At 33.5% G+C, this 288,358-nt stretch overlaps 24 protein-coding genes across 28 annotated transcripts; 10 read left to right on the top strand and 14 right to left on the bottom strand.

The window, feature by feature from the left end:
• The first annotated feature begins 7,135 nt into the window (after nt 1-7,135).
• On the top strand, nt 7,136-11,563 carry LOC123721325. Its single transcript, XM_045679809.1, has 2 exons — nt 7,136-10,550; nt 11,508-11,563. Exons 1-2 carry the CDS (start codon nt 7,136-7,138, stop codon nt 11,561-11,563), a joined length of 3,471 nt encoding a protein of 1,156 aa, XP_045535765.1.
• Nucleotides 11,564-50,465: 38,902 nt separating this feature from the next.
• On the bottom strand, nt 50,466-59,314 carry LOC106718005 (facilitated trehalose transporter Tret1). The gene is given in 11 exon segments (XM_045679725.1): nt 50,466-51,088; nt 51,915-52,049; nt 52,548-52,668; nt 52,874-53,149; nt 53,402-53,485; nt 56,120-56,226; nt 56,228-56,246; nt 56,893-56,990; nt 57,117-57,162; nt 58,915-58,989; nt 59,073-59,314. Coding segments are annotated over 9 exon segments (1,452 nt in total). The 5' UTR covers nt 57,160-57,162; nt 58,915-58,989; nt 59,073-59,314; the 3' UTR covers nt 50,466-50,519.
• A 1,875-nt stretch (nt 59,315-61,189) lies between these two features.
• Nucleotides 61,190-65,578, top strand: LOC106718248 (eukaryotic translation initiation factor 3 subunit D). Its single transcript, XM_045679688.1, has 10 exons — nt 61,190-61,508; nt 61,628-61,818; nt 61,984-62,137; nt 62,392-62,501; nt 62,734-62,872; nt 63,131-63,291; nt 63,505-63,636; nt 63,917-64,123; nt 64,592-64,787; nt 65,334-65,578. Exons 1-10 carry the CDS (start codon nt 61,316-61,318, stop codon nt 65,492-65,494), a joined length of 1,644 nt encoding a protein of 547 aa, XP_045535644.1. The 5' UTR covers nt 61,190-61,315; the 3' UTR covers nt 65,495-65,578.
• Nucleotides 65,579-65,954: 376 nt separating this feature from the next.
• On the bottom strand, nt 65,955-73,257 carry LOC106718089 (facilitated trehalose transporter Tret1). The gene is made up of 8 exons (XM_045679808.1): nt 72,938-73,257; nt 72,772-72,869; nt 72,045-72,179; nt 71,779-71,862; nt 67,919-68,197; nt 67,638-67,758; nt 66,780-66,911; nt 65,955-66,493 (listed from the first exon to the last, which is right to left on the bottom strand). The coding sequence occupies exons 1-8, from the start codon at nt 72,984-72,986 to the stop codon at nt 65,955-65,957; spliced, it is 1,437 nt and encodes a 478-aa protein (XP_045535764.1). The 5' UTR covers nt 72,987-73,257.
• A 7,504-nt stretch (nt 73,258-80,761) lies between these two features.
• On the bottom strand, nt 80,762-81,696 carry LOC106718167. The gene is made up of 2 exons (XM_014512178.2): nt 81,358-81,696; nt 80,762-81,127 (listed from the first exon to the last, which is right to left on the bottom strand). Exons 1-2 carry the CDS (start codon nt 81,504-81,506, stop codon nt 80,794-80,796), a joined length of 483 nt encoding a protein of 160 aa, XP_014367664.1. The 5' UTR covers nt 81,507-81,696; the 3' UTR covers nt 80,762-80,793.
• Nucleotides 81,697-91,390: 9,694 nt separating this feature from the next.
• LOC106718097 (probable E3 ubiquitin-protein ligase sinah) lies at nt 91,391-93,215 on the bottom strand. Its single transcript, XM_014512099.2, is given in 6 exon segments — nt 91,391-91,538; nt 91,540-91,763; nt 92,140-92,281; nt 92,450-92,645; nt 92,783-92,815; nt 93,083-93,215. Coding segments are annotated over 5 exon segments (648 nt in total). The 5' UTR covers nt 92,809-92,815; nt 93,083-93,215; the 3' UTR covers nt 91,391-91,478.
• A 1,234-nt stretch (nt 93,216-94,449) lies between these two features.
• On the bottom strand, nt 94,450-97,310 carry LOC106718153 (60S ribosomal protein L29). The gene is made up of 4 exons (XM_014512163.2): nt 97,235-97,310; nt 97,042-97,096; nt 96,868-96,932; nt 94,450-94,608 (listed from the first exon to the last, which is right to left on the bottom strand). Exons 2-4 carry the CDS (start codon nt 97,076-97,078, stop codon nt 94,489-94,491), a joined length of 222 nt encoding a protein of 73 aa, XP_014367649.1. The 5' UTR covers nt 97,079-97,096; nt 97,235-97,310; the 3' UTR covers nt 94,450-94,488.
• Nucleotides 97,311-97,687: 377 nt separating this feature from the next.
• LOC106718064 (signal recognition particle subunit SRP68) lies at nt 97,688-101,139 on the top strand. The gene is made up of 6 exons (XM_014512056.2): nt 97,688-97,893; nt 98,337-98,458; nt 98,735-98,962; nt 99,205-99,390; nt 99,808-99,938; nt 100,068-101,139. Exons 1-6 carry the CDS (start codon nt 97,797-97,799, stop codon nt 101,089-101,091), a joined length of 1,788 nt encoding a protein of 595 aa, XP_014367542.2. The 5' UTR covers nt 97,688-97,796; the 3' UTR covers nt 101,092-101,139.
• Nucleotides 101,140-103,575: 2,436 nt separating this feature from the next.
• Nucleotides 103,576-108,993, bottom strand: LOC106718238 (E3 ubiquitin-protein ligase ZNF598). The gene is made up of 10 exons (XM_014512278.2): nt 108,877-108,993; nt 108,611-108,798; nt 107,704-107,955; nt 107,145-107,230; nt 106,428-106,666; nt 105,985-106,099; nt 105,716-105,870; nt 105,388-105,513; nt 105,064-105,269; nt 103,576-104,958 (listed from the first exon to the last, which is right to left on the bottom strand). The coding sequence occupies exons 2-10, from the start codon at nt 108,779-108,781 to the stop codon at nt 103,855-103,857; spliced, it is 2,454 nt and encodes an 817-aa protein (XP_014367764.2). The 5' UTR covers nt 108,782-108,798; nt 108,877-108,993; the 3' UTR covers nt 103,576-103,854.
• A 495-nt stretch (nt 108,994-109,488) lies between these two features.
• LOC106707279 (protein abnormal spindle) lies at nt 109,489-118,508 on the top strand. The gene is made up of 8 exons (XM_045679690.1): nt 109,489-109,639; nt 109,722-109,919; nt 110,138-110,335; nt 111,011-117,055; nt 117,143-117,332; nt 117,664-117,845; nt 117,957-118,076; nt 118,162-118,508. Exons 1-8 carry the CDS (start codon nt 109,628-109,630, stop codon nt 118,483-118,485), a joined length of 7,269 nt encoding a protein of 2,422 aa, XP_045535646.1. The 5' UTR covers nt 109,489-109,627; the 3' UTR covers nt 118,486-118,508.
• A 1,482-nt stretch (nt 118,509-119,990) lies between these two features.
• Nucleotides 119,991-127,251, bottom strand: LOC106718003 (H(+)/Cl(-) exchange transporter 7). The gene is made up of 15 exons (XM_045679610.1): nt 126,968-127,251; nt 126,644-126,748; nt 126,132-126,330; nt 125,698-125,807; nt 124,207-124,350; nt 123,804-123,981; nt 123,289-123,438; nt 123,041-123,182; nt 122,489-122,627; nt 121,922-122,185; nt 121,510-121,686; nt 121,048-121,257; nt 120,643-120,813; nt 120,345-120,506; nt 119,991-120,166 (listed from the first exon to the last, which is right to left on the bottom strand). The coding sequence occupies exons 1-15, from the start codon at nt 127,097-127,099 to the stop codon at nt 120,065-120,067; spliced, it is 2,385 nt and encodes a 794-aa protein (XP_045535566.1). The 5' UTR covers nt 127,100-127,251; the 3' UTR covers nt 119,991-120,064.
• A 981-nt stretch (nt 127,252-128,232) lies between these two features.
• On the top strand, nt 128,233-145,016 carry LOC106718002. 3 transcript variants are annotated; one of them, XM_045679693.1, is made up of 9 exons: nt 128,233-128,597; nt 129,245-129,397; nt 138,584-139,354; nt 139,957-140,020; nt 140,451-140,587; nt 143,840-143,983; nt 144,144-144,429; nt 144,614-144,810; nt 144,925-145,016. In XM_045679693.1, exons 1-9 carry the CDS (start codon nt 128,445-128,447, stop codon nt 144,997-144,999), a joined length of 1,980 nt encoding a protein of 659 aa, XP_045535649.1. In that variant the 5' UTR covers nt 128,233-128,444; the 3' UTR covers nt 145,000-145,016. The 3 variants fall into 3 exon arrangements, with proteins under 3 accessions (XP_045535649.1, XP_045535648.1, XP_045535650.1); XM_045679692.1 differs by having other exon boundaries at nt 139,957-140,068; XM_045679694.1 differs by lacking the exons at nt 128,233-128,597; nt 129,245-129,397 and adding an exon at nt 133,747-133,781 and having other exon boundaries at nt 139,957-140,068.
• Nucleotides 129,443-138,455, bottom strand: LOC123721304 (phospholipase A2 inhibitor beta-like). Its single transcript, XM_045679695.1, has 8 exons — nt 138,364-138,455; nt 138,077-138,272; nt 135,913-136,095; nt 134,935-135,158; nt 132,673-132,871; nt 130,806-130,984; nt 129,989-130,158; nt 129,443-129,825 (listed from the first exon to the last, which is right to left on the bottom strand). Exons 1-8 carry the CDS (start codon nt 138,394-138,396, stop codon nt 129,546-129,548), a joined length of 1,464 nt encoding a protein of 487 aa, XP_045535651.1. The 5' UTR covers nt 138,397-138,455; the 3' UTR covers nt 129,443-129,545.
• A 5,193-nt stretch (nt 145,017-150,209) lies between the features above and the next one.
• On the bottom strand, nt 150,210-157,325 carry LOC106718001 (WD repeat-containing protein 3). The gene is made up of 16 exons (XM_045679631.1): nt 157,094-157,325; nt 156,515-156,724; nt 156,145-156,342; nt 155,806-155,979; nt 155,376-155,572; nt 154,797-155,017; nt 154,493-154,613; nt 153,978-154,179; nt 153,734-153,823; nt 153,480-153,617; nt 152,837-153,106; nt 151,964-152,128; nt 151,795-151,860; nt 151,192-151,352; nt 150,823-151,051; nt 150,210-150,374 (listed from the first exon to the last, which is right to left on the bottom strand). The coding sequence occupies exons 1-16, from the start codon at nt 157,262-157,264 to the stop codon at nt 150,210-150,212; spliced, it is 2,778 nt and encodes a 925-aa protein (XP_045535587.1). The 5' UTR covers nt 157,265-157,325.
• Nucleotides 157,326-157,655: 330 nt separating this feature from the next.
• Nucleotides 157,656-160,589, top strand: LOC106718099 (phosphoribosyl pyrophosphate synthase-associated protein 2). 2 transcript variants are annotated; one of them, XM_045679696.1, is made up of 7 exons: nt 157,656-157,846; nt 157,976-158,089; nt 158,169-158,288; nt 158,573-158,861; nt 159,296-159,465; nt 159,839-159,953; nt 160,159-160,589. In XM_045679696.1, exons 2-7 carry the CDS (start codon nt 158,013-158,015, stop codon nt 160,462-160,464), a joined length of 1,077 nt encoding a protein of 358 aa, XP_045535652.1. In that variant the 5' UTR covers nt 157,656-157,846; nt 157,976-158,012; the 3' UTR covers nt 160,465-160,589. The 2 variants fall into 2 exon arrangements, with proteins under 2 accessions (XP_045535652.1, XP_014367588.1); XM_014512102.2 differs by having other exon boundaries at nt 157,656-157,872.
• A 1,022-nt stretch (nt 160,590-161,611) lies between these two features.
• LOC106718206 (tyrosine--tRNA ligase, mitochondrial) lies at nt 161,612-164,562 on the top strand. Its single transcript, XM_014512225.2, has 8 exons — nt 161,612-161,778; nt 161,852-161,999; nt 162,098-162,276; nt 162,352-162,568; nt 162,784-162,862; nt 162,955-163,230; nt 163,787-163,975; nt 164,113-164,562. Exons 1-8 carry the CDS (start codon nt 161,645-161,647, stop codon nt 164,274-164,276), a joined length of 1,386 nt encoding a protein of 461 aa, XP_014367711.2. The 5' UTR covers nt 161,612-161,644; the 3' UTR covers nt 164,277-164,562.
• Nucleotides 164,563-164,567: 5 nt separating this feature from the next.
• Nucleotides 164,568-173,146, bottom strand: LOC106718205 (rho GTPase-activating protein 44). The gene is made up of 6 exons (XM_045679585.1): nt 172,803-173,146; nt 172,378-172,628; nt 171,854-172,029; nt 171,058-171,301; nt 167,513-167,662; nt 164,568-167,267 (listed from the first exon to the last, which is right to left on the bottom strand). The coding sequence occupies exons 1-6, from the start codon at nt 172,853-172,855 to the stop codon at nt 165,472-165,474; spliced, it is 2,670 nt and encodes an 889-aa protein (XP_045535541.1). The 5' UTR covers nt 172,856-173,146; the 3' UTR covers nt 164,568-165,471.
• Nucleotides 173,147-173,703: 557 nt separating this feature from the next.
• On the top strand, nt 173,704-191,169 carry LOC106718245 (UNC93-like protein MFSD11). Of its 2 annotated transcripts, none has more exons than XM_014512290.2 (8): nt 173,704-174,152; nt 178,435-178,604; nt 186,520-186,696; nt 186,904-187,075; nt 187,349-187,460; nt 187,725-187,850; nt 189,901-190,205; nt 190,920-191,169. In XM_014512290.2, the coding sequence occupies exons 1-8, from the start codon at nt 174,066-174,068 to the stop codon at nt 191,133-191,135; spliced, it is 1,365 nt and encodes a 454-aa protein (XP_014367776.1). In that variant the 5' UTR covers nt 173,704-174,065; the 3' UTR covers nt 191,136-191,169. The 2 variants fall into 2 exon arrangements, with proteins under 2 accessions (XP_014367776.1, XP_014367775.1); XM_014512289.2 differs by having other exon boundaries at nt 186,904-187,090.
• A 1,999-nt stretch (nt 191,170-193,168) lies between these two features.
• On the bottom strand, nt 193,169-194,177 carry LOC106718147 (transmembrane protein 70 homolog, mitochondrial). The gene is made up of 2 exons (XM_014512159.2): nt 193,629-194,177; nt 193,169-193,369 (listed from the first exon to the last, which is right to left on the bottom strand). Exons 1-2 carry the CDS (start codon nt 194,079-194,081, stop codon nt 193,172-193,174), a joined length of 651 nt encoding a protein of 216 aa, XP_014367645.2. The 5' UTR covers nt 194,082-194,177; the 3' UTR covers nt 193,169-193,171.
• Nucleotides 194,178-200,623: 6,446 nt separating this feature from the next.
• Nucleotides 200,624-231,088, top strand: LOC106718130 (meteorin-like protein). Its single transcript, XM_014512139.2, has 5 exons — nt 200,624-200,913; nt 227,840-228,060; nt 228,348-228,638; nt 230,064-230,223; nt 230,538-231,088. Exons 1-5 carry the CDS (start codon nt 200,807-200,809, stop codon nt 230,770-230,772), a joined length of 1,014 nt encoding a protein of 337 aa, XP_014367625.2. The 5' UTR covers nt 200,624-200,806; the 3' UTR covers nt 230,773-231,088.
• Nucleotides 231,089-236,229: 5,141 nt separating this feature from the next.
• Nucleotides 236,230-250,380, bottom strand: LOC106718000 (testis-expressed protein 2). Its single transcript, XM_045679555.1, has 20 exons — nt 250,190-250,380; nt 249,217-249,666; nt 248,784-248,890; nt 248,512-248,647; nt 247,922-248,433; nt 247,685-247,772; nt 247,451-247,604; nt 244,215-244,430; nt 243,444-243,514; nt 242,653-242,858; nt 242,181-242,302; nt 241,850-242,006; nt 241,522-241,620; nt 240,396-240,554; nt 239,491-239,680; nt 238,947-239,044; nt 238,564-238,685; nt 238,262-238,346; nt 237,663-237,802; nt 236,230-236,980 (listed from the first exon to the last, which is right to left on the bottom strand). The coding sequence occupies exons 1-20, from the start codon at nt 250,206-250,208 to the stop codon at nt 236,791-236,793; spliced, it is 3,321 nt and encodes a 1,106-aa protein (XP_045535511.1). The 5' UTR covers nt 250,209-250,380; the 3' UTR covers nt 236,230-236,790.
• Nucleotides 250,381-250,726: 346 nt separating this feature from the next.
• On the top strand, nt 250,727-264,741 carry LOC106718241 (serine/threonine-protein kinase/endoribonuclease IRE1). Its single transcript, XM_045679577.1, has 14 exons — nt 250,727-250,991; nt 251,072-251,189; nt 254,059-254,310; nt 255,482-255,676; nt 255,840-256,080; nt 256,418-256,991; nt 259,338-259,522; nt 261,254-261,403; nt 261,614-261,753; nt 262,095-262,285; nt 262,821-262,954; nt 263,184-263,331; nt 263,594-263,782; nt 264,166-264,741. Exons 1-14 carry the CDS (start codon nt 250,920-250,922, stop codon nt 264,628-264,630), a joined length of 3,054 nt encoding a protein of 1,017 aa, XP_045535533.1. The 5' UTR covers nt 250,727-250,919; the 3' UTR covers nt 264,631-264,741.
• Nucleotides 264,742-267,692: 2,951 nt separating this feature from the next.
• Nucleotides 267,693-270,751, bottom strand: LOC106717999 (ankyrin repeat domain-containing protein 27). Its single transcript, XM_014511989.2, has 2 exons — nt 270,704-270,751; nt 267,693-270,473 (listed from the first exon to the last, which is right to left on the bottom strand). The coding sequence occupies exon 2, from the start codon at nt 270,471-270,473 to the stop codon at nt 267,693-267,695; it is 2,781 nt and encodes a 926-aa protein (XP_014367475.2). The 5' UTR covers nt 270,704-270,751.
• Nucleotides 270,752-271,386: 635 nt separating this feature from the next.
• LOC106717997 lies at nt 271,387-272,910 on the bottom strand. The gene is made up of 3 exons (XM_045679867.1): nt 272,890-272,910; nt 272,425-272,620; nt 271,387-271,590 (listed from the first exon to the last, which is right to left on the bottom strand). Exons 1-3 carry the CDS (start codon nt 272,899-272,901, stop codon nt 271,394-271,396), a joined length of 405 nt encoding a protein of 134 aa, XP_045535823.1. The 5' UTR covers nt 272,902-272,910; the 3' UTR covers nt 271,387-271,393.
• Between the last annotated feature and the right edge of the window lie 15,448 nt (nt 272,911-288,358).

Raw genomic sequence — 288,358 nt, 5'->3', positions numbered from 1 at the left:
ATGTGCCAGAAACCATCGTTTGATTACAAAGTGCGTTTATTCGCAATCTCTACTTAACTATTTGTGTCAACCGTAAGTAAATATTTTTGAAGCATAAACAATTTAATAATAAAAAATGCCGACTGTACTTACAACTTACTACGACTGACTGTAAAACATACTTTCACTAATTATTTTATATACGCACTCTAATAATTAAGGCTTTCCTTGTTCATGGCTTGACGCGTCTTCATTTATTTAATGTTCCAACTTAATTCTGTGCGTGCTCTGCGACGTTCAGCATTAACACACAAAAGTTGAAACATTCAACGGAATTATTTAATTTTGATTATTACTTTAAAACACTTAGTACATTTTACCAAAATTAATTCACTTAACAGAATAACGTTTTAGTATAATTGAAGAAACATTTGGAATGATGAATTTGACAAAAGTATGGACCGAGATGGTTCGTTCTGTCTTATTATGTTATGTGTTTTACTGTGGGTTTCCACTGCCGATAGATCTGTGCAAAAACATTGTTGTCTATACTTTTCTATTTGAATGGAATCAAAGGTAAATACAATGGTAATTACAATATAACTTTAAATTTTTCATCATCAACCTGCCCTTGTCCCTACAGGGGGGTCTTACGCATATTCTCTTTCACACAATCCTTCCATACTTTTTCGGTCTTTCTATAAAGCCATCCAAATTCAATATCATTACTTTTTTATTTATGCAATCACTTAATATAAATTTATTTTAATAAGTATCCAAAAATTTTGAATACAAAATAAGTAAAAATATAATTTTTTGATACAAAAGTTCTCGATTACATCGCAAGCTTTGAAAAGCTTCACGGACTTCAGTATAAAAGTTTTGCGAAACGAGCTCTTCAAGCGTTTTGATAAGGAAAATTGTGAACGAAGATTAGCTATAAACCCAAACTTTTCTCAAATGCTCGCCATGTACCCACGAAAAGGTTGATTGGATTGAATGGAAATCGTATCGAAAATCTAAGTCTAAATTACTTCCTACATATTAATGCCTTAATATTGGATATTTTCCGAACACGGCTTGGGATAAAATCCACTCAATTCGCCAGCATGATTGATATCGTAAACTAAGAAAATACATTAAAATATTATAACGCTTTTTCATTTCATTTAGCTTGTCTATAAAGTTCGAATGCCATGTACCAATGTATTTTTCAATTTTCTATTTATCCGACGTTCTTACGGTGAAGGAAAACATCGTGATGCAACCTGCACATATCTGAGAAGAAATTCAATGATATGTGTGAAGTCAACCAACCCGCACTTGGCCAGCGTGGTTGACTATGGCCTAGTCACCCCGAAATTAGGGTAGGCTCCGAGCCCCTCGGTGGGGACGTATAGTGAGCTGATGATGATGATGATGATGATGATAAAGTTCGAAGATCGAGGACGGAATCGCGGCCAACACTTAGTAAAAATGTAAATATAAAAAAATATATTCAAAAAACAATTTCATGTTTGAATTTATAAAACTGCAACAAAATAGAGGTACCGCACGCTACGAACTAAACAAATACTGCAGTATAAAACGTGTCTACATAAATTTGTTATGCTTGCAACGCCTATATTCTGTTGGTGAATTTGCCAAAGGCTGTAAATGCAAATTGTAAGCTTGACCGTATAAACTATTTGCGGTGCTTTGCTACGATTGGTGAATAAAATCTTTACCCACATCCAGCAGACAAGTGTTAATGTTAGGGCTATTAATTTTAATATTATTTTAACCTAAGAACGAGTTTACCGCTTACGCAGTTCAACCAGCGTGTTAATATGCCAGTTAATAACCAGAGGAAAAGAATAAAAGGAGAACCACACTAAAGCAGAAGAAAAAGTTAGTAGGATAGAATCGCATGTGATAAGGAGAAGTTTAAGTCTGAGTGTGGAGGGGTACACTGGTAGAGGTAGGCCTAGGAAGAAATGAATGACTTACGTGAAAAGTGACATGATTATAAAGGGAATGATGACTAAGATGATGGAAGATAAATTAATATGGAGGACGGAAACACAAGGAGAGATCATGATGAGAAGCATACTATGATTGATAATAAAGTTCACTACACGTTCCTATTAATAACACTCCTCCATTCAATGAATTATAATTCTGTCCCTGACTACTATGACCTGTTTTACCAGACAAAAACAATCTTAGATATAGATTAGGTAGTTAGTACAGAAAAGCTTTTCTTTTCTTATGTGTTTCTATTACTTTACCTCTAATTTCTTTACAGAAATATACAGATGACTTACAGATGATTTCTAAGTTTTAACCTTAAGAGTTTTCCCTCTAGTAGGGATCAAGTTATTTATTACTTAATCCTAATCCAAAAGACAGTAAATTTTCAGAGTTATAAGCGAAAAATTTGAAGGAAAAACATTAACAAACGCCAAACTAGTACAAGTAGAGTGATATTGGCCGGGCTCATAACATCGTTACTACTCCCGACAGTTTCTCATAAAAGACTAATAACTGCAGCTGGAAAAGTTTCTTTATGAATAGAAGTGCAAAACTGCAATTTCTCAGCGGAGTGCAATAAATTTTGTGCATAAAATTTTCTCGTTTGTAAATCGAGATCTGTTATTAATTTGTGCAAAGAAATTTTACAACTTCCTTGTTATTATTTTTTAAAATACCAACTGACGAGATGCGGAAGAAGTTTGCATAATTAAAACAGCTAGTTAAATGCAAAGTTATTGCAATTCTTTACTGTAAAGTAAAAATCTTGCACACTAACTTTCGCGTTCTTTACCCAATCTAATGTATTTCATTGGTATAATATTGTAATATCACTGGAAATACTTGCATACGTTTTTAAGGAAGAAAGAAAAGAAAGAAAAGAAAGAAAGGAAAGAAAAGAAAGAAAAGAAAGAAAAGAAAGGAAAGAAAGAAAAGAAAGAAAAGAAAGAAAAGAAAGAAAAGAAAGAAAAGAAAGAAAAGAAAGAAAAGAAAGAAAAGAAAGAAAAGAAAGAAAAGAAAGAAAAGAAAGAAATTGATAAGTCAATCGATCAATTTTACGATTATTTTTTACGATGTTAGTATTTAAATGTTAAAAAAGTTTACAGTTATAGTTATTAATATTAAGCATTTAATAATATGTAAACCCACCTAGGGGTGGGGCTACATATTATTCGGGGCTCGGAGCCTACCCCAAGTCCTAACTTGTCAAAAGAAAATACATACGACGGTTTTTACCTAAGAAATTTATATAATGAATCTTCCATAAAATAATTTAAAACCTTTTTGTAACTTTTCGAGGTTATTCGGGTAACCTCCAAAACGGCTGGACTGATTTTGACGGGACTTTTACTGGAAGTTAGCTCATGTATTATGTTTAAACTAATTTTTTTTCCTTCTACTTTAATTCCACGATTACGTATTCGTGAGCAAATTAACAGCTGGTTATTAATACGTATTTATTTGAACCACTTAATTTAACAAATGAATATGGAATATTATCAGAGCAAATAATTACTAAGAATTAATGCTATTCAGATAAAACTAATCACTGAACTGTATTGATATATCACCGCATTCAAATTTGGTTACGTCAGAATCCTATCCGTGTTCATTCAGTCGATGTTAATGGTGGTACAATGAACCCATTGTATTTATCATACAACTAACTGTTGCCCGCGAATCTGTCCGCACGAAATAAAAAAATAATAAGTAGCCTATTTGTTCTTCCAGACTATGTTCTACAGCTATGCCAAATTACATTGAGATACGTTGAGCCATTCTGCAGGTACCTTCTCATAAACATCCATCCATCCGTTTGAAAAATAAACGAAATTGTTTTTTAAAGAAAGAAATACATTTAACAAATATTACAAAAGTTCTGGGTAAATTGCAGTTTAAATAAGTAACATTTCTCAAATTTATTTCTACTTTACTTCTTAATAACAGAAATAGACTTTTTGTCAATGGTACCAGAGTAATTCCCTGGCTTGCTACTACCTTGTTTATTTAAGTGCACCGTTGAAAATGTTGCCAACTAAAAGTTGAGTCAAACGTCAGGAACAATACAATTGCAAGTTTTCAACAATTTCTAAGCTCTTGCCTTACTTTGAAACAGTTTTTTCCAGACTAGAGTATGTCTTCGACAAATTTGAACTCAGTTTTAACTGAAATAATTTTTTTAATTTCTTTTTCTTCAATAGTTTCAATTATATTTTAATTTTCTAAAGCACAAAAACTAATAATCACAGGATTTGTAGTTACAAGGAAACTCTAATTATCATATTAATAGTTATTTAACTGGTGCTCCGAAACTACGTGAGTGAAATAAAAACAGGGAGATGATGAGTGTAGATTTATCATAGTAACTCTACACTAAGTGACTCTGTTCCTATCCTTTGTTTGGGACGACTAACCACTTTATGCTGACCTTCCTCCCTAGTTTAACAGTAACACATATTTTTTAAATACCTCATCACTCTTATCTGTCAGCTCTTTTCTATTTATTTAAATGGTTTTAACATGTATTTAGTTAATAATGTTAATAATGGTTTTAACATTAATTTAACATTTAATATCTTTAAAATCTCATTAAAGCAAAAGTAACGAGTAATACACTTGCGGAGCAGGACTCAAGGTTACATCACTAATCTCATTTCGTTAAGTGCACTCGATTCGCTCGTTTTGCACGACGCAACGCCTGATAAACATTTTACCTTCTTAATGGTGTACTTCAATTATATATTTAACAGTTTACATATCTTTAGCTATTTCTTAGAGCTCTTTTTCATTTATAGAATTTGTAAAATCAATGCAAAATTTTCGAATAGCTATATAATATATACTCGTATATTAATTTTACGACAAAATATGTATTAGTTTGACTTTAAAAGATTTGAACCATATTAAAATCCTAAAATTAGTAGCTTCATTTTTAAATCTGACTAAAATGTTCGGGAAAGTTTTAAAGCATTTCACCAGTAGCTTCAGGCGGATTAATGTGACTTCATTAGAACTACGTATCATTCCAAGTCGGTTTATCGTATGTTAAAATCTAATTGCTATCGAAAAAGAACAAAATATGAATATAAAGAATGGTTCTTCTCTTGAAATATCTTATATTGGAAACAAAGGTTAAAAGATTAGAAAATGTTTCGTTTTCTTTAAATATAATTCAAATTTACGTTGCATTCAATCTATAGGCAGAGGCCTTAGAAATTAATCACAACAATAGCCCAGTACATATAATACTAGGTAAAAACGTAACTTAACATCTAAAATACGATTAACTTTGGAAGCTTAATTTAACTTAGACTAGGCAATAGAATGTACGAAGTTTGTGAGTGTAACACTATTTAGATCACGTACCAATACAGCAATCTTGGCACACCGCCAACATCAAATAACATTACACTCTATCGACTCAGCTCTATGTAATTACGTCAGCTTAAAATAGTTATTTCTGTCTATACATGATTTGGAATATCATTTTTATATTTATCTTCTATGTTCAAAAAAATAATTTTTCCTGTGAAAGTTTTTGCAAATTAATGTTGATATGGATGGATCTTTGTTACAAAGAATCTCAACAACGGCTGCATGAATCTCGCTGAAATTTGGCACAGATGTAGAACAAAGTCTGGAAAAACAGATAGGCTATTAAGTTTTTTTTAATTCCGCGCGGACAGAGTCACGGGTAACAGCTAGTTTTATTGTAATTTTAATAATAAAAATAATCATGTACTTTATAAAATCAAATTCATATCCTTACCAATTAAAAAAATATATATCAGAGGTATAATATCAGAGATATTCATTTAAACAAACCACATATCTTGCTTTAATTTAAACCGACTCTTTATCGGACATTTTAGCTGACACGACTGTGGCGTTGACATTTCCTTTGCAAAATTTTAACATTTTAAAATTATACTACAATCTTATACATGTTCCGAATATTACAAAAAGGTAAATGTATTTTAAAAGTCTAAGAAATCTAGAAGTAATTATTTAATAATTCTTGCCACAAATAAAAATATTATTATTTGATGATTTATCGCTACATTTGCCATTACTTCCGAGGATAAAACTGATGGATTGAAATATTAAAAAATTAAAATACGTTACTGAGTAATGGTACAATAATATGTTTTATTGATCTTGTCACGAATGAAACGCGAACAACGAATAAACGATACATTCGGGAGGCATGCGAATAATAAATGTACTCGAGTTCTCCAGTCGCAATCAATAATGCAAAATCGAAGAAAATCTTTTACAAAACTGAATATATTCATGTGATTAATTTATTTTTCGAACACTACGAATTTAAAAAAACAATCTGTTGTATGTAAATTATTTTTATAGTCTAATGAATGTGAAAGATTTTGCAGTTTTCCTTTTTCACATTACTTGTACCCATTTTCCTTACTGTCATGCTTTATTTTTGTGTATTTTATAGATATTTAAAATTGTAATAAGTTAACGTATATAAATAGTAAACATACGAGTATGAGGCCTTGAATAAATTGAGATCAGGTATTAACCTGGGCTCTTGTTTGCGAATGGAGTTTTAGAGAATAGGCTGACGCAGAAACTATCTGTCCTCTGTAAACTATGGTTTGGGTCCGCGTAAACATTTTACTATATCGGCGGGTGTAACTACCGTAAACAGTTGCGTAAAATGTTGACGCATAATATTATAGCGATATTTGAAATCATGCAAGTGTGAGACTTACGAATATTAAATCTTATAAATTGTTTAAATTAAATTAGTTTTATTCTGTATTTTTATATTTTAAGGCAATTGAAAAAATATTGAAAAATCTGAACATATTACTTCAACAGATGTAGTCCTCAATATCTTGTTGCCCTTTTCCATGCGTAGAGTCAATACTTCTTGCGGTTTTCTTCTACCTTTGTAGACATCCAAAAATAGACCTGAAGAAATTATAAAAATAATGCTAATAATAATAATAATGTTAAAAAAAACTAAAACTCTATGGCAACGTTTGACACTGTCAAAACGAAAAATTTCTCCTAGTAAATTAAAATACAATTTAAATATTTAAACAATCAAAACTAACAATAGAAATGGAAAAGAAACAAACACAAAAGAAGCCAGATCACAAAAATCATAGATACAATGAGGAGAAATCCCAGAAGACAGTGTCGCGTTGCCGAATGTGACCTCGCACGCCCAACACCTTCGCGGCCTGCTCTGGTCTGCGCCACGACGGGGGACTGTATACCTGTTGCTCCCCCAGCCCTGATGACATCCAGTGGCGCAGCCATCGTCGGGCCGCCTTTGCCGGCCACTTCGTCTACAACACCGATGAGGAGTGGCCGCCCACCACCGGCTCGCTTGGAATCCTCGGGGGTTAATCCCCCGCCTACGGCTCCCGCAACCGGTGGTGTAGTGCGCCGCATGAGATGGCATTTATTAAATGAAAGTGTCATGCGGGCCTACTTCGGGGCGACAGAGGGTGGAACCAACCTAACAGCGTATCGGCCTAAAATGCTGTCTTTGTTTCAGACCCTTCACCCAAGTGTGTCTGTGACTGCCCAACGTCTATCGGATCAAGTGCGGGTCATACAACGGCGTCATCTGTTAGATGACTCTGTACTTGAGCGACTCCGTCACGAAGCGCGACCCCTTCACAATGCAGCTGAAGTACGTAATGTTGCACCTGTGGCCCCCGTGGCTGCTGATGTGCTAACGGAACCACCAAGTGAAGAGGTTTGTGTTAGTGATCAGGATATTGAGCGTTTGAGGAGAACTTTGGAAGATGTGATTTTGAATTATAGATCCTTATCAATCAGTGACCGTCCTCGCTTACCGCGATTGCCCATTAACAAGCGGAATATATGTATTGTAAATGCTGTAGACCGCTTGTTATCTCCGTATGTGGATTCTAGTCTAGATTTATGCGATACCCATTCAATTCTCTATTGTGGGGCACTGACTGCATGTCGGGTGGCTGGAGTGGGGATTATAAATCTCAATTCAGGTTCCCGTCGTGGAGAAGCTCGCCCCGTATGGCAGTGCAGAATTGAACGGCGCATAAATGTAGCTAGAAGGCTCATAGCGAAGCTTCTTTGTTTTCGGGCGGGTAATAACCGCCCAAAGGTTATGCGTTTCGTGACTCAGGCGTTTGCTGGGACTGGTATCACGTCCAATGAATATATGCTAAGAGTCATGGAACGCATAGACTTCTGGAAACAAAAAGTGTTCGCATGGGCTAATCGCCTAAGAAGGTATAAAGAAAGATCTGAGAGATTTATTCAAAATCGCATATTCCAGAGAGATCAGAGGTGTATTTACCGTATCTGGGAGCAACCACAAAGCCAGGGACTTGATTTACAGCGACCAGATGCTACTGTGACTACTGCGTTTTGGAGCGGTATCTGGTCGGTGCCAATCGAGCACACTGAAGGCGAGTGGTTGAATGTTGTCAGACGCTCGTGTGAAGCGGTTACCGAAATGGAACCTGTAGTTATTACTGGTTCTGACATAAGTGCTGCAGTTCGTTCGGTTCCTAATTGGAAAAGTCCGGGCCCGGACGGACTGCAGAACTTTTGGCTAAAATGGTTCCGAAGTTCGCATGAGCGCCTAGCAGCTCAATTTCAATTGGCAATAGAATTAGGCACGCTCCCAGATTTCATGACATCTGGTATAACACATCTGATCTATAAATCTGGACGTTCTACGGACCCTAAGAATTACAGACCAATAACATGCTTGCCTACCATCTACAAGCTCCTTACATCCATTCTGAGAATCAAAATTGAAGCACATATTTGTACAAATAACGTTTTGTCAGCAACTCAGAATGGATGTAAGGTTGGGTCCCGTGGTACCAAAGATTGCCTCCTCATTGATATGGCTATTTGCCAACAGGTTAGACGAAGTAAAAAGAACATTTCTATGGCCTGGATTGATTACAAGAAGGCTTATGATTCGGTGCCCCATGGATGGTTAAGTAAAGTGCTGGAAGTGTATAAAATACATCCTACACTTCGCACTTTCCTTAACTCATGCATGGGACAGTGGACCACAAGCTTTTCCAATCCAGGGCAGGGAAACCTTTCTACTTCCTCTAGCCGGATTGGAATCCGGCGTGGCATCTTTCAAGGTGATAGTCTGAGTCCATTGTGGTTTTGCTTGGCTCTGAACCCTTTAAGCACACTGCTAAAGAGTTCAGAGCTAGGTTACCGTCTACGTAGAGGGGGCGAGATCATATCACACCTTTTGTACATGGATGACCTCAAGTTGTACGCATCGAAGAAGTCTGACTTAATGACTTTGCTTAAAATTACCGACGATTTTAGCAGAGCCATTGGTATGACGTTTGGAGTGGACAAATGTGCGGTCATAAATGTACAAAAGGGGAAGGTTGTAGCTTCTGAGAATCTACAGCTTACTCAGGATGTGTCCCTCGTTTCCCTCTCGGAGAATGAAAGCTACAAATATCTCGGTATGTCGGAAGCATTAGGTATTAATGACAAAGGTATGAAACAACTGGTGAAAGAACGGTTCTTTTGCCGCCTGAAAAAAGTTCTAAAAAGTCTTTTATCGGGTGGGAACAAGTGCCGTGCTTTTAACAGCTGGGTCATGCCAGTCCTAGCCTACTCTTTTGGCATACTGAGATGGTCGCAGACAGAACTGGATGCCTTGGATAGAAAAGTTCGTCGATTGCTTACAGCATACCGGATGCATCATCCACGTTCGTCTGTAATGAGGTTATACATCCCGCGGAAACATGGGGGTCGTGGCTATTTAAATGCCAAGACCCTGCATAACCGCGAGGTGTACAATCTTAGGGAATATTTCCTTAAGGTGAACGTGGGAATGTATCAAGATGTTGTAGCAATGGACAAAGGAGTCACGCCGCTTTCCTTGGCTACCACGAATTGGCGAAGGTTACCGGTACTAAGTGTCTCGGACCGCATTAGTGTATGGAAGAGCAAGGAGTTACACGGTAGGTTCCATCGCGCCTTAACAGGGCCTGATGTGGACCAATTATCCTCCGTGGCTTGGCTGCGCTTCAGCAACCTCTTTGGGGAAACTGAAGGTTTTGTCTTTGCAATCATGGACGAAGTCATCGTAACGAACAACTACCGAAAACATATTCTAAAGGATGGTACGATTGACATTTGTCGGGCATGTCGTCGTCCCGGTGAGTCTATTAGACATATCGTTTCCGGTTGTTCTCGACTTGCGGACGGTGCATACTTGCATAGACACAACCAAGTGGCCAAGATTATCCATCAGCAACTTGCCCTTAAATATGCTCTTGTGGATACTGAGGTACCTTATTACCAATACCAACCTTCACCTGTTCTGGAAAATAGCTATATCACGCTCTACTGGGATCGATCTATTATTACAGATAGGACTATTACTGCCAATAGACCCGATATAGTAATAATAGACCGGTCTGAGGGTTGTGTAATGTTAGTCGATGTCACTATTCCACATGACGAGAATCTCGTGAAAGCTGAAAAAGAAAAATTACTAAAATATTTAGACTTGGCTCACGAGATTACCGCCATGTGGCGTATGAAATCGACTACCATTATTCCGATAGTCGTATCGGTGAATGGACTGATAGCGAAGAGCTTCGACCAACATCTTAAGAAGCTCTCGCTAAACAGTTGGATTAAGGGCCTGATACAAAAGGCAGTTATTTTAGAAACCGCACGCATAGTTAGGAGGTTCCTGTCTCTGTAGCCCTCACCACTGGTTGTTTGAGTAATGGGATTCCGCAGCCGGTGGTATACTATTTTTTATATAATATATTTTGTTAATTTTTTTATTATAAAATGTATTATATAAATAATAAGAGAATAAATGAATAAGAATGCTACTACAAAACTCGGCAATAACAACTGGAGCGTTTTTGTATCCGCTTGCATCACAAGGTGGCGGTATAGTAGATGTCGAGTTAGATACACTATGATGTTTGGATACACATGTGTAATAAATATTTACATATAACATCATTAGGGACAATAGTCCATTCTAGTTCTCTACACGTAAGTGTACAATTTACTCAGGAGACAACACTGAATATGTAATCACCGAGCGAGGGAACGCTTCACGAAACATGGACATATAATACGTAGCAAGTACAATAGAAATTTCCATGTGTTCATGAGATCTAAAAAAACTGGTTTAATTACTACTACTAATTACTTTTTTTGTCTAACATATGTTTTTTTTTAATTTAAAGATATTCAATCTTGTAAATAAAATCTAGTTTTTTCCTATGTCTTAATTATTTTATGAAAAGAAAACAAATATTACGTAAATTATGATTTCGGAGTGACATAATAAAATTGTAGTAAAGAGTTAAATGTTTGAGAACGGTCTGCCCTTAATTGAGCACTCTGTGGTATTTGATTAAAGTTTATTCATGTGTACATATAAGTATTACTGTATTATTTCCAACGTGCTTCACATATAGGTTATCACGTGTAAATTTTTATATTAATTACCTAAGTGTGTTCTATAGGACTCAAGGGTTCTCTTAACAGGGATAGTGGTCAAGCGCTTGTTTTCACACTATAAATGTATCCATCCCGTAATAATCAGTTATTTTATTATTCAAATAAAACCTAAACCTTCATTCGCACGGGCGCTTTTGCCGCGTTAAAACTCAGCGTTAGCGTATCTCTAGCGACGAACGCTTTTAAATCACTCTTTTTCTTCGGCGTTCAAAATATAACACTGCGCGATAAAAAAGCGCTGCCGTATGAACAGATACATGGAAGTACATTTATTGTATTTAAACGCTTTTTTAACGCGCGATATAAAAGCGTTTGTGCATAAGGCTAAAGTTAGCAATATAACTTTAATTTAACAAGATAATCACGATACGTGTATCTTGGTTATAAACTGGTCAAAGTCAAACTTATCGATGAGTAACCCGTTCTCATCCTAAGTTAATCCTGACGGGAATAAGATCTATTGCTTTAGTTGAGTTTCTCCTTAAATTAACATTTCTCAGCTGACGTGCCGTTATATTGGTTTTAATACGATCCATTGATTTTTTTCTTATCATATCCTTATCTTATCGTAAACCTTGTTATAAAGAAACCAAAAATCCCAACTGACGTGCTTTAATAAATGAAATAGTGCCGTCTATTGGCTGAATTTTAAACCAAAGATTTTAAAAATTCAAGAACATTTAATTAAATGAACGTCGGTGAAGGAAAACATCGTGATGCAACCCGCACATGTCAGCGAAAAGAAATTTCAAAGATATGTGTGTGAGAAAATGACGGCGTCGTGGTTCGCCACCCGTCACGTTCCACATGGAGATTGCGGAGGAACAGGCGTTTCGTCGGCGTCAAACAGGGTTTATACAACGTATTGTTTAGATAATATAATGGTTTTCTTATAATTATATTTAGTTTACGTAAGTCGTTATAGAGTATTTAATGATATTATGATAGCGTGATAGACAAATCTTCAAACTTTTATAACTCTTCAATACTAAAAAGTATAACTTTTTTCTCAATCTGCTTGGATTAAAATAAAATAAAAAAGTCGACGCAACCACAGTCGAAAATTTTTCTTTTAATCCGGCCGGATTTTATGTCTAATCTTTGTATTTGAAATAGCTTATTTTGTTGTTGCGATACTTTCGAGCACATAAATATTTAATGACTACCTGTCGCCCGCGACTCCGTCCTCGAAAAAATTAAATAAAACTTAATTGGTAGCCTATGTGTTCTACCAGACTTTCTAGATCCGTTGAGCCGTTCTTGAGATGCCTTCTAGTAAACATCCATCCATCCATCTAAACTTTCGCATATATAATATTAACAAGAGAAATGGTTTGTTTATTTGAATTTTATTATTAAAAAATTGATCCGTCTGTGTCGGAAGCTGAACCGATTGATTTTAATTCTACAAGTACATAAAAAATATGAAATGTAACAAATAAATATCTTAAATAACTTAAGTCAAATTCTAGCTTACTATATAAGTACTTTTGTAAGTCAAAATCAAACAAGGTATTGTCAGTTTAATCCTTTGTACTGAGCTGTACTTAACCTTTATAGACTCGAGCAAATTAATTGCTTATTGTGTGGATTTCGACTAACATTTAACTTGATTAGTTATAATGAAATAGAGGATAAATTACATTTTATCCAACGAGATATTTATGATTTATTTATGATCTAAAAAAAATATTGGATATATAACAAAGTGTTCACTAAGAATTATTACTGCACAAAGAATGGAATTAACAGCTAATAAATTAATTTTCCTATGAATTTAGTTCTGTTATTTTATATCTTACTTTAGAAATAAATTGAAAAAGAATTGTGCAAGTTTACGTTTAAAAGAAGAAAGTTATTACTCAATAATAATTTTTAAAAAGAAAGTACTGGCTGAATGTATCAAGACATAAAAATACAAGTTCAGAAGCGACGTGATTAAAATGCAATAGACAACAGCTTCAGAATAAAGCAAATGCTTGAAGCACAGAGTACTGTCGTTTACAGAGAATTCATTGCATTTTTCATAAACAATAAGCAAGAGTACCTTTCTGCGGGGGCCACTTTAATACAACTGTTGTTACGGAAACGTTAACCACAAAGATTACTTGACTTTTAACGTTTTATTTTTTATTACAATAGATAAGTTGATTAATATCTTTTACAGTTTAAATTAAAAAAAAATCTTCTTATTTCGAACGCTATTACTATAGCTTGTGTACGCATAATTAGTGTTTGTACAAGTAATTATTAAAATAATATAATTAAAATTTATTTTAAGAAATTATTATTAAAACCAGCTTTTGCCTGCGACTTCATCGGCGCGGAATTAAAAAAAAACTTAATAAGTAGCCTATGCGTTCTTCGAGACTGTACCGTGACAAATATACCGAATATCGACGAGATCCGTTAAGCCGTTTCGGAGATACGTTATAACTATCCACCTATCCATCCAAACTTTTGCATTTATAATAATAGTGTGTATTAGTAATTTAGATATGTATACACAAATGTTAATAAAACCAGTCTCTGATGTTGTCACCATGGTCTGGAGTTATTCAATTCAGTAGAAAGTCAGTGAAATACAATAGAAAACAGTCCTTCATTACAACTTTACGTTACTATGAAATATGAATATAAGAAGAAAAACTCTATTAAAAATAAAACGTTTATCTCCACAATCCACTTCCTCGTCCGCTGCAGGGAAATCCCGGCGCGCCTAATGAGCTAGAAATCTGCATCGAACGGTAATAATAATCCTTTAGATATTCATCTCTTGTATTTACAGTTTCAAAGAACTTGATATTTCCTTTCTTACTCCATAAAGAAAGAATAGAACTATAATACCGTATTATCTCAAAATGGAAAAAAATGTAAGCTCTTTGTTGCCTGTTTGTTGTTGATTGCTTACTAATTTCTTAAATGTTTACCAAGATAATAGACATGATATAGCCATGAGTTTATACTACTAATAGACTTGTACAAAACATAGTTATATGATGTTAATTTGTAATTTGATGTTTGTTTGTAATTTTGTCTAACAAATACAGGGGTCTCGGCTCCGAATATGAATTTGTCCCATTCGGTGTCGAGACCCTTGGTCCGTGAGGTCCTAGCGCTAGAAGGCTTTTTAAAGAAACAGCAAAAAGGTTAGTCGACATCACAGGAGACCGAAGAGCTGGCAGCTACCTCGGACAAAGAATAAGTCTAGCCATTCAAAGGGGGAACGCTGCCAGTATCTTCGGAACCTTGCCTAAAGGGACACCTTTTAATGATATATTTTAGTTTTTATGTATTATATTTAATCTAATATTTTAATTTTCTCTTTAAATAAAGCCTATGTTTTCTAGATATAAAATGTTATATTTTTAGTCTTCACGAGAGAACTCTTTTGAAAAATAAACTAAGTCCATCGATTTTCTTTGAAATGAATTCTTGAATCTTTTCTTCAGACGCTCGGCTACGTCACGGTCGGTGGCTTCGACGCGAACGCTCTAATTACATTTGCATAAAGTCTAATTCTGTTTCAAAGTTACACAAACTTAAAATTTTATCTCCAATTATTTCCTTTGAGAAATTATCTATCTCTAAGATTTCCTGACGATATTATCATCACTTTATATAACTTCTCTATTGAACTTTTATATATTTTAAGGTTTCTAGTATATTTCTGTTTATGAAATCTTAGAAATGAAAATGAGAAAGTTGAACGTTGTCAGGATATTGTACACTGACAATTTAGTTTAGCAGTCCACTGCCGAATACATACATACATACACAAAAAACATTGTTTTTATATAGAGAATAAAAAGGATGAAAATATGTTCAACATACATAAATAAAATAATGTCAGATATCCATATAACAGCTAAACAGTTGTACTCGCTCTGTACAGAATCGAGTGTACATTTGTCTAATGAGCAGTGCAAACAAGCAAGTTGTACGTTGTTGCAGTCTGTTATTTACAAATCCGTGTAATACATACAGGGACGTTACACTTCTGTATATTATGTAACTATGTGTTCTTTCTGGTTTGTCTGTATGAACAAGGTCAAAGGTTTCGTCTAATGAGTGTGGTGCCTTAAGCCTTACTCCACAGCACTTTATAAAAAAACGATGGGAAACAGCAGTGGATTTGATGGAGGACGGTATGAATAGGAAGGGTTAACGAGGTCTATTGTCCATGCAATGGTTAAGGTGATGATCCAGTCGATAATTTAATTTTAAAAAATCGTGATAATTAGCTTGAATTGTAGTCCACTAAAGATAAACAACGGATCTTTCGCTTAATTCCTTGTTGTTACATTGATAGTTGGTGATCATATTCCATTAAAATGGTAACAAATTTATTTAAGTTTGCTAAATACAACTAAACTAAAACGTGTAGAAAAGACTATGTGATGCAAATGATGAACATTTATTAACTGGCAGTAACTATAATAATTTTAAAAACAATAACAGATTTGACGTATTTAAATGTTATTAATTCCATTCATAGAATAATCTGTGAGTCATTTGAAGCGAAAACATATATGGACTTTTGGCGTATGAAACAGTCATACATAAATCGGTTATGTTTGCATCGCCTGCGTTCTGTTCATGCATTTCCGAGCGCCTTTGAATACAAATTGCCTCCCGTAAGCTTCCCGTATACACATGTATTGCGGTCCTGTTTTACAAACAGTTTACGGATATACTTAATAGCTGCTAGTATGACACAAGAGAGAATAAAACGTTTTAGTAAACATATGCCCCAAATTATAACCTACCTCTATATAATTGTGTAGGTTTCTATCATACTCTTTATAATACTATAAACCAACAATTTCATACACTAGTGGCGCCATCTCTCATTTCATTAAAAATTCTTTCATTAAAATAATCAATTCATTAAAACGGAAACATTTAATTTTCATTAAACTTCATGAAAAACTTTCGTATATTCCATGCTGATTGCTAATGAAGTACAGATATAACAAGCTTGCAACAGTTAATTGGGAGTAATTTATTTCTGTAACTACTTACTATAAAAAAAATTATTTCGAGTATGTTAAATTTGTTGTTGTTCCATGAATAACCAACTTTGCAAATTGTATAAGTTCCGTAGAAGACAATACTATATTTTGAGACACTTATATTACTCATACGGATAGTACATATAACATATACGCTATGTGTGAATGCTGAATACATAGTAATTAAGATTAAGACCGATTATTTGATATAAAATTATTTATAATATTACGTTGTTATAAGCTTACATAATCTCCTATATAAAGATTTCTTATTATATAGAAGGAGATTATGTAATCATAACTAAATGAAATGCTTTAATAATTCGTTTATAACGTACTTTTCTAATAAAACCCTGAGAGTGAGCTAGTGTTCTATTTTGAGATGAGAATGCATTCACAGCACTTTGTCTATGCAAATGAACTTCTCGTGAAAGTAATATCGAAAAAAAGCTCTCGTAACTATGATATGAACATAGTAGCAGTTCCATATTAACAATTTTAAACTCTCTTATATCCAGGTTCGACTGTACAGACTCTATATTTTCTAACGAAATTGCTAACCAATTTGAACTATTTCTTTCTATTTCTATCCGGTTATGGATCCATGATATAATAGCACAATAATATTACCTTATCTAAATGTCAAAAATATGCAACTAACCTTTTCTAAGACCGAAAACAAAATACCTTAATATTAATACCCATACCCAATTTGAACAAAATTAATTCTTCTTCAATATTCTGAAATAACTTTTATTAACTATGGTTTCCTTGATTATAACTTTATTAAATTTAACAGTGAACAGACATGTTCTTTGATGTTTAATATATTTTTCTTAGAAAAGATATAAAAATATTTTATTTTCTTGATTGGATCCGCGGAGTTATCGAACTTCTAATGTTAAACCAATATTGGACCGTGTTCTTTCATATTTATATTAAATTCAATGCTAGAAATGAAATGTAAATATAGATTTATCCATTCCGAAATTATTTTACAGCGTGATCAGAACAACGTCACGTGTTTTAACGTCATTATTATGTCCTGTAGAATGAATTTAACTTAACGTTGGTTTCTAAGACCAAAATCTCTATGGAAAACATATGGTCATCCAAACAATTTCTTACAGTGTGATTATCATATCAGAGATAGTCTTTTAAAAGTTAGGGGCACCTTTGCAAAACATGCGTTTGTAGCAATTCCCAGTTAAATTGACACACAAAGCCGTTAACTTACCTTTACTCTGGTAAAAATGAAAGATTATTTATTTGTGAAGTTCTCTTATAATTAATAACTATTCAGTCGAAAGAGTTGAAAATCGTAAGTTATCATAACCGCACTTCAATAGATAATACGTGATTTTTAAAACATAAGGTATGTAAGAAGCTTTCCGATTACTCAAGCAAACACTTAAAAAGTTTTATTTTATAAATACGCTGAAACTTTAAAACATTAAAACAGAATGTATTGAAGCTTTCTAAAGCTCCCTTCAGCCGTCTCGTACTTTAAAACAGCACTCTATTTCTTAAATGTTGTGAATTTCTTAAAATACGTAAGTGTAAACACGTTGTATTGTGCTAATGTTGCATCTAGATCAAATGTATATTTAAAGATACGAATAAAAATAAGAAATTTCTGTTTTTATTTTAAGCTAAACTAAAATGTCTTTCGATTCAACAAATGATATATGATGCGTATTCGTGTTTAATCTTACTAATATTATAAACTAGCTTTTACCCGTCACTCTGTAATGTAATAAGCCTCTGTTTTTTTCCAGACTATGTTCTACATCTGTGCTAAATTTCATCAAGATTCATTGAGCCGTTCCGGAGATACCTTCAAACAAACATCCATTTATCCATCCATCCATCTACTCATTCGTCAATCTTTATTATCATTTCATACATTGCATATTCCATAAAAATTACACAAAAAGTCTAGATTACCCCTAACATAACACTATCTTTGTATTTCAATAAAAAAAACTACATCAATGTCATGCAACATTTTAATAAAATGTAAAATATCCCTAACTTAAAAGAAAGCTTTAAATCGTGCTCAAATACATTTTTTATTTTGCGCTAAGTTAAATGGTCGTCTTGTTATCAAACAGGCGCAATTATTTTAGACTGACGAACTGAAAGTGCTCAATTAAAATCGACAAGTGGATCTCAATCCCGCGCTTCATCATCGTTATTTCGAGTAAATTGCTCGGAACGTGAAACAGAAATAAAATTTATAGCTTTTTTCGTTTTATATTTATACGTATTAAATTAATAAAATATTTAAAGTCTGTTGTAAAATATTCCGACTGTTATTTATAGTTACGCAGTTTGTAATTGTACATTTTAATACATAATCTACACTAAGGGCTTTCAGTAACCACTAAACTTCTCTGAGTGCGGCAGTAATAAAATCTTAAGTAATCTTATTGTTCGATTAACATGTAAAGAACCACTTTCTCGTTTTCTTTCAAACTGATAAAAAGATTTCAAATCGAATACAGAGATATAACGAAATAGCCTATTACTAGGTTTTCTGTATTTCTATAAAGCAACATTTCCACCTGAGCCTTATATTTCCGAGGAGACGTATTTCAAACCAATATATTTATCAACGCGAAACTGTCACAATTCTGTCGCATGAAAAATATTTTATCGCATTGCGTTATTTGCTCCGGAAACATAATTTAAAATTTACATCTTAATCTTTTATCTCATGGATTTTCATATAAAATGATTAAATAACAATCTATAGGTATGATTGTTAGAAGTATTTAACTTTTGTCATCAACATTCAAATCCATGTGAAAATCTAGGAAGATTTGTATATAAATTGTATATAAAAAGAGCTTAAAATGTTGACAACATTTACAAAATAACTTATTTTAAAATGAAATTACCTAGAATTTAAATATTTACATTGCAGTCACACCACTACATTGTCTACTTTTCAGCCTAATTAATTTAGAGACTAAATTAAAAGACAGATAAATTGAAAATTATACGAATATTAATCGGATCTTAATTACAAGTGTTTGTGAGAAACGAGTTATTTCATTAATTTGAGTTATAAATGAAAGCGCTCAAAGTTTCTCGCTCATCAACATTCTCATCAACTCAACTAATTGAATAAGTTCTTAAATTGTATGACACAAATAGAATATTTTTGGTAATCATTAAAACCGTACCACTAATTCGACTTGCGACATACTTTAAACTGGACGCAAAAATTTGACTTACTGTAAGACAAAACTCGGGAATAAAAAAATAGTGACATGAAAACTTCTTTCTTTCTTTCTTCTCTCTTTCAAAAACCCTCTAAACTCTAAAGAAAGTTCTCTTCTTTCTTGTAACATGTCTATATTGTATAATTATTGTTATTTCGCAGTCGGTGTCGGCCAAAGTAAATATAATATTATACATTTTATATTTGAGATGTATGAGACATACTTACGTTTATGTCCCTACTTAAGTCGAAACCGACTCCAAAATAACAATAGTTATACAATATAGACATGTTACAAGAAAGAAGAGAACTTTCTTTAGAGTTTAGAGGGTTTTTGAAAGAGAGAAGAAAGAAAGAAAGAAGTTTTCATGTCATTATTTTGTTTCTTTTTAGTGCATTTTGTTTGAGATTGTTTTTTATGGTACTTTTGAATGCATTTTGTTTGAAATTGTTTTTTTATGTTACTTTTGAGTGCATTTTGTTTGAGATTGTTTTTATGGTACTTTTGAATGCATTTTGTTTGAAATTGTTTTTTTATGGTACTTTTGAATGCATTTTGTTTGAAATTGTTTTTTTATGTTACTTTTGAGTGCATTTTGTTTGAGATTGTTTTTTATGGTACTTTTGAATGCATTTTGTTTAAAATTGTTTTTCTATGTTACTTTTGAGTGCATTTTGTTTGAGATTGTTTTTTTTTTGAAGTCGGCTATTTTTTTTTCTTAAAATTTTTGTTTTATTTCACAATTTTTAGTGAATTTGAAGTTCAATTACAAATTTACTTAATACGTATGAGGAAAGAAATAAAGAAAAGGACTTTCCTATTTAATATGTGTGTACTTCAATTCAAAAACTAATTTAGAATGCAGTAGATAACCACTTATCTTTTAAAAAGTGAAATAATTATCAAAATCGGTATACAAATTGAAAATTAACGAACTAATACATCGTAGCGTGCCTTTAATTTAGTCCATCCGCGCGCCGCAGTAGAATTTTTCGAATGCGCGTAGTTTTTAATAATTTATTATCTTCCAAACTATTGATCAGAATTACATAGTTTAAAGGCTAATGTAATCTGCATTTAATACTCTAGCCATCAAACATATTTATTTGGATAAGGATTCATATCGAATATAATATAATAGCGCCGTAAGCTTACGACGCTGTTTTTCGTGTGCATTTTAATCGAAGTTTGTTCACAATAACATGGTTTTTGTGAGACATCCATAGATGATAGATATATGCCACCTGAGACTTTTATTTACCAAATTTAAGGATCTATAATTACTCCATACATCATTTTTATGTAGGTCATATAGTTTGACCTACGTAAGCCCAGAAAGCAAATTTGTGCTATTCATTGTAACGCGATGTAGCATTTTTCGTTTCCGCGTAATTTTATTCTTACGATATCTCCTAAACTATTAGACAGAATGATATAGTTTCAAGGGCAAATATAATCTACATTAAATTCTCTTGATAATGAACATATTTATTTACATAAGGGTTAATACTGAACTTGAATAATAGCGTCGGAAATAGGGCATGAATTTAATTAATGTTTCGTAAAGAAAAAAATGGTTATTGTGAGAAAACTATAAAAGATAGATATATGCTATCGCGGACTTTTATTTAGCACATTTAAAGAGCTACAATTCGCCATACATCATTTTGATGTAGGTCTTATAGTTTAGCCTACGTAAGCGCTGAAAGCAAAAATGTCCCTAATTTTCGCAACAAATTTTGAAGCTATATTCAAAATCTACTAGTCTTCTAGTTATTTACAAAAAAAAAAAATGGGACCCATCTGCAAGCACTTCCTTTCGATTAAAATATTTTTTATCAAAATCGGACCACCAGGGGCGGAGTTTCGCGGTAACAAACATAAAAAAAAAAAAAATCAGTCGAATTGATAACCTCCTTCTTTTTGAAGTCGGCTAACAAAACAAATGACACTTCCCTGTGAAAATTGGTTCAGTTATCAAGACTACTTGTCACAAAGGAATAACATAGACATAAACATGCTTAAAAACTTATATACTAGCGAAATATTACCTTTCTAAGTCAGGTAATAACTGCAATAAGTTGGACTTGTCTCAAACTTTTTAATTTTCGTCCGAATGCTCGTGTATTAACGTATAATGCGAAATATAGCAAAATACTCCCGCAAGGAATTGTTTAACGTAGAAACGTTGTCTATATGATGCCAAATTTATAGCAACTCATTAAATATTCGTTAATGATAATTGATGTTCCTGACGTATACTAGTTTCTCAGAATCATCTTTTACTTGAAACAAATGCCAAATGATCAAATAAAAAATTGATAAAACCATTTACAAGAATGCATTGATGTTATAAGATGTACACACACACACACACACACACACACACACACACACACACACACACGCGCACACACACACACACACACAAACGCCGCCGAAGTCCCTGCGATCACGAACGAGGAATTCGTAGGCGCATACAACGCAATAAAGAATAAGAAGGCACCGGGTATGGATCGCATCCCTAACGTAGCTCTGAAGGCGGCAATGAAGGGAGAGCGAAATGGGTTTCAGGAGGTATTTAACAAGTGCCTCCAGGAAGGTACTTTCCCCAAAATCTGGAAGAGACAGCGATTAGTACTTTTACCCAAGGGCAATAAAAACCCGGAAGACCCAAAGTCTTATCGTCCTCTATGCATGCTGGACACAGCGGGGAAAGTTCTGGAGAGAATAATCCACAATAGAATGGAAGCCGCAATCGGAAACGCCATCCACAACAACCAGTACGGTTTTAGAAAAGCCCGCTCTACCCTGGATGCGATAGAACGAGTAGTAAACATCGCCAAAAACGCCACCAGGGGCCATCGCTGGAAAGGTGGGGGCAAAAAGTACTGCCTGTTGGTAGCTCTCGACATCCAAAATGCCTTCAACTCGGCAAGATGGGACATCATCTGCAAGGCTATGGATAGATTGGAAGTACCGATGTACCTCAGGAAGATAATACGTAGCTACCTTAGTAACAGGGTCCTTCACTACGACACGGATGATGGACCGGAAAAGTACAAAATTACGGCTGGTGTACCACAGGGCTCCGTGCTCGGACCGCTTTTGTGGAACATTATGTATGACGGACTGCTGAATCTCACACTACCTGCTGGAGCTGAACTCACTGCCTTCGCAGACGACGCGATGATCTCAATAGTCGCGAAGCACACAGAAGAGATACGCAGAATATTCGAAGAAACGTACCGCCGCATACAAACGTGGATGACATCGACCGGGCTGAAGCTAGCAGAGCACAAGACAGAGGCAATGCTGGTCACGAGTCGGAAGAACGTAGAAAGGATCACGCTAGCCGTGGGATCAAGTTGCATCACATCTAAAACACAAATTAGGTATCTTGGAGTGTACCTAGATTTCAGGCTAAACTTTAACCACCACGTGGAGCAAGCAGCCGTGAAGACATCGAAGGTTACCATGGCACTCGCCAGGCTCATGCCTAACGTGGGTGGCCCACGGCAAAAGAAGAGGAACCTGTTGATGTCGGTAAGTAATTCCGTTTTGTTGTATGGGGCTCCCATTTGGGCGGACGCTCTAAGTAACAAAATAAATAGGAAAAAGATGGAGTCAGTGTATCGGGTAAGTTTGATCAGAATCATCAGCGCGTTTCGCACTGTATCGTTAGATGCAGCCTGTGTAATCGCCGGCGCTATACCCGTGCATCTACTTGCAGAAGAGAGAAAACTGTTGTTTGACAGAAGAAGTGATCCGAGCGCAACGCGGAAAAAATCGCGATGTCTAGTCAGAAGACAGATCATCACCAAATGGCAGCAGGAGTGGGATCACTCAATAAAGGGCCGCTGGACTCACAAACTAATTGGACAAGTCGAAAAATGGATAAACCGCAGGCATGGGGAAACGAACTTCTACCTCACCCAAATGCTGACGGGCCATGGATGTTACCGTGCGTACCTACACCGTTTTGGGCACGAAATTCTCCCGGATTGTCCACACGGGTGCGGCGAACCAGAGGATGCAGAGCACGTGTTCTTTGTCTGCCCGGCATACTCCAAGGAGCGCGAAGAACTCGAGAACAGTATCGGACCTACTACGGTCGCAAATTTGGTGGATAACATGCTTGCAACAGAAGAAGCATGGAATAAAGTTAGCGAATACGCCGCCTCAGTACTAAAGAAGGTACGGCGGGCTGGGCAAATACGGCGAAAAGCCAACGCAATGGACTCAAGGAGCTAAAAAGCGCAGAGAGCTAGAAGGGAAAGCATGATTGCTGAGACCACCCCTCCGAAGTAATACCGGAAGGTAGTCCCGGAGGGGTACCAAAAAGTCCATAGAGAGGGTTGTTTTAGTCGGTAACGGGACTCATGTTAGGTTAGGTGAACACTAATGAGCCTGAGCCCGACACACCAGGCATGTAGCTCCCATGTCTGACGGTGCCCCAAGGCATTTTTTCCCTCTATAAAAAAAAAAAAAAAAAAAAAAACACACACACACACACACACACATTTATTACTCTCACTGCAATAAAAAGGGAAGTCATTTGCTCCTTAAATACAGGTGAACCTAGTTAAGGAGCCAAGGCGATACTGATGCTGTAATCATATAAGTATGCATTAAAGAATCTTTGTTATTATTATAGATACTAGCTGTTGCCCACGACTGCACCCGCGCGCAAATAAAAAAAAGTAATAAGTAGCTTATGTGCTCTTCCAAACTATGTTCTACATTTATGCCAAAATTGCAAGAATCGTTGTATCGTTCCGGAGATACCTTCAAACAAACATTCATCCATTTATTCATCCATCCATCTAAACTTTCGCATTCAGAATATTAGTAAAATGTATTTAAATAATTTTGGAGAGAAAGAAATAAACACGAAGATGAAGAAATATAAAATAGTATAATAAATATATTATATGATATTATAGTATAATAATGAAGGTACTTGAAGATTTATAATTACGAAGATGCTCAAATTTGAAAGCAATAACTTATTACATATTCTTCTATAATTTGTAAATAATAAACAAGCGAAGCGAGTTTAAACCTGCTATAAAATAGAAATTCAATTTCTAACTTCAATAGCGAACTTCAAAACTATTTTAGAGCGTTACAAGCTTTGTTCGATACAATACCAATTCATTTCTCATTAATGTTATCAATAATCGTCAATATAAAGTTATATTCAACCAAATTGTGTTGTCGTCTATATCCATTTATACATCTATATATAATAAACGACAAAAACTTAAATTGAAAAAATTGACAACACTACACATTTTTTTTAGTTTGATGTTGGAATATGAGAGAAAGAAAATCGCATACAAAAACACACAGGGAAGAGTATTGGCTCCTTTCCATCAAGATACTCCTACAGCCATGTATGAATGAAGGATTTTGTTATTTTCCTATTAGTTTTTCCTTTAAAATGTTTGATTTTACCGAGAAAAATAAAGCTTAGATTTCACGTAAAAGGTCCAACGTAAGCTAGCAAAAGCTGCAAGTTCATGACAGCATAGCTCAATCTAAATAGTTGCGAGTTCATTTCTTTAAGTGCTCTCGATCGCTACTGAGTCGGAACGTTTTCGATTAAAAAACAGCTACTCCTTTTTTTAAATACGTTAATAATCCGTATAAATCTATTCGATAAAAATTTCTTCTTTAACGGATGATTTTATTTCCAAAAATGTTTACCTTATATCACCATATAAGTAGTAATGGGGACAGCGAAAGTCGTACATTTAAACATTGGTTGAAATTCGACCAAATTCATAACGCTTGTTACCCGGTACCCACAGACATCCGCAAATGCAGATGCCTACTTTAAATCAACTGAGAAGGGGACGTACAGAAAGGGAATATGTATTTCCCCTACTATACATCACCAAATCCACTTCTCTTTCTCTTCTTTATAAGAAAAGGGCGGGAAGGGAACGTGGACTGAAAAACGCGGAATAAATACCACTTCACGTCTATCTCCTATGTGGTCGTGTGTATTCGTGCAGCCGGCTAATATTGTTTTTGCGATATCTACCACTGTCAATTTGATTTAATTAATTAAATTAATTATAATATCGAGTTTCATTTGGTTAACCATTGACAGATAGGAACTTTATAATGACGTCACAAATACAGAAATATTACTGTCAAATATAATGGTTTTCCAAAATAAATACAGAGTTAACTGTGACCTCTACTTTGATGTTTGTATTTATTGATTGTGCAAATGAAATGAGATGTATGTACATACATATAATGGTACACCTGAGGCCTACGTGAATAATGAAATAAACTCCATTACATCCGCTGCAATCAATAATGCAAAACTGGATTTCTCTTTAACAATTCGCACGCGAATATTCAAATATAATTAATTGATGCAAATTAAGCTGTTAAGTAATTTCACAGACGTTCGTGATCATTCTATAATTAAATTAATAAATCTTAAATGATAATGTTTAGTGGTAGCATACTAGTAATTAACTCACGGAGTAATAACACACTTATATTATATATAGTATTTAACACACTTATCTATTTTCATTGCTTATAATGAAAATCTAGTTTTTAAAATGTATGTTTGTTTGTTCTCCAGAATGACTTGACCGATTTTGACGGAACTTTGACTAAAAGGTAGCTTCTGTGTGCGGGTGTAACATATGCTCCTTTTTTTCCGTTTTTTATTTTTTGTTTTTTAATTTCGCTCTGACAATGTTGCGGGCAACCATGAATAAATTTGTATATTTCCAATTATATTACTACTGCGTACGTGACGTGTAACTTTAAATATTTATGTAAAGAAAAGGAAAAACAAAAAAATTGGAATGACATCACTTATACTTTTTCAGCGCCACTTTATACGTAATCATTGAAAAAAGAATAAAAAAATGCGCTCGACCTATTTGCATAAAAAGCACTGCATTATAACTAAGGATAACAATCTGGACTTAAGTAAGCAACACTTAAAACTTAAAACAGTGGAAAAGTATAACCAGTGCAATAATTAAAGCTAATGGTTCTCCTAAATTGGACTCGTGCCACAGTGATTGTGTACAGAATCGCGATAAGGCTCCTCTGTCCGTACGTGCATTTCTTATACACTAGCATTATCTAACGGCCGTGTCTAAAAGAAACAATGGCAAAACGCTATTCGCATTTTTAAACACAAAAATTGAAATAAAAAACCAAACTATAAAAGTAAAAAGCCAATATTTTTAAGAAAATAATAGAACTAGATCGTGTATTTCATGTTTTCTGAATTCTGAACTATGAAAATATCTAAAATAACATTGTTGCTGTCCACGGTGTGACGTCAAACTTTTTATTTACGTTTCACGTTACTGAATATCAAATATGGACGATTATTATTTCTAAAGATATTATTAATATTAATTTATTGTTTTAATGAATTGTTGAACTATTACACAAGCGAATTCGCACCGCAATTAAAGTGAACTGCAAAACAAACAAGGAAGAAACGGTATAATTAGCCATACATAATATAAAGTGGAGTAGGAGAGTGAGTTGAGCTTCTACTGTATGTATCTGTACAACAAGATATTGTTCCTTGACCCTTGAAAAGGTGAGATAACAATACATATGATTTCATACAATTGCTTCAGAAAGAAAGAAAAAACATAAATAAATCCATGAGGAAAATAAAGAAACATTCCAATGTCCTACAAAATTCAAAATATAAAGTCTATCTACTCTTTGACTCGAAGTCTTTCTTGCAACTATCACTTTGAGATATTACAGAGTCAGTATTATTCATATAAATGTAATATTTTATCATAAATGAAATGAAGATTTAAAAGAAATGAAAATGAATATTCCAATTTATTTACACCTTTAGACTCATTTATTTACATTTCAACTAGTGAAATAGAAATATAAATTTGCTGTCACAAGCACACGACATTTTACGATTCAAGAAAATATTTCCCACCTTTTCCGCATGTAAATAGAGGCGACGAATCTTAAAAGTACATTTATATTTTTGTCATTTGACAGTTGACATTGTTCTAATCCTTGAATCATTGTTCTAAACTTTTCGAAATTCAAAAAGCGGGCTGATCTGAAATAAGCATAAACTATATAAAAATAAACTTTAAACTTGTCATATTCACATGTTCATCAGTTTTTTTCGACCAATGTTAGCAAAGTTTATTAGTAAAAAAATAGTACTAATAAATGTAGAAAATAATATCAGCAATATCTAGTATAAACAGATATATTAATAGTGTTTTTTTATATAATTAAATCATCGGAGAATTTATTACACTTTTATTATCAGATTGTCATAAAATTTTACAGCTAATTTTTACTGTAAAAACTTTTTGACGCTTGTTTTCCACAAACTTTTAATGTTTTCGTTACTAACTTGTGAAAATTGAGTGTTGGCGTGAAAAAAACAACGTTTGGACGCCAAATGCTCTGTTGATAACTAATTTAACTGTTTTTATTAAAATTTATTCATATTGATTTACAATAAAATAGTTATGAGGTTTCTGACAATCTCATAATTCGGACCTAGGTCTCTATTAACGTCTCCTCTAATGTTAAAAATATTTTACTCAAATTAACACAAATTCAGCAGTTGAAGAGATTATAATAATAATTTCTTGAAAATCACTTAATGCTGCCCCGTAAAATCAGAACAGACTCAGATTAATGCTCGATACAGAAACCGATCAAACAACGAAAAGAAAAACATTATTATCACAAACCCAACGCACTGATGTTAAAACTCCGATAACTCCAACATAAGCCGCTTTGATCCGCTTTGATCCACAGCTGATCCGAATCCTATATCCCTGGATCCGGATTAAAGTATTTCAAAACTTATTGTACCCCTGTGTAACCCTTCACGTTTAAGTACACATGACTGTAATATCGGATATCTTGTTTATTAAAGTACTTATTTTAAAGAACTGTATACAGACTTGAACACAAAATGTTATGTGAATTACGTATGCATCTGGCAGTAATAAAATTATTCTGAAATTATTCAAAAATGTACACTCGTGCTCGTCTGTTATGGAAAATATTCATTTTCTTTTCTGATATCCACATTAGTCCGCCGTAAAAACTGAAATCCGCTGCGGTCAGTTTTGCTTAATCAATATTAGTTCGTCTTTTTGCAATATTTTTTTCGATATATCCATTCCAATGAAGCATACCTATTTTATTACTAGTTAGCACGTCAATTTTCAAGCACACTTTTCTGCCACGCTCTTTCAATTTCATTATTTAATATAACATCTAGAATTAAATAAATTCAAACCAACATGTGACTAATTGTTGGATTCTGAGACAAAAATCTCTGTATGAAACAATATCCCTGTGATTATATTTGACAAAACATTATGTTTTAACGAGGATTTTCAACTCGGAAACTCACAGTTAATGCCTGACTCAAAATTACTGATACTGGCAACACCGCCGCAACGAACTAATCTACTCCGTATATAATATTACTTTTAATTGCGAAAATGTCGCTAAAAGGGATTGAAAACATTGTCCGCGAGTTACAAAAAACGGTTAATTTGCTTGTAAATAAAATTGTGTCGCTAGAAACGAAAATAAACGAACAATCAGTGATAATTAACAAGTTGTCTCACGCAAGTGTTATATCTCCTACCGTCAAGTCAGTGCAAAATTTAACGGACGCAACAGCCGATAAACAGCAGCGCGTAATTCGAAATGCTCGCATACAAGCATCCGCTGGTATCGCGGAGCTGTGCGGCGCAGGGAGCAAACGCCGCAATGAACGCGAAATTATCAATGTACCGCTTGAACGTAATGCAGCGCCGAACAAAAAACTTAGCGGTGATAAACAATCCGCGCAAGTTAACGTAATTGGAAACAAATCAAGTGTTCCAGAAACGTCTCCGTGTCTCGTCTCTAGTGATGAGGAAACATTGGATAAAGAAAAGGAAGGAAAAACTGTTAAAATTGACAACGGATGGCGAGTCGTCAACAGAAAGCGTAAGAACAGAAAACGCTCAACTGTAGTCATCGGTACTGCTCAGTACAATGACTTACAAGCTGTGGAACGACTGAAGCACATTCAAGCGTGGTGTTTCAAGCCAGACACTACTACTGAAACTGTTTTATCCTTTCTAAATAAGATCGGTAAGTCTAATTACACAGTGCAAAAACGCGACATAAAATCAGATAGGCATGCATCATTTATTATCGGCATACCGGAGAATATGTACGAGCAGGTAACTTCGCCGAATGTGTGGCCAGCTGGCATTCGGTTTGCGGAGTGGTTTCTGTTCCGGCCCCGAACACCACGGGGCGAACACACGGACTAAGTCTTCGGGTAAAACTTATAAACACGTTGTTGAATATAACGGGATCGCAATCAATCCGCTCACTAACGCAGCCGAGCCTGTTCATCATAACGTGACTAAATCACTTATTATATGTCATCAAAATGTTGCTGCAATCGACAAGAAAACACACAAACTGGAAGTTCTTCTTCATGCGGAGTTAAAATGCGACGTGCTCGCTATCTCCGAACACTGGCTAGAAGAAAAACATTTAAAATGTGTAAACATAGACGGATACACCCTTGCTTCGAGTTACTGCAGAAGAAACGTCGCCCACGGAGGGACCTGCCTGTTTGTAAAGAAGAACTTAAAGGTTTTGGAATTTACCCCGATCACGGAACTCTCAACGGAACGAATATGTGAAATCTCTGCTTTAGAATTAATTGATTTTAATATTTTAATTTTGTGTGTATATAGAACAAATCTGGTAAGCTCTGCTCAGTTTTTAAAACACTTTGAACTTTTACTCGAACGTTTGTTTGAAACAGATAAGCAGTTCATAATCGTAGGCGATTTTAACATCGACTGGCTGGGGGCCAACTGTGGCGACCTTCAACACCTGAAGGATTTGCTCTCGGTTTATAACGTAACTAACGAGGTAAGTTTTCCTACGCGCGTTACGGCCGTGTCAGCGACGTGTTTAGATCACGCATACAGCAGCCTGCCGGCGGGAGCGGTATCGGCCGCGCCGGTGCAAACGCACCTCAGCGACCACTACGCGGTGCGCGTCACCGTCGCCTGCCGAGCGACCATCGCGCCCGCAGCACGCTCTCGCGTCGTCCGACAATTAACGCAGGTAAACAAACTTTTCTTTTATGAAGCTATAGTGAGTATAGATTGGAACGAATTATTTTTCGCTCGAGACCATTCTATAAATGAGTTAGTTAAGTCAATTATTAACATATTACGAAATAAACTTAATATTTGCTTTCCCTTAAAAAGGAAGAATAATAAAAAAATATCGTGGGTCACTGAGGATATTTTAGACTTAAAAAATCTTCTGTTTGAGACTATCGAATTGCAAGAGAAATATTCGGAAGTAGATTTGAGCCACTGCATTAATAAATTGTCAACTCAGTATGACGAGCTTATAAAAACAAACAAAAAAGGCCATTACACACAGAAAATTTTAACAAGCTCCAATACTCAAAAGGCGTTATGGAGTGTAGTCAATACAGAACGGGGTATTAAAACAAGCGAACCAGTCAGTTTCTGTGATGTTGTTAAAAATCCCTTTGGTCAAAAATTTCAGGACCCGAAGGCGGCGGTGGACGCCGCGAACGCGCGGTTCGTGGCGGCTGCGGCGGCATGCGGCGCGGTGCTGCCGGACCTGCAACGGGTCAGCTCGGCGCTCGCCGCGCGCACCCCCGCCAACCGCTCCCTGAGGTTTCTCAAGTTCACGCCGGAAGAAGTGTATCACATTATTGTATTTCGCATTCCACACAAGTCGACTAAAGATGTGTTCGATATCTCAATGGAACTATTAAACATAGTCGCGAAGCCCTTGTCTCCGTGTCTATCGGAGCTATTCAATAGGTGTATCGACGAAGGCGTATATCCGAAGTCATTTAAATTAAGCAAAATTTCACCACTGTTTAAGGGGAGGGGCAAAAGGGATGACATAGACGGATATAGGCCCGTCTCGGTTATCCCTGCCCTTGCCAAAACATTCGAGAACGGCATCAGCGCCCGCCTTACGAAATACCTGTCCGATGCGGGTGCGCTGTCCGAACGACAGTACGCCTACCGGGCCGGGCGCTCCACCACGTCGCTGACTCGCGAACTCATCCGTCGCGTGCTCGAAGCTCGCGAGCGTAAGCTTCAGGTTGCAGTCCTATGCTGTGATCTGTCGAAGGCTTTCGACGTCGCTGACCACAGCGTGCTCGCGTGCAAACTGCGCTATTACGGTATAACCGGGAATGCTCATGATTTACTTACAGACCTGTTGAAACATCGGGAACAAGTAGTCGTCGATAGAGGATATGAAGTTAGATCGGACCCTCTCTGCACGAGCACGGGAGTAGCGCAGGGTTCGTCGGTTTCTAACATACTCTTCTCTTTGCTACTAAACGATCTGCCGGAAAATATAACTTCGGGCGAAACATTTATGTATGCGGATGACGTGGCCGTCGTCGTGTGCGCGTCAACGCCGGCCGAGCTCGAGCAGCGGCTGAACGCGACCGCGCGTGAGGTCGCGCAGTGGCTCGAGTGGAACGGCCTCGTATTGAATCTTAAAAAAACACACTTCGTACACTTTGGAATACCAGGAAGTACATGCCAGGAGCTTTCGGTCTCAATCGGTAATACTAGTATCAAACAAGTAAGCTGTACGTCATTTTTAGGTTTCGAGATTGACCGCGGTCTCACGTGGGGCTCGCACTTAGACAAGTTATGCGCTAAACTAGGCGCCGCGTGCTTCGCATTGCACCGGCTCTCGCGAGTCGTCCCCGCTGATGTCGTCCGCACCTGCTATTTCGCGACCGTACACTCGCTGCTGCAGTACGGCACCGAGCTGTGGGGGCGCGCGGCCGACAGGGAACGGGCATTCCGAATGCAAAAACGCGCGGTTAGGGCGATCGCTAGGGTACCGCAGACGACTTCGGCAAAACCGTTTTTTATTTCAAACAAGATCTTAACATTACCGTCGTTAGTTATTTTCCAGGTGGCGATGTTCACCCGTCAAACGCTACGCGACTTCAAAACGCAAAAGGAATCCGGTAGCAGCAGTATGAATACTCGCGGCGCGGACAAGCTAGCTCCAGTGGCGCATCGACTGGCTAAGACGGAGAAGTCGACTCACGTCATGGGGCCTGCTGTCTACAACCGCCTGCCGGAGCACGTCACAGCGGCTACCAGCCTCGCGTCTTTTAAAAATAAACTAAAATCATGGCTTATTCAGAAAGCTCTGTATAGCTACGAAGAATATTTTGTCTAAAATTATGCATATATATATATATAGTAATTGTGTGCTCATCGTCATTCAAATATTTGAGTAGTGAGATTTTGTTTTATAAAATAGATATTATAGCTTTTACTTGTATGACCTGTAATTTATATATTACCAATAAAATTGTAATTGTAATTGTAATTATTTACTTTAATGTTCGTTTAGTGAAGAGTTAAAGTACTAAATCTACACTATGGAACTCCCTTAGTTACCACTTTACGACTTTGAGTACAGCAGTTAATAGTATCAGCAAATAAATTTCATTTGCCTCGTCAGTCCTGTGAACTGATTTAACTAAATGCAGAGAAGTCAATTTGTCCGCACCTTTGACTCCATTAAGCTAATATTAGGTCCTTACATATGAAATTGGCGTTTTGTATGGGAGGAACAAAAAGTCGAATATTTTTTAATATAATATATTTAATTAATCAAAGTATGAACCATTATTTTCTATGCACTTTTACCATCTCATAGGTAGTTCATTGATCCCTTTACTAAAAAAACCAGTCGGACGGGAATCAATAAAATCTTTGAAGGCGATTTGGACTGCCCCATCGGAGTTGAATTTTTTCCCTTGCAAGAAGTTATCCAAATTTCGAAAAAAATGGTAATCTGTTGGAGCAAGGTCCGGGGAGTACGGAGGATGTCTTAGACTTTCCAATTGAAGCTCTTCTAATTAAGTAGCCGTCTGTTGCGCAGTGTGTGGTCTAGCGTTGTCGTGAAGCAGCAGTGGCGTGGAGCGATTGACCAGCCTAGGTTGTTTAGCCGCTAGCTTTTCCATCATGGTTTGCAATTGCTGACAATAGACATCAGCCGTAATAGTCTGGCCAGATTTGATAAAACTGTAATGAACAATACCGGCACTAGTCCACCAAACGCTTACAAGTAACTTTTTTGGGGTTAATTTTCACTTGGGGCAGGATTTGGCTGGCTGGCCAGGATCCAACCATTGCGCTGAGCGCTTCCGATTATCGTAAAGAACCCATTTTTCATCACAGGTAATGATTCGGTTTAAAATACCTTCATTATTGTGCCGGTTTAGTAATGTAACGCAACAGTCGACGCGCGTTTGCCGGTTTGCTTCAGTCAATTCGTGAGGTACCCACCTTTCAAGCTTTTTAATCTTCCCAATTTGCTTCAAGTGAATCAAAACAGTTTTATCACTAACATCGTAGCCTGCAGCTAACTCGGACGTGGTTTGCGATGGATCCGCTTCCACAATAGCCTTCAACTCTTCATTATCAACTTGAGTCTCAGGCCGTCCACGGGGCTTGTTCTGCAGATCGAAATTTCCAGAACGAAAACGTTGGAATCAAAAACGAACTGTGTTTTCTTTTGCAACACGACCGCCATACACATCATTCACCCTTCGAGTCGTTTCCGCAGCACTAGTGCCACGGCGGAACTCGTACTCGTAAATAATGCGATATTTTAAGTTTTCCACTTTGTAAAATGAGTGACGCAAACAGAAAAAAACAGAAGAAAAAAAACAAATGAATGACGGTCATCGAACCACAAATACATGAGTCTATAGCTGTACAAATTTGAATTTGGAATTCCTTACCAAAGAGGAGAAATTCGTGATTAAAGTGGCCAGTACGAAAAACGCCAATTTCATATGTAAGGACCTAATATTTCGTTGAAGCTTTTTCCTCATCTAATTTACATATTCTTCTTATCCTGTTCATAAAAACACCGTAAAATATTATTATTTATAATACTTATTTTTTAAGTATTAAACCGAAGTTGTGTTCTCAGAAATCTTAGCAGATTTCAAGCAATTAAAGTATTTCTTGTAAAGCTATGCGCATCACATCGTTGTAAGCTTCAAAGGTTCCTTGTAATTTCTTCAATAAGCCAATCTTAGTGTTAACATTTCCTGAAACAACGTCGTATAAATCTGATAATAAAGGAAAAGAACTTGTTCTTTTATAATTTTTCAAAAACGTTAGTTATTAATTTTGTTAACTTAAGTCTTTAGTGTTCCAATTTTGAATTCAGTACACACCAGTACTAATCTACACCGGCATCTTTATAAAAATTTACAAACTTTTTTGTAAATTCCACGCTAAAAGTTTTTATCATACCCTTTTATCTCAAAATTCACACATAACTCGTTCGTTACATAAATCGATTTTTAATTAATATCCAGATTAAACGAAAAACCTACCTAATTTAAAACTACGCGTTCCCTTGAAAAAATTCCACACCTTTGGTCCGTGCATAGAGATGGCGTAAAAATGAATCTCGACAAAGAATTTCATTGGCTTTGTCAGGAGCTATTCAACCATAAACTATTGGAATTTATCCGAGAATCAGGCCGAGATCTACAATCCCTCATTTAGTACTTTGTCATAGACTACTTAAAGTTTTTTTTTTCAACTGAAGAAAGTTTATAATTATTGTTGATCTGGAACAAATATCTTACCATAAAATCATAACCAACAGTAAAATAAATAAAAGCAATTGTTATACCACTTAAAATATTCAGCATGCGCAATACAATTCGAATAAATCGCCAACTGAGTGCACTTAAACAAACAGTTCAGCGAGTTTACATTTAGCGCGTTTTTTTAAACTTGTGGGATGTGTATGAATAAATAAAAAGACTTGATAAAGAGACTTTGCCTGCGTTATTCTTGTATACTTACATTTATAGATAAGAAATCGTTTAACTCTGCCTCTAAAATTGTAAAGATAATGGACAGAGATGTCCGTTGTCTGAATGTAATCCAACTAAATAAAAAAATAACAATGTTGCTTTTTAAGTGTGATTATTACATTCCAAATAAAGATTCTTTACTTCGAAATTTGATTAATGCTAATGCGTTAAAAACTCCATGATGATATTGCTCAAGTTCTAATGACATAGTTACTATTCAATTAACCACAAAAATGGATATTATCATATGTATTCCTACAAAATTCACACGAGTAAAAAAGCGATAATTTCAGAACTTGTTAACAATATCAAAAATTCGAAACGGAATAAGAAAAGTTTAGTTTTAAAATAAACCGAATGCGGAGACTGCAGCCAGGGCTCGGTACTTGCCTGACATATTATTCTAGTGCTGTTCAAGTTTGCTGCATCTCTGAAATGAAATATTTTAAAAGAAAAACTTATAATGCTTGATACTATGAAAAACATAATAATAAAAGAATTATTTAGCTGCAAATCTACTTAATAAGGGTTTTTAAACCGTAAAAAAATGTAAATTAAACTATTAAAGAAGGAATTAAAACGGATTATGTTGTAAGCATTCTCTAGTTTTTTTAATGTTGTTTATGTTTTTTTATGTTTTTAGACTATGTAACTAAGCTCGCATTAATACTTTATCTTATAAAAAGGCCAATGAAATAAACAAGAAAAATAGACGTTTCTCAGACATCTCTATTGAATGTTTGAAGAGATAAAAGCTTTGTGAATTACGCAACCACTTACGGTACTATTTCATATATTTTTCGGCGTTCATTTCACCAATAATGGTCAGCGTCCAGTTGATTCTTCTTGTTTATTTAATATTTTATTCTGATAAATATTTTATCTGTTCAAAGAGTTCGCCTAGAAATCTGCCTTTTTAGTTAGCCACGGTTGACTTGGGTGTCAAATTTGAACCAAGGTTTTGTGTTTCAAGACGCAAAAACGCAAGTTAATTTCTTGCTTCTTAATCTTACTAAATTTACAAATGTGAAAGTTTAGATGGATGCATGTTTGTTTGAACGTATCTCCGGAACGGCTCAGATCTTGATGAAATTTCGCACTGATGTAGGACATAGTCTGAAAGAACATATGGGCAACTTATTACGTTTTTCAATTCCGCGCGGACGTAGTCGCGGGCAACAGCTAGTTAGATAATAAACAGTATTTTAAATATCTTACAGAATATAATTATTGATCCCCTTTTATTTAATAACCGCAAACCCTTTGCAATGCCTTTAATTAACCTAAAAATTAATTAAGTTAATAAATTAGATACTGGGATTCCTATGCCTGTGCCTTTTGTTTCCATCGTCAGCAAAATCCTCATTTTCATTTCACAAACCAAGCACAGCGAGAGAAATTTAATAAAATCTAATTACAACCGTAGAACGCCTTCGTCCTGCCAAATTATTTCATCTCGCGATATTTGATTTCTAATGCGGACCTTCATTGTTTCTACTTACAGCTCGAAATTATTAAGGTTGTGACTTAAATTGAGAAAGGTATGCTTCAGTGTTTTAAACATATTTAAAGGCTTAATGAAATAGAATGGATGAGTATTTTTAATATACCTATTTGAATAAAGTGAGCATTAATTACACAGTCAACATTTGATACTACTTTCATCACAACCATTCTGCCCTTTTCCTTACGGAGGGACGACACAGTATGTACATACTACTGTTCCATAAATCTTTTAATTCACTCACTTTTCACTTATATCATCTTTTACAAAATCCATCCACACTTTCTACGATCATCCTGTACCTTGGCCATCCACATTCAAACTGATTATTTTCTTATTTCTCCGCCCATCATCTCCACATCTATCCATACCATGCTAAGCTTTTTCTTCTAAATTTCCTAGTTAATAGTAAAGAATATTATAAACTAGCTGTGCCCGCGACTCCGTCTGTGCGGGATTAAAAAAACGTCATAGCCTGTGTGTTCTTCCAGATTATGTTCTACATCTATGTCAAATATCATCTAGATCCGTTGAACCGTTTCGGAGATACCTTGAAACAAATATTCATCCATCCATCCATCTAAACATTCGCATTTATGTATATACTAGCTTTTACCCGCGACTCCGTCCGCGCGGAATAAAAAAAAAAAAAAAGAAAACGGGGTAAAAATTATCCTATGTCCTATTCCTGGTTCTAAGCTACCTGCCCACCAATTTTCAGTCAAATCGATTCAGCCGTTCTTAAGTTATAAATGGTGTAACTAACACGACTTTCTTTTATATATTAGAGATATAGATATAGATATTGCTTACATACTCGTAATATATAACATTATAGTGAAGAGAGATCGACCTACATGCGATTTAGTTCAGCTGGTGGTTAGTGCAAGTTAACAATGCAGTCAGATGAGCATATTCACTCGATTCTATTATATCGGCTGTCCCGCTTTACAATATTACTCAGCAATACATTTACTGGGTACAGCAATGTCTCATTATTTTAATGAGTTAAAAAAAACTTTAAATGAGATTTCCTGAGCCAACGTGCGACGTAGTATGGCCATACACGGACTACTCAGAGTAGTCGATATAAAAATTGTCCATGTACAGCGACCGTCAAATTTATATGGTAACTAATAGACACGCACACACTATTGTCTTTTAGTTAACTGATTAAGAATGCATAAAGCTAATTGAATTTTATCGCCCAACTTAAAAGTTATTAAAGAAAAAAGGCAAACATCATAAAAATTCCGACTATCTCAGTATTGTTTAAAATATTCAGTCGGTAAAAATTTAATCCCGCTTTCATGTTACTGGATCCACATTAAACCGTTTTGATGAGGTATCTGTTTCATGCGCTACACTACAGATTGAAACGTGCATTATATTATGCATAAAATAACAAGTATTTGATGCGGATTATTGAATTAAACGATCCAGAAGAAACAAAATTTAAAAAAATAGTAAAATTTTGTAAAATAAAATGTTCTGTAGCACCTTTACTATATATTTCGTACGCAGCAATGGTAATTTTTTTTTTCTCTTTGACGTAAGAACAAAAATGAAACTTTTTTCAAAGAGAATGAGGTGTGTTGTCATGATTCGTTGTTTGTGCGTTTTGGAAGTTTAAGCCCACGTTGAACATTTCCACGATACATATTAAGGCTACCATATAAAATAGTTCTAATATAAATTGTCTTGTGCAATGAAAATCTCTGTATATTCTCTAAGTTACGCATCAGTACGTACATTTTACATTAACTAATATAATCATATAAAGGGACTTCACTTTATTACGACATTGTAAATTTGATCATAAAATTTATATATCTAATAAATCGATGTCTCCCATCTTAAGGGAACAATTTTTTTATCTACTTTTACAAGATCGTAAATTTCCGTAGGCTTTCTAACAAGTTGTTGTTTATCAACATTATAGTATATTTTATATTCTATACCTTAATTTCCAATCATATTATAAATAATGTGTTATCTAAAATTCCATTATATTTTATGTGTACGATGTAAATAAATCTTGTTCTTTTCCGAAACAAAATTCCTTTTACCATAAAAAACAACACATTTTCCGCTAAAGCTCTGAAATTCCAGAATATATCCGGTATAAAAAAATCTTGCAAAACTAATATAAACATTAGCTATACATAATACTCGTATATTTTACCACGTTATCTAACAATTTTCGCAAAAAAATGAAACATCAAAGACATTTAAGATATAGATTACTACATTTCCTAATTGTTACTTTTTATCTGTTTACAATGTTACGGGTTAAAGCAGATTTTTTTTTCTTATATCATAAGGTGGCAAACGATCAAACGGCCTCCTAGATACCCCTAAATAGCGAAGCGACCGCTGCCTATAGACATCCGCAATAACAGATGCGTTGCCTAACCTTAATCGTCAAAGAAGGGGATGCACAGCAAGAGAATAAACCTCCTTCCTATGCGTCTCCTCTTCTGATAAATCTACATCCCATTCCCATCCTTTCCTTTATAAGATAAGGGTTTGAAAGGGAAGACGTCGAGGGCTCAGCGCCATCTGCGCCCGACCACCTCAAGCACGGTGAAACTGTAAATGCCTCTTTAAGGCAAACAGTGACTACTCCGTCACAAAAAAATAAAAAAGTGAAGAGGACTGTAATATACCAATGGTTAAATGCATTATAAGATTGTGTACACTTTATCAACATAAATTCTACTCAAGCTATGTTTAAATTTATTCACAGGTAATTTCTATAAGTGTTGGATAAAAGGGTCATAAAGTAGGAACACAACCGGGCGTCAGCACTCTGTTTTGCACTAGCCATAAAGTTAGCGTGCAGTAAACAGTAAGAGACACCTGTGTACATCGTGTTTTGTTTAATTTACGACCTCCCACAAGTTACTGCAATGCTTTATACATCACGTCACTTCCTTTTGTACTCAAGACTAAAAGATTTAAATTGTACCAACATTATTAGACCAACTTGCAATTGGAGCTTACGAATTAATTTGATCCACTGCGTTAATTATAAATTGAAAACCCATAGAAGCGGTATGTAATGTAACAAACTGTATTTAATAATGTTTAAAGTAAATGATTTCATACTATTTTATAAGAATATTATATATTTCTTTCTCTGTAATACTCTCCCTTAGTTTTTGCTTAACTCGTAACTTTTGCTGTCGTAAAATTTGGGTTGCTACTAGTAAAATAACTGCAAAAGCTAATGTAAGGGATACCACTATATTTTATGTTATTTTAACTACGGGGAACTAGACTTCGATCTGATAACATGAAATATTTAAACGTACCTATATATGTAGATATATCGTGAGTTTGTACTACCGAAACATTTGTATGAAAACATGTTCATATAATAACGTAATAACACGTTTAAAAACTCATTTATTAACTCGATTGAATCTCTTTCTGTTCTAAACTTATTGGGAACTTATATATTTTATTGAAAACAAAATAATATAACATATATTCTGCAACATAAATATGTCTACGACAAAACATAATTAACAAGATCCGAGCGAGAGATTGCAAAAAATGCATTAAAAACACCATTACATTCCGTGCACTCCTCGTACACGAATAATAACTGCAGCTAGCAACTTGCTAACAAGTTGAGAAATTATGTAATACAGTTTTTTTTTGTAACATTATCACTGTTTGCCTTGAAGAAGCATTTAAAGCTTCACCAGACTTGACTTAGCCGGGCGCAGATGGCGCTTATCCTAAACTTCGTTTAAGAGTAACTAGGCTCGTGGGTCCCTCAGGAGTCTCGGCTAGGGCTGTTACTTCATTATTATTGCCAGATTGAGATACCTCCAAGCTCTTAGGTCTCTTTGTTGGACGCTCCATGGAGTGTCTGGGCTCAAGGTCTAATACAGTTTTAAAATGTCGATTTGAGTAAAAAAAAATTACGTTTTGATGGTGCCATAAGTAGCAATCTAATTATCGTTAAGATGCCGTAAAACCAGATATAAGTCCTCTCTCTTATCTCATTTTCACTGAAAACGTAACAATGTGCTTATAACATGTGTTTCGGTATGGAAAAATAAAGCCTACGTTCAGATAGAGAAAACAAAAAACAACTTTACCAGCATATTCGAATAGAACTATTTTTTTGTTAATGAAATTAAGTTTGAGAAAATTTCTAATAAAATAATACATTATGCAAATGTAATTAAAATCCCAGATAAAAACGCAGTGGCCATAATGAAACTGATGATCGTTTCTTCTTAGAATAGCTTTTATCTTTTACATATCGCGTTTTAACTAAAGTTCTATTATTTTATTTGTTTGGTTTTAAATTTCATATTTCGGTCATTGTTCATACTATCTTATCACTAACTTACTTGTAATTAACTGCTGCTGCTTTAAACATACTTGTAAATACTCCTTTAAAATAATTTTTCTTTTCTCATCCATTGCCAATATTGTTTATCTCATAAAAACAAAACTGGTCATTTATTTCATTTTTAAGTCGATGCGTCATAAAAGTCAAGTAAAAACTAACTGTAGTTCACGATACCGGGGAAAATTCGAGCAATAAATATCACGAATAGCGCACGAGAACTGAATGGAAATTCGTTTCAGGTCCATTTTGCAGTGGTCGAGTTCGATAGTAACTTAAAAGTTTATTCCGTTACTAACTATATAAAAAAATTAAATAGAACATAAGCGTATTCGCTAGAGCTCTGGTACAACTTTAGAACTATTAGATGATATCGTTAAAATAACTATACAAGTTTATACTGAGGCGGATTTGTAATTGTACGTTATATAACTTTACGTATCGGAAGCTCCAATGAATGCACATAAATGAATTTATATAAACTCAAGTGTCGTAAAATCTCATAAAATATATTATACTAGCTTGAAAACGGGGTAAAAATTTTCCCATGTCCGTTTCCTGGTTCTAAGCTACGTGCCCACCAATTTTCAGTCAAATCGATTCAGCCGTTCTTGAGTTATAAATAGTGTAACTAACACGACTTTCTTTTATATATATAGATAGATTTAAAGATGTCATGTGTGTATAGACTGACAAAGTTATCAGACCCGGTTGGTAAAAGTCAAACTAAATTAATGTATGGCTTTGTTATCATTTCTATGTTTTGTTCCTATCTCAGAAACCACTGTAATTACAGCATCGTCACAAAACTATCACTGATATAGCTTCTATATTAAAATTCTAGGAATAATAACCAGGAATCTAGAGCAGTATCGTTTATTGTTACAGTTCTAGACAGATTCCTCGCATATTAAATCAGAATAGGGAAAACATTTACACAGGCTTGGTAGTAAGTGATTTAGCTAATATTAATGTCAGTATCAGTATTTAAACGTTAAGACATAATTTTTGGTAATCAAACTTCATAATGAGTATCATCCATACACACCATCAATGCCATCTTTCGAATGGGATGGCTTGTCCGGTGCGATGCCACAACCACACAGAAGACAGACGTGAAGTGGAAGTAATTACGCATTTTGTGTGATGAGTGTGCATGCCGGAGGCCTAATTTTAATCATTTTCCCCTTCCCATTTTCTTAGGGAAGAAATAGGACTGTAGGGACATATCCTCTGTCGACTAAAGGTAGGCACAGCATTTGAAGGTCTATAGACATTAGTCACTTCGCTATTTTGGCGAATACTATTGGCCAGTTGCTCCTTTGCCACATTCTGCTATGAAAAGAATTATAAAGTTTAAAGTTAGACTTGCAATTTTGAAATATTTTAACTTTTAAGTGCACTAACAAAAAATCGCTAATGATGATAGTAAAATGTAAAGCTTTCTTCCACATAGATATAAAGTTAAGCTTGTTGATATTTCAATGAAAACTCCCAACTAATAAATAATATTAAAATCATTGTCGTGATGTAACTTATTCTTGCTCCGTAGTACAAAAAATAAGTTTCTATTGTAAAAACATTTCTCGTTAAAACATTCTTATCCAATCTCTATTCAAAGTTGTTAAATTCTCTAGAAAATAAATCAAAATAAAAATGTCAGAACAATTAAAACATTATAATAGGCAACTTTAAAAAATATAAAGCTTAAGGAATTTTCTTTGTGGTTAACATTTGCAGAAACAATACTTGGCTCAAAGTGGCTTCGGGGAAAGCATTGCTCATTCCTTATTTTTTATGAAAAATGCAAGGAATATCAGTCTCTGGATGAAAGTGCTCTATGGTTTAAACATCAACTTTACTCTGCACTAACCTGCTTTTAAAGTATTATTGTATTAAATAGCTATTGTTAAATCAGGTTTACATTTAAATATTCAGTCATTAAATTAAAAATGTTTTCTATTAAATTAACTATTACAGATATCTATCGGCAACAATAGCTTCGCTATTCCGGCGAATTCAGGTGGTCGCGGACTCGTTTTGTAACTTATAACATTAAAAAATCTATCTAGACATTCGCTAAATATTGTTATAATATGAGTAAGATCGTAACACGTTCTGATATAACGATAACGTACATTTAGTAAATATACTCACGTACCCCAAACATAAACCCCAAAATATTTAAGGGCAGCTTACTGCCGAAAAAGGATACTTGTTATTGAGCGCTTTAAGTGACCTTAAGTTGTCACGACACGACCGTACAAACCACCTCATATATGCAATTAACCTAATTTCTTTACTAACCTAAATTGTCGGCTGAACAAACTTTTTCATTTAAAATAATAAAAATGACATTGATGCTTTTTGATCCACGCTATTTAATTAACTAAGTTCACACATTACGTCATATTGCAAACTACCCCACTTTTTAACCAGTCGGTGAGAAATAGGTGTAGAAAATAAGCATTTTTCAATGGGATTATTTATTTTAACCTGAATTGACTCAATTATTGGGAATATATTGTGCAATTATGGCCACGTATTACATACATTATATAAAAGAATTATTGTAGAAAAATTCTATGTATAAATACTTTAAAATCTATACACAAAGTTTGCTTAAAAGCGTACGGGGATTAAAAAAATTACCACGTAATTAATATTAAGTAGTGGTAGTCCATTGATGAAAATTCGACCATAAATCATAAGTCAAGATTTTTTAAATTTTTGATTATAGTACTTCTCCACAGTAACACTGTCAAATTTCACTTTCCGAATGAAAGGAAAATTTCAGGAAAATTTCCTTAAAAAGGGGTGTGAGTTTTCGCTTCACGTATTAATATAATGAAACTTAACGCAACATTTAACTTCACAGTTTAAGTAGTTAAGATAAAGATAGAGCAATAAATCTTATTCTCGTTAGCAGTAAGTCGCCAGTGAGAAATGGCTGAGTTATCGAATAGTTTAACTTCGCTTAAAATATGGACTAAGACAAGAAATCGTTACGCTGTTTAAACTTCGGACCTGTGTAATTTGTTAGAACTTGATTTGAGTTTATTTACCCAAAATTACCTTAATCTGTCGCTCTGGAATTTTTTAGAAGGACAAAATCATTTTTATTTTAATTTATTAAACATATTTTTAAGTCTAAGTCTTTTCTGCCCTAACAATAAATTGTTTGATCTTTTTTAAATAAAAAAATGCACTACATTTTTTACAGAATTACATGAATGGAAAAAAAACTTCTAAGTTTGAATCTGTTCTACTTTAGGAAATTCAAAGCAGTAAAGAAAGTAAAATGTCCACTTAAAACCAACCGCGATCTGACTAAAAAGAGTTGTTCCCGGAACTCGTGAAACACGAAAAATGTTCTATTGCTATACCTGACGTCGGCTGCATTTGTAGAATAAATTCTTACGAGAAAACGAACAGAAGCTCTAACGTTGCAAATATTTTAACTGCTTGTTTAAAATTGTTCTGTATTTTTAGCCGACTTCAAAAAGAAGGAGGTTATCAATTCGACTGTATTTTTTTTTTTTTTTTATGTGTGTTACCGCGAAACTCGGCCCCTGGTGGTCCGATTTTGATAAAAATTATTTTAATCGAAAGGAAGTGCTTGCAGGTGGGTCCCATTTTTTTGTTTTTTTTTTAAATAACTAGAAGACTAGTAGATTTTGAATATAGCTTCAAAATTTGTTGCGGAAATTAGGGACATTTTTGCTTTCAGCGCTTACGTAGGCTAAACTATAGGACCTACATAAAAATGATGTATGGCGAATTGTAGCTCTTTAAATGTGCTAAATAAAAGTCCGCGATAGCATATATCTATCTTTTATAGTTTTCTCACAATAACCATTTTTTTCTTTACGACACATTAATTAAATTCATGCCCTATTTCCGACGCTATTATTCAAGTTCAGTATTAACCCTTATGTAAATAAATATGTTCATTATCAAGAGAATTTAATGTAGATTATATTTGCAATTGAAACTATATCATTCTGTCTAATAGTTTAGGAGAAATCGTAAGAATAAAATTACGCGGAAACGAAAAATGCTACATCGCGTTACAATGAATAGCACAAATTTGCTTTCTGGGCTTACGTAGGTCAAACTATATGACCTACATTAAAATGATGTATCGAGTAATTATAGATCCTTAAATTTGCTAAATAAAAGTCTCAGGTGGCATATATCTATCATCTATGGATGTCTCACAAAAACCATGTTATTATGAACAAACTTCGATTAAATTGCACACGAAAAACAGCGTCGTAAGCTTACGACGCTATTATATTATATTCGATATGAATCCTTATCCAAATAAATATGTTTGATGGCTAGAGTATTAAATGCAGATTACATTAGCCTTTAAACTATGTAATTCTGATCAATAGTTTGGAAGATATTAAATTATTAAAAACTACGCGCATTCGAAAAATGCTACTGCGGCGCGCGGCTGGACAAAATTAAAGGCACGCTACGATGTATTAGTTCGTTAATTTTCAATTTGTATACCGATTTTGATAATTATTTCATTGTTTAAAGGATAAGTGGTTATCTGGTGTATTCTAAATTAGTTTTTGAATTGAAGTACACACATATTAAATAGGAAAGTCCTTTTCTTTATTCGTCTTATTTATGTCCTTATACGTATTAAGGAAATTTGTAATTAAACTTCAAATTCACTAAAAATTGAGAAATAAAACAAACATTTTAAGAAAAAAAAAATAGCCGACTTCAAAACAAAAAAAACTATCTCAAACAAAATGCGCTCAAAAGTAACTTAAAAAAAACAATTTCAAACAAAATGCACTCAAAAGTAACGTAAAAAAACAATTTCAAACAAAATGCACTCAAAAGTAACGTAAAAAAAACAATTTCAAACAAAATTCACTCAAAAGTAACATAAAAAAACAATTTCAAACAAAATGCATTCAAAAGTACCATAAAAAACAATCTCAAACAAAATACACTAAAAAGAAACAAAATAATGTCATTAAAACTTCTTTCTTTCTTTCTTCTCTCTTTCAAAAACACTCTAAACTCTAAAGAAAGTTCTCTTCTTTCTTGTAACATGTCTATATTGTATAATTATTGTTATTTTGGAGTCGGTTTCGGCCTAAGTAGGGACATAAACGTAAGTATGTCTAATACATCTCAAATATAAAATGTCACCTATTTACTTCGGCCGACACCGACTGCGAAATAACAATAATTATACAATATAGACATGTTACAAGAAAGAAGAGAACTTTCTTTAGAGTTTAGAGGGTTTTTGAAAGAGAGAAGAAAGAAAGAAAGAAGTTTTAATGACATTATTTTGTTTCTTTTTAGTGTATTTTGTTTGAGATTGTTTTTTATGGTACTTTTGAATGCATTTTGTTTGAAATTGTTTTTTTATGTTACTTTTGAGTGAATTTTGTTTGAAATTGTTTTTTTTACGTTACTTTTGAGTGCATTTTGTTTGAAATTGTTTTTTTACGTTACTTTTGAGTGCATTTTGTTTGAAATTGTTTTTTTTAAGTTACTTTTGAGCGCATTTTGTTTGAGATAGTTTTCTTTGTTATTGTAAGTTCTTATATTATTTGTAATAAAACCTTAAACCTGAGATATATGAAGTAAATAATAAATACTGAAACCTATTAATTCGTGTTTTATTGAGTACTGTTTAATACGAATATTGTATTTTACTAGTTTTAACAGAAATGAAGTCGTCGGATTAAAGTCAATGTTCTTGAAATCTGTAGAGTAAAACTTAATTCCATCGTCTGTAGTGTAAATACGGAGGATCGTGGGTAAATAAACAACTTTAATTTAGACAAAGCAAAGTAATTTGTTAAACAATTTTTTTGCAACACAGCTATCGTTCAAATTGAAAGCAATATCTGAAACATTTTTTAAATTGAATACTGTGTCTTCAAACTAATTCTAAGTTATAAGGAACATTTTGAATTTCTTTAACCATGTATTAAATATATGTATAAAAATCCTTATGATACATTTGTGTACATTGTGAAATTTGTTTGCATAGGACGAATGTGGTACGGCTCAACTGTCTAAACATCGGTTACCCAACATGGATTCACACCTTTAATATAAACCATACTTGATTTATTCAAATCAACACAGGATATTTTATAGCATACGCTCCAAGATTACACCGTAAAATTCACCATTATTTCAAAATTAGAGTCGACGTAGTTTTTCATGTTATATAACCGTAGAAGTACACTGCTATTACGCCATCCCTTTCATTCTCTAAAACCAAAACTAAAACTATCATGTCATTCTAATATTATAAATGCGAAAGTTTAGATAGATAGATGGACGGATGGATGGGTGGGTGGATGTTTGTTTGAAGGTATCTCCGGAACGACTGAACGGATCAAAGCACAAATGTAAAACATAGTCTGGAAAAACATATAGGCTAGTTATAATTTAATATCTTTTTTTATTTTGCGCGAACGACAGCTAGGGTATTATACAAGTTAAATTTGTAAAATATTTGCCAGTCCCAATCCAAACTAGTTTGCATAGGACAGAAAGCTCAGTTACTTTTAAATGTTCGTTTGCGAACAAGGGTATAAATGCTCTATCAGTGTATTAAGTCCTTACCAAACTATCTTACTAATATTATAAATGCGAATGTTTAAGTGGACTGACGTATGAATGAATGTTTGAAGGTATCTCCGGAACGACTCATCGGATCTTGATGTAATTTGGCAAAGATGTAGAGAATAATCTGGAAGAACACAGGCTACTGATAAAGTTTTTTTTTAATTCCGCGCGAACGGAGTTGCGGTCGACAGCTAGTGATCTATAAAATGTAGATAGAACAAAATTTACGTAATGAAAATTTTCCTATTGTAGTACAGACAGCGATCGATTTCCACGTCCACTGTCAAATACATAAAAAGATATTGTTTACAACAAAAATTAAGGCCTTGTTATTGTTATATTTCAAACTAGTAATTGCCCGCAACTTCGTCCGCGCGGTATTAAAGTAAAATCTAGTAATAGACATAGCTTACAGCACCTTGGGATAGCATAGCTTCCAAACAAGAATTTTTCAAATTGATTCGATAGTTTCGAAGCCTGAATGCAAACAAGAAAACAATCATTTTTTCCGTCTTTATAATATTAGTATAGATATGCAAATTTCTTTAAATTAGGAATAGAAGCTGCTTCTTTAATAAGGTTTAAATAAAACAAGAAGGTCAAAATTATAAAAAGTTTAATAACTGATTCGTATAAAAATAGGTTTAATTAGAAAATATCAAAAAAGACCATATAAACTAAGAGCATTTAGTTTTTTTAGATATACTGCCTACTTAGGCAACTGTATTATATTTTCAAAATACAAGCATAAAAAAGACAACATGATATTTAATATCACACTTATCTATCTATATATATAAAAGAAAGTCGTGTTAGTTACACTATTTATAACTCAAGAACGGCTGAATCGATTTGACTGAAAATTGGTGGCCAGGTAGCTTAGAACCAGGAATAGGACATAGGATAATTTTTACCCCGTTTTCTTTTCTTTTTTTTTTTTATTCCGCGCGGACGGAGTCGCGGGAAAAAGCTAGTATTATTTAAATAAAATATTTATATTGCGTAAATCGTATATACAAAATACGCTTACTTAAAATATTTATAGCTATTATCAAAAAGCTTTACTTCTAAATATTAAGTCTAAAGTACCATGTTTTACATAGTTAACGAACCGCATGATTTTTTGTTACTGTACTTGAAACTATCACAAGAGGTACGTAATATTACATATAAAATAGATTTTGGTATACAGCACATGTTATTAAAAATGTACACGCTTATTTGTTAAGCTGTTACCACAAAAAAAGTTAATGTACAATACAAATAAGGTTTAAAATGTGTAGTTTTTTTTAACTTAACAATGATAAAAAATTGTGGACACAAAACTTTTAACAAACAAAATATTAATTAATGAAAATGGCTCTGCCGTGGCGGAGTGAAATGAGTGAGTGAATGAATGAGTGTAGGTAAATGTCATTATAGCTTTTTATGAATAGAATGGGGGGGGAACTATTATATTATCACAAGCGTGTTCTTTGTATATGCACACACGCACATTAATATATTGCAATCTACTAATACTTATGTTTTTTATAAGATATAGGATAAGTTTTTTCGATATTGATTTGAATTGTTTTTTTTTTCTTAAATATGATCAGTTTGGGCAACAGCTAACGCTATATTTTTAGTAATTACAAATTAACTCTGTGTAATTTTGATTTAATGTACACTAACCAGTTAAGAAACCCACTTATAAATGCAGCTTTAGAACTCTGGCCGGCCTTTGCCTTGCAAAATAAATGCGTATGGAATATAATTACCACTGCCGAAAGCTGTACACAAAACGTTTTTTCTTTTTTTTAAAGTATACCAATATGTTTTTGTACATGTATTTCGACAATGGAAACTCTAATTTAGAATACTACACTATTTTTAAATCAGTCTTGGAACATTTTTCACAGAAAACACACTGATATTAAAAGATTTCGAGAAAATGATCTTTGCTAGTATAACTCTTAATGTACAAATAAGTTGTTCTTATTTCACAAGTGGACAATCATACAAAAACATTCTTACATATTAAGTATAACATAAAATAAAAAATAATGGTTTACCATATTTGGTAAGCAATAGGATAGGAGACATTTTACTTTTCAAGTGTCTCTTAGAAATTTTATTTTTTAAATATAGTATGCAAAATGTTATAATAAACTTGTAACATAACTAACCGTGAGTTTCTGAGAAACATATTGGTATCTCTGTTTTGCCAAAGATAATGATAATGACGATATATTTTATACCGAAATTTCGGACTCAGAAACCCACGGTTTTTTAATTAAATAACTATGTAGATACTAATGTTACATTAAGATTTATTCTCAACATCCTTAACTCTGTTCAACTCAATCAACTCAGCCTCTACTAATATATCTTTGTTAACGTTCGCATTATCTATATACAAATCACCTTGTAACAAAATTTGTATATCATGTAAGCTCTTATCACGTGTTTCGGGTACATAAAAATACGTAAATACAGCGCCGCTAAACGTCACGAAAGCAAATATCCAAAAAACTCCAGTTAACCCAAGTAAATTTTTCATAAGTTGATATCCTTTGCCTACAGCGAAACCTAGTAATCCCCCTAGAATATTCAATGACGTCATAGCAACCGCTTTTACATTTAAAGGGAAGATTTCTGCGGGAACGATTCCTATAACGGAGTTGAAGCCTAAAGTAGATACTATGGTTGAAATAAGGATTCCAATAAATGTGAGTATTCCGTAAGGACTAAGAGATTCGTGCTCGATTCGAACAACGTCTAATAAGAAGAAGTAAAAGCCGATGACCGCATAGGAGATGCCAGTGCCGAGGAGTGAGTAAATGATCAAAGGTCGACGTCCAACTCTGTCCACCAAAGTTGATGATATCAAAGCTGAAAAATAAAAACCATTTTGATGTCATCGACAGGTATCGTAAATCTCTATAGTTTTCTACTATAATCCCATAAAATCTAGTCCCGCAAGGATATTATTATGGCAGTTCTTTAACATTGACAGGAATACAAGATTTATGGGTTACCAGTGAGCAAAAATTTCCCTACTTCTTACGGAACTCCAAGTTACAACTACAAGACCTTCTAATAGTATTAACAGAAATTCCCTTTTGTATTTACATTGATAAATCCAAATACATTAGCAAATTAACCTACATGTGATAACATCATACGTGATATTTTAATTTCAAAATTATGAACATGGCAACATTAAACTGTGCAGCTGTCCTTATTGGTCAAAATATAACGCTGGTAAAATGTCATAGTTAGTACACATATTTCCGAATACCCTAAAATCCTTGCGGAACTATAAAGTATTAACTTTGTCTATCTTACTAATATTAAAAATGCGAATCTTTAGATGGATGGATGGATGTTTGTTTGAAGGTATCTCTATAACGGCTCAACGGATCTTGATGAAATTTTTCACAGATGTAGAACATAGTCTGGAAGAACACATAGGCTAATTTAATTTACAATTAAGTTTTTTTTTTAATTAATATCGCACGGACGGAGTACGAGACTGTTATTATTTGATAAATTGGCAATTAACTGTAAAGATGTATATTGATAATCCATTATGAATATTATCAATTTTCGATAGTTCCCATAAAATTTGGAATCGACAGTTGCATTATTCCATATTAATTATAATACAAATAAAACTGTTTCTGCGAAATGTATAATATAATGCAAATATACTAACAGACACCAAACTTGACAGCTCCGAACACAATGGATATTGTCGCAGGCGCCATTTTGAATTTGCTCTCTTGCACGATGACTATCAAATATTGTTGTATAGCCATGCCGCCAGTCAGAATTTGCGTCATTTTCATACCTAAAACATTTTTTATAATCTTACTTATATATTAATGCGAATGTTTGGATGGATGGATGGATTTTTGTTTGAAGGTATCTCTAAAACGGCTAAACGGATCTTGTTGTAGATAGTCTAGAAGAAAACATAGGAACACTTATTATATTTTTTTTAATTCCTTGCGGACGGAGTCACGGGCGACAGCTAGTTTCATATATTACGAAACATTAAAAGAATATAATGTAGAGTTTGTATTTCAAGTTTTTATGATTTTTTGTTCCATGAAATACCTTTAGAAGGCACGTCTAAAGTGAATCTAATATATAAAATTCTCGTATCACAGTTTTCGTCACCGTACTCCTCCGAAACGGCTTGACCGATTCTCATGAAATTTTGTGAGCATATTCAGTAGGTCTGAGAATCGGCTAACATCTATTTTTCAAACCCCCCCCCCCCATTTTTTTTAACTGCGCGCGGACGGAGTCGCGGGCGACAGCTAGTTATATATAAGTTACATACCAGCAGCTATAATCACAGCTTTCCTGTACTGCTTGCCAGTGAACAGTTCCTTTGCGGAACTCGAACTACGCATTGCGTTCTTGACACCATTTTGCATTATCTGTAATTCTTCTTCTAATGCCTGGAAAATTAAAAAAAATATTTTACGAAACATTAACAATCATTGGTTGCATTTATATAGCGCAATTGTAAATTATTTTAGGAACAATACCAACAGCCTAATATCAAAATGTCCACTGACCCTTTTCAAGTTCTGTTAAACCCAAATTTAATCATCAATTTCATTCACAATTAGCTATTAAAGTGTTAATAATAATTATACTCACATTAACGTCTGAATTTCTTAATTTCGCCAATTCATCTCTCGCTGCGTTCACTCGACCTTCCTTCAGATAGTAATATGGTGATTCAGGTATCCACCAACACGCGAGAAAGTAGATTACAGGCAAAGGGAGCAACGAATAGCTCAAAACTTCGTACGATAGAAATGAACCAACACACATCACTAGCAAATTGCCAAAATTAAACATAAATCTTGTTACTACGTTCAATGATCCTCTGAGCTCTTTATACGATATTTCTACTAAATACATTGTTATCACCTGCAAAAAATTACAGACGACATATTATCATCAAGACCCTCACAGAAAAATGTCCTCATCATTTGACGGCTATGTAGTCATCATCAAAATATCCTGGCCTGGCCTTTTCCCACTTATGTGGGGTAGGCACACAAGGTTTTAAAAAACCTTAAAGTTTTGGCTTAAGTTTTTACGGCATTTATGGTTTTTTTTTTGTTTTATTGTAAGCGTTACAAAAGTTTATCTTAAAAAAATGTATTTTTAAATACTTACGGTGGACAACATTCCTGTACCAAAACCCCAGAGAAACTTTGTAATACACAACATCCAACCATAAGAAGAATATATCACAAATATCTGAAAATATAAAATCTCTTATGGAAACTAGTGGATAAAACAATATTTTCGCTCTAATTTATCTTTGGTCGGTTTTATTCTTTATTGTAAAAACTTTACATAATAAAGAAGTAAGTATTATAAAATACAGTGAAACCTGGTTAAGTGAGACATCAAGGGACCTGCAATGTCGTTTCACTTATAGAGGTATTCCACTTACCCAGTGTCTCAGATATACAGGTATAAATAAATATCTGTCTCATTTACAGAGGGTTCCATTCATATAGGTGAGAATACAGGTTATTTCAGTTATACAGGTGCGATCATTAAATAAAATAACTAATATAATAATAGATAATATAACAATAGATTTTGGCACATTAAATTCGGCACAAACTTCTTCGCGTGTCTTCCCACTTTCATAAACGGATATTAACTTCAGTTTTTCACGTAATGATAACGATTGTAGCTTTCGTTTTGACATTTTTCAAATAAACATCTGTATGATAGTAAAGCGAAACTAAAACTGAAGGTAATTGAAGCTCAAAATTACGTGTGGAATTTGTGGGTAGAATAAGAATGAGTAAACAAACAATGTTATCTCAGTTACAGAGGTTTATGCATATAAAATTTACTCGCTGTCTCAGTTATAGAGGTAACTATTAGTGATGCAACGGATGTCTGTTTCCGTTTCCGCAAGTGCGGAAGTTCCGCACCCTTTTCAACATCCGTTTCTGTTTCTGTTTCCGCAACTTTTATAACGGAGATAAAACGGAACTTTACGACACCTGAGAGATCCAAATGCGCGGCGCGAGACGCGCAGTCCGTGCGCGGCCTTTCGGCACTTGTCGCATTTGTTTGTTTACGTACTTTTTTTGAATTTAAGCGCGTAATATTTTCTGCTGCTGTTTGAGACAACCAGCTTCCCTTGCTGGAGTTGACTTTCTAGTTGTTGTCCATATAAAATTTGACAACTGGCAAAATGTGACTATTTCATACTTACGAGTTATTAAATGTGCTTTTGAATAAGTGATAACCATGCAATATATAATCATCATTATTATCATCAGCTCACTATACATCCCCACTGAGGGGCTCGGAGCCTACCCCAAATTAGGGGTGATTAGGCCATAGTCAACCACACAGGCCCAGAGCGGGTTGACTTCACACATATCATTGAATTTTTTCTCAGATATGTGCAGGCAGCATCACTATGTTTTCCTTCATCGTAAGAACGTCGGATAAATGTACATATCATAATCGAAAAACACATTGGTACATGGCGGGATTCGAACCCAGGACCTGCAGATTGCAAGTCAAGTGCCACGAGCCACCGACGCCTAATAATTATATCTTTTTCTAATCTAGATTTGGTGTATTTGATACTTAGCACATTCACTGTTTATAAAATAAAAAAAGGTAACAGCTGGGAGCCAAAACTTTTTATGGTGAATTTTTATTTAGTATCTGGGAATGTTTGAACATATAGATAAAATAATAATGTTATTATAATTATTTAAAAAAAAACACATTTTTTGCATTTGAGCACTAGGGATCATCATTTTGAGCACTAGGGATGGCAATGGTTTAGTTCACTAATATGTAGATATTTGTTCCACTATTGCATTTCTATGTACTAATATGTTACAAGATTTTGACAAAGTCAAGTTTTTCATCAAATTCCAGAATATTAAGTAAAACATGTAAGGATACTAATCAAAACCAGCTTTTATCTTCTCGGTTCAAGATCTTATAACATTTCATACACACCCACACATACACACATGTGTCATAGCATTGTCACTACATTATTCCCACAACAAGAAAAGCTGGACTACGAAATACCCGCAAACGCCGCCGAAGTCCCTGCAATCACGAACGAGGAATTCGTAGGCGCATACAACGCAATAAAGAATAAGAAGGCGCCGGGTATGGTTCGCATCCCTAACGTAGCTCTGAAGGCGGCAATGAAGGGAGAGCAAAATGGGTTTCAGGAGGTATTTAACAGTGGTCAGCAGTGAATGTATTAATAAAAAAATATATTTGTTGTTTGTCAACACGAGTGGTTTGGCGAACATTAATTTTTAAATAGTGTAATTTTGTTTCATGAAAATAAATAAAAAAACACGTATTTTAACTTATTGAAGCACAGTAAAAAATACATACATTGAAGGCTAAAGGACACCGATATCCAATACCTTAATAAATTAAAAACGAATACAAACTGATTTTCCAAAAAAAAATTTTTTTGTAAATATGTTTTTTTTTTATTATTTACACTTCTGTTTCCGCATCCGTTTCCGTTTCCGTTTCTGCTAAAATTTATTTTTGACATCTGTTTCCGTTTCTGGTTCCGGTAAGACACTTCCGTTGCATCACTAGTAACTATGATGATAAATTGAAAGAACAAATCCCAGATATAGAAGTTTACCTCGTCCCACTAACAGAAGTAATTCAGTGCCGAAGTGTTGGGGCCTCAACATGAGTTCCAGTTATGGAGGTTTCTCACTTATCCAGGTCCCACTTAACCAAGTTTCACTGTATATATGAATGATATTAACATAAAAGGGTAACTCTCTCTCTCTCTCTCTCTCTCTTTCTCTCTACTATGTCTCTTTTTCTGTTTCTCTCTCTGTCTCTAATTTTTATACTTACCGTTCCAAATGCAATAGGCGCTGCACTTCCTATCACAGTAACTCGGCGGCCAAAATTATCAGAAATGTACCGAGTGACTAGACTGCCAGACAGAAATCCCAGCAGCAACCATCCAAGACGCCACGTCCTGCAAAAAAAAAGATATTTTTTTTATCAAGTACTAGCTTTTACCCGCGACTCCGTCCGCACGGAATAAAAAAAAAAAAAAAAAACGGGGTAAAAATTATCCTATGTCCGTTTCCTGGTTCTAAGCTACCTGCCCACCAATTTTCAGTCAAATCGATTCAGCCGTTCTTGAGTTATAAATGGTGTAACTAACACAACTTGCTTTTATATATATAGATTATTTGTAAGTATGTACCATCTTTTTATTTTTACCGCTTTAAAAAATGTAAGTTCTTACTAAAAGCTAAAAAACAAATTAAGATTATCAATTTCCTACAAGTCTTTAATATCAATTAATATATATTATATGTTTAATTTAATGTGCACCTAATTTTTTCTTAATATTCGTCGTGTTCGCAAAAGAATTAAAAGTTGCATTTTGAAATATAAATGTTTTAATGAATAAAATCTAATAGCATGAAGATGTAGGACGGATTTCCACTCTCAAAACATTCGTTCTGAAACATTGTCAGCCTTCATAATAAAACTCTTGAAAAGTAATATAACAATATGTTTTCATGGTAATGTTTTGGCAGTGAAAACACGCTGTTAGATGATTCCTAAACAAAAAATTAATACTAGTGCTTAACGACCGATTAAAATCTTACATCTGTAACTCGAACATTTGTTTCGTTGTGGTGGAAACGCGGCAAAACGATTGTGGGCCACGCCGATGACGTACCCATCGTCAGTGTTGCCAGCGACACTGAAATAAAAACATTTCACATTATTCATATTTACTTCAAATGTAACATTTTTCATAAAATACAGTCATTTATTTTCAATTATTAATATACCATTAAAACTTTAATTATACACGTTTATAACTTACCAGAAAATGCTACAAGATACTGCGCTCCTTTGCCACGATCCATTTTCTTTAAAAAAATAAATTAAATAAAAAAACAATAGAAGAATAATATATGCATAAAAATATTTTAACACTTAAAAAATATACAAAAGGCAAAAGTAAAATTAAAAGAAATGTAATAAACAAGAAAATGTAAATGAAAATTGCTATTTTAAATTAATTAAAAACTAACGCGCAAACCAAAATGCTACGAGTGCACGAGTAAGTGACGGTTGCAACTGACTCATTTACACTAACCAAAGTCAAAGACGGCCTATTGCTTATATGGGCCTTCGTTAATTCAAAAAGGGCTTTCCCCGGGAGTTATACCCGGGACTTGAACGTGTAAAAATAATATACTGTTCGTAAGAAACGGGATTCTTACCACGATTAGGCTGTTTGAGAATCAGTCGGAAAGAATCTCGTTTCTTACGAACAGTATATTCGTAAAAACCACGAAAGTTTGAAATTATATGTGTAAAAATAAGTTTAAATTTTTGGACAATGAGATAGAAATATTGGTAATATCGACTAATCAAATCAAACTGTAGGACATATCTGTACTTGTACAATTCATAAAGTTACAGTGCCCGTATGTAATATCCAAAAAAAAAAATCATGTTTAAAGAACATGAATATTTGCGTTGTTTATGACGAATACCCAATTTCTTGTCCCCAAAATTTTTGTTTGTGTCTGTCTGTCCGTCAGACTGATTCTGTGATTGAGAGATGTACAGATATTACGACAGTGAAAACGCACAGAAATGAAATTACATATTTTTATTATACTAATTAAGTAATCTTCATCTATAAAAAAATGTATATCTGTAAAATGTATGTGATCTGTTTAAGGCTGATGTATTTAAATTATTAACTAATATTTTAAAAAAACATCGAAAATCCCCGACATTGTCTGAATCTAATGAATTAAATTTGCAATGAATTACATCATACAGCCTTCAAAAAATTGTGCTCACAAAAGATAGTACCTAACACTGTCAACACACTGTATTATCAACACGTGTATTTTTTACGCCCTTTTAGCAACATTGTTGTAATCAAACCATTTTAACTGTAGGTTTCCACTGCCGAGTTACTTGTATTAACACGTTTTATTGTCTCTGTTTTATTCAAAGATATTATGAGAGATGACAATATATGTCAACAAAAGTGTAACGACAGTCGAAACCCACAGTAAGAGTTCTTCGAATTGTTCAGACTAAAAACAACTGCACAAACGTTACCTCTTAAACGTGACCTCTTACGTTTTTGTTTTGTATAAGCTTCCCGTTAAATTATGATAAGGCCATACGTGACTATAATATGAACTGTGTAAGCTAAAGTAAATAAGATGAAACTCTAAACGAATCGACATACATACGAAGTTATTTAGATAAGTCAATTTTTAAGATTGTTATGACCGTTGTACATATTTAGCAAGCATTAGAAGTATGAACTAAAACTGCGGACAACTTCAAAGACTCGCAAAGGTTTACGGCCGAAGTAAATAATCGACCTCGATCTATTTTTGCACATCGAAGGTATTATTTTTAAACTATTTACCATTATTTAATTAAGTGTAAGTGATCTTAGGATCGGAATTGCAAAAAAAATCGTTTAGGAGGAAATTCATACTTTTATCCCTGACACAAAATAGTTAAAATTATTTTTAACTAATAGAACTTAATAGAATCACTTCAACATTTTGAAATCATTTAACAAGTGAACTACATTATTAATACTATAAGTTAAATACTAAATTAAATAGGTATTTTTATACCTTTAATTGCGCCAGTCTTTGGATAAAATATGCAACAGCCGTTTAATTCATTTTTCTACAACATTATGATTTTGTCTGAAATTTTAAAAGAAAAATTAAATGGATGTCGACATTTTAAAGAGCGTAAATATGTATTAGCAACTTGTCAATGTACCTACCTATTTTTTTTCTTAAATCAGGAAAGAACTCTCGCAAGTTGGTTGAAGAGTGTTGCTTAGGTGTGATTGGGAGTTGAAGGTGAGACTTCTGCGGCTTGTATTAATAAGGTAAAACTGTTGATTTTAACGTAAATATATTCTCAGTAAAGAAATAAGAATTTTAACTTGGATGAATTGTGATACTATGAAAGAAAGAAAGAAAGAAAGAAACTCGTTTATTACCACACAAGTACAAGAGAAAAAACAATATATATGGTATAAAGTTAAGTATTAGTAGGTGTAATATATCTTCCATCTCATACTTTACTGTGGTAATGTATATTCGTATTTTTATTAATGTCTAAGTTACCTTATTTTATCGTTTGTTCTGTTTAAAGCCATAAATATATTTATAAATTACCTTGTTAATCACTCACAGTCTATTTTTTTTATATTTCATGAAAAACTTACTGAAAACTTTCAATAAAATTTGCGTTATAAGAAAATAATGATAAATAAAAAAGGTAAACAAATTATGAGGTTATATTTATTATCTCGGATATATTTAAAGGTAAAAGGGCATTATCTTAAAAGGTTATATCTGTCGCACATCAACTCTCACGTTTCTTTTTTTTAATAACATTATTGATAGTATTATTAAAACATGATACTAAAATAACAAAAATATTATAGAGATGTCTGCAATCTACATAGTAGTAGTCAGAGCTGGGCATTAACTCGTTAATCCGTTAATCGTTAATTAACGAAGTTAACATTTTGCTTAACGGATTAACTTTTAAGTTAACTTCAAAAAGTGTTAACGCTTTTGTTAACTTCCGTTAAACTCAACTTCCGTTAATAAAAGTCCGTTAATCGTTAAATTAGAATCTTAGAGACGTGCTGTCATTTTGTTTAAATTACGCGCCACGCCACGCTCGTAAGTTCAACTATGTTGGGCGACTGTCGGCGACTCGAATGGTGAACGAACGAGTTGATAATTGATATATGTGAAGTTCGCGTGCAAGTGTGATGCATCAGAGCGTCCGGGAAAGACGTGACCAACAGGACAAAATCAAAAGAAGGTTCGAAATAGTATATTTCATTACGAGTATATAAAAGCGAGAGTATGTAAAAGCCCACATTCCGAACGCTCTTCGTCCCTGCAATACGCCACTTTTTGAGCAACTGTATTAAAACACTTTTACTCGTGCTATTTCTTTAGCTTTTCCAAACTCGTGCGTTCTCTTTCCCAACTGTCAAAATAATGTCTATTAAAGAGAAAAAAAAAACAACCACGAAATTTTTACAAAAAAAAATCATTGAAGTTTTTATGATTCATGCAAATATTTATAGAAAGAAGCTCCTCCTCCAGAATGGGTGAAGAAAACAAAAAAAATCTCTGGCGCCATTTTTCAAACATTTTAGTTAGTTGAGTTTATTGTGTTTTTATTATTCTATTAAATTGCTTCATATTTTCGCAACTATATTAAAAATAGTTGTTTACTACACGTGCGGAACTGTCATTACAACTTGTTCCAACTGTCAACCCTCACCTTCGGCTGCGCCTCGGCTCGGGTCGCTCGGGTAGACATTTGTCGGAACTCTTTGCAATGACAGGCTTTCCGCGCTCGTAATGAAATATACTATAATGCATTCATACTTGTCTCATACTCAGTGTTATAAAGAATGTATAGTCAAATTACTATTTTAAACAAGTGTCGCCACAATAAGTGTGAAATTAGTATGTATAATTTTGGTATGGTTAACTGTTAACGATTAACTTTAACTTGCGTTAAATTTTCGAAAATGTAACGCTTTAACGATTAACGAAGTTAATTTTTTAATTAACGAATTAACGATTAACGAAGTTAACTTTTCGATTAACTGTGCCCACCTGTGGTAGTAGTAAACTCTGTTAGCTGTTCACTCACTCACTCAATGTCAAGTTTTATCGCACTGTGTCGCACACATAAAATCGCAAATTTGTTTTGGCGAATGGGATTTGACTTTATGTCAGAATGGTTTTTGTTAATTTTAAAATAAATCCATTTTAATAATTTGATTTTAATTTGAATCTAAGTTCGGATTCAGTTCTAATCCAATGACATATTTCATAAGCTCTTTGCTCTTTGCCTTCAATTGTATCAATTTTTAGTGGGTAACCCCGATTATAACACAATTTTGTAAGAAAGTGTCGTGTGGCAGACTTATGTAGAAGTACAAGTTAAAATATTTACTGAATTATAAAATAAAGATTTAGCCCGATGTCTGAACACGTATTACCGGCCGAAGAGCCGATACGGTTTATAGCCCCAATTATTCAAGATAATCCTACAGGATGGGGGCCCTGCGAAATGCCGGAGCAATTTAGGGACATGCCCTATCAACCTTTCAGCAAAGGCGACCGATTGGGAAAGATTAGTGATTGGACTATGGTACAAGACAAGAAGTATCAAAGTAGGTGCTATCACAATATTCTTAATTAAGATAATATTTGGATTTCCATTAAAACATTTGAGGTTATGTCATATTGGCTTGCAGTCGGACCATATTGACAATAATTGCACATATTTCAGATAAGTACGCTTCACAGTTTGGCCCTGGTTCTTCTTACGCTTACTTCCATGATGAGGATGAGAGTACTTTCCACCTGGTGGACACGACAAGAGTACAGAAGCCACCGTATCAACGCGGCCGTGGCCGAGGACAGAGAGGCCGTGGTGCCAGAGGGGCTCGCACACCTGGTGGCATGACTACATTGAACAAGGTATTTTTAATACTTCTTAACTCCAAAACAGTCAAAGAATATTAAGAAAATATAACAAATGTTTACATCTTTTACAGTGCCATAGAGTTATTACCATTGATATAATGCAGTAAATAGGAATATAAAAAGACTAGATTAATTTGTGATATTATGGTATTTTTATAGCAACGAGACCGCAAGCTTGGTAAGAGGTGGGGTCAGCGTGGTGCCCCAATGAAGATCCGAGATGCCTCCGTCACGGTTAGGCCCACCTGGGTCACAATTGAGGACATGGACTTTCCACGCCTTGCTAAGCTTTCTTTGCCAGGCATCAAGGAAGGTTTGAAATTACATTTTTTACTCAGTGTCAATGTAATTATTTCTCATTTTTAGTTGTACTGCTCACAAAATTCTGTTACCTTAATGAATATCATAGTTTTTATAGGTAATGCATAATTTATAAAAGAAAAAAGTGTAGTAATCTTAAAGCTTTCGGTGTTGTGTTTTTCAAAGGTTTTGTCAAGACACATGCAGATTCGTTTATCTAATTTTGGTGAATATGTGAGAAAATTTAAATCAATTTGTAATATCCAGGTGAAGATATTGTATGCTGTGGTACACTGGAGTACTATGACAAGGGATATGACCGTGTCAATGTCAAGCATGAGAAGCCACTGCAGCGTATTGACCGTATCTTCCATACGGTAGGTATTTTCATTGATATACTTCCTAATTGCATGTGTAAATGAACTCTTCTATATGTGAATCAGCATGGATAGGATTCTAGTTTTTATCTCAAGTACCAACACAAATGCTGCTTACTATAGATAACAATATAGGGTAAATATTACTTTCTATTTTACGATATTAAATTACTTTTAGTGAAAGTAATTTAATTATATAGAACAAAATTGTATTTATTTTCCAATCTTACAGGTAACAACTACTGATGACCCAGTGATCAGACGTCTCAGTAAGACAATGGGAACGGTGTACGCGACAGATGCCATCCTGGCTACCATTATGTGCTGCACCCGATCTAACTACTCATGGGATATTGTTATTGAAAAAATTGGTAAGTAAAATAAGTAAACAAATATGCCCTTATATCAAGTATGCATGATATTATTTCTGCACCAGCTTACAAACCTCTAACCGTACAATAGATATGGGATTTCTCTTCCATCGTAACTTCCCTTAAAGACCTTGAGAGATTTTATTTTAGAGACCTTTAGAGAATTAGTTTTATTTGTACTTAAATACTTGCTTCACATGTTTGTTGTTTTTAATATTTTTGATTATCAATTTATCAATGTTTTTTTTATGTATCAAGGTGACAAGTTGTTTTTGGACAAGCGTGACAATACGGAATTCGACTTGCTGACTGTGAATGAGACATCAGTGGAGCCGCCCGCAGATGATGGCAACTCTATCAACTCTCCGCGCAACCTCGCACTAGAGGCCACATTCATTAATCATAACTTCAGCCAACAGGTAATTATATAGATTAATATTACACAAACTTTGCAACTGACATTTTAACTTAACGAATTTTAATATAAATCTGACTTATTATGGTGGTAGTTTTTTCTTAACTACATGCAAAATGATCAATTTTTCCAATTCATAATTGATTTAAGAAATATGTAGATGTATACGAAGAAGTATTTTTTTTTATGTTAATGGAGATATCTTAATGATGTGCAGGTGTTGAAATCAGGCGCTACCGAGCCGAAATACAAGTTCCCCGAGCCGAATCCGTTTGTGTCTGAGGAAGAGGAAGGTGAAGTCGCCTCAGTTGGCTACCGCTACCGCAAGTGGAACTTGAACAATGGTGTGGTAAGTAAAACAAACAATCAAACTTTCAGTTGACTAATGTCAAGTGAAGCATAATTCAATACATCAGGAAAAATTGCGTCCAACTTGGCTTAGCAGTTGCTGAGATTAGCGCGAAATTACAGACGTCTCGACATAGAGAAATAATAAAAATTCGTTATATTAAGACCCACCAACCCTTGTAATAGTTTTTCACAAATATTTTCCATGTACAGGCAGATCAATCATATTTCTACTGTTTTTATATGCAAATGTGAGATTATAAATTGTATATTTTTGTCAGGTGCTAATAGCTAGATGCGAGCACGATGCGGTGCTGCAAGGTCCGCAAAATGAGACGCAGTTCTTATCTATCAAAGCGCTCAACGAGTGGGACTCGAAGCTGGCCAATGGAGTCGAGTGGCGCCAGAAACTGGACACACAGCGCGGTGCTGTCCTCGCCAATGAGCTCCGCAACAACTCCTGCAAGCTTGCCAAGTGGACCGTTCAGGTAACATCATATATATTTTTCGTGCCATTTTTTTTTTTTTTTTTAGCAAACAAATGAGAAATGGTCATCTGACTATAGCGAAATGCTCCTAACTGAACCAATTTGAAATATTCTTGCACTTTTGGGCAATTACACTTTCCCCAGGTGACATCGGCTATATTTATGACTAGATTATTTTAATTCTGCGCGGACGAAATCCCGGGCAATTGCTAGTTTGCATTAACTTTAAGAGTTGTAGATACATTGACTACCTTTGAATGACAGTACAAAAAGGTTATATTCCTTTTCTACATATCTCCTCAACTGCCAAATGTATTTCCCTTGTCCATGCTTTTGTTATCAGATTGGTCAAAGGTGATAAGACGTTTCGTCTGTAGCTTTTGATTCTTCTCACTCTTTGTATCACTCGAATAGCTATGGAATCCATAAAATATGTGAATATATTGTATGTATGTGTTTGTGTGTCAGGCGTTGCTGGCTGGCTCGGACCAGATAAAGTTTGGGTACGTATCGCGAGCGCAAGTACGCGACAACTCGCGGCACGTCATCCTCGGTACGCAACAGTTCAAGCCGCACGAGTTTGCAGCTCAGATCAACCTCTCCATGGACAACGCCTGGGGCATTCTACGCTGCATCATCGACATCTGCATGAAGCAGAAGGACGGTCTGAACAACTTTTTTTTTATCACCTCTATTCGATATGTATCACGATGTTTTTTTATGTTATAAAGTGGCAAAGAGTAAGCGACCGTTGCTCAGACTTGCAGATGTGTTGCCTACCTTTAATCAACTAGGATGCATCGAACGATATTTCTCCTTCCTATACGTCCCCTCCACTGCCAAATATAATTTCCCTTCCAATGATTTATTTATAAGAAAAGGGTGGGAAGGAAACGTGGACTCAAGGAGGCCCATTTGCGCACTAAATGTTCTTGCGTACACTACCACTATTAAATGTGTACAATGGATTGAGAATACTAGTATAAAATCTTGCACATGGCAATATTGACAGTGGTAAAGCAACCTTAACAATCAAACTTTCTGTCAAACTTTTGTTTGTCAAATTAATAATATACAGCTTTATTTTTTTATTATAACTTGTTCAAAGTGAAATTATGATTGTTTACCAGATATGGTACAGTCATGACAAATATTTTAATGATTTATCGAAGAATGCAATAAATATATTAACGTTATATTTTATTTATAGGTAAATACTTGATAATGAAGGACCCCAACAAGCCGTTGATCCGTTTGTACGATATCCCGGATAATACATTCGAATCGGACGCTTCTGAGGAGAGCGGAGACGAGCCCGCGGACACTCCGTTTGCACCTCTCTATGCATACGGCAACAACAAGAGGGTCTAGTAAAAAACGATTCAGTTTTATTAATCATATAAACTATAAATGTATTACAGATTTGTATTCATTCTAATAAAATTTCTTTTCGGTCACAAATTAACGTATTTTATTTTCACTTTAATATTTGTCTATTTATAATATTTATGTATACAATTAATAAAATTGAAGAATCTTTAATAATTTGCGTTGCTTATCTTATTTTTAAATTTTTGTCTGTCCGTATTCATTTTAGGTAATCTTAGTAATGACTGAACCAATTTTGAAGAGACTCAAAAGGTAGTCGATTTGTGCGGGAAAACAAACTATTTTATTAATTCCAAGCTAAAGATATCACGGAAAATAGCTAGTAGACAAATATAATTTGATGCATTGTATTCCAGAATTAAATAAATAACAAATTTTAGAAAATTATATATTAAAAACATTAACAAAGATTTTCATAATTATATAAGTATAATAAATAATTCTAAGCATCGTCTCTCTTAGCTTGAATAGCCTCTGGTACATTCAGCACTTCCGTCTCCAAGTGCCGTGGCCCCTGCATGAAATCTTGTATCTCTTCCAAACTCTTACCTTTCGTTTCAGGAACTAGAAAATATACGAAAAACACACCAACGTACGCAATACCCGCAAATATCCAAAACACAATGTAATGTCCGAACACATCTTTTATACTTTGATATGATTTCGTCACCGTAAAATTTAAAATACAAGATATCATAGTAGCTGCACTCGATGCTACAGTTTTAACATTTATAGGGAATAATTCCGCTTGCATTATATAAGGTATTGTACCAATACCTACAGCGTATAAAATATTAAATACTAAAACCCCTATTAAAGGCACGAAAGATATCGCACTGAGGGTTGCGGAATTTATTTTGATATAATCTTGCAAATAAAAGTAGATTCCCACAGCTGTTAAAGAAAGTGCAACACCAGAACAGGACACGATCATAAGGATACGTCGCCCGAAGTATCCGGCCAGGAATGTTGCCCCCACACCTGGAAGAAAAGGATGATCAGCTCGGTGTTCCCGTCGCTCGTTTGCCCCCCTTCTCTTATAAAAAAAATGGTTTAAACAATGTCTAATTAAAAAAGAAAATACCTTTAAAGAAGAAGAATTGAAATAAATAGCAATCATCAATACGGAACGGATATAAATAAATGTAGTAGACATTATTACCCTTATCAAGTATTGCTAGTTACTATTTTTTTGTTGATGATTTTGGGCATTGAAAACACAAAATTAACATCTCCATACTTAATGTGCATTATAAATTTAACTCACCGGCTCCTAACTGGACAAAGCCATATACAATACTGACGTAAGGTCCCGATATCGAAGTGCTTTGAGTGAAGATGATTTCTAAATAAGACTGAATCGCCAAACTACCCGTCATATATTGAAATATTTTCAGACCTGGAAATAAATATGAAAACAACATTTAACGCAAGAATAACCCTGCATGCGATAGATGCAATGTTTTTCTTTTAATATTAATTATCTTTACCATTATGAAAAGATATGTAGCCTGATAACTATTGTAAAAAAGCAAACTAAAAAGTTAATAAAAAATGAACAGTCAGTTGACTATTTATATTTAGTCAATTCCAAATTGATTCATAACATTTTCTAACATAGCATTGGTACACTTTATCGTATTGTTCATTCTGAAGGTTAATATTAAAATTATAAAAATGAAGATAACTAGCTAATCGTCTTATGCAAAAATACATTCCTTTTTTCTCCTGGTGACTCAAATATCGACATAACAATATAGTACTTATCGCTGTAATAGGCGCAAATAGAGATAACGACAAATATAAAAAGACCCATATCATGAGATTGAACATTATCTAAAGCACAGATAACATACATAAGTTGGAACTCAGACACAGACTCATACAAAGTTTACAGATAAGAGATCCATCTGTTATCTATAAACTTGCTATTAATGAAAAAAATAAATGTGCATGATTACGAAATTACGATATTCTCACTATAGACCTGTATTTCATTTTAATACAACGTCTAAAACAAGTAGACAGAAAAACGTTAAATCCTGTGAAGTAATAATAATAAAATTAAAAAAGTTTAATTCGATCAATCTACTAATAAGGGGTTTTACATTAAAATTAATCGTACCTGCTATAATATACACAGCTTTCCTGTACTTAACTTTGCACAACAGTTCTTTTAGCGTTGATTTGTTTTCCATACTTTCTCTCACATGCATTCGGATTAGTCCCAACTGTTGATCAGCCCACTGGAAGAAATAAAAAAATGTAATTGCTCATACGTAACAAACAATGTAATTTAAAAAAAAATATTTTAATTTTTTAAAGTATCGTCCAAAAACAATGTTAAATTCATAATAAATTAAAAAGCTGTTCTTTTTTAATTTGGTTTATTATATGACAAATTACCTTTTGATCCTTGCATCCTTTGATCATCATAAACGCTTTTTTAGCCTCAGCATATCTCTCATCTTTGAGATGATAATACGGTGACTCTGGTATCCACAGACACACGAGCATGTTAAATATCGGCAGAGTGGTTACAAGCGAGTTGAGAACGTTATACGACACGAAGGGCCCTATGCCGTACATCGCAAGTGCTCCGAGGTTTATCATAACTTGTACGACCATGCCTAACGCACCACGCACTTCCTTGTCCGCTATTTCTGTTAAGTAAATCATTGTCACCTGAAATGTTATGCATACAGTGAAATATCTATATTCGAGTTATAGTTAAGTCGAAAAAAATGCCGTTCCCTTCCTCTGAATCCTTAAATACACGGAATCTCGAATTATTTGGACTTTGTAACACGAACACAATGTTATTTCCTTGCAAAGGCATTTTAATACATATTTATACTCGATAACTCGCATTTCAAAAATCAGACTATATAAGTCGGAGTTAGGCGAAAATTATGACGTCTTATTAAGAATTCCCCGTCAAGTACTTCATATCCTGAATTCTTGTTAAGTCTTAGGCTCAATAAGTCATTTTTTTCATATCCCTTGACAATTTTCATATAATTTTACATTTGCCCACAGGCACAGGTGGGCACAGTTAATCGAAAAGTTAACTTCGTTAATCGTTAATTCGTTAATTAAAAAATTAACTTCGTTAATCGTTAAAGCGTTAAATTCTCGAATATTTAACGCAAGTTAAAGTTAATCGTTAACAGTTAACCATACCAAAATTATACATACTAATTTCACACTTACTGTGGCGACACTTGTTTAAAATAGTAATTTGACTGTACATTCTATAACACATTAGTATTAGAGACAAGTATGAATGCAGTATAGTATATTTCATTACAAGTGCGGAAAGCCTGTCATTGCAAAGAGTTCCGACAAATGTCTACCCGAGCCGAGGCGCAGCCGAAGGTGAGGATTGATAGTTGGAACAAGTTGTAATGATAGTTCCGCACGTGTACTAAACAACTAAACAAAATTTTTAATACAGTTGCGAAAAAATTAAGCAATTTAATAGAATAATAAAAACACAATAAACTCAACTAACTAAAATGTTTGAAAAATGGCGCCAACGGTAAAAGAATACAAACAGAGATTTTTTTTGTTTTCTTCACCCATTCTGGGTAGGCAAAGGGAACTATGCCTTAACGGCCAAGTCTTCAGTAGATTATTTTTATTGATATGAAATGAAAATGAAATTTAATGAGATGAAATAAAATGAAACCTAACCTAATTCATTGAATCAAATCATTAAATCTGATATTGCAACAAATTAGGAGCTTCTTTTTAAAAATATTAGGTCCTTACATATGAAATTGGCGTTTTGTATGGGAGGAACAAAAAGTCGAATATTTTTTAATATAATATATTTAATTAATCAAAGTATGAACCATTATTTTCTATGCACTTTTGCCATCTCATAGGTAGTTCATTGATCCCTTTACTAAAAAAACCAGTCGGACGGGAATCAATAAAATCTTTGAAGGCGATTTGGACTGCCCCATCGGAGTTGAATTTTTTCCCTTGCAAGAAGTTATCCAAATTTCGAAAAAAAATGGTAATCTATTGGAGCAAGGTCCGGGGAGTACGGAGGATGTCTTAGACTTTCCAATTGAAGCTCTTCTAATTTAGTAGCCGTCTGTTGCGCAGTGTGTGGTCTAACGTTGTCGTGAAGCAGCAGTGGCGTGGAGCGATTGACCAGCCTAGGTTGTTTAGCCGCTAGCTTTTCCATCATGGTTTGCAATTGCTGACAATAGACATCAGCCGTAATAGTCTGGCCAGATTTGAGAAAACTGTAATGAACAATACCGGCACTAGTCCACCAAACGCTTGCAAGTAACTTTTTTGGGGTTAATTTTCGCTTGGGGCAGGATTTGGCTGGCTGGCCAGGATCCAACCATTGCGCTGAGCGCTTCCGATTATCGTAAAGAACCCATTTTTATCACAGGTAATGATTCGGTTTAAAATACCTTCATTATTGTGCCGGTTTAGTAATGTAACGCAACAGTCGACGCGCGTTTGCCGGTTTGCTTCAGTCAATTCGTGAGGTACCCACCTTTCAAGCTTTTTAATCTTCCCAATTTGCTTCAAGTGAATTAAAACAGTTTTATCACTAACATCGCAGCCTGCAGCTAACTCGGACGTGGTTTGCGATGGATCCGCTTCCACAATAGCCTTCAACTCTTCATTATCAACTTGAGTCTCAGGCCGTCCACGGGGCTTGTTCTGCAGATCGAAATTTCCAGAACGAAAACGTTGGAACCAAAAACGAACTGTGTTTTCTTTTGCAACACAACCGCCATACACATCATTCACCCTTCGAGTCGTTTCCGCAGCACTAGTGCCACGGTGGAACTCGTACTCGTAAATAATGCGATATTTTAAGTTTTCCATTTTGTAAAATGAGTGACGCAAACAGAAAAAAACAGAAGAAAAAAAACAAATGAATGACGGTCATCGAACCACAAATACATGAGTCTATAGCTGTACAAATTTGAATTTGGAATTCCTTACCAAAGAGGAGAAATTCGTGATTAAAGTGGCCAGTACGAAAAACGCCAATTTCATATGTAAGGACCTAATATATGCATGACTCATAGAAACTTCAATGATTTTTTTCGTAAAAATCGTGGTTAGTTTTTTCTTTTTAATAGACATAATTTTGACAGTTGGGAAGGAGAACGGACGAGTTTGGAAAAGCTAAAGGAAAAGCACGAGTAAAAAAGTGTTTTAATACAGTTGCTCAAAGAGTGGCGTATTGCAGGGACGAAGAGCGTTCGAAATGTGGGCTATACATACTCGTGCTTTTATATTCTCGTAATGAAATATACTATTTCGAACCTTCTTTTGATTTTGTCCTGTTGGTCACGTCTTTCCCGGACGCTCTGATGCATCACACTTGCACGCGAACTTCATATATATCAATTATCAACTCGTTCGTTCACCATTCGAGTCGCCGACAGTCGCCCAACACAGTTGAAGTTACGAGCGTGGCGTGGCACGTAAACTTGACAAAATGACAGCACGTCTCCAAGTTATTAATTTAACGATTAACGGACTTTTATTAACGGAAGTTGAGTTTAACGGAAGTTAACAAAAGCGTTAACACTTTTTGAAGTTAACTTAAAAGTTAATCCGTTAAGCAAAATGTTAACTTCGTTAATTAACGATTAACGGATTAACGAGTTAATGCCCAGCTCTGCCCACAGGGCCAAAAAAGTCGCAGTATAAGTACTTTTGTCCACTATTTCAAATAAATCGTGGTCATCTTAATTTTAATACAATTAATAACCAGTTAATGTATTTAAGTAACTATGCAGCTGATAAATAAATAAAATGTTTGCAGAAATTATTAATGCTAAAATCAACATAATTATTTTGCAAACAACAATAATGTCGTAAATTATAAGAATTTGTTTGTCTCTTAAAATAACCTCGTCTATTTAAGTAGTAACACTTTGTAAATTACAAATATCAGCCGTTTGATAAAATGAAAGGAGATGCGGTATTTGTAATAGTTTACCATAAAGAACACTAATTATTAATTAGTATGTATACAAATTTGTAATTAAATAAAAACAAAGCAGTCAATTACTTTTTCTATAATCATCCTTTATGTTCAAGTCAATTTATACTAACAATTTATACTGTTACTGAATAAATTTAATAATCCTCGCTGTATCTGTACAGAGTTATTGTGAAAATCAGTATTTTTAATATTCAGACTAAGAGTTTTTTTATGTGATTAAAATGCGGCCACTTTTATGATATTTATTTATAAATAATACAAATATACTTACGACCGCCGTAATCCCATTCGATATACCCATCAATATCCTAGCAACGTACATCACCTCAGGTGTTTTTGTGAATAATATCATCGCCTAAAACCATAATTAAAATTTTAGATTTTAAAAATTAAATTGTTCAAAGATCTTCCAGTCTATAAAGATTCTTGAAAAAAAATCCATAATATTACGTTAGTAAAAAGAAATTTTAAAATGACACCTAAGGTATGGAACCTTTTCGTCGTAAAACCATCTTATAGAAAAAAATTTGAACCTACCGCACCTGCAATTCCAGGCACCGCTGCACCACATATTGTTCGACGACGACCCAGACGCTCGCTCAGCACCTGCCCGATGTAACAGCCGGGCAGAGCGCCCAGCGCTGCTAGAGCCACCACCCATGATATCTGCGCCTAACATCAAACATATCACTGACCACAATATTCCACTAGACAGCCTGCTATTTCGTAGCTATTTGATTTTCCACATTTTCGGTACCCAAACTAATTATAGAATTACAAATATAGTAACGTCGGTCCTATAATCCGTTGTTTTCGGACGTTACGGTTTGGCATCGAATAATAACGTTATCAAACCCCTTTAGCATTTAGTCGCATGTCAACATCAAAAACAAATACAAATCTAAATACGTCGACTTTTAAAACTTGCCAAATATTTTGAAATAGAAATGTGTAATGGAAAAACTGTAACAACTGCATAAAGATCATAATATTTGTCGAATACTTTGCTATAAAATATTAAAAATGCAGTTGCAGAATTTGATTCATAATCTGTTGTATATATCTATATATATATATATATATATCTATATATAGTATCCTGTATATGTATATATATATATATATATATACAGGATATCATGAATCTTTAATATAATAATATAGGGTGACTAAAAAATTTAAACAATACACAATGTTATTACTTTAGCACTATGAGATTTTTTTAGTGTGTATTTAAATGCTTGTATTTTATTGAAATACGTACATTCGTCAGCTGTATATTTACTTCCCCACTTTTGATCTTTGGAATAACAGGCGATGACCATGAAATAGTAGCTCCAGTAAACGTAAACGCCAACGAAGCTGTAACAAATGCCCACTGTTAACTTTTAATTCACAAGACATAATTTAAATTTACCGCCAAAACTTACCGCAAATGCCAGCCAAATATTGTACTCTTCTATTCGTATTTTCAGTCATTTTATTTACTAGTGCTAAAACTATTAGACTAAAAAATATATTAAAAACGAATTATAAATTGCGGGTCAACAAGTGTCCGGGAGATGGAACAACAGCCGTTCATCGCCTCTCGTCCGACACTGCGTTATCATTTATAAAAGAAATTTAACGTCAAACAATACCAAAGAATACGTAATTTTATGTTATCTTTGTAAATTACTTCAATGTATTTTACAAATTGAGATATTATTGAAGAATTTTAAAATTAAGTAAACGTTTATTTTCGACTTAAAAACTAGACTTTGGAACAGCAATTACTCTTGACCTTGAAACCTAATGAAATACTATGAAGTATGAACATCGAGTTAAAAGATAAGAATTGCAGACTTTTCTTAGCAATCCTTTGTGTTAAGCTAATTGTAGTTTAAACATTGCTGGTATTCTTAGGAAAATATTTAACTAATAATTCCTAGGCTTATTTTATTTGGGCGCACATTATATTTGTATACGTTAGTTTCTATACTGTTTGCCCTACAAAACAACAGAAGAGTTTACAAAATAGTTTAAATAAAAAAATAGACTAAGGTTTCAAGAATGAAATACAAGAAACCTGGTAGGTAGTATGTAAAAAAATCCCTGAAAGTATTTACATCATGTGTGGATATAAATTTATGTTTTTAGTTTTTACTATCACTGACCGAAAACTCGGTCAATGACCCGATCGTAAACGATTCTCCACCTCACGCCACACTTTTTTTGTTTGTCCATCTTTGAGAAATTGTACTTACCTAAACACCTGGATGTGAGGTATCAAGTAGTCATGAGTAAATCAACTAAAATTTATGATTTATAGATCACGGTTCACATGTGTAAGGCAAATCACAGAACCGGCTCGCAGCTCGGCCCAATTTGTACCAGGAATAGATTTGCGATTTTCGTTTTGACCGAAAAGCGAGTCACCAGGCTGCTCGCGGCTTGTCGGCTCACAGTTATAGTACACCGTGATGAACCGTGAGCTTTCAATTTAGCTGTTGAGCCGCAGCTCATTGGTTGCAAGTCTATGTGATCTTACCTTTAGAACCAGTTCAAAGCTGATTGATTGAAAATTAATAGGTATCATACATAGATTTGAATTGGGTATGTAGGACCATAGGGTCCCTAAAGATGATTAAGGACAGACACTGGCTCACCACTACCACACTGGAGCGCAGGCGCACGTCCGCTTCGTACCGCGTTCGTCACTCAACTACCCAGAGACAGCTGTCCATTCCAGTGTGGTACATGAGACAGTGAATTGTATCTATTCCATAGACACAAACACTACATCCCTTCCTTGTTAACAAATTTTATTTTATTATTATATACAACTCAATCAACATCTTATATATATTTTTACTGTAATTATAAATTAATAATTTCCAACCAGATTGTTTCATTCATTAATGTTTGATGTATCTTCATTTAAATTTCCATTAGATTTCCATTCTCCTTCCACTCTTTTTAGATGTATAACGTTCCTTCGTAGTATTTATCCAATTTCTTCATTCCTTACCGTGACATGTAGTTTTTCTGACTACATGAGGCGTAGAGATAAATGTACTTGCAAGTTTGTCCTATCTAATTCTTTAACATAAATTTCGAGTCCTCTGGGGCAACCTCAATTCCAATTGAATGGAATTCTCTGTAGTCAGCAATAGAAGTGTTCCAATTTAATGGTAACCGAAGTGTTTCCAATTTAATGGTAACCTAAGTGTTTCCAATTTAATGGTAACCGAAGTGTTTCCAATTTAATGGTAACCGAAGTGTTTCCAATTTAATGGTAACCGAAGTGTTTCCAATTTAATGGTAACCTAAGTGTTTCCAATTTAATGGTAACCGAAGTGTTTCCAATTTAATGGTAACCGAAGTGTTTCCAATTTAATGGTAACCTAACTGTTTCCAATTTAATGGTAACCTAACTGTTTCCAATTTAATGGTAATCTAAGTGTTTCCAATTTAATGGTAACCTAAGTGTTTCCAATTTAATGGTAACCTAACTGTTTCCAATTTAATGGTAACCTAACTGTTTCCAATTAAATGGTAATCTAAGTGTTTCCAATTTAATGGTAATCTAAGTGTTTCCAATTTAATGGTAATCTAAGTGTTTCCAATTTAATGGTTACCTAACTGTTTCCAATTTAATGGTAATCTAAGTGTTTCCAAGTAAATGGTAATCTAAGTGTTTCCAATTTAATGGTAATCTAAGTATTTCCAATTTAATGGTAATCTAAGTGTTTCCAATTTAATGGTAACCTAACTGTTTCCAATTTAATGGTAATCTAAGTGTTTCCAATTTAATGGTAACCTAACTGTTTCCAATTAAATGGTAATCTAAGTGTTTCCAATTTAATGGTTACCTAACTGTTTCCAATTTAATAGTAATCTAAGTGTTTCCAATTTAATGGTAACCTAAGTGTTTCCAATTTAATGGTAACCTAAGTGTTTCCAATTTAATGGTTACCTAACTGTTTCCAATTTAATAGTAATCTAAGTGTTTCCAATTTAATGGTAACCTAAGTGTTTCCAATTTAATGGTAACCTAACTGTTTCCAATTTAATGGTAACCTAACTGTTTCCAATTAAATGTCAATCTAAGTGTTTCCAATTTAATGGTAACCTAAGTGTTTCCAATTTAATGGTAACCTAAGTGTTTCCAATTTAATGGTAACCTAAGTGTTTCCAATTTAATGGTAACCTCAATTCCAATTGAATGGAATTCTCTGTGTTCATTGACAGTGTATTAATCCAATTTAATGTATTCACATCTACTGAAAATCATTACCACCAATTTAATTTTTTGATTACCGAACTCCAACTAATGAACTTTATAACAAACAAAATTACTTAATGTCACTCAAATGTTTAAATTTAGGATTTGTACTCTCATAATGAACATAACAAATAAAAACATTAAGTCTAACATTAAACTCGAAAAAAGAGATAACAAACATAACTGACGTAACAAACACAAATTAAATCTATTACTCCGCAAACTATCTATGGAATAAAACTATTTCGTTCGAAGGCCTTCAAATGTTTAACAACTGTCAGACGAGATAAAGAATTGTAACAGTATTAATGCTTTCAAAAATAAACTTAAATCATAATCATCGCTGAACTGTAATAATCTCTCAATATTTTCTACATATATAACTTTGTCATTTCTGTCAAGTTAGATTCTCTTCTATAGTTGTGTTAAGGTTTATTTTGCTTTACATTCATCCTGTATTCTGTATCTATATTACGTATTAACCCGCAAGCCTGTATGATATACATATTTATTTTTCGGGTATATCAATAATTGTTCAGCATAGTTTAATAACATTTAAAAACTTCACAAAACATTTGTTTATAGCAAACGCTTTAAACTTACACCTTCCTTACAACGCACAGAAAAACTATAACTATTACTTTAAATAAATGCAATTACTCATAACTATTTTTTTTAAATAAAATTACGAGCACGGATTTTCAGAAGTTGTTTACGCACGGCGGTACGGTTCCGATCATATCTACTCCTTTTTTTTTTCATTGTAAGTGAAGCATTGTGTTTTTTTTTTTTTTTTTATAAATAAAGATCTTTAAACCTAAACCTAATGGTAGTCATAAAAATTAATTAAATTAATTAAATTAAAAGAAATTTACATCATCTGATTAAATGATGTACTCATCGAACAACGCCATCAGAAGTCATGTCGTCATAACAAGAACAATGTTTACATTTCCGTGCATGTGACTGTACAACCAACTTAATGGATATCTGCAATAATTAACAACTGATATAGGAGAACGGTAGGTCTTGTTGCTAACAAACATTTTACGTATAATTTAGATATATTTTGTAGTACAGAAAATACAAAACAAAACAACAAAAGTGTGAGTCATTGTCACTATCAGTGGCTGCAATGAACTCCCCTCGAAGATATACTATGATCGCCATGAATAGTACGAAGAAAAGTATATAGATTAACCCTAAATTAAGTTGAAATCTAATTTTTTTTTTCTCATTATTTTGCATAATAATATGCATTATTATGCATAAATTTCATATAAACCAAACGGCCATGCCAATAAAGTATTTACTATTTAATCACGATAATTATGTGTTAGTCAAATGCACACTTAGCTAATCCATTTCCTTTTCTTTTTGAATTGCAGTTGTTGCTTTACTAAGTATCAATGTTATCATAAGTCATAAGATCATTGGTTTATGTATGTATCAATTCACTAATCACGCAGCGTTCCGGCCGACGCCATGATGTATTATCAAGCCGGCGTATCAACAACACTCAAGCTTAATGTCAAAATTAAGTATTGAATTAAATAATTGAAAAATGTTGTATGTCGAAACTAACCCGAATAATAATAATATCATGTAGCATCGAATCTTATCCCTATTCTTTCGTTTAAAGAAAAGTTCTGAAGGGGTCTTTCCTGTTACTGAGTGAGGAGTAGAGTTATACATCATAAAATACTAATATAATGTTTCTCTTATATTCGTGTCTCTTTTTTCGCTTACACTTATTCTAAGGTACTTTAAGATATCCCTATTTTGAAGCTCGACTTCCTCATTCATTTGCGGCCAATATGGAACAGTACTAAAAGTTTAATGTTGCAATCTTCACAAAAAGTTTTAAACTCTTCATTTACAAACTGCTGGCTCATTTACAATCTGCAGTGATTGAATGTGGATAGCCCAGTCGACTAAAGAGTTCCTTCAGGATGTTAATAATTTGTGAACCTGTTATGGTCCTGGTCACAGGTGGGCACAGTTAAGCAAAAGTTAACTTCGTTAATCTTTAATTCGTTAAATAAAAATGTAAGTTCGTTAATCGTTAAAGCCTTTAATCGATGAAAATTTAACGCAAGTTAAAGTTGACAGTTAAAGTTAATTTTTGTTAATATTATAAGGGACAATCAGGCAAATGGCCATATGAATAATCTCCGAATCGCATGGACCGATTTTGTCGAGACTATCAATAGAACCTAGGCTATATTTTTTCCGCGCTTACGAAACACGGACGAACGCTAAACCTATCTATAGTTTAGTTATATTTTAAATTCAAATAAAACTTAGACGATTGGGCCGATGTACTACTGCCTGTACAATACACATGACAGCGAGCACTAGTTACACACACTTGTATACTACACTGACAATGATGGACAAATGACCTTTTCAGTCATTTTTTTTTATCGACATTCCGACGTCACGGAATTAGAGTTAACTAAATTTAGACAACACAAATTTTCTATTAAACTGTGAGACCTGGTAATATTCAAAAGAAAATAATCAAACTTTTGTGCAGTATTTACATGTATCTGTTACTATTTGCCCCGGATATTCATTTGCTCATGCTCCCACAATTGAACATTTAATTTTACGTATAATTTGGTAATATATATATATTTTTTGCTAAGGACCCACGAACAGACTTAAGTATTAACTACTTTTTTATTTATTAACATAGGTTTATCAATAACACTTCTTAACATCAGAGGGAACTTATTGTAACATTGATAAATAAACTATATAACCAATCCAGTGATACATCTCAACGCATCAAACTATACAACTGAGATGCCATCGATAACTTCTAGCATCTACTGATATATCGTCGGATCTAATGTTATATGTTAAATAAAGTTAAATTGCTCTCAGTGTACAGAGTGTACGTCACATGACCACGACATAACGAAAACAACCGATTGCGGGTGATGTCTTCTATCTTTCTTATCACCTATAAAATCGTTATAGTCAATTAGTAAGAATATGTTTTGACTTATTTTCAACGACATTCTATTAATTTTAAAACAATCTTTCGATATACGCAAAAATCATAATTACACTAACACAATTATTCTATCTCTTTCTTCATTTTTTCTCGTTTTAGCGTATACTTTTTTTTGTTGTAAACAAACAAATTATCTTCGCTATTGTAATAATGTACGTCTCTTTTTAGCAGTCGTTGCAATATCAGCTGCTTCCTACTGAAAATGTTCGATTTAAATCTAAAATCTAAAATACCTTCAATTTAATAAAAGTTCTTTTGTTTTTACTAATGCTTCTTATTTAAAAGAAGTCCGAGACACATTAAATTCAATCTAATGAATTTCATTTTGTACAATGTAATAAAATAGTTTAGAATATCTCTAATGTAATAGAAATCCAAATTATAAATGTATACTTTTCAATACTATTTTACCTTACCTTATTAGGTTTACCTATTTACGCATTCATATATCCAATTTAATGGATATCCAGAGCACTACATATCTGTATTATCTATATATATAAAAGAAAGTCGTATTAGTTACACCATTTATAACTCAAGAACGGCTGAATCGATTTTACTGAAAATTGGTGGGCAGGCAGCTCAGAACCAGGAAACGGACATAGGATAATCTTTACCCCGTTTTCTATCTTTTTATTCCGCGCGGACAAAGTCGCGGGTAAAAGCTAGTTTTAGTTAAAATGATAGCCGATTTTCAAAATACGGCCTGTACCTGTCATTTTACGTGAAATACTTAGTTGCAGTTAATAGATAATAGACCCATATTTCGTATGACACTGTCTTAGATCCTAGAACGGTTCGTTGAAGAAGATTCACAAATACCTTTGCCAGAAATATAATTATTTATGAACAAAATAAATATGTCAGTTGATACTTATTGTAGCATTTGATGTGTCTCGTTACAGAGAATATTTGATGACCAAATAGTGAGTAGATTAATATAACAGATTTAAAACATCTTTACAAATAAATCAGGCCACCCGTTGACCCCGCCTTTTATTGACGTTTCTTACACTTATGAAGATTGATATTGTAAGTACTCGAAGGTATAATAATTTACAATAATTTCAATCGTTTTTTTTTTTTTTACAATTAATTTTTTAAAGTTAGCAATTTTCTATTTTGTTTTTTTTTTTTTTTTTTTTTTTTTTCACCTCGTCGCCATTTGTAGGACCATAGGGTCCCTAAAGATGATTAAGGACAGACACTGGCTCACCACTACCACACTGGAGCGCAGGCGCACGTCCGCTTCGTACCGCGTTCGTCACTCAACTACCCAGAGACAGCTGTCCATTCCAGTGTGGTACATGAGACAGTGAATTGTATCTATTCCATAGACACAAACACTACAGGGTATATTTAAATTTACATCATTATACTTTCTTTAACCCAGAACTAGTGTAAATTTTCTTATATATGATATACTACCTGTCGCCCGCGACTACGCCTGCGCGGAATTAAAGAAAGTTTAATGAGTAGCATCCTTAGGTGTCCTTTCAGAGAAAAATCTACATCTGGCCAAATTTCATCAAGATCATTTCAGTCATTCCGGTGATACCTTCAAACATCCATCCATCTAAACATTTTCATTTATAATATTAATAAGATTCGTGATATTAGATTCGTCATTGGATATATCAGAGAACATCATAGCATAAATGGTTGGACCTATTTCATGGCATAGGGATAAAGTGAGATTTTCAGATTTTTTGTCATCAATAATCTTGTGACAACCAGGAGTAAAATATAAGAATAAAGAACAAATAAAATAAATACATTAAGCCTTTTACACTACAGAAAGACACAATGAAAAAATATACCTACAAAAAAAATTTACTTTACTCTGTCAGTCAAAACTACAGAAGTCAACATAGTTTTTGATACAAGAAAAGATTTAAATTAAGAAATGTCAATAAAAATAACTTTAAAACTTATTAAATAAATAAATTTGCAACTGTGATTATAACAATAGTTTTAATTTTTTAATTACAACTTTAGTCATCAGGCATTCTTTCAATGATTTTTCTAACTTGCATTGCAACCATGGGATTGTCTGTACAAATATCAGTAACACTGTATGGAGGTAATATTGAGACATTTCCAAATACAATATTATCATTCAACTCCGTCACTGTTAGTAGGTTTACTTTGAACCAATCCATTACTTTAGATTTTCTGGCAGCAATATCATTGTTAGAGATCTCATCTTTCAGTTTTTGAAATGGTGATGTCAACTTTTCTTGATTACTTTCAAACAGATTTGTAATTGCATGACCAGGTAACAGTGTTATTTGGAAACTATTCTCAAATGGTACCGCTAGAATAATACTAAAACAAAAGAAGAGTATTTTTAGAGTATTTATTAGGAACAAAATCTAATGTACATAAAAGAACACATAATAAATATACATAAAACATGTCTTAAAGAGAAAAAGAGGGAGGTTATGCTAAGAATGCGATAAATGAACTATTCCGTTACAATCTTGTAGACAAAAAGCTTTGTACATACATAAAAACAATAAAATAGAAAAATGTAATTGAAGGTTAATAAAATTTACCTTTTAGATATGGGATCTATAGAATGGACAAACCCCGAAAATGAGGTGTTTTTTATTAGTTCAACTGTACAATATTTGTTAACAAATTGCAAAAGAACTTCTGGATCTTCTCTTAATGTTGAATAGTTCTGAACACTTTTTTCATCCATTGTTAAATTACCTCGATACGATAACAACCAGACAGTTTTATATGGCCTTTGTGTTACTTATTACTAGTATTATTGTATATTAAAGTGGATAAATTAAAGGAAAAAAAATATTTGTAACAAATTTAAATTTCAAAACATTTCTGATCGTTTAAATGTTTGACAATCAGACATTGACAGATGTTCCAATAAAAAGAATACTGTAACCTCAGATGACTGTAACTGAACTGTAACTGACTGTAACTGAATCTTACTAAAGGCACCACAGAGTATGTAAAATTTTTATAAATCATCTAACCTAGGGTGTGTTCCGATATACACTGCGACCACCTCCGTGAAGTTGGCCCCCTCACTTTCATTTTTTTAACTTTTTTTTACGCAAATCGTTTGAGAATCGTTTGAGAGGGTTTGAGAGAAAAGAAATATCGTTTGAGAGTTCCTACTTTCTCCGTAAAAACAATTTCAAATTCTAGTGTTAAGTTGGCCCCCTCACTTTACTTTTTTTTATTTTTTTCAATGCGAATCGTTAGAGAGTCGTTTGAGAGACATTAAGAGAAAAGAAATATCGTTTGAGAGTTTTTACTTTTTCTGTAATAAATATTTTAATTCTGGGCATCGAAAGTTACAAATCGATTTTCTTTTTTTTCCGAATTAAATATGGCAATCATGCACTTGGACATTTCAAATTTATTGTGTAGGTAGAGAATGGTAAGAGAGTGATTGAGAAAAAAGAGAAATCGTTTGAGAGTTAATACTTTTTCTTAAATATATATTTCAATTTCGGAATCGAAAGTTACAGATCGGTTTTCCTTTGCTCCGAAATAAATATGGCAATCATGCACTTGGACGTTTCAAATTTATTGTGTAGGTAGAGAATGGTAAGAGAGTGATTGAGAGAAAAGAGAAATCGTTTGAGAGTTAATACTTTTTCTGAAATATATATTTCAATGTCGGAATCGAAAGTTACAGATCGGTTTTCCTTTGCTCCGAAATAAATATAGCAATCATGCACTTGGACGTTTCAAATTTATTGTGTAGGTAGAGAATGGTAAGAGAGTGATTGAGAGAAAAGAGAAATCGTTTGAGAGTTAATACTTTTTCTGAAATATATATTTCAATGTCGGAATCGAAAGTAACAAATCGATTTTCCTTTTTTCCGAATTAAATATAGCAATCATGCACTTAGACGATTCAAATTTATAATGTAGGTAGAGAATGGTAAGAGAGTGATTGAGAGAAAAGAGAAATCGTTTGAAAGTTAATACTTTTTCTGAAATATATATTTCAATGTCGGAATCGAAAGTAACAAATCGATTTTCCTTTTTTCCGAATTAAATATAGCAATCATGCACTTAGACGATTCAAATTTATGGTGTAGGTAGAGAATGGTAATATAGTGATTGAGAGAAAACAGAAATCGTTTGAGATGTAAGACTTTTTTTGAAATAAATATTTCAATATCGGAATCGAAAGTTACAAATCGATTTTCCTTTTATTTCGAATTAAATATGGCAATCATGCACTAAGACGTTTCAAATTTATTGTGTAGGTAGAGAATGCTTAGAGAGTGATTGAGAGAAAAGAGAAATCGTTTGAGAGTTAATACTTTTTCTGAAATATATATTTCAATGTCGGAATCGAAAGTAACAAATCGATTTTCCTTTTATTTCGAATTAAATATGGCAATCATGCACTTGGACGTTTCAAATTTATTGTGTAGGTAGAGAATGGTAAGAGAGTGATTGAGAGAAAAGAGAAATCGTTTGAGAGTTAATACTTTTTCTGAAATAAATATTTCAATTTCTGAATCGAAAGTAACAAATCGATTTTCCTTTTTTCCGAATTAAATATGGCAATCATGCACTTAGATGATTTAAATTTATGGTGTAGACAGAGAATGGTAATAGAGTGATTGAGAGAAAACAGAAATAGTTTGAGAGTTAATACTTTTTCTGAAATATATATTTCAATGTCGGAATCGAAAGTTACAGATCGGTTTTCCTTTTTTCCGAATTAAATATGGCAATCATGCACTTAGATGATTTAAATTTATGGTGTAGACAGAGAATGGTAATAGAGTGATTGAGAGAAAAGAGAAATCGTTTGAGAGTTAATACTTTTTCTGAAAAATATATTTCAATGTCGGAATCGAAAGTTACAAATCGATTTTCCTTTTATTTCGAATTAAATATGGCAATCATGCACTTGGACGTTTCAAATTTATTGTGTAGGTAGAGAATGGTAAGAGAGTGATTGAGAGAAAAGAGAAATCGTTTGAGAGTTAATACTTTTTCTGAAATATATATTTCAATGTCGGAATCGAAAGTAACAAATCGATTTTCCTTTTATTTCGAATTAAATATGGCAATCATGCACTTGGACGTTTCAAATTTATTGTGTAGGTAGAGAATGGTAAGAGAGTGATTGAGAGAAAAGAGAAATCGTTTGAGAGTTAATTCTTTTCCTGAAATAAATATTACAATTTCTGAATCGAAAGTAACAAATCGATTTTCCTTTTTTCCGAATTAAATATGTCAATCATGCACTTAGACGTTTCAAATTTTTTGTATAGGTATAGAATGATTAGGCAGTGATTGAGAGAAAAGAGAAATCGTTTGAGAGTAGATACTTTTCCTGAAATAAATATTTCAATTTCGGAATTGTAAGTAACAAATCGATTTTCAAAAACTTACAAATCTCAAAAATTGAAATATTTATTTCAGAAAAAGTATTAACTCTCAAACGATTTCTCTTTTCTTTAAATCAATCTATAACAATTCTCTACCTACACAGTAAATTTGAATCGTTTATCCTCATGATTCCCATATTTAATTCGAAACAAAGGAAAATCGATTTGTAACTTTCGATTCCGACAGTGAAATATTTATTTCAGGAAAAGTATCAACTCTCAAACGATTTCTCTTTTCACTTAATCACTCTCTTACCATTCTCTACCTACACAGTAAATTTGAAACGTCTAAGTGCATGATTGCCATATTTAATTCGGAAAAAAGGAAAATCGATTTGTTACTTTCGATTCAGAAATTGAAATATTTATTTCAGGAAAAGTATTAACTCTCAAACAATTTCTCTTTTCTCTCAATCACTCTCTAAGAATTCTCTACCTACACAATAAATTTGAAACGTCTTAGTGCATGATTGCCATATTTAAATTCGAAATAAAAGGAAAATCGATTTGTAACTTTCGATTCCGACATTGAAATATATTTTTCAGAAAAAGTATTAACTCTCAAACGATTTCTCTTTTCTCTCAATCACTCTATTACCATTCTCTGTCTACACCATAAATTTAAATCATCTAAGTGCATGATTGCCATATTTAATTCGGAAAAAAGGAAAATCGATTTGTTACTTTCGATTCAGAAATTGAAATATATATTTCAGAAAAAGTATTAACTCTCAAACGATTTCTCTTTTCTCTCAATCACTCTCTTACCATTCTCTACCTACACAATAAATTTGAAACGTCCAAGTGCATGATTGCCATATTTAATTCGAAATAAAAGGAAAATCGATTTGTAACTTTCGATTCCGACATTGAAATATATATTTCAGAAAAAGTATTAACTCTCAAACGATTTCTCTTTTCTCTCAATCACTCTCTAAGCATTCTCTACCTACACAATAAATTTGAAACGTCTTAGTGCATGATTGCCATATTTAATTCGAAATAAAAGGAAAATCGATTTGTAACTTTCGATTCCGATATTGAAATATTTATTTCAAAAAAAGTCTTACATCTCAAACGATTTCTGTTTTCTCTCAATCACTATATTACCATTCTCTACCTACACCATAAATTTGAATCGTCTAAGTGCATGATTGCTATATTTAATTCGGAAAAAAGGAAAATCGATTTGTTACTTTCGATTCCGACATTGAAATATATATTTCAGAAAAAGTATTAACTTTCAAACGATTTCTCTTTTCTCTCAATCACTCTCTTACCATTCTCTACCTACATTATAAATTTGAATCGTCTAAGTGCATGATTGCTATATTTAATTCGGAAAAAAGGAAAATCGATTTGTTACTTTCGATTCCGACATTGAAATATATATTTCAGAAAAAGTATTAACTCTCAAACGATTTCTCTTTTCTCTCAATCACTCTCTTACCATTCTCTACCTACACAATAAATTTGAAACGTCCAAGTGCATGATTGCTATATTTATTTCGGAGCAAAGGAAAACCGATCTGTAACTTTCGATTCCGACATTGAAATATATATTTCAGAAAAAGTATTAACTCTCAAACGATTTCTCTTTTCTCTCAATCACTCTCTTACCATTCTCTACCTACACAATAAATTTGAAACGTCCAAGTGCATGATTGCCATATTTATTTCGGAGCAAAGGAAAACCGATCTGTAACTTTCGATTCCGAAATTGAAATATATATTTAAGAAAAAGTATTAACTCTCAAACGATTTCTCTTTTTTCTCAATCACTCTCTTACCATTCTCTACCTACACAATAAATTTGAAATGTCCAAGTGCATGATTGCCATATTTAATTCGGAAAAAAAAGAAAATCGATTTGTAACTTTCGATGCCCAGAATTAAAATATTTATTACAGAAAAAGTAAAAACTCTCAAACGATATTTCTTTTCTCTTAATGTCTCTCAAACGACTCTCTAACGATTCGCATTGAAAAAAATAAAAAAAAGTAAAGTGAGGGGGCCAACTTAACACTAGAATTTGAAATTGTTTTTACGGAGAAAGTAGGAACTCTCAAACGATATTTCTTTTCTCTCAAACCCTCTCAAACGATTCTCAAACGATTTGCGTAAAAAAAAGTTAAAAAAATGAAAGTGAGGGGGCCAACTTCACGGAGGTACTGCGACCACTATAGAGTGTGACGTCAATTCAGTATACTGTGAAGCCGTTCCTTTATAGCCAGTTATACTGGTTACGATTTAAAACCAAGTCTATGACACGGTAATAATAATACCGTGAGTGAGAGAGATACAGTTATACCCAATTCCTGTGACGTGACAAAGACAGGGATAACTATCTTCTGTCCCTTTCTGCGTACCAGGCTTTGGAGTTTGTTTGGAACAAAGGTTGTCCCCTACAAGCAACCTAGGTTGTCCCTAACAAAGTTTGACATTCGTACTATTTTTCGAAAATTGTGAGTACTTAGTGGCTGTAATTGTGCAAAAATATTTTGATATTACAGTTTTAGTGAGATCAAGTGTATAAAACATGGTATACTGCTTTATTGTTGGTTGTAAAAGCCGTAGTCAGCGAAAAGAGAAAAACATAACCTTTCAATCGTAAGTACTGAAACTACGCACTTATTCACATGTATTTATACAAAATAAGGAAGAAAATACAAACTAGTTGTTTTTTACAGTCTTTGTAATGACTAATATGTTAAATTACGGGTAAAATTAGCTAAAATAAAATAGTATTTTTCGAACATTATGCGCCCAAACGCAGATGTCATTTGTGTCAAATAATATACTGTAGATCTGGGAAACAAGCGGCCATATTAAACTTCTTTTCAAATTGGTTGGTTATTACCCGTAAAAATAATACCACCATCTTGTTGTAAAAATTACCCTGAATTTAGGGGAAATAAATTGTAGTATGTATAATGTATATAAATGAAACAATTCACATTTTTTATACTATTTTCAACAGATTTTAAAAGGAGTTTTTAATTCTGGTATATGCTGTGTTTTTAAATATTTGATACTTTCTTATCCCGTTGATTTTAAAGAGTATGCTTTTTAATTTGTCCCATGTAAATTTTGTTTCTTAGAAATTACAATCAAAATAGTTTAATATTAAGTAGTTTTACATGTAGTGTTCACTGTAATGATATACAGAGTAATTTAAAATTATATGACCAGAGCTGGGCATTAACTCGTTAATCCGTTAATCGTTAATTAACGAAGTTAACATTTTGCTTAACGGATTAACTTTTAAGTTAACTTTAAAAAGTGTTAACGCTTTTGTTAACTTCCGTTAAACTCAACTTCCGTTAATAAAAGTCCGTTAATCATTAAATTAGAAACTTTGAGACGTGCTGTCATTTTGTTTAAATTACGCGCCACGCCACGCTCGTAATTTCAGCTATGTTGTGCGACTGTCGGCGACCCGAATGGTGAACGAACGAGTTGATAATTGATAAATGTGAAATTCGCGTGCAAGTGTATGCATCAGAGCGTCCGGGAAAGACGTGACCAACAGGACAAAATCAAAAGAAGGTTCGAAATAGTATATTTCATTACGAGTATATAAAAGCATGAGTATGTAATAACACATATTCCGAACGCTCTTCGTCCCTGCAATACGCCACTTTTTGAGCAACTGTATTAAAACACTTTTTTACTCGTGCTTTTTTCTTTAGCTTTTCTAAACTTGTCTTTCCCAACTTTCAAAATAATGTCTGTTAAAAAGAATAACCAACCAAGAAGTTTTTACAAAAAAAAAATTGAAGTTTTTATGATTCATGCAAATATTTCTAAAAAGAAGCTTCTAATGTTTTGATACAATGAATTAGGTTAGTTTCCATTTTATTTCATCTCATTAAATTTCATTTTCATTTCATATCAATTAAAATAATCTATTGAAGACTTGGTTGTTTGGGCATAGTTCCCTTTGCCTACCCAGAATGGGTGAAGAAAACAAAAGAAATCTCTGTTTGTATTCTTTTACGGTTGGCGCCATTTTCCAAACATTTTAGTTTGTTGAGTTTGTTGTTTTTTTTTTATTTTTCTATTAAATTGCTTCATTTTTTCGCAACTGTATCAAAAATAGTTGTTTAGTACACGTGCGAAACTGTCATTACAACTTGTTCCAACTGTCAACCCTCACCTTCGGCTGCGCCTCGGCGCGGGTGGACATTTGTCGGAACTCTTTACAGTGACAGGCTTTTCGCACTCGTAATGAAATATACTATAATGCATTCATACTTGTCTCTAATACTAATGTGTACATTCTATAAATGTATAGTCAAATTACTATTTTAAACATGTGTCGCCACATAAGTGTGAAATTAGTATGTATAATTTTGGTATGGTTAACTGTTAACGATTAACTTTAACTTGCGTTAAATTTTCGAGAATTTAACGCTTTAACGATTAACGAAGTTAATTTTTTAATTAACGGATTAACGATTAACGAAGTTAACTTTTCGATTAACTGTGCCCACCTGTGTATATGACTATAATATTGGTATGTTTTTTGTAGCTTTTTATGAAGACTTAGGGCTTCGTGCATATCGAAGAAAAATAGGACATCGTGTGAATGCTCGTCTAATGGACCTAAGACTGAAGAGATGCCGCGCTTTGTTGAAGCGGTACGCGGGAAAAAAATATCGGGAAATTCTTTTTTTGGAGTCACTCAAGACATCCTTGATTAAGGCAGCCGCCGATATTGACATGGACCTCGTTCGTGCTGTGATAGACGACTGGCCGAGCAGATTGAAGGCCTGTATTCAAAATCACGGATGTCATTTTGAATAAACTTTAGTGTCATAAGAATCTATTTTTTGTTAAGTTCAATTTGGTATATAAATGGTCACATAATGAATAAACTTGTTTCAATTATTTTATATTAAACATGTGACAGAATTTATGACCTGACTAAGTATTACTAAAAAAATCTGTTTACGTAATCTTAGTCACATAAACAAAAATTACGCATTGTTTTTATATTTATTACGTTTATTAATTACAATTTAATTGGGAATATATAAATTTATTTTATTGAGAGCGTCGGTGGCTCAGGGGTTAAGCACTTGACTTGCAATCTGCAGGTCCAGGGTTCAAATCCCGCCATGTACCAATGTGTTTTTCGATTTTCGATTCACATATGTACATTTATCCGACGTTCTTACGGTGAAGGAAAACATCGTGATGCAACCTGCACATATCTGAGAAGAAATTCAATGATATGTGTGAAGTCAACCAACCCGCACTTGGCCAGCGTGGTTGACTATGGCCTTGTCACCCCTAACTTGGGGTAGGCTCCGAGCCCCTTGGTGGGGACGTATAGTGAGCTGATGATGATGATGATGATGATGATATAAATTGGTCTATATTAAATTATATCGTAATTATTCATTTTCGGGACAAAACAAATAACTGGTAACCCCAATCCTTTTACTTATATATAGGTATAGTCTATAGTACTCTCTATCTGTCCCTTACCGGTGAACGCGCGTGTCATATCTATATAATTCTTCATCTGAGTTTAAAACGGAACGCAATCTCGTATACTGTCAGCCGCATTTTTCGACGCAACATTCAAATGAGTGTATTCAAGTTTTCTAGTACATAAAAAAAAACTGTTTTGGAGTACTGTCAAATTAAAAATATTTTAATTAATATTAATTATAAATTGAATTTATAATGTAATAAAAATAAGTACTTTTTCATAAAAAAGAATATGTTTTTCATTATCAACACAGTCTAATAAGGTTAATTTTTGCAATTCTTCCATTGTTTTATTTATTAATCCAAACTAATTACAGAACTTTAACATTTTCTGATTAAACTGTAGCTTTGTTTATAAGATGTCAGGCACTCGAGTGGTTTTGACTGATCACGTGATCAAGGTACTGCGAGTACCTTACCTCGAAAACGCCAGTGCTCACAGTAGAATATGGCGGCGATTTATGACGTCATATATTTCCCTAGGGTACTGCGACAGTATACTGGCAGTCCATAACGGAACGAATATTGCTACAGTGATAGCACTGTGCAGTGCTCGCAGTGTATATCGGAACATACCCCTAATCATACTATTGTAAAGCGAATGTTTAGATACATGGATGGATGGATGAAGTTTTGTTTGAAGGTATCTCTAGAACGGCTCAACGGATCTCGATGAAATTTGGCATACATGTAGACCATAGTCTGGAAGAACATATAGGTTACTTAATAAGTTTTTTTTGTAATTCCGCGCAGACGGAATCGCAAGCCACAGCTAGTCGATTATAAAAATGACTTCAGACATAAAAAACGTAATTTTATGCATCTGTGTGTGAGGTGCCAAAGCCTGCATTCCAATTTTCTTCTCATCCTTCCCCTTCTATTTTTACTCTGTCATAGAAAAATATCAAGGAAAGGAACTGGTACTTACATCTGCGAACTGTTTGCCATCATTTTTTTACGTGGCTTAATGCCTCTGAAGACCGATAACAACTTTATAACCCCAATACAGAGAAACAGTTTGTTTTTTTGCAATCTTCTAATTCGCGGGTGACCACTAGTATTGTAAATGAAACATGATACAGATGCAATTCAATGGGAAAATTAAACCAAAACGATTAATATTTTTTTAGATACATTGTTGTAATAATCGTACTTACAGGTTTGATACATATCCTATATCTAACAGATTCATATAAAACATAAAATAGATATTATTCAATAACTTAAACAGTTCACTATGTTAACATAATTAAGAATATAATAATTTTAAATTCCTTTAATATAAAATTACCATTGGCAATCCAGCGGTAGTTCTGGATGTGGGCTTGTGCAAGAAGGTGGACAACGAAATCTATGTCTCTGGCTTGCTTTTATACAAAAGATTTAATATTGACAACAATAGAAAGCAAAGTAAAATATTTTTTTTAGCTTATAAAGAATAAAAGAAATTATCAAAATTTAGAGATTATTTCAAGCAATGGACATTCTTTATTTTTTGGAACCAGCGTTATGTTGCTTTGCAGGACCTGGGCTCTTATGACGCTGAACATTACCAGTTTTTGGTTTGGGATACTTGGAAACATTAGGCTGCTTATTTTCATTAGAATTATTGGACTTATCAAACCTTTTAGGTTTAGGTGGACCTCTTTTAATGATAACTTTGAAAGAAAATTTTTTGTTAAGAATAAAATGTGAAAACATATCCAAAGGTAAAATACCACATTTGCCAAGACGGTAAACAGCATCTGCTGATAAAGTATCATTATAACAATGATCAATGAATATCACTTGTCTTCTGGGATCTTGCTTACTTGAAATATGAATTTCATAAATATTCTGTTGTGCGGCTTTTTTACTGCCAATGTGCTGTACAACCCAATAAGCTACTTTTTGTAAAGTATCAATCTTCATGGTAACGATAAAAAGTAGATTGCCTTGTTGAACCAAGTAGAGAAATCGCTCATCTTCATTAATGGAAACATTGCATAGTTCTACACCTGTTTCCAGGTTAACGTTGCAGTTCTGAGGGTGACGATCTTTAAAATGATTCATCATTTCTTTAAGATTTCCTATATAGGTAAAAATTCAAGATTAGAAAAAATTAACACATCCAATTTTAAATGAATGAACTACAGGTTTGGTAAAATGCATAACACAAAAAAAACATTAAGCACAAGCTAAAACATTACTTATGTACACAAGATAGTCACTTTAGCGCTAGTGACAAACCACTGCGGTTTACATAGTATTAATTATTTGTAATATTTTTTTTTTTGTAAAATTGTATATTGGTACTAAAATAAAAAAATATATGTAATTTTTAATTAAATATTGGTAAATTTTAAAGTCGTACTCAACTCCTGTTTTAAAAATTTACTATAATTGACTGACATTAGCCGCTTGAAAAATAAATAAAACTTTATAAAAATATAGTTCAAAACTTACCCGTCCAAGAACACTTGCCAAACACAGCCCCAAGTGGGCAAGTCATAACTCGAAATATACACTCCTTGAGATGGTCATCAACTTCTTGTGTAAGCATAGTGTAAACACAACCAAATGATTTGTTTGGGCATGGCACATTTGCCTGAAAAAACAAGGAATTAGTAGCACTATGGTTTTACTTTCAAGATTAAATTTAACTCAAATAAATCTTTTTGGTTAACATTTTAATCAATATAGTTTGTATCTAAAATGCAACCTCTATACAGTTAACAGTTAGAAATAATAAATAATATTTTTTTACTAAACATACCTTAGCAATAATATCTTCAAGTGTTAAATTTCTCATTTGAGTCATCGCTTGGCGACATATCGGGCATATCGGGGGGCTTAAGTTTCTTGTACAGGTATTGCAAAGGCTATGCCCCGACTGACATTGAAATATAGGAGCCGACATAGTTTCAAAGCACACAGGACACTCTGGAAGCTCCATGGCAATGCCCGTAGCTCTTAAATAAAAATATTAACATGTACATTTTCAAACAACAATAACTTATCGATGATATCTTAGATAACATTCACAATTTTGGAATGTCTGGATGGTATATCTACAAACTTTTATTATATTGTAAAACTTTTTACTTACTTCTTGCCAACTTTTGCCTTTGCCATCTTAAGCCTGAAAACAAACGATTTTAGTTATATCTCTAATTCCTTGAACCCCGTATGAACTAAACAATAATAAGTAATATGCTATTTCCTCAATTTAATATGCACATTTTATGAACAGAAAATTAAACATGGCAGTTTACTAATTACAACTAGATTTGTCGTATAATCTGGTAGACTTTGTACAATAACGTTCAATTTCGTTAAAAATGTTACATTAGAACGGTTACAAAATACACTTTAGAATATCGTTAGCCAAATATAAAAATACACATACTGTTTCTTCTTTTCAACAACTAGAATCACTTTATTCTGAAATGGCGATAAGACCAGTATGAAGGTAATACTTTTTGTACAGTGTACAGAACAGTGCAACGTAAACTGTGAAGCGTATTACGTATTACGAATTGAGTGGGGTAAAAATCACGGTTTATCTTTCTCGTTCAATATTTTCATGTGTGCAAATGATATTGAGCTTTATCTCTATACCACGTGACATATTTTTCAATACAATTAAAACCTCGGGTATTTCCCAATTCAGATTGCCAGTAGTAAAAAAAAACATAATTTTTTTACAAAATACGAAAGAATAATTATTTTCTTACTTAGTTTACTTGAAAAAAAATCAGCATGAAAAGTAAAGATATGCTGCAAGCTGCCTATGTCAATGATTGCCTATCATTAAAACGTATCGATATCATATACAAGATTAAAATCAAAGATATATTTATAAGATTAAATAAACCAAAGATACCTTTAAAAGATATAAATAGAACACAATTCATTTGCGGGCACCGACAGTTTGTTAATTTAATAAGTTTTAAATCTGACTGGACACTTCGATTTATAAAATAACAGTTGATTTTATAAAATAAACGAACATTTCTTTGTCTTAGATCGTACCAACGTATTTTTAGGTAGTACGTTAAATGGAAAAATTAATTATCTATGTTACTAATATTATTAATGCGAATTCGAAATCTCCGAAACGGCTGGATCTTGATGACATTTGGTACAGATGTAGAACGTCCTCACAAGTAGGGTTGACGACAGGCAGGCGGCAGCCGTAAAAACTTAAGCCAAAATTTTATAATAACTTGTGTACCGACCCCACGTGAGTGGTCAAAAGGCCAAGGAGATGTAAAACATAGTCTGTAAGAACACATCGACCACTTATTAAGTTTTTTTTTTTATTCCACGCGGACGAAAGCTAGTACCTATGTAACTAGGTGTTGATTTTTTACAATATTCTCGCATATATTAGCTATAATTCAGAAGTTCTCTTGTAATGGATCCAGCCGTTTCAAGATTACCCGGAATAAAAGGCGGACTTGTTTATTCTTATCTTACTAAAATTGAAATGGATGTTTGTTTGAAGGTGTCTCTGGGATGGCTCAACAGACTTTGATGAAATTTGGCAAAGATGTAGATCATAGTCTGAAAGAACACATAGGCCACTAAGTTTTTTTTTCAGTTCCGCGCGGACGGAGTGGCGGGCAACAGCTTGTATTACATATGGGCATTCCATTTTTATTGTTTTAATATATCTAGTAAGATTATAAACTAATATTTACAATCGGATGTGAACAATAGTATACTTATTTCAATCGGACATTTTCACAGCGAGGTATAAAAAATAAAACATTTTGTTATTTAATTTTTTTATTTCTTAAATCTAATGGATCATTTCTTAGCCTTAGCTTCACGGGCTGCTTTCTTTTCTGCTGCTCGTGCAAGTTGTTTTGCAGGCTTCAGGTTACCCTTTTTACAAAACCTCTGGTTCCTCAAGAATTTAGGGTCCATCTACAGAGATAAAAAAGCTATAGATTATTATGACAACCACAGTAAAATGTTATTGTAAACAACACTAAGCTGCCTTAAACATTTTTACAATGGCATGCTATTTTTCGTGAATTTGAGTCTCATATCGATGGTTTTCTGACGCAACCTCGTATCTCAGAAATCACTACTTTTCAGTAAAGACAAAAAACGTTTTATTATGAAATTTTTAATTTTTTTTAACAATTTTTTTTTCTAATTTTAAAAATATTCAATCTTTCGACAAATTTTTGAGTTAAATATAGTATTAAAAAAATTTAATCATTACTTTTTCTTTTATTTTCTGAGATACGTGTTTGTTGCAGAGAAAAAAACGTAACATACGTGATTGCGTAATATCTTTTTCAAATAAGGATACATTATTAAATTTTTTTTTAATTATTTTATTTTAAGAACAGATCATTTGCACAGCTTGGACATCTACAGTGAAAGCCTTGATCTCTCCAGCGAACGGTCTTTTTCTTTTACATGCTTATTGTACTCTTCTGTTGATATATTTTTATTTTTAAATGCAAAACATGTGTCGCAGAAGTCTTTTCGCGGTTGGAAAATCTCAATATTCATCGATTGCATTTTTTTAACTAAAAATCCATAGCTAGATACTTCACTATCTGGGATATTTAGCCCTTTCATAGATTTTAAAAAATCACGGTAAACGTCTTGAGCAGACTTATATAAATTGTCTAAATATAACTTGGATGTATCTTTTCGACAATACATTTACCCAGTTTAGAACTGTCAGTTTGATTCAAAATTATTGAATTTGATGAATTTAATAATCCATGTGATGACATTGATTGATCTCAATCTACTACAAATAAGCCCGTAGATTCATCTAAGTGCATATTTATAAATAAACTAGAATCAACATTCTCCTCTTCATCTTCGTTCACTGGTGTACATTCGAGAGGAATTAAAACTCCAGTAGTTTCATCAAGCACCATTACTACTTCGTGATTTTTACTTTCATTATTATTTCGATCTTTATCTGATACTAGCTTCTACCCGCGACTCCGTCCGCGCGGAAAAAAAATAGAAAACGGGGTAAAAATTATCCTATGTCCAAAGCGAATAAACAAATTCACTTTGAATAACAATTCAATTTACTGAAAGATATTTAAAGTAATAATAAAGTTTTTATTAATAAAATTGGACCAAATAACATTGCTGAGAGAACTTTTTTTTTGTGACTGAGTAGTCACTGTTTGCCTTGAGGAGGCATTTACAGTTTCACCGGGCTTGAGGTGGCCGGGCGCAGTTGGCGCTTAGCCTAAACCTCGTTTATGAGTAACTAGGCTCGAGGGCTCCCTCAGGAGCCTCGGCTCGGGCTGTTACTTTGTTATTATTACCGGATTGGGAGGTCACCGAGCTCTTAGGTCGCTTCGGTGGACGCTCCATGGAGTGACTGGGCGCAAGGGCCCCCGAGAGGGGACCTCGGCTTGGGCTGTCAAGCATTCCGATTCAAGGGTGCCCGAGAGGGCCGAACCTCGGCTTGATCGGTTGCTTTTATCTGATTGCTATTATTAATACAGCTAACATTACTGCCACTTCGGAAAGCGTTAGCGCTGGGAGAAGTGGCGGAAGAAACTCCAGCAACGCGTCTACTGTTAATAGGAGAAAAAGACAGAACTTGTTTATAAATACGCCATCTTGTATTTCAAGATACGAGGTTGCGCTTGACACATTTTTTTGAACTGAGATACGAGATTGTATTTTTTTAAATAAAAAAAAATTGAATGAATATTTTTATTTATAACTTTACAGATCTATGCGGCTATATTTATTGATTAATTTTCCGATTAAATCTCAATATCGTCAAAAATCGAGTTACGAGGTTGCGTCAGAAAACCATCGATATGCCATTTCAAAGTTAGCCAAGTGGTCACATTATGGCTAGTGCACCAATCATTTGCGTGTGCACAATGAGTATACCAGATAAATGTAAATACTAAGCTATTAAAAATATTGATAACAAATTGTTGTCATCTTATGTATTTAAAGTATTAAATTGTATAAAGCAGAATCAAAGTGATTGAAAGACGGATTACAGAAATAAATTACTTGAAATAGATTAAAAACAATTTAAATGTCCCACATGACTATTAAATAAATACATCACCTGAATTAGGGTAAACATTAACATACTACATTTCACTAAATTAGACATACACTACTTCAACAATATCCCAATATAGTCTAGCTTAAAATTGATAATTTACTTACGCCAAGAGTAGATTCATGTCTGAACTTCTTTGGTTTTTTGATCCCATTTCTGTGAGCTTTGCGGTCTGAAATAATTAACAGAGAATTGACACTGAGATTCCCAAATAGTCAAACATGTTATTCGCTTTGATTTCAATACCAAATACCAATACCAATACATTGTTGTATACTCACTTTGGTTGTGATTCGTATGGTTCTTAGACTTAGCCATTGCTTATGTTTTTATGTTCTGAAAGAGAAAATATTGATATCAATATTGAGGCACTATCACTTTAACAAACTCATGTAATTAAAATACACTATAAATATCACGATTAAAAAGATATTAACAGAAACAAAACATTAAACTAATCTAAACATAACCTACCGAAAGAACAACTTTGACAGAAAGACTTTCGGCAAGGAACTTTGACAGTTTGACACATCTATTGCATTCTATCAAAGTAAATGTTAACGTCAATTGTAACGTCACACTCGAAGACTTTATTTATAGAAAAATTATTAAATTATTTTTAAAGAAGTAGTTTTTAACATAAATGGATACAAGGGCCCTTGACTCAAAAGGATAGGTAGAGTTTATGAATTTCCGTTTGACACGGTGCCGGAATTTCTCCTTCTCTGATTTGATTCTAGGGTAAACACAGAACTCCTTGGACTTAAAAAAACTATTTTTATCAAGGTTTGATTTCATCCAATTCCTGATTATCATAAATACACTCTTTGATTACACGAATTTACATGTCATGAATGAACATTTTCCACTTAAAGGTTTAAACTCAAGTTACCAGGTCATAAAAAGAAACATGAATAAATGTCAATGTCAAAGTCTACGGCGACGTGTTGTGTTGGAAGTGTTTCTTAGGAAAAAGTATATGAAATAGTTGTTCCATCAAATCGAATTATAAATTGCAGTCGAATCATTCGTGGCAATGGTGGTCTTAGAAAGTGAAGGTGATGATATAAGACAATTACCAGCTGAAGATGACAAGACAGAGTCAAAACCATCAAAACTCTTATCATTAGAAAGTATCCTTTTCAATGATTTCTTTGGTGTAATTACTATAACTATAAAAATATATTTAGTAAGCAATAAACTTATGTTATTTAAGGCTTATCTCATAACTTACGTCTTCGTTTCGGCATGCTAACGTAAATAATTCCTTTTATTTTCATGTCCTCACCTCAAATGTAACAAAATTTTTCAAAAAATTTTACAATAAAAAAACCCCTATTCTATACGATTTCTTAACTTTGTTTGCAAATGTTGATATAAATAATTTTTATCATAAAATAAGTGAGGTAATTATATGTTTCAAGAATCAATAAATGCAGTCTCTGAAAACGTCATATTGGAAAATTAAATAAGCTTAGTTGTAGTGCATTTGTTGTTAATTAATATTTTTAATTCTAAAGGCCAATGGATTATTTACATTTAATTAATTAATTATCCTTGACTAGTATTTCAAAAGTATTTCGTGTGACAAAGGATGCCCAGCAACAGCATGGTCTGCGTCACGGCGACTACCAACGTTACCGCGGATATTGTTCGCGACGACTGCGACGGATGCGTAAAGTCTTGAAAATACCACAGGTACAAATACCTTACCAGATTTTTCAAATTAATACACATAAATTATGTCACGTTATGAAACAAATTGTGTAAATGCCGCTCTCAAGACACTCCAAATGGTCACTAAGGGAGTCCATCAATATAGATTTTATATGAGAACATAAAAAGTCTGCTTACTCATTGGACAACTCACATTGTAGTTGATGGAGTCTTACTGTATCAAGAATATAACCTTAATTGATACACCTTGAGAATTTAGATTTTTGTCATGTGAGTAATTATTTTATATAAATTTAGGGCGATCGTCGTCACTACCGTCGTCGTGACGTAACGCCGGCGCATTTAACTGCCTCGAGTGCAGAGAGCCGGTTGCTGTGTGTGCCACTGCTGCAGGCGGAGCGTGCCTGGGCGCACGCTATGCAGCTGCGCCAGGAGGCCAACACCGAGCCCAGGAAGAAGTTCCATCTCGTGTCACGATTGAAGAAGGCTTACGCTCATGCTCAGACTTTGTTGCAGCTGTGTGAGGTGATTTATATTTCAATTCAGTACTAAGAGATGAAACGGCTATTTTACAATATTGCCTAAGAGTACAAGTGGAAGTAACGTTGCATTTTATAAATTGAGTATTACTTCTACTACTTCAAAATGACAATGGTATCTATTTAGTAATTTTTGAAGGGTTTATTTAAGTAAACCAGTATTTTTCCCGATAAATGCAACAGAAAATTGTTTCTGTACTTACATGTGCTTATGTATTTATATGTCAGAGCGGTGCCTGCGACGCGCGCACGCAACTGGAGGCGCGCGCGTACGCGGCGTGGCTGGGCGGAGCGCTGCTGCTCGAGCTGCAGCAATGGCCCGGCGCCGCCGAAAGTCTGCGGCAGGCGCAGCTGGTGCTCGACAACCTCTGCAGCGCATTGCCTGATGACGAGCGACATGTTTACAAGCAAAAAGTAAACTAGTGCTAGAATTATATTTATGATTTGCCCATCAAAGTGACATCATTAGCGTGAGATTCAAGTGTTTTAATTGGTGTTTACTGAGCTTTGAAACATAAGGACTGCAATAATGTTTTATACTACTGTACTGTCGATTAAAGGTTAGGCAACGTATCTGCAATTGCGGATGTCTATGGGCAGCGATTGCTTAGCTTTTTAGGTGTATTGAAGTGGCCGTTTATAACCTTATGATATAAATAAAAAAAACTAGTGTTAAAGTTATAGAAATTCACCATAAGAGCTAGAATTTGAAACACGTCTGTACTTATTTTGCTACAAGTTTTCATCCTTATTATTTTGTGTATGTTACGCAAAATCTGCCCCTAAATAAACATCATCAACTTTATGATAACAAACTTTGTATTGGTGCAGGTGGAAGAGCTAAAGCCTAGTTTGCGATACTGCGCGTACAACATCGGCGACCAATCAGCGGCGGGCGAGCTGGTCGCTATGCGCGGACAGGGACTCATCGAGAACCTCGACACGCTCATGGCACAGGCTAAGTATGTATCGTTTATTTTTCTTATCCCCTTATTATTGAACAATTTCTTGGTCCTACTTGATTTCCGTTCATTTGAAAATGTAACGATGTAAATATTTTTGAAGATTCTAACATACCATTGATTTCGCAGAGAATCACGCTCTGGAATAATGCACGAAGTAGAATGGCGCGGCCGCCGCGTCACTGTCCGCCCCGAGAAAGTGCGCCTCTTCCTCATCGCCTTGCAGGACTTGGAGAAATCTGTAGAAAGCGCACAAAACGTCGAAGCTAAGATCGAAATCCTCGAGAACATTCTTATGGACTGCAAGGACGCTATATCCGCTATCAAAGATGAGATAAAGAACGATCCAAAGCTGAAGTCTGGATCCGAGAGCCAACTGTCGAGTGTCCACTATCTGCTCTCGTACTTGATGTATGTTCGTCTGATGCGCACCATCGATAGGAATAACTTGCTGGTGCAACAAGCCGAGGAGGCTCGCAAGAAGAACGCACCGTTGGACGGCAAGAAGGTGCGGCCCCAGGACCTGACCAGACTGTACGAGATAATCTTGCAAAACTACACTGAGCTCCAGCAGCTGCCAGGTTTTGACACTGACGAGGCGTATCAGAGGGAGATCGAGACAGCGATGAGCGCCTACCGCGCCTTCCGCTGCTATTACATAGCGCAGGTGTTGACAGGACTGCGCCGCTTCAGGGAGGCACTCGCCATGTTAGAGCGCACCACCGGTTACATCACTGAGACCACGTCCAAGATCAAAGATGTGCAGTTGAAGAACAAATTGGAAATGCTTCAAAAAGACATCGAGAGCTGTAAATTCATCGTACACGCCGATTCCGTGTTGGAAGACGAGGAGGACGATGAAGAGAACAAATACACTTCGAGTGGAAAACCTTACAAAGACAAGAAGCCGTTGGTCGAACGTCTGGACGAGTACAGAGAAGATACGCAACTGTTGACTAAGAATCCTAACGTTTACAAACTGCCGCCGCCGATGGAGGCCATACCCTGCAAGCCTCTATTCTTCGACCTGGCCTGCAACTTCATAGAATTTCCAAACTTGGACGATAAAACCGGAGCCGCAAACAGCAAGAAACAGGGCGCGGGTATCACCGGACTCGTTAAAGGGTTTTTGGGTTGGGGTAGTGACAAATAAATTGTTCAATTTTTATTATATTGGAATACATTAAACAGTTCTATACAAGAGCTTGATTTATTATCTTGAAAACCCTTTATCATGTAAATTTCAGGTGCAGAAAAAAAATACGTTTAATTATAAACATCAACTATATTCAATATTTATCATCAGGACAGATACCAATAGTAATGTTCATGAAATATTGATTTTATATATAACATGTACGTTTTGAATAATAAATCAATTCTAGAATTACAGTAGTAATGAAAAAGTACAAAAATTATTTTTGCAATTAAAACAAAAAGTTTAGCGAGTGATTTGCACAAAGTAGAAAAATATATCAACAACAAAAAAAAAACACTTTACATGGAGTAACATTTACATTCAATGTAATAATATTTATAATAACGCCTCGAAACTGTACAAGGCTATGTTTAGTATGAAACCAACTATTCATTTAAATATACGTGCACAGAAACATGAGACTGAGATGTGACGTCACAGGATCGTCATACAAAACAAGTACGTCGAGAAATAATCTAACGTGGCCTAGGAACATAAGCCTTACAAATGAAGCACTCGAAATATGATATCTTAGTATGTTATGGGATTTTGAGCACGTATACTATGTCTTTCAACTATGAATGTGCATAAAACCATACCATAATGTGACGTCATAGCTGTCAAAATTAATTGGCAGGTATAGATTATAGTTGTTATTATATTAAATAATAAATACAGGCAAAATCTGTTATAACGACATCGAAGGGACTACTCGTATTGAGTCGTAAAAACCGATAGTTGTAACAACCGGTGACAGGTATTAAGAGGAAAGATATGTATATTCATGTAGGAAATTAAACCGCATTTTGTTTACTTCAATACAAACGTATCATATTAAAGAACAATATCATTTTTCCATCATTTTTGTATGCAACACTTCTGTCGTGCATACACATTTTGTAATTCACGTTGGATTTTAATCAGCGTATCGTCACAATTTCCCTGCATGTGGAACTTTTAATTAAAAAGAACAATCTTTCGTAATACACTAACAGCATTAAGACCGTCAATCAAAGTTGGCACTGTAAATTGTTCTTCCGAGTCTTCCTGTTCATTTTCACACAACAAACTGACTAAAGAGATATGACGAAGCGGGCCTTGAGGCTACGGCATGCATTTGCTTTGTTTCTAAGAATTACAAAAGACCCTAAACTTTACTTTTTGTTTACTTTTACGATAATAGCCATTGACTACTATACTGTGCCAGATGTGGATACTGTTACCTATTCAAATTTTTTACAATACAGCTGAGCCGGTCGTTCTACAGATATAATTCTCCGAAAAAATTAACCAAATGTGGTCGCTTAATGCGGTATGTCGTAGTAAACAATGTCGTAAAAACCAATGTTTTCGATAAAGCGGTCATATAACATTCAGCGAGGACCTTTGATTTTGGTCAATTTAACCGGTATGTTGTTCTAAACGATGTCGCCATAAACGGTTTTGACTGTATTATTTATTTTTAATCTGAATCTTCAAGTTCAAAGAACATTTACGCAATTTTTTTTTCTCTAAAAATTTCATTGTATCGTGGTTGACGGGCACATTCTTATTTGAAACATGGTATAGTTCTGACATTTTCATTAATTATGTACAAGTTATGTTTAGTAACACTGTAACTTATACGGCATTATTCCCGAAACAAGCAAAAGGTTCAACGCGATCTACCAATGATGAGATGTACATATTTTTATTAATTACGAGTAAAACGCCTTAGGAACACTTAGCCACCACAATTTTTTAATAATATTTATTTTGTCACTAAGTGTGACATATTTTTATAAGAAAATCTGACATGGCCCATATTTTTTATAGTTACCTGTTATGATAAATATATAATGAGTTAAAATCTCCCAGGGAGATAATTTTACGTGAATTCTACAAAATATTACCCTGAAGTTGTAAAGAAAGAAGATCAGCTGTCAAAACTGAACACGAATTAAGTTCCGACATTATATTTACAAAAACTATACCGAAAATTTCGATGCTTCTTATAAAATTAAATTAACCGAAACAATGTACAGAATGTATAAGAAATATATATTTTAATGATAAAAATTCAATGAAAAATAAAATATGTCAGCAAATTAACAACCAAAAGACCCGTAACCTGTACTCTGTTCAAAACAGCATAAGATGTTTTTGTAAATAAATTAACAAAAGATTATTTATTTCCAATCTACCATTATTTTATCTGTAATTACTTTATCAAAAAAGGAAAAAAATTAACACATTTAAATCTTATTTCTTTTTGAATTATTAAAAAGATTTGGATTATTTTGTAGTAAGAATTTTATTTAATTATTTAAAATTAAAATTAATGAAATATATTATTATGTACAATATGTCAGTATTTCAAAATATCAATAAATTCGTTTTTAACTAAATTACATTAAATCCTTCAAAATAATTCAACAAACAAATGTATCAAAATTATTTTACTATTTATGAACAGAGTACAGTATACATTGTGACTGGCAAAATACCTTAAGCATGAAGCGTAGCGTAGAGTCTTAACAACGTAATTGACATCAATCACATATAAGCACTAATTACAATCCTTCAGCACGAATAAGAGCAAAAAAAATCAAGTGCATTTTTTTTAGGTTATTTGCCAGTCGCTACATGAAGTCTTTATTATTTAATGCAGGATAGTAATAAATTCACTACAGGGGTGTATCTAATTGATAATACGTATCACAATAGTGTGGTTTGACCCTAACGGGGGGCTAGTGGGGGCCAATGAGCTGTGTCATGAGCAATACGGTCATCTGGAACAACCAGTTGCCCGCAAGTTGTGCACACTTCCAACAATGCACTTATATCTCTTCCAATCACTAATTCTTGCTGCTTCGCTATATCAGGTAATAAAGCCACCAAATCTGGGAATACATTTTCAAGTTTTGAACCTAAAGCGGCCTGGCAAGATTGGTAGAAATCATCCGCACTTATAGTACTGTCTCGGAATGCTCTGGATGCAGCTTTAAAGTTTTCAACTGCAGCAATATCACCCAATGCTGCAGCAAACTTCTTGACCAATGCTTGGTTTCTATATTCAAAATCCGGTGGTGGGATGTAAGTGTGGACCGGGGCGGGGAACACTTGGCCCGCTGAGTTGGTGAAAGTCATTCCGTCACACTTGACCGTTGGTCGTTTTTGGTTAGTCACACCATTTTGGGTAGTCTTGACTGGCTTCCATTGACGTTCAGGCATGTGATTGTCATTATTAGTAGTCAATGGAGGATATTCTTTTTGAGTCAGAGTGAAGTTATTTCGATTCTTATTGCCCGCTGCGGCAGGAGTGTCAGTTATAGTTTTAATTTTCCTATCCGTCTCCGAGCTTTGGTTGTTGCTGTTCACACTGGGTGTGATGTAGGCCATTTCTGTATTATTATTTTCGCATAAACCATTAAAGTGATTTGTGTCAAAGAGATTTTCTTTCTTGGGATTGTTGATTTGCTTCTTCTTTTCCTTCTTGGACTTTGTATTTTCAGTGTTGATTACCTTAGTAGTGATTGTTGTGGGTTTTGGTTGTGGCTGGGATTTAATGACTTTAGACTTTGTCATATTGACTGGCAGTGTTGGGAAGTCTGCTACTGGATTGAAAGCCGGCGCCCTGGCTGGGGTCGGCGCGGGCTCGGCTCTGGGCTTCGGCTTGTTGTTTCCTTTGGAGACATTGATCCACTGCGGCGGGGCCGATGGAGCAGTTGTAGATGTTAGCGCAGGAAAAGCTTCCATAGTTTTATGATTTGTTTTCTTTGTCTGGTGATTTGTAGGTTTGCTTTTAAACGCCTGCATTTCTTCACTGTTAATCATCGCGACCTATAAAATAATTATAAATTAGTAAAAAAAAATTTATCTTTTACATACATTTGCCTAGTTTTTTCATCCATCTTAATATTTAGTTGTTTGTATGTTTTATATTACCTTTGAGGGTTGTGTGGTGCCGGATCCGATGCTGGGATGGTCGTCTCTCGGCATATTGGGGCCGAGGGAGGGGAAGTCATCATCGCTGAGCGGGACCGGCTTCTTCTTGGCGGGTATGGAGATGCGGTTAGTATTAGCCTGCGTCAGACGAAAGTTGCTGGCGCTCGCCGGCTGGCTGTGCACTTGTATGGACACGCTGGGCTTTGCTGTAATATATGACATCATATTATTACTATTTATACGGTAATCAGAAATCATTTTGAACAAAGTGTTTTTAAATAAATTAATGTGTAATAAGAATAAAGATTTGATTTAAAAACTCACAATTTCTAAGTATAGTAGCAGCAACGGGTGCCTGAGGGCGCGGCGCGGGCGGTGGCGCGCTGCGGGAAGGGCCGGAACCGTCCAGCGCAGGAAAGTTCTTGTCATTGCGAGTCAGACCCTCCGCACCTGACAAATTCATCCAAATTAATTTATAATCCATATGCAAGAGACGTAAAATTAGGTCCTTTGGTTAAAAAATTATTTTTTATAGAATAAGGATGCAAACTAGTAGTAGGATCTTTAATTAAAGAAGTCAGCGACGTTCATGGATATCCGCAACACCAGAGGAACTCCAGATGCGTTGGGGGCCTTAAGAAGATAAGGTTACCTTTGTAAGCCCTAGAGGGTGCCAGTATTAGGTTGGTAGCGGGCGATGCGGTTGAGAGTTGTGGGAACTGCTCGTTGCTGCGCGTATCAGGCGCGGGGCGCGTGCGAGGCTCCGGCGCCGGAGGGCTCGCTGCCGGCTGGGGCTCCGCCCTCTCTCTATAGTCAATAAAAGCTCTTTAGCTAGAGTACCTTTTATTTTTTACATATAATGTACTATTATTATAAATTAAATTATATATGTAAATAATTAAAATGATATAGAAAACATACCTCGGAGCCCGCTGCACAACTGAATGTGGAGTGATGTTAAATTGTAACTCGAGCGTTCTAGCCTGGCGCGCCGCTCCTCGGGGCATGCCTTTACCATGCACTGTAGCCTTGTGAGCTGAAATACATCATATTTTGATATTACAACTTGTATATTTTATTATATTCATTAGTAAAGTTTAGTATTGAGGTTTTCAAATATCTTAGCGGCTTGTAATATCATGAGTTGTTGCGTGGAACACAATTTTGGGTGTAAAGGAAAGCAGGGGAAGAGCCGTAACGTCATTGGAAAAGTCATTCATTGTCATGCCGGTGCAATTATGCAAGCAGCAATTTCCACAGAATGCATTCACGAAAACAAAACAAACAATATTTTTCCTTTTGAAGGATATGCACCTGTAACTCTTAACCACATAAAGGTAATGGAATTTGCGGAAAGAACTTGCCTTTGAGATCAATTTCGCTTCTAAAGACAGCAGTCAGATGCTCTCCTGCACAATCCCCCTCCTCGCAAAGATAGTGATCAGTACGGAAGTGATGAGCGAGTGCGGAGTGTGACGAGTAGTACAGATTCTTGCCGTCGGCATCACACAAGTGACAGTAGAGATGCTCCTTACGCAAGTGACGATATAACTCATCAGCATCCATGAAGCGCTCCTCACAGAACTCGCACAAAGGATGGCCCCTATGCATAAATATTATTTAACATAACAGATTTAATACCAGTAAGTTTTTATGTACAAAAGTGAACTTGTAGAGCAAGTTTTTGGCACTGTATTGGACATTTTTAAAATCAATATGTGATTATTTAGAGAAGATATTATAATTTCATGGACTACCCACAATAGCGCTAGGCAAAGTACTTTCTTGTTAAGTCTAAGTTACATTTCAAAGCCTTTGAAATAAATGCTAATGGAACTATACCAGTAATATCTTTATTGTTACTAAAGTAAAGAAATATAAATTTGTTTAACTAAAAACTGTAATAATAAAACTAATTGTTCCATCTATTAAATAGATATTTAGTCAGTCAAATGGTTTTTTGTATTTAATGTAAATTCCAATGTTATTTCAAATCAGTTGTTTACACAGTGGTAATAGTCATTAGAAATCATTGCTATTTTAAGACATATTTAGTTTTTTTATCATCAAGTCAATATTACCTATGAGATGTGTCATCAATGTCACCTTTCCGTCGATGATGAGCCAGCTCTTGACGTGTATAGCATCTCCTTTCACTAGTGAATATCTACAAATAACAATAATAAACTAGTAACATTTAAAGCAGTTACAACTGTTGAATCACCTATACAAAAACATAATTAAACACAACATAGTAATACATAACTTATATAAATTACTATTTACTTCTTTAAATAAGTAATATAAAGACCTTTTAATTATTTATTTAATGTTTACATTTAATAAAGCAATTTAGGATTAAAACAAAAAATAAAGACACAAACAAATGACAAATCAAATATACGTATCAATAAAGCTTATTTGAAATGTTAAGTTAAATATTCACGGTAATTCACTTTATATCTTTACTAATATTATAAAGAGAAAAAATTTGATTGTTTGAACCGATTTGAATAATTGCATCATTGTTCAGAAGCTACACTATCCCCAAGTGACATAGGTAAAATTTTATTTTAAATTAAGCATGGACGTAGTTGCCAGCAACTGCTAGTGATAAAATATAGTTTATCTATATCTTACCTTCAAATGTTTAACACAAAGGTCACAGTAATAGCGCTCATGGACCCGCCGCATGTGATCACTCAGCATGGTGAATGTATGGAATGGTGGATTTTTCTCACATGTCTTACAACGATGTTCCAGTAGTTTCTCATATTCCTTCTTTATTTCTTCAGTGCAGAATCCTATCTTGAACTGCCTTTCAAACAGCCGATCACTAAACACCTTATTACGAAGCTCTTTATAAGGTTGAATCGTTTCGGTGAAGACAACCTAAAAAAATATAAAGCTTTTACTTTACACAAATATTTTTATCATACATGACCTATATATTTAAACCTGTTTACTTTTTAAATTATGAGTCAATAATATCGTGATTGCTGCCTTATTCCTTCTTTGTTGTCAAATAAGATTGTTTTTTTATGAATTAAAGCTGCTATTAAAGTGCTTTAAAAAAAAACGTTCTCTAGGGGATAAAACACACCATGTACTTAGGTGACAAGAAAAGTGAAAAATGGATAATTGAGGAACCTCTATCCTCATTAATTTATACCCTAATTAGAGTCACTAAAATGAATGGTTATTTTGTTATTTTTACTTCTATTTTATAATTACATACAAATTGTAATTATAATATTAAATGAATATTATTTTGTACAATTAGTATATACAATTGTTAGTACATAAAAGCTAAATAAAAACTAAGATATCAAGTACCAAGGATTTATTGTTTAATATTGATAGTATTTAAGAATTTAAATAAAACCTTACCCATCGAAAAAATGATGAGTTCCACTATTAATTAAAAGAAGAAGCATATACAATGAAATAATTGTATTTTTTAATTCGTGAGTATTTCAATTAAATAGAAAATATTGTGACATAATGTTAATTTAATTTATTATTTTTGATGATAATGATGACTTACCCTTGAAAGATCCTGACGACAGATTGGACATTCATTTTGTAAGCATAGCACTCGCATACGAGTCGAGCACTCAAAACAAACGGGGTGGTCACATTCCCCAATCGAGTAATACAAGACATTCTTGAAACAAACTACGCAAGTAGTATTATCGTTCGCCTGAGTCTCGGCCATGTTTCTCAATAAGGATCCTGTAAATTAATCCTGTGTTATAATCTCAAGAGTCTATCCACTACTTCACATGCTTAGAACTTGTACCTAGCACCTACCTAGTAGATGATTAACTGGATCTTGATTCGTGGATGAAAAATGTGGACAATCCTAAGCAGAGAGGCCCCAAGAAAAATTCTAATGACAGAAGTGGCACAGAACTGAGTGACAGGCTCAAGACAGGACGATGCTGTCAGATTTGTCTGTCAGAGAATGCCAAGTGTCAGGGTACTTTACACGGAATACATTGTCTATGGATTGCAAATATTTTTGAAGAGTTTTTAGTTGGAAGCAAATGAAAGTGAAGCAGTGAAAGTTTTCAGTAATGTAGACTGGATATTTTTATAATTTTACTAATTACATTACTTGATACTACTTAACATTTGCACTGAGCATTGAATTTAGGAGAAATTTGAATGTAATAATTTTTTTTACATTATCATTGTTGGACTCAAGTAATGTTTAAATTTAAATATAACTGTTTGAAAGTTTTAAACAATTAAAAGTCAATCACGGAGAGAATGTTCCTTTAAATTGAACATAGACAAAACAGAGATGCTTATCATGGCCAAACAAATTGACTTATTTTCAAGGTTGGCTTATTTTATATACTCTTTGGTTGGCAGCACTTGGCAGTAGACAACTGTTTTGTCAGTTGGTTTAAAAATTTGAATGCTGTACGCTTTTGTTATATAGTTTTCGCTGTGAATTCATTTAGACAACTGAAAAAGACTATGTGACTATAAATTAGCACTATAGTGCATTAAAAACTAAAGTGGTGTGTATTAGTTATTAAAGGAATCTGAAGATATGTATTTTCAAGTAAGTTCACGCCTCTAAATGTAAATTGTTATGTTTCTTATTTGTAGTCCCTTTATTAATACCGCGTTTCTCTAATTTGTAGATAGATAATACCCCAGAGCGTATTAAAAAGACAAGAAGAAATGAAAACATCAAAAAAAGTCCACCGAAAGAGGAATGCCCCCGACTAGTTTTGGCTCCATTTTCTCGGCCCCCTCAAGTTGTTTTCGAAAATGTTCTCATCGGGACGTCCTGTGAGAGATTTTTGGAAATATTCAACCCACTGAAACAAATCCAACAGGTACTTTTTTACATATAAATTAAATTTTCATTGAATGTGTTAAATTCAATGTTCCATTAATTAGAAAAAAAACCATTTATATAATGATTATTATTTTAACCACTGAGTAATTTTTTATCTAGTTGTGTTGCTAATTTCTTTTTACGTAAATCAATAGTAATAAAATTTGATGTTTACCAATACCCCTACATTATCAACAATGATATTTTTATTTGCAGCTAATACTTGGCCGTTCTCTGCCACAAGGCCTTATAATAGATTTGCCCGATGATGGTTTGTTCTTGGAACCTGAGACATGCTACTGTCTCACCATGGTGTGGACTCCATCGCAGCCGACTGCTCTTAGGGAAACCATTCGTTTTACTAATGAGAACAGGGGCAGGTTTGATGTCCTTGTCGTACTCAAGTCTATTATGGTAAGTTCTTTCTTCTACTTACCTCTTTAAAAATAAAACTTGTGATTATTGCAAGATAATGTAGCAAAATAGATATAAATGATGTGCAGTATGCAGATATGATGTTCACAATATTTTTTAATAGCTGATATACCTGTAGTTTTCTTTTTTGTTTTAATTGCTTATTAATAAACAGTATCTATAAATAGAGCATTGATGGCTCAGAGGTTAAGCACTTGACTTGCAATCTGCAGGTCCTGGGTTCGAATCCCTCCAATGTGTTTGCCAATGTTGTTTACCAGTGTGTTTTTCGAGATTAGATTTAGATATACAATTATATACATTTATCTGACATTCTTACGGTGAAGGAAAAAATCTTGATTCAAACTGCACATATCTTGAAATTCTCAGAAGAAATTCAATGATATGTGTGAAGTCCACCAAGCACTTGGTCAGTGTGGTTTACTATGGCCTAGTCACCCCTAACTTGGGGTAGGCTCCGAGACCCTCAGTGGGGACGTATAGTGAGCCTGATGATGATAATGATGATCTATAAATAATTTTATTTATGACTTAACTATTGATGCGAATTAATTTATGTATTTATTTGTAATGAGCTCTATTTGATATGTTTGTGTTAAGTGAATGCAAATGTACATTATGTGTATGATGTCAAAATAATATATTTTTTTTTAGAATATCAAAGGAAAGGGTTCAACAAAAACATTGAAAATATCTCCAGGTAAGATAAAAAAGAAAGTCGTAAAAAAGTCTCCAGTATTTGTAACTAAGAGGAGAGTCGAAGCTATTTACAAAACACAAAGAAAAGTTGACACCACAGTCAATGTGGTTCAATCGATACAACATCGGACTTATGAAATATGTGACAAAGAAAATATTTCGAATGACGAAAATTGTAACGACCCATATGTGAGCAGGTGTCCATTAGAATTTTCCCCGGACAGTGATTTAAAATTTGACTTATCTGAAATATTTGGTAACGCGCGAAAGCCCCGAAAAGAAAACCTACCAAACAACACTAAATTATACGATACTGAATACGGCAACGAATTTAACTCACCAATGCAAAGAAATATTTTAAAACCATCAAACAGACAAGACCTTAAAACATTTGCAACAGATATCTTCGATAACTTTACTTTTACACCTTTAAAAACATTGCAATCCAAAAATGTAACATTAGATAAAGGTCCTAAAATAATACTGAGTGTGAACTCTGATAGTGAATTCAATGATAGTCTTGACATTAAATATCCTGACAAAGAAAACGACACACGATCAATAATATGTATGACTTCATCCCAGCCACCAAACAAATGGCTAACTGTGGACCAATCAGCGCATGAAAACGAAGAATTAGAATCACCGACGAAGAGTAAGAAAATACCAAATACATCATCTCCTAAGGAAATAACCAGTCTAAATTTTTCTATTAACACCGAAATCTCACGCATCAGCGACTTGTCCTTTTTCCCTCAGAGATTTTCAACTGAAAGAAAAGTACTACCTAAAATTAATAACGAGACCCAAGAACTAATAAACGATACAAACCTAAACATGAAGCTTAATTCCGATACATATACAAAGGAATCTCCAAATACATTATTGGAGTATCCTCAAATGAATTCCGAACATAGATATGAACCTTTCAGTATAAGAGACCCGAAATTATGCAGACAAGCTTTGTTTAAAGACAATCAATTTAGGGATTGTTATGAAAGGAGAAACGGAAACTTTTTTGAACAAAACAGATACAGTGATTTAAGATCAGACAGATCTCCACCTCGATCTCTTACTCCTCCTCTACAATCGATACCAGAAGAAAGTGGTATAGCTTTCCATTCGCAGTCATTTAATAAAACAGATAATCAGATGACGACATTTACCATCAACCGTACCTTCGATAAAAGCGGCGTTTCAGGGCTTGCAAAACAAACATGGTCCAAAAAATCGGTCAACTGTGAACCAGAACTATGGAAAGTTCCAATTCCAATAGTCAAAAAAGCCTCAAAAACAAAAATTAAAATTGATGTCGACGAAAGCAGAACATCAAATACACGATCGGAGGCGAATAAAAGTATAAATCAAAATATTTCCTTAAATCAAGTCGGAAACGTTTATTCTCAATCGTTTACAGTTGATCCATTTTCGTCCTCGACCTATTTCTATGATGTGGAAGCAGTAGATAAGATTGAACAAGAGTTTAAAAGATGGTTAAACTATATTTTGACTCCGCCGGCAGAACTCGACAGTAATGTTGAGCAAAAAATTGATTTCGGCAAAGCATGGATTGAAAATAGAAATAAAGAAATTCCCGTCGCTCCAACAAAAGAACAAGTCAGCAGCACCTATCACAATAGTCACAGATTGATAAGCCTACGAAGATCCGCACGAGCCTTATTGTTGAGCCCAGAAATATCCCAAGTGTTTGTAAAATTAAATTTGCAAATCGATAAAAAGTTAATAGCTATTAGAAACGACCGCAATCTTCATTTAGACGTAGGACTGCAGAAAATAATCATGGAATTGATATTGTCTTACAATCCGTTGTGGCTTCGAATTGGTCTGGAAGCTATTTATGGATTCGTCATACAGCTAAAATCAAATAACGACATCGAAGGATTGACTACTTTCATTATTCAAAGAATGTTTAAAAATCCACATCTTAAAAATAAACATTCAAAATCGAGCGCTCCAAATATGCTTTTGCCTGCTTACATGGAAGCTATTAAAAAGTTTACACTCAAGAAATTCTTCATGTTGGTGTTCTTCCTGGATCAAGCAAAGCAGAAAAAATTGATCCCGCACGATCCTTGTCTATTCCGTAGAAACGCCGTGTGCAAAGATAGTCGAGAAATACTAATCCGTTTCACGAGAGAGCTGATTGCTGGTATTGGTGATATCACCAAACATTTACGGCCTCTCGGTTACGTTGTGTGCCATAAACAATCCTACTTAGATGAATATAAATACGCTGTTCACAACATCGCTGTGGATATTCGTGACGGAGTGAGATTGACTAAAGTCATGGAAGTCATTCTAATAAAAAACGGCCTGTTAAGTCAATTGCGAACTCCTCCGATATCACGCTTGCAGAAAATACACAACGTTCAAGTAGCTCTCAACGCATTGAAAGAAGCTAATTTTGTTATTGTTGGAGATATAAAGGCAACGGATATCGCCGATGGGCACAGAGAGAAAACACTATCGTTACTCTGGCAGCTGATACACGTGTTCCGTGCGCCATTGTTCATGAAAGCGGCCAATGTCATACAGACTTGGTGGAGAAAGAAGTACGCTGTTGTGCTGGAACGAAAGAAAAAGGAAGAAGAGTTACGAGAGAAGCTAAATAACGCGGCGAGTGTGATTCAAATATGGTGGCGCAGGATACAATATAACCGCATGGTCGAACTAAAAATGCAACAACTGACGCACGCAACTATAATCATACAAAAGTACTTCCGTAGATGGTTATGTCGTAGTCGGTATCAAAAAATGAAAAGAAGTATACAAATAATAGAAGAATGGTATTACGGTATTAAAAAGATGAGACAGGCGAAAGAGATTCTAAAAGTTCTTCAATTAATGCAAGCCGAGAAAAGATATCAAGCAGCGAGAAAAATTCAGGCGTATGTGAAAGGTTGGATTTGCAGAAAACGTTACCAAAAGACGGTGCAACAAATAATACTTGTACAAAGCACAATCCGATGTTTTATTGAAAGAAAACAATTTTTGCGCTTAAAGAAATCTGTGTGTTATATTCAAGATAAATATAGAGGAAAATTGCTAATGAGAGAACAGATGCGTTTGTTAGCTGTAAAAATAAGAAGTATTATTATAATTCAAAGTTATTACAGAATGATAAAACAACGGCGACAATTCGTAGCTTACAAAAAATCAGTGGCTATAATAGAAAATCATTATATTGCATTACTGAAAATGAAAGAAGCAAGACACGACTATTTGATTTTAAAACAGACAGCAGTGAAGCTCCAATCTGTTTTCAGAATGAAAAAATGTCGTTCGCGATACATTCATTTAAAAAGTTTAGTTATAAATTTACAGAGAAGGGTAAAGGCAAGACAACAAATGTTAAAGGATAGAGAATCCTATTTGAAAATCAAAACAGCTGTAAGCAGGATTCAAGAGCACATTCGTGCATATTTAAGAATGAAGAAAGAGAGATCATCATACATCTTGCAACGAAATTCTGCTATTAAAATTCAAAAATATTACCGTTCGTACCGAATTACAATAGAAATAAGAATAAAGTATTTACACTTACGACAATCGGTTATTAAAGTACAGATTTGGTACAGAAGTGTTATGAAAATGCGACAAGAAAGAAAAGAATATCAGCAACTCAGGAATGCAGCTATAACTTTACAGAGACGTTATCGAGCTCTAATGTTGATGAGAGTTTGTAAAAACGACTTTGTAAAATTACAAAAAGCTACTATTGTTTTACAAACACGATACAGGGCCAAAATACAAATGCGTGAGGAACAATTGAAGTATCTCAAAATTAGGACCTCTTGTATTATTATTCAAAAACGCATTCGAGCATATTTAGCTATGAAAAAAGAACGAGCAGCTTATATCTTGCAACGTAATTCTATTGTGAAAATACAACAATATTACCGATTGTATCAAATCGCGAAGACAGAAAGAATGAAATATATACAGTTACGCAATTCCGTAATTAAAATACAGACTTGGTATAGAAGTGTCTTGACAATGCGCCGTTGTAGAAATCAATTTACACAAATTAGGAATGCAGCTCTAATTTTACAAAGACGTTATCGAGCTCTTGTTATAATGAGAGTTTGTAAAAACGACTTTGTAAAATTGCAAAAGGCAACAATTGCTATACAAATACAGTACAGAGCTAAAAAAATGAGAACAAAGTATGTAAATTTACGAAATTCGACCATTAAAATACAGATTTGGTACAGAAGTATCATGAAAATGCGACAGGATGAAAAAGAATTTAAACAACTTAAGCATGCAGCTATAATTTTACAGAGACGTTATCGAGCTCTAATGCTGATGAGAATTTGTAAAAAGGACTTTGAAAAATTACAAAACGCAACAATTGCTTTACAAAAAAGATACAGAGCTATGAGACAAATGCGTAAAGAGCGATCCAAGTATCTTAGGATAAAAAATTCTTGTATTATAATTCAAACTCACATCCGGGCGTATTTAGCCATGAAAAAACAAAGGACGGCTTATATCTTGCAACGAAAATCTGCTGTTACAATTCAAAATTATTTCCGTTCATACCAAATTACAAAGACGATGAAAATGAAATATTTGCATTTAAGAAATTCTGTTATTAAAATACAAATCTGGTATAGAAGTATTATGCAAATGCGCGAACAAAGAAAGCAATTTGAACAACTTAGAAATGCTGCTATTACTTTGCAAAAACGCTATAGAGCCCTTCTGTTGATGAGAATTTGTAAAAATGAATACAACCAATTACAAAAGGCTACAACTGTTATACAAACCTATTACAGAGCTAAAATACAAATGCGTATGGAGAGATCGCAGTATACAAAAGTGAAGACATCTTGTGTAATTATTCAAAAACATATTCGATCATATTTAGCGATGAAAAAGGAACGAACTAATTACTTCCTTCAACGAAATTCTGCAATCAAAATTCAAAGATACTTCCGTTTGTACCAGATTGCGAAGAAAGATAGAACAAAATATTTAGAGTTACGAAGATCTGTTATTAAAATACAGACGTGGTACAGAAGCATTTTGCAAATGTACCGCCAAAGAGAGAATTACGAACAGCTCAGGAATGCAACTATAATTGTACAAAGACGTTATCGAGCTCTTATGTTGATGAGAGTTTGTAAAAACGAATACAGAAAATTGCAAAAAGCAGCAATTGTAATGCAAACCCGATACAGAGCCAACTGTCAAATGCGTGAAGAAAAATCCAAATATATCAAACTAAAGACATCTTGCGTTACAATTCAAACTGCTTTAAGGGCTTACATTAAAGGTAAAGAGGAAAGGCAGGCATATTTACAACTGAAAGAATCGGCTGTAAAAATTCAAAATTGGTACAGATCTTGCAAGAAAAGTAGAGAAATTGTACAGCAATGCTACACTGAATATTTAGATTATAGAAAGAAAATAAAAATAGTACAATCAGTCATCCGCATGTACGTTCAGCGAAAGCGATATTTGGAAATAAAACGAGCTACAATAACCATACAAACACGTTATAGACTATATAAACTAACTAAATTACAACGACAAAAATACCTTCAAATCAGACAAAATATTATAACAATCCAAGCTCATATGAGATGTTACATACAAAGAAAACGTTTCTTAAGATTCCGATCGGCTATTCTATTCCTCCAAGTTCTGTACAGATACAAGAAGCAAAAGGAAGTCCTCAAACAACGAAAACTAGCCGCTGCGATATGCTTGCAAAAGAATATAAGATGCTATCTTGCGAAAAAACGTTACAATAATGTCAGTAAATATATTAAATTAATTCAAGAATTATGGAAAGGAAAGCAAATAACGAGATCGATCCGTTCAGAGTTTTTGAAGAAACGACAAGCGGCGATCAAATTACAAGCTATAATAAGAGGATTTTTAGCAAGAAAGAGGTTTGTGGTACAAAAGGAAATGTTGATTAAACAGAAAGAGGAACAAAAGCGAAATTGGGCTGCTTCTAAAATTCAGGTGTGTAGTAAATTTTAATAAAATTTATCATCCATTAAACCTATACTGACTTTTTTACACTTATTAAAATTTGTATTATTATTGTAGGCTCTTTTCCGCGGTCATCGTATCCGCATGACTAACAAAGACTCTCAGGTTGAGCAGCTTCGTAACAGATGGCGCGGCGGTGCGCTGGAGTCCAAACAGGAGTCGCTCAAGGAACGCAATGAGGAGGCCATGGAGCTTCTCCGCAACATGTCCGACATCGAATCAATCATTCGAACTTTTAGATCACTGGGTAAGTTAGTTGGTAAAACCTTGAATATAAAATGTTATTAACAATTATTGAATTTTTAGTAATTTAAAGTCTTTTTCCTTTAATTCTCAATTTCTGATAGTTTATTTGCTGTAAATAATTCAAATTACATTTCGGTCACATTCTATTCTGTTGTTTGAGTCGATCACTTACACAAGAAATATATATTGTTGTTATATTCTTGCTATTTTCTTTAAGTCAAAATTTTGTTTTTTTTTATTTAACTGGAAAACTATGTTTTTCTTGTTTTCGCAAATAGAATTTTTAAAGAATTGACAAAGAATAATAGAATTTGATATAAATTATTTTTCAGAATTATTAACAGAAGTGTATCCAATGATGTACCAGAATAACGCATACTCGGTAGTTGGTCATGTATACGTGTACATGGCTTTCATGAATCGATCCATCTCCAGTGTTGAAGTACTGAAATATGCCGCAGCTGTGCTCGTCAATTTAGCCAGATACAAAGATACTGGGCCGAAAATATACAAAGTAAGATAATTATTATGGCTATTGCAAAATTATATTCAAGTTTGGCCAATTTTTTATGTTGATGGTTACAAAAGGGTCGTTTAAATTTTATTGTGTAACTATTTTTTACAGAGAGATCGCATTCCGCCAATTCTAAAATTCATGTTGCGATTCAGTAGCAGCGAAACTAAACTGTTTTGTATATTTTCAACATACTTATGGATATTCTCAAAATACGAAGCTATAAAACAGGTATTTTATTTCGCTAAACTTTCACCTTTCTTCAATCACGTTTTCAGTGAATTAGATAAGTAAGTATGATAATTTATTGTTTCAGGATCTAACGGAATTCCTTCACATACCTGAAAATCATAAAACATTGATGACAATAAAGAATAATGTTGACAGAATGAAAAGAATGACAAACAATTCAAAACATCGTTTCCATACACCTCAGCCATTCAAAACGATGCCTCGAATTTTTAATCATCATGGAGACAGTTTGAATCAAAGCATAGCTAACACAAATTGCACTGGTAGAACAAAAATAGTGTTACCTGCACTGAAACCTACCTATGGTATCACGAGAATAGAGGCCCCACAATACTTTGAAGATTCACAGCAAGCTATTGATTGCTTGATAAAGACTTACAATTTATAACTTTTTAATTTAATTTAATTATTGTTGTAAGACTATAAATGTTAGAACTAATATATTTCATTAATTAATTTGTAGATAAGTTTGTTTGCATTATGTAATACATTTATTAAATTCATGTTGACATACAATAAATATCTTTAAAAAAATGAAAATTTTAAGTCATTGCCTACCGTTATGGAATACCCACCCTTTCCCCCTACCCACCCTTAGTTATATACCCATCTTTAAGAGGGCAGGAAAAGTCTGCCAAATGTTAAGTGATATAGTGGTTTTCAGATATCTTGGAGGCACTTAAATTCACGTGTAATTTTGTATGCGGGGCATTTGTATGTTTTTTGCTATTGTGGCGTAAAGGGACGCGGGGGAAAGGCACTGCGCAGCGCGCTGATGACCCTTGGCTATACCACAACAAAAAACAGCGCGGTTATCAAATGTTTATCATGTTTTAATTCGTCAATTTACGATCGTGTAACCCTCAACCGTTAAAATTCCGTTTCCGACCTGAAAGTTTTTTGTATGACGCAACCACGATAAACGTTAAACTACTCTTAACCTACCAGATTATGTGACCAAACTCGACAAACACTTATAACAGACAATAATAAAAATATTTATTATTCACAACCATTTGTCTGATAATTAAATATTGTAAAATAAAGAGAAACAAGATTTTTTTGTCTATAAAATTATGTGTCAAACTGTCAAAGCATGCACAATGAATGACGTACGTCAAAAATAAAAACAAACATTAACATTGTCAATTATCAACATTCAAACAATTATTAAATGAACATTCTTCGTTCTTCAAAGTTAAATACTATCAAATCTAAATGGATGAACTTGTTAATTACTTGCTATTAATATTGGTCATACTGCCAGTACTTTTGTTTATTAATTTATGGGCCGGTATAGGATGGGAATTATTTGTAAACAACTAAGGATTCCTCTTTTGATGCCAGTACAATCATGAGAAGAATCGACGCTCTTAGGTATAAATTGTCTACGTGATAATGGCATAGGTGCATGTTTTAAGAAATACCTGAAAATACATTATTTAAGGATGTGCCTAGATTTTAAGCAGAAGAAACAGAGAAGTTTCTCCTCGACACTATGTCCTGATGAAATCCTGTTTTAAATAAAATGGTAATTATTTATTAAACATGATGTCTTATGTTATTTATAATACTATGTTATATATACCTTAATATATCTATATAATTATTGTAACATTTTTATGTTTAGCAACCATTTTCTGACTTTTGAAGAGTTTCAATTAAACTTATTTTAGTGTATAATGTCAAATATCTAGACAGCTCGGAACATATGGATAACTGATAACATCATTTTAGGTATAAAATGTAAAGTGATTTGAGGGTTGGGCACTGCAAAATTAAATTTCATGAAAAGGTTTGTTATTTTACATATTCATTTGTTATAGAGTAGGAAAACTATGAGTATATTTTTTAAATAAAACAGTATCTTTTTAAAAAAGATAAAATTGTGTTAAACTTTATTTATACAATAAGTCCTCTATTTGGCATAAATAACATCAATAACTTAATATAAAATATGTCATAATTTAAATCTCACTAGATAACAGTAACTCTTCCATCCCCATATGTCCTCTGTGTCTCCAAACTCTATATCGGGCAATGTCTTTGCGCGTTACCATACCTACAACCTGAAATTATAAAATTAAGTTAATACTGTACATGTATACCAAACCCATCTGACAAAAAAAATTACATGTCTTACGCAAAGTTACATGAAATTAAGGTAAACATTGGTTGAAATTGGACCAATTTGTGTTAATCAAATTAATTTAAAAGTACTTCAAATAAGAGCAAAATTTAACATACTTCATTAACATCATTGACTATAGGAAGATGCCTCAGTCCTAGAGCTCGGAATAGTTTGAACAATCTCGGTAATGAGGCACGATGTGGCAATGTGTACGGAGAAGGATTCATGAAAGGCCTCAAATCAATTGAGCATGATTTCTCCCATTCTTCTATATTTAGCTGCAATAAATTTAAACTAAATAACCACAAAATCAATAAATTAAACATTGCTCATTAATAAAGGTTACTGGCAACAAATTTTTTCAAAATATAATAAGTAACTGAAAACATTAAAAAAATATATATTGTAAATTACCTCATCAATAGATGGATAACGTGGATATTCCTTCCGGAACATGTTCATATCAACATTTAAGTTGGACCATGTTGTGTTTGCGTTCTCATTGTATATCTTATTCTGGAGCAGCACTATTAACTGCGATCTGAGTATCAATCCTCTGAGACGTTTGTATGTTGTCACCTCCGACTGTGTAATAAATTTATTTTAAAAATTGTAACAGAACAATTCTTACTGTGGGAATTGTTTTTCAATTAACAAACAAACAATATGTAGGCCTCATTACTTCTCTTTCATTTGAGAGGGGGAAGAAATTCTACCTTTAACCTAGAAAATTCAAGCTATTCGTGGAACAATTGCAATTATTTGACTTGGCTTGGTAAAAGTTGTCTCAGTGTAATGTATCTCAAATTTTATCCTTACATGATCTGACAGCGGTGGATCAACAACTGGGAATCCATTGTAAGACACAAGCCGGAGCAGCTCGAGCACGTGTCCGACACTCTCGACGGTGCGCAGTGTGAACACGGGGTGAGACATCACCTCGGAGGCGTATACCGTGTGCGTGAGTGGTGGTGGCTCCCAGCCCAGCAGGGGAACCCCCGCTAATTGGATGTGTATATCGTAGATACCCTACGGACGGAATTATACGATCACAAAAATAAATCCTTGAGTTCGATTAGATTATTTTAATCACTTTGTATTACTTACTATTGTATTGAGAGGAGTTGGATTAAGAAGTTTACATTTTGGTATTTTTTTGTGTTTTTAATTGTATTGTAAGTGTTGTAATGCTTTTGTATGGATTAAATGTCTTATTATTTTCAATTATATTAGGCAAAAAAGGGTTACAATCAACGGAAGATTCTTCTAATGTTACCATACCTCGTTGAAGAAGTCGCCTGTCCACTTGGCGACGACCACAGTGACAATGATGGGCAGCGCGTTGGAGATCTGACCAGTTGTCTCAATGATGATGACGGTGAGCGAGATGGTCATGCGCACGACGCCGCCCAGCTGCGCCGCTGCGCCCACCAGCGCATACTTCGCCGGGTTTATACTCTGAACAAAACCTGCTGTTATACAGTTGGAAAGAAAGGAACGTTTCCTGAAATATAGACAATCAGGAATCTTTAAACTATGAAATCAATTAATTTCGCGACCTTATAGATTCTCGAGAAAAGAAGTTAAAAGGCGATTGACCAGGAAGTTTCTTTTTTTTTGGTATTTTTGGTACATATCATATATAAGTGGTATCACCTCTGCGTATCCATTATACACTCTCTCACACACTTACATTAGAAGGAAGCATATATTGTATCAAAATGGCGAGCAATCTTCCCCAAGCGGCGCCGGTCAGCAGGTTTGGAATGAACAGTCCACTAGACACAGCCAACCCGAACGTCCACGTCGACAACAAGAAGTAGCAGATGATGAAGACCAGTAACGACCACGGCTTGTAGGAACCGATAGGATCGTGTAAAAACGAACGTACGGATTCTTCTGGCGTTTGGAACCAGATCGCTGCCATTGCGTTGTATTCACCGTCCGCGCAAAACAACTGTAACAATATTGAACTTATCATTTCGTTCGCGGAATTAAATAAATTAAAATACAGAAATATATCATTGAAAAAAAATATTTTGTACGCATATGTTGAAGACATTAATGACGGTAGATTGTAAAGTAGTGCCTGTATTGGAACGCGTTAACCATATGAGTGACGCATCAAAGTAAGGTAATATTAAAAAAAAAAACAACCCGTCACAAGCATGTTACGTTGAAAACCAGTAAAGTGTGCCAGAATAATCATTGTGCAACAGTTCAAGTGATTATTTCAAATTGTGTTATTTTTTGCGGTTACCTGCAGTGGGTTCTTGGTGGGGTCCTCGCCGAGTGGGCGGCAGTCGTCAAGCAGGAACATCATGAGGAAACCGCACGTGGCGCTCGCCGCCGCCACAAGGCAGGCCTCCACCACGCGCAGCCATGGCGCATTCACATACCTGGCCACTTCATTTTGTTAAACTACCCACACTTTCAAACGTCATATTGTAAAAAATCTAAGATAAAAAAATAATTCGATAATACATTTCATTTCGACTTAATGTCGCTTTTATTAGTTACTAGACTTCACCCGCGACTCCGTCTAAAAAAAACTTAATAAGTAGCCTACATGATCTTCCAGATTATGTTCTACATCTGTGCCGAATTTCATCAAGATCCGAAGGGCTGTTCCGAAGATACCTTCATCCATTCAACAAACATCCATCCATCTAAACTTACGCATTTATAATATTAGTAATCTTCAAAAATGGTTCGAATATTAACTTCTAATTTTTAACCAAACTAAACTTAATATCAGAGAGGGACATTTATTTTTTGACCTAAATACATATATACAAAATTTATAATATACCTTATTCTAAAGACGGCCAGCCTGTAATTAATATAGTTCCACAGCGCACCCATCATACCACCAACCGCACCAAATAGCATGAACACGGGCAGTTCATAGAATTGAAACGGAAACGGTTCCATTTTACCCAAGTTTAATAGACCTGGAGATAGATATGAAAATTTAAAAAAAAGTCGTTACTTTTTTTACCGTTTTTTTTCACCGTTGTGAGACGATAACGACTTTTTTTTTTTTAAGTTAAAAAATACCTGGGTAACTCAATTCCCCTGGATGTCCATGATATGTAGATAGAGCGAAATTCAAAGTAAATGTAGACACAACAGTTCCAAAAAATGTCCTCCATGTTAATGCCTGATTCCAGAAACTAGTTCCTTCCTCTAATGAGAACAGTACTCCACCTTAAAGAAGACAGATTCATAAATAAAACCATCAAAACTGGAAATTAGAAACATGCAAAATAATAAAAGAAAACATGCGAAATATATATGAAAAAATGTTGCAATATTGTCTTTTCATACAGGTATATCTCGTTCCTGCAAAACGATTGTGCTTGGTTAAACTAAGTTGTTTAACTTTAATGCCATTGCAGTTAATTATGCTTGACTAAGTAATCTTTCTGACGTCACCAGAAGTCTTGTCTATTGTCCGTACATCCCCAATTGAAGATGAAAGATTTATTGTTTAATAATCTAATGATATTTGAATATTATAAACATAATTTATTAATTTTCAGTTAAAACTTCTATATTAATATAAATGATACCAATAGGAGCCCCAAAAGCTGCAGACACCCCGGCCGCCGCGCCCGCAGACACAAAATCACGCTTCTCGTGATCCTCGCGGAAGTAATGAAATATTTTGAAGTCTTTGTTGAACGTCGTGCTCTTTCCTTGCGATATACCTGCTGCAACTACCGCCCCACTGTGGATCATAGGACCTTCCTAAAACGAAGTGTTGTTAATCAAAAAAAAAATTGCCAAAAAAACTAATATGTTAAATTTGAACATTGAAGACCGTAGTTATTGTCTCTGGCGAATTTATTTCAATGCAAAAAAAATCGTCGTTGGATGAAACATATTAAATAGACATGTTTAAAGTTTTAATAAAAGACATTTAAGCTACTATAATAAACAATCAATGGAGACAATAAGAAGCAACAGCTATACCTTTCCTCCGGCCAATCCTCCGACCACAGCAGTAATGACACCAACCGCCTTCACCACCAGTGTCTTGATGCGCACAACTCTCGGTACTTTGACACCATTCAGGTAACATTTCACCTGCGGTATGCCACTACCTGCTGCCACTGGCTATACACAAACATAAGATTAAACAAGATTTCATTATATAGAATTAATCAAGATCCTTGTTTTAGAAGATATTTTTAAAGACTTAAACAAGCTTGTGAAATCACTATTTTACTATGCATTTTTATACATAGTCAACATGATATTCACGTATATTATTTTGAAATATTTAAAATAAGCTAGTCCCTATATCTTATTTCCTTTGCCCTAGATTACATGTTACGCAGAATTTAAAAAAAAAACTTAAAAAGTAGCCTATGTGTTCTTCCACACTATGTTCTACATCTGTGCCAAATTTCATCAAGTTCCGTTGAGCTTTTCCGGAGATATCTTCAAACAAACATCCATCCATCAAAACATTCGCATTTATAGTATTAGTATGATATAAACTACAATATGATATTTTAGTGCAACACAATTGATATAAAACAAGGACATAATGGTATAAGGAATTGAACATGTTATGTACCTAAACTGTAAATGAGATAACAAGTATAATTTTAGTACTTTTGTTGAATATACAATTTTTAATAATCTTAATAATATTATAAATGCGAATGTTTTAGATGAATGGATATTTGTTTGAAGGCATTTCAGAAACGGCTCAATGGATCTTGATGAAATCAGACTTAGATGTAGAAAATAATATGGAAGAACACATAGGCTACTTATTAAGATTACTTACTACGCATTTTTTTATTTCCGCGCGGACCGAGTCGCGGGCCACAGCTAGTAATTAATAATTCGAGATCTATTGGTGATTGGTTAAGTGAAATGGTAAATCTGGATGGACTGGAGTTGTGATTCAAATATTTAACTGACTTCTTATTGCCATACTCATGTAATAAGTATTGATTAACTTATACCAACTGCGGCAGTTAAAGTATAAATATAGTATAAGCTACAATCAATTTAAATTATGACAAAACATAACATTACCAATAGATAACCTAATGAAATAATTTAGGTTAGGAATAAATTTATCTAATAAATAGCTGTCGCCCGCGACTGTCCGCGTGGGAATAAGAAAAGCATAATAAGTAGCCTATGTGTTCTTCTAGACAATTTTTTTTCATTTATTTATTACGTAAAAAAGAACAAACTTAGCCTAAGATTACATGTTTCTGCTTCTATAATAACTTAAGGTAGGTTTGTAATTTTTATTAACGTAATATTACATAAAATGAAACAATGATGTAGGCAAATTTGATCCACATCTATGTCAAATTTCATTGAGATCTGTTGAGCCATTCTGGAGATACCTTCAAACCAACATCCATCCATCCACCTATCCAAACATTCGCATTTATATTATTAGTAAGATTAATGACATAGATAACATTATCTTACCTCGACATATGCGACCAGCACTGACCCCAAAAATACTATGCATATATTTGATAATACCCACAAAAGGTATGGTATGTATAGTTTATCTTCCAATACATAAATGTCAACAGCTGTATGTATATTAAAGAAATATTTATTCACAATTACCATATCATCAACCGATTATGAATGTTGTCCTTTTATAATTTACCTCGGAAAATTGAGTAGGTTCAGCAAATTGTACATAACTTTCATACACATATATAGACACTTTATTGCACTCAAATGACAGCCTATAAAGGGTCCCAGGTAGGCTAATAATTTTTTAAAAGAAGATACAGTATGATCCAAGAATCTTGTCATAGTAAGTTGGTTATTTGTACCTCTATGTATAGAGGTCTAACTTCAGCAGTGTGTTCAGTTATAAAAATAGTAATTATATGATAAAAGGATACATTTTTTCAGTTGCTTATATTTTATTCCTGAGAATTCTTCTATGCATATATCAATTACAAAAGCTATTAACGCCGTCACAACTCCAATCTGTAGGATAACAAACCACCGAGCAATGTCCTTCCATACAATAAATGGATAGCCCCTTTTACGTTCTTCATCAAGGAGTAAATGGTTCTCACAGGTATCATAGTCCAAGCTCTGCAATATTAAAGAATTATTACATTAATATTGAATAAAAATACACCATGATTTAATTCCAAATCCAAAACATGGCCATTATGATGTATACATTTTTTGTTTGCTGTAAATAGTGCAAAAAGAAGTGACATTCTAAAATAAGGGTAGCTAATTTACAAAGTTATGTGAAAAATGTATTTACCCAGAAATATTTTGGAACATATGAGTTTTTGCATAATGTGTAGTTTGTGTATTGTGCAATATTTGGAACGGAATGCAGTGTAAATGCTTGTTATATTTTAATCATGTAACTTTTTTTTTAACCAATGCTTACCTCATATTTAGCAGAGAGTATGTTCATAGAACCCGGTTCAATTTTTTGAACTGGCTGTCTCCTCCTTATGCCATGGCTACAATTTAATTCATCATCGTCTGAATTCTAAGTAAAGAAAATCAATAAATGATATAACGATGAAAATCTTAATAGAACATGTTTACATACAAGGCATTTGCCTTCAGTTAAATTATTTACACAAATTTTTTTAACGATAAATACAATAATTTTTTTGAAAAAAATAAAAAAGAGGGAAAGTCTCAGGTCAAATGAATGAATTAAACTTTTTATAAACACACAGTAAAAGTAGTATCATAAAAATACCTGAAACGTAACTGATCTATTTAGCTGTGCATAGTTAGAGGTGCTAGCTTCATTGCTTATCAATTGTGCCGTGTCTGATGTCGTTTCGCTTACAGTTTCTTCAATATGAGTCAGTCCAGTATCATTATTCATTTTGTAATATTACACTTCAACTGAAACAGGCACAGTATACTAAAAAATTATCACAAATATTTCATATCACATTTTAATACAGTCCTTCTTCTGTAAAATTAAAACGCAATAAAAGTATTCATCATCTACATCCAATTTATATCTGTTGTTTGTAAAACAGAAACTGACATGTCGTGACAACATATGACTATGACACATAGCTTGACATTTTGTTATTTTTAAAGGCAAAGGTAAATAAGATATGGGTAAATCATCTTAGATAAGAACATTTCTTTAATAATTCTTTAAACCTTTATATTAGTCGAAATTTATATCTTCAGTATCTGGAAATATTATTTGAATCTCAAAGAAAAAACAAAAATTCTTTCAATCGTACCGCTGTACAAGAAACCACTAACATATAAAATTACCAATTAGAGGTGCTATTTCGCACACACAAAATATCGTTTTTAAACGTGAAATCGCATCTTTATCAATCAGAGTTTATCTTCCACAACACAGAACCAAATTTAAAAATTATTATATAATACGTTAAAGGCCTTCTATTCAATATCATAAGCCTACAATTATGTACAAAAGCATTCATAACTTATGATTTTATTTGAATACACGCAAACCTATTTAATTAAAATAAAAATCTTATTTACTTTCAAATATAAAACCTAGTCCTCCAAAAAAGTAATACTTTTATGATTCCCCTAGTAACTACCACTGAAAATTAATGAAAATCTTTTAGTGAAAGTTAATCTTAAATACCTTTATTCAATTTTTAATTATAATGTGTACCAAGCTTAAAGTCTTGTATGAAGAAAATAAATTAAAATTTCATTTCCCCTTAGAATTTCACCAAAAATAAATGTTGTTAATTTGGTGTAATACCTTCCTACCGTAATACCTACCTGTCAGCGAAAAATGTATTAGGAAAAAGAGGTCTGGCACATTAATAAGCAAGATTTGCTTTTTAAAGGGCATACCAAAAGTTTAATTTGATATTTCATGCTCAATATGGATCCTGCTTACATGTAAAAATCTTAATATTTATATTACTGATAGCAGAAATCATTTGACAATGTTATCATTTTATCAGTACGTCAACTTAATGAACACTAGCGCCACAAGCATGCGCATACACGCGCACTAATCAGTGTACCGTAAACAATGGGGTGTTTCTGTGTGTGTGTGGCTTGATCGTACGTTTGGTTGACAATCGCGATGTGATGTATTCTACACCATCGCATGCTGAGTTATATTTTCATCAAGACTTTAATTTTTATATTAGTTAAAAGATTTATTTCTAAATGTTTTCTTTCGTCGTGATTACGTTTCTCTATTTTGGTTTCTAAATATGTGTAATTTGCCGCCGAAGTTCCATTCAGTGTGTCGCCTTTGTTTATCATTCTGTGGCGATAATTGCAGTGATGTTAAACTTCCAATATTCGATCGTGATAAGGATAAATCACATCTATCTGAGATGATAACGACATATTTATCAATAATGGTAATTTATTGAGTAATATTTTATCTTTTACCGCTAAGAAGATGCCGTTTTCTCGTGTGAAAGTTTAGTCTAAGCGTAAGAGATTGTGGATACTGATAAGCGCCATTAACTTTCTCGCGGGTGTTGGATATTTTCGCATTGTGATATCATATTACGGCCCACGCGTCGAGTTCTCGAGTGTATGACTAATGTCGTTCTTAGAAGTGATAGGCGAGGCGGGTGGCGGACGCTGTATCAGTCGCCGCTGATAACAAAGGAGCGCGCGGAGATGATCGCGCTCTGCTGAGCTGCCGCCGCCCGCCCCGGCCCCCGCCCGTCACCTCTTCGACGTCCTCCAACCTAATGCAGCTCTACATATTCTCTTTTCAACCACATACATTATGCTATTTTCGGAAGCAATATTCTCTATATTTAGACACAAATAATGTGGGGGACTGCAGTCATACAGTGTAATCTTCAACTTGTCTTCTATCTAAATAAAGCAAAGGTAGCAGGATATTGCTATAGTGTGTATTATCTGATTGACTAGCAATGACTCACCATCTATGATTATACTTGCAAAAGGTCACTGGCCACATCATCTGTAGGAATGACTATGAAGTTTCGAAACTAATGTATTTGAATTGATGACATGAAAATAATTTTAGGTGTCACCTGAAGATATGCTGCCACAGGTGGTATGTGGGAGCTGTGCACACAAACTTGATGAATTTCACACATTTAGAGAGTTAACTCATAAATCAGAAAGGCTCCTAGAACAGTTTCTTCAGTATGCAAGTTCACTTTCCGGTTCAAAAGAGGTGAGTTTAAATAAAACAATGATTAATTGCAATTTTATTCTTACAACTAATCAATGATATGTGTTAAAATTTTAATATTTATCTAAACAATACTATATTGGAGTAAGATATGAAGTTTACACAAACTATTATAGAACATATTTATTTTTCAAGCATAGCTTGTATCAGAGTGTAAGTTAATGTAACGAATGGGATGGCTCTGCAGCTTTTTATGATAGAAAGCCTTGAGTGTATTCACAAGCAGTCCAACCAGCATTCCAATGCAAACAACTACCGCTACACCAAATATACTCCATAGTACATGTTTTGGTCTTAAGTTTGATATGGAAAATCTACGTTTGTTTGCAAATGTCGAGTCAAATGTTGGACAAAAGGCCATAGAGATATTTGTCACATATGTTCCAGCATATTTCATTGGTGCAGCACAACTAAAAATAAAATATACGTAATTAAAATTCAATGTAATCTTTTTAGTATAACTTCTTTGTAACATATTATAAGTCTTATCACATATCTTAAATTGTAGTTTTAAAATATAAATTATTATCTATGCTTTCATATTTTTTGATAGTATTTTGTTACTCTACTTACTATGGGATATCACCATCTTTAAATTTATTCCCTGCCTCCTGTTTGGTTATGATCTCAGCAAGGTCGCAGTTGCAAAGCCAACTGTTTCCAGTCATTCCTAAAATCTCTAACTTGCTCCATGGCATTAGATCCGCTGACAATTCACTTAAGTTGTTATCATCAATATATACCTGTAATAATACCGTATTTATAAATGAAAATAACTTAAAATATTTTTTTTAATAATTGCCCTACTTACTTTCATAAATTTTGCAACATATTGAGTGATACAAAAATAAGCATAAAATGATTACACAGATGACCCAGTTTTAAAGCTGTCATGTAAGCATTCCAATGTGGGGCAAATCAAATTAGACATACTTTATGATTACATTATGTGATTATAAGATAAAATTGAAAATCTGTGTTAATACATCTTAGTAACTGTAATGATTTAAAACACTATCATGTATTATTATTGCTTGCTACTTTATTACATATTTCATAGATAATGTCTTATTACTACAGATCTTTCTATGATTCATAATGATCTTACATAACCATTTACTTTTTGTCTAGTTCTAGAAATAGTTTTCTGAATAAGTGAATATAGAGTTACTGCTTCTACAATATTTTTTCACATCCATTTAATTAAATAGAGTGGGCAGAGATTGAAAAAAAAACTTTTGTATCAACCACTTTTGTTTTTAAATATAATATGGGCTCCTTATTGTGGTCAAGTCAGTCCTGGAGGTGTTAAAATCTTTATCTAGTGATATTTTTTTAGTGAATCTAACAAATATAAATTTTTAAACTTTAATTATGTTTCGATTTTTACCTCTTTTAACGTCCATTTATCCTTCAAAGCTCGGAATGCGTTGTGACTGATGTATCTCAGATTAGTATTGTGACACAGATGCAAGATACGCAATTTCTTAAGTGGCGTAAATGTACCTCTTTTAACTTCCTCCAAATAATTATTTTCACCGACTTCCAGTTCCAATAGATTGCTAAGACCTTTTAAAAGAAATTTTTAAATGATGTGCTATATGTCGTATATACTTCGGTTAGGATTTCTCAATTCTAAATATCCTAATTTCTATATATACTAGCTGTCGCCCACAACTCCGTCTGCGCGCAGTTAAAAAAACTTAATAGGGGTATGAAAAATAGATAGTAGCTGAATATCCAACCTACTGAATATGAATATAAAATTTCATAAAAATCGGTGACGCCGTTTCTGAGGAGTATGGTAACTAACATTGTGACACGAGAATTATATACATAAGACTAGATGTCGCCCGCGACTCCGTCCGCGCGCAGCTAAAAAAAACTTAATTGTGTTATGAAAAATAGATGTTGGCCGATTCTCAGACCTACTCAATATGCATATAAAATTTCATAAAAATCGATGAAGCCGTTTTTGAGGAGTATTGTAACTAACATTGTGTCACGAGAATTTTATATATATAAGATAAGACTATGTATTTGAAATTGTTCATAAAATGATAGTAATATATTTTTATTTGGAATATGATAGAGGATTGGTATGATGTAACGATCACATCCGATTTTATCTGAATCTACGAGGTTTCGTACACGCGTAAACTCAATCACATTCACTTCCGTGTTACAGTCAAACTACATGTTAAAAATATCGAAATGGCTATAATAATAATTTAAATTTGTCCAAATTAAGATAAAGGTAAGTTAGTGAAAATGCGACGTACATTTATTACGAGATAACTACGCATTAATTCACAGTCTTGGATATGTATTATGCGGTAATGTCTTGTCTATATCTTATTTTATACATTTTATGCAGGTGTCCTGTCTATCATTTTTTTATTTCGTCAGCTGAATTCTTTCTTATAAAAAGCAATGTTGACGCGTGTATCTTTATCCGGCGATATCAATACATCTGTCAATACGTATTTATTAATGACTTTGTCATGTAATTCCGCGAACTAATACATCATTTTTTATCGACCCCCACTCGTTTTATAGACATTACAAGAAATTTTGTGCATAACATATTTATATTGTTATACATTCGTGTGTTATTGTAATTGTGTGTTTAGTTTGTCACGCGTATTTTTCTCGTTTTATATTATTTCACATTTTTGTTTAGTAGAGTAGGTATGCTAGATATTAAAATGTATATTAAATTACTGTAAATTGAAATTAAATCCCGAAAAAAGATTTGAAATAAAAGGAAACTTGCATATAAGTGTTTGGATTTTAGATTTCCATTACATTACACATTATACAAGGCCAATAATATATTGCATTGTTGCACTTACTGTCTATATAGAAGTGTTTAATTAAACCGCTAAGATACCTAGACTTTGGTACTAATGGCAGAGGTTAACTTACTAATATTATAAATGCGAATGTTTGTATGGATGGATGGATGTTTGTTTGAACGTATCTCCGAAACGGTTCAAAGGATTTTAAAGAAATTTTACATAGATGTAGAACATAGTTTAGAATAACACATAGGCTACTACTAAGTATTTTTTTAATACGCACGGACGGATTCGCGGGCCACAGCTAGTAAACATTAAACCAAAAGATTCATTAATACTGCCGCACTTCAAGTCGTTAAGTAATCATTAGGTTACACCCTTACTGTAAATTTCTCATGCTAAACCTACACTAAGAGCCTCTCTGAATACGGCAGTAAATACAATTGTGCAACTTACCAACAAAGCTGTCATCGTTGAGCTCAACAATCGGGTTGTTGTTGAATGTGAGGTATTGAAGAGTACTGCCTACTATACTCAAGCTCTCGGGTACATTGACAAACTTGTTGCCGGATAAGTCTATTTGTTGCAAGTTCACTAGACCTCTGAATGCATCTAGTGGTATAGAATCGATATCCGTGCTCGACAAATCTAATACCTAAAAAAAAATTGTTACGTATAACTTCTTGTTATCTTATTATTTAAAAATAATACAAATTTTCATTGTTCAGCAAAATGTGTTACACGATATTTGCGTATCGTAATCATCCTCTCACTCGCTTTTTACCATCTTACTCACATGTCTTTACAATGACCGGCGAAGGCTTCTTGAACATGCATTGATTTAACTTATTTATACGATGTACAAAATACTTTTTTGTCATTGGCCTAAGTCTCAAGTTATTGTGTCCAAGTCCTTAACATGATGCGATTTGTTAGTTTCATATTTTGTTAAATATGAAACGTAATATGAACAACCTTTAGGATCATTCTATTGAGAAGCGTGATGTTAATAATCAATATATATAATGTTGTATTTAAACCTATTACAAAAAGTAATTTACAAAGGTAAACTTGATATTAATGTTGTTTTGATCTTATACAGTGTATTCACTGTAATAATTCATATATTGGTATGCAAATAATCGCCGTAAACAACTACTTAAGGTGATAACGGAACCCACGTTAAATTAGTCATTTGAAATATCGAGGCCTATTGCACAGTGAAGGGAAAGAGCGGAGATCGTATGTTCGGAGATAATAAATAATGCCTTATTATATAAAAGGTAAAATTATGCACTTTTTATAGTATTAAAAAAATATAGTTTTCAGTTTTATATTAAAAAATAGACTTGCTATTGTTTTTATTAAGCCTTCGTTGTATCTTGGGACAAGCTCAAGGGGAAATTCCCGGCGTCGATACGCGCGTCATTTCGATACAATTTATAATCTTGTTCCGACTGGTACATAACTCAATCCTGTATCTCTGATAACGTAAGTTCTTTTTTATTTTGTTTTTAAAGATAACATGTTTATTGATTCCGGCGCGATCTGTGCGAATGGTAAAGGTAGATATTTTTGAATACAATTATACAAGTTCTTATCTGTTTTTAACAGGTTGGAATATTCACTTTCATAGTAAATCTTACATTAATTTGATTTTGTTTACAAAAATTGTGAAATTGTTGTAAGCTAAGTAGTAGTCGATATGCATTTTAGGTTCAGTTCTCTAGATTGGCAGACGATACAAAGGTTCGTCGTAATAAAAACGAGGGAAAGTTTTCCTTTAAAGATTTGTTTTTATAGTACATGAACTTTTTATTGTTTATATGTTATTATTTTTTTAATAAATTTATAAGTTATGTGAAAATTGATAAAGTTATGTAAATTATTCTCATTCACGTGAGAAGCGCTTCGATGACGTAACCGGTTTTTTTTAACTTAATCGATTTTCATCAATAATTTTAATGGTATTTATAATTGAATTAACTGCGATATCGTGACATACGCTTATTTATACGCAGACAAACTAACTACAGACCACTTATATTTAAAGTTTTATATTGTTTAAAAAACATCTATAAACGTTTTATTTAAAAAAAAATGTACGAATCTGAAGTAAATGAATACTGCAAGAATATAATGTTTCTTACTTCAGTATAGGTAACAAGGGGTTCTTAAGGAGGATAAGTAATACTTACTAAAAGATAAAATTTTGCATGCAAAATATTTGATATCCTTTCAATTTCTATTTAATGAATATTCAAATGACGTATTCGAAGTATTAAGATTTGCCACTTGTGATGCTCACAAATGATTTTATGTCTATTGAAGTGTTATCAAGTATTAGAAACTACATATGTAGTTTAATGCATAATAGTGTAAGCAATTTATACAACTCAAGTGAATCTTTTATGTGAAAATTTAATGCTAATATATTTTGCATAAACTAGCAAAATAAAACGTCATTGTAAGTGAAAGCTCGAATATGAATGCGAATGTGATAAGGCATTTTAATAAATACTTTGAAACTTTTTACTCCACGGAAGATGTTCTTGATTGATTTTTAAAATTTAAGCATTTTGTCGAAATTTTACGAAGACGATAAGACAGTTTATATCTTAAACACTGCTTTAACAGGTTCAGATAAAAATGATATTAGTAGCTTAGTAATTAATCTTTCGTGAAGTAAAAATAAGTTATAATTAAGTATAAACTTACCTGTAAGTTGGTAGCACTGGAAAGAGCTAACACAGTGACATGATCAAGTATTTCTATGGGGTTGTTATTAAGATAGAGGCGCGTTAGATTCGGCGTATATTGGAACAGATATCTGTCCAGCGAGTGTATCTGGTTGCGGCCCAGATTCAAAGTTTCCAGTGCTATACTGCTGTACACGGTGTTGTTGTACGGACCTTGGAAGATTTCGCTCCTCAGTACGTCACCTGTATACAATATGGTAGTTTTAATTAACGACACAGGAGTACTGGCAACAAATTTTTATCATTCTCTTTATTTTTCTTATTAATAATAATTCTTAATTTTCAAGTGATTTCACTAATTAAAATTAATTGTATGACGTTACTATTGTAATTAAATTACTTTTTGGAATACGTATTCGTTGACACCGTATATAGCAAGTTCCCACCGCGTGCGAACCTACCCAAGGTAAGGGTGACTAGATCTTTAGGCGGCTTAGTAGTAATTCAGTTTTCCTCTATTGTAGTATAATTAAAATACTTAAGACAAGATTTATTGGGCAGTTAGATAGTTTAGTTATCTTAGTGTAGATATCTGATACTTATTCTACACAAAGGGACGACGTTAGTAGATATTTAGCGATTCTGAAAATTAGTGCTATGCTAACGCACTGTCAGTATAGTAATGACGTCATAAGTTTTAGGTATTCACCTTATTAGCAATTCTGCGCGACCTATAAACGTCTACGTTTAAGAGAAAGCGGGCAACTGGGTCGGATGACTATTATTAAAATTTATGCGGTGACTCTTTTGATTGGAGATTAAAGAATGATCTAGATTAGGATTATTTATTCTGCAATTGTATGTTATTGTTATAGTTTCATTTTTTTGTTACAACACATAACTAAAAAAAATTGTTTGAGGTTGAGTGGACAAGCGAAACGGCATAATTGCAAAACGAACATCATTGGTATTAAATGTTATTTTGAAGAAGACTTACTTGAGATACGATTATTGCTCAAATCCAAGTAAACCAATCGTTGTATGTTAGAGAAAGCACCATCCTCTATCTCCACGATGGCGTTGGATTTAAATATAATCGCTATCCTGTTCCCAGGCACTAGCGGTAGCTCTGTTACATTCGTGATGCTGTTGTTGAAGAATGTCACCAGTACGTGACCGTCTAAAAATATAACATAAGTTATTAATGTGGAAACATGTTGCTCTTACTGTGGACTTCGCAGTGACCCTCATACTGACACATATTGTCATCCTATTCTTTTCAAAAAAATTGAGACATCAGTCTGTGAAACGGTCCAGGCAGTCGAAACCCACACTTACTTTGCGTTTCCACTTCCGAAACATTCATCATCTCCCTATCCTTATCCCACTCTATGTGAGGTCGGCCTACTTTTCGCCCTCCGACTCCATCATTCGTCATTTTTCGCAATCTATCTTTTCCTAAGCCTTCGCTATCGACACTACAACAAAAATATATTGTTATCTCCGTTTTTGCACGAAGAGTGAGCGGGATGACAATTTTTATTATTTTGATAAAGGAAATACACTGTTTACAATAAGTTAAATATTGATTCAATGTGGTCAAATATTGTTTAAAGTAATGTCATACTTTCTTGCAAATTTTCGTGTTAGGTCAACCGTTGTCCATTTGACACCTCTATTCGTCGGCGAAAATGGTGCCTAGATCTTATCTGTTATGTTTGCGGATAACCTAGTTGTGACAGATAGCCAGGTACCTATATGTTAGATACAAAAGGCATGAGTTAATCATTTATTTGTTAGAATAGCGGTCAGCCGCGACTTCGTTAGCGCGGAATTAAAAAAAAAACTCTCGCACACGTAAGTTACCTTTCAGGAAATGTCCTGTCAAAATTGGTACAGTCGTTTTGGAAATTAGCCGGTACAAATGCGGATTTGCGAATAGACAGACAAAAAGCATGTTACCTGATGGGCCGATTGGCCTACTTATCAATCAGCCCAATGGGTTTTTTCCCGACACACCCGACAAAAATTAAAAAAATTAGATTTTCGTTATATGAACTCAAATACATCAAGTATGCGATTATTTTTTTCCGATATATATTACTATGACTAAGATAGATTACTTATGACTAACTGATATTACTAATATAATAAATACGAATGTTTGGATGGATGGATGTTTGTTTGAAGGTATCTCCGAAACGGATCAACAAATTTTGATAAAATTTGGCATAGATTTAGAGCATAATCTGGAAGAACACATAGGCTACTTATAAAGTAGGCAATTAGATTTTCATAGTGGGATTTGAAGATTGTCAAGTCTAGATTCGTCATTACACTAATATTATAAAAAAGTAGTGTTTGTAATGATTTAACTCAGTAATAATTGAACATCTTTTATAATTGTTTTTAATCAGGCTTTATTACTTAGACTTGTTCTTTTAAATCTAAATATTCCGGACCACGCCGGTAATATTTAGAAGGTAGTCCACGATATAGCGAATCTTTAAACCAGACCTCACGCCCTTACTCCAGAGGGGTAGGCAAACATTACGTTTTCATTTTTCATGGCCCTGTCACACTTCTTTCGCTTCATCCACATTCATACAATTACCCATACATGCTTGACGGTTTCTAATGCTCTATACTACCTTTTCTTTTTGTCGAATCATTAAAATATTATGCAATATAGTGAAAAGAGTAAATAGTGTTTTCAAATACGTGCTTTGATTTGTTGTTTGGAGTTTTAGGTTTTCTTCGTACAATGATAACGCGCAAGTAGCTTATTGTATTGTGTTATCAGAGTAAACGCCTGTGTTTGTACATAAGAACAAACACATTAATTATTTATTGAATTAATCGAATAACATGTAATTGTCCATAAACATTTATAATAAAAATTACTTACATAAAAGATTATGTAATAAAAATATAAAACACCTCAATTATCAATATTGTAATTATTTTTATTCTCTTAATGAAAAGCTGACGATAAATTATTGTTATTATGACAGTTAAATTGTTTTTTAAGTTGTTTCTTTTTAGAAGAGAGAAAAGAAATATATTTTTGGAATCAATTGAATAGTTTTTAGTTCATTTGAAAAAATAAAATATAATTTCCCATTATTATGTAGAAATAGAAATGGTAATTGAATCCGTACCTTTGTCTACGGTATTGTCGATTTGCTGTGGCCATGTCCTTGGCACGCTGTTCAGGCCGCGGCGGGAGCAGTTGAGAGTTAGGTTGTTGACGTCCTGCAGGGATACGTCGCAGTCCGCGCTCGGCGCCCCGGCCTCGCCCTCTACCCCGCCCGCAGCCGCGCCGCCCGCCACAACCACACACAATAACACTAACACCTAAAACAAACAAACACCATCAATGCTAGTTGACCACACTCGCCGTCACACACAATAAACCACCGACAAACACAATTTCTGCACAACTCACTAGCTTCAACTCTCTCTGATGCCACATTTTCATTAAAGTTATAAAGGATACTGCTCCGACACCTTCCAATACAAATGCACACTATCTTATCAGTTAAGAGGCAAGTGATATCGCGGCATGACATAGAATGAACGAACGCGTCATTGGTTAATGTTTATTTGTGTTATCGTGCTACTAATATGGATCGAAGTTTGTTTAACCTGTTCATTTTTATTTTTAGGAGGTGCTCAGCATAGCGTCCGATAAGCTCGAAGAGATAATCAAACCGTTCTCCGAGAATGATTACGATCAAGCGATCAAAAACAAATACGCGGAAGTCGGGTCCCCGGACTCCACGGAGGAGATGAAGAATTTGGAGAGCAGGCAGGCGGCAGTCACTCTCTTGCAGATCAAGAACTACGACCCCATGAAATACGTCAAGGCGGAGGAGGGTCCACACATTATGTTTAACAACGTTCCCAGTTTACCGCCTTCCGACAGAGCGAGAGAGGTGATGCACTGTAACGCAGTCATAGATATAATAAGCAAGGCGGTAGCGGTCGCGCAGCGCGACGGCGATGAATCTCAGACCTTTCCTCCAAACTACGCGAGCGTGATCGACAGGACGCATCCGGCGAGTGCCACAGAGGGCGGCTACAGCCAGGAGTACGCCGAGGAGCAGTACACGTACGGCGCCTCGCAGCCCGCCGCCAGCCCCGGCAGCAACGACGACCATGACAATAAAGAAATGGATCTATCTCTATACAGCTCTCTAAAAACGGAACCCGTCGACCACACCGAGCGAACAGATGCAGAATCTCTTAAATTGTACGTACACCGAACGGTGACGAATAGTAAAAACGTCAACTTTGCCGATGAGTACAAGCAGCATGTTTTCGGGCGAGCTGGCAACAAAGCGAAGCAGACGAAAGACATCTACGATGAGTGCAGTCAGAGCAGTAGCGGTTCCGATCCTGACAGGTTACAAATGGATATATCTGAGATGTCACAGGTTAGTGTGTTATACCAAACATCTTTATCAAGGTAGCGTAAACTACATTTTCAATATCAGAGTAAACCACTATAATATTTATTAAGAAAATTGTGTGAGGTTCTTCCAAAATGAAAAACCGTAACATTTCATCTCGCTGTGTTATAGGCTCTTATGTCTTTTCAGTCTTGTTTTCACTTAAGTATTTGTAGCGCAAAGAACTTTAATAGTGCACAGCCATTGTATTCCATGCTGCGGGTTTTCTCTCCACATTAGTTTGTTATTATTATTTCTTAATTAAAAAGAGCGTCGGTGGCTCAAGGGTTAAGAAATTGACTTGTAATCTGCAGGTCCTAGGTTCAAATCTCGCCATGTACCAATGTGGTTTTCGATTTACATATGTACACTTATCCGACGTTCTTACGGTGAAGGAAAACATCGTGATGCAACCTGCACATATCTGCAAAGAAATTCAATGATATGTGTAAAGTCAACCCGCACTTGGCCAGCGTGGTTGACTATGGCCTAGTCACCCCTTACTTAGAGTAGGCTCCGAGCTACTCAGTGGGGACGTATAGTTAGCTGATGATGATGATTTAAATTTGTTATCATTATATTTGTAGGACGATCCGGAGGAGACTCAGTCGGTGCCGTCAACGCAGTCGTCGCCGAAGCCTCCGCACGAAGGTGAAAACGTCAAAGAGTCTTTGTGGCAGGCTCTACATAGACAGAACGGTAGTAATATCGTAACAGATCTGGGCATGTGTGCATTAACACCCAGAGGAATGCAATACGGTGGTGGGATAACAGCTCGAACAAATATTACATTTTCTAACAAAGTCATTTTAGGGTTAGACAGTTAATTCTGTGAAAATTCTGAAGATAATGTTTCATCAATTTATTTATACCGTATCATATACTAATAACGTATGCTCTGCATGTTTTATAACTTTTTTTAAGAAACATGTATCATAACATTCGTTCACATACACAAGATATTTCTTAATTGCTTGTCATCTTTGATAATTAAATACAACAGTGAAAAGAAACTTCTTGTCTATTTAACTCTAATGTCATTTTTGTAAAAAAAATAATAATAAAAAAGGTAAACTTACAGGTCGGGGTGGGGAGGCGACGCAGTTGCTGCGCCGGCTCATCAACAGCAAGCACCTCGGCATGACTGTGTCCCCGCTGCGGACATCCACCTCCCCGCTGCCAACCAACCTGCTGCAGCACAACGGCGCTGTCTCACCGGTCAGTAATACAGTAGGTTTTCACTGACGAAACACTAACTACAACAACACAAGTTATTAAAGAGCGTGTCGCATAGATATTAAGGTTTATGGTGGAGGGGAAGATGGGAGGAAAGTTTAAGTACTTTGCCATTCCTAAATGTGAATTGACTTCAAATTAAATGTGTGTGATTAAATTTTGTTTGTTCAAGTCTGCGATTGACAACAAATACTTTGTTCTCTATTTCCGCCGTCAGGGGCGCTGTAGTTCTGACGTTGTTTTTGTTTTTTGTATGATTTTCTTAAGCGATTTTTTTTATCATTCTACCTGAACTATTTAATTATAACATTGTGTTTTGTTTTATATAAGTACTAGTTATCGCCCGTGACTCCATCCGCGCGGATAAAAAAAATAATACGTAGCCTAGGTGTTCTTCCAGACCATGATCTACTCTACACATATGCCAAATTTCATCGATATCCGTTCAGCCGTTCCGGAGATTTTTAAACAAACATCCATCCATCCACACATTCGCATTTATAATATTAGTACATTTGTTTGTTTTTTTTTTGTCCATAAAAAAGATTAAATTGACTTAAGCTTTATAAGATGGTAATATGAATTTAATAATTAGTTTGACTTAGAATTACAAACTCATATATTCGTAGATAACGACTTCCTGATTTATAACCGTTGTATAAAGTGTTATAATAAACTAAGCTAACTATAATAAACTAAGCTTATAATTTTACAAAGTTTAATCAAAATATTTTCGTGAAACGAACCGTGATGAAAGGACTTAGCAAGATTTTTTTGACACTTAAACTTATGTGAATTCAAGATAAAATAATGTCGCCAGTTAATAATAATAATCCAAGTTAAGTAACTAAAATCTTACTTCTTACTAATATTATAAATGCAAATATTTAGATGGATGGATGTTTGTTTGTTTAATGGTATCTCCGGAACGGTGTAACGGATCTTGATAAAATTTGGCACAGATGTAGAACATAGTCTGAAAGAACACATAGGCCACTTGTTACGTTTTTTTAAAATCCACGCGACGGAATCGCGGGTGACAGCTAGTGTTTAATATGTTAGGAAACAAATAAATCTCTGTACTCCATTTGCTCCAATACAAAACGGATTTAACGTAATTTAATTTTACAATAAACTAATAAAAATGTTAGTTCAAAAAAACATTTAAGGACTGGAGAGGAGTGCATTTTTTGTCACAAAGACTAAAGATGTAACAGAGAGATTCTACTGCGCTGATGTTACTTATTCTTTGTGAAAAAAAAACTGATATAACAATAGTGTTCTAGAATAGAATTACCGTAACTGATTGCACTGTAATTAATTACCTATAATTTGACATTTTATTGTCTGAAAATTATAATTTACTTTATCTGTCAGTAGAACAGATAAAGAAAATATATTTATATTATTATTATTACTTTCTATGGTATTGGTTAGTTTTAGAATATCTCAAAGTAAATACCTTTTAATAACTGTCTATAATTAATGGTTTAACACTAGAAGAATTTTAAAACGAATAAACCAGAATCAGATTATTGCTTGTGATTAAAGTCACTAATAAATAACTATAAATAATTCATAGATCACTTTATTAAGAACATAACACAATAAACATAACTATACAATCGTATCCGTAGATCGGTCCAGTGTTGGCCGGGCGCGAGATAAAACTGGCGCCTGTTGGAAATAAATTGAATTGTTTAGTGCATACAAAACGACGTTTTATTGTCTTATCGAAGGTAAATAGAGTTTTCCTTAAGGTTGTTACTAAATTAACCATCAAACAGGTATACTTCGATGACAAAAGGTTTACAGTTTGCTTTCCATCTTATGAAAAAAGAACTTTTAGGTTTACTTGGTTGACAATACAATATCATTGCTTAATATGTATATGACGTAAGTACTTAGGTGATAATAGATTTAGTCTATATGCTATAAGTATATAGTGTATTATATTATTTTATTACATTGGAAACACGTGAGTTTACGTTTTTACTTGTGTAATTACGTACAACATCATTTGTATGCACGAGATGTATTGGTTTTGGGTCACGGACGCTTTATCGGTTATTGTACTCGCACAAAACCTGCATAAAAATATTACTGCTTGTAAATTCTTGAGTAACTGATTTACTTTGTTATTATCTGTAACTTATTTCGAGGTAAAGTTATTGTGTCCATACGTTTTATATGTACTTCTTCGTTTTATTTTACGATCATTATTCCTTATTACGTCAGTCGTAGAATCGTTAGCGTGACCTCAGTCTAGGCCTTGTGAGGCCATTTTGTTTTATTTCCTACTGGGAAATTGTCATATGAATTTTCAACGTTTTTAATGCCATGTCACTCTCTGGACATAAATATTTCTCACCAACCGGAAATAAAGGAAACACGGATGAGAAAGTGTCAGTGTCTGGAGAAATTAAGCTATAAATGTTTTCTTGGCGAATTATTGTCTTTTTATTTCCTAGATAATTTATAAACAATGCACAAGTTTGATTCCTGACCTAACTAACTCTTACTAACAATGTTGCTAAGAGGTCAGTGTCGTTACATTATACTTTTGGTAGATATACTAATCATTTTTTGCCCTAGTCGTTTGACTATGTCATAGTATTAGAAATGAGCAAATACAGGGCAAAGTTAGTTTTAAATAAATTTAAACTATCTATTAACTAAAGTATATTAAGATGTAATTACTTGAAATGCTAAGGATGTCTTCGATGGATTTTCAATATGTGTAATTGTAACAGGAATAAAATAAAAATGATAAAATATTTGATGATATCATCTTTTGTATATGTATATGACTAACATGTACATAACTCTTATCGAGATGTATTTAAAAAAAATTGAAACCAAGAAAAATGGCAAGATTAGCATAATTTGAATATATGAACAGTTAATCTTTGTTATTATGTTCGATGTCGTCGACCGCTGTCATTGAGAGGAACTTTTTTGTCCGAGTCAATAACACTGAGATGTGAAAATGCTCGTTCTTTTTATGTCACTAATGAATCATTTCATTTTTATACTGTGATCTTATTATTTTAATTTATGTTACATGAATATAGAAGACTTTTATAATAAATTTACGTGAAGTAACAGGTTCTTGTACGATGTACTCACAGATGTTCTTCATTAGGGAATTGCATATCTTATACGATTAGATTCACAGAAATAAAACGTGAACACACATGAATTGCAGTAATAATAGTTGTTTTAACGTAACAGAATGGCGAATGGACGAGTTCTGGGCGCACGAGTAGTGCGGCTATGTCGGGGGGCACGGCGCGTAGGAAGCAGAGTTTCCCGGCGCGCGCGCAGCCCGCCTGCGACCCCCCTCCCCAAACCTGGCCTCACCCCGCCTCAGAAAACGTAAGAACTTCATATGTTGTTATATAAGCTTTTCCGTTCTTTTCCTTTACTTTCTTTTCCTAAATATATATTTGTCAAAAAATAATTGGCAGCTTTGATCTTTTTGGCATTTCGGAATTGCTTAAGTACTTCTTAACATGTGAATTTTTAATATCGATAGCAAGAGCCAGTGGAAGCGTGCACGGGCGCGGCAGGTGCGGGGGGTGCGACGGGCGTGGGGGGCACGGGGGGTGCGCGAAACGTGGCACGAGTGGAGTTGTCGTGCAGCAACTGCGGCACTCACACCACCACCATCTGGCGGCGGGATGCACGCGGCGAGATGGTGTGCAACGCGTGCGGCCTCTACTACAAGCTGCACGGCGTGCCGCGCCCCACCGCCATGCGCCGCGATACCATACACACGCGTCGTCGTCGCCCGCGACACGACGGCAAACACGCCAGGAACAGTCAGTACACAAACATTGTATCTTTCTACTCTCACTCTTACAACTAACTCATTAAATAACTTATATTACAATGTGCTAAGCTCGTTTCTTAGTAATTTCTTAAACAGGCGCCTAGTGTAGATTTCGCATACTAAATCTACACTAGCGGTGACTGATGGTCATTTATATATAACTGTGTCAACAGAGTCACGTCGCAACGCGGGCTCGTGTGCTGAGGTGACGGAGAGCGGAGGCGGCGGTGGCGGGGGAGGGGGCGGTGGGGGTGCGGGGGGCGAGGCGAACGAGGAGGCTGTGCTGTCGGCGCTGCGCCGTCAGTTGCAGCCCCACCTGCTGGCGGCACTACACGCGCACAACACGCACACGCACCGCAGCATGCCGCCGGTAACAACACATACACACACATTGTTACAAAAGTAACACATCTCTACATCTGTCTACAGTGTACACTGTGTACTTTGATAGAAGTTATTAATTAAAAGATTAATTTGTTTGCAGTTGGATCCCAGTATGAGCGAGTACGATGACGCGCCGCTGAACCTTGCGAGCCACGTGGCCGAGGAGACGCACTGACCGCCCCCGCCCCCGCCCCCGCCCCCGCCCCCGCCCCCGCCCCGAGCAACACGCCCCCCACCCACGTAATGCTCCTCTCACACACACACACTTACCCAGTATATCTGTATCATTCACTAATAGTCACAGGATATATTTGAGTTATTTATACTTTTGTTTCACTTTACGTCCGTATGCATTATATCGACAGCAGTAAACAAACATATTGGATGAAAAAAAAATTGAATATTTTTACATTACACAATTACAAAGTCGATAGCTTATTTATTAATCAAGGAAGTAAAAAGAAATAAATCAAATAGTAGCAAGAAAGGTAAGATTTAAAAAGAAATATTATTTAAAGATTTGCTTTTGTTTTGTCTCCTGTTGTCGTGTGTAGTCTAAACGTGTATTTCCACTGGCGATACACCAAACTTTCGCAGTGAAAACTCGCGGTTGAGATAACGAGGTTGTTAACTCTGTACAGTCAGCGACAAATTCTGTCAAATATTGGGGAAATATGTTATAAAATCTCTTATCATAATTATGTTAAATTAAAAGTAAGTCGTAAATATTTTCCGAAATAAGCTTACTTCTTTTACTGTTTTGTTTTTTTTAATTTACTTTTTACAAATGTACCATTTTTTCAAAATGCAAGAGATTTACTCCATTTATGACGCTGACTGTACAATATATGTGATTATAAAAAACTTTTAGTTGAACAGATGTAACCTGATTTCGAACAGTATTTATTTTTCGTATTTAATTTAATTTGTTAATCATAAGTATGTCATATATTTATAACAAAAATACTCTAAATTACCGTATAATTATTGAAAACTAAAAGCAATATAAAATAGGTTGTTCATAATTTATACAATTTGTTTTAAAAATATAAGTAAAAATAAATCTAATGAAAACAGTTGTGCAAAACAACTACCACACTCAACACGCAAACAAAGACTTAAAAGATTGCCCCTTAGTGATCATATAACGATTCTGAGTGTGGCAGTTTAACACATATATAAATAACGACTCATTAAACCAACCTCTATTAGTGATATAAAGGCCAGTGTCTGAAAGACAATAGTTTATGATGTTAAAAATTTTACTTCAAATTACATTAATAATATTATAATATTACAGTGGGTTTATACTTTCGAAATACATGTACAGTCAGCTGCATAAATATGTATACATTTACAAAGCTTAAATAATTTGTATACAACTTCGAATTTAAAAATACATATGCAAATATCCGTCAATAACATGTATTGATGGAATACGGACGTATTTTTAAAAATTGAACTTGTATACAAATTTCTCGAGCAAATGTATATTTATACAGTTGATTGTATTAAACATATCACTATCTCTGTCTTTTTAAAGAAAATTAAAGGGATGGTAATATGTTTTCGTGCAGTTGTTTCTTAAGTTATGTTCAGTATTCCAGTATACATAACTATCAGATCTTTTTAAAAATAAATATTTTTGTATATTCCTCGAAATGTCATTTAAATATTTCAAAATTTAAATTTTAATTCGGATACTTTTGAATAACACTTATGTAATTTTGTTTTAATAATAATATTTTCCCCGAAATTATCAAATAAAATAAAATTTAATGAGAATTTTTGTTGATGAAAATAATCGACCGAATTTTTATCTGTTATCGGATTTTTTTTAATATTATTTATAATATTTAAAGCACAGAAAAAAATATCTGCAAAGAAAACGTTTCTAATAATTAATTAATAATATTTTCATACATAAAATCCAGTGACCAATATTTTTCAATCCTTTGCACCAGTGATTTTCAAACTTATTTCTTTCACCGCCCCCATTGAAAATCAATTATTTTTCAGAGCCCCCTAATTTTTATTCAGCCCTTAAACTTAAAAACTACAATTTCACTACTTTAATTAATTCCAATGCCCCCCATTTTTTGGGCCCCTTATCGCCCCCTCCTAGGTTTCAAACGCCCCCAAGGGGGCGTTATCGCCTACTTTGGGAAACACTGCTTTGCACGATTAAATTAAAAATTAAACACGATTAAATCGGTCGATAATTTCATCATCTGTGTTCTTTAGTATTAATTTGAAGCAAATTGCATACAATGCAGTAAGTGCATATATTTTCCAAGTATATGACATACAATTGTATGTATGTATGTTTGTGTGTGTCCGGAGGGCGGTTGTGTCGGATCGTATCGCCTTGCCTTAAAATGCTCTCTCTGATATTGAAATTATATTTACGGTTACCTATTGCAGGAAGCAAGTATTCATTTAGTTTTAGGCACTCGTTCGTAAGTTATTGTATAAATTCATTTTACTAAGCTAAGTATTCGCTCTCGAGACGTTAAAATTTATTATATAACGTATAATTTATTTCCCATTTCGGTCAGTATTTAAAATGTAAGTATTTCGTTCGTTTCCCTTTGAGTATTTTTTAGGATGTAAGAATTTGATCTGTTACGAAGCAATAATGACAAGTGAGTATCTCTAAATATTATATATTTTTCGCGAATCTTCTCGTATTTAAATATTAAGATACAGATTGTAGTGTTATAAATAATTATTAAATATAAATGAAGCAATAACAAAGATATTATCGGATACTTTTATTGTATTCGCCGTTGGTTTTGAGGTCAGAATTAATTTCGAGATTTTTTTTTTAATTTCATAGTATAGTGATGTAGGTTAACTGTCGATGTAGGAGCGACTACTCGACACGTTGGGTAAGCATCCCGAACCAAACTATCGTGGCATTATGTGTTCGTAGGTCAGTGTGTACTCGCCCAATGCGAGGGGCATTTACGTTAAGTTTATTTTAAAACTGGTCGTTGTGTCGCTTCACACTTTTTTTTTTTATAATTATCGAAACTCATATTCACCCGTCCTTTTACTTAACGTCTTTACTTAATTTAGTGGTAATTTATTTATTATTATTGAATCCCCCCACGGGCCAGTAAAATGCACAGTCTATGAGACATTGTGATAATACTTACTAGAGCTTGCTCATCCGATGTGCGCCGGCCGCCTTTGCTGTGGCAGCTATCACTCCTCGCAAATGTTAAACGTCAGTTTTGACAGCTGTCAGTGCAATTATTGACATGAACTGTCAAATTGGAAATCAAATGCACAATTGTAAGAAAATGTAACATCATCGATTCAATATATCGAATTATAAAGAAATTAATTGTGTTCATGAAATTTTTGTGTTTGTTAGCTGTCAATTCGGTCGTTATATTGCGAGAAATATAATGTATTTTCGTGTAACACGCATCCACAATATTGTATTTAAATAGCTTTAAAATTTTGAGATTATTTATTCTTTATCATGTCATGATCTTCTTTCAGCATTGCTTAAATAATCCGAGTGATATTTCGTATAGACAATAATCTCTTAGTGTTACGCTCTCTAATTTTTGGCTCTCTTTGAATACTTATAAAGTTTAAAATCTTTTTAAATCGAATCTATAAAATTGATAATTTTTGTATTGTTATTTAAATCATTTATGTAGTGAAACAAACCCAATGATATTAAGATATTTGTCAATCACAAATAAAGGACACATTGATATAGTCTGCTCTTGTGATCATGCAATTTGTTTCCATTCTCCACAAACATTGCTGCTTGCAGTAGTGATACAGTATTATTATTTTTCGATGTTTAAATATAAATCTGTACATTTTTCTTAGTTACGTATTTTTTTATTAGTTATAAAACGTTAGGTTGACGTTCGAAAGTAACGTCTATATTTAGTTATTAATCTACATTTACGTGATTTACGCTCGATAAAGTTTGATTTGGTATTTCTTGCTGTGTTAGATTCCTTGCAGGCCACATATCGTTAAGTTATATAATAGAATGTTTTCGATCTTCCATTCGGTTTATTTATTATTTGTAGGTTAATTTATGGATATGTATCGATATGAAGAATTACTGAACAATGTATATGAATGTAAGTTACTAACAAACCGGTTGTGTCGTGTGTGCTTACGCCCCTAACATGCATGTGTTTGATTTCATTTCTCCCGCGCTCCGCGTCGCCATGATGCGGCAAATACACGTTCTGTTTTGAGTTATTTTATAATTTATGCTGAAATATTGGCTTTAGAATCATACAATTGTCCTCTTGACCAATTTCAAGGGCTAAAGACTGACAGGCAAACTATGTGACCTCTTTTGTTAATACGTATTTAACGATTCTCTCTATCTCTCATTTAAATGTTGAAAATATTTTAGTCCAAATGTGATATGCTTGAGAATGTAGTTGTGTTTTCGAGAAGCAATAACATTGTGATAAGTTAAGATACTTTGACAGAAAACTTAATATGTCAATTACTGTAGAACTGTGCGAGTAGCTCACAGACCCTAGAGATGCTGATTTATTACATATTTTCATATATCTGTATTGATGACGTCATCTAGTTGCTGTGAGTTTCCTCGCGCAAGGATCGAATATTATTTAATATATAAAAATTCTGTGAAACTAAAAATCCTACCCAACGCAAAAAAAAGTATTTAGAACAGATTTACCTGTACTTCGTATAAGGTATGTAAGTTTAATTTCGCATAGGAATATTTCACGTGAATAGTGTAAAGTCTACTTTCCAATAAGCTTGAAGGACCATTAAATTTATTGATTGTTGTCAAATTATGTGACTATGTGTTTAAATGTAAGTTTCAGCATAAATTATCTGAACGATTATATAGTTAGGTGACAAGTTGCCGGAATACTCATTGTGAAAAAAAAAAACATTAATTATTGTTGTATAGATGATAAATAATGTGACTTACGCAGGGATGGAAACTTAAATTATTAAAAATTTAACTGATATATTGGCTATGTAGTGAGTAGAATATTTTTTTACAAATAAATTATAGCAGATATCTTGTTTGTTTTCTTTGTTTAACATAACCTAACTCTGACCTAATAAGGTAAGATATAATCCTTACTATTACTAATATTATAAATGCTAATGTTTAGATGGATGGATGTTTGTTTGAAGGTATCTCCGGAACCGCTCAACAGATCTTGATAAAATTGAACACACATTACGCTTTTTTTAATTCCGCGCGGACGACAGTTAGTACTTAATAAAGTAAATAAACAGTATCATCCATGTCCATGTGTCGTAAAAAAAACTTCAAAATTTTAATTTACATCAGACAAAGGTTGATTTAATAAAACACAAGGTTTTAAACATGTAATATATTTTGTATATCTAAGTGATAGTGACTATAGGTCGTTTGAGTGCGTGTCGCAGTCGTGTGCGTGCGTGTCGTGTGCGGCGCTCGCTTGTGGACGCACGGAACAGCTGCTCGCTGTGACTCGCCTCCACCTCGCGCCTCGCCCACTGCAGCGCGTGCAGGTTGCACCCCACCATGTCCTACACAACACAACAACATTGACACTTAGTAACAAATCTTAGATCAACAACTTGCTCTCTCTCTTTCTATGTGCCTCTCCATTAATGGAAGTTGGCCGTCAGCTCAGTGAACTTGTGCCAAGTGAAATAAATGTTCCACGCTGGCAATATTCGTCCCCTCTTTGATAGTAATATCAGGCAGCCAGGATTTATTTCTTCGCCAAGTGCGTCTTTTGCCTGCAATTTTGGCCTTATAAGTTGGAGAAGGTCGTATTCCTCGACAAAGGCTAAAAGCTCTAAAGAAAAGAGGAGTCGAAGTTAAAAAGATTTTCAACCTAGAAACCTATGGTATTGTTTAAATAAAATTTAAGAAAATAGATGTAACGTAAGCAATTTATAGATATAAATCTTGATGAAAATGCTCTCAAGTGAGAATACGATTTGAAAAATAACCGAATGTGTAACTAACTCTGAGTTCATTGATGCGCATGTGAGCTCGGGCCTGTATCTGTATGAGGTGCTTGAGGTGGTTGGTGTCGGCCAGCAGCGGCGCGCGGTGCACGCGCAGCAGGAAGCACGCGGCGCGCGCCAGCAGCTCGGCGTGCTCGCCGCCAGCACGCGACAGCAGCGCCCCCACCAACCGGACCATCTCACCCGCCGCACTCAACGGCAGTAGGAGCAACGCCTCTTCTAAATCACTGTAATGTTTGTTAATTGGTTTTATAACTGGCTTTCCACCGACAAACAAACTTTAATTCTCTCTGTCAAAGCAAACATATATTAAACCAAATGTCACTGAAGTTGAATTCAACAGTAAGTGAAGCTAGTTTTCTCTTACCTGGAGCGTATCTTCCTAAGAGTCTCCAGTAGGAAGTCCTCAGCGGTGGTGCAGTTGTACGCGGCCATGAGCAGCGGCACCGGCACCTGCTGGCCGCGAGCCGCTGTCACCTCGCGCTCGTACTCCGCACCAACAGACAGACATTCCAGTATCGAATCCGCCTACAAACGTATACACCAAACTTTTATATTTTTTCCGAGTAAAAGATGGCAACCGAGTAAGCGCATTGACCGTTGCCGTTTCTACATCAAGTGCGTTGCCTTTAAACGAAAGAGGAGACGTACAGAAAGTATAATTTCAATTCCTACGCGTCCCCTTCTGTGTCAAATCCATTTGAATTTCTCATAAGAAAAGGGTGAGAAGGGGAAGAGGAATAAAATAATCCGTTCGACAAGCATAGTCATCAGACTGTACGCGAAATTACTACCACTTCACACCTATCTTCTATATGAGTATGGTATTTCACTGATCGATTCGACCTGGCCCATTCAAGCAATAGATATTATTAGTGACTTTATCACTGTAAAGACAATCTCAAAACTCAAAATATAAACAAATAAACAAATCTCAAAACAAGCACCAAAATATTATTTTATTACATACCGCTTTCTCCGCGCCTATAGTCTTCTTCGTCGGCATCACCAAACCAGGTAATCCGGGAACTGGAGCCTTAAAAAAAATTGATCGTTTGTTTTAAACAAAAATTGTACATCTGCCAATTAACAAAGAGTTTTAATTTATCTTTATATGTCCGTAGTAACTATGAATTTACATGATGTTCTCCCGTGGCGAGCCCCTCCTCCTGTTCGTCGAGGTCTCCGAGCACGAGCGGCTCATCTGTGCGGGAGAAGAGCCGCAGCGCGCCGTCAGCACCACACGCCGCACTCACCAGCCCGCCTGCACCCACACACACGCACCAACATGCACCCGCGTGACCCTAACACCACATCACATCATTTAATCTATATATATAAAAGAAAGTCGTGTTAGTTACACTATTTATAACTCAAGAACGGCTTAATCGATTTGACTGAAAATTGGCGGGCAGGTAGCTTAGAACCAGGAAACGGACATAGGATAATTTTTATCCCGTTTTCTATTTTTTATTCCGCGCGGACGGAGTCGCGGGTAAAAGCTAGTAGGTTATATTTTTACTACTTATTCTTTAAGTTTCTTTTAACACAACCTTAAATAACCTCAAATGTATCAAGACTTTCCAATCGCAAACCTCTACGATTTAAACTTAGTATTTTACAGTTACAATAAATTAATAATCGAAATTCACAGTTTAAGTTAATATTAGTCCGGTCAATTTAGACATTCGAACTTATATAAAGTCCCAAAAAGCTGAAATTCAGTGAAATTGTTCATAACATAATTATAAACAATGTCTAGAAGTTCCCCATCATTCCCGTGTATGGAAAAAAAATATTCAAGGTCAAAGGTCAAAAAATGAGTTTTTCGCGATTTTCAGCAAAACGATAAGTTTAACATAAAAGTACCTCGGACAAAAATTGTAGATCATAAAAATCTATAAAAATATATCAATACTTTTTTTCTTACGAGCCACCATTTCTGAGATATAGCGATTCAAAAGTTATATAAGTTCAATGACTCTCGCTTATCCAGGTTTGACTATACTTACGTTCAATGTGATGATATTCTCATATGTATCCGCATCCCACTGCTTTATCTTGCCATCTTTGGAGGCAGTGAACAGATAGTGAGTGCTGGGCACAAACTGCAGCGCTGTCACAGAATCATTGTGAGCAAATATAGATTTGTGACAGTCTCCGAAGTCCATGCCCCAGATCTTGACGTTCCTGTCGCCGGAGCCTGTTGCTATCAAAGTAGAGTCATAGCTAATGTCTAGGCAGAGCACTGGCAGTTTATGACCGTAGAGAGATAGGTAGAACTGAAAAAATTAACATATTTAACGAGAAAAACGAAAGTTTGACTTGAAAGCAAAAATAATATTATAAGTTACTAGCTGTCGCCCGACTCCGTCCGAGCGGAGTAAAAAAAAACTTCCTATGTGGTCTTCCAGACTATGTTCTACATTTATGCAAAATTTCAGCAAAATCCGTTGGGTAGTTCTGGAGATACCGTCTAACATTCATCCATCCATCTAAACATACGCATTTATATTAGTAAGATTAATTTCAACTTTCAAGTAAACTTATTTTTTTAATGATTTGCAAATACCTCATCTTATTTGCAAATAATATATATAAGTTGAAGGAACGTCAAAAATTATATGACCAAAACAAAGACAAACTACGACAAACCTTAAAAGTATCAAGAAAGAATATTTTGACAGTGGAATCCATTAATCCAACTGCGATGAATTTGTTGTTAGGGCTGACTTTGACTGCGCACACAGCTTCCTCCAGCTCCAGCGTCCTCGTGTGAAGTAGAGAGAGCACCTGGACAACAAAACAAAAATTAAAAACACATTCAAAAATATACCTTACGACCCACACAATAAGGACTATGTAACATTTTAGATTAGATTGGCTAACAAAATAAGTACTAATTTTACCTTTGCCTTGGAGTCTCCCGTGGGGTCCGGTATAAGTTCAAATTGCCAAAGCTTCACAGTCTTATCCGCTCCTCCAGTGTAGCATCCGCGCTGCAAATATCACAAAAAGACTTCCTACTAAAAGAAATCTTAGCAAAAAATTTAGCTTAAAACTTAGTATTACATGATATAGACTTTTTGATGGCAACGTCACCAACCATCAAAGTTTGTATGACTGTACTTCCAGTGTAGTGAATATACTAACAAGATCCGGCAGTAGACCAACGGAGTTACAAGCTGCGGTGTGCGCGGGTATCTGCTCTGCGACGGTGGCTGCGGCCACGTCGAGCAACAGCAGCGTGCCGTCCGCGCAGCCCGCCGCAGCATGTCTATCACCGGGCAGGAAGCACACGGAGCACGGTCGCCCGCATGGCACCGGGATAGTGCGGATACACGCTTGACTCGTCCTATATTATACACGTAATTGATACCGTCGAAACTGGATAAGCGAGAATTCAAGGTACTACGATATTGCTCTCGCTTACAAAGAACTGTTGAAGTTAGACTATCTCGAAGTGGACTGTATTAAATGAAACTGTTTGCAAGAAAAGAATTTACTCAAACTTTGATATTACAATTTAAGTACACGGAAGTTACAGTCTAAATCACACACTGAGTCCCGCACTGAGTCACTAAAATCGCTTTGCAGCTCTTATTTTTTTTCTTTTACGTGTAATTTTATGTTCTTTTAAAAAAACAATAATGTTTTAAAATACATACCGATTCCATAGTTTAATAGAGTCAGCTGCTGCGGAGATGATGGCGAGGTTGTCTGAGCTAATGGCGACGCAGCGCGGCTCCTTCTGGTGCCCCGGCTGCGTTATTTGTTTCAAACATTTCACTGAAACAATACATATCTTACTGAACGCCATATAGTCCCTTTGTTTTATTTTACTATAATTTTTTAACATGTTGATTTTATTCTCAATCTCAAAACTAAATATTTACTTATTGTGATTTTGGCATATGAAGATTCATTTTTTCTTTTTTTGCCTTTTTTACATATGAAAAAGTGAACACTCACCATCATTCTCTTCTCCTAGTTTCAAACTGTGCATTTCAACGGTATTGTTAGCTAATGTGACGCCCACTCTCACCTCGCCTGTCATACCGAGCAGTAAACTGGCTGATTTAATCTTAGCTGACAATTTGACAGACGTCAGACGTCGCACCTCATCTGACAGTGTCAGAAGTTCCGTCACTTCGACCGCATCTGCGTCAGCTTCGCCGCTTTCTTTCAGCTTACTGGTTTTTAGTACAAATTATAATTAAATAAACTAATATATATATACAGGATAGTATTTGAAGTCATCAAGTCACACTATGGTGTTCAAAAATTTATATACAACTTTTAAAAAAGTACTTAAACATTCTTAAAAATTAGGTTTGAATACTAGGGTTGGTCATACTTATTAAAGTCATCAAAACATTTAATATGGTAGTGATAATTTAAAAGAATATACTTAACTTCGGTAAAAAGACGACTTCAGTAAGAAGACTACAATCATGTGAGATTTTAAGAAACCAAATAGAAAGTGATCTCGTATAATCTCTAACTATCCTTTTTAGTATTGTGATATAATAATAAAGAAAAAATACTAACGCAAGTTTCTTCCGCTGCTTCTTAACTCGTTTAGTCATCCTTGCTTTTGCCTCTTCATCGGAGCAGAAGATAAACAACTCTAATAGTGAGTCTGTGCCAAAGCAACCAAGTACAGTCTGTCCGGGGTCTGAGCACAGTCCCACCACTCGTCCTCTACCTCCACGTACTAATGTTCCTACTTGGTGACATTGCAAAACCTAAAAAAAAAATCATAAATCCAAAAAACTGAAAAATGTATTATAGTATCACATTTTTTTAGTTACATCACATGAGTGAATAATTTAATAACAGTTTAATTTAAAATTAAATGTAAATCAATAATTTATGTATTGAATCTGTTGGTAATAGAAAAAAAAATTGATGAAAATTATTAGTTGTGCTTTCATTTTCAAATAATGTGATTAATAAATGAAAAAAAAAAATCCCTTACAGAAGTATCTTCAGTATTGTCCGTCTCTTCAATCTTTACAATTTCAAGTTGTTGTACTAATTTATCTTCTTCTTTCATCTTGTCCGTCCAGTTCAACTTCCACACACGTAACTCCTGATCCATGCTGCCAGTTACCAAATATCTCTCCTCTTTTAATAATACTGCTGACCATACCTAAGGCACATATTAAAAATTTTAAATATGAGAAAAACTTGGATATTGTTCAAAAACATCGTTACTTTTTGATCTAAAAGATACTGGGTATGGAAATTACCATAATTCTAATCATACATCTTATGTGTAATAGATTCTAAAAAAAAGTTACATGAAAATTCTCACCTCTACTTGATGTCCTCCTAGCGTTTTAAAGCAGTGCTTAGTTTCAATATCCCAGAACTTTACAAATGTATCCTTGGATGAACTGACTATACAATTTTTACCATTAATAAATAGAACACTTGTTATTGCTCCTTTATGTCCACTAAATCGAGCGACACCAGTTTCTGACACCACATCCCAGAGAATTACTTCAGTATCCTAAAACAGGATAAATAAATTGATTGAACACATTCACAATGGTAGAGGTATGTCTTTCGACCACATCACTTAACTTTTGATTTTGTGTGATAGTTTTTGTAAAATAAAATCATCAAATTATATTACATCTATAAATAAATTTAGCCTATTTTAGGCATTAACTAGGTATTACCTTAGATCCAGAGACAATCCTATGGCCCTGTTCGTCATATTGCAAACTGGTAACGGCAGACTTGTGACCAGCAAAGACACATACAATCTCATTGTTAGTCAACTCAAATACATTTATGTTGCCATCAACATAGCCTACAGCCATGTGATTGCCTGTTGGACTCGCTGCTATTTGAGATACAACCACATTTTCTCCGGGAATTACTTGAGCCTTAAAACAATAATGAAGTAAAATTTAAGTTAATAATGTTCAGTACGTTACAGATAAAGTATCTAATGCTTTTGGAACGAAGTTCCTTATCGCGCGTTGTGAAAGGGGGCTAGACGGAAAAAATTCTTACGAAAAGTTGTCACGACACTTTTAACGTCTACTTCACCATGGCAACGACGTGACAATATATATAACGAAAATTCATAGAAATAAAATGTACTTCTTGTGAAGACTTAAGTTTTTTATTCATAGAATAAACATTGGTTCCTTCACTAATTAATCGAAAGGAACTTCGTTCCATCCGGGTGTCCCTTGACACCTCTCAAGTTTTTTTTTTTTAAGTAAATTTAGCATTAAAAGACTGTTTACCTTTTCTCCTATTCTCATATCCCAAATAATAACATGCTCACATGCTCCAACCGCAATGTATCTTCCACTAATTCCATTTAAAGAAACATGTGCGCTATTGCAATCTGCACTGGCAATAATATTAAATGTACCACTTGGAGCATAACGCAAATATTGTTTTGTTAGGCCCATTTTATTTTAATGACTTCTAAATAACCAAAAATCAAATATTCTGCGAAATGCACATTGTTTTGAATGTAGGGAAGTAATGACTATTGACAGTGACAAGTGACTTTGACGTAGGTCAGAGTGTGCTTCAAGTACAAACAAAAGTTTTTTCCATAAAAACTTATAATAATAATAATTTTTATTTCAAGCTACAAATGTTTTACTATATGCATAGGTATTTTGCGAAAATTAGAATGATTCCATATTTAGATAGAAATTTGTATTTGACGGACCCAAGAGTCTAAAGTTTTCTATTTAAAATAGCGCAATATTTTATTTAGCAAATAAAAACACTATGGGCCATACTATACTCTAATCTTTGACATTTACTACCGCTGTCTTACTGTTTGCTGTCGTTAAAATGATTAAAACATTTTAATTCTCTAAAATTAGCTTTTATTAATATTATTTCATTACAGAAATCGTGTATCATCAAACTTTAAGATATAAACAGTGCCGCTGAAAGTCTCATCTACTGCCATTTGATTAATCATCTAATTTGTAACATTTTATATAAAGTAGGCTGTAGTTCAAGACTGCCTTCAGGTTATTATGTTACTCAACAAAACCAGGTTTATTGTTTTTCTTCTTGATCTCTCGTGCTATCTTATCCACGCTCTTTTATAATTATATGGTTTATACTTCATCGCATTCACATGTACTCTTCTTTCTTAGGTTGGTTGGATTTACAAATCATTCTCGCAACAGCAATATGGAGAGCAATTCCACGTCGGACATTGTTATTTTAAGCGGTAATTCGCATCCTGAATTAGCTGACCTGATCGCAGAGTAATTACTTTTTTCTTATTATTTAATTTCAAGTAATTTCATGTTTGGTGTCCATTTTAATCATTCATTATCTTCACAGCCGCCTTGGCGTACGTAAAGGAGGATGTTCAGTATACCATAAAACTAACAGAGAGACTATGGTGGAAATTGCAGATTCTATTAGAGGCAAAAATATTTACATTGTCCAAACTGGTACTAAGTAAGTTGTCTTTTGATAATCTAAGTAACTAACCATAGTTTTCTTATTATGTTTGACTGTTTACCATTAATTTATTTAAAATAACTATCAATTCAATAAACTATATAACATGAAATATTTCTGACATCAATACACTCGTATATAATCTTTGAAATGTTAAATTTCAAAATAAATATTTTAACTATTCATATAAAACATGATGGTATTAAAGTTTTTACATTTCATTAGAAGAAAAACAAGTAGAGAAAGAATATTTTAGTGCTATACAAGTGTGGTAATTTCAGGGATGTAAACAACAATATAATGGAACTACTAATCATGGCTTATGCATGCAAAACATCATCGGCTCGATCCATTGTCGGGGTTATTCCATACTTACCATACAGCAAACAGTGCAAGATGAGGAAACGTGGGTGCATTGTCACAAAACTTTTGGCACAGATGATGTGCAAATCTGGGTTAACTCACATTATCACTATGGATCTCCATCAAAAGGAAATACAGGGATTTTATGATTGCCCAGTTGACAACTTGAGGGCTTCACCATTTTTACTGCAGTACATTCAAGAAAGTGTAAGTTATTGTTCTACATTTCTATCAAAATATAAATGCTTTCAGTGATCTTGCTGGCACTTAACACTGTGTAGAACACTATTTTAGGTGTAGAGGGGAATTACGGGATGCGGGGAGGGCACTGCGCAATAACCTTGGGCCGCCAAGATATTTGAGAAGAACTATATCGTAAATGCAAAATAGGAGTATCAAAATTATTCATGTCCATTGTCAAGTCTATGTACGATTAATGTATGAGATACATCATACATTACACATAATATTGAAAATCATATAAAAATACTGCTCCCAAATAAAATACGTCATAATTTAAATACTACCATTAATTTCAATTTTTTTTTTTAACCAACCTCATTCTTCATTCACCATTCAGTGGAACATCATTTACTCACCGATTTATTAGAGTTATTTAGGAACATCGATCTCATTCACAGATACCGGATTACCGTAATTCAGTGATAGTAGCTCGTAACCCAGGCTCTGCTAAGAAGGCTACATCATATGCTGAGCGATTGCGTCTTGGTATTGCTGTGATTCATGGAGAGCAGAAGGAAGCAGAAAGTGATGAAGTTGATGGGCGATACTCTCCCCCATGCATTCCAAGGTTAGTTTTATATTGTGTGGTGTGAATTAGTATACAAATAAAAATATAGGAATCATTATTGTAATAGGAACATGATGTTAATATTCATATTGTGAAGCAGATCAGTTCAATTTGTACTTGAATAGAGTTATGATTGGTCAAGTACTACATTACATTGAGTTGTGAGCTGGCAATTTAGTTGAGTTGTAGCTCAATGATAAACTAGATTCCATTAAATTATTGTCATGTTGGTCAAAAAATAGCTTTTTTTTCATATGTTCAAAGTGCCAATTAACATAATTACAATTAATTTTGTTATTTTTTTTCCAAATGTAATTATTAAAAAGTTCTCAAACTTGATCTATGATGACTACATATCTGAGGGTGTTTTTAGTGTTGACAGGTCCCGCACTATGGATGTGTCAGTAGGAGTGCCGGTACATCCCGCTAAGGAGAAGCCACCTATTAATGTTGTTGGAGATGTAGGAGGAAGGATAGCCATTATGGTGGTAAGTTATTTTTTATATTTAAGAATATTGATAGCATGAAATAGAAACTGTTTTTCACATTTTACACTTAGTTAATTATTGTTTCTCCAAATTTAATTTTATTGGATTTTAAATATTTTTTAAATTAAATAAGACAGAATTTTCATATTCATAATGAGTCTTGTAATTATTGTTGTTAAAATTTTTTGGTTATTGTTATCTATAGGATGATATGATTGACGATGTTCAGTCGTTTGTTGCTGCGGCAGAAGTATTAAAGGAATGTGGCGCTTACAAAATATATGTGTTGGCAACACACGGCCTTCTGTCATCTGATGCACCGCGTCTCATTGAAGATTCGCCAATAGACGAAGTTGTGGTCACCAACACTGTCCCACATGAGCTTCAGAAAATGCAGTGTAACAAAATCAAAACAATCGACATTTCAGTACTCCTCAGTGAAGCGATCAGACGCATTCACAACAAAGAATCTATGTCTTATCTGTTCAAAAATGTCACACTTGAAGATTAATTTTGATTATTAGATATAATTTTTAAAGTTATTAAGTAATCCATTTTATTGTGTGCAAATTGTATTATAAGAAAATTAGTATTTTTGAAAATATGTTTTATAGGATAACAAAAAAAAAATCGATTCCAATATTTAGTTTCCGACTCCATTCTCATGCTTGTTAGTTTTTATTTATTAATTTTAGTAAGAGTACTACCTTAGTTAAAGTTAAGATTTGACATTAATATTTTGAAACTGTGGACTTGGATTAACATGAAACTTATATTGACACATATCATTGTCTTTGGTTTATTCAAGATAATGTTTTAAATGGATGATAATGTTTTAATTTTCATTGTAGTCGAAATCCACAGTTAGACATTATCCAGTTTACCATAATTCTTTTAAATTCTATAACCCTCTTTAGATCTTATTGTATGTTAATTACTTCCCTGGTTGCTTGTTAAAAATTCATGAATATCTCTAGATCTAATTGCAAATTCACATTGTTACTATAATGTAAAAGTGTTTAATGATAGTTATGAATATTTTCCAAAGCTTTTGTGAATAACGAGTGTGTATTATATCTTAAAGGCAATTTTATAGATAGATGAATAAAAACTCTAGAAAATTACTTACTTGTTTGATTAAATCTGCCATTACGTCTTTAATAATAGTTAACTAAAACTAATTATCGTAATTATCTTTTTATACAACACAAAATCGACGAAATCTAATCACTGGAGCTTTCGCTTGGTTAAAAGTAAAGGCTGGCTAAAAATTGAGTTATTAGTGTTTTTGGTTTGCAACGTTCAATAAGTATTGCCAAAATCTTGACGAAAACCCAACTTATTTACTCAAAAGTTAAAACCTTAGTTACGTTTGATTAAAAAAGGGATTAAAACAACATGCATGAAATGAAACTTTTTTTCAGTTGTCAGCTGTGAAGCATCTGCTAGCTAACAGTAAACTGTCAATTTGTTGTCAAAAATTGTAAACTGAGTTTTAAAGATTTTTTTAAAATAAAACATCTGCTTTTTGGTTTCGCCAAAGTTGCATAACATACGAATTGTATAATTAGCCTTTTATACTCTTTTATATACACTTCGATTTGCCGTGATAAACAAATGTTATTAGATAAATTCAGTTTAAATTATCTAACGCTTTTCTAACCTACACAACAACAATATAATTGGTTAAAATGTTGAACTTCAAGCATTTCTGTCGCGTATATCGCAGAAATATAACACAAACATGTGTACGATTATATAGTAGAAATATATTGAAACTGAAAGATCGAGGAATGTATCAAGATATATTTCCAAATACTGCAGCGTAAGTAAACAACTTTGGAGTCGTTACTTTTGTATCCAAATTTTTATGAATGAAAAATTCTCCTATATTTTAGATCAGACATATTAAACCTGTTGAATAAATCCCCACAGTGTGTTTATGCTGGGTTTGACCCCACAGCAGACAGTCTTCATGTTGGAAATCTTCTAGTCATTATTAACTTATTACACTGGCAGAGAGGTGGCCATGATGTTATTGCATTGGTAAGACTGTTTCATTATTCTTTTCTTCATCAATACTTGGTGTTTAATAATAAAATTTTCTTAGTGGTGAGTAGTGTTTAGTAAAAAAGTTTTTACAGCTTGGTGGTGCAACAGGACATATTGGTGATCCAAGTGGAAAAAGTACAGATCGTATAGCATTATCAAGTAATGTAATAGCTGAAAATATTGCATGCATAAAAAGTAACCTGGAAACAGTATTTGAAAACCACAAGAAATATATATGGTCAGAAGATGAAAGCAAATTAAAACCTCTAAGGTATATTATATTTTATTTTACAATGAGGTAATGAATCTTCAATTCAATGATGTCTTATTAAATTAAATATTACAGGATCGTAAATAATGAAACTTGGTACAAAGAGATCAATTCAATACAGTTTGTAAGTGATATTGGTCGTAACTTTAGAATGGGAACAATGTTGTTAAAACAAAGTGTTAAGAACAGAATTAATTCTGAAGTAGGAATGAGTTTCACTGAATTTGCATATCAAATATTTCAGTCCTATGATTGGTTATATTTAGTAAAAGAATATAACTGTAGATTTCAGGTCAGTATAAAGTAGGTTTTTTAAATCCTTTTTTATTTTTGAATTATTCTCAAGTACATGTAGTTTATTTTGCTTTTATTTAAATTCTAGTTTAAGTATTAAAAATGTAGGCATAGAAGTGTTGTCTAAATTGTCACACAATAGTAAAAATAATCTTTGCAATATGTAGTGTAGAAAGTAAATTATTATATATTTTTTTCAAATATGATTTAAAGGTTGGTGGAAGTGATCAAATGGGTAATATCTCAGCTGGGCATGAGCTAATTAGTAGAATGATGAAGCAAGATGTTTATGGTAAGCCTTTTAATAAAAATTTTGTCACACATATATTTCTGCAAAATATAAGAAAGAGTATTGGAAAATATTTAAAGTACTTATTCTTGCAGGTTTGACACTGCCATTAGTTACAACAGAGGAGGGTGATAAGTTTGGCAAATCAGCAGGAAATGCTTTGTGGTTAGATGGGAAAAAAACTAGTCCATATAGTTTGTACCAATATTTCATCAGGACTAAGGACTCAGATGTGGAAAGGTTACTGAAGCTCTTCACTTTCTATAGTTTGGGCGAGATCAAAGATATTATGTTTAAACATAAACATCACCCAGAGCAAAGATATCCACAGACATGCTTAGCTGAGCAACTTACTACTTTGGTGCATGGAGGTAAAGTTCAATTTTATATTAATTTACTGTACAGTGTAAACACCGCACAATACATGTTTTCCCATCGTCAACCATTTAGTACATTTTATAACACACGTCACTCACACCTACCAGTACAAGTTCTGTCACTATACATACCGCATGTGCTCACTACCATTGAAACCATTTAGCCGTAGTTTTAGAGAATAAACAAAATTATCTCCTTAAACTCGGATTATTATTTGTATGTACCAACCCGTACATCTTGGTCCTTCGAGCTTGTAGACTTTTCAGCCTGGTATTACGACAACCAAGAAAGATCGTTCCAATATAATATCTACTGTTACCAATGACAATGGAGGCCTTAATTGCGAACCAAAACGAGCCTTCAAGAAGGCGGGCAGGGAACGTTGAACTGTTATCACAAAAAAGCTGGAGACTCGACGCCTACTTGAAGAAATTTAAGCTTTTTTAAACCTATGTGTGTCTGAGGATAAAAATATACCCTACTTTGTACTATGATAGACTTCCCTCCAGTTCTTTTAGAATGTTCCTTAACACTGTTAATATTTTACAGAGGAAGGACTTGCACGAGCGCGACAAGCTACTGATGCAATATACAGTAAAGATGTAAAATCTCTAGTGTCACTAAGCGCATCGGATTTAGAACAAGTGTTTGATAGTGCGCCTGTTACTAAACTACTCTTGTCTCCCGGCATCACTGTACTTAAATTAGGAATGATGGCAAACTGTTTCCCTACAGAAGGTTAGTTCAATTCTTTTTACTTTTACAGTTATTTACTTTACCATCTTCCTTTCTAAAATGTATTTTTTTAGGATATCTCCCCTTTCATTTAGAATCTTATTTTGTTGTATTTTAAGCTAATCTTTATTTCATTTCAGGTGATGCTATGAGAATAATTCAAGCAGGTGGTTTCTACATAAATCATCAAAGAATCAAAAACTTTAATGAAGTTATCACAGAATCTGCACACATTTTACCAAACCTAATATCATTACTCCGAGTTGGGAAAAGAAATTATTACATAGTGAAGTGGCAGACATGATGTGAATGTATGTATTTAAAAATGAAATAAAAAAAACATGTTTATCGGAATATAATCGTTATAATTACTTACAACAGAAGCTTGTATACTTGCAGTATATAATAAAATGCGTATCACATAAACGTCGTAAATACTACATAACATAGTTTTAGCCTAGAGTTATAGTCACTGTAATAGCGTTGCTAAAATAATTAACTAATGCACTGTCAAGTCATAAAATATCATAAAAATATGGCTACACATAATACAACTCGTTACGATTTGTGCATTGTCCCTCCACGGACTATGGACTACGGACTCTTGTCAATTCACTCTAATATCACAAGGCAGTATCGTAACTCTATATTGTACAATACCACATGCACTGACTTCACTCAGTGCAATGCAAAAGCTTTGCTGTGACATCACTTATGAATCCAAGTAATGTAAGATGCGTGTACCTAATAAATATAAGATTTAAAAAAATATTTGACCCATGCAACATACTATACACTATTGATTTCTATTTGCACTAGTAATACTTGATTATCAGCCGATTCCTATGATTTATTTCTAAATAGAGGGCATCAGTCTGCGATTTTTTAAATCGTTCATCTTAATTTTAGCGGCAAAGCATTTTGCGACCATTTATACTTTTATGTTTCTACAAATACTGTATACAAAGATTTAAATACATATACAAGGACACTTTACATGTAAGTTCTTAATAACTGCAGAGAATATAAGACGAGTATCCAGCCTCGTTGATTTTATATTTCTTGGAAGATCAATTGGAGAGAGAGTAACCTCATAATTATTATTTTTTTCACATTAATAAGTGATGATAAATTTATTTCACCAATGGACGATGAATAACACATCTTCATTATCTTTGACGTACGAATTGGCATCAAATAATGTTATTCTTATAATGGAACGTCCCATCCATCATGTATTTAAATCTTCGTATATATTCGTGCGCAATCACTAAATAGCACGTTAGCTTTTACATTTCAATAATATAAGAAAAAATCAATATAAAAGAATTCAAAATTTGCATTGGTGACTTTACATATTAAAAGCTTCTTTCTTTTGTAGGCTTAAATTTGGTTATAAAATCAATTCCATACTCAATTATATGTGCACGATCCCACATCGTTAGTGTACAGGTGTACATGCCTCACGCTGCAACTTGCAGCGGACAGTACGAGGCGGACTAGAGATCTGTACTCTCATGGTGTGGTGGGGAGAGGGGAGGCGCGACGGGCGGTGGAGGCGCGGGCACCATAGGCCGCGGTGGACGCGCGCGTGGTGACAGCGGCGTCTCCGTGATGCTGCCCTCCGACTGCGACAGCTGTCTACTGGCACCTAGACTCTTGGGCTCCTCGAGCTCGGCGTCCTTGCCGCCGGAACTGTGAGTTCTTTGGACGGTGTTGCGCGCGGGTTCCTCTGGCGCGGGGTCGACGTGCGCGCCGCCCACCTGGATGACCGTGGGGTGCTGCTTGTCGACGGTGTATATGTGCGTGCGCTCGAGTACTGTGGGCGCGATGTCCGCGTTGTCTGCGGAGGTGCGCGCGCGGAAGCTCTGCGGACGCAGCGTGGCGGGCCGCTCGGGTACCGCTGGTTTGTGCCGCAGCTGTACGTCGCCGACCTCCGCTTCGCTTGCCCCCGCCCCCGTTGGGAGTATGGTGCGCGGCGCCGCCACGGGTCGGGGAGGCGGCTGGCCCGTCGGCTTGGCCGTGATCTGTATCCTTGTGGGGCCACCTTTGCACTCCGCGCCGAGAGAGGCTGGGCCGCTGCTCGCGTCGCCTATCACTTTCATTCTACCCACTACGCCGGTTGTGGCCGTGACGTTTTTAACGACCAACGTCGACTCCTTATCTCGATTCTCTATCGGTTTCAAACTATCCAATTTGTCCTTCTCCAGCTCGAGGCTCTGTCTGCGGACGTCGGTTAAGTTTTCGCGGCTTCCGCTCTTAGCGGCCTCGTCCTTGAAAGCCTTGCTCTGTCGGTACGTCGATCGGTTGATCGTCTGCACGCCGGTGATCACTTTACCGGTTTCGGAGATCACCGGCCGCGGCGGCTTGGCGGGCTTCTCGTTGTCGACTTTGGCCGGGTGCTGTTCTTTTGTAGCGTCGACAACCTGTGTTTGCGCCTCCGCTTTTTGCTTACTTTTATCCGGCGTGAAGTTGGGAGGCACCGGGGCTTTATTTTTTCGTCTCATGGTCGGTTTAGGGCTACCATGCGGTGGACTAGATTGGTCCGACAGGGAGCTGTTGGACTGAGCTTTTTTGATATCGTTATCTAATAATATTAGGCTAGTGTCATGGCTGTTGCTCCGCGAGTGACGACCGGGACCGTCCGGCTCCTTGTGGTGTGAGGGCTGGTGGTTGTAGTCGAACATGGACTTGCTCATCGAGCTGTAGTCGCCGTTCGACTGGTCCTGGCCGAGCGCCGCGGTCTGGTTGTAGCCGTGGACGAAGTTCGGGCTGAAGCCGTACTCGCACTGATCGGGCAACAGATCCTCTTTGGTAAACGTCACGAAGAAGTTGATCTCGTCTTGAAAGAACCAGTCTGCGTGTTTGATGAGCAGCTCGACGACGCAGTTGACGGCGCTCGTGATGTACATGTCGAGGGTGCTCTCGTTGGCGGCCCACAGCAGGTTGGGCGCTATGACTATCGCCAAGTTCGACGGTGTCATTTTGTTCGTGCTTTGATTTTGTGTCAAGGCAGACAAAAATTTGATGAGATACCTAAGATTTTGGTAGTTGTGTGGAGGCAGGAGATGTATGGCATCCCAGACGGCGTTGAGGCGCGCCTGCTCGGCGGGCTGGCGCGAGGCGCTGATGAAGGTCTCGTAGAGGCGGTAGGTGAGGAGCGGCTCGGGCAGCTCGCGCAGGTACGACTTGAGCACGGAGGCGACCACGTGCATGTCGCGGTAGTCGCGCGGCAGCGGCACGCTGAACAGTCCCGCGTCCAGCGACAACTTCATCCTTCTTACCTTTGACAAACCTGCAAAATAAAATGTACACGATTTAAAAAACATAAAATTAATAAAAGAAGGGGTGCACTGTGGCTAGTTATGTTAGGTTTTTCATTAAATACATGATAAAACAGGGGATTTCTTATTTAAAAACCTTATTGTGTATTGGTCGTTGTCATTTTTAAATATGACTTAATCCAGACTTATTCATGTGCAAGCAATATTTACTCGCAAAAGAGCCGTAAAACGTAGATTCAGCTACATCGTAACTCACCACCAGCGATCCTAAAGAGTCCTTCCTCGTTAAGTGCCAGCTCATGCAGTGCACATACACACAGCTCCAAAGGGAAGGCTATAGTCCTGCCCGTCACGCGCAAGTGCTCTTCCAGAGGATATCCAAACACTGGCTTTACAGAGCTGTCATCTGTAAGTACACCCTAAAGGTTCAATACCATATTGTCTGATATTCCAAAAGTACGGTAAACAAAAAACTAAGCCTAACAATTTATATAGAACAGCAATAAAATACAGTATTGAAATATACAAATTAAATGGCAATTGGTTAAAGTTGCCATGTTTAGGAAAGGAGTAATGACTGAAATAAATAACAGATCAATTTTGAGATCGAAAACTGATGCCTTAACATCATATGGAGTGGGAAAAGAACAAGGATCATCATCAGCTCACTATACGTCCCCACCGAGGGGCTCGGAGCCTACCCCAAGTTAGGGGTGACTAGGCCATAGTCAACCACGCTGGCCCAGTGCGGGTTGGTTGACTTCACACATATCATTGAATTTCTTCTCAGATATGTGCAGGTTGCATCACGATGTTTTCCTTCACCGTAAGAACGTCGGATAAATGTACATATGTAAATCGAAAAACACATTGGTACATGGCGGGATTCGAACCCAGGACCTGCAGATTGCAAGTCAAGTGCTCAACCCCTGAGCCACCGACGCTCGAACAAGGATAACTGGCACTTATTAAAAGGAAAATGTCACACAAGTTGTAGACGACATGACATCTTTTTATTAGATTGTTTATCGTTTAGAGTTTTCCTTATACAATCGTCATTCAATGTCAACCATTATATTTATTTTCTCAGGTCAATCTAACATTAACATAACCACAATGTTTAGAAAATTATGTATTTTTTATATCTATAGAAGGCAAAGGAGCAAGCGGCCACCTGAATTCGCCTAAATAGCGAGGCGACAGTTGCCCATAGACATCCGCAAATGCAGATGCTTTGCCTAACTTTAATCAACTGAGAAGAAGACGCACAGAAAGAGGATATTTCCTATGCGTCCCCTCTTCCGCCAAAATCCATTTTCCCTTCCCATCCATTTCTTATTAGAAAAGGATGGGAGGGGAAAGAGGACTAAAATTGAAAACAGAACAATATTATCGTAATATAGCCATGGTATAGGAAAAAAGCTGGGATAATAAGAGTTTATGTTCAATTTCTGGGGAAGGTAAAAAAAATCATTGAATTTTATAAGTTCAATACAGTGTTGCCTACAAGTTTGATTTTGGAAACACTGAATTTACCCGAACAAAAAAAAAATCGGATATTTTTCGCCTCACTTTTATGCTTAGGTTTAGTATCTATCTTACTAATATTATAAATGCGAAAGTTTAGATGGATGGATGTTTGTTTGAAGGTATCTCCAAAACGGCCCAACGGATCTTTATGAAATTCGGCACAGATGTAGAACATAGTTTGGAAAAACACATAGGTTATGGTCCGGGAGCCAGCGACAGATTTTCATGACCAATCCCCTCCCAATCGAAAATTCGTAAAATGCATAAAGGACTTATACTATGAATACTCGCGACCGTCAGCTGCGACTCCGTGGGTGTGGTGGGCAGTGGCAACCTCCCAAACATGAAGAAAAAAAAATTTTTTCAGTCATTTCCTCTCAAATAAAAATTAACCTGGTGATCGTTTATATGCTACTATGAATGAAAATTAATGTCAGCTTGCTGTATCTCGGTGGAAAGTTTGTCAGCTGGAACCTTGAAATGGTCCGGAAGCCAGCCACAGATTTTCATGACCAAGTCCCTCCCAATCGAAAATTCGTAAATTGCATAAGGGACTTATACTATGAATACTTGCGACCGTCAGTTGCGACTCCGTGGGTGGGGTGGGCAGTGGCAGCCTCCCAAACATGCAGAAAAAAAAAACTTTTTCAGTCATTTCCTCTCATTTGAAAATTTATCAGAGTATAGTTTATGTAGTATTTTGAAAGAAAAACATAGTCAGCTGACCATAACACGGTGGATTATACGTCAGCTGGCTCCTTAACATGAAAAAAAAATTTATTTTTCAGTGATTTCCTCTCAACTAAAAATTTACCTGGTGATCGTTTATATGCTACTATTAATGAAAATTAATGTCAGCTTGCTGTATCTCGGTGGAAAGTTTGTCAGCTGGCACCTTGAAAGGTGTAACGCAACAGCATCTATGACCCACTGAGACTTATCAGCTGACGACTTTTCCCTTTACTTACAGCTAGCTGATTTTTTTTATTATTTACTAGAGTATTTTAACAATTATCTGATAAATTTTCATCCGGGAGGAAATAACGTTTCTTAAGTATATTGTATATACTAGCGCGGATATTGTGACGACACACTTTACATTACACTAGCACAGCCAGCTGACGTATAATCCACCGTGTTATGGTCAGCTGACTATGTTTTTCTTTCAAAATACAACATAAACTATACTCTGATAAATTTTCAAATGAGAGGAAATGACTGAAAAAATTTTTTCTTTCTCCATGTTTGGGAGGCTGCCACTGCCCACCCCACCCACCTAGTCGCAGCTGACGGTCGCGAGTATTCATAGTATAAGTCCCTTATGCATTTTACGAAGTTTCGCTCGAGAGGAAATAATTGACAAAAAAATGCAACTGGCTCCCGGACCATTACTTACTATTTTTTTTTTAATTCCGCGCGGACGGAGTCGCGTGCAACAGCTAGTAGATTATAAATCTATTCTTTTGTCATATTAACTAAGTTATACTACTCCAATTTAATTTAAAATGGATTAAATAGTTTTGATAATTTATATAATACTTCTGTTATACAAGTTACATTGTTAGTTCAATTTAATTGACCTATTAATTACTTGTTAACTCCTCAGAATTGATATGTCTCACATATTAATTAATAGTGACCAACTTGTACTGTCTAGGAGATAATTGTTGACAGTATTATTGATAGTGTGTGGGTTTCAACTATAGGACTAACTATTGCGTCTGTACCTATACCTATATAGTCATCCCACTCATTCACACTCATTTTCATATGGAAAAAAGAGAGATAAACAATATGTTCTTATACAGATTACACAAACTATTTTAAGAAGTCTATTCATCACAATTTTAATGAAAATTTAATAGCTGTTATTATATCTCAAATAGTAATAGCAAACAATGGTCAATTAGTGTTTACTTTAGACAAAGTGATACTGAACTTATCTCTTGTTTTAAGTACCATTAATGACAATACTAAACAAATAGGTGATAAAGATAAGAGAACAAAGAATTAATCATTTTTTACCCAAATATTACTGTAAATAATCATAAACAGATTAAATATAAAAACAGGGTAAGCAGAGATTTCGAATTTCCATTTGGGGCGGAACCCATATCCCGTCTCATTCACATTCATTCAACTACACATCCATACTTGGTTTTGGATGATCTTATTCCATTGTATCTCACAAATTTGGTTAGTATATGAACACTTTCTAATCTTATTTGTAACCAATGTTTAGGCTTATTATACAAATGAAGTGAAACTTACTGATAAATCTCTCAAGTTCAGGGACGGTGTCTTGCAGGGAATGTAGCGCAGACTCATGGTACGCCCTCTGCAGTTTAACATATTGCAACAATGTGTGCGCGAGCTGCGCTTCTTTGGCCACTAGAGCGAACATATCCGCCGCAAGAGCGTCCCGCGCCGCCTCCACACGGGTTCCCGCCTCCTCCAATTCTTCTCTTGCCGCATTCAATTTTGCTGGATTTTCTTCTTTTTGACGCTCTAGATTCTATATAAAAATATATTACTCATAATATGGAATGCGAATTTGCACTTTGAAACAACATCGGTCTAAAGAACAATGAATTAGTGGCAAAAAGTGTTAATTTCTACTTTTTACTTATCTAATTATTTATTTTATTAATTGTACTGAGCATTCTCTTTGTATCAATCAGTATTATGTTGTTTTTAATTAAAATAAATTCATAAAATTTTTTTGCTTTGTACTTTTCAGACAATTCTTTGTACAAAAATAATTATTTATTCTACATTATCGCTGTCTACCCACACTACATGTATATAGTATTGACATTGATATGTTACATAAATATCTAGATATTATGAGTAAAGCAGTGGACAATATTGATAACACTTCTGTTTTTATCTATAGAATTTTCAATGTAGTTGTAAATAGATAAAAATTATAAAACCAACAGTATTCATTATTTTTTCAAACTGAAAAATAGTGATTAGTTAATACTTTTCATGCCAATTCTTTAGGTATTAAATTGAGCATGTTTTGTGTTTGTGGTATTGAATGTGTTTAAAAAAATATACTCACATGATATTTGCTAGTTGCGGATTCCTTCTCACTAATCAAACGGCTTAGTTGTTTCTTTGCCTTCATGATGGCAGGAAGATCTTGATCACTAATAGCTGCCAATGGTGCACAAACTAATTGTTCAACTTTTAACTCATGCTCAGCTATTTCATTAGCAAGGAATTTTTCTGTTTTACCTAAAACATTATTACACTTAAAATTTATTTCTAAAATTCTAATAAAAAGAAAAACACATAATTAATTGATTTTTCGTTAATATTTTTTTTAATATTAGAAGAGTATATAATTCATAGAAGTAATTGTTTTCACAATGTTTTCCTTAATTGGAGCACAGAACAAACAACTATGAGATAAAAGGACAACATTACACAGATACAATAACTATAATATATTTATTTAAAATTTATTTGTATGCAAATATATAACCCAGGATAATATAAAGCAGGAAATTTTACAAAAGAATTTAATAAATGCATTGTTTTAGATAAATTTATGTACAGACAATCTTCTAATGTAAAACTTACCACATTCATACAGGATATACTTCATAATGCTATCATCATCATCAAAGTTACTGGCTTCACACATAGATAGGCCAAGCAAATATTCAGGTAGTTTTTTAAGTCTCTTCTCTCGGGCTGCAGGATCTTGGCCCTGAGTGTTGCCAGCACAAGTGGCCAGTCTCTTACTTATCAAGTGTAAGGCATTTCGAAGATGTTCCACTTTCCTATCGGCGGTTTGCAGTTCATCTGTTAAAGCTTCGCCTTTACCAGACCTAGTACAAATAAATTAGCAAATTTACAATTTTATATTTAAAAATACGACTTAAACCTGACCTAACAGTTTTCTCACAAGTAAATAGTGAGATTAAAAGCTGCTATGACTTCTAGTTCGGTTGATTACATGTTCATACTCAAGAATCTTATCTGGTAATAGATAAAAATGGTACCTCGAAAATGTTTGATCGGCTAGTTGCTTCACCCTGTAGAATTGTTTCTTCATTGTAACTTCTTCTGATGATTTTAGTACAGAGACAAGGTCATTGGACTTAGTCAATAATAAAACGATCAAGAATCGCCGAAAAGAACGTCGCTAATGTCAGCACGTCAATGAGATCATCCTCATTTACCAAAGTTAGAGTAAGCTCAGCCAAATGTCCATAACAAAAGTTGTTCAATAAGGCACTACATTTCCATAATTCAAAAGACGAAACACGAAACAGTCAATTTTCTTGTTTAATTTTGTGTACGCGATATTTATATTCGAAAAATCTAATGAGTTAGAAAAATAAAAACACACAGATAAGAAAAGGAGAAATAGAACAACTTCAACTTCAATCAACCAACCACAGACTATAAGTAAGTTTTAGAAAACTAGGCTTTTGCTAAAACTACTAAATAAACTTTATACTTATACCAAACTAAAAATAAAACTATGTAATGTAAAAAATCGATCGTTGAATAGTCAGGCTCAACCTTGCTTTATTTATTTTGCAACTGTAAAAAGAAGAATTTAATTAATATAGATAGGCATTGCTTAAAGAAAATCTTGCTCACCTGATTAAAAAATCAACCAACATGTCTTTTTCGACAACATATTTTACAATGGAGAACTCTAACATATTGGGAGTCATGTAATCATTTAAATATCACGCGTATCAAACTTGTGATAATGATGAAACCGCTGGACACAATCAAGGAAACTATGGTACATCTGTTAGCCGTACCAACCAACATTATTTTATTGGAATTAATCTTTTATAATGGCAAGAAAACTTGACGTCACATGGATAGAATATGTCATGTTAAAATATGACATTCAAACGTCAATGCCAAATTTGATGTTTCTATTTATTTACATATTTATCAATATTTACATTATCATAGGTGCTGGTGGGTGGTATTAGTGCTGGTAGTTAAGTTTTACATTTTACTTGCAGTAGTCGTTAATGCACGTACGCATAAGAACGAAAACCTTTAATTGGTTTAGAAATTTTTATTGGTACTAGGCAGTGGTGGGAGATGGAACAATTGGAGAATGGAATGGAATATATTATTTAACTTTGCAAGTCAGTTGAGACTGATATCCCCTAGTCGATTGTAGTCTCTTGTTGCAACTTTCAATTTTTAAATGTGTCGCGCCACATTTTTCTAGTTTTTACTCCTTTGTGTTTTGATATAAATATTACGATAATTTTTATTGCATACTAAAGATGGAGCGAAAGTTTTTCAACGTTATTTTACTCGGTTTCGGGTTCATGTTTGTTTTTACTGCATTCCAGACTATGGGAAATATAGAGGTGAGTTAAATATTATAACATATCCTACTAAGTAATTAATTTTTAAAGTAATAAATGTAAAGTTTTACAGTTCTAACTTCATATCAAAACAAACGTGTTCTTTACCATTCCATAAAACATTTGTTCTCGCTTTTTTAAATTATATGAATGTCAATAAGTATCAAACTTTCATACATACTTAATTTGCTAAACTGACCTTCAATTGTATATTTTTTTATGTTGTCTTAAATGACTTGGGTTCTATTCCCAAACAATATTTTTTCTTCATTATAATGTTTGTGTGTACACAAATCTAAATGTGAAAAAAAAAATAGGAATAAGTTCACCTGTTATTAAAACTGAGGGAAACATTAATAACATCTATTTGATTCCAAATTAGTTTAGACAACTTGAGAGTCTTCTTTTATTTAGAATACTATTTGACTGTAAAAAGGAACTAAGGTTATATATATTTAAATATATATTTATTTATTTTATTTACTGGAAAACTATGTTTTTATAGTTTTTGCAAATAGACAGTGAAAATAGTATCAAAATCATAAAGAGTATAAGAACAATAGATAAAAAATAGGGAAGCATAAGAATAATAAAAAAAAAAAGTTGAACAACCTATGTGTTCTTCCAGACTGTTTTCTACATCTATGCCAAATATCATCAAGAGCCATTGAGCCATTCCGGATACACCTTCAAACAAACATCCATCCATCGAAACATTCACATTTATAATATTAGTAATATTTATCACAACTGCGTGACATACACATCTAAAGGGTAAAATAAATGATACATAATCTATCATTGTCAAGATGTGCCACTGACATGGGTCCACTTTATTGCAATAGCCTCAAGTAATGTTGCTTATGCAACTGTAAATGAGAATTTGAGAGCATTGTCCAACATTGGCGGGTCTAAATGATTATGTAATAACATTTTTTGCCAAACACTGAATGTATATTATGTATACATATGTGTGCAATACTGAAAATTATGTATTGCTTTGAGTAAGAGTGAAGGAATAATTAAACACCGTTTGGATGAGTACATGAATAATAGGAGCATTCTATATGCAAATTTTACATGTTCATTATCATTAATTACATCATAAACTAATTGTAAATTAGCAACAAAATATAAAATGTTTAAAATTGTATTATACAGGCATAATTTATATCATATTAGCTGGCGCCCGCAACTCTGTCCCCGTGGAATTAAAAAAAAATGCCTATGTGTTCTTCCACACTATGTTCTACATCTGTGCGATATTTCATCAAGATTCGTTGAGCCGTTCCGGAGATACCTTCAAACAAGAAACATACATCTATCTAAATATTTGCATTTATATATTAGAAAGATAAGATTTGTGCGGAAACTTATAAGATGTGATTATTATTTACATCATTTTAATTGTTACTCATGACAAAAATATTTGTTGGTATTGTTCACGCAATAGAAAGACGTATGTTCTTCAGATTATTTAACAATTGTAATTATAGTAAACATATCAAGTGTTTATAGCAAGTTTGTTATCTTAAAAGTTTGATTCAATCACAGATGTTAGTCATAATATAAGAATTTAAAACCTGAAACCTATTCTTCTTTTCTATATTTACTGAAAAACTTCGCAATGATATATAATTTTTGAGCATATTTTAAAAAAAAAATTATGCAACAATTACGATGATAACCTTGAATTATTTTATTACTGCTATTTAAGCTAAACTGGTATTATTAGAAAAATAGTTTAAAATTGAAATCGCGAATATTGTAAAAATTTACGATTTTTTGGACAATTTAATTCATATGTTTACAGAAAGTCTGTTGATTTTTTTAAAACACGTATAATTTAAGCACTTGACTTGTACTCTGCAGGTACTGGGCTCCTGGGTTCGATTCCCGCCATGTACCACGTGTGCCATGTGCCAGGTGTTTTTAGATTTTCGATTTACATATGTACATTTATCCGACGTACGTGCGGTGAAGGAAAACATCGTGATGCAACCCGCACATATGTGTGAATATCCGGCAGAAAAATACGACGACGAGGCTCGCCACCCGTCACGTTCGAAATGGCTAAAAGTGGATTGAGGAGGTTCATTTGGCCACACCAAATGGAGGTCCGTGATCTTTTTCTAGACCTCTGGGTTACAGGCGTGAGTTGTGTATGTCGGTGTATAATTTTATTGTTACTATACGTTAATATTATAAATGCGAATGTTTGGATGGATGGTTGTTTGGATGTTTGTTAGGAGGTATCTTCGGAGAGGCTGCTTGTACATCTCGATGAAATTTGGTACAGATGTAGAACACAACCTGAAAAAAACATAGGCTATCTACGGTCCCAAACATGTGTACGGTTTCCATGGGATACATTTGAGTTACATATTTACTCGATTACTCCGCAACGGTTCAACAATCTTATTGAAATTTGGTACAGATATAGATACTCTTCACATTTTTTAATACTGCGCAGACAAAGTCGCGGGCAAAAGCTAGTGTATTTTATAAAGAACAATTATCCTTTAATTTGAAAAAGTATTGGGCATTTAGATTATATGCGAAAGTATAAGAAGTCTGATGTTAACTTGTATAAGTTTTCAGTTAAATACTCTTATTATCCAAAAGCGTTTAGATGTTATCACTGTTTACGTATAACCGATTGAGTCAAGGATAAGTACAGTATTTAGGTCAATGCAGATTTGTTAGGAGAGATATTTACTTTTCAAGGGTCTTTTTCAATAACAGGTCAAGTCGAGATAACAATACTTATCTTTTATGCGTAATTTTGCTACAATAGACAAACATAAGATTGTCATTGATTTAGAATAGCCTCAATTGATAGATTGAATTTCAACTGTATTATACTCAAAATGGTTATCATAATATCTGATCCTATCATCTGATGTTATCGCATTTGATTAAAATAGCTGGATAGACAGCAAGGACTTAACCATTGGACTCTTTAGATATGTTAACACGTTCAGTGCCACCGACCCGAGTGGCGTGTTCACAATCATACGAAAAAAATATAATGGCATGGACCGTGTTCACGAATATAAAAGAAAAATATTTAACATTCGGCCGACAAAATGTTCGCATTCACCTTGTTATATAATAATAAACACTTAATTTATAAGTACTGTTACATCGAGTGCATTACTCCTTATTTGTTACGAGACGATAACGATTGTATGTGTTCAAAATGTTCAACTCCTAACAGCTTTTTAGGACATTGACTTCATGCTACTTTAAACTTTAATGTAGGATAAATAAACGTATAAATGTAGATAAGTGAAGTCGAGAATTTCGCAAAATATCGAACAGGTAAACCTGCTGTAATGTTCAGTGGTTTTAGCACCGAGCGTTGAACAATAAGTGAAAGATTAGAAGGAACGTGTCAATGTTTCGAAATTGATGTTTTGTGCTTCGGTATCCAGTTATAAATTTTTCAGTCAACATTTTTCATTGTCTAAAAACTTAGATACTAGACATTTGTAAAAGGAGTTATTGCCAAAACATATTTCCATATGGAAATAAAAGTTTATCCTGGTTTGATTTTGCTTTAAATAAGTGTGTTACAGTCTAAAAAATATATATTAAATGGCAATTATATGCGAGGAAAGATTACGCTAAGATTAACTACGTAAATGGTGATCATTGGGTAACGAATGTCTTTATCGCCATATTGTTGTGATTTCGAAACAATAAAACCATAATCCTGGTTGTGACATTAAGTATCGCTTCTTAAATTCTTGCAACACTCGTGTTAATCACATTGACAGATACCAATATGGCGGCTTTCGCGCGATTTTTTAGGTTAGCCGAAAAAGGACTTTACATCCCACACGCTCGCATCTCTTCGATTTTGTAAGATGCCACTTAAAGATCCTTATAAGATGCATCGAGGTTGCAGATTTAAATTTATGACATCAAATAAAATAAGTTCTGAATGTATTTTATTACACCTGAGTACCTTGTTCTTAATTTTCGCAAGGCGCACTACTTGCTTATTCATGTAGGGAAAACGAAAATAATTTATTTACTTAATAACTTAGAACATTCTATTATTTCTATTTAATAGAATAAATTATAAATCCATTAGTGTTTGATATCTTTGAAAGACTTGCATTTTAACATTTGCATGAACAATTTGCAATTGACATTATTTTATCAAATAGAAACTCTTTCCAGCTGTGGACTGACATAGGCTGATTATGACTATGCTGAAATAGAAACCTCGCATCGCTTCCAAATTCAAATCTTTGACTAATCTGTGTTTGTGCAGAAAACCATACTGGACAGTATAACGCAAGATGACCCTTCGTTCACGGGTGATGGATACACGTCGCTGGCTATCATCTACGCCACGCTGGCTATCTGCAACTGGCTGGCTCCCTCCGTCATCACCATCACCGGTCCTAGAGGCGCGATGTTAATTGGCGCCTCCACATATTTGTGAGTTTATATTTATTTTGATTGTAAAATCAGCTACGTGCAGCAATAAACTAGTAAATAAAATATTCAGAATCATCGCAGTATAAATAGACAAAGAATTAAATACGATAATGAAAAATGATTTACATTTAAACTCGGAAAAATCTTAATGACCATCATATGTATATCTGATTACTCTAAACTTACCATTTTCGTAACATTTAGATATCTAAGGAACAGGAAGAGCTCATCAATTTATTCGTCTCTTTGATTCAACCCCGTTATTTCTAGATTTTTGTTTCCGTCTATTGTTTCTATTGTTATATTTTCTAGCAATTATAAGAACTCAACTACTTATAAATATTCAATTCTGTAGGAAGCTAAGCTGTCCAGTTTTCCTTTATTACCTAACTGTCTGTGGGCCTTCACAGCAAGTGACCGTCGATTGTACAGATAACAACTATCGTCACACGAACATTGCCGTTCGCGTTACGACACAGGTTTTGCAATATAATTTACTGAAAGGCTATAACAAGTCTTTTAGGGTAGTATATATATTTTCGTGTCATAAACATATAAAACAGTTTTTTGGGTCGTCGATACATAAAAGGAAAGTGACTTCAAATTTGTCTGACATTGATCACATGGTATCGTGTTTTATGTACACGTGTGTATTAGTTCACTTGCTATCATTGTCTTGCGAAATATTTGCCGTTGTGCTGCGCAGTTGTCGGCATTAACTCGTCGACTCTGATCGGATCTCGGTTTGCTGTTACATCAGACAAATACTTTGTGAGCATCCTACTATGACGCATGGCAGCTTTGTAACTATTATTGTGCTTAACGTGCGTTTCCACTTTCAAAACACAACATATTACCGTCGCTCGCATTCTTTTTGAACACCAATATGTTTAAAGTAATGAAATTTCACGGCCATTTTATGTCAAAGCATGATCCCAAAATTCTATAGGAAACGATTTATAGATGTAACACATGTCGCGTGTACTTAGTAGTGCAATTTATTTAGTAGTTCGCATTAATGAAAAAGCAATCGTTTTCATCCCTACCTTTACTTCTCTCTCTCTCTCTCTCCCAGTCCATTATGGCATTTTACAACTTCTCTGTTTGGTTGTAAAACATTTTAGTCGTTGGGTCTGCTTTGGTTTTAGATACACATGCATAATCAAGTTTTCAAGGACACGCTGTCTGAATAACTTATTTTATGGTTCCATTAAAGTAAATATATTCAGTCTTAATTTGACAAGAACTAAAAAAACGTATACCACTCGAAATCCTGGACATCGCAATTTAATTGGCTGGCATATTTGGGTTATGTTTGTTTGGTAAAATATTTTTTATGAAAAAAACGGCATCGTTTCTTCCGAAAAACGAATATCAAATCAGATTTAATATGTAGTAATAAATATGCTAAGAAATACGACCCGTAGCTCATTTATGATTTGTTATTAGTTTTCGTCGTGTAACTGGTACACAATATATTGTGTATGTAGGATTGATTTCAACAGTACTAGTGTGCGAGACGACTCGGAGACCATATCTTGCCATCAATGCGGGTGATATGCGCATTGGTGAATGACACGCGCTAAATAACATCACATTGAATGTACACACAGTCATTACGACTTCACTTTTAGTGGTGTATCTTCCCGACATTTGCTTTAGCACGTCCTGAACAATAATACTCTTTTGCCCGACGACGTGCCAAATCAAGGGCGGGTATTATATAGAAGCTGTCGCCCACGACTTCCTTGGCGAAGGATTGAAAAAATGTTTGTTACCTCTGCCCTATGTATCAGCCGTTCTGAAGTTACGTGGTAACAATGGTTCATACAGTCAGCTTCATAAATATAGTGGCAGTCAAGATATCCAAATATATAGGAACACCTAAAGTGATCAATTATATAAGTACAACCAAAGTCATCAAATTAATTGAAGCATCCACTCTGCTCAAAAAGATCGAAGCGTTCATATCGTCATATATATGAGTACATTCAAAGTGCCCATAATTATAGTAACAGACAGAGCGTCAATAGTAACGAAGCATCGAAAGTATGCAAATATATCGGAACATTTGACAAAATTGAACTCTATCTCTATTCACTTAAGATACACTTTGAAATATACTACATCTGTTAAATTAATTTGACATTTTATATCAAAACATTTTTTTGCTATTTACTACAAGTTTACATCCCGCATGACAGATACTAGATAGATAAGCAATATCAAATTTTAATTTGTCACCATATATGTCAGTTTGTCCTTACGGCTTAACTGTTCGCTGTAATACGCAGTTATGGCGATTCGAATCCCAAACTTTGTTAATTTTTTCCTTTTTTTTAAGGTTTTTAATTTTATTATCAAAGCGTTATATAAAATTGAACATTATCGCAACAATTATTGATTACTATTCGATATCTTTAAAAATTAAGGAACCACAATATTCCTTGTCCATTTTTTTAACCGAGACGTCATTAGCATGTTTCTTTTATTGTTCACGTTTGTTATTGTAAGTTTCGTCATTTAATTCCGCGCGGACTAAGTCACAGGCGACATCGAATACGTGTAATAAATCTATGCTTGGAAAATTCTACTGCAACCGGACTGAAGATACCTAACAGTAAGAGAAAAATATTTTGATACAAATTATCAATTAATTTAACAGAAGTTGTATACTTTCAAAGTGTATTTCAAGGATATGGATATACGAGTAGAATTAAATTTCAATGACCGCAATGACAAGTGAAAACACTACGCCTACTCGCTTTATCCCGAGATGGCCGAACCTAACCGTTATTAATTTTATTTAAATATTTAATACCCCAAAAAAAAAAATTTAAAATTGTTTTTGTTAAGAAAAATACATATTCTAAGTACATTACCAGATTTTTCCTTTTCATTAAAAAAATCAAGCTCTATATGTGATCGATAATATTGAAAAATAAAAACCTTGTAAGCCTGGGATTCGAACCATTAAACTTACGTACTGCGGCGAAAATAGTAAAACACTGAAACTAGCACATACTGTGACAGAGTAAAATTTGATATTACTTACTAGCTTTTACCCGCGACTTCGTCCGCGCGGAATAAAAAAAGTGCTCACAAGATAAAAAGTTCCTATGTCCGTCTCCTAGTTCTAAGCTACCACTCCCCCCATCAATTTTCAGCTAAATCAGTTCGACCGAACTTGAGTTATAAACAGTGTAACTAACACGACTTTCTTTTATATATATAGATTATGTATCTGTCATGTATCGTAAATTTATAAATTTTAAGCGTTATTATAATAATAAGAAGAAAAATGTTGGGTTGTCCGATAAGTTCGTGCCCATTTTTAAGGGAAATTTTAAAGAACCTTAAGTTTTGGCATACGTCTTTTAAATTATATTTGTTCGATTTTATAGCAAAATGTCTTATTTATTTCGACAAAAATTAAGTGAATCAGTTTTTATAAAACTAATAGAAAAGAACGAATCGTGTCCTACCATTTGTCAAAGTATGGCTGAAGTTATACTTTTTTAGTATGTATGTGTTATGTAAACATGTCATATGTTTTCAATAATTGTAATATATTCGGGTCTATTCTAAGATACCTATTGAAAATCGGAACGAACTTACTGGACAACCTATTATGTTAATACAAAGCGTCAAATAAATTTAACAGATGTAGTATATTTCAAAGTGTATCTTAACTAAATAGAGATAGAGTTCAATTTTGTCAAATGTTCCGATATATTTGCATACTTTCGATGCTTCGTTACTATTGACGCTCTATCTGTTACTATAATTATGGGCACTTTGAATGTACTCATATATATGACGATGTGAACGCTTCGATCTTTTTGAGCAGAGTGGATGCTTCAATAAATTTGATGACTTTGGTTGTACTTATATAATTGATCACTTTAGGTGTTCCTATATATTTGGATATCTTGACTGCCACTATATTTATGAAGCTGACTGTACATCCAAACTTTCGCATTTATAGTAGTTAAAATTGTGTATGTCTGTTTTATTTTTTCGTGACCACATGTTACCTAAAAAAATGACCATTTTAAAGAGTTGAATGCCATTTGGTTCGTATTCTTCTCTTCACTGCTCTATGGTAATATACTCAACTGAGTCAATTTTCCTTACATATTTAATTACCAAGAGTTGCTACACTAATTTGCTGTATTTAGATAAAGGACTCGGCAACATTTTTTCGTAATGATCTCGGTTTCGAAACACATTCAGGATAGTGTTCATTTTTTTTATAGAGGTAGTAATTTTAATTTAAACGACTTCAACGAATTTTTAAATTCAAGTAAAAAACAGTTTAAATTTTACGATAAGCGCTTAAAATGTTTTACTTTTACCCACCACCATATGACGATGTTAGTACAACGTATGTGCATTTGGAAGTGCACCATATTGAAAGTTCCCTAAAACTGTATTATTACATTTTAGCTTTGCATTAATTATTACTAATTTGATTGAATTAAAAGTACATATATTATTAATTGCCCTATCCATTTAAAAGTGCGTGTTAAGACACAATGACATTGCATACCAACATTTCGATAACATTCTTTAGCCTTGGTATTACGGCCTTGCTAGAAACTATTACTATTTTAATAACTTAAACGATATTCATTGAACTATTTTTATTATATTATATAGGTGCTTTACGGCTTCGGAATAACTGAGGTCATATTATATGATGACTGCAAAATTAGTCAATTTTTTTGCCATTAACAATAGGTGAGTTGTCTCAAAAGGTAAATTAAAAATTAATGTATTATTTTTCTTAAAATATTATACAATATCAACATTATTCTATTTGTTTTGGTTATTATTTTTAATCTTATCGTAATGTATTTCCAACATAATAAAGTTGTAAAGCAAACACAGTACTGGTTGATGTATTTAATTCAGTGTCATTGATCGCATAGGTAGGCGATGGGCACCGAAACGTTCACACATCTTCCGTTATTTTAGAGTCGTCACTAGCATTTTAATTTTTTTTTGTTCGATACACATACATTTAGTGATGTGACAGAAAGGTATATTCGGCTCAAATCTAATGAGAGCAAAAAATGAAATACAGATGTTTTTTCTCAAAATCTTCTATCTTCTAAATTCCAACTTTAACCAAGCTTTTCGTGTAAAATTTTACTTTGCGTACGTTGACATATAAAGACTTAAGAAGTACTGTTTTTTTTATAACATAGACACAACACCACAAGCCATTCAACATGTTCTTCAGTTTGTTTATTGCTTTTGTACAGATTTTCTTTGTGTTCTGAAGATTTACGAGTATGTCTCGCTATGTTATTAGTTACCTCGACTATGCAGACATCGAAGAAAGATGTTATATGTCAGGTATGCATTATGCTAACCACGTCTGTCTTTTTATCGCATATACCTATCAAATGTATTCCTAACTATCTACGTTTGAATTTATACGTGTGGTAACTTTTTCTTTTAACATTGTTAAATGAATAGCCGGTGTATTTGCGCCTTACCGCTTTGCGAGTGCAATGTATCGATCTACATAGTGAGGGACCTTTATATCGCCGGAGTGCAATCAAGGCTGACAACTTTTCGTTCCAGTCAGTTTTCATTGCCTAAACATGTGGGTCAAAACATATTGTCATCCTTCTTGTTCACTTTGAAATTACAGAGACATGTATATTTTCGGCAATGGAAACCTAGAAATGTTTGTGTTACAATTAATTTACTAAATCGATATTCTGACATTTATAGTGGATACAATTTTTTATTAAAGTAAATACACTACGGCGTTATTGTAGGTGTGTCGCATGTCTTGTAACCGGATTTTCGCAATACTAAATCTTGAACACTTACATTTACTTCGTAAATCTATTCTTTGGTTAATATTACAGAAACACGTGCACAAAATATATTCTCTTTTGTTTATGATTTTTAAGTCTATAGTTGTCCATGATTCTGGTTTACGAGGTATGTTTGCTGTTTGAATATATCATTAGTATATAATAAGGTATTTTGTTATATTGTGTAAAGTGAAACTTAATTCGTGTTTATTGTATCCATTTACTATAGTGACCTGAAGTCGATTACCGGCTATCGAGGACGTATTTTCTTTGAGTAGGAAATTTCTTGAAGTGTGACCCATTTGTAGCGAACAAATAGTTTTATCACTTGTTTTATCTCCCGTGTCACAAGGGTTGGATGTAATCAGGCTTATGCAAGCAGACAATTTGCAGACGCTTCTCATATTGTTTTTATTGAAGACCTTGGATATGTGACCTTTTTTCTCTTGCTTACTTTTATATATCGGGTTGTACTTGACCTCAATTTGTATTTTATTGTAGCTATAATTATATGCTTTCTTATACGTTGAGGTAAATAGATTTAAAATTTTCTTGTTGCTTTTTATCACATATAATAAATAGCACGTAAACTGTTCGAAATAAATACTGTGTTCAAGATTCGATTAAATTTCTGGCTATATTAATAACTTTAAGCTTCTATCAGCTTTGAAATTAATAAAGTGCAAATAGGCACTATTGGTACTTGTTACCAATCGTGTTTTGTTGATTTGTATTCCAAACATACTACATTTATATGTAAAGTATTCCACTGGTATTTAGTAGAGGTGACCGGGTGCGGTTGAGCGACCTTTTCGTTGGACAACATTTTCTGCACATTATATACCTAATCTAAATGTGTTTATCGAAATTGCAGAATTAAACATTTTTGGTACCTTAAAAAAATATAAACAATCATTAATGTGGTTACTTTAAAAGTACATACAATTGTTTAAGCGCGAAATGGGCCACAGAATTTTTTTATTTACCTATAAAAGCGCATCCATGGGTTGGTGTTGATATTTCAGATCAGTGTAATATTATTAATAATACAAATTTAATTGTTCAACGATTCATCTAAATATCCTTTATTCGAGTTTGTTAATTTTACCCGATAAAAAATTGACATCATCGTGTGTCATTATAATCTTTAAAACATAACAATATAAAATGGAATTTGGATTGGAATTTATTAAATTGATAAAAACTACTATTTTTAGCATAGCTATTATTTAGTTTCTTTGTTATTAACATATACATGAGTTAACTAATGCCTATTCTTAGTAATCAACAATAAGAATCTAGAAATATAAGGTTTCTTTTTATTTTTTATTTACTCTCACACACTATTTATTGTTTGAGCCTATTTTTTCGTATCAAATGAATGTGTCAAAATTAGTATAATATTTTTGGTGTACTCTACGCCCAATAGGGGCGCTATACAAACTTTAATACAAATTTTGTCGACGACAATAAGATGGCGATTATGACAAATAAATATTCGTGCTAGGCCACCAAATTTCATAGCGAAAAAAAAAACATGGAATGAAGAAAAACAGACGGTTTCGCATAAGTTGTTGTTGTTTTTCTTTTTCAATAGAATAAGAGGGATAACAATATGTTTTCTAACAAGTGTTTCGGCAGTAGAAACCACACGTAATTAAGGTGGGTAAAGTTGGTTATTGAAACAAGTCGCTTACCAGTTAAAATGCGGAAATATGCTGCGATATCTATCCCCAGGCCGGTTTTTATAGGGTTGTACTGTTCTAGTCTATCTGTTTTACTTTAAACCTAAAGAGAATTTCATATATAACTAACTAACCTAACTTCTATTATGCAGAACACACGTTGGGATTTCTATGACGGTTTTAATGTATTTGCATTGCACGGGAAAATTCTAGCACGTGTATGATAAAACTGTATAGTAATGCGAACTATGCATTTGCTTGCGGGTTGAAAACGTGAATCTATTGTGTGTAGGCTACATTATGCTTTTTTATTCACGAAAACGTCTCAGCCTTCATTTTATATCTTCTTGTTTGTTTATAGATCGGTGTTTTAACCTGTTTGTATAATTTCAGATTCTTCATAATAACATTCCTGTTCCCGCGCACATGGCTGCTCTACGTGGCGAGCGTACTGATCGGCGCGGGTGCTGCCGCCATCTGGACCGGTCAGGGCAATTACCTTACGCTCAACAGCGATGCCGACACCATCTCGAGGAACTCCGGCATCTTCTGGGCCATGCTGCAGTGCAGGTAACTTGAGCAAAAACATTCAATTAAATCACTCACACAAACACTTGTCTATGTCTGAAACATCTGGAGCTAAAAAATGTCATATTACGCTACGGGAGTTTCAAACTAGACTTGTTGCATAGTGGTAACAATTCTTGGATTACGTTTTGTTTTTTATAGAGATTAGTTAATAACACACTTAACGTTTTTGGTAATCCCTTGTTACAGTTTATTCTTCGGAAATTTGTTCGTATTCATAAAGTTCCAAGGCAAGACGCACATAGACTTGGAGACACGTAACGTAGTGTTCGGTGCGCTGACTGCGGTCTGCGCGCTGGGCATCGTGTTTCTTTTGCTATTGCGCCCCATCAGGCGCCCACCAGTGCTCGATGATGTTAAGGTGAAATTCCAAGAGGTACCAAATTATTGCACTTGCTTTATGTATTTTCACAAATCACATAATAAATCTTGTCTTAACAATGCGTATGTTTTATTTTTACAAAGTATTGTCTTTAAACCAAATAATTATAAAGGTTACGACTGAAAATAATATATTTTACTGTTAAGATAATCTATTCACTGATTCTTTTACCTCTAAAGTTCTTGAGTTTTTTTAGATCGCTTCTTTTAATTATGTTAGTTTGTAAACCATACTTTTTTTTAACATTTGTAGACTGACGTTGTAAGTCACGAGGACGACGGCCCTATGGAGGCTTTCAAGGGCGCTTTGAAGTTATTCTGCACACGCGACATGATGTTCCTTAGCTGTACTTTCATATACACGGGTAAATACCTTTATATCCAGCCAAGTATGAATAGCCAAATATTAATATAAGCTCCGTTTGTCTGTTTAGGATTGAATTTAGTAACTGGACACTGCGCAGTTTTGTGCCGCCAAGATATTTGAAAAGAACTATACTTTAGGTTGTCTACAATAGCAAAATTTATTTCGTACGAAATGTTTGATATACACTTGACTCTGTCTTGATTACCGATCCTACTTAGAGTGGGAAAAGGACGGGGAGATGATGACACTTTACCTTCTTCAGGTGTGGAGTTGTCATTCTTCAGCGGTGTGTACAGCCCCAGTATTGGATTCACACTGTCTATGGGAGAGAACGCCAAACAACTTGTCGGTCTGTCTGGTGTCTTCATTGGGATGGGAGAAGTTTTAGGTGAGTACATTTAAAAAGCACTACAAATACAGTCGAACCTGGATGAGCGTGAGACCAAAGGATAATATTTTTCTCGCTTCTAGAGGTTTTCTCTTACTCGGATTTCTCGCTTAAGGAAGTCAGTCCTCAATAGAGATGTATATGAGCTAAACACATTTTTAATAACGTGAATTTCATGTTCGGAAACAAAAATCTAGAAAATTACCATCGTCTAGATATAAAAAAACAGAGATAAAATATTTCTATGCATGTGTTTCGTTAGTGGAAAGTCACTCAGTGTTTGTATAAAAACATTTTACCCTGTTTTAAGTTCATAAAACTTGATAAATTAAATGTACCCGTTCGTTATTTTATCATTAATAATGCACTCTTATAATTGTTTTCTGTCTGAGTAAACATTTAATTAGCAAACATATTATGTACTTGTTAAATAATATAGAATATAATCGGCCACGTGCAAGGAAAAATATCAGCGCATAACAACATGACGAAGTTCTGTGAAGTTTACTATAGTTTAGATTTTAAAGCCATGTTAATTCAAATTATATTTTTGCAATAATTTAAAAGCATGAAATCTGAAAGGTGCTTAACTTTGTACATATGTCTATATTGTTAACTAGCGACCCGCCCCGGCTTCGCACGGGTGCAATGCAAAATATACCTACTACAGAATAAATGCACAATTTATTTAAGGTACTTAAATGGATAAGGATTAATGCTGTATTGTTTAAAATCACTTCGTAAAAGAATAAAAATGGTTATGCTGGGTTATCCCTTTTTTTTTTTTTTTTTTTTTGGATTATCCCTAAGAGATAGACATATACCATCGCGGACTTTTTTGTTGAACTTTTTAAGGTGAACAATACTGTAGTACATTATTTTGGTCTATCTCGTAGGGTTCAGCCAGCGTTTGCAATATAAGCGCAAAAAAACGTGCTTATTTACGACATCACATTAGAAAACTTTAAATTTATCAGTGTTTCTCTACTATATTATGCATTTATTATACATACAAACCTTCCTTAAGAATCACTCTATCTATTAAAAAAAACCGCGTCAAAATCCGTTGCGTAGTTTTAAAGATCTAAGCATACATACGGACATACAGCGAAAGCGACTTTGTTTTATACTATGTATTGATGTACGTGTTCGCTTGATCAACGACTACGGTTAGCATAAACATAGAAATTAACATTATTTTTTCGAATATTTAAAACGTTATCTATTAATAAGTCTTAATATTTTTATAATATAATAAATTCACCCGTATTTGTCTATATATTTTAGTATTTGATATTGAGCCAACAAATAGTTCATATTCAGATTTACTTGGCAATTGTGAACAATGTGTTCCAGATACGATAGTTGTTTTTAATTTGTATAAACCAATTTTTAATTTTTTTTAATGTGTTGAACAATTAATTTTCAGTGATCTTTTTTTCTATCAGTACATGTTACCGTGATTGCACATTTTGACACACACCGTGTGCCAAAATTAAGTGTTCGCGTGTCTCGTGAATTGCATAAAGTGTAACTGTAAAAACACTGCTGCTTTCGTAATTGTATTACGGTTATATTCTACTGCCGTAATACATGTATTAAAACGTATTGTTGTGTTTTTTTTTTCAAAGAGAGTGAAAGGGATGATATGTTTTAAATACAAGTGTTACGATTGTGAAAACCCACGGTTATTGAGTACGTAACATATCCGAGGTGTACTGTCATGTTGAAGATTTTTAAGATGAAAGTGTAATTTTAAGATAAATGTGAGTGGCCAGTGATGCACTAGCTATCTTTACATTGTTTTATGTTTTTATAGCTTGCAAAGATAATTTAGTTATTGTACTTGTAATGTTTATAAAAATATGCACCACACATAATTATTCAAAGTTTACTTGCTAAAATACGTCGTTTTCTTGTTAAAATAAGTTCTTTTCGGTTGTAGTTTGTAACATTGAGCCGAAAGATTCATACAAAAATGTCGTCTTCTCACTCTTTGTGTCAGTAGTAGAAACCCAAGGCAATTATCTTTAAACATTTCATATTCCAGGTGGAGCTCTATTCGGTATTCTCGGATCAAAAACGACCCGTTGGGGACGTGATCCTATTGTGATAATGGGCTATATCATCCACGTGACCAGTTTCTTCCTCATCTTCATCAATTTACCCAACGTGGCACCATTCGGAGATACCATGGAGACTTCGTATATCAACCCCTCTCCATATCTCGCTATGTTTTGCAGTTTTCTACTAGGTTTCGGCGATGCCTGCTTCAACACACAGATATATTCAATACTCGGAGGGAATTACTCTGATAATAGTACGTCTGCGTTTGCACTGTTCAAGTTCACTCAGGTATGTTGACTCATTGTAAATAATGTATATCCATATTTTCCTGAATTATATGTCTTAAAATGTTGCAAGTGTGAAAGGTTTGTTTGGTGTTTTCATCAGAAAAATATTTTATTATCTTTGGTAATTTCATAGAATTTAAAATCGTAGTTTTTTTGCGAATAATGTAATTTATTATTGTATTTTAATGATGTCATTCAAATACAACAATAAATTAAGTCGAATACGCATGATTTTGTTTGTTTCCCAAACTTGAAATCCGTGACATTTGCCAGTTATCTTGACATTTTCAATTCTTTAATTTATGGGCCTCAGACCTTAACCTACATACACAAACTTTGTAGTGAAACTTTTAAATTGGATGTTCAAATCGCAAATTCCCGTCTTGGCAAATGCGTCTTTTAATGCGAATAAAAAAAAATTAGTATTCCGAATAGTACATAACCAATTAAATTAATTTCTTTAGAATAGTCTATTCCAGACTGAATTTATGTGTTCCAAATTTCATCCAGAAACATTAAAGCGTTCTAGACTTATGTGGTATCAAACATTTATCTAAATTTTCGCATTTATAATATTGGTCTCATTTTTGTTATAATTTTGACGTTAAATAGAGTGATCGTGACGTTATATAGAGAGCATTACAGTATAGTGAAGAAACTTTGACGTTTTAAGGAGTGTCGTTATAAAGACTACACATTAACATTTGAATTCCAGTCTTTGGCAGCGGCAGCGTGTTTCTTCTACTCATCAAGAGCCCTATTGTCAGTACAACTTGGTGTACTCGCGGTTCTAGCTTCACTGGGCACTGCCGCCTTCTGCCGCGTGGAATGGGCGGCAAGATCTCGCGCGCGCGCCGCAGCACTAGAAGCTATAGATGATAAAGCAACACCTGTTACACATTTAGCTGAAAATGCACTACATTACGACTAAATATAAAATTATTTTAAAGATATGTTAACGAGTACACGATATGAACTAGTGATTAATTTGAAGTCAATATACCCGATCGACTGTGAAAAAACTCCACGGAAGTAGAAATGCCGCCCTTCAGACAAACTGGAACCGAGAGCAGAGCAGATTTTTATATTGCATATTGAACTTTACTTTATTGGAATCATGAAAAGTAAAATTAAACCTTATTTCAATTGTTTAAAACTCAATTTTATATGTCTACTCTGTTCTGCCCCGATATAAGTGACCACAAATAGTTTATATGCCCCATATAGGAAAAAAATATTACACTCCTGGCTGTCAGTCAATGTTTAAATGATTGTCTGATTCCAAGCAATCATATTATTAGTGAAATATATGAAATATTCAAATTTATGATGAATTGCTTCATTATTATAAATCAAAGCAGCGGTGACAATTGTTAAAACAATAAAAAAGTTATCATACATACTTTCTGGGAATAATCCTTTGCATGTAAAATGCAGTGTAAAAGAGTTACACAATTTTACACTGCATATAGAGTACTAATTGTTAAATAACACATGATTACATTTTAATGTAACAAATAATATTTAAGTGTAAAAGTTCATTGATTTTATATTTAAAATGCACTTTTTAAAATGAACGCATTATTTTGTATTAATAATTTTACATTTAAAATATAAATAATCTAATAATTACTTCATAAAATTAATGTTGATAATTTTTACATAAAGTTTTTATTCAATTTTGTTTTTAAAACAAAAAGTGGATTTTCCGATAGGTTAGTTGTAAATTTAAATATTTGTACATAACATATCAATAAGATTAATGTAAATAAAAATTAAAGTTATTTTTTGATATTTGTGTAAACTGTGAAATAATAAAAAAGCTTTTTAGCCTTTTAAAGGCGATAGGAGATTTCTTATGTATTGGATTTTATAAATGTTATTTAAAATTCTGTTTCCTTATTAAACATTATTTCTAGCTTTGTGTAATAGATCTCTGTCTATCTATTTGGGTAAAATATTTATTTTATTTTTTCAATAGCCACATTAAATTACAATAACGTAAAACTTCAGAAAAAAATGGCGCTATTATTTTACGATTTCGATTGGTTTAATTTTTTTTTTGTGACATTTAACATTCCATTTGATGTTAAGTATGTTTTTGTGTGTCTAGTCAACATTTTGTTGAAAATGCTTACAATAATTTCAGTTTTAATGTTGACATTGTACGTTTCCACTATTTATATTTTATAGTAAAAAAATTATGTGAATATAATTAAATAAAGTATTTTAATGTGAAATAAAAATAAAAAATATTTTAACACAATTCGTTTTTTTACCATCTTATATTTTATATTTATTGAGCCAAATACCAACAATTGAGCAAAATTACCATTTTTTTGTGATTATATTTATTTGAATGGTCATGTAGTCCCATAGGTTTAATGAATGATGCATTTACTTGACTTGAGAAGACTTCCTGTCTTAATTTATTTTTGAATATGGGACGATTTAAAGACCAACATAAGGCACTCATAACATATAAATGAGCGAACCAATGGCATGCAACACAATATTTTGGCACTGATCACAAAATTCATTATGTATTATGAAAAACTGTGAATTAGGTATGTGCATCCGCCAATGATCCCTAGGTTATGGAATGTTCCCAATAATAATGGTTAAAATTATTTGATTGCGCATCTATGACCTAAATAAACTTATTTTTAAATGGCATGTTGTTGCAAAGGTTCGCCATCTTTGATATCAATAAACATGTATCTACATTGGTGATCAATTAAATTGCTTGTTTATGGCACTCCTATTGTATATTGTGCAAGTGCCTTTAGTTTTATTTTGGTTTGGGAGAAACCAGCACTGAGACTATTCAAGCAATCATCTAACAGAACTTTATACATTCTTTCATTTACATTAAAAACATGCTATAATCCAAATGTGATTAAAATAAGAAACATTTTTGAGTAACATTTATTTAACTAACTATATAATTAACAATCACTTAACTGTCTACTTATTACTGCTTTCAGGTTCATCTAAATTGCCAAGTTTGAAATCTAAAGGTTTATCATAGCCCATTATCTTAGCATAATGCATTGGGTCATTAAAATGTCTCGCCTCAATAAATAGAGATGTGCCTTTGGCTTGCATTGTTGTGAACATGCCAGGTATATCAGGAACCACTACATCCTCCGCTTTGAACTCCAGCTAAAACATATTGACATGATAAATGTAATAATAGTGTAAGAATGTTCTATTTTTGAAATCATGTAGAATTGATTCACTTTTCCTGAGGTTGTTTATCTCTGGTTCCAATATCAATGTAAGTAATGCTCACATTTTATAACCCTTACAACTTGTGTATTTTGGTAGTTATTTAGTGAAATTATATGTCACCTAATTACTTTTTTTTAATATTTGCTTTACACTAATCTATTTTAAAATACTAATATTAGATTTATCTTACCTTCTTTGGAACAAGAAAGAAATTGAGGGTTACTGCTGTATAACTCATTGTTTCTGGGTTATAATAAACCTCTGTCACATATTTTTTTGTAATGACATGCAGTAGTAAAGGAGTAACGAATGTAAAGAAGCCCACGACCGAACAAATTGCTATTAGTAGTGATGTACTCCCTATAGTAGACGCTTCTCGTAAAATTATTGGTTGAGCCACTAGACCGGCCGCACTAGAAGATAGGGAAAATATCTTCACAGCCTTTATTTGTGGCGTTAAAGGTCCATAGTATATTCGTTCTAATTTGTTATCTTCGTTTAAATTCTTTGCATAATGTCTGCTTATTATTTTTTGAGCACCAGTCATGCTTTTCGTGCCGGATATAATTTCTTTGAAGTCTGATAATGCGGACAAATTACAATGCCGCTGTGATACAACATTTCGATAACAAAGTCGTAACATAGTTGGTATGTTATTTATTACACCGTATTTACAATTTTTCTTTCAAAATTTTTTACATTAATGCACACAATATTTTTAATGGCACAGCTGTCAAGCAATATGTCACTGTCAATGTCAAACTTCTTTTTTTTTAAATTTATTAAGGCATTGGATATCGGTGTCCTTTAGCCTGATGTCAAACTTCACGATCAGTCATTGTCAGTGTTGAGACAAGAAAAAAGAACATTATTAATTTTCAATTATTTTTAATTATTACTTTCTTTAAAAAATAAGATTAAAAATAAAACCTTAAACTTTAATTTTATCCTAACACACAGCATTCAAAATCATTGGCATCATTTCATATTTTAATAAAACTTACTATTGACAGTATTTAAAAAATACCAATCAACAGCCACATCATAAACGTACCTCAACAAGTCTATGACACGGTAATAATAATACCGTGAGTGAGAGAGATACAGTTATACCCAATTCCTGCGACGTGACAAAGACAGGGATAACTATCTTCCGTCCCTTTCTGCGTACCAGGGTTTGGGCTTTGTTTGGAACAAAGGTTGTCCCCTACAAACAACCTAGGTTGTCCCTAACAAAGTTTGACATTCGTGCTATTTTTCGAAAATTGTGAGTACTTAGTCGCTGTAATTGTGCAAAAATATTTTGATATTACAGTTTTAGTAAGGTAAAGTTTATAAAACATGGTATACTGCTGTATCGTCGGTTGTAAAAGCCGTAGTGAGCGAAAAGAGAAAAACATAACCTTTCACTCGTAAGTACTGAAACTACGCACTTATTCACATGTATTCATACAAAATAAGGAAGAAAATACAAACTAGTTGTTCTTTACAGTCTTTGTAATAACTAATATGTTAAAATACGGGTAAAATCAGCTAAAATAAAATAGTATTTTTCGAACATTATGCGCCCAAACGCAGATGTCATTTGTGTCAAATAATATACTGTAGATCTGGGAAACAAGCGGCCATATTAAACTTCTTTTCAAATTGGTTGGTTATTACCCGTAAAAATAATACCACCATCTTGTTGTAAAAATTACCCTGAATTTAGGGGAAATAAATTATAGTATGTATAATGTATATAAATGAAACAATTCACATTTTTTATATTATTTTCAACAGATTTCAAAAGGAGTTTTTAATTCTGGTATATGCTGTGTTTTTAAATATTTGATACTTTCTTATCCCGTTGATTTTAAAGAGTATGCTATTTAATTTGTCCCATGTAAATTTTGTTTCTTAGAAATTACAATCAAAATAGTTTAATATTAAGTAGTTTTACATGTAGTGTTCACTGTAATGATATACAGAGTAATTTAAAATTATATGACTATAATATTGGTATGTTTTTTGTAGCTTTTTATGAAGACTTAGGGCTTCGTGCATATCGAAGAAAAATAGGACATCGTTTGAATGCTCGTCTAATGGACCTAAGACTGAAGAGATGCCGCGCTTTGTTGAAGCAGTACGCGGGAAAGACGACTGGCCGAGCAGATTGAAGGCCTGTATTCAAAATCACGGATGGCATTTTGAATAAACTTTAGTGTCATAAGAATCTATGTTTTGTTAAGTTCATTTTGGTATATAAATGGTCACATAATGAATAAACTTGTTTCAATTATTTTATATTAAACATGTAACAGAATTTATGACCTGACTAAGTATTACTAAAAAAATCTGTTTATGTAATCTTAGTCACATAAACAAAAATTACGCATTGTTTTTTATATTTATTACGTTTATTAATTACAATTTAATTGGGAATATATAAATTGGTCTATATTAAATTATATCGTAATTATTCATTTTCGGGACAAAACAAATAACTGGTAACCCCAATCCTTATACTTATATATAGGTATAGTCTATAGTACTCTCTATCTGTCCCTTACGGGTGAACGCGCATGCCATATCTATATAATTCTTCATCTGAGTACCTCAATTTATACGACCGATAGGGATGTCATTACGTATCTATTTCAATTATAGTGGGGCAGTTGTCGGCATCGTAGCAATTAAAGGAATTAGTATCCAGAACCATTGGTTCAGGACAATCGCATCTCGAAAAACCACAAGTCACCCCCTCCAGTGCAGATTCAGGATGGTCGCAAGTCCGTTGTTGTAACCAGAATACATCTTTGCAGTTGCTTCTGACTAAAACCATCCATTCTGGACAATCTTCAACACCTTGATATAAATAAAAAAAAAAAAAATTAAGAAACAATTTTGATAATTTTTTTTTAAACTTTAGTTTTAACTGCTTCAATTTTTTTCATTTTATATGGTTACTTACAACTTATAAAGTTACTTACATGTATTATTATACCATATGCAGTTGTTCATAAGGTGATTGGTTATAGATAATGACATCGCGATGTTTATACAAATTATATTTAAAAAAATCTCCTGTAACATTGTAAATCAACCTACAGTGAGGCAAAGGTTTATGAGAATTAAGCGCAAAGGTGTCATAGCCCGCCTATATAAACTTTCTTTTGGTTAAATAGCATTGTTTATAATTACGATGGATTTCAATGGAGCCTAATATAAATAAAGTGTCCATAAATTATATAAAAATTACCAGGACACAATTGCCGAAATTGTTGTTATAATACAGTTTTTATATGTATTAGTTTAATCTCTCTCGTCTCATTTTCTTCCTATTTTCATGCACTTTAAGTATAATGTACTATTTATCTTTTTAAAGAGTCTAGTAGGTTTATTACTATATGGATTAATATGAATAGATATAGAGAGGAAATCAATAGGTATAAACAATAATAATTATTCATTTTATTTAATATTTACAACTATGTATGTATAATTCATAAATAAGTTTGGAACTATCCGACAAAAACCAAAGATATTGTTAGCTACTGAAAATTAGACTAGGGTTTTGTTTTTAAATTACACAATAGATTATTCGGTGTCTGATATCATAATGCTATGTCAACATTAAAACTGCTTCTTAGTGTACCGAAGATTTAGTGCGAAACATAATATTAGGTCCTTACATATGAAATTGGCGTTTTTCGTATTGGCCACTTTAATCACGAATTTCTCCTCTTTGGTAAGGAATTCCAAATTCAAATTTGTACAGCTATAGACTCATGTATTTGTGGTTCGATGACCGTCATTCATTTGTTTTTTTTCTTCTGTTTTTTTCTGTTTGCGTCACTCATTTTACAAAATGGAAAACTTAAAATATCGCATTATTTACGAGTACGAGTTCCGCCGTGGCACTAGTGCTGCGGAAACGACTCGAAGGGTGAATGATGTGTATGGCGGTCGTGTTGCAAAAGAAAACACAGTTCGTTTTTGGTTCCAACGTTTTCGTTCTGGAAATTTCGATCTGCAGAACAAGCCCCGTGGACGGCCTGAGACTCAAGTTGATAATGAAGAGTTGAAGGCTATTGTGGAAGCGGATCCATCGCAAACCACGTCCGAGTTAGCTGCAGGCTGCGATGTTAATGATAAAACTGTTTTAATTCACTTGAAGCAAATTGGGAAGATTAAAAAGCTTGAAAGGTGGGTACCTCACGAATTGACTGAAGCAAACCGACAAACGCGCGTCGACTGTTGCGTTACGTTACTAAACCAGCACAATAATGAAGGTATTTTAAACCGAATCATTACCTGTGATCAAAAATGGGTTCTTTACGATAATCGGAAGCGCTCAGCGCAATGGTTGGATCCTGGCCAGCCAGCCAAATCCTGCCCCAAGCGAAAATTAACCCCAAAAAAGTTACTTGTAAGCGTTTGGTGGACTAGTGCCGGTATTGTTCATTACAGTTTTCTCAAATCTGGCCAGACTATTACGGCTGATGTCTATTGTCAGCAATTGCAATCCATGATGGAAAAGCTAGCGGCTAAACAACCTAGGCTGGTCAATCGCTCCACGACACTGCTGCTTCACGACAACGCTAGACCACACACTGCGCAACAGACGGCTACTAAATTAGAAGAGCTTCAATTGGAAAGTCTAAGACATCCTCCGTACTCCCCGGACCTTGCTCCAACAGATTACCATTTTTTTCGAAATTTGGATAACTTCTTGCAAGGGAAAAAATTCAACTCCGATGGGGCAGTCCAAATCGCCTTCAAAGATTTTATTGATTCCCGTCCGACTGGTTTTTTCAGTAAAGGGATCAATGAACTACCTATGAGATGGCAAAAGTGCATAGAAAATAATGGTTCATACTTTGATTAATTAAATATATTATATTAAAAAATATTCGACTTTTTGTTCCTCCCATACAAAACGCCAATTTCATATGTAAGGACCTAATATTATTGTTTATACATCTGGCGACAGGATGTGTTGAGTAAAGATTAAATAAAAGTATTCTTATAAGAACATTCTTCAACAATAGCCTTCGTGTGTTTATGAGATGATAGTCATAGGGATAGATAGCATTTCGCTAAAGTTCGATAGCTGCAATTAAACGGTCTTTTCCTCTTAGACAAAGTAACATTTGACTAGAGATATTGCTGGCACAAAATTAACAAAACATTTGGAACTGACAATAACTTTTTTTTTTATCAAAAGATGGCAAACGAGCAAACGGCAACCTGGATCCGCCGCAATGGCGAGGCGACCGTTGCCCATAGACATCCGCAATTGCAGATGCGTTGCCTACCTATAATCAACGGAGAAGGGGACGCACAGAAAGAGATATTTCTCCATACTATGCGTCCCCTCTTCTGCCAAATCCACTTCCCCTTCCCATCCTTTCCTAAAAAGAAAAGGGCGGGAAGGGAAAGAGGACTAAAATTAGGCCTCCGGTACCACACTCATCAGACGAAACGCGGAATTGCTTCCGCTTCACGCCTGTCTTCTGTGTGGTCGTGGTATTGCACCGGTTGACCCGGCCAATTCGTGCACCCAACAAATATTGGTTGTTGCGGGATCTACCACTGTAAAAAATTACACGTCACGTCTTGGCCACGCATTTTTCCCTATATATATTGAAGATTCTACGAGTGACTTTGCTTATCGAATATGACTTTCTCTAGAACTCTAGGGTCATGTCAACTGAGGTCTAACGCTCACGACATATGCTTAAAACAAACGACAAATGAAATTCACGAAATTAGTAATCAACGTTTTTCCGGTTAAATACAACATGAGTCAAGTTGCGACGAAATGTAAGAGATAAGGATTCGAATCAGGGCTTGTGTAAGCACGCGACAAAGCGACAAAGCAACTATCTGGAGACCCGCAAACAAGGCCTATTGATTTAGCTTATCTATACAAACATGGCCGTTGGCCGTATGTTAGATCACAATAATGATAATCCCTTAAAATCATAAAACTATTGTTTGATAACTTTTAAATTTTGTTTTATACTATTGAATAATGACAATTTGTAAGGCTTAATAGTACATTTAAGAAAAAAATAATGTAATTTATTCGAATTGATTTTCGTAAGATTGTATAGTGTGTAAATTTTTATGATTTTAATTTATAATTTGTAAGCTTATTAATAAATAATATTATAATCGTTTTTAAAAAAGCAAACCTATGATATACGTAATAGTTATTTATAGTTAAAATGTCGATTACAAAAAAATGGCATATCGTTTTTGAACTAGCTATTAAAATAAAATTAAAAAACACATAACTCACAGATAATTACTGATATTATCAAACGATATCCAAAAGCTCACAAATTCATCTATTAAGTCTTTACTTAGTTTGAAATACCTTCTAGGGGTTTAGGGATGTGCCACGTCATGTAGAAAAAAGTAGGGATGGGTAATTATTACTTCGGTGAGGTAATTCGGCGGCGGTTGAATCTTAGATGAGACGAAAAATGTTTTAGTTTAAATATAAAAAAAAATACTTCTCCACCCCCAATAGTTATTGACCATGAATTTGGACGACAGTTGTTTCTAAAAGTTGGTGATAAGAGTATCCTTTGACTTTGACTTTAATTTTTTTAATAAACAAACGAAGTAGAGAAAGTGTTCTTAAATCAAACGTTCTCTTTGTAGCTAATTACTTGGATTATTGTAAGTTTTTTATCTCCGTTTCTTATAAGACTTTCATTCAGTTAGATGCAACTTAACAAACATAATTCATCAATTTTAAATTCTATATTGAATAAGTTTGTTTTTTAATTTAATTTAGAGGACAGATGCAATAAACACATATGAATTATAGTGTTATGTAGAAAGTAAGAAAAAAACAAACTCGTATATGGTAAACTGTCGATTTCGAGTAAGGAAAACAACGAGTATTTGCAAACCTTTCCCGCCTTTTCATCAAGCTTCTGTAAAGCTTTCAATCATTTATTGCACCTTTTGCAACTTACACCTTGTGCAATGGAGTTAAGGTATAGTTTTGCTTGCAGTGAAAAAAATGGAACAGAAGAGATAGAAATATATCGCCGGTCGTCTCTTCATAATAGTTTCAACTATCTCTTTCGCGCTCACAGGTTTTCTTATGGATTTTAAAATGCGGACTCAGTCTCTTTCATTCTGTCTCTGATTTCTTTCTTCACGTCAGTACTATTTTGAAGTTTGAGTAGGGTTGTTGTCGTTCGCGCCATTCCGATACGTGTTGTTTATTTTTGTGTCAACTCAAAACTATTGTATACAAAACTATAATGGAACTTAGGTAAAATGAAAACTTGGAAAATAGTGATGTGGTCGTATTAGGACAGTGTATTAAATTTTATTGACTGTTTTTAAACATAATTTAAGATGCGTACGAATATGAAGACAGTTGTTTTGAACGTTTGTCTTGTTTTGGGTGTGATGAACGTTGCAGAGGCGGGGATTATCAGTGATCAGTGCGACTGGACTGGCAGGTACGTAAAACTGGCCTATTTTTTGATTTTATAAATATAGATATCGTAATTAATGCCTATTGAACACGTTATAAGTTTTCGTGTTTACCTACTTTAAGTATTATAAAAAGCAAACAAGAATTCACTATGACTTTTATGTTGTTCTTCTTACCATAATAACGATGTATTTTCAATTTTAAAATTCGTTATTTTATTGCAACGCAAGTTTAATGTTTGTTACATCTTTTGCATTTTTTCGTTTCTATATGATTTACTAATACAAAATAATAACTTGCATTCTTGATTCCCAAAAATAAAACGTTATAAGACTAAAAATATCCTATCTCGTGGCGACTAATAGTCAATTTGCTAAATTATAGCATACGTGCCGACTATTCGAAGCAATTTAAACATCTGCATTTATCAAAAAATATTAAAAAGAAGTCAATTTACCCCGAGGCAAAGTCCGTGGAAGAATGATCCTCCGCTAACATTTTATATTGCATGTATAAAATTAACATTGAATTGTTCTTTTTTGCTATATTTATATTCAGATAATGTGTAAGGTATTTAAAGAATGATAAACATCGTCGTGATTGAATTCTAATGTAGCTGCATAATTTATAACCTTTATTGCACGATAATGTTGTGTTTATTAAATATTAATTGTTGGTTAAATGATAGTTAAGACCGACTTTAGAATAAATAAGGGTCTTTGAAAAGTTTGGTTTAAATTGTACCAAGTACAAACATATGTTTGTACTTGTATACAATTAGCTTAATTTTCTTTATTTGTATGGGATTGATAAGATGTTATGTTTTTGTATTTAATTTAAATTTTAATATTTTGTAAGATACATAAAATTATAATAAATATAAAGGTTTGCCGGTAAGTAATTCAGGATCAGAATAACTGTTATACGCTGTTCTAAGTTAAAAACTAAAAAATCACTTTACCGTTCGATATGTGTACAAAGCTAAGGTTTTCGTTTGGAACAGAGTATAAGGAATACTCTAAGTAAAAAACGGAGCAGTGCATTGAAAAGAGGTCTGCGCTTTGAATATCAGGTCCGCCCACTGCACCGGTCTTTGTCCACGGGCCACAATCTATTGTGCGTCATTTACGTCCCACTCTGATAGACATTTTAAAGACAACCATCATTAGTATTCGTTAAATATGATTTAGATCGTTATACTTCGTTTGTCTCGAATTTAACTGGCGCCTGATGGCGGCTCCCAGAGTCGTCTTAGGACGTTCTTAAAACCTTAAGGGACTGCTCAACTAAGTAATGATTGACTATGAGTAAGAGTGAATAAATAGCGACAAGTCTTAACTATTGTTTTTTCTTGTTAGTACTTGCATGGTGCAATAAGATTTAAAATATCATTCAACTATCACATACGAAAGGTTACAAAATTTTGTTGTAGAGTTCAGAATGAGATGAACGTTTTACATGTTTCCCAAATGTTTGTGTTAAAACATTAAAAAAAGAGAACGTAAACAGAAAAATATTTTTAACACAGAAGTGCAACAATTGAAATATTGTTATCTATTCATTGATAAATACATGAATAAACGTGCGGTGCGGTGTTAGAACTTGACGCAATTGTTATTAGCAGTGTGTCCGGAAACGTCACGAGGGGGTCGATCACAGTACAAAACCAACAAGTGGGGTTTCCCCTTGACCGTGGGGTGGCGTGGGAAAGTCGACAGGGAACTTTTCTCGTCATCCCTTGCTGTTTGCACGTGACCCTTCCGCCCACTTCCGATTCACTCGTCGATCATTAATTTAATGGTTATAATTAATTAGGCAAGCATTTGAGACGATCTTGTTCGGTATCATTTAATTTATTGTTCTCTTTAATTTGTTTGTATATGTTAAAGTTTTATTTGAAGTATAATTTGATTCTATTTAACATTAATTACGAGAAGAGTATTACAGTTTTATTTAGGTACGAAAAACAAGAATTATTATTATCCAAGACCTACGAATAACGTGAATAATATGCTTTATATTGTATCCAGTTTTATTTAAGTTTTAACTATTCAATATTTTTTTGTTTATTCCAATAGTTATGATTGATAGTACGTCCATAAAATAGCTTTATTTAGTACACAACAGCTATGGTTAAATGATACTAATCGCGAGTAGCGTACGTGAAAGTAAGAACAAAGATAACTCGGTCGCGATAACGGCGGCCGCTCGGCTGGCAAAAAAGCAAATTGAGTGTCAATGTACCAGCATCGGCTGTCGGGCATTGTGGGGCATTCAAGTTCATACATTAATATTTATTAGGGAGGGAGCACGAGGGGCCCGGGATCTGTTTATTATAATATCCTCCTATTATAATGCGTTCGCACGATATGCGCTCGACGGATTGATGCTCAAATAACGCACGTATTTGGAACGCTTTAATGTCTTTTTATGGCGGTTCTTTGTTGTACTTTCTTGATAGCTAAGCATCTGATTTACGATGACCTAAATGGGTAACGATTTCGAGATTGTATTTAGTGACCGTTTAAAATTTAATCGTTACTTAATTATCTATAATATTATTTCGTTATCTCTTCTTAACACTATTCGTTGTCTTAATACTAATTGGTAAATTTCGTATCGAAATAATCGCATCACATTTGGCACATAATCCCTGTGTGAAAGACGATGAATGGTAATTTTTACTATGATAAATAAGCATTTACTAGAATTGTGTAGTTATTGTGAGAGTGAGAGACCATTAGGCAGTTCTTCGCTAGATATTATGTCTGCTTTTTATCAGAGATGTCATTTCCGATTGAACTAATTGCTCATTCCTCAAGAAAGCCTGCGACTGGCTTAATGCACTTATGTTGACCCTTTTACAGTTCATAAATTATAACGACCAATCAAGGTTCTTGTTTACGTACATTTTTGACGTATTGCTATGGGCATGTTGAAATAAATATATTTATTTAATTGATACTTTATCTGCAATCTTTTAATGAATGTGACTTCTTAAATGTCCTTGAAAGCTATTTAAAGAGTTTTTTTTTTAAATTCCAATGCATGACTTCAAGTAACTTTACTTTAATGATATTAATTGAGTAATTAAATTGCCCCACGCATTGTCATTGTGGCTGCATAAGAACGGATGTGCGTAACTACATTGTCAACTCTGCGGAACAGAAAAAAAATCACTCATGTACAAGAACAGAGTTTAAGGTTACATACCAGCATGCCGCTTTTTGCATCGTATTTAAAAATCAAAGTTAAAAGTAAAATAGAATATGAACTACCTTTATTTTCAACAATTCTAGAAGTATGTTTATTTTAACTTGCTTGAGTCTTTTTAATCACCATTTACTAAGCAAAATATTCCGATTTAGGTAACGAATTACGAACACGGAAAGGTATTAGTAATAATTTAACCTCATTCACTACGTAGGTGACATGAGAGTTTATATACTAAATCGATCAAAATGAAAATCAGGAAATTCAAAATAACAAATTTTGCCAGGGTCAACCCCCCTTTTAAGTTTAAAACAAACGCGTCATGGTCTGTGATTTCTTGTCACAACAAAAATAAAAAAAAATTGTTTTATAAATTGCCATATTCTAAAAACAGTTCATGGGAAAAATAGTTTGCGGTTTTTATTTCCTGACTGCGACCTACATGTGATTGTGAGTGAAGCGTGGCGGATGTTGCTATCACATGGTGATAAAACCGATGGTTGCGATGCTCACCATATGGTCAGCGCGCTCAATGGAGCGTGGTACAGCCCCGGAAGATCCTGTTCCTTGTTCCATCTTTACAAAAAATAGGATACTGATTGACCTCAGTCACGCCTTATGGTCGGACATTGTGGAACACGGTAGCTTTAATTTTAGAGTTGGCGAAGCAAGTAATTTAGGTCATAATGATTTTGGCGTTAATACGGAATTAATACAATGTTAAATAGTAACTATACTTGCATTTAGCTTCTTTAAATTATATAGGAGATTAATAATAATTAATCCTTATATTTAGAGATGTTCGTAAAAGATAAAATTTTCTCAGATACAAAACTCGTCAAACTATCAAAGAGAAAAATTTTTATGAATTACTAGCTGTCGCCCGCGACTGCGTCCGCGCGCAGGAAAAAAAAACTTAATAGCGGTATGAATTTTTTCTCGCCTTTTAACCTTCCCTAGACCTACACGAACATTTCAAGACTACGATAAGAGAAATCCGTTCAGCCGTTCTCGAGTTTTAGTGAGACTAACGAACAGCAATTCATTTTTATATATAGATAGATTACAATCATATGATCAGTTGGGATTTTCTCGAACGTAACTAATGTCCTCACATTTTCTTGTAAAAAAAACTACAAACATCTATTAAAATCCGAAACAGCAGTTCTTCATTATGATTATTTTCACTGAGGCGTCGCCTGGGACGGCGGTAGCAGGACATTTCACATGGCACAGGCTGTGGGAACTCTTCCTAAAGCTAACATCCATCACGTGTTGTATGAAATCACGGCTATTTTTAAGCGACGATTGTTTTTATTCGCTCGCCAATTGGGGGCAATCAGGGACACGTGTTGTAAGACAGGCAAGACGTTCGAGACGCTTGCCCCGAGCGCCCGATCTCAGCTCTACAAAGACGTGTAATTTGTATAGACCTTGGTGCATAGATTATTCAGACTAGTTTTGATATAGACAGCTACGGATTTTTCCTTATTTGTAACGTGAAAACCAGAAGATATAAGTCTTAATAAACAATTCATATCTGCCAATAATTGTAAAGAAGGATAGAGACTTTTTCATAAAAAACTGATGATGCGATGAAGATTGGTTCATATGGTATAATGAACTATATACAGTAAAAAGTTAAGGTGGTCGATCGAATCTTAACCATTATGTCTAATCTCAGATAAATTTTATATTACCTATGCTTTATAAAACTAGTATCTGCTAGGATGTTAAATAAAATGTGTTAGGTGATAGATATTTTAATAGCCGCATCTGTAAAATTTTGTACAGAGGACGAAACTGTTTCCCATGACACTTGAATGTTACCGCCATAACTATCATCTCTCCACTAACTGAGTACGTACAGAAACATTTTTATTACGTCCTCGGCTCCTCAATCACGTCAGATAACGTATGTTCGTTAAGCGGTAATACAACGCTCGCGCCATATGTCCATTGACACTCAGACAGACATACCATTATATATATATATATAATGGTGTGTCTGTATGTATATATATACATATATGTATATGCCACTACGTACGTTATGTCCTTTTGTATGTTCCAATGTTGAATGTACAACTAGATTTCTACTAAAAACATATGTAGAAAGTTTTCAAACTGAATTTCATCTGTTGTCTTGTATGAATAAATTTAAAAAATAATAAAAAAAAACAATGTCAGCTTCTATTCTTGTAATGTTTCTTATTGAAGATGCGCAGTATGTAGTAACAATAGCATTCAAAAAGCTTCAATTACAATGCCGTTGATTAATAATAATGATTATGACCTAGTTGCTCGTGAATCTAGCGGCCAGACCTGTCATGTTTTAATTTTATAAATGAATGGTATAACGATCATTTGAATTTTCGTATCAAGTATTGCCATATTAAAATGTTCTTGATTAATTATAACTTACTGTATTGATCGTCTATGTATCGACTTTAAGCTTATCAAAAATATGAAATTAAAAAAATGAATTATCTATAATAGCTCAGTTTTTAATTTCTTCACAACGTTTTTCAAATTATACCTATCGAAAATTCGGTAGTTGCAATTCGAGTAGGTATCCAAACTACCGTAACTCATATTTAAGACAAATCCAAGACAAAACATCTTGGTACTTGATTAGAGAGCGTTTGTCAATTAACATTATAAATTGTGTTTGATCCAAATGCAATTAACACAGTTATAAAACAAGCTATAGATGAAAGCAAATTGTTACAGTTGCATTGAACACGGCCTGCTGTGAAACCCCACTAATTAACGTATGTGGGTCAGATGAAGGAATACTTTGTCTTCGTATTTGTTCTTACAATTCTTTCTCGAAGCTTCGGCGTTAATTGTACCACTAGTGATAAATTGTTACGCAAGCAGACAAACGGATTCGTAATTAAATTAATACTAAAAAGAGGAAAATAATAGCGGCGGACGTAGAATTCAATATTAAAGTGAATATAATTTATCTACACAAAATAGAAATATTGTATAATTTGCTACGTTGAAAAACCAGATTGCAATTAAGCATATAGCTTTTAAATGCCACTTGACTTCATGGTTTATCAACTTTTTTTGTCCTTTGGAAACTAATTAACATTTTCGAAAAAATCTTTCGTTTTTATTCGATTGAATTTTGAATAACATCGAAATTGCTAATTTATGTAACGACGTTTTTTTCCTTTACGTCTACATATTTGATGGTCCAATTAAATATCGAAGGTCGTGAAGTAAATCCTAAAAGTTTTTGTATGGTCCGAGACATTTTGCCGAAAATTCAAAGTTTGGGATGTGTGGGACTTTATGAATAATGTATGAGAGGTGGTGTTGTTACAAAGGAAGCGATGGCGCGGGCCGAGCCAGCACGAGCTGAATATTAATATAACTAAATCTTATCGCATCCTACAAGAATTATAATATTTCTTATATTAGAATATTATATACATTCGAACATAATATTTTGTATGATATACCATAATTTCCGGAGCCTTGTCTTGAATAGTTTTATATTTTAAAGGTTTAACATTTATCTTGTCTATTGTTGCTAGTTAATGGTTGTCCAAAATTTCCAATATAACATTTTGATGTTAATTTGTTTCATCTGGATTTATCATATACCTCATTTTTATACGCAATTGTAAATATTGCATTTCGATTAATTTTAATCAAATCAAAGAAGGTGCAGTCGTAAACACTCTGTTAATTTATATAGCATAGTAGGTTTAGCCCGGGACTCCGTCGGCGCGGATCTAAAAAAAAACTAATTAGTAGTCTGTGTATTCTTCCAGTTCTATGTTCTCCATCTAAGTGATAAATACATTATCCATCCATTCATCTAAATTTTCGCAATTATAACATAAGTAAGATGATATTGCGATTCAATATTAATTAAGCTTCTAAACATCGAGATCTTTTTAGTGCAATTGATACTTTTTCATAAAATTACTGGCCATTTAGAAAAAAAAATAAAGATCACATTACTTATTCATAACTTTAAAATTATTTTGTATTATCGTGTAAAGGATGAATATTGTTTTTTTTGCATATTGTTTGTCCGAGTATTCCGTGACATGGCATTGCTAATGAGGCGTCCCGAGTCCCGGCAAGGTAACCTGACTCCGCCAGTCCGGTCCTGTGGGGATGACGATGCTCATCCATCATACAGGCCCTATTATGTTTCCTAATACATATTTAATTTACTCGAAGAGAGACGATATGAGCAATTTCCCAGTTATGATTTTCTTTTACTATCTGCATTGATTTCAATGTTTATTTTATATTTAGTCATCACAGAAAATCGAAACCAATAAAAAATATTAATACGAGTTTTTTATTGAAGTTAATTTCTGCTTATACAAATTATACATTAAGGCAAAATCCAAAACAACGGTTAGTATTAAAAATTTGGAATGTGCCAAGCTAAATGATTAATTCTCATCGCTTTGAGTTGAAAGTAAGCGGCGAGATCGATCGATTGAAAAAGATAAAAAGAGTTTCGCGATCGTTCTATAGCCGATCGCAAATGGCAGTAGCCCGCGGCGTCCGCGCCATTTATAGTCCTTTGCAATCTGGGATGTTAAAAAACCTAACCGATGATTTCTTCACCGATTCACTACCTATCCATCGTTGGACCGATAATTTTGGCCGCGACGCGCGACGTATTTAACGATGCATAGAAAAAAAAATTAAATTAGGGCCGCCTCTAACTCTTTCTCGAAATACCATCGCGTAAAGATTGTCTTTGGTATTATTGGTATTCTTTTGATACTAAGCTAATGGTACCGATCCTTTAATTGATGTAATTTAAAATCAAATGAGTGAAATTGTAAAGTTTAGTATTTTTTTAAATTTAATTATCCAAATTAGATGTCTGTTGGTTTAGCAGCAGGACACTCAAGATGAAAACATCATTTGAGGTTCAAGATTGAAATTTTAAAACTAGCATTTTCCAACATCAGCAATCACGCATCATTCGCGTTTTGAACATTTTTGATATTTGTTTTTCTTCAATAATGTTATTAGAAAGCCATAAAGCTCAGTATATAACAATATATTATTACCTTTAATGCTGTTTTTCTGGTTGCATTAACACAATATCGTGTCTGTGGCGACATAACAATAGCTGCCACGCGAGCGCGCCCGAGATCTCGCCAGATAAGGACTAAATTGGCCGCAAGCTGTGCTCTGTAGATACTAGGTATGACAGTCTCGAAAGTTGACCGTTATCAACGTTACTACCTTGTTCTTTAGATTTATAACAGTATTGTTTTATTATTTATAATCTATCTTATATTTTACATTTATAAATTATCCCGTGAAAGAAAATATTCGACCATAAGCTATCTTATCAATTACTCTAATTTACTTTTCATATTGTTAAATACCGAACCAACCAATATTAACGTCTCAATTTACTTGGTAATCATAATTTAGACATTAATTTTTAATAAGACTCGAAGTTAGTGTAATAGAATTTCTCTTAAAATATCTTAACATCGCTCGAATGCCTGGCTCCGGTAACGTAATATGGCGACACGCGAGGCGATATCCGATATCTTATGGACATGAACGCAGCAACCACAGCAGACACTTCGATGCGACGAACGATATTCGTTTAAATTTTCCACACAGCATGATATTAATAAACGGTTATGACGTTTTAAGATGATTAGTTTTCCTAATTAATTAAGTAGCTTGTTAACACGTGATGTATATTTTTAATTTGAAACTAAAAACATCTAATTTAAATAAAGCTTTTACTCGATTGTGTAGAATCAGTCTAACATTATATCAGAGAGCTTTTAAATGTAATAAAACTCTGGAAATTCCGATTTGCTTTCTAGTAATTCCAACCTAACAGAAACTTAATCCAAAGGATAATTTAAAGTAACAAGAACAGTAAATTAATTAAACAATGTTTAATATGAGTATTAACATAGATGTTAATAAATATTCCATAAAAAGTCTAGTATTAAATTATCATGAAATAATAACAATTTCAATTCCAACAAGTGTTCAATGGTGATCTATTGAATAACATTGACATCACATTTATATAAAAAAATCCGCACCTGTCAAAACACTTGAGGTCGTACCGTTCTAACATTTAACTTATTAATAGGTCAGAAAAAATGTTCGTCACAATTTTAAAACATCTGTGGTCTAGCACTAATATTTTTGACAAGCGCCTTCGTATCGTCATCGACTAAATTTATATTAAAATTTGTGTATCGGGCGTAAAGTACGACAAAAACCTCATAATAGTTTTGCCATAAAATTTATGATAACGATACGAAGGCTTTTGTCACAAATATTCTTGCTTGGCCCACTGTAATTATAGTTTTGTATCTAGAATTCATCATTTTACAGTGAAATTTCACTGCCGTTTCACTTTGTCTCTGTCTTTTCAAAAAGAATGCGAGGGATAGCAATATGTACAAGTGCTTCGACAATCGAAATACATTTAAAATGGTAACGGGGCAACATTCTAAACGATTGGAGAGCGTTATTCAACATCAGTTCGAATCGGTCGTCTTGTCTAAGTTATTGCCACTTCGAAATGCGTCCGAGGATGTCAATAATATTAAGATAAAAAACGGCAGCATTTTATTTAATAGCAACATTTAGTTTTACATCTAGCAACACTGTTTCAAATTGTAAATGTTTTCAACCTATTTGGTGTTTACACAAATGAAATGTTATTTCTAAAATACGTATGTGAAATCTGCAATTATCATGTTCTAGAAATCAATTTGAGTAACACAAATAAGATGAAGAATGAAACTAAATTCTTGAATTATTTATTTATTATTTACATTTCTATATTTTTTAATGATCAAGCAAGTTTATTAAAAAATGCGTTGGATTTATTTACACGACTTTTGGATTTTAACTTTAAAAATGAGTCTCTAAATTTAAGTTTTTGTACCTTATAATAATGATTCATGGTTTGATTGGTTTAGGACTACTGGATACGTATTCTTAGTCGTTGTTAAATATTCAAATGAAATGAGTCGGTTTTGATAGAAGCTCGCAGGATAGGTTTGGGTTCCTTCGGTAAGCGGCTTATCCGTCACAAAAAGAGGACCACGGCCGGACTTTTCACACCTTAGTATTTGTTGCGCGTTTTAGCGTTCACGCCTCGTGTATAACTTACCCTTAAGTTCGCGCCTCGCCTCTACATATCACGTATTCATTATGTAAAAGTTATTTCTTGGGTAAATTTGAGTCGGTGGTCGAACTCGCTTCTCGTAGTTAACAGATTGCTGTGCTAACGGTTTTGACTTTTTTGACGCGGTGCATAGACCCGCCGTTGGAAATAAATACAATATTAGTTTGAAATTTAGGATTAGGAAGCTATTTTTAAAAATAAATAACTCTGACATTACGTTCATTCTTTGACTGAAATGCGGAAGACGTTGAAAATGGATATTAGAGAGATTGTGCTGGCATATTCCCAAACTTTTTTTATTATCGTGAAAATACTAAAAATGACTTATAACAAGTCTATGTAAGTACATATGTAAGTAAACAAGTAGTCTATGTAAGTACACAAGTGTAAGTACACTTCGCATAGTTTTATAGACAACTATATTATTTTCTGATTTAAACTTAATGTAATTACAAAACATTTAGATTGAACTTAATTTTTATTTGAAAAGCTCAATCATCATAGCAACTTAACTAACAGAAAGCTCTGCTTGCTTAGTGTCTTAACTGGTACATTAATCACGTATCCATACGAGGTAATAACGTGAATTACCGATGTTTTTATTCAGTACAATTGTTCCAGTGAAAGTCGTTACGACCGTGTTGCGTGTTACATGCGTCTTCTGTATTGGGAACACTTTTTGTGATTTATACGAACACTGCTTGATAGTAATAATCGCGTCGAAAGTAAATACTATTTGTTACGTGTTTGACTGTTGCCTTTTTATTATTGTAGTAATTTTAAATCTTAAATGTTTGTGATCTGAGATTAGTTTTATTTTTTTGATTTCATCAATAATCGTGGGTTTCTGAGATTAATATCCTTGTATATAACATATCATAGAGCGTCGGTGGCTCAGGGGTTAGGCACTTGACTTGCAATCTGCAGGTCTTGGGCTCGAATCCCGCCATGTACCAATGTGCTTTTCGATTTTCGATTTACATATGTACATTTATCCGACGTTCTTAGGGTGAAGGAAAACATCGCCGCAAACAACCCGCACTTGGCCAGCGTGTTTGACTATGGCCTAGTCACCCCTAAATTGGGGTAGGCTCCGAGCCCCTCGGTGGGGACGTATAGTGAGATGATGATGATATAACATATCGTAATCGTCTTCAAAATCTTTAACAAAACTATATAGAGAAAACAACAATATGTTTTATACAGGGATTTTGGTCTCAGAAACGAATGATAAATCATATTATTTTATATTGAAATGAAACAAGATTTAAGTTAGTATGTTAAATGTGTAATATCTTTAAAAATATCTGCAATATTTTTCTAACTGGTCCTTAAACCAAAATCTTTACCTTTTTCGTTGTTAATATCCTTCGTCCCTCTTTCGTCCTTTATTTGCTTAGTGTTAAGTTTAACGCCATGTATTTTTTGTTTAGCAAAAATAACCTACCTACCTTCGAAGGGTGCTAATAGACTATGGATAAAATATTTTCTGAATAAGGTGCTTAGTTACTACAGCCTTTTTCAATTAAGTTGCCGTTCTATTCATTACCTTTTGTATTAATAAATAAATAAAAATAGTACTAATCGCAAAGAGTACATATTCTAGATAAGTATCAATGTAAAATCCTGTAAAACATCTTAGTAGTCCAACATAGCGTGTCTCTGTGATGTAGGTATATGCATTCTTTTTTCTTTTAAAGTGTTCGTTGTTTAAAGTCAAGTTGTCAAAGAAATGTATGTATATTTTTTCAGATGTCGCTTTAAAATGTAATTTTTAGAATACACAACAATAAACGTTCTTTTTGTGTAATTTACGATTGGCTGACGGTTGGCGTGCAAAAAATAAAACATTCGCAATGAAATAATGTCTCCATTATAAACGGAGTTGATTACAAGAAGCCCTTCGACAGGGAGTTAATCAAAATTGCATTACCCGTACGTTACGTTTAGTCACGGAGTCGCGGGTAGTCAGCGAAAAAACGCATTCGCCGACCACTACGCGATTCCTCGCTCTGACACGCCGACAAGATTGATGATAAATTTTAAATGTAATGCACACGTATGTATGGAACAAAAATAAATGAAGGCGAAAATAAACATCGCACCTCTACACCACAGCTGCGTGATGGCACAATGGAACATTATTAAGTGTTTACTGTTAACATTTAGCCGGTGTCCAATGGTGAGGTTCGGCGTAGGCGTTTCGAACGCCACTGCGGCGTCTAACGAATTGTGTAAACACAAGCATTGCCGGCCACCGATACGTGCGCGTACCGAGCTAGTGTACACACAAGTAGCTAGGCGAGGCCACTTACAGCGAGCGAGCTCGTGAGGTGTCATGTCATCGCTGTTTGAATAGAACATTTTTTATTTAACTCGTTTTAAATGGAAGCTGTTGGCTGTAAATTCAAGTTGGCTTTATCTAATTATGATGTAATCAATGCGTCGTATAGTTTAAGACACTTTTAAATTCGTTTTCAATTAGTTTAATTACTGAATAACTTTATTTTATTACAGGTGTTGATTTTATTTCAAAAAACATACGTAACTAATAAGATTACTTACAAATCATTATAACTGGTCGTAAATAAAATGGAAAGGAAAAAAACACTTAAAGCATTTCTATAAAGCCTCGCCTTTTGTGCAGTCGAAATGATAGGAAAGTCAAATAGGAATGTTTATATAGGATCCGCAACGTGGGCGTAGCGTCTAAATATTTTATTTTTCGAGTGGCTCCAGGACAAAAGCCTGTTTGTGGTTCACCATTGTGTCCGGCTTTAGTGGTTACTAAACAAGTTCACGTACGTGCTGTTATGAAGACAACGCTTACGTGCATCAAAACATAAAATGTTGCACGTGTTTTAAAGTTACAGTATAAACTAATGATCTGTTTATTTAAAAAAATTAGAGTGCACGTGGACAGTTTTTTGTTTATAAAAAGTCAAAACCAAGCAGACGACATACTAGATCCATTTTCCATTTTCAATAGAATATTATAGTATTTATATAAAGAAAATCTTCTTAAGTTTTCTTGGATTCTAGCAGAAACAGTCTAGTGACTTATCTTGTTGTCGTCTCACTGGTATTTCGGTTTCCTACATTTATAATAGTCAGAAATTTTATGTTCCAAATTTTCTATAGTATTAAATTTGATTATAAAATATATTTTAGTCTTTTGAAATCTGAATGTAAACTGGTTTGACATGCAATTATCTTAGCTATTGACATTTGCAACAAAACGGCCATTATATGTGATTTCACCTAAATGGTTCGCTTTAAATATTCCTATTTTACAACTGTTATTAAATAAATATTTTATAGTTTTTTTACGAAATGACATTTAAATATGAATATTTTAATTAGAGCTATTAAAATAAAATTTTATTTCGGATATTACCATAGACTGTCTCATTTTTTATTTTTCATTGTGCGGGTCGAAGAACTGATTTAATTATTCGCAAAAATCAACTAGGTAACTAACGTTTCTATTTCAACAGTGGAAAAATATGACCTGGAAATTTGTAAGTTATATTACTAGTAAATCTTAAGTCTCGCTAATAATTTCCAAAAGTAATACTACTCTTTTAATCCTATATCAATACATTTCATATATTCCTATAGGAATATACAATCTGATTAGTCACTGTGAACTTATCTACTATACTTTTCTATACCAAAAAACCACATAGACTCCAGTACAATATTTATTTATTAACGTATTATATTCGTCACTTGTTTGTCAAGTTTTGTTAAGAGAATTAAGGATATGAAAATATGTGTTAATATAAGTGTCATGGCAGTGGAATTCTGTAATACATGACAATAAATACAAGACATGTGTAATCTAATAACAGTACAGTCAGAGGTAGTTAACTCCAGTTGCAAGTAAATCAAATCGCGGCACGAAGGCGGCGCGTGCCGCAAGGCCGGAGCTTGGCCCATCCCCCCTCCTGTACCGAGCCTCTGCCCCCTTCACCAGCGCGTCCTTTATATGGTGTGTCTGGACCTTAGTAAAGATTCCACTCGATCGAGTATTCGTCATCGCCTGCGGTTACTAAAAGCAGTCTATTCGAGGAATGTTTCATGTCAAGAAGTATTATATGTTTTACATTTCTTATCTGTTAAGTTTTTGTCATAGAAAGAATATGACGCAGATAAGATTTTAGAAAGACTTACCGTTGGTTTTTGAAACCAACATCTCTGTATAAAATGCATCATTATCTTAAACAAAACAGAGATAACTATATGTTTTAAACGGGAATTTTGGTTTTGGAAACCCACGGTTAAGAATATAACCTTCTTGAAATTGTCCTTTGAAAAGAATCCATTGAAAATGTAATATTATTCTTAAATGGATTGGAACTATATAGAAGTATAGTTATTGCAAGTATTAGTAAAACTCTCTAATTCATTATTCGCTTACGACCATATAAAAGCCTGTCCTGGATAAACTAAGGTCAATTGGAGTATGAATAAGATGTAATTAGAAATATATTTTTATACTTTTAGGTACTGCAATATACTGGTTATCTTGTTATTTATTCTTATTATAGGTTATTCTTTAGCGGCATGACGCACGTGCTCAGTAAGGTATTGCATTCGTTGTCGACCATAGCTATATCCTTATTTAAATCAACACTGCCGCGAAAAACGTACCGTTACCAAATATAGGAAATTGCGGGCGCATTTGTATATCGGTTTTGGTGAGACCAAATCTGGTATCTCATTTGGTTAATGGGGTAAAACATCAACCGTTTAATGAGTAACAACGTTTTTATTGTAAGAAAAACTGGTGTGTATAAATTTAAAATGAAACTGCTTTTGGTTTGTGATTTAAATTTGTAGGTATATACGTTTTACGTATATTGTAAGAGATGATGTTAAAAAATTAGTCATCGTGCATCGTACAAAACAATTTTATCTTTCAAACTGAGAATCGTTCACGAAACTTCATTGATACTAGGTTTTATATCTCCAGATAAAAATAACAATAGTTGTATAATATATATAAAATAGCTTGTAACTATATCCAAAACGTAGGCTACGCCATTCTAGCCCGCGGCGTCCAGAGCTCGACCGTTAAATAATAACGAGCGGGTACCAGGTCGACGGCTTCGTTCAGCTATAAATTGTCCGCGGCCGCCGGGCACCTAGCACCGAATACTGAGCACCCAGCGCACCACGCAACGCGGAAAATAACATAGCCTAGCCTAGCCTCCAGTTTCACTTAGTGCACTTAAGGCATTTGAATTATCGCATCGGGCTGATAAGTACGATAGGATTCCATCAGACTAAAGTAGTCTAAAGCACATTCATGTAAACTTAGTGCTTGACACCTACAATTATAACTAAAGAATATTTGTGAGATGTATTTAGTTGCTTTAAGATATCTTAAAATTCGTCATTAAAGTACTATCTAGATAAAGACATTTTTAAAGAATGTTGGTTACTATTTTTATTAATCGAATTAGAAGCCAGATGAATTCTAACAAGAGAGAGCCTCCGAGGTGAGCGAACGCGGTGCATTCCCTTCTATTGTCACAACTCGGACCTCTCTTACGCTGGATTAAACCGCATTATTGATTCCGTAATATCCAAGGGACATTTTTTTGGAACATTTTTCTGGCGAGATTATTCTGGGCTTCCGTAATTTTGTACAGCTTCGAAAAACGGTTAAAAAAATTGTTTCGAACGACAAGCGACAAACTTTTTTTGTTACATTCTTTATGGACGACGCATTAATGCAGAATAGCTTTTAATATTTTTTGTTAACGATACCGGAAGGGTGATTTTATATTTAAGCTTGTTGCTTAGAAGTAACTTTTTTAGTGAGTTCGTTGAAATCTTTTGTAAGAACTTACCGTAATACATATTTTTACTTGTTTTGTGTGAAGGTATCTCCAGAACGACTGCATGGATCTCGATTAAATTAGGAATAAATGTAGAATATAGTCTGGAAGAACACATAGGCTACTAATTAAGTGTTAGCTAGTTATTCAATATATGTTCTTTTAGGTTCTACAACACACCAATACAGCACTAAATTTGAAAGCGTGTATTTAAATGATAACCTTTAATAGCATGTTAAATCCTACAAATACAAATATACTTTATTGTGCACTATCATGGAGTTACAAAAAAAAAAGAACAACAGGATTTGCACAAAAGGCGGTCTCATCGCTAAGCAGCGATCTCTGCCAGACAACCTATATGGATTTTTTAAATATTTTTCTTGTATTCAAGATTCACAACGTCTGATTCAGATGTTTACCCGTTCTATACACGTATTTTATATGGGAAACATCGCCATAAAAAGCATTTGTTTATATTTAGGTGCTGTAAAGCAAGGAACGAAATAAATAGGGCAATGAAAACAAGTGAGGCCGGCGTTAGTATTCGGCTTGCAAACCGCACGGCCGCTTCTCACGGCGCCGCGTATGCGAAGCGCGTCCGCGCGTGAGAACAACAGTTTATGCGGGCCTACGTCTACATAGCCCAATATAAATAGCTTTGATCTTATAGTTTTACCGTACAACATCAATAACTTATTGATTACCTATGAAATATGGATTCGTGAGGTCCAGTCCAAAATTTATCTAAATGACGCGAACCGTCTTATATTAATTATTAGAGAAAAGTAGGTCAATTTAAGTCAAATACCTATAAACAAGATGATAAATGTAAGAGGGTTAGATAAGTGAGTAGGTTTAAATTTGTATTTTTTAAACATAATTAAAGCTATGCTAATTTGTCATATCTTAACTAACAAGACGAGTTTCTTAAGTTTAAGTTAAAAGATTTAATCAAAACAACATTTTGCGAGTTAAATTCACGGAAAATTTCTTCGAGATAAGGGACCAGTTGCAGCGAGATCTCAACTCGATTAGTTGTCCAAACTGTGACATTCGTGAATTTAGAAATGTTTCTTGGAATTAACATAAAAATGAGGCGTGTTCGTGTTTATCTTGATCTTTTTAGGAGCTAGCAGCCAACCAATTGGTCTAGTTTGCAGATCACGAGATACCTAGGAGCGTGCGCGAATTAAAATGAAAGTTGTTTGAATACAAGGTGAACAGTGTCCGCAGATAGATAAGAGATATTACTTCCATATTGTATAATGGCAGTTATATATTTACGATGTCAATCGTTTCGTATTTGTACGGCTGTTGTTTATAAGTCATGGTCTTAATAAAGAATTAATTTTGTTTTTTATTAATTATATTATGTAACTTTAGAATTATGACACCAATTAGTTCAATTACGGGCACTTAAGACCACTCTCTTAAATAAAAAACTACTTCGTAAAGTCTATGCTAAAAAGTTTTATCTCGTCATCAAATGTTTTATCTTGTCCTTTTTGCTTTCGTGAACGGCAATAATATTAAAAAACTCACATTAAACTTAAAAAAAAATGACATATTTAATCGGGCATTGTAAACACAAAGATTGTCAAATAACAATAATGAAATGTTGACTGAGGAACTGATTGTCAAAGTGACATGTGTCACCTGTCAAATAGAGTGTGTGAACAGGCGTTATCAGTGATGTAACTTGCACGCGACCGCCTGGAGACAGGATAACCTAATTTTAAGAATTGACGCGTATTCGATTGCAGGAAGTTTGTAATAGAAAAATATCAAGTTCGTTCGAATCTAATAAATATAAATCAATAGAAAGAGCGGGCAATCTATTTTAGTGTATTGTATGGATGAAAAACAAAAATTTAAACACAATACACATCTATTAGTAAAAATAAGAGTATTGTTCAAATGAACATGAATTATAAAGCGCTTAATGATATATTTTTGTCATCTAAATCAAAGTGTCTAATATTTCTTTAGTATCGATGTACTAATATTAATATAACTGCATGTAAATTTTACTTTTAATACAAAACCCTTTATCAATATATGTATTTGAAACGTTCAATAGCAGTTTATCATTTCCCACGGCACCACTTTCCCAAAGCGCACGTATTAACTTATCCCCTTATCAATACGTCATTCCCGTGCGATCCTCTCTCCGCCAACGATCTCATTCTACGGCTATTTGCAGACAAAATATTTGCGTGTCTGATACGAATTAGCGTTTGAGTATATTTCGTGAATATATATTTTTTTGGTTCTCATGATAAATTTTGGAATTGGGTATTACTTAAATAGTTTCACGACACGCACAGAAATACTCTAAATATTCAATAAATTATTTATAAATACACTTTAATACACAAAAATCTGTGCAATGATGTGTGACTCCTCAAATAAAAAAATGATTTTAAGTTATTTTACCATCATTACTTTTTAAGAAATCTTTATAGAAAAAAAATAATTTCTCACAGTTTAAAAATTTAAATCAATTCAAGATTTCGTTAGACGTGAAAGTTGTAGGAAACATGTTATAACTAAATACGGCGATGTTTAGTCGTTTTAAAAATGTCGCAGGTGAGGTACGTACTGGAGGTATGCACCTATGTAAAAGCAGTTCTACTCCTCCCCTAATTACCCGCGGGCGTTCAAATTACACGTAATTGGAGTAATATTCTACGCAGACTCGCCTTTGTCGCGTCGCTCTGGAATCCATTCCACAATTTTTATAAAAGCGCAACGTATAATTTTGCTTGGATTTTTAAAATATTTGCGGGCATAAACGAATTGTTATTGTCCATTACGTGAATCTCAAGCTATTAAAATGCCATACCATAAACAAAAAAGACAATAAAAAAAAGTGTATTTAAATATACCAATTATGCAACGTTCTAAGATGACGCACAATGACGCAATTTTGTGATACATTAATACATTTCGAAAGAATTTTGGTTGAGCTAGTTAATTGGATAAACCAAATAACAACTCGTCAATTACTAAAAAGTTTAGCATTTAAATTAACGACCAAAATAACTACTATAAACATATTTAATTATGAAGTACACCCTATGACGTGACGCACCATCAATTTCGCTAGACGTAATAAAAAGTGACTAAACATTATTTTTTATAACATAGGCAAAGGTCAAACCGTAGGTATGTTTGTATTAAATTTTTTACATTTGTTACCATGTGCTGTCGATGACGCAGACACACATGGGCCTAGTCTAGTTCCATATACTATTGACGCGTTATTTGTTTAAAAAAATACACTTTATCTATGGCGATTGTGTTGTAATGCCACTTCACGTGTGAAGCAACCCTAATTCATAGACAAGATAAAGCTGCACACATTGAATACATTTGTAATAAGAACTTATTTGGGAACTTACAGTTTTTTTTGTTTTATATTGTATTTTGGATTAACGCTTAAATTTCTATGTTGTCCAATTAAATAAAATAGATATTGAGAGCGTATAATAAATATATACGTGAATATTCATTATATCATGATATAGAGAACGCTGGTTGAGAGTGGTTATACAAATTGTTTGCGCGTATTTAGTATTCTATCTATCAGCAATTTCGAATTACGAGGCATACCTTTCTGGATTGTTTATATAATACAACCTAAACTGTATCCATGTTTGAAAAACTTTTTCTTCTGATCCGATTCCGATCACGTCATCGCGGCATTCTTGATTTAGAAGAAAAACTATCGTTTACTATCAAGATATATTTTTGTCGACCGTAAAATAACACTGTCTTTTGCATAATATAAATCTTACAACTGTTCCACCGTACCTATAAACAGTAAAGACGATAAACACTGAATAGTAAACCTGACCCTTTGTAATAATATTATCTTACATAAGGTACAAAATACATTCAACGGGTTAAAGTATATATTTTACAATCGAATAAGTCTATTGATATTCATTGAGTATTCACTTCGAGGTGGAGCTACAATTACATATAGTTTCTTAGCCGGTGACAGAGGGTCGCCCACGCGCCTCCCGCACGAGAGGTCCCCATTATACAATCAGTACGAATCAGCACCACGATACTATGCCATTATTGCGGCGTACTGCTATCAACGTCTGTTGCTATCGCGATCTCTTTAATACGAGACCAGGCATCCAATTTACGACCAACCTATCTGTGCGCTCGATGATGTATTCGAAATTGGCATTCGATTTTCAAATTTATTTGATGTTCTTTTATAAATTTTACGTTCAATTGTTGTTTTAATTTTACTGTCTGCCAGATTTTTTGAAAGTACATTAAACAGTCAGTCCGTTTTAATACAATACGTTATTTATTTTAATAATTGTCTTTATATTCTGAATAACAAACAAATAATTTATTGGTTATAAGAAGTTGTATTTTATGTTAGAAATATTTATGTGGTTTTAACCGATGGTTTCATTCTTATTGGAACGGTCGTACATTGTGGCTGACACAGGTTTGGACTGGGCACACAAAGGCGCACGTGCTGCGCGCTCGCCCGCGGCGCGCCCATTGTCTGACTCCACTGGACCTACGACGTATACCACTTATTGTTATGATTGCTTCGACCCATTGTTTCACGAAAACCTTATACATGCTTCGGCTTTTACTATAAATTAGAGATTCTTGTATAGCTTTTAATTCTCGTACATTGTTAGTTTAAGCAAATTGACTCCTTATTTAAACAAGTGAGATTAAAGTTGAATTGATTTGTGGCTTGCAATATCGGAGTTAATAACGGTCCAATAAGAAACGATTAATAGAATTACAATTTCATAGTTCCATTTGTAAGGGAATTGCTATGTATCATTGTAACAAATGTCAATACTTGATCATAATATATTCCATATTTGTCTTTGGTCCTACGATAATTCAATAGACAATAGACAGTAGTCTATGAAACATGTTTAATGTAAAACCAATGTACGGCGAAATGAAGCGGTAAAACAATATTCACTGGCTTCAAATTTGCCGTTTATCAGTACAATGAGAACCGGTCGAGACCGAGGTCTTGCCGACCGACCGCTGAGATATATCTGCAAATTTATACAATGCTTGGTTTCCTGTTCGTTTATAAACTAGCCGAAGTAGATCACGGAACTCTCGGCTCGACAATTGTGCATGAGCCGGCGCTGACCTAGAAACAAAAAAAATGCACCGACACGTGAGTGGTTTTAGTCTGTGTGGGCTTGGAAGCTTTAAAATCTTTGGAGCGAGGTACTTGAGTGACGGAGACACAACCAGACAGTCGTGTTTGGGTAGGCGAAAAAAAAAGAGAAAACATTAAGATTTGTTAAGGTATAACATAAACACATGTGTATTCTTAATAATGTCCAACATCTTGTTAAGAATGTGGATTAATTTTAGTTTAAACAAAAATCTAAAAATGGTACAATAAGGCTTGTAGTGACAAATAGATAAAGAAAGCTACTCTAGAACAACAAATGTTTAGGCACCTAATCGACATTTATCACATCTTTTATCACTACACAAAAAAGCTAAAAGCTATATCAGTACATGTTAAGATGTTATGCATTACGATAGCTGGGTCTTGTTTAAAGCCGTTACAATGGCCAGAAGTAAGGTCCGCGATCATATCGAGTATGGTAATACCGCAGTGGCGGCGCGTGGGCAGGCACGGCCGAGGCGCGCGTGGCAACGCCAGGGCTGCTATTTGCCGCCTAAATTAAAAAAAAATCTATTCAGCCAGACCTGTCAATGTCAAAACTTCGATTAGCATTTTTTGAATCAAACAGATTTTAAATTTAATTAAGCAAAGTGATTATAATAGTTTTTAAAGATTAAAGTTTTGTTGTGTCAATTAAGTTTCAATATGTAGTACTTAATTGCATATTTAATTATTAACATATTGTATAGGCAAATATTAACGTGATTTTATTTTATGACAGTTTATGTATGCAATTAACGTACCCTAAAGCCATGCCCAACCCTACAAGGTATAAAGGTTGAACGTACGCATCATTGTTATCTCGCGCCAGGTTTGGGCGAGAATAAATAAAAGTCTTCGTAGAAAAGAGACGCATTTATTTATTTTTATTATTGTGTCGCGACTGTTGCGGGGCTGAGATAAAGCTTTATGACTCTTGTCATGCGCTAACTAACTTTCTTTCCAAAGACAAATATTTATGAGTGTAACAGTTCAGCTCGTTAGCTCATCACGATGCATTATGAATATTTAAATATTGCCAATTATCGTATTACCATCGATATCCCATTTATATAAACTTCTTACCATATCTTAGAAGTCTATATTTGTTATATAAACTATTATACTTTTATACGCAAATTTTCAAGAACATCAGCTACGTAAACTCTTTCCAGAGAGAAAGGCAGCGCCCTATTGTGATATATACTGCACCCACGCCCACTATTAAAACACAACGATAAAAACCCAGTTCTTGCAATTGACGTTTAAAGCTTGAGTAATTTAAAATAATACGATACATTTCAACTTCGCGAAAGTTTTATCGGTTGAAGGACGAAAATTTTACTTAACTAACTCAAAGCATGATGATATGCTTATTATACAGTTATTCGATATTATTTGTTATTGGAACAAAAGAATATCGAGAATATGTTAATTAACATAACCGGCGGGATGCCATCGATAGCGATGTGTCGAAGATTGAACGATTCGTTATTTTCCACGAATAAATCTCGACTTAACACAGCCATGCTAAAAGTTTTATTTTATACGATTGTTATAACGAATTCTGGTTGTAAAATAACAAGAGAGCTTTGTTGTTGGACGCTCAGTTTAATGAGCAGCCGTAAAGGCGTGTCATAAAGCTTAATTCGATATTGCTCAACTTTATACCCTCGGATATTATAGTTTGCAGGTATTAAACTAAAATAATTACAAAAATATTTTGTCATGTTTATTGTTGTTTTAAATTCAAAACTTAATCAATTATTGTGATTTGCAACTGTTTTTAATTTTTTTAAGCAATTTCCTATAATGGAATACGGAAGAAATACTAGTGCTAACCTGTGAGATATCTAAACAAGCAAAGATGGTCAACTTCCTTCAAGCGCTTCTAAACTTATGGAAAATGAGGAGCTAGTAAAGGGGTTCTTTCTTTCAGAATTTATCCATAATATATGTACATAATAATTCAGTTTCTATCGTTTACCAATAAGTTAAAGTATTTTATGATTACTGTTCACCGAACTCATGATTGACAGTCTTTTTTGTCGATAAGCTGGATTTAAAATGAGTTCACTTACAAACAAAAACTGTTTTTAGCCTATGGCCAAGATAGAGCTGATTGCTTTCATTTCTGCCTTTTATTAGTTACAAAAAAAAATATATAATAAAAAAGTCGATAATGTAGTTTTTCTATAAAACTTTGTAGATGTACTATTTATTGTGTTCGCGTGCCTTCACGCTGCATCTTAGCTTTTTATAATCTGTGTAGATCAGTTCATCGGATAAGGAGATTCGAATGCTATAACTAGATGTTGCTATTACAAATCAGCCAGGAAGTCATTATCATATTGTATGAGGAAGGATCTCGGGTCTTTGTAACCATTATACCATTTGCGATACCTGAACAACCTTATATGAATACGGATAAAAATCAACATCTTTAAGCATATTAGTTCTTTAGTTTTTAATATTTTATTCTAAGCAGTTTTCTGTGTCTAAACACCCACCCATACTGGACACCCTTAGCGTAGGTTTTCCCTACTTAATCTGTACTAAGGGAGAATTCTTAACTGAGTCACTTGGTGTTTTTAAGGAATGTTTTACAAAATTAATTAAATATACTGATTATGTTTTCTTATACATAAAGTAAATCACATTAAACATTGATTTTAGCTATAGTCACCTACATAGTAAAAACAGGTATAATATTTTGTTACCTTATTGGTCAAAACATTCCCTCATTAAGGTAAGGAATTTATTAGTTACTAAGTAGAGTACTCCTTACTAATTAGAAATAATTTAATCTTAATTTGTCTTTGGTACTATCATTTATAGTTGAATTACAACGGAAAGTAAATTAACTGTAAAATGGGTACTGAAACATTATTTTTTGACCTTTTAAATATTGTCTTGGATATAAAGTTGTCGTTAATTTTTTCAGTATTGCTTCGGTAACAAAATGTATTCGGTTATTGAGGAACGTGATGTTATTTATCTGTGGCGTTCGCGGGAGACGAAGGGTGCTTCGGGGGACGGCGGGGGCGCTGCATTAGTGGCTTTTAGGAACCCGGCGCCTCTGTCATTTGCTGGTAATGGCGCGAGATTGCCTCTCCATTTTGTCCGCTTTTTTATCCAACACGACTTATTGTTTGTCACGGGTTGGTATTTTGATAAGGTACGCGTGTCGTTAAACATCATCATATGAACAAATCTTTTATAATTAACTATTTGAATTTTCAATAATTGTAACCTAAATAATATATCATGCACTAAGCTGTAACAAGTAATCCGTAATCTATAGGTGTACCTAGAATTATCAAAATTAAAGTATATATCACGGGTTGAACTAATAATATTATAACGCTGTTTAAATTTAAAAAACCGAGAACGCGGAACAAACCTCAGTTAACACCCCGCCACAATTTTTTGCGTCCATGTTTGAAAACAGAAAGTTAGCGGTTTTTATAGATATTGTTTTTGTGTATGTTATTTTAGCGTGCGCCGATAATGAAAAAGCGCGGCAAAGCTCAGGGCTGCGAGGCAATGTAAACGAACATTCCAGATTTAAAGTTTGATTTTTTTTAATTAAAAGGTTGCAAAATATAATTATCAGCCAGTATCAAAGTTGAATACTCTTTGCATCATAGATTACATAACCTGTTAAGTGAGACTGGTAGTTAGCTCATAATAGTATTAGTTGATTTCTTTTCTTACATATATGGCCTTATTAAAAACAAGCCTTGCTAGTCGCGTAGAATCTTCAGACCAAACTTGAATGTATGTAGCCAGGGCGTAATGAGCGCAATCCCGGCTCGTCTAACCCGTAATAGTCCTTAGGTTAGGTTGTTCACCCCTATGTAAGGGTACGAACGTCCACGTGTGACTGCACCCAATACGATACAAAATACACTTGTACTGATTTATATTTTATTTTACAAGATGCATATTTCAACGTGCGCCCATTAGGGTGGATTAGATGGGCCCCTCGATGACGTGAAAGTATTAAGGATGTGACTTGTCAAATTAAATTACTATAAAGCTAAAAATAAACCTGATCGATGAGCTCGCTTCTTAAATACATTTGAGTCATTAAGTTGTTCTATTTTTAGTTACCATTTTTAATCTTTATGATTTATTATAATGTAAGTTATAGTTATACTAAGAATAACGTTTCAATGAATATAATAATTTTATGCAGATGTAATGTGTGAAAGACTGAAAACTTTTTAGTGTACCTTTTATGATGTTGTCTTTTTCATTTTTAGGTATCCCTTTCATTTCTGTACTTTTGTATACACACGTGTGTTAATATTTATTTGTAAAAATAAAAAGTATTCGAATTGTTACCAACTTTCATGTGTAAGATAAAAAACTGAAAATTGTTACCGGACAGAGAACAAGCGACCCACAATAACCTAGATAAAAGCTTTGTCTTGTTTTTTTGTCGCACGAAGGCAACGTAAAGGCGTCGTGCGCCGCCTTCCTCATATATCATGCTTTATTTTACGCGAGCGAGTGACCGTGGGTCGACCGTGGGCGTGGGCCAACTGTCCCAATGCCCACGCCACGCGCCACATTTGTTTAACACAAACTAGAGGCGACCTAATTACCAACCTATAAAATAAAGAAAAAATGCAGCCTCCAAAATTTTATAGTAGTAATAAAAATCCTTGGACATATTGTTTAAATTACTGTGATATATATCATTGCTTTGTTTTAAGACAAATACAATGTATTTTCCAAGAGATTCAAGGAGGTTTTAACACTTTTTTTATTATTGTGTTTTTTACTTATCACTTTACCTAAAATATCTAAAGTGAAAATTATCTGTATTCAAATTAAATTAAAGCATTTCTTAACACACATTTAGGGAGTTTTCGACATCTCGTTTGTTGAATGTCGAATTTACTTGGGTTTTTACTAATTAACGTCAACATGGTCATCCAATCAGACACTCCATATATGATGAGAACAACTTACCAACGTCCGTAATCGCGAGGCTTGTATACAAAATCGATGGCACGGATTCCTATATCATTAGGCCTATTAAAGCTGCCGCCATGTTAACAAAACATCAGTGCAAGTTTAATTAATTTACTCTGTATATGCATATGCATGTAGACACTTTAATTTATTGATTCGATATATAGTGATTATTAAGTTACTTTTACTGTTATAGTAAAAAATATTCGTATCGTAATTATGAACATTTAGTTCATGAACAGAGATTTCAAGGTCGTTCCTTAATCTATGCTATTCGGTTTAATTGATGACATCACCGCGTTAGTAGTCTCTGAGAGACAAATTTAATAAGGGAGCAAGGAACGGTATCTTGTAACGAGAATTGACGATCATAGTCTCTATGTAGTGATTTTAATTTTTATTCTGGTGGCAAAAACTATCTGATGTACGACCCTCTGACAGTACTGGACCTCCACTTCACAGATAACAAATTTGGTGTTAATGTGATGTGGGTACTTTAGTGTGAATGTCTAATTAATATTGTGTTGTATGTGTACAGCGGGCTGTCAGTGTCGGGGGGACGCAGCGAGCGTGCGGTGACGCCGGTGTACCTGCGGTGCCGCGCGGGCAGCGTGTCGTGGCTGTACCCACGCGGCGCTTTACGGCTGTCTCTTCGGCCGCCGCTTCCCGCACCGGACAAAGACTTCAACCTCTGCATACGCGTCATCCGACGTCCAGACCCGCCGGAGTTCTTCACCGATCTGCAGTTTAATGATACTGGTTAGTAGTTGTTGTATTCAATTCTAGACACCTAGAAATATAGAACGGTAAGCCTGTAGATTAAAAAAAAAGGTCGAGGAGAAAGATTACACACTCTTATTACGTGGTTTTCTATGAAATATTGGGCACGTGTTCAAAAGCTTCGAGACAAACAACTTGCAATAACACTGTGGCACTTGATTATCTATAAGCCACTGTCACGGAGGGCGTCCTTATTTTTGTAAACAAGACACATTCTTAGTATATTTTATTGCTAATCAGAAGTAATAAGAGTTAAATTTTTACAGAACCGGGCGAAAGATTTCCCGCCCGCATCTTCTTGGAAGGTGCGCGGAAGCTGGTGCCATTGTACGCGCCTGACGACGGGGACCCGCGAGAGGTGCGATGTGTGCGCAGCCGTCGGGGCCGCGCGGCTCTCTATGTGGAGGCGGAGCCCGAACTCGACGCCCGACGAAGAGTTGCCACCTTCAAGTACGAAGCCCGACCGCTCAGCACGCAACACTATGACCCGGCGACCGCTGACTGCAGACCATGCTCCGACTCGGAACTCGAGTTGGCCTTCTGTACAAGCGATCTAGGTATGTTGTGCTTTGGAGTAAACATATCTATAAGCTGACTACGTAACACAGAACCCTTTTAAAGAAAAGGGCATAAGAAACTTTTCGCGCTTGAGGTTTTATAAAGCTTCTAGTTTCGTGCTTGAGGTTTTATGAAAAAAAGATTTTCTCGCCACATAGACCTAGGGATAGCAATTAATCTGACTGAAAACATACTTTTACAGGTTAAATCTTTAATTTCGGAAAAAGCGAAGTTTTGAGAAAATACAGAATACGTTTTCCCACAGTAGCTCTTCTTCGTACTTCAAGCTAAAAAATCAGCAAATATAAAAAGCGCGACACATTTTTTACTCATCAACGTTCATGCTTTTATTCCTTTCAATTCTCAAAAAACTAGAAGTCGGTCTTTTTAAGTAATACTCAAGCGACAACATTCATTTGAGACGTAATACTGAGTGCACTTCTAAGAACATGATTACTCGTAGAGATAACAACGCTCTGCAAGTCTTGATTTACGGAAGCTCTTGACTATGCAATAGGATGTGACGATCGCTACTTAGATTCTATTAACGTCCATAACAAGCAAACTAGTACTCGCCAGACTAGTACGTAGGCACGCGCGGCATGGAGTGGGTCTACAATGTTTTATGTACTTGTTTGATAAATTATAATGGACGCCTGTTATGTCATAGACACGCGCCCCGCGGGGCAGTGGGCGGGCATTTTGCCCGCCATCGATGCTGCTTTCTTTTTGAATGTCATTAAATAAAACATCATTTTTATAAGTTTATCCAGATGATAAGTTTATTTTTTAATTTCTTACACTTTACAAATTACCGCTTGAAATGGCTATTGTTTGTGCTAAAGCCTAAATTCACGAATATCTATCTATGGTATTTAAAATATTTCAATAAAAGTTAACAATGCATTACACTTTCTCGGACAGACATTTAGATCAGATAGGTCGTTATTTTAGATCTCTATAATTAAGCGATTTTCTATAGAGAAGACCGTAGCGTGGCTATTCACTTATCTCTTTCAAACAAAAGTTCGATAGAAAAAATTCATTTTGCGCTTACTCATGGCTCAGACAAAAAGCCGATTGCGCGCCACGCCGCACAATGGCGACAGTGATTAATACTTCTAACAAAACGTTATCTCTTATAGTCACGGAGGGAATTATTTTTGCTTCGCAACCAGTTTAGGCGGCAACTTTAAGACGTGTTCAATCAACTTTAAGCTCTAGTTACGAATAAACCGATTAAATAAATCTGGCATTACACGAGAAAAAGCAAAACTTGATCTCTGCATATCATTTTCATGTCAGAAAAAGAATAGCTAGCATATTAGAAAAGATTAGAAAAATTACATTATTTTTTTTTCACTTCTCTTCAAATTAAATTCAGCAAGTTCTTTGTCATTCTAATAATTTGTTGTATTGTTTAGTGTCGCGAGTGATGATAGTTGGCAGCGAGCAGCGCGAGGACCTGGACACCACTCAGCTAACGCTGCGGCTTACGCGGCTTCTGCGTGCTTCTGCGCCCGCTGACGTCGCCACATCCCACACACTGCATACTCCCGATCTCACACAAGACGAATACTATAGGTATGTAATACATATTATATTACAGTAAGGAGATAAGTGTTAGAGCGCAACACTTGATTTTGATTCGCGAACCACAGGTTCTATGTATAAATTTTCTAATTATTAAGGATGACTGAAAATTTCATCGGAGGGAGCTGACCTTTTTCGATCTCAAACATGAATAAATAATTATCTTATAGGCATTCCTATTTCTTTCTATTACCTAACCAACTGCATTAAGTATATATTATTGTAAACATATTTTCGTATAAGATTCTTTTAAAATAACTTCATTATCAGATCTCAGTTTATTTCAAATATCCCTTGTATTTCAGATACGATGGTGACAATACATTGTCGCAGTCAGAGAAGTCACAACAAGCGCTGCACGCGCATGTACACGTGTGGTCTGGCTGCGGCGCGTCTGCGGGCGGAGGAGAGTTTGTTGCAATGGCACGCCGTCGCCTCGGCCGACTGGCGCTAGTGTGCGCGCCTCGACTGCAACACTGGCGCCGACTGGTGGAGCTACGGAAAAACGCCAGCGATGCACATTGCACGCTACACTCATAGCTACGAGAACACCAACTTGCTATATGACGTCACAAATGTACGTAATACTAAACAACTTGTAAGTACTCGAGCACTTTTAGACACATGTGAACTTTTCTCTGACGATTACTGCAACGTTCTCATGACGTCATAGCTACGAAACTCAACATTTGACGCGAGTCCTGTGAGAACTAAGCTACTATGACGTCATAATTGAGCTGCGTATGAAGCAAAGTTCATACATACATCATTAATCGTTTGTAATCTTTTTTTTTATATGTCGTCAGTCTTCAATACAGAGATCAAAATCCATGTTATATCTATGTACAAAAATCAATCCATACATTTTTCAATATGTAATTAATTTTCACAGTAGAAACTCGTTAAAAGATTTTATTAATACCTCTTAATATCTTTAACTAAAGTAGTTTTAACATCAGTGTTGTAACTCTTTTCTATATCGTAATAACTTAGTGCTAGATGTTACCTCTGTGTAAATTATGTCAAATGTACATACATTTTTACTACAATTTTACTCTGGCTTTTGACTGTATAACAAGTTATAGACTGACAAGACAATCTGAATCAGTGGGCATAAGTCAAACTAATTTATAACAGCACACTAGCGCCCACCATCAACGTTAATAAGTAACACAAGATCCTATTTATATTGTAGCTGTCATTTATTTATTTTTTTGTCATTTAAGTAGATTTTATACATATATTCAGACATAACCAACTGCTATAGTAGCGCCTCTCACCGGTTCAGATATCCTTATTTGATTATATTCTGCTTAGAATTTCAACGCACTGACTCTTGTACTATACGTATTCATATCCCTTAGACAACGACAACAATATGTATACAAGTGTCACAGTAATGTTCTTCCTAAAGAATGGCATTGAATTGTTTATAGTTTTTAGTGAAAAATGTATATAATTTCCTATATTTTACAAACTATAATTTAACTGTGATTAGAAATATATAATACAATATTTTCAGATCTTGTAATCTGATTTGAGAAACATCACACAATATCTGTATTGTATACTTGCCATATCATGTGTATAAAATATACTATATTGTATAAATTAAGAGATATATTTAATAAATCGCTCATAATTTGTTGAGCTTGTGGTCCAGAGTGCCAAAATAATTAAGATCTTGTTAACATAAAGTTGATCTCAACATTGTATATATTAAAAATAAGATCAGAATATTTTATAGCCATATTGAATAGCATTTTAGGAATATTTTTTTTCATTACTTTCTAATTAATGTAAATACAAAAATTTAATACATATATATTGCTTAGTAATGTGAATTATTGTAAATACATACAAATATGGTGCAAAATAAATATGAAACAGAAAAAAAAACCTTTTCCATTGTAGTGCTTCCAATACAACTGATATTTATGTACTTTTCATAAAAAAATAGTACTAATGTTGATGAAATATTTTTTATTATTATAGCATTTACGTGTTTGTAATGAAATCTCTATTTACTTTATCTGTGCATATATTTTATTAATATCATTAATATATTTGTACAAAATATTTTATTATAAATGTTGGTATGTGATATAGAATACAACGATTATAATTTATAACTAAAATACCTATTGTATATAGTCGTTTGAAAATTATATTTAGATGGAATTAAAAAAAAATATTGTATTTAATCGAATAGGAAGTTTGAATAAAATTGTTTCAAAATTTATTTAAGTTTTTTGTTTCAAACCCTCTTTACCATTGGTTCCCATTGCCGAAAACACTTATAAAAATATTTTCTTATCTGTTTTTTCAAAGAGATGAGTAAGAGAGATAATTTTTTTATGTGTCTAGCTCAGGGACCACCAAACTATTTTGTACAAGTGATCCAAAATGAACTGTTACCACAGACCCCTAAGGCCAAATTACCTACTTTTAAGATCAATTATTATTATTATTCATTCTGACTTAGGTGGATAGAAGTAGACAGAGTGAGAATTAGAAATGCTTTAAGTTCGATATTTGGGAATCTGTTCTAAACGATCAATTGCCCCAACGGAAAACACATGTACAAAACATGGGATTCTTCCAATAGGAAACAAAACACTCTTCTGCAGGTGTTTCACCAGTGGAAACACGTCAATATACAAGTTTAAAATTAGTATTATGAAATAAGAAAAACATATAATATAGCAATTTATTTATTGAAAAAATCACAACTGATACCACATAGAAAATCTACTCGGCACGGTTTAACTCTTAACTATATCATATCACATAAACACTTATATAATTTTATAGATTACATACAAAGACAATTTATATATATATATAAATTAATATTCTGGTACAATCTGAAAACGTCGCTTGCGACAGATAAAAGAGAAAGAACCAAAAAGTTTTCTTTAAATAAATAAAATATAAAAAAAAACAATATCACGAGCAAATAAAACGTACACATAATATATTTACAATTGAAAATTAAACACATTAAATACATTTTCGTGATTTCATATCACCGACGAACACCAGCCTTTAGGCTCTGAGTACTTGAAGGTTCTTTTACACAATAAATAGAGAGAATAAAATGTATTGAAAAGCATTATTTTACTTCGACGTTAATTACTATGCGTGCAAAATAACATGAAATGCATTTGACGTTAACTTTTCTGTACACTGTACGTTATAGGGCTACAATGTCATGTTATTGTGGACGAGTAGTAATTTACATTTCATACTTAAGTATAGTTCTTTAGATTGTTAAATGCTTTTCTGAAAAATAAATTTTATACCAAAATATTTGTTTCGAAAACAGGTACACTTAATTTGATATGTAAAGGAGTAATTTTTTTTAATATTGTAACATAATTCACTCAAGGTTCATAAACAGAAGATATATTAGTTTACAAAATAATATTTCAGTATACTAGAGCTGCGGTAATCCGGCCCCTGCTTTATCCGACATGTATATTTTCACGTTTTATAAATTGATTGATTCATAATTATGATTTTTATGGATAGTTTTTGTTTATTTTGAATATATATGTACATACATTTGTTTGTACATACATAAATATTTTATAATGTAATTATTTTTGTAAGTTTTACAACGTGGTGTTAATTTTACTTTGCACTTTAGAGTGTTAAATAATCTATGTTGGATCTATAATTTGTCGGATTACAAAGTGTTCCTTTGTAAAAAAATTCGACATGTTTGATAGTTAAAAACGATTGTCGGATAAACGCGGGTTTTCTGTATATTCCAAGGATAAAATTTCACTTTTCAATATGCATAAATTATTTCAGTCAGATATTATTTATAACTAATGGTTTGGTCAAACAACTCTTAACATGGCATAAAATCATACAAATATGCTTTTCAACAATTGGGGTGGACAGAACACTTGAATATAAGGTCAGAGACCAGTAATTTCAGTAACAGTAATATCTGTGAGTAATAATAATAAAAATTATAGCCCATCTTGTCAGCTTGTCGGACTATTAAATAAAAGTGAAAATTTGCTTTATTTCAGAATCAATTATTTATCAAAAGTTCATGGTGACTTTTAAAATGGCTAGAATTAGAAAAAAAAAAACATTTTACCAAAATTTTCCTTGTTGCCTTTCTCCTAATTTGAAGGATGAGCAAGTTACAATTCAGCCTTATAAAAATCATTTCACCTTAATCCTTTAAATATATATATTTTTTTTTTAAATAAGTAATACAACGCAAGTAAATAGAAAATGATGAAATAAGCATTTAATTCAAGTCCGTTACGATTTATTTAAATATAGTTAATTTTAAAAAGACTATGTTTGAATTGCGAAATAATTTTCAAAAATATTTAACAAGTGATTGCTAAAAATTCGCTTTTATTACGTTTATAAATAAAAATAATTCTTTACAAATATTTATGAAAAAAGTACTAGTGAACTATTTTTACTGATACTAGTAAAAAATTTAATAAACCTTTAAATTCCAACAATGAAATTCTACCTCTAGACATAGTTTAGATTTTTTTTTTAGTTTTTATACAATAAAAATGTATTTTAGTTTATAAATATTGGAATTTTTAACAGCATCTATAATGGATTTATTGTCGAAGGGTTTATTATATTAAGGAGAAGAGACGAAAGAAAGCTCTTATTTAGTGAGAACGTGGGTTTTATTTCTGATCTGCATAAATGGAAAGGTTATTGGAAATTACAGATTTTACTCACTTCCAACATAAACGCATCTGCTACCGTCAGCGCTAATATGGCGATAATGAAATAGGCACAAAATACTACGGTTTATAGCCTATCTATGTATAGAGGTGACAAAAATATATTCCCATACCTCACAATTTCTTCAGAAAAAAAAAGACAACTGTATGTGTTTGTACAAGTGATAGGGGTAGTTGAAAACATAACATATAATAGAAAATTAAGGTTAATTTGGAATAAAATAATTTAATATAAAGTAAAAAATTAAGAATATAAACGATTTTAAGTGTTCTTTTTATATATAAATACTTAAACCGAAAGAAATATAAAATTTTAAAATACATCGAGTGCAGAATTTTTATATTCTAGTACTAAAAATATTTAATTTTTCTCAGTATTATTTGAAATTTATCAAAAAATTAATCAAATCGCGGCAGTGAAATATACATTGATGACAGAATTGTGCGAATCAAACGCATATTGTAGGAATTAAATTGAACCATAGTACATATATATTAACCTTTATAAATATAAATTTACGATACCATTATTTTCAATGTTACACAAAAAAATAATTATATGTATATTGTTTCTAAATATAAATATAAAATTTTATTTAAATAATATCATATTATTATAAACTTAAACGAAACTAAAACAAAAGTAATACCTTTCATTTAAAAACCTAATCAATGTAACCTATTTTATATATAAATAAATATTTATAAATACATTCTTCGAAGTTATTTTTTATAAATGAAGGAAATAAAAACCAAATCAATATATTTGTGGAATATTTTTTTTAGATTCAAACACATATATATTTTTATTTATCGACTTTTTTAGCTAATTGTAGCGACAGTCTTTAACATATTTATACGCTCAAACTAATATAAATATTTGAACATGGTACTTATTCTAAATACAGATAAAGAAAAACTCGATTTCACAAGAAAATCGAATAAAAATATCGTTTGTGACATTTTCGAATCGATTTTTTTTTAATTTTTTAATCAAACTGAAATAAGAAAACTTACAGAAACGGTCAACTATTTTAAAATACCTTTTATCTACTATTACAATGTCTATAACTAAAATAGTAACTTGATCGTACAATTAAATGCAAACTCACTAAAAAAAAAAAATTCAGTAACTTGGAGAAATCCTTGATTAAATACAAAGGAACTTGGTAATTTTTTACAGATATTTCAATAAATTTTGCTATCGATACGTAAGAATTCGATGTAAAGATAAATAAAAAATTAAAAAATTGTGATGATAAATTAATATTAAAAAATTTGACGCCATTATTATTATGTATTGATGTGCGTCTTCATAAATAGTGGCAATGGTATAGATCCTTTTTTAAACATGACAAAAAAAATTTTTTTGTTAATCTCAAATAATTGTCGGTGGTGGCAGAATGACATGCCTTTGCCTAAACTTAGCTTTGTCTTTATCATATTATGTGTTTTTTTTTAACTTTTTGCAAAGACATAATGTATAATAATTTTATCAATATTTGACAATAATTAGGGGAATATTACCCGTAAAATCGCAATACAATATTTTGGCCCGTATACTTTGCATAATATAAGTGTCATAATGTTTTGATTTATTAATTCCATGACACATTCAATGCCATAACTATTTTCACATACTTAAGAGAACATTTTTTAATAAAATTATATCTGGTAATAAATGGTTACTATTCTCCCTACATTGTAAATATAAATTAAAAAAAAAACAAGAACAGAGTAGCCGATATTATTGCAGTATAATGAATTAACAAATCAAAATATCACATAATTATAATAATTTCGACTAACTTACATAAGTTCACTCAAAGCTGACGGGCGTGGGTGTCATGAGGTCGATCAGTATGTCCTCCATGTTGGGCAGCACTAGAACCTTCTCGAACTCTCTGGTTAACTTCTGTTCTATCCAATTGGAGATGTGAGCGAAGCGCAACGCTCGAGCACCAACAGCGGGACGCGCGCGCAACACTAGCTGCGGGTTCGTGCGGAAACTGCACAAATTAAATACAAAATTATTATTTTGCACTTATCTTTAAAGATGCAAATTGGATCATGATTTAAAGCGCCAGTTGACAACGTCAGCTAATTCTATTTTTAATATCAGTTCGATTATTTAACACTGCAACCGTCAGCGTCAAAATGGCGGAAATCAAATACGCACAAAATAAAACTGCTTATAGCCTATCCAATAGGAATATAGAGGTGATTATTTTAGATTTTAAAAAGGCATGATGCGGCCAGAATAGAACATGAGCTAAACACAATATCACTTTATAGACTCGACTAATGTATGTCATAGAAGACTAGAATAAAAATTTCATCACTATTTAGTAGATTAGGAATATTTAGAGGACAAACATACATTGATGTTTATTTATATAAATAAAAAATACATACAAATATGACCGTGCATAACTTCGTGACATATTATGACGTCATAGCTTCTAAATCGGTAGGGTCAGCAAAATAAATTTAGAAACAATGTCTATTATTAATTGAATCTCTGATTTAAAAAAATATTTACGTAAATGTTTTTTGTCGATTTTTTTTGGTATTTTTACTCATACAGGACATATCAATATTGCCTTTCTCTTGGTTTATGAAACAAGGACTAATGAGGCCAACAAACATTCTAATTGAAAGGTACTATCATTATGTATTATTATGTATTACCCTATCCATATCCTATCATGAGGTGGTGAGGGCAGGTTGAGGGCGAGGCGGCCCTCAAGGCCGTGCACCTCCAGCTGCAGCTTGATGTCTGTGTTGGAGAGGCCCTCCATCGCGCGCTTCACGTACTTGTAGTCAGTCACCTACAACACATCTTACTTAACTCACATATTAACCAGAACTCTACTATCCAAGGGACCCATAATTCTCTCGCTTTTAGAGGTTTCTATCTAACTCAATTTTCTCGCTTATAGAGGTTTCTATTTAACTCAATTTTCTCGCTTATAGAGGTTTCTATCTAACTCACTTTTCTCGCTTATAGAGGTTTCATTCTAACAGAATATTCTCGCTTATAGAGGTTTCTATCTAACTCACTTTTCTCGCTTATAGAGGTTTCATTCTAACAGAATATTCTCGCTTATAGAGGTTTCTATCTAACTCAATTTTCTCGCTTATAGAGGTTGAAACAGAGGTCACGAAACAGATTTTAACATGTATTAATACAATTGTCACACTATTAGAAACCTCAGTTATATCCACTTTCAACAATCTGTAGAAATAAATACTACGATAAAGCAATTTTAAAGCATTTTATACAGCACCTGTTGAAAATATTTATTAGTTGCAATCCTGTCGACCATTCGAAGGAATTTCTTCTTTGACGATCCACCTTCAGTCATTGTTGATCTGAAAAAAAAAAAACAATTGACTATTTAAAAGACAGTTTTTTGTCATATAGTAGAGTCGCCGCGCCAAAGACAATTATTTGTGTAGTATGAAGTGGGGGAAGGACATCTTAATCAGCTAAGATATATGAAAAACCTAGAATACCACACATGAAGACTATTGTACCTGATGTCAGTGTAACTTTTTAGTTAACACTAGTACTTGCGGTGAGACTTACGAGGATTCAGAGATGACGACGTTCTCTCCGCTGTCAACAGGCTGCACCAGCGGGCTGTCGTCATCGCTGCTCGATTCTGCGGAGTCCTCGATCTCACTGTCGTATATCGCCGGTTTGCGTTTCTACAAATTATGTACAATTTATACATTATGTTAAAATAAAAAAAAGAGATATTATAACAAATCTATCTAAAGAATTTTCCCTTTACAACACTGAAATCACAGAATTCATCAATTTAAATACTGAAATGTTTTAAAATAAATCCATAGACAATAAAATAGATTATCAGCCAGTGACATGTTGAAATATAAAACCAATTAAGATCATGAAAGACATTACATTTTTCAACTTTGTAATTAAAGGTATTGCTAAGGCATACTAACTCTTAACTGTTTCTCAGCGCCCGTGGTAGAGGGACAGTTGACATCAGTTTCTTCAACCTTTTCACTGGTCTCCATCAATTGGTCTTCAAGAGTAACATCTGTGTAATCAACAAATATATGTTGTTACACTTAACACAATTTCAAGAATCAATGATGTAAGATATCCAATCTATCCTTATTTATAAAATAACACCATCTAAATAATATGAAATATCGAAAAAAAAAACATATTTCTCGAAAGTTATAACGAAAAACCAACGACTGCGAAGTTTTGAGAAATGTACATATCGAGGTGTGAAAGGCTATTTGTTTTAAGCGACATTTTTTGCGATATTGACTTATATATATATATTCAGAATCAGAAAAATTCCCTGATTCCGAATATATATATATATATATATAAGTCGATATCGCAAAAAATGTCGTTTAAAACAAATAGTCTTTCACCCCTCGATATATAAATAGAAAATCTTATTTTTTAACAAGTCAAATGCTTAACCCTTGAGCCACCGATTACTTTAATAATGTAGTAAGAATGTCTTACTCTTCTCCTTGAGCTTCATGAGATTGATCTGTGTAAGTATAGAGATGTGTGCTCCGCCGTCGTATCGCACGTCAGCGTCCAGCCACACTCCGCGCTCGTCCCACGCGGGCGCGGACACACCGCGCACCAGCGGACACGCGCCCGACAGCGACAGCTCCGTCACCACCAGCGGACTCATGAACGACGGCAGCTGATAATACAACCATCGTGTACTGTGACCTCATCGAACTAACGACTCCGATGTAAATAGTCCTAACCCGAGATTTCACAATTTGCACTTTTTTTTAATGAATGGAGAGAAAATCTGAAAGCTCTAAGTAGGTGGCGCTAATGTCAAGAGTGGTCTGTCATCTGTTAAATATAAAAATATATACCTTTTTTTCATTTTTTGTTATAAACAATTGATGAATCTTAAAAACATTTTTTTTTTGAGAGAATTTTGACTAAAGTCGTTGCTATAACTACAGAAAACAGAGTTTATATAAACAAAAGTGTTTTTTCTATATCTGTGGTAAATTTAGTACTTGTTCCACTCTCCAAAACAGCTCAACTGATTTCGATGAAATTTGGCATAAATGTAGATCAGTCTGGAAGAAAACATAGGGCACCTGTTATGTTTTTTTTAATTTCGCGCAGACAAAGTAACAGGCGACAGCTACGATATTACTTTTAAACTATAGAATTACTTCCTTACTGTACAAAAGCCGAGCATGGAAAAACAACTAACCAATCCATTAATTTTAAATTTAAAGTTTAGGCATATTCATTATATATTCGTCATTTATCTGAGAAGAAAATTCAAAGATATGTGTGAAGTCAACTAACTGGTTGACTACGGCCTAGTCACTCCTAACTTAGATGATATTCGTTACTGCTTATCGAACTTTTTACCTTTAACTGCTTACCTTTAACGTGTTAAGCTTCCTCTGTATCCTGTTCTGTAAGCGTGCGATGGTGACGGGATCACGCATCACGTCAAACATGAGCCTCGCCAGTACCGTGTTCACCCATGTCACCTCCGCAGGCAGCGTGCGACACTCGCACTCCACCACAGAGCTCTGCGGCTGCACACGGCAAAAACACCGCTATTTACTATATCTTACTAATATTATAAACTAGCTTTTACCCGCGACTCCGTCCGCGCGGAATAAAAAATAGAAAACGGGGTAAAAATTATCCTATGTCCGTTTCCTGGTTCTAAGCTACCTGCCCACCAATTTTCAGTCAAATCGATTCAGCCGTTCTTGAGTTATAAATAGTGTAACTAACACGACTTTCTTTTATATATAGGTATATAGATGTATAGATAAATGAGAATGTTCTACATCTATACTCCTTAATCCGTTCCGGAGATACATTCAATCATCCATCCATCCATCTAACTTTCACATTTATAATATTAGTAAGAAGTTTTATGTATTACTTATTTACTACCAACAAATATAAAAATACATATCACCTTAGTCTAGAATAATAAGAAATTAACACACGTCACTACGTCTTTTTTGCAAAATATAACTAAATCTTAGTTCTACCTTCAATTAAATAAATATATTACACTATTAAAAATGTTATATTAGTGACTACTATAAGTACAGTGGAGACAATGTGAGGTAACGAACGTTGCCTTTCTTCTTCTTCTTAGGTTTGTTGCGGTCATGCGGCGAGGGCTCCAGCTGACACATCACGCCCACCTCGCTTGTGTGACGTTGTTTACTTTGGTGCGACTACACGCACACAAACCCATACAAATTATAATACGATCTTAAAGTCATATCTTAAGGATTTAGGATATCAGAAGAGTATATTTTTTTATTACATCCGACATTACCACCCGTGCGAAAAAAAGGTTAAGGAAGGGAGCTTATGAGAGATGTAATTTTTTTCGTCGTATTTATATTATGTTATATAACAAATTTAGACGCAAAAATTTAATGGCAGATGATATAAAAAATCAAATTAAAATGTCAGTTCACTAAAAGTAGCTTTTGTTAATCGTAAAAGAATAAAATAATAATCAAAATATAGTACCTGTATTATTTTAAATAGGTACGGCCAGAATGTCTTCTCGTATGACTCAGATTGCGACGGGTACGGTGGAAACACATCTGACGTCACCTCACTTTTGTTCTGTATGAAAAAAACATTTTAATGTCAACTTTTTTTTGTACTAAAACATATAATTAAAAAAGGACATTAAGGCATTAATACATATTGACATCCCTTACATTATTTTTGACAAACACAAAAGCTTTAGTAAAAGTAGATTTATGAAATTAAGGCTATAATATAATTAATCGTCAAATGGAACACCGCAAACGAACACGACTGTACATTCCTGAAAAAACTTTGTCTTTACCTTGCCAAATGCGACTGTGTCCTTTTCTGTCAGCTTGTACACAGCGAGCTCGATGCCGTCTTTAGTTTCCTGGCCCTCGCTCGTCAACTTCTCCTCTACAATAGACGATTCGTTTGACGCATTCGCTTCAGATATGGCGGCATTCAGACGACGGTACCTGTTAAAAAATATAACAAAATTATGTTTTAAATGGTTCCTGTGATCTATAGTGATTTAGTACGAACTTATCTCGACAACTAAGGCAAATTTGAGAAACGTAAAAATCAGATTTTTTAATCCTAAGATTAGTAATTTTAAACAATTTTTTCATTTTTAATAAGTACATTTTTACCATTCGTGCTTGTCGCGGCCGGTGCGAGCAAAGAGGAAGAGATGGGCGTGTTTGTCACGTGATTGCTTCACGTGTAGGCTCCACTCCCCCTCCGGGCCACCTTCTCCGGTGCCCTCCAATTCCTGATACAAAACCGTCATTTCAACAGTGGAATCCCACGGTAAGAGAAAACGGACAAAATACGTTTGACACCTACAAATATTGGAGAAGAGAGGTTTTGTTTTGTTCTGTTAATTTAGAAATGACCAACTACTATCATAAATGAGAATGTCAGCTTGCTCTAGAACGGATCAATGGATCTCGCTGATATTTGGTATAGATGCAGAATTAAGTTTTTTTTTTTAATTCGGCGAGGACGGAATCGCAGGCAAAAGCTATCTGCACATATTTATAAAAGAACATACTACAATGTTTTGCAGTCCATACTTTAATGCGTATAATTGTAGAGTGACTAAAGATTCTTGATACTTACCGCTTCATCCAAGAACTCTTTAATACGAGACAATTCGCTGTCATCGATTTCATCATCGTTGGTATCATCTTTAGTGCTGGTTGCGGATTTGGAGGCGAGGTCGGGGTCGGGCTCCGGCGTCGGTGCTTCCTCCGACTGCGGCGACTTGTCGCTCGCCACCGGCACGTCCGTGTCCGCTGACGACGACAAACTGTCTGACCGTTTATCTGTTGATATTAAATAGTTCAAAGAGTGGGGCATTTTTTTATAAGAGAAGGGGGCAAACTAGCAGTGAGAACACGAAGGTGTTGATCGACGTTCATGGACATCTACAATACCATAGGAATCGCAAATGTGTTGCCGGCCTTTGAGATGGTGATACGGTCGCTTCTTGAAAGACCCTAAGTCGTAGCGGTTTGTGTTAACATATGTGTTTTATATGTTAAGTTCTATTAACCGTCTTCTTAGGTTACTAAAATACGTGCTAGGCGCAGTAAAATAAATTTATTTAATTATTAAATAAAGACATTTTTGGTTACATAGTATTCGTTATCATTATTTTGTCCATAGTTCGTATGTAATAATAACATTTGCATAATTAAATAGCCTGACCTTTACGAATTTTTAGGTAAAATATTTACAATATAAAAAACATTTATCTTTAACAGGCGGCACTAAGATAACGAATTTAGAATGTTTACTTAAATAGAAGTTTAACTTATTCAATTAGGCCTTAGTACTAGTAAATTACTTCTACACAGTAATAAAATAGACTACGTTTTGACTAAAATAAATAAATAAATTATAGTTACCTCGATGTATTTTTCTTACAAGTCTATGTCGTAAACCTTCCTTTCCAGGTTCGCTTTCACTTTGCGAATTGCTGTGAAGAGAATAAAATATTATTTATATGCATTTATTCTCTTTGCGTTGAGTTAAAATTTTGCGTAAATAGATATGTAAAATACCTAAATTAAATAAATTTTGACATCACATTTTTTTTTATCTAGCCTAAAATGTTTCAAATGTGACAGCTTGTAAACCTTTTAGGGCAAATAAAAAGCTGATGACGATAAATGCCTGCCGATTTCAAACACTTCTTTTAGAATAAAGAAAGCACAGATACGCAAAACATCGTTAATATTTATAAATAAAAAAACAAGTTCTCTAAAAATCACAGTTCTCAAAAAATATAGTAAAATCGTTCTCTAGTTAAAAATCATAGAAATCATTTTAACATGTTTATTTAATAAGTAATCATTTCCAAAAACCAGACTAAAACTTGATGCAACGAATATTACATAATATTATTATGTATATTAAGAAAACTAGCTGTCGCTTAGAACTCCGTCCGCACGGGATAAAAAAAAATAGTCTGTGTTCTTCTAGACTATGTTCTACATCTGTGCCAAATTTCATTAAGATCCGATTAGCCGTTCCGAAATATATACGAGGAGTACTAAAAAAATTTCATTTATGTCATATTTATCGCCGCACTCAGAGTCCTTAATTAATCACTAAATCGACCCTTAGCGCTAGATTTAGTATAGAAATTTCCGTAAAACAAAAATGTTTACACCTACCTCTTTTCCCGTCTTCTCCATATAAATTTCTTCTTCTTTTCTGGGCTCGTATTGGTCTCCGTACTCTCCGTCTCATGTGCCGGTATTTGTTCTTTAGTTTTCTTTTCCGAAGACTCCGCAAGTTTCTTTTCTACCGTCGCATTTTCCTTTTCCAATACTTGAATCTTTTCCTTTTCATTGAGTATTATGCAGATGGGATATTTCTTGCTCCATTGCCTTTATGCAAAACAAGAAATTAAGGTCAAAGTGTTAACGCAAGCTACACAGCAAAATATACATAAAACATATAGTGAAAGAATTAAATTCCCTTCCCACTATACCATAAATCGAACGACATCTAACTCTTCAAAATCGATTCAGTATAATAAGTATGAATAGTTGCAATACAATTGTAATGGATGATCAAATTCCCTCGTGTTGCAGTAGCATTGATTAGGGTTCGTGGTTGATTAACAGGGCCAGATCGAATATCAATACATTCTACAGGGTGTGGTCATGTATTATCGTAGCTTACTCAATTTTGTACTATCCGTAAGATTCATTTTAATTCTACGTTTTTTTTGTATATTCGTAGTGAACTATGTGTGAGTGTTTAGGTTGAATGATCTAGTTTACTTTAATACGCAAAAGTGGATTATATTATTTTAAAAATCAGACCGAAGACCGACATAATATACGATAAGGTGAGTGAAACGGAGCGTGACGACCAAGGTCAGCTTGTGTCATTGAAGCACAAATGAAACACTACTAAGACGTCATACGAAACGAGTTAAATAAAAAAAACATATATAGTAAAATGCATTATTTAATTGCTTAAGGTTTCTTAAAATGAAATAAATAAGAATTAATATATTATGTATTTTTCCATTCAATCCATCACACAACATTAGCTAGGTTCGACGTAACTTTAATATGACGATTTATTTTTTTTATTTTTTTTAAACAACTGCAAGTACGAGTCGTTTAATGAGAAAGAAAGACTCGAAGACTGGCGACGAAAAAGACGACAAGTGACTCCTCCGTAAACTTATATTGAATTCAATTAATTGAACGAAAAACGGTCTACGGTTGAAACGTTGAAGGGAGTCAACTGTAGTTTCGATTAGTTCGTTGAATTATAGCCCTTATATATAGGTACTTTAAACAAAATATGTCATATTGTTACCTTGTTTATAATTTTACATGCACGAAGAAAATGTTTACCAGTAAACAAACCACTGGAGTAATACTTCAAAAGTAAGCACTTATAAAACTTATCTCGCTATAGATAATTTGTATAAACTATAAATAATTTGTAAATACTTCGAAATTACCGTTTTCCTGTAGCTACAATTTAATACCAGATACCAAAACCAAATACTACGTACAATTGATGTAAATAACAATGATTATTATTTATGTTTCACTTTTGTATTGCATCGTACCGGGTTTACGTTTGATTCATGTAATACAGGATGTTAGATTTAACTATAAAATAAATAAAATTATAGTGTCTGTAATATCGAAAAAAAAAACATTATTCGTACACACCATGTATTTGCGTAATTAAAATCCGATTTTAAAAATTTTTGTCTGTCTGTCCGCAAATCCGCGTTTGTTCCGTAAACTAGGAAAAATCTAGACCGATTTTAAAGGGACTTTTACTAGAAAGTAGCCGATATGAGCGGTAATATCTTAGGCTATTCATATTTTATACCCTAACGAAGTCGCGGGCGACTGCTAGTTTACAATAGAATATGACAATTTAGAAATAATTTATTTAGCACTAGCGACCCGCCCCGGCTTCGCACGGGTGCAATGCAAAATATACCTACTACAGAATAAATGCACAATTTATTTAAGGTACTTAAATGGATAAGGATTAATGCTGTATTGTTTAAAATCACTTCGTAAAAGAATAAAAATGGTTATGCTGGGTTATCCCTAAGAGATAGACATATACCATCGCGGACTTTTTTGTTGAACTTTTTAAGGTGAACAATACTGTAGTACATTATTTTGGTCTATCTCGTAGGGTTCAGCCAGCGTTTGCAATATAAGCGCAAAAAAACGTGCTTATTTACGACATCACATTAGAAAACTTTAAATTTATCAGTGTTTCTCTACTATATTATGCATTTATTATACATACAAACCTTCCTTAAGAATCACTCTATCTATTAAAAAAAACCGCGTCAAAATCCGTTGCGTAGTTTTAAAGATCTAAGCATACATACGGACATACAGCGAAAGCGACTTTGTTTTATACTATGTATTGATAATAAATTAAATGAATAGTGACAAATGACATCCATCTATCATAGTTGAGTTATATGGATTTGTCGTCAAAAACGGATACGATTTGGCACTTTGCCCAAATGTTCAACGAAATTGACAGCATGCGTAGTTATAACGTATTTAGTTACAACTACGCAGGTATGCTGTCAATATATAAAAAGCAAACAAAGAAATCGTTCAATGTCGTAGTTCGTGTACGAAGCAATTAAAAATAAACAACGCTATTCAAAACAAAAGAATTGAGCGCAAGAATACAGGTCGTTAACCTAATAATGCTATCATATCAAAAATGTTGCTATCCGATTAGAGTAACGAATTAATTGTATAGTCACTTTAATTTATTAGTATTGTCATTTTTAGTAATTAACAGGTGTATTTTTACTTCATTGATAAGACACGTTTAAAGTCGAGTTTATTTAAACACATTTTCCACCACCAAAATAACGTTGTAATGGTATATAATTAGTCAGGCTGCCATAGATTAGAGTCCTTGTATGAGGTGCGGGTATTTCCCGCGTTAAAACTGTGTAAACGGTATTTAGTTAAACTACTGCGGGAACACACGTAAAAAAATCATCAATCTCAAATTATTTTTGAAATAAAAAATTAGAGATAAAATTGTTTTTGTGTTATAGTTGTGACAGTCATGGATTGCAAAGTTTTGTTGAAAAAAAAAACTTGAATGTTGTTTGACATTTTGAACATAGAAAATGAGAAAGAGGTTGTTACCATTGAAATGACGCATAAAATCTTTTTTCAATAAAACCATAATTAAATGTTTGCAACAAGAGCGGAATGTACGAGAGTATGATCAAGATGAATAAAGGCGACTATACAATAACATATAATAAGATCATAATAAATATGTAATAGTAATATATTGCGCAATATAAAACACTGAAGAGCTTCAGGAAAAAGTTTTACCTATATCCATATAAATTAATAAATAAAAAACTTACCTTCTTCTGACGAGACCTTTTGGCAGCAAAATTATTCGAGCTCCCGTCAAATTGTAAAGTCTGTGTTGATAAAATGCAACATTCTCTATCTTTTCGTCCCATAATGCTCTTTTGGCGATTTTCGTAGTCGTATATGATAAACGTAAATTACAACCTAAAAGAACATAAAACAAAAAAAAATGAGATTGTTAAATAATAATTTGTCAGAATTGTGGAAGGAAAATGAAGACTTACCTTCCAATTTCATAAATGCAGTAGTTGTTTTATTTATATGGTATGTATACGGATCGTAATCGGGACATCTGTAATGGTTTATCCAACCCTAAAATAAAAAAAAATGTAAAATAGTATAAGAAAGATAGATTCCAATTTTGCATATGGAATGTATTCTTCTAAATTGTATTCTTACAGAATACATAGTTAAAAGAACATTTAGAATTCCCATAATACAATTTTTTGGACAGTACTTACTTCATATTTTTTCATAGGTGTATGTTCTTTGACGGCAGGTATTGTATATGCAACAGGTATATCATTGCTTTGTTTAATTTGATAAAAACTTCTCTTAGGTTCCCATTCACTAAAATAATTATCTAGCACCCATGTCTTCAAACATGTTATAAAATAAAAAACCCAAAGACCTAAGAGAAAACCGATCCAACTGTTTGAATTTGGGAACAGGATATAATTCAATAATAGGAAAATTGTTAGAAAATACATCGTGCAATTAAAGAAGTTTGTTCTTGTTCTGCTCGTGTCATTTGTATTGTTTAAACCATTTTTGCTTGGTGGAAAGTTAAAGTCCATAGGAGCGACTAGAGGTTGAGGGATGGCTGACGTGATCTCAATGGGTCTACTGTCGTGAGATTCTGAATCTAACTGTGTTACATCTCCAAACGCATCAATTGTGTCCTCTAATGCTTCCACACCTGACTCTATTTCAACGTTATCATCTTTCGGAACTTCTATGGTTTCGTTATGATCTGAAATTTTTTTTTCTCATTTTTTAATTTATTAAATGGACAAATGTGAATATTTTCAAACATTATCTTATTACTTACCTAGTATTTTATGTGTTTCTTCACTTGAATCGGTTGCATTTTTATTAGCAAGGCTTAGTTCACGCTCTGAAGCCTTTGCTGTTAAAGGTTGTGTCATTTCAGAGAGATTTTGTATGCTACTGTCAAGAGACGATACCTGTATAGATTATTAAAGTTTTTTTCAGCATAGAGTAGATAACTACTATTACAATATTGGTTTAATAAATATTTGAAGAAATTAAATCATGATTTTTTTTAAATATTCTTAGGTAATTAAAGATATATTTTATCACCTGATTATCTGTGTCTCCTACACTTTGCTGATCAGGATCTTTAATTGCTGAGTTTTCTTCAGAATCTGATGTTGAACTCTCTCGAGGCAGAGATTTCTCTTTTGTTTCTATTATTTACAAAATGGAAGAATTAAAATTTTACTCCTTAAATTTCTCGCTTTTTAAAAGTATGTCCATAGAAAAATGTGAATAATTGTAAAAAAGGTAGGTTATGACTGTCCATACATAGAAGAATGTTTGTACAAGCAGTACTTATGTTTAAGCAATTTTAATTTTTGTCTCTTAAGTCTAAAATTGTCACTAAAACACCATTCCCTAATTATGATTAATAAACAATGCCAGATACAACTTTTGGTATATTTGGGAACTAATAAGTTATAGATGTATAAAATAAATAAATCAAACAAACAATCAAATTAAACAAACAATTTACCATCCACTGATCTAGTTTTCATATCTTCAACAGCCTGAGCTATTTTGAATTTGAAATCATGGAATATCTTCCAAGTTTCATTGGCACTCTCTTTTCCTTCAGGTATAGATTCAGAAGTACTCCTTTTACCTAATCTGTTTAGATAGTCTTTTACTGGAGATGAAGAGACTTCTTTAGGAGGAACTGGACTCTTACTTTCTTCTTGAGACTTACTCTCTGCTTGTTTGGAGTCATCTTGTTTGTCATTTGTTTTTTCAGTGCGCATAGACTTGAAATATTTATCTATAATTGATGTTTTGTCCCCACGTTTGGGACTTGCACTTATAGGTTCTTTTACTGTTGGTTCACATTGTGGAGTGGGAGGGTCATCTTCACATGGTTGAAATAATTCCTCTAACTCTTCATTATTAGCATTATATCTAAATGATAATGTTGCATTGGGGGATTTCCCTGTAAATAATTATTTATTTGAATACTGTGCTATTGAAAACGAGAATGAGCTCATTACAGTGGCTCTGTTTGCTCTAGATAAAGATTATGACACATACTAACTAAAAATTGTCCAATTAGATTTGTTTTGTTAAAAATCAAAAGTAATATTTCAATGGAGGTTAACTGAGTTTTAATAATTAAAAGACTGATTGCAAAAGTGATTTAGAGTTTAACAATTTTATTGAAAAAAAAAATAACATTATATTCTTTTCAGTATATTTTTAGAATTTTACATTAATTAAATTTGTCCACAACCAGCAATTCACAATTTTACTTAAAATATAAAAATAAACAAAGATTTAGTATGTGCGCCGTTAAAATATTGTTTACTTTGTCTGTTGTCAAAGTAACAATTCAAAGAAAATTTGTCATAAAAATAATTAAAACGTATTATTGTATCAAGAATGTTTTACTCTTTAGTTGGAACAAAGAAAATAGATAAGAATTATTGTGAAATTAATTTATTACTAAATTAACATACCCGCGCCTGACACCTCCATATTTTTCAACAAAAATAGTTCCGCATAATATGATCAATAATTACAATAAATTAGGATTACATCATACAATGCATAGAACTTGATCATGAGCACTTTCTAAGTAATATTTCAAATATATTGTTAAAATATACAATGAAACCAAATGATACTTGATTCGATCAAGACGTTTGAGTTTGATTTGACGTTTAATATTTAATATGTCAGTCACAGATCGCAGTTCACAGATTCACAACCTTGATTAAACCTTTGATTAAACCTTGAAAAATATTATGAAAATATACAGCCTTTGAAAGGTTCAAGGTTCTAATGATTAAACAATGTTACTATTAAAGCAATTAAATGAATAAAAAGTCAGCTATATAAATGCAGCTTTTAAAAAAAGGATTATTTACTAAACCGGCATTTTTTTTTGGTAATATTACGAAGTATTACCACCATTGTGCATTCTCTTTGATCTTGTCAATGTGACAAACATTCTTGATGACATTGACATTTGTTATTTTGCGTTTGCGACGACAAAAGGGCAAAAGCAACACGGATTTTATTCCTGAGTTTGCACGCGTTGTTGATTTGTACTTGTTTAACAATAACAGTCATGGATTAGTTTGGATGACTTCTTTGTGTTGTATATGTTTTTGTGTTAAAGCAATGTTTGCTATCCAATAAAATAATGGGATTTAAAACATCAGGTTAAGGTGTATAACGTGTAACATGAAGTCCCTTGTTATTATACTGCTTTTGATAGGATTAGGTGGACCTGTTTGTGCTGAAAAAGAAAAAAAGGTGAAGTGTACTCTGGTTATATGTTGAAATATAAAAGTGTAATGTGCAGTATCGATGATTAAATAGCGTAAACATTACAGGATAGCACAGAATTATCCCGCGCTTTAGATGACCGGCCTTTGCTGTTTGCCACTTTAGGCGGTGGTATGGTGGCGGTGGAACCTGGTTCAGGAAATATTATTTGGAAATTGAAAGATGGTAAATATTCTTCAATATATATGAATAATAAATTCATATTGCATAGTCAAATTAAATTAATACACCTACAAGAGTTATTCAAGAGAACAATATTTGTTCAAAAGCCAAGTAAAAGAAAGTGTTAAGGATAGTAATTTAACAATTAAAATATTTGCATTCAATATTACTAAATTTAACTTACGGTGTATTTCTAGTGATAAAGAGATTATGGCATTTATATCAGTTTGAAAGGAATTGTTCTAGAAAAAGACAAATAGATTATAAAAATTATAATTACTAATATAAGCTTAATCTTGCCAAATCCAGACTCGGCTTTGATGAAGTGAAAGTTTAAAAAAAATAAACTTTATTTAACTATTACATCTTGTTTTGGATATTATGTTGTTGTTAACTAATATTGTCTTAAGATTATTTTCACTACTTAGAAGTTAAAAGTTATTATGGTGAAAGAAAACATTGTGATGCAACATGTACATATCTGAGAAGAAATTTCAAAGATATGTATGAAGTCAATGCCAGCATGGTTTATTAATTTAGGGATGGCTCCAAGCACTCAGTGGACATATATAGTGAGCTGATGGTGATAAGTTAAAATATGTAACTATAGTTGGTTATTTTTTTAAAGATGAATTTTAATGAATCTTTTGCTAATGTTAAATTCTATATTTTATAATTCATTATATTGCCAGTATTATTTTGCTAGTTGATACAATCAAGTTATTTAGTTAGTAAGTAGTAATTTCAGTATGTTTTGGGTCATCTTTGTTAGTTTTTAATAATTCTCTGTGTGCCTTGAAATTGTTGTGTTGTCATCTATATTAAGTTTTATTTTTCCTGTTCTAAATATACTCAATGAAGATAAATGTTTAAAATGAAAAGTTTGAAACCATTTATTGATAATGTTATCACCATGTGAGGGTAATTCCAGCTTACGTTGCACCTGCTTAGGCATATGTCGGTTATCATGGAAACTTTATCACTGTCCAGACACATGTTTATCTATATTTGTACATTTTTTTATCAATATCCAGCAACATTATGTTGTGCTAATACATTATCCGTGCAGTAAATTAGTCATTTCTTGTTATTTGTGTCACATTCCTTATAATAGATACAACAGAACAGAATACAGCACAACTACAACTAAAATCAACTACATCAAATCTGCAGTTCATTTTGCATTGATGATCACCTCTGTGTTCTCGTCGCTCATTTGCCTTCTTCTCATATAAAAAGGAAATAAATTGCAAAGAAAGTATAAATTTTAAAGAATACATAAATCAACTTTAGTAAGAAACCCAATCCTTTTCAATATTTGTTTTTATTAGGAAAAAATATTGTGAAAGAATGTCGCAGTCTGTTTGACTTGCAGAATAAAGACAATATATCTGTTCACAAAAAAAAAAATTGATGAAGGAATTGTAATAATTTTTTTTTTAAGTTATAATAATATTTTTTTTATTATTAATAACCGTCGCGACACCACACTGTTTGATGCGAAATAGAAATGAAAATATCTGGCTTGCTTTCTATAAGAGAGAGAGAGAGAGACAGACAGAGAAACATGCGACGCCCTTACTATAGCAAAAGGTGTCGTGACAACTTTTCGTAAGAATTTTTTCTGTCTAGCCCCCTTTCACAACGCGCGATAAGGAACTTCGTTCCAATAAATTTCGATTCTACATGAAATCATGAATGCTTTTTATCTTATGGTTTTATTCTTGTACCAGTGCATTCAGTACCTTTCATATGATTAAGACATTTTACAACTGTTTGCACAGCAACTTCATTAAAGTGTTTTTATTTTGCACTGTTATGAATGTCAAGGTCAAGTTTATTGATATACATCGTTTTTGTGATTACATTGTAATTTATTGATAATGCCACTGTTACATTGTAACATTATAATATTTAAAATTGTAATTAGTATATGTTGGCACATATATATTTATTTATAGCATATTACGTAATTTTGTATTAAGAATTAATTTTAATTGAATTCAACATAGAATGTAAACTTTTCTACGTGCATTTATTACATAGTTGAAATTGAAAATTCTAGACTAAACTATTTGGAATCGAAGTATTAATATTATTGACTTTTGGACCCCAACAACTATTATCTTTTTAATTACATATGTTAGCAATACATTATCTTTCCAGTACATAACAATCTTAAAAAATAATTCATGATTATCGGATTTCGTATCAGAATACTTCCGTCGCCCAAATAAAACTTTAAACTAACATTTTAATCAAAAAGATAAAATTACATTATATTATCATAGTGTTAATTATAAACTCTTACATCCCGAATGTGGTAAGGGATCTTCTAGTAATCACGTGAGTTTTTAAAGGAGGGTGTTAGGTGTTTCAAAAAAATTACGAAACGCCACGAGGAGGGAATTGGGCTGAAATATGATATCACGTGTATTTATTTTCTCAATGATAACGTAAAGTTTATTAAATTAATAATATTTTGAAAATTTTATATTACTTTGTACTATAAAAATCGGTATAGGGGGAAAGGTACTCTAAAACCTCACGATATATGAATAATGGGGGTGGAGGTCAAAAAGTTGCTAACAAAACATCACGTGAGTAATGGACGACCCCCTAATCGCAATCAATGAAATATATTTTTTTAATTAATTTCGCACAACGTCACTTTGGTGATGTTCTGTCCAAAGTACTTAATAACCTTTTATCTGAGACTTGAACCGATGACATCATAGGTCTCGCTTTACAGATCACGAAAAATTTGAAACTATCAAATGGTGTATCGAAATAAAAATAACGTTGTTCATAGAGAGAGAGAGATAAATTGACAGCGAGAGAGAGATGATAAAGATATTGTTTTTTGTTTTAGAGCCTGTAGTAAAAGTGCCCAATCAACATGCGAACCTCATGCCTCAATTCCTGCCGGATCCTCGCCATGGGTCGCTTTACATGTATGGACCGAGGGGAGACAAACAGATGCTCAAGAAGCTACCATTTACCATACCAGAGTTGGTCGCTAACGCACCATGCAGATCTACAGATGGCATATTGTATACGGGAAAGAAGAGTGACACGTGGTTCATGCTTGATCCATTAACTGGTTCGCGGGAGCACATTTCTGGTATGTTCCATTCTTATTTAATCTTTTTTGTCATATTTGGCATTCTAACGGTGAGTTTTCAGTGTCGTAAAATAATTTTCAAACGAAATTAATTTTATAAATTGATATGACTAAACGGATATTCTGTGATCTAAATGTTTAAATAAATATCCTTATAAATAAACACTGTTCACTGTGTATAGCTATATATTGAATTTACATTATGTACTATAGCTAGTATTCGTACAACTGCGCGATGACCTTAATCTGGTTCTATTTTTAAGAAATGTTTATTATAATTGTTCAGCCATCATCAAGGCTTATTACTACTAATTAAATAATTTTCCTGTTTAAAATATGGATAATTATAATAAGTAGCAATATGTCCAAGTTATCCAATTCAAACATTACGATTAACTTATTTATATTTAAAATGTAAAAGGACATCATTTAATATGCATAATAAATATAATTTATATCCTTTTTAGTTCGTGTTATCCATTCTATTATCTTAAAAGGTAACATTATAAATTCATGAAAAGTATATTTAACTTAATTAATTCGTAAAATTCAAAAGAATCGTTCAAGAACTTTCTACAAGCTTCAATACTGGCTGCAAATAATTTATCGTCGCGTAGGTGCACCTGTTTGTAAAGTTGGATTTCGACTGTCGACACACTCGTAAGAAAGGATATTGCCATCTCTCTCATTCGCTTTAAATAAGTAGAGACAACTATTTGTTTTAAAACAAGTGTCAAGGCAGTAGAATTTCACGGTCACGATAACCTCGAACATTCGAAAAAGTTTCGCGACTATTCCGGCGCTCGTCTGCATATAGATAATTGCTATATTTATTAAAACAAATCTTTCTACAAAGCGATAACCGTTAAAAGTTTTTTTTTTATTAATGAGAATCTTTAAAGTTATTGAAAAACTCATTTTTATTTGTGATAAATAGGTTGTAGGTTGCGGTTTTCTGTGTAGGGTGTATGTTGTTCAGAATGCGCCGAGATCTCTTTTACTTTGAGGTACTATGTTAAAGAAAAAACATAACACTCTCAACGTCGACTGCAAAAACATAAGTTAAGAATGAGAAGAGTTATTATGTTATTAAGAGCCTGAAAGTACAGGAAAGCCCACAACTTTCAAAATGGTCTGTAATGCCTACAATTAAATATAATAACAATTTTAGGTTTCGATAAATCAAAAATATTTAAGAGTGACGAGGACAATACATGCGAGCCAGACAAGAGGCGAGGTGTGTACGTTGCACGGACTGAGTACAACATCCTGATGCATGACTCCAAGAATGAGAACCAGAGGTGGAATGTCACATTCTATGATTACACCTCACATGCTATGGGCAAAGAGCTGTTGAATGATTATGGTATGTGCTGCAAGGTTGATCGTTGATAATGACTTAACACGTTAAATGCCACTGTCTCGCCCCGTGAGAGCATTTTATTAATTGAAAATCTTAGAGGCATTGAACGTGTTAAACGACCGAGGAAGCTTATGCAATTTACTTTTATCTGTAACAATTTTTTAAGGTATAATTCATTTCGCATCTACTTCAAATGGTCGGATAATGTCATTCGACCGCAAAACTGGCGATTTGGTTTGGTCTCATAATTTCGAAACTCCAGTGGTTGCAGCATATTTGTTAGACAGGGAAGGACTGATCTCTGTTCCTTTCAATTCCATCGGAGATGATACGCTGGATCACATCATGGAAGACGCAACGACACTAAGAAATGGCCAAGGAATTAAGAATTCTAATATTGAATTGTAGTAAGTAAAGTATTTTATTTGCCGACAAGACTTAACTAACCTGTTACCGAATAGTGGCTTTGTCCTAAATGTCTACATAAGTATTATCAATTTTAATCGCGCACGTTTCACGCAATGTGCATATTGAAGGTGATTAAGTCGTTCTTGATTTGAAGCATTATTTTCCTAATCAATTATAACAAAAACGTTTGACTATAGAATCTTTTTTGTAAGCAGTCAAATATTTCAATGAAAAGGGCATTTTAATTATTTACCAGGAAAATAAATTAATCTATAAATTAGAAGTTTTTATGTTTGTATGTTTTTGTCAAACTGGTAACAACAAAATCCATTTCAGCCCTACTCTATACATAGGAGAGCACAACCATGGTCTTTACGCGCTGTCTTCATTAGTAGATAAGAATACAGTCACAATATCAACTGGTTACACCCATCCTCTCCTGCTCGAAGGACCAGTCGCTGAAATACAAGCTAGTACGGAAACGCCGACTTACGAACCATTCTCAAATATACACTACAAACTTAGCGATTTAAATCTTCACGTGTCACCGCCATATCTTCTACTAGGACACTATAAAGTACCAGAGTTAACTACGTCATGGATGCCTCAATTACCAACAGCGAATTTACTAAAAGTACCAGAGCGACATATCAATGGTATGAAGTTAATAAACGGACGAATGCAAGCCGAGACAGAGAAAGACGTGGAAAATGAGACGAATCTTAAATCTAATTCTATATCAGTGTCGGTACAGACTGATGAGTTGTTCGAAGGCTTCGGATTTAGACCTGACTTGTGGTACAAGCAGGGCTATGTGTGGCTACATCAGCAGGAAAACAAAGCTCTCAAAGTCGCGTTAATCATACTTATGGGATTGGTTGTTGCTATGTTCTGGTACCTTCGATATCAGGTGAGTTATTTTTAATTGCACTTTGTTTTTTTTAAATAACCCCTTTAACCTTTGGTTTTTCAGTCTAAAATCTCTGTATAAAACATATCGTCATCCCTGTCATTAACCTTGACAACACAGATATTTTGGACTCAGAAACTAACGGTAAGCATTTCAGCAATGATGTCTCGTATCGTGTCAGAGACAACTTTAGCTTGATATCTATGTTCTATATAATCTATGTTCAAAATAATTATTTACATGTAAAAAATATTCGTTGCTTTTGACCAGATGTGTAAGTGTTAACAGATATGTCACGTGTTAAGTTCCATTGCAGTCAAACTATCAAACCACATGGCTATTTGGTTTAGATAAAAGCAATTTATATAAGTGCGTAAAGCTAATTATAAGTAACTTTATCTGCTGTTGGGATGTCCGTTCCGTTGATCTAATAAATTGACGGATCTGTATTAATATAAAACATTTGAAGTAGATAATATCTTTAACTATAAATTATATTGACTAGGATTTTAAAGTTTAGATACTTAATAAATATCCAGGAATATTTTTAGTCGATAATTGAAATGCAGCTTGCCTGTTTCTTAAAGTTAGCGAGTTATTAATATAAATAGCTCTTCCCCTTGTCATAAGAAGTTTACTAATTGCTAAGCAAGTTCATTACACAAGGTCTGACCAATGTCGTTTTCGTGAGAATAATTTTCATCATTTTCTCATTATTCATTATAACTATAATGATGAGGCACACCGTATGAATCATTTGGACTTTAAACTATTGATATTTTACTATTATGGTTTAGTTACGTCGAAATATCGAGAATTGGTTACGTATTATTACGTAATGAAATCAGTGGTTTATTGATTTATTCTTTTAACGTGTAGATTCCATAAGTATAAAGTTTTTTATTAACATGCCGCATTGTTTTTTATCTAGAAGTCCTTAGTCCCTAAAGTAAAAATAGAGATCCACTTTTACCTTCTTCAGTGTCAAATACCTACTAGTTTTTTTTATAATTTTTTTTTACCGTTTTGTCATCAAGTATACATGTTTTATACAATATTGTGTTATTAAAGTAATTATAGTCTGTCCAAGGGTAAAAGAAAGTAATATCGATCGGTCTGTCGATATGATGTCGATAGTTCCCGTACAAATGTGTCGCTAAATAATAGATATATATTTTAAATACTACGTTACTGTAAACGGTTATAATTATTAATTACTTCAAATGTTCTTTGTATGAATCTCTGATAAATCTAGTCATGGATATATTTAGGAAGCATGACTTGCTTTTTAATAACACTAAAAATTTAACATATAAAGCACATAATACATTCAAGAACATATAAATCCAAGTAATGAACCTTTAATCATATGTTTTTCGTCTTCACAGTTGAGTTCAATGACTTACGATTTGCCATAAAAGTTAGTTTAAATTATTTGTCTGTTAGTGACAAATTAGAGATGGGTATATTCCCGTATATACCTAATGAGTTTGTTATATCATATTCATGCAGCTTCTAATATGGTTTTGCATATTAATCTAAACTTGAATCCTTTTTATACGAAGAAACTGTAAACAATAAAACTACGTTATCTTTTCAACGTGTTTTGAACATAGTACATACATCCATCCATTTAACCATCTAAACTTTCGAAATTTTATAATATAATATTAGTAAAGAGAATTACCCTTATTACCCTTAAGATATAGAAAAGAACTTTTAGATTTTTGCGCATGAGTTAGGTTAGGTTAAGTTAAATTCGCGCTACAATTTGTTTGGAATTCTCGTCATTTCAGTGTAACAATTACACGCCAATTTCCTTCGCATGTTTCTCGTCGGCGCCGGCGAAGCTTGTAATTTCATTACATTTGACGTACTCTATGACATAGGAAAATGATTTATGCAAGATAAAGATGTCTGTTATTTTCATTTTGTCTTTCGTTTAAACGTCAGTTTCCACTGCATAAAACACCTGTATAAAATATATTGTTTACTGATATAGTATTACATACATAAATTATCTATAATTGTTATCTCATAGTTTGTAACATTTTATAATATTGAGAGATATCTTGATTTGAGTTAATACATGTAATTTATTTTTGATAGCGTTTCACGTGTGACCCAATTTACGCTATAGTATTTTTATCGGTTTAGAGCATAGATCTCAACATTTAATACCTTTAGAAAAATAGTAGTTTTCGATGGAGTTTCATTTCAGTTTGCCTATTGTTATGTATTACTGTAAACAGTAAGAAAAAACTCAACTGTCTCATCATGAAGGGCTCTCGCACTTTAAGCTAGATATATTAATACGTCTAATCGTCTGTAATCGTATATTTCTAGGCGAGGGAGTTCCAGCAATTATCTCAAGGTGGTTCCCGTGGATCTACAGTATCCAACGCGTCCTCTCAGGGCGAGGTAACTGGTCAGCTAGTTGACCTCGGGGACGGAGAAGTTCGTATTGGCAAGATAACTTTCCATACGGATCAAGTTTTGGGCAAGGGATGTGAAGGAACTTTTGTCTACAGGTTGGTTGATTTTGTATTAATTACGTAGTAAGTTATTTAGACTTTCGTGAGACATAAACTAATACTGGTATGTCTTTCACATATTTACTTATAGGTGACCATGAAAATTGTGAACGGCGACAAGTTTGTCAGTTGACTTGAGATATATATTTTCATACATATTTAGGAAAAATTACTACATTTTTGTTAAAGTACATTCTATTTGGTTAGTCCCTTTTAGTAAGAAAACTTTTGCTGAAACGGGTATTCAAAATCGTTTATTGTGCATTCCATTTCGAAATTTCGTACTGTTCTAAAGTTGTTTCATAATTGTAATAATTAAAATAAAAACCAAAATCGTTTAGAACTTTAAATCAATCTCTTTGCTTTGGTTTACATTGGTTTGGTTTGCCGCTCTGGATTTTAATCGTCGTGCGTGTGCTAAAGGTGCGAATACACATGCCTGTGACTGGTGCAATGTGGATACATTGGCAAGTTACTTTTGTGACTGTTACTTCCAAGACTTATACATATGAAAAAATTCGAATTTCGTTTCCTAGCCCGTCTCGTCCCCTCTCCACATTTCATGCCAAGTACTTGCATGCCAGCTATACCGTCAAGTAGATGGCACATACAACTAGCTTGCAAGTGTGTCAGTTACTGGCCTGTGTATTCGCAGCTTAACTCTAGAAATTGAAGTTACATACAAAAGCGATAGCTGTAGTACAAACATTGATAAATGTTTCTTTACACTTTGTGTTCATAGGCCGTTGACTTGTTACGTAGGCAGACGTTTACACAATATATTTCACGGTACATACACAAAGTTTCAATGTCACATACATTTGCGTCTGTTTTATAAAACATGACCAGTCTATCGTCGTCCTTGAATTGAATACATTATAAATTCACTTTGAAATATGGACAATTATGTACAATATGGAATTATAGACTACGTAGTGATCTATTATTATGATAATACTATGTACTAGGTGTCGCTCGCGACTCCGTCCATGCGGAATTAAAAACATAATAAGTAGCCTATATGTGTTCTTCCAGATTATGTTTTATATCTGTGCTAAATTTCATCAAGATCTGTTGAGTTGTTCCGGCGATACCTTCTAACAAACATCCATCTATCCATCCATCTAAACTTTCGCATTTATAATATTAGTAAGATTACTAAGACCTACGGCATTGCTGAATATCGATTTTTACTTGAATTCTCTGAATAGAAAATATATTTCCTAAACAGTCATAATTATGAAATTGATAAAAAACTTCCTTATTTGATAGAAAACGGCATATTTTATATGAAATCAATATCCGCCTTCTTGTAAAATTGTAACAACTGATAATGGATTCTTTTTTGTGGTTGTTTTTAAGTTGACAATGAAGGAAAATTACACTTTCCGTTAGATTCAATCGATTTTTTTTGTTTGAATTCATGAACGTAACACATTACCGTTATTGCTCTCAATTTAAAGACGTATTAATGCAATGCGGGTCTAAACTATCATATTGTGACCTGACATTGTTAACTTTTTTACTAAGTAGAATTTGAATTATAAAAGGTGTGGAAAAAGCAGTTAAAATTTATTTAGAGTTCACCTTATACTTGTGTTAAAATGAGTATAACTAAGTTAAATTTGACCTGAACTTTAAAACATTATGATATCTCTTTTTCTCTCTAGAAATGAGTCAAAGCAATATAGTTTGATGAGAACTGACCGTTACTAACGTTGTACACAGAGGCATGTTTGACAAGCGCGCTGTGGCAGTAAAGCGGTTGCTGCCTGAATGCTTTACATTCGCTGACCGCGAGGTGGCGCTGCTCAGGGAATCGGATGCGCACGCGCACGTTGTACGTTATTACTGCACAGAACGGGACAAGCAGTTTAGGTAATTCTTAATATTTGTTTGTTTTTCTTGTTATAACTATTTTTGAATTTAATAGAATCATAATTTCTCATATATACGTCCATGGACTCGAGCCTATCCAAAGTAATGAGTAAAAAAAAATATGTCGGAAAAGCTTGTTTTATTAATATTATTGAAAACATTTTAATGTTTACAAAACTAAATGTAACTTTCATTAATCTTTTTTTTTAGGTACATAGCATTAGAGCTATGTTCAGCCACTTTACAGGACTATGTTGAGAAGAAATTAAACTTTGAATGCAAGATAGATGCTGTGGAAGTATTGAGGCAGGCCACATTAGGGCTGTCACATCTACATTCCATGGATATAGGTATGGATACTTCGATAAACTATTATCTGAATACATCTTACCGTGTAATTACACATTTAAAAAATAATTATTTACATCATAGACAAACTCTACTTTTTTTTTCTAAACTCGTAAATTCCAAACTATTTTTCTTTATATACTTTCCCACATTACTATATAACATTACCTTTACGGTATTGTTTCATTTTATTGCACAATTTTCAAAAATAACTGAAAAAGTGAAAAAGTAAAAACGTCAAATTTTCGGTAATAGCCGCCATGTTTGGAATTTGACGTTCTTCTGTTTAGGTGTTGGATTGAAACGACATAGAACGATAACAAACTGAGAGTGTTTTCCCCAGTGCACAGAGACATAAAGCCTCACAACGTATTGCTGTCAATGCCGACTGGGTCTGGTGAGGTGCGAGCCATGATCTCAGACTTCGGCCTCTCCAAGAAGTTGAACATAGGTCGTGTGAGCTTCTCTCGCCGGTCTGGAGTCACCGGTACAGATGGTTGGATAGCACCGGAGATGATAAATGGAGAGAGAACGGTGAGATTATTTTGGTGTTTATATTGACTTGTATAGAATGCAATTGTTTAGAGTTAGTTATTTAATTCACGTTTTCAATAAAATAAATTTTTGTTAGTTGTTTGTGTTCCAAAACAGAGTTGTTAAATGTTTACCAAGTTCTTTACTGTAGATTTGATGAGAGAAAATTACCCTAAGCGTTTATTTACGTAAGTATTAAGTGCTTGTTCATGTTTAACTTGTGAGTGCAGTCGATTTCAAACATATAACGTTGTAAATCTACGCGAAATTAAAATAAAAAAACTAAATTAGTATCCTATGTGTTCTTCCAGACTATGATTTACATCTGTGCCAAAATTCATCAAGATTCGTTTAACCGTTCCGGAGATACCTACAAACATACATCCATCCATCCATTTAAACTTTCGCATTTATAATATGAGCTCGACATCACCGCGTCCGCAAGTTAAATATGAACAAACATTTAATGTCTGTGAGTACGGTGACATCAGCGAATTTTGAACAAACTTTGAATGTATATTGTGTAAATTTGTAGACGACATCAGTGGACATATTCTCACTGGGGTGCGTGTTCTACTACGTGTTGTCACGTGGACAGCATCCCTTTGGCGATGTGCTCCGTCGTCAGGCAAATATACTCACCGGCGACTACAGTCTCGAACAACTAGAGTAAGCAACAAAAATTGTATTTTACATAAACCTTATAAATATTTTATAAATGTATATAAATCTTGTGCTATTTTATTGTTAGTAACGTCTTTCCTTTTCTGTGATCATTAAAAAATTCTCAAACAAGCACTAGATCACGGAAAAAATAAAGCAAACCTATGAAAAGACATGAGATATCGCAATAAAAACAATCTTATATCCAATAAAAAATATCCTTTGGTGTTTTCAGTAAAATCTTACCAGAGGAGGAATTAGTGGTGACGAAGATCCTGATCCGCGCGATGATATCGAGCCGGCCGCAGCTGAGGCCTCCCTGCGAGACTGTACTCAAGTATCCCATGTTCTGGGGCAAGCAGTCCATACTCAACTTCTTACAGGTGAGGGAAAAAATTTGGTAGTCAATCTATTTTGGTTATTCTAACCTATTTTCAATAATACTCCAGACCTTTTTTAATCAGGGACCCATAGCCTTCTTTAGTGCAAACATAACAATAAAGGAACATTTGCATGTAATTTCATGTTTTGAATTTACAAGTTGTGGACAATTTACTAAGCTGTGAACAGATTTCTTTAGAATTGTCACTGAATTTACAGTACGGAGTATTAGTAAATCCTTAATCAAATTTCTACATATTCCAGGATGTGAGTGATCAAGTGGAGAGCTGTTCGTGCGCAGGCGCAGAGCATCCTCTAGAGCGGGGCGCGCGACGCGTCGTGCGCGGCGACTGGCGCGTGCACGTGAGCGCGCCAGTCGCAGGCGACTTGCGTGCGCGACGCACATATCGCGGCGAGCGTGTCGCGCATCTACTGCGGGCTATACGTAATAAGGTATAGATCAGGGTTCCCCAAACTATTTTGGACAAGTGACCCCCTTTTCCAAAATGAACCGTTTCCGCAGACCCCCATGGTCAATTTATCTACTTTTAAGATCAATTATTGTTATTATTATTTTTAATTCTGACTTAGGTCAATAGAAGACAGAGTGAGAATTAGCAATGATTTAAGTTCGGTATCGACCCCCTAGGGAATCCCTGGTATAGATGTTGTCAAATATTTTAGCTGCTCGGAACTTCGCACGAATCGCTGCGCATGACACAATTTTTAGGTGTAAAGGGATGTGGGGGATAAGCATTGCCCAGATGACATTGAGCCCCCAAGATATTTAAAAAAAAATTACTACATTGTACTAATATTACGTTTTAAATTTCCAGAAACATCACTATAGAGAATTAGATAGTGAAGTTCGTGATAGTTTGGGCAAATTACCGGATGGTTTTGTAACGTACTGGTTGCGACGGTTTCCATTGTTATTGCCACATGTTTGGGTACAAATGCAACAGTTCAGACAAGAAGACATCCTACAAGCGTACTATCCACACTCCTACGCATTTAACAGAGACGATGTTTACGAACTTACAGATGAAGATATCGAAGAACCACAAGAAGTTCGTGATCCAGATAAAAATGAACTATTCCTAAAAAGTAGAATATATTTTGATGAAAAAAAAGATCAAGAAAGATTTTATAGATATAAATCGCCGAAGAAAATTGTCGATTGGCGAAGTGAATCGTCAAATTTAAGATTACAAGATGACGTCAGATTAAGAGATAGATTTTATAAGAAGAAGGAAAAGAAAAAAGATGAGTTTCCAATATGGACTCTACCACCACAGTAATTAGGCACAAATCAGATTAATATATTGTTATTAGAAACAAAGAATTTATTCGTAAGTAAGTAACCACTTATAAAGATTGTACATAGTTTTTTTTTTGTATAAAAATAGTCAATACAATGTATATAGAAAAATTAGTAATTACTTGCAGTTTTCATAAGTTAATATAATTTAGATAATATATAATTTTATAATATATAATTTAGATAATACGTTAAAATTTCTTGTTTTACATATATTTTTTAATTATAAATTACTATTTTCTAAATCAAAAATTGACATTTACTGTCCGTTATGTTTGTATTTGAGAATTTTTAATGAGGTTTTTTTTAGAAAAAATCGTAATTGTTACTTAGGTTACTATTCTTTCAATTTGTATATACGTATGTAAGAAATTATCCTTTTTTGAATTACATCGTATGTAGATTATCTAGACAGAAATAATGAGAATGGGACCAAAATCAAAGTAATTTGGAATAAGCCTCACTAATTATAATACCTTTTTAAGTAATAGATGTTTTCTAATAAAGCATTATTGCGCACAATTTTTTTATATTTTCTACAATTTGTATTGCATTTCACATCTATATACATATCTTACCCAATAATTAAACGGATCAAAAACTGATTGCTCTTATGTAAACTATCGTAAGGCACAATTTTAAATTTTGTTAATTGTTTTGAAAATACTAATTACTGTATAAATCTGAAAGAACTGTACATGTTTAATGAATCGTAATTAATTAATTTAAAATGTTGTCTTGCAAATTTGCATTTCAAAAATGATAGTTAATTTAGGAGCCATCGAAATTATTTTCATAAACAACGTCGTTTTATATTTAATAAAATTAATGTGAAATCAATACCCGGAGATTTAAAAAAAAACGACACTTTCATGACTTTGGTGATAATAATGTTTTTTTTATAGTATAAAATATAAGAGTTAATTTTAACCCGTTGTTTAAATAATGAAATGCACAATGCAATAGTTAAAGATAATATTAAGAAAAATATTTTTATACTAATCAAAATTTAACTTTTGTTGCAATATTAATGGATTTTGTTAACGGTAAACTTAATCTGTGTAACAGAACCGTGGGTTTCCATTGCCGAAACATGTACAAATATACTGTTACATTTTTTTATGAAACCTAAGAGTTTTTAATAAGTTTATCGGCAATGAGAAATTGTATTTAATTGTGAAAAATACTCAAAATATTATTTAAAACATTTTTATTTGGTATTTATCGATTAATTTAGTATTAATACTAATATGCTATTTTTTATTATAAATATGTAAATGTCAGTTAATTTACTTATTAAAAATATTTAACTAGGATAATGGCAATTGATGTGATAATTTAATGTAATTACTATTATTCAAGTAATTAGTACTAATAGATGTAATGAAAGTATGCACAATATAGCATAGAATGCGTCTCGTACAATGAGTTATGAAATTATAGTCTAAATACGTTCGACCATAGACAGATAAATATGTTCGATCCGGTGGACATAAGTTTAACTAAAAGAACTGACTCGCAGCTCAGCTCAATATATACGCATAGATTGATCTGCGAGTCACCAGTTCGCGGTTTATCGGCTTACATAAGTATATGGTTCATGTTTATTTGAGCTGAACTTTTGAATCGGTTCAGGGTTGATTTATACATTGTTAGATGTGACATCAGATTAAAGTCTAACTATTGTGGCGAATTAATGATGTGCTTAATTATTGATAGCATAGTTATGTTATAAAAACTTATGAACGACTTTACCGTGGCATTGAGTGTGTTAAGTGGTTTTAAATTATTTGAATTAATAGAATTGACGTTAATATACATTAATAATATCTATCTATATATATAAAAGAAAGTTGTGTTAGTTACACCATTTATAACTCAAGAACGGCTGAATCGATTTGACTGAAAATTGGTGGGCAGGTAGCTTAGAACCAGGAAACGGACATAGGATAATTTTTACCCCGTTTTCTTTTCTTTTTTTTTTATTTCGCGCGGACGAAGTCGCGGGTAAAAGCTAGTATTTTATGAAAAGAACAATTCGTTTATCATGAATTTACTTTAAAGCTACACAACTATTTAATTTTATTTTTTACCATTAAATAGCTTCGATATCAGAGATTGTATGATTTTACTTTAAACATATTTGGAAGGCCTAATATTGATAATTGTTTTAAATTATTTTTAAGGCCTAATATTTATTTTATAAATTGTGTTCCTATATTATACAAATGAAATGCATTATAATTTACTTGATAAAATATTTAATTAAAAAAAATTGTAAATCAATTACAACTAAGTGAAGGATTTGATATAATTAATTTACATTGATACTTTAAAATTGTAATAATTTTTACAATTTTATGATAAATCATAGTTTATAGAGTTTTACATACTGGTTCTCTAAATAAAAGACGGAGAAATTAAATACAAAAGTTTTATTTCAATATAATATAGTTAAATCATTTCACACTATATGCTTATAACATCTTATATTTTATGAAAATACCAACATTTCTAAATATAAAATAAGCAATATTAAGTAATTTTTTATACAATATTCTTAAAGTGTCATAGTATAATATATCACATATTTTAATGTACAAACATTGAAAGTATACAAAAGTAAAAATGATTAAGCAAATTATAAAAAATACAATGATGAATGTATGATTTATAAAATCAGTCTTATTGATAAATAAGGTTTATGGCACAAACAACACAAAAAACTGATAAATATTTGCGTGGTATAAAATAATCAATTTTTATTTATTTACGAAATAAAAAATCTATTACATAAGTAAAAATACTTCTAATATAAACTTTAAAAGATAAATATGACAAATATTTTACCCAATATAAAAATTGCTTTAAGAATAGTGTAATTATCTATCATAAAATTAGCCACAGATTAGTTTGTCATATTGTGGCAGTTATTCATTAATTGGTTATATTGCAACATATAAATCATGTCAATGGAATGTTAACAACTAATAAAAATCAATATTTAATAACCTTCATAGTTAATTATTACTTTAAAATGAATTATTTATTTTTATCTAATTTACTTCCATACTTTTCTATCAAATCTATGATGGTTAAATGAACTTTCTTTTTAGCTACATCTAATGCTGATTTTTCAGTACCATCAAGTAAAGATAGATCGGGGTTATAGTTTAGGAGTACTTTAGTAGCGCCAATGTTGCCCATGTCACTAGAATTATGCAAAGCAGTACTACCCGCTGAGTCAATAGAGTTTATATTTGCCCCATTGTCAAGAAGCAATCCAATAACATTGGTTTTATTATATATAGCAGCGAGATGTAAAGGAGTTTGGCCTTTCTTGTTTACACAGTTTACATTAGCTTTGTTATTTAATAATATTTTGCATAAATCGTCCATACCAAATCTTGCAGTGTAGTGTAATGCTGTAAAACCATTTGTATCTGCGAAATTTATATCAAAATCTGGTATTTGAGGTTGACTTTTCTTACAAAACTGACATTCGCATAGTGGATGACAAAGTGGTCCTTTGGAAGCAAGACTGTTCTCGGTATTTGTTTCATAATCAATATTTAAATAGAAACAAGCGAGCTTTGTATCACCATATGTAATAGCTTGTAATACTCTGTCAATTCTCTTTAAATTCTCCACAGCTTTTGAAGCATTATTACTGATATCTATATTTTTAAAATTGATTTTTCCCAATTTAAAGACTTCAGAATTGTCAGTTTTACAATTTAATTTCTTTATGTCAGTACTTGTTATGTGAATGTATTCAAATAATGTTGGTGTTGATGATTTTAGAACATGTAAAATTCTTAGGTTATGTGCATAATCAAATGCACTTTTATTATTTTTGTTCAGTAACGTTGGTTCCGCACCATTTTCAATCAACAACCGAGCTATCCCTTCATAGCCCCATTTTGATGCTAAATGCAAAGGTGTGTTTCCAACTTCATTGACACAATTTATTCTCATTTTCTTTCTGCCATGTTCTGCAAAATAAATAAGTGCTTTTACACAATTTAAATGTCCATTATTTACCGCTAAATGCAAAGGTGTATTTTTATCTACATTCGGATAGTTAATATTTGCTCCAGAATGTAATAATAATAGAAGTGCATTTTGATGTCCTCTTGAAGCGGCATAGTGTAAAGGAATACATTCATTAAGATCTGTTGCATTTACGTCAGCACCCATGTCTAATAATATTTCTACTATTGCTGCTTTTCCATGAATACAAGCAACATGCAATGGAGTGAGACCATGACTGTCCCTTGATGATATTGTTGGAGATGTCTTTAATAGATTTTTTGAGATTTTGAACCAACATTTTTTACAATTACACAATGGATGACAAAGTTTTTGGTATATTTCTGTATCACTATTACTGTCCTCATCATCTAAATCATTGTTGTTCAAAGTTTCTTCCAATGCTATTTTAAGAATGCTTTTTTCGTTCTGTTGAATGCTTTTTAAATGCTTTTGATTTCTTTCTAATATATCTTGGACTTGTTCTGTGTGATTAGCTTTAATAAGCTCAAACACATATTCAAGTGTTTCTTCTCTACAGTTAGTTTCAGATGTTGCTATTGACTCCGTCAAGCTACTCTTTCTTTGTTTATTTTCTTGTAAATTTTCTTCAGTAAGGTTACTTTCATAGTAATATGATTCTGGATCAGGAGGACCGGCTAAAGCACCTGATTGTATGTGCTCTATTACAGCTTCAAGTGTGGTGATAAGAAAAGAACTTTCATCACCATCTCTACCAACACTGCTGAAGCGAAATTCCTTCATGAAAGTTAGCTGACTGTACCATGTTGGTAAACCAGATTTAATCAGAAGGAAAACAAAAACAGGTAAAAGATCATCTGCGGTCAAAAGTACAACATTATTGCTATTGTCAATTTTATTGACAGCATTTAAAGCTTGTTTTAAGCAAAGAATTTTTTCCAAAGAAGTATTATATGAATCAATTTTAGATAATATCTGTTTTGCCTTCGGTACAGCATGATATAGTTCTTTCTTTATCTCCAAATCTCTAAGCTGAATGTCTGACATGTTTCTTATTTTTTTATTCAAGTGGGAATCTTCATAGGCACAACTGGTACATATTGATTTAAATAATGTGTCAAATAAAAGATGTTGCATGTAGCTTTCCACAGCTAACTTTATATTATCTAAGATGTGTTTTGAAGCTTTTGATTTCTCACGAAGTCTTCTATTTTGCAATGTTGTTTGCAGGCACTGTGTGTAAAGTTCACTGATTGCTTCTTTAAGAGTTCCAATAGCTATAGGCAGAGTAGGATGCTTTTTTAGAAATATTTGCACATTTAATTCTATCTGATCAAGAACTTGGCGGCCTGCTGCTTGTGTCCACAGAAGGTCAATGCAGTCATTTATAGAAACGAGGCAATCTTTAGTCACAACATTGTCACTTGTAGTGGCTGTGGGTTCTAGAGAACTTTCTATACACCACACTTTATATTTAATTAAGTCTTCAGTGTAAAATGTTTCTTCAAAAAGTATATGGCTCTGTAGAGGCAGACCTTTGGTAAGTTCTAGGGTAATTACTTTATTGTTGACTGTAACTTGTTTTTCTGTTAATGTGCTATAATGGGTTTCTGGAAGTTCCTCACTAGGTACTAAAATGTGCGCCCCAAAGTCCTCTATTGTGAATACACGAGTATTTAGACTTCCGATACGAGGTACGCAAATTATCCAAGACTGTGTAATACAATGTTGAAATAAATTTGTATACTCATTTCTCAGTTCCATAAAGAAAGGATTATCTGATATTATTTCGTCATATGCACCCTCCATCTGAAATCGAGAATTTCTATTGAATAAAGAAATAGAATTTATTAAAACCGGCTTACAGTGTAACATGATAATATTTTACCTTCGAGTTGTTCTTTATAGAGAAAATATGATAATTGCTTTTTAAAATAAACTAACATATAACACTATTTAATCACAAGACCACGATATGATAATTACATTGAATAAATGTAAAAGAAAAAATATTTTTATTCTTATGGATTTCAACGCACCGCAGAAACACTATCCACTTCTGCACTTCGCGAACCAAGACGAACTAACTAATTGCAAAAGTCGACGACAGCGACAAACCAGTCAAGAATTTTGTTGTGAGCAAAGAAAAAACAAGGATATTGCAGAACGTTCTTAATTATAATTACAATGACAGATTGTGTCAACTTGAACTGACTTTTGCCATTGACATCAGTGTTGCCAATAAAGATTTCTACCCGGCCGAGTAAATTATGTAAAAAAGCCGTATTTATATGTAAGAAGAGCAGCAGTTGGCATAGCACTACTATAATCGTTGTTCAACATTCGTCAAAAGGCACTGTTTTAACCTTTTCAACATTTTGGAAATTTTTGCAAATTGTCCCGCTTCATTTTTATAAAATTCACAACTTTTTAAGCATTTGATTTGATTGATTAAATTTCATGTGCGGTAGATTTTCTAATTTGTTAGCACACGGTAATTACCGCAGTTTTAACAACACTTACTGGCATTGACAGCAACGTCATCTATTTAGCTAAAAACTGCAGTTGAATTGTGTTCTTGCTTTGTTGTTCATGTTTTCACATTTTACGAGCAATCAACAGGAGAAGGGAAAAATGAAACACCGATATCCAAAATATGATTAATATTGAAAAACAAAATTGTGTAAAATATTTTATAAGTGAAATCATTAAAAATATCCTCTAGTTTATTATCCTCGACCTCTTCCTCCGAATCCACCTATTCCTCGGCCGCCCAATCCTCTTGCGCCAAAACCTCTACCTCCAACAGATCTGGCCCCAAATCCTCTACCAAGAGCTCCCCTTGCACCATATCCTCTTCCGACTACAACTCCTCCAATTCCACCTCCTCCAAATAATATAGGTAATGGACGCGGAGGGTAGCGATCTAAAAATAAAAAAAAACACATGTTAATTTATTTTTTTTATTTACCTACTCCTTTTAGCTTCGTGCTCTCTCGTTTCACATCGTTTTTTCTTGATGTTTCTTTTGGTTAGTAAGCATACTATGTCCACAACGTTAAAAATTCACCGCTGGTGATTGAAATTATGAACGTTTTACAAAAAGGCAGAAGAATTAACAACAGATAGAGTAAAATTTTAATACCTATTTGGTAATATTAAAAAATATCTTATCTGCCATTTCCATTTATTTGAGACTAGCTGTCGCGCGCTACTCCGTCCACGCGGAATTAAAAAGAAACTAAATAAGTATCATATGTGTTCTTCCAGACTAAGTCCTACATCTGTCACGAATTTCATCAAGATGCGTTAAATTCATCCATCCATCCATCCAAACATTCGCAATTATAATATTAGTAAGATTATGCAATGAACTTTGAACATTTTAAATTGGTTGGGTAGGTAATTAGTTTTTCGAATTTAATATCGAAGCAGTTCTTTTACTTTAATTTAGATAGTTGTTTAGTTGTCTTAAATATATACTTTATTCCTTTTACAAAATTTATATTGTATAAATAAAAAGTAACAATCCTGCACCGCATCCTTAATTGCATTTTATTCCTTGAAATTATACTATGACGAATTTCGAAACTACAAACTCTTAATACGAATATGCCCCATGCAGTCTCAATGTCAAACCCAAAGAGGTGGCAGACCTAAAGCCCTGGGTTCCTAGGCATATCAGCGAAAATATATCAGAGATCCATTAACACAAGCCTAACTGTAAACTCGTATTGAATATTAAAAACTCTATACTTACATCTGTCTGATTGCCTCTTAACTATAATGTGCGTTTCTCCAGCGTTATCTGTTTGATCTCCGTGTATTAATAAGTCTTTTATAGGATTATCTTTTAAATTTCTTACAGTTTGAACTTCATTTCTTGTCGAATTAGCCATTTGTAATAATATTAAAAGAAGTATCGTGCTTGTAATAAACCGCGGAAAGAATTTTACCTATAATTTAAAACAAATTTGCTTATAATTTCACTACTGACTCACTCAGTGTCTTGAATTCTTGTCACCGAGAAAAACCTTAATTATAGATTTAGTATGTAAACCCTACACTTAATGTAGCAAGTATTTCAAGCAACCATTAAAGGATTTCAGAGCAAAAGTTAACTTACAACGATTACAAATATTAATGCAATAACTTAATCATATTTAAAAATATCGAAAAAAGATGAACTATTTTTTTAAAATAAATGTCACAAAATAAAACTCACAGTGGTTATCATCGTAACAAATTTTGCGGTCATACTGGCGTAAGTAGTTCTTTATTGTCACTTATAAAGGTGTTCATTTAGCACACAACTTGTGATAATTGGTGACTAAATAGAGTTCGTTATAAATATATATTAGTAACTTAAACAATAAACGGATCTAGAGTTGAAGTTGTTGCTAAAAATATTATTGTGAAGTTATAGATTATTTACAAATTATATTATACATGTACATATGTACTGGCATGTTTATATCTCTTTGTGTTTACACAATAACCTTTTAATATACATATCGGTTGGAAAATTGTCGTCCAAATAATCATACAAAAAATATTTCTGTTTTCAAAGAGCACGAGATTGATTACAAAATATGTTACATATTGTTCGACAGTGTAAGCCAACATTTATAATTCGATAAGTTACTGCATCTCATCAGTACTAGGTCAATCTATTGCGTAAACATCTGAGGGCTATCAGTTTTAGCCAAGGTTGTTGATCGACTCTCTCGGTCGACCTTATGTTACCATAAGTGAATAATCCACTTTTATCTTGACTAGATTTATTAATATGTTACTATTTAGTATATAATATACATAAAGCAATAATTACACATTGATCTGCTTTTATTTCTTGTTTGTGATGCATTCGTCCAAGTTATTAAGGACATAGTACACTCTTAATTGCCGGTAACAAATATTTAATTTACAGTATAGTCTTATTCATAGTATCAATAGAATGTACAATGATTAACCGATTTCGCCTAAAATCGCCAGAAAACGGCAGTTTGCCTTGTCTACTAATTTGTTTAAGGAACTAATTCCTTTAATACTCTATATAGAACAAGAAATCCTTAGTTTTATTAATAGTAATTATTGATACGACTTGTGCAAGGTTTAATTAGATCTAACAACAATCTAGTTGTTGCTAATATACTATAAAATATCAGACGAAATCATTTTTTTCATAGGACACATTAATTAAAATCAACACGCCGAAACAACAATGGAACCAAATTATAAAAATGAATATTTATGGAAATATACGACCATTGTACAGTTGAAAATTAAACACAACCCTCGTTTATCTTTATTAAATTTTATGTTGAGGAACTATGTAGACTGGTGAAGGACGAGTTAATTTCATGTTACAAAAAAAAACAACAAGGTAACATGCAGCTTTATTGAAACCATAATGTATTGATTTTGCCCCAATTAACTAATTCTGGCCGTCGACAATAAGCATAAGGAAGTTCACGATAGTTTTTGTTTAGGCCAACAGTCTGGTCCCTGCACGATAGTTAATTTATTTGTTTTTATATCTACACATTGGCTATATTCAAGTACAATCACCATTCTCCAACATAACTTTTCGAATATTTATTCATAATTTTTATACAATAAAAGAGCTGCTTATTGCCATCAATATTTCAGAAAACACTGGACGGAATACGCAACATTTAATTTGAAATGTAATCGAACATGGAAGAGTTATTTTCATACTCTTTTTTTAGCCTCGCGTGAGCTCATGTGATATAATGAATCGAAAAAGTTTTTATCTGTCCATTTGATATCTATAGACAAAAAGTTGTTGTATTTCAGTCATGTGTCAGTTATCAGTTGACAGTTGCTAAACAATGACAAATGACGATTGTTCAAAAAATGGCGGGAAAACAAAATTTGTAAAAATACTGCATGGATTATTCCAGTAACGCATAACCTAAGCCTAGCAATGATATTGGTTTTTAATGGTAAAATAATATTTTTAATCGGAATTAAGAAAGTTTAGCGTCAAAACTTTAAGCTTGTTGATAAACTGTAGTTGTATTTATCTACAAAATACAAACAAAAATAGGGCATTATGCTATTTATAGTATGCAAAACTATAAACATCCGTACAACATTCTCAATGAGGATAAAATGGCGGGCGGGCGTCTATGAGTCTTTAAGGACGTTTTACCAACTCCTTCTAGACGCTAAATGCACTACATCGCCTGAGACATTGCTAAGCTTTAAATGCTCCTCCAAGATTCTCACACCTATAAAATGTAGCTACTTGATAAATAAATGTCAATAAATCTAAAAGAATTTAGAAATGATGGTTGTTGTGTAAAATATTGGACATTGTTTTAATACTTCTGGCGACGTAAATAATATAATAAAAGGCGAAATTAATGATGTAATGAGCTACAATAAACGAATAAAAGTATTGATGTTAAAATTAACTGCGCTGGTTAGATATAAGTCGAAACAGAGGAGTGACTTAGATCATTGATCAGTGAGAAAGATTTGAAGGATGATACCTAATATGATCTATATAAAAATAATCATTCAATGTAGCAGTATAGTAATTTGTCGTTTATGTCTATGTGGTAAACATATAAATGGTTATGTCAAACCATAGCAAGAGCAATAAAGTTTATGTTATGCTTGGTAAACGGGGCTCGTAAATTGGCGCGTTATTAATTTTTGATCGCGCGCCGTTTCAATCTGAATCTGTATTCGCGATTCATCGTCGCGCGAACTCGTTATGATAATTAATTGCATTACTGTACACCAGTTCGTTTATTTCACACCTACGCTGTTTGTTTGTAAATTTTAATATTTATAATAAGATACATAATCCAGTTGTTATTTAAAATTGCATGCATATAATAAAAAGTACTTGTAAATTTATGTCAAAAATAAGATTTAACCAACCTAGATTGTTAACCTTATTAATGTTGTGACGGTTGTCATTTAGACAAATCGTAAAAAGTGGTCTAATATCATATCGTCGAACTAATTCAGTCAACAGGTGACGTGTAAGATTTAGTTACTAGTTGTCGCCAGCGACACCGTCCGCACTGAATTAAGAAAAAAAACTTATTTAGTTCTATGCCTTCTTCCAGACTGTGTTCTACATCTATACCAAATTTCATTAAGATCCATGCAGCCGTTCTGGAGATACCTTGTCATAAACATCCATCCATTCAGCGATCCATCTAAACATTTATAATATAAGTAAGATGGTGTTATACCAACATAATAATGGGTTGGTGGTATAAACAAAATATTCGACTCAACTTTGCGTCATTAATGACAAAATAGCTGAATATATTGGCTCAAGTATTTCGTGTTAAGTTCACACCATTTAATTTTCCACTCAAAGGTTTGAATGCCGTATAAATCTACTTTATACCCATTGTGAATAAATTGTACTATCACTGTAGAAAAACTTATACAAAAAGATATAGTTATCTCTATCGTTTTCATTGAAAATGTTGAGATGTCTATATGTTTTTTACGGTTTTTTACCGTGAGGTTTCAATGGTAAACCTCACGGTAATACGTTTATAGAATAAAGGTGTAATATGCCATAGTATTAATTTTGAAGACGTTTTAGATGGAATTTATGTCATTTTATAGTCACTAGTTGAGATCCCAATTCTCAGGAGTTACACGTATGGCTACAGATGTCGTTCCTTTAGCTTTCATTTGCATCAAGTAATATGCACATAAATTTCCATTCAAGAGTACTTTCATGCGAAAATATGGCACCCATTGTCCGGTTCCTGTACATATGTAATTAGGGGACCACTTATGACGAAAGAGGATGGAGGATTGACTCAATAGTACTCGAAATAATTTACATATTGACGAGTTATAAAGTTAACCTTGTTGTTAGAAAAAAAAAGAATTATAAATTCGTTAACTACTTTCATAATATTAAATATTACATATTGTCAATAATAATGATGTAGTACTCGTAATATTAAATGTGATGTTAGTCGTATAATGTAGTGATATTAATATAAATATTTATTCGAATTCAAGGTAAGCAACTAACAAGCCATGCATTGGCTTTTTTATACTGGATATATAAAGTTGCGAATGAGCAAGCGGCCAAACCAGAACATGCGACACAAACAAAGCGAAGCTACCGCTGCCCATAGACATTTCAATAAGTTAAATAGATAGAGAATGGGACGTGGAGATTCAGAGAGTATTGCCCGTTTCTATACGTTACGTCCCCCTTGAAGTCCAATTGCTACTGGTGCAGTTTTACCACAGTTTAAGTCTACCAGCTCCATCTATTATTATTGTATGTGATTTATTCACAACAAGCTTGACAAATACATTTGAAGCGACCGAAATCGAAATCTTCTTAATATTATAAATGCCAATGTTTAGGTGGTAGTATGTTTGTTACAATTTGTCTCCAGAACAGATATGGAACATAGTTTGAAGGAACACAGAGGCTACAATTTAAGTTTTTTTTTTAATTCCGTGCGGACGCAATCGCGGGTCACAGCTAGTTATGTATACAGCAGCCACATATGTGAGTTTCTTAACTTTTCCATAAAAATACCAAATGTGATTTCGTATATTCGCAGCAATCTCAAATGATAATTTATGTACATTGTACATTAAGCGTGGAGACGAAAATTTTCAACTAACTGAAAAATAAAACATGAGTGAATTTCGTTTCTATTCTTTTTTATCATACATTTATGGAAATTATTCTTACGGGATTTTTCAACACAATTTTTTCAAAGAAATTTATAACAATCAACTGAGCTTAAGTTTATGTTGGTCTCACATACACGAGTTGTCTATACTTTTTAATTAACTAACTAATTAAATAACTTTATAAATATTTAAGTCATATTGTTGATGTTGGTCTTTTTGTTGTATTTCTGTAGCCATACACTTCAATTGCTGCGAAAATGCGAAATCACATTTGGTATTTTTATAGAAAAAGGTAAGGAATGCAGCCTAGACACATGCATATTATTTAGTCGTCATCAGCACCTTTATGTTGCCATCGAGTGGCTCTTAACCTAGCCAAGTTAGTGGTAAATAGAGCACAGTTAAACACGTGTGCGGGTTAGTTGACTTCACACATATATATGAATTTCTTCGCAGATAATATGTTTCTATAAATAATAATTAATTTAGAATAGTAGTCCAATTTGATAATTAGGAAACCCAGTACTAAATTCACTGCAATGTGCACTAATAGCGGGCTATTAGAACGGCTATATTTTGTATACTAAATGTTAATTTTGTTCCAATATCAAGTGTGGAATTCATGTTACTGACGCTAAAAAATGCGGCGTAAATCGAAACACGTACAAATCGGCACGTCGAGTAATGCAATTTCCAATCGTAATTAAACGAATAACTCGTCACCGGCCATCTGTAAATAAATCTGTAAATATAATCCAATCACCGTCATATGTAAAATTTGTTACACGTTATTGTAAAATTTTCACATTATGTATTTTACTTGTATTATTAAATACGATATATTATAACAATGTAATAGTAACCTTGTAGATAACGATGTGAAGAAATTTAAAGCTCGGGGTTACTAAGTGTAAAATTTACGCTAAAGCCAGTTGCTCACAGTTAAAACTGAAGGTGTGTAGCTGGTTTAATAATTTGTTGTATCACTGTTTTCATTATGTAGTATATGTTTTGAATTAAAATCGGGCTATCCGTCCTTTTATTATAAATTAAACTTTTATATTTCAAGGACTTCAACGGTAGACCTTTATCGCGGATGAAAACAGAGACGAAAGTAATTATGACACCCTTGCCGCATCCCTTCCGCAAACGAGTGGGTAGGGTCTCGCTAAAAGCACATTTAAGCCGACTAAATAATTCAAACCAGTGAATTACGCGTTGAAAGTTACGTCTTTGGCGACACTTCATTTACATTTCCTATTTATTACTTGCTCGAGGTTTTTTGATGTCGTCGCGTAATTGGAGTTTAGTAATAGTTCCTGACATCATAAAAGCGTGTTTTTATTTACTTTATACATGTTAGCTATTGTGTGAATACTTCTATATCTTTAAAATATACATATATGTAGTGTTTATTTTGAGTTACAGCTGAAATATTATTTCATACACTTCTAGTCTTTACGCATATTGTTCGTAGTATATTATGCTGATCGTGAATTGGGGCCAAATATATAAGCTTTACATTCTAGACGACACACTAACAGAAGTAGGTTAAGTAAAAGGAATGGAAGCCATATTAGTCGGTATATGCATTACATCTTTCGTATTCCGTTTCCAGAAACTGGCACACACTCTACTGGTGTACACTTTCCTTCAATAATAATGGGCAATGATATCGATTTTGCAAGTATAATAGAAAACTATCTCTTTCGATATGTGTGCTTAGCTTATATATTTGTGACATTCGCCTTCGTATCGTCGTCGTCTCTCATGTCAAAATTAGTTTGAGATATTTGGTGTACTTTACGTCCGATAGGGGGCGCTGTACAAATTTTAATACACATTTTGTCGATGACGATACGATTGCGATTGTCACAAATATTCGTGCTAAGTCCACTGAACACCTCTATTTCTTGTTTTTTTTAACTGCTAAAGATCTTTAGCGTTTATATTAAAGATATCCATTTTTACAGTTTATATTATTCTTGGTGCAAATTTAACTATAGAAAGGAATTACTTTAATGACTTATTCACGGGCTGTAAATATTTGCATCAAAGGCAACATTGAAGACGCTAAAAGCTTTCTGAATGCTGTCTGTATTTTCCTTGCCGACTTCATGGTCACGGATTTTGTAAAGGAGTTCTTCTTTAAAAATATCTTTTAGTCATAATTACTTTTGCTCTTTCTTACTTTGATTAATTTATGACTTACCTTACTAAAAAGCAACTGACAAAAGCACACATTAAAAAGTTCATCATCTTCTTGTTCTTATCCCACTCATATGAGGTCGAGCGCGACGTTTTTAAACCTTTATGTTTTGGCCTAATTTAACGGTCGCAATTTGTCGCCGACCTTACTTGAGAGTTAAAAAAATTAAAAATTAAATGTTAAATTCATAATTATAAACTAAATAATTATAGCTAAAAAACAATGTTATCTTTCTAAAATTTGCAGAATATAAAATAATAATACTTATTGGTTGTTTTTCTTTCTTGTTGTAAAGTAAAATTAAAAAGTTTTTGCCCCCTTATTTTTGTGTAAAAGCCAAAATTAATGAACTCCGCATCATAGTAATTAAATTATTTTTCATACACTAACCATATTGTTGACCGTTATGTTCACTTTGTTTTTTAATGATTTCTCTCCGACCAGAAAACAATAAGTAGTACAAATTGCATAAGCTATATTTTGAAAATTAAATCCAAGCTACGAAGCTAGTTCACAAGCTTCTCTCATTCATAACATTTATGACTTATTTCATAGCCAGGTATTTTTGAGTTCAGTTTTTCATCGTCATGAGAACCATTTGCAAGCACTAAAAAGTGTAGAAAAAGACCTATTCAAAGGTTCTTTTTCCTATATAGCAGCCTAACGCAAAATTTTCAAAACAAATTTAAAATTATGGAATAATACAGCTCAGGATTCTCTGGTATTTTTTTATTAAATGCTTAAAGACCTTGGATTCAACGAAAAAAAGGCAGTACTTTGAAATGCATGTTGGATGGTGTACTTGTAAGTTTTAATAACTTCATTACTTGTCCCGGCAAAGTGAACACTTTGTTACGATTAAGTTATAAAATGTCGCTATGAAACTCAACTTAACTTTAACTACTGTTGCTCCTATAAGTGCTTAAAGCTGGGACAGGATTTTTTTGTGATACAAATGATTAAAATTTCTAAAACGTTGTTATTGCGATTAAATGAATTTGATTTTTTAATTTGTTTATGTTAGTGTCACTATTTAAGTCAAAATATCAACTTATGGTCTAAACTTTAAATCATACTAATCTTTTAATAGAAATCTCTTGAGTATATTATTCAGAGATGTTTTCCCCATCCTTATACTTTTGACTCTATTATGTCTTACTAATATTATGAATGCGAATGTTTGGATAGATGGATGAACAAATGGATGGATCTTTGTTTGAGGGTATCTCCGGAACGGCTCAACGGATCTTGATGAAATTTAGCATAAATGTAGAGCGTAGTGGAAGAACACATAGGCTACTAATAAAGTTTTTTTTTAATCCGCGAGGACGGAGTCGCGAGCGACAGCTAGTTTTATAATATGATCTACTATGTACAGTTGAAATGTAATACATTTATTTTTTATAACTGAAATTCAATAACGCAGTAACAAGTTTGAAGGCCTGGTACAATTAGCTAACTAGCTTAATCACAATATGAAATGTCTTTTCATTCAGTAATCTACATTTTATAATAATGAGAAAAGTAATATCGAGGAGAAAACTTGCAGGTAGCCGTAAAGTTTATTCTAAAGACTGAATTGCAACATTCGCGGTAAAAGTTCCGTGTCTAAAAGTTTTCATTAGGAGTTAGTTTACTAGGAGTTACTTTTCTACTCTACAAATGTGGCGACCGTTTTATAAGAATATAACAACTAATTGCGCTATTTTTTTACTTTAATCTATAGAGTAACCTACTTAGTTGTTTCTCTTGAAAAATGTTAATGTTCACAATTATTAATAGTCCCATTACCAACAAGAACTGCGGGGAAGAAAACGTCCGCGGAACCTCTTTATATTTTTGTAATCTGTTACTCTTGATAGCTATACCCCAGACATTATCTATGTAATCTACCCGATCTGTAGACGGCATAAATCACTTATTATTACGTTAATTTTTTGCTTATTTTGATTACTTTTAAAAGTATACTTCATACGGCCACAAGTTAATGTATTAATATTTTTTATTTCAATACTGGTCATACTTATTTTATTCCAGAATTAACGTTAAAATACTGGTTATTAAGCGTGTAGAAATGTAAATCGGCGTAGAAGTTGCGGTAGTTTGAAGAGGCACTGCCTGGACTCTTTAATGTTTAAGTGAATATCAGCGGGAATATGAAGTGGTTAATTTGAATTCTGTCCGGGAAGCGAGCGGCTGCTACAGTGCGGCGGACTTGCGTTTCTATTGGTATAATTCTTGTCTTTTTTATACGTGGAAAATGTGTGTTTACTCCTTTTTGATTGAAAATAAAATATTGTTAAGATTTAAATTAAATATTAGCGAAAAATTGTACTTAATTATACTGTTTAGATGCCCTTGATATCTAAAATGTTCAAGCTAAACCTATTATGATTCATGGAAGACCCGATGAATGCGATGGCGATGGAGGAAAAAAGTTAAGTGTTTAAGGATGAAGAAGAAATTAGCAGCATTGGTTCACCTAAATCAGTAAGATTATGAATGGGGTCTACGAGAAAAAACTTTGAAAATCTCTGGTTTAGATAGTAATGAAGTTATAAAACTCTTGAATGACAAACTCCATAGTAAACCTAAATTAATTTAAAAAACGTCACCAAGCCATCTTTAAATCTTAATATTTTTAACTTGAACCGTTGTAAAATAGGCCTGAGGAATGTTTACAAGAAATTTTAGTAGCTTTAAACAAAAGACGGGGAAAACAAAGACGACGAACACTTCTCGAGGATTTAATTGTGTACTTCGTCGTTACATTACATTGTCCAAGTGGCGACGCTTTGATCCTTTTTAAATTATTAAACAGCTAAATTCCGTAACAAGGTTTTCGTGATATTTATATATATACAAGCTGTCGCCAGCGGCTCCGTTCGCGCGTAATAAAAAAAACTTAATAAGTAGCCTATGTGTTCTTCCAGACTATGTTCTACATCTACGAGTATATCAATTTCAGAGAGATACATGCAGCCGTTCTAACAAACATCTACTAATCCATCCCTCCATCCATTCAAAGATTCGCATTTATAATATTAGTGAGACTTAGATTAGAGAACAGGTATAATTACCAAAATGTACCTTGAATACTAAAAAAAAAATTGTTAAATTTATTCACTACCTTATTGTCCTTCACTTTAAAAATAATATGAGTACGTAAAAATATCGCAAGCGCAATATTGACAAAAAATTCTAGCTTGTATTATTAAAGGGTTTTTCTAAGATGTTAAATTATCAAATTTAATTAACATTCACTTAGTAAAACTTAGAATTAAAATAAGAACGTGCATTAATCAATTAAAATTAAAATTAAGAGCATTGTTTAGAAGCTTCCATTTACTGTAAGAGCCCTTATCTTGTACGCATGGTCATCAACTATTCAACACAGTCGTACATTACACTACTTGCTTTGCTTTGTCTTTGCTTCCAATTTTACTAATATTATAAATGCGAATGTTCAGATGGATGGATGGATGGATGTTTATTTGAAGGTATCTCCAGAATGACTCAATGGATCTCGATGAAATTTTAAGAACACATAGGCTACTTATTATGTTTTTTTTAATTCCGCACGGACGGAGTCGCGGGCGACAGCTAATAAACAATAAAAGTGGTAATTTAGAATACTTGGTCTTGTAAACATTTTATTACAAATAAAAAATGTACGTCGTTAAAATAATATTTTTGTATAAATAGTTAATTTTTTTTAATTTAAATGAATTTATGTATGAGTTGGTATGTTTGTATTGAGTCTGGGCGTCCATTAGCTATCTAACGAAGGCTTACGAACGGCTAGTGATAATGGGAAATGGATTAAAGAGAAAATCCTAATGGTAGCCAGAGCTTTGAATTAAACGCTGTTGCATATTTATTTTCTCCTAGTACTGTTCTAAATAAGATGTGCAAATACCCGTTTATACTTTGTATAACATAATTAAATGACTGAAAAAGATACAATTTACAAGTATATTAGTAATTTAAAAAAAAATGTTTTTAACTTTAAGTAAAATTAGACAATAACTCGGAATCACCAACCTTTTATTTTTTCCGAGTCAATAAATGTATGAAAAATGAATTCATGAAATAAAGTCACTAATAGTTTATAAAAAAATTCATTATCTTTATCATTCGTTGTTTGGTATTGGTTAAAATTAAAAAAATATATATATTAATAGCAACCCTATAGTAATTTACCTCGATTGCACTGCACAAAGACTCATTAATTCTCTAGTTTGTACTGAAACACATGACAGTCAATTCGGAAAGTTGGTAATGAAACCGTAACTTTAACAACGCTCGAATACAAAAGCATAAAGCTGCGGAACCCATCACTATCAGGCAATCATCTAAATGAAAGCGAGCCGCGGCCGCGGTGACAACCATGTATTACCTCTTATGTAGATATGATACATGTTAGAACATGTATCGTTTGTGGTCCATTTGTTTGTTCTTTATTTTTTAATAGAAGTTGGTGAAAAAGCAATATATCTGCAACAAGTTAAAAGGTTGTAGATGCGTTGCCTTACCTTTAATATGACTCAAAGATACGTATGACCTTGCCGTTTTTATGACTCCGTGGTTTATAATTGTTATTTTTCTAATTATTTTAATGAATAATATTCGATACTTTCAGAACAGGAATTTTCATCACTATTTGTTATTTCTTATGAATGTGAACACTTTAAGATTATTGTCTACTTCATGTATAAAATTAACATATGTATAATAACATTAATTTCTCAAATAATTTAATTATTTAAATGTGAATTATCAATGCGGCGCGGAAATAGAAAGGAAATGGGGCTCTTTAATCTTTTAAAAGTCTCAAAGCCTTGCCACTTAGGCAGTGAAATGTAAAAGAAAAGTACAAAATTACCATCGCGGGAAAGATTACTTCTTTGTTACGAATCTTTCCATTTAAAATAAAGATAGAATAGTAATATCCTCTTAAAAATCTATCTATCTATCTAATATGGCTATCATGGAAACATCGAAGGAATTAAATACGTAGAAAAACACATTGATTAACCCAATTGACATAATTAAAAAAAACAATATGACTAATGTCTTTCTGCACCTAATTTTACTGAAATTAGGTGGCAATGTTGAAATAACTTTACAACATAGTTTTGCTAAAAGTTAATAAAAACATGCGCTTATGTTATGTACAGTTACTGTGAGAACGCGCGGCTACGTAAAATATTACATCATAATGCCTGATCATTTATAATTTACTGACTATTCGTACATTACAGTTGATTAAGAATAATGGTTATAATTAAAACAGACTTAGTTTACTTAATTCAAAATTTAAAGAGCAAAGTAAACTGCGCGGAACATTCGCAGCTCGCAGTACGTCCCGGACAGAATTCAAATTAACCACTTCATATTCTCGCTCACATTCACTTAAACATTAAAGAGACCACGCAGTGCCTCTTCAAACTACCCTCTGCTCTCTACATTTTTACTGCTCTACATTTTTTTAACTTATAATATAATTTGCATTGCTCTCAATATTTTTCATCAAAAATGGTTGAAACGTAGGAAATTATTACTATAGTAAAAACTATATTACTTGGTACGTGAGTTAATTAAACATAATTATCATAAATTGTATTGTATATATCATAAAGTGGCAAACGAGCGAACGACTACTTGAATTCGCCCAAATAGCGAAGCGACCGCTGCCGACGCTTCGTAAGAACTTCAAACTGCCCTAGTGGCCGCTAATTTGGTTAGGCTCCGTGTTCCTCAGTGGGGACATAAATGTGCTGACGACGATAGGATTACAAGGTACGACAGGGTGGGTACAGGATCAATATTTTAGTCCCATTTATTCGGAACGCCATAAAAATGTATTTATCTCATGTCTTAATAGCAGTAATCGTTCGTATTATATTCGAATTTTACATTTTATTGTATGTTTTTAACGTCTCCCTTATCTTGTTTTATTCGGAAAAAGAACACGGACGAACAGTTTTGCATTTACAAGAGAAAGGGAAATAGCCAATGCAAAACTGGAACCGAATTTTTAGATAGAAAGAAATGTTTCATTCGGAATTCCAGTTGTTCTGGATCCATTTTGAAAGGTAAATGCACAACTACATTTCTTTTACTGACCGTTGCAAACCAATTAAAATATACTTTAAATTTAAACTAGTTTAAGTTTAAACTAGTATAATCCCGTGTCAAATGATAAAACTTCATACCTATACTATTATTATAAAGAGGAAAGATTTTTTAAGTAAGTTTGGTTTATTTGCATTGTATAGGCTCCGAACTAAGGAACTGTTTTGAAAATTTATTTCACTGTTGGCTATATTTAGCTGTATAGGCTATATTTATAACTAGACTTTTTTATGTCCGCGTGGCCGAAGTCGTAAGCAACTGCTAGTAAATAATATTCTTAAATAAACCACAAAGTTAGTAGGTTTAACTATAGTATATTTTTAGCTTTACGGTGTAGTGAATGTTGCGTTCAATTTAATCCCGGGTGCGGGATATCGCGAGGTAACTTCCTTCCGGACCTGTCTTCCTGATCCTCTACACCGTTATCTACGGCATAGTTGTACTACACATTTTATGAAATTCCTAACCGCCGTTTATTCCTAGATATTACGTTATTAAAAGTATAAATGAAAATTGTTATTCTATTTACCGTGGGTTTCTGAAACAAAAATCTCATAAAAAAAAGTTCAGACGAATATTCGTGCTAGGCCCCAATTATGTACTCGTATAAAGTACCTAAATAAAGATAATCGCACGTGTTACGAAACCTTATTTCATGTCATTTGAAATTTCAGGCAATGTTCCACGACTATTTACTTGTAAGAATAATTCATAAGTACCTATGTTTTAATGAAAGGAATAAAACTAAGCTCGAATTACATATAAAATAATGTTGTGAGAAAAGAAGTAATAATAATATAATATAATGAAGCAAATTTTCCAAACCACTGGTCCGATATAAAGATGATTGGAATCTCAATTGGCTTTCGTTCCGTTGACTTATTCTTACATTTGTACTGTTCGATTTACGTTATTTAGTGCTAGCAATGAATTGAAACGTTTCCTGAATTCAATTCTTCCTATTTTCTCTCCCAAGTCACTTACAATTGCACAAAAGACTTGTGTGATGTTTATGTTATTTTTTATATTTTGCAGCTGCAATGAGGTTGCTGATAAATCTTGTTACTCATTTGACAATTGAGGATTACGTTTTTATGACTTAAAATTTAAAAACAAACTTTCATTATATTCAGGTTAATTAAAAATTAAAAAAGACAAACTATTCGTCAACACTATTCAAACGAGCCCAAACTCGATGAGGTTGTGACGTTTCATTGCGAAATTCCTATGGCCACCTTCCAACTTCATCATCAGATCAGCACCATATCATCATAATATTGCATTGTCACTTGATTTGCACATGTATGCTCAATCCAGCTCAATCAATAACCGGGAAGTAGATCAAAAATAATTTGCAAGATTTGATAACAATTATAAGGAAAGGTGAAAGTAATAAAAATATTGGAATATAAAATATTGTTACGATATTTTTTCGGTGTTACGATACTAGCATTAAAGGGACATTAAAATTACTTTATAATTCATTAGTGGAACCAATACTCGATTATGCTCTCGATTGTTATGGACTCACACATAAAACCCATATTTGTAAACTGGAAAATATTCAACTAAGATATGTTAAATTACTTGTGGATAAAAAAACAAAATCAAAATATAATCAGGACTCATTCAAACTTTTTAAAATATGTAAAATACTTCCTGTTAGTGTCAAACATAAATATTTAATTGCAGTTAACAATCGTGAGCATACTTCTTTTTTTAAAAATATATGTAATACCTACAATACCCGAGCAATGATTGCAGGTAAATATATGGTACCCAGGGTACATAATATATACGGAGACCGAACTCTTAAAAAACGTGTACCGTATATATTTAATAGTTTACCTGCATTCATTACGGATGAAAGTATCAAAGGGAAATTTAAAACAAAGCTCAAAAAATTTTTATTACATGCATTGCCATAACTTCTTTTCTCATAACTGATTTCATTATACTTTCTTTAAATTTATTTTAATTTTAATAATCATATCTTATTTATTTTATATAAATTTAAATTTAATTTAATTTAATTTTTAATTATCATACTAATCTAATTTTATTTTATATCAATTTAAATCTAAATTAAATTTCTTGATCCCACAGTCAAATTATTTTATATAATTTTGTGGGACATAGTTCTATTTAAGGTTTTTTTATTGTATTGTAAATAAATAAATAAATAAATACATAAATAAATAATAAATAGCTGCTACACAGGTTGCATCACAAATCAATCACCAAACGGCTATGAGTTTAGCGGTAACAAAATAGCAAAATTAAATAAAAATAGAAAAATGTTAAATACTAGCGAACACTAGTTTTACAGATATAATTGAATAAGATACGTATTATACTATGTGAATGAATAAGAATAAAAATTATGCCTAATTATTAGTAGTAAAAATAAAATAGAAATGTTCCAAAAAAAGAACACAAAAAGTACAATATTGAAAACACGCTTTAATCAATTTATGCATGAGGTAATCACGCACGAACACAATGTTCGCGGCGGCGCTCGCTCTTTTGTGCGCGGATACGGATTAATCCATGTAATCGTCCATGTTGGATCGCTTTGTATGCAACGGTATTGTAATCATAAATTATTAAATTATGCAAAATTTAAATGATTCATTCTGATTTGCGGTGATAATGTACTCAAAAATTAAGCATGTTT

The sequence above is a fragment of the Papilio machaon genome, chromosome 10, assembly GCF_912999745.1.
Source record: "Papilio machaon chromosome 10, ilPapMach1.1, whole genome shotgun sequence".
NCBI lineage: Eukaryota > Metazoa > Arthropoda > Insecta > Lepidoptera > Papilionidae > Papilio > Papilio machaon.
This window is presented reverse-complemented; position numbering and strand designations above follow the sequence as displayed.

What these genes read in the sequence shown, in the direction of transcription:
- LOC123721325 (XM_045679809.1), top strand. Translation starts at nt 7,136, where the DNA reads ATGAGGAGAAATCCCAGAAGACAGTGTCGCGTTGCCGAATGTGACCTC. An exon ending in CGAGATTACCGCCATGTGGC is followed by an intron (nt 10,551 to 11,507) that starts GTATGAAATCGA and finishes TGTGTTCTATAG; the next exon opens with GACTCAAGGGTTCTCTTAAC.
- LOC106718248 (XM_045679688.1), top strand. Translation starts at nt 61,316, where the DNA reads ATGTCTGAACACGTATTACCGGCCGAAGAGCCGATACGGTTTATAGCC. An exon ending in GCATGACTACATTGAACAAG is followed by an intron (nt 61,819 to 61,983) that starts GTATTTTTAATA and finishes GTATTTTTATAG; the next exon opens with CAACGAGACCGCAAGCTTGG. An exon ending in GGAACTTGAACAATGGTGTG is followed by an intron (nt 63,637 to 63,916) that starts GTAAGTAAAACA and finishes TATTTTTGTCAG; the next exon opens with GTGCTAATAGCTAGATGCGA.
- LOC106718089 (XM_045679808.1), bottom strand. Translation starts at nt 72,986, where the DNA reads ATGACTGAAAATACGAATAGAAGAGTACAATATTTGGCTGGCATTTGC. An exon ending in ATATTTGGCTGGCATTTGCG is followed by an intron (nt 72,870 to 72,937) that starts GTAAGTTTTGGC and finishes CATTTGTTACAG; the next exon opens with CTTCGTTGGCGTTTACGTTT. An exon ending in AAGGATGCAAGGATCAAAAG is followed by an intron (nt 67,759 to 67,918) that starts GTAATTTGTCAT and finishes TATTTCTTCCAG; the next exon opens with TGGGCTGATCAACAGTTGGG.
- LOC106718167 (XM_014512178.2), bottom strand. Translation starts at nt 81,506, where the DNA reads ATGGATGAAAAAAGTGTTCAGAACTATTCAACATTAAGAGAAGATCCA. An exon ending in ATAGATCCCATATCTAAAAG is followed by an intron (nt 81,128 to 81,357) that starts GTAAATTTTATT and finishes CTTTTGTTTTAG; the next exon opens with TATTATTCTAGCGGTACCAT.
- LOC106718153 (XM_014512163.2), bottom strand. Translation starts at nt 97,078, where the DNA reads ATGGCTAAGTCTAAGAACCATACGAATCACAACCAAA. An exon ending in CCATACGAATCACAACCAAA is followed by an intron (nt 96,933 to 97,041) that starts GTGAGTATACAA and finishes TAATTATTTCAG; the next exon opens with ACCGCAAAGCTCACAGAAAT. An exon ending in GACATGAATCTACTCTTGGC is followed by an intron (nt 94,609 to 96,867) that starts GTAAGTAAATTA and finishes TTATCTCTGTAG; the next exon opens with ATGGACCCTAAATTCTTGAG.
- LOC106718064 (XM_014512056.2), top strand. Translation starts at nt 97,797, where the DNA reads ATGGTGGTCTTAGAAAGTGAAGGTGATGATATAAGACAATTACCAGCT. An exon ending in AAGTCTTGAAAATACCACAG is followed by an intron (nt 98,459 to 98,734) that starts GTACAAATACCT and finishes ATATAAATTTAG; the next exon opens with GGCGATCGTCGTCACTACCG. An exon ending in GACATGTTTACAAGCAAAAA is followed by an intron (nt 99,391 to 99,807) that starts GTAAACTAGTGC and finishes GTATTGGTGCAG; the next exon opens with GTGGAAGAGCTAAAGCCTAG.
- LOC106718238 (XM_014512278.2), bottom strand. Translation starts at nt 108,781, where the DNA reads ATGGCCGAGACTCAGGCGAACGATAATACTACTTGCGTAGTTTGTTTC. An exon ending in TTTGTGTTAAACATTTGAAG is followed by an intron (nt 107,231 to 107,703) that starts GTAAGATATAGA and finishes TGTTATTTGTAG; the next exon opens with ATATTCACTAGTGAAAGGAG. An exon ending in AAGCGAAATTGATCTCAAAG is followed by an intron (nt 106,100 to 106,427) that starts GCAAGTTCTTTC and finishes GATGTATTTCAG; the next exon opens with CTCACAAGGCTACAGTGCAT.
- LOC106707279 (XM_045679690.1), top strand. An exon ending in GGGCTGCTTCTAAAATTCAG is followed by an intron (nt 117,056 to 117,142) that starts GTGTGTAGTAAA and finishes TTATTATTGTAG; the next exon opens with GCTCTTTTCCGCGGTCATCG. An exon ending in AATACGAAGCTATAAAACAG is followed by an intron (nt 118,077 to 118,161) that starts GTATTTTATTTC and finishes TTATTGTTTCAG; the next exon opens with GATCTAACGGAATTCCTTCA.
- LOC106718003 (XM_045679610.1), bottom strand. Translation starts at nt 127,099, where the DNA reads ATGAATAATGATACTGGACTGACTCATATTGAAGAAACTGTAAGCGAA. An exon ending in ATAGATCAGTTACGTTTCAG is followed by an intron (nt 126,749 to 126,967) that starts GTATTTTTATGA and finishes TTCTTTACTTAG; the next exon opens with AATTCAGACGATGATGAATT. An exon ending in AGGGGAATTGAGTTACCCAG is followed by an intron (nt 123,183 to 123,288) that starts GTATTTTTTAAC and finishes ATCTATCTCCAG; the next exon opens with GTCTATTAAACTTGGGTAAA.
- LOC106718002 (XM_045679692.1), top strand. Translation starts at nt 128,445, where the DNA reads ATGTGTAATTTGCCGCCGAAGTTCCATTCAGTGTGTCGCCTTTGTTTA. An exon ending in ATATATCTGAGATGTCACAG is followed by an intron (nt 139,355 to 139,956) that starts GTTAGTGTGTTA and finishes TTATATTTGTAG; the next exon opens with GACGATCCGGAGGAGACTCA. An exon ending in CGCACCGCAGCATGCCGCCG is followed by an intron (nt 144,811 to 144,924) that starts GTAACAACACAT and finishes ATTTGTTTGCAG; the next exon opens with TTGGATCCCAGTATGAGCGA.
- LOC123721304 (XM_045679695.1), bottom strand. Translation starts at nt 138,396, where the DNA reads ATGAAAATGTGGCATCAGAGAGAGTTGAAGCTA. An exon ending in CAACGATGACAGCTTTGTTG is followed by an intron (nt 130,985 to 132,672) that starts GTAAGTTGCACA and finishes TTCTTTTAAAAG; the next exon opens with GTCTTAGCAATCTATTGGAA. An exon ending in AAAGATGGTGATATCCCATA is followed by an intron (nt 129,826 to 129,988) that starts GTAAGTAGAGTA and finishes TTTTATTTTTAG; the next exon opens with TTGTGCTGCACCAATGAAAT.
- LOC106718001 (XM_045679631.1), bottom strand. Translation starts at nt 157,264, where the DNA reads ATGGGCCTAACAAAACAATATTTGCGTTATGCTCCAAGTGGTACATTT. An exon ending in GGATTGTCTCTGGATCTAAG is followed by an intron (nt 156,343 to 156,514) that starts GTAATACCTAGT and finishes ATCCTGTTTTAG; the next exon opens with GATACTGAAGTAATTCTCTG. An exon ending in ACTAGGAGAAGAGAATGATG is followed by an intron (nt 154,614 to 154,796) that starts GTGAGTGTTCAC and finishes GTATTGTTTCAG; the next exon opens with TGAAATGTTTGAAACAAATA.
- LOC106718099 (XM_014512102.2), top strand. Translation starts at nt 157,853, where the DNA reads ATGTTACTCAACAAAACCAG. An exon ending in TTAGCTGACCTGATCGCAGA is followed by an intron (nt 158,090 to 158,168) that starts GTAATTACTTTT and finishes TTATCTTCACAG; the next exon opens with CCGCCTTGGCGTACGTAAAG. An exon ending in TGCAGTACATTCAAGAAAGT is followed by an intron (nt 158,862 to 159,295) that starts GTAAGTTATTGT and finishes TCTCATTCACAG; the next exon opens with ATACCGGATTACCGTAATTC.
- LOC106718206 (XM_014512225.2), top strand. Translation starts at nt 161,645, where the DNA reads ATGTTGAACTTCAAGCATTTCTGTCGCGTATATCGCAGAAATATAACA. An exon ending in AATATAACTGTAGATTTCAG is followed by an intron (nt 162,569 to 162,783) that starts GTCAGTATAAAG and finishes TATGATTTAAAG; the next exon opens with GTTGGTGGAAGTGATCAAAT. An exon ending in TACTACTTTGGTGCATGGAG is followed by an intron (nt 163,231 to 163,786) that starts GTAAAGTTCAAT and finishes AATATTTTACAG; the next exon opens with AGGAAGGACTTGCACGAGCG.
- LOC106718205 (XM_045679585.1), bottom strand. Translation starts at nt 172,855, where the DNA reads ATGAAGAAACAATTCTACAGGGTGAAGCAACTAGCCGATCAAACATTT. An exon ending in GTATATCCTGTATGAATGTG is followed by an intron (nt 172,030 to 172,377) that starts GTAAGTTTTACA and finishes ATAATGTTTTAG; the next exon opens with GTAAAACAGAAAAATTCCTT. An exon ending in ACTCTTTAGGATCGCTGGTG is followed by an intron (nt 167,268 to 167,512) that starts GTGAGTTACGAT and finishes TTTATTTTGCAG; the next exon opens with GTTTGTCAAAGGTAAGAAGG.
- LOC106718245 (XM_014512289.2), top strand. Translation starts at nt 174,066, where the DNA reads ATGGAGCGAAAGTTTTTCAACGTTATTTTACTCGGTTTCGGGTTCATG. An exon ending in TTAAGGTGAAATTCCAAGAG is followed by an intron (nt 187,091 to 187,348) that starts GTACCAAATTAT and finishes TAACATTTGTAG; the next exon opens with ACTGACGTTGTAAGTCACGA. An exon ending in TGGGATGGGAGAAGTTTTAG is followed by an intron (nt 187,851 to 189,900) that starts GTGAGTACATTT and finishes TTCATATTCCAG; the next exon opens with GTGGAGCTCTATTCGGTATT.
- LOC106718147 (XM_014512159.2), bottom strand. Translation starts at nt 194,081, where the DNA reads ATGTTACGACTTTGTTATCGAAATGTTGTATCACAGCGGCATTGTAAT. An exon ending in TCTTTCTTGTTCCAAAGAAG is followed by an intron (nt 193,370 to 193,628) that starts GTAAGATAAATC and finishes AATATGTTTTAG; the next exon opens with CTGGAGTTCAAAGCGGAGGA.
- LOC106718130 (XM_014512139.2), top strand. Translation starts at nt 200,807, where the DNA reads ATGCGTACGAATATGAAGACAGTTGTTTTGAACGTTTGTCTTGTTTTG. An exon ending in CTTCTGTACAAGCGATCTAG is followed by an intron (nt 228,639 to 230,063) that starts GTATGTTGTGCT and finishes TGTATTGTTTAG; the next exon opens with TGTCGCGAGTGATGATAGTT. An exon ending in ACACAAGACGAATACTATAG is followed by an intron (nt 230,224 to 230,537) that starts GTATGTAATACA and finishes CTTGTATTTCAG; the next exon opens with ATACGATGGTGACAATACAT.
- LOC106718000 (XM_045679555.1), bottom strand. An exon ending in AGAAACACATAAAATACTAG is followed by an intron (nt 248,434 to 248,511) that starts GTAAGTAATAAG and finishes AAAAAATTTCAG; the next exon opens with ATCATAACGAAACCATAGAA. An exon ending in GGAAGCTTAACACGTTAAAG is followed by an intron (nt 239,681 to 240,395) that starts GTAAGCAGTTAA and finishes TTGTATTATCAG; the next exon opens with CTGCCGTCGTTCATGAGTCC.
- LOC106718241 (XM_045679577.1), top strand. Translation starts at nt 250,920, where the DNA reads ATGAAGTCCCTTGTTATTATACTGCTTTTGATAGGATTAGGTGGACCT. An exon ending in CCATACTCAACTTCTTACAG is followed by an intron (nt 263,332 to 263,593) that starts GTGAGGGAAAAA and finishes TACATATTCCAG; the next exon opens with GATGTGAGTGATCAAGTGGA. An exon ending in TGCGGGCTATACGTAATAAG is followed by an intron (nt 263,783 to 264,165) that starts GTATAGATCAGG and finishes TTAAATTTCCAG; the next exon opens with AAACATCACTATAGAGAATT.
- LOC106717999 (XM_014511989.2), bottom strand. Translation starts at nt 270,473, where the DNA reads ATGGAGGGTGCATATGACGAAATAATATCAGATAATCCTTTCTTTATG.
- LOC106717997 (XM_045679867.1), bottom strand. An exon ending in TAAGAGGCAATCAGACAGAT is followed by an intron (nt 271,591 to 272,424) that starts GTAAGTATAGAG and finishes TTTTATTTTTAG; the next exon opens with ATCGCTACCCTCCGCGTCCA.